The sequence below is a fragment of the Rhineura floridana genome, chromosome 20 (genome assembly GCF_030035675.1).
Source record: "Rhineura floridana isolate rRhiFlo1 chromosome 20, rRhiFlo1.hap2, whole genome shotgun sequence".
Taxonomy (NCBI): domain Eukaryota; kingdom Metazoa; phylum Chordata; class Lepidosauria; order Squamata; family Rhineuridae; genus Rhineura; species Rhineura floridana.
Window position 1 is genome coordinate 672713 of NC_084499.1, and position 214066 is coordinate 886778.

At 46.1% G+C, this 214066-nt stretch overlaps 4 protein-coding genes across 6 annotated transcripts; 1 reads left to right on the plus strand and 3 right to left on the minus strand.

The window, feature by feature from the left end:
- Positions 1-13438: 13438 nt before the first annotated feature.
- LOC133373964 (cholesterol 7-desaturase nvd-like) lies at positions 13439-53320 on the minus strand. Its single transcript, XM_061604461.1, has 8 exons — positions 53216-53320; positions 38430-39027; positions 19378-19566; positions 16924-17102; positions 16159-16284; positions 15317-15436; positions 14235-14411; positions 13439-13612 (listed from the first exon to the last, which is right to left on the minus strand). The coding sequence occupies exons 1-8, from the start codon at positions 53318-53320 to the stop codon at positions 13451-13453; spliced, it is 1656 nt and encodes a 551-aa protein (XP_061460445.1). The 3' UTR covers positions 13439-13450.
- A 14924-nt stretch (positions 53321-68244) lies between these two features.
- Positions 68245-150004, plus strand: GRIN1 (glutamate ionotropic receptor NMDA type subunit 1). 3 transcript variants are annotated; one of them, XM_061604047.1, is made up of 20 exons: positions 68245-68502; positions 89880-90014; positions 93771-93947; positions 99980-100080; positions 103267-103388; positions 104031-104205; positions 104994-105138; positions 106604-106687; positions 107314-107449; positions 112052-112179; positions 117276-117440; positions 118567-118685; positions 120339-120451; positions 120727-120875; positions 130356-130513; positions 134805-134966; positions 135716-135825; positions 137720-137865; positions 140877-140987; positions 149311-150004. In XM_061604047.1, the coding sequence occupies exons 1-20, from the start codon at positions 68245-68247 to the stop codon at positions 149377-149379; spliced, it is 2763 nt and encodes a 920-aa protein (XP_061460031.1). In that variant the 3' UTR covers positions 149380-150004. The 3 variants fall into 3 exon arrangements, with proteins under 3 accessions (XP_061460031.1, XP_061460029.1, XP_061460030.1); XM_061604045.1 differs by lacking the exon at positions 140877-140987; XM_061604046.1 differs by lacking the exons at positions 134805-134966; positions 135716-135825; positions 137720-137865; positions 140877-140987; positions 149311-150004 and adding an exon at positions 132436-132560.
- A 9438-nt stretch (positions 150005-159442) lies between these two features.
- LRRC26 (leucine rich repeat containing 26) lies at positions 159443-163294 on the minus strand. Its single transcript, XM_061603989.1, has 2 exons — positions 162265-163294; positions 159443-161627 (listed from the first exon to the last, which is right to left on the minus strand). Exons 1-2 carry the CDS (start codon positions 162938-162940, stop codon positions 161353-161355), a joined length of 951 nt encoding a protein of 316 aa, XP_061459973.1. The 5' UTR covers positions 162941-163294; the 3' UTR covers positions 159443-161352.
- A 1529-nt stretch (positions 163295-164823) lies between these two features.
- LOC133373965 (uncharacterized) lies at positions 164824-213170 on the minus strand. The gene is made up of 32 exons (XM_061604462.1): positions 213141-213170; positions 205567-205695; positions 204235-204419; positions 203594-203718; positions 202943-203113; positions 200552-200656; positions 199973-200113; positions 198323-198733; positions 196937-197159; positions 192853-193073; positions 192094-192285; positions 191467-191651; positions 191089-191281; positions 190669-190823; positions 188389-188501; positions 184159-184286; positions 183060-183404; positions 181963-182123; positions 181522-181600; positions 180319-180537; positions 179233-179373; positions 175923-176089; positions 174822-174937; positions 174189-174307; positions 173756-173916; positions 173309-173421; positions 171556-171680; positions 168957-169172; positions 167806-167910; positions 166131-166241; positions 165335-165351; positions 164824-165121 (listed from the first exon to the last, which is right to left on the minus strand). The coding sequence occupies exons 1-32, from the start codon at positions 213168-213170 to the stop codon at positions 164945-164947; spliced, it is 5079 nt and encodes a 1692-aa protein (XP_061460446.1). The 3' UTR covers positions 164824-164944.
- Positions 213171-214066: the final 896 nt, after the last annotated feature.

Sequence of the window (214066 nt, forward strand, 5' to 3'; positions counted from 1 at the left end):
CATTAATGGGTCGACACAGGGTGAAAGGGTTTCTCGATGTGAAGACCTTTCCATCGCTGGGATTGGTCCATTGTTTTAGCTGCAAAGATTGTGCCCGGCCAGGATGCATTCCACGCCTAAAATGACCACTTGCAGTGGGAGGCACAACCTTGCCATGCCTGGTGTGTGGCCGGGCGAGGGGGTCCTTCTATGGCCCACCAGGCTGTTTGCCATTCTGGCTGCTGGGAGTTGGCATCTGGAGGACCAATCTAGGTAAATCTTGATAACCGAAGGTATCTCTGTTCAAATGCCATTGTCTCCACCCTTTGTGCTGAATAGATAAGGCTGTTATATTCCACTGACACAAACGTAATTATTGTGAACCTTCCTTGTATCTTGCAAAAGCTCATTCCTGGGATGCCTTCCTACTCTGTCTAATGACCCTCTGTAGGAAACCTCATAATTTCAGTTGTTGACGACACTCCTATCTGTGTTGTTTATACAAATTTGCACTACTGCAGTTACATTTTAATCTTTAAAATGTGCAAATGATAAATTGTCTATTAAATGGGCTTGTGGTAATTCTTACAATGGACGATGGTATTCCTATCAGTAGGTTTGAGGTTTTTTAATGATATAGGCTTGCCCGTCCAACTTAAATGTCATAACATCCAGAAAAGATGTTCCTTTGTAAATTCTTATGCCTGGTGAATTTTAACATTGTGATTCACTGTTTTCCACTGTATTCATCCATACGCAAAAATAATCCACTGCACAATCTTGATGAGCAACAATATAAATATACCTGCCATATTGTGTCATATTGTTGGTAAGGTTTGCTTTCTCAATTCCAAACGGCCGTCTTTTCAAAATGTACCATGTACATATTGGCTATCCTGGGTGCAACTGGACTCCCCATAACAACCTCTTAAGGAAGTTGATCCTCAACTCTTGAGATAATTCTCTTCCAATATTGTGCCCAATAAAATCCAGTAAAGATGTGTAGAAGGGTCAGTATTAATTCTCTGTCCCAAGTAATATTCTATAGCATGTCATGCTCTTTCCTGAGAAGAGTATGAGGAGTGAAGATCCATTGTGGATTATTCTTCCTCTGCAGCTAAAAATTCCACAGCTTTAGTGAAACTTAAGTTTGTGTCTTGGATATATGAAGGACTCTGTTTCACAAAATCTCTTAAAAATGAGAGAAGATACTGGGCCGAAGGCACTAAAATAGATCTGAACCTGACACAACGAGTCTTCCTGGGGAAAGAAATACTTCATTAATGGATTTTGAGCGGTACTGCCTTGTGGTTTCAGGATATTGATACATGTACATGTTATGGCTATAGTATTACCATGGGTATATTGTGTGTATTAAATTCTCAGTATAACATTTTATATGTATTTGGTCTTAAGTGTTTTGTGGGGACACTTCACTGTGTTTAGAATTGTATTCACAGAAAACTGGCCTATTCTTGTGCCTTTAGTAGCACAAAAACATCAACAGCTGGAGTTTGTCTGTGTGTGGCAATAGAGCTTGATCCACAGACTTAGAAGCACAGGAGCCGAAGCAAGCAAACAAGTTGGCAGCCCTGCCCCATCTCATCTCAGTACCTGTATGTTGAGAACTCAGCTTCATGGAGAGGAAAAAATAAGAGAAGTCTGCATTTGGGAAAAACTAGTCAACCCTTCTTTCCGCACAGCGATGCGTGTGCGTGCCCAATGTCGTCGTCCAGTGTTCCAGGCAATACCAGGAGATGCATTAATGTGCATCTCTCTCTACCTGAGAGAGTTTCAGAAATCTAAATGTCATCTTTAAAGGAAAAAAAATTACAGAAAAAGTTTTAAAAATATATACAAAATATTTTTTAGGCCAGAGTTTTCTACAGGTATTAATGAATATTTTTCTTAATCCTTATAAGTTTTACTGTGTTTAATATTTCTTAATACCGGTAGCATTAATTTATACTTTTGTAGCAACACACTATTTTTATAATAATGCCACCACTGGCTTGTCTTCATGATCAAGGGTGGGATGGGGGTGGGATAAATTGTGTGGGGGCAAAATGTGCCCTCCTGCTGAACCATGTACTGTATTTAAAAAGAGAAAAAGGTATCTACTGTCACGCTTGCTGTGTGTTAATAAACAAGAAACAAACTCTTCAAAGTGTCCTCTGTTGGTGTTGAAAGGTGTTGGTGTTGTTTGCTGAGACAGTTTCCATCAAAAATTACCAGCCAGCAAAAGCCTTTTTCAAGAAGGTACACCGGCAATGAAACAGGCTGGATGATGGTTAGAGCGCAAGTGGTGGAAAACGTGCTGTGAAGCTGATGGGGCATGAGTAAAACATCACCGCACCTACTATGGCAGTGAGGGCAGTGAGGCCACTTCTCTGCCACTATCGCATCAACAAATAGCCATCCAGTGGAGCTTTTTCATCAGGTCTGTTGACATCAGCTCCAGGAAATTGCGTTCTAGACCCTTCAGGCACCCACTGTGAATTGTTTGCAAGGCACTTTGAGGGTAAAGTTGCTCATCTCCGGAGCAGTCTTGATGCCCCATCCACATCTACTGTAGTCCCCAATGAGGCGTCCAGTGCAGTGTCTGCTGCAATTTCTTGGTATCAGTCTCAGTTAATTCTGCCTGATGACATGACAAAGATGCTTGTGACAATGCACCCAGCAATGTGTCCTCTCGACCCTTACCCTTCCTGGCTTATTATGCTTGCTGAGGGGGTATGACCGAGTGGATCCAGGGTGTGGTCAACACACCACTGCAAGAGGGAATGGTCCCATCCACCCTGAAAGAGTCAGTGATCCGACTGCTGAAAAAGCCCACCCTCGACCTATTGGTCTGTGACAATTATCGACTGGTTGCAAATGCTACCTTTTTACAGAAGGTGATTTGAGAGGGCTGTGGCACAGCAATTGCAAGTGCTCTTGGATGCAATAGATTATCTTGACCCATTCCAGTCTGGGTTCAGGCCTGGTTATGGGACTGAATTGGCCTTGGTCACCCTGATGGATGACTTTTTATCAGGAGAAGGAGGGAGTGCGACCCTGTTATTCTTGATCTCTCAGTGGCTTTTGATACCATTGACCATGGTATCCTTCTGGACTGACTTGGTGACTGGGTATTGGAGGCACTGCTTTACAGTGATTCCAATCCTATCTCCAGGGTTGCTCTCAGAGAATAGCATTGGGTGACTGTCTTTTGGCCCCTTGGCAGTTGTGCTGTGGGGTGCCGCAGTGTACCATGTTGCCCCTCATGCTGTTTAACATTTATATGAAGCCCTTGGGAGCGGTCATCAGGAGATTTGGGGTTAGGTGTCAGCAGTATGCTGATGATACCCAGCTCTATTTCTCTGTAACATCTGAATCAGGAGAGGCCGTGTGAGTCCTGGACTGGTCCTGGACTGATTGGTGGGCTGGATGAGGGCCAATAAATTGAGTCCTTATCCTAGCAAGAAGGACGTACTGGGGGTTGGTGGTTCCAAGTTCAGATTATTGATCTGTTGCCTGCTTTGGATGGGGTTGTTCTCCGCTGAAAGAGCATGTCCATAGTCTGGGGGTGCTCCTGGATCCATCTTTGTCGCAAGAAGCCCAGGTGACCTCCATGGCTAGGAGTGCCTTTCACCAGCTTTAGCTGGTAAGACAGCTGCAGCCATTTCTGGACCGGGATATCTTGACTACTGTTGTCCATGCACTGGTAACCTCCAGGTTGGATTACTGTAATGAGCTCTATGTGGCGCTGCCCTTCAGGTTGGTCCAGAAGCTGCAGCTGGTGCAAAATGTGGTAGCAAGACTGCTCACTGGGGCAGAGTATCGCCAACATGTCACCCCACTACTGAAAGGATTGCACTGGCTGTCCTTTAGCTATCAGGCTAAGTTCAAGGTACTGATTTTGGTGTATAAAGCCCTACACAACTTGGGACCAGGGTACCTGAAAGATCATCTCTCACACCCCTTATATACCCAGTCAGTCACTGCACTCTGCAGATACCATCTTATCAGGAGGTCCATTCTGCCATTCTGCACAATGTAAGAAGCTGACCTTTTGTGTTGTGGTGCCTACCCTTTGGAATTCTCTCCTCTTAGATATTAGACAGGCACCACCTCTGTTATCTTTTTGGTGCCTATTGAAGACCTTCCTCTTTCAACAAGCCTTTTAAGTAGAGACCTTATCCCAGTCTGTGTCTGCTGAAATAGCCGTTGTTTTTTAAACATGTTTTTAAGATGTTTTAAAGTGATTTAGTGTTGTTTTTGCCCCCCTGGGCTTCTTCTGGGAGGAAGGGTGGGACATAAATTTAAGAAAGGAAGATAGATCAGGGGACTCCCCCCTTTGACAATACTTTTATTCAGTCAAAATTATCATACTTGCAAAATGCTCATAAATGTTAGATGACATCATAACAAAATCAGTTAACTGGGGGGAGCTCACCCCAAAATATGCTTTGTGCTAGTGCAAATCATATACCCACGCAAACAGGAGGGTGTCCTCTATGAGCCTCCAATGAATCCCCCCCCCGGCCCAGATATTTATTTATTTATTTGTTTGTTTGTTAAATTTTTATACCGCCCCACTAGCATAGCTCTCTGGGCGGTGTACAACAGAAAGTATATACAATAAAATCACATAAATCGGTACAAAAACATATATATAAAAATCACAAATCTAAAACCAATTTGAACATATTAAACTAAAATGCCTGAGCAATGAGAATGGTTTTAACTTGGCGCCGAAAAGATAGCAATGTCGGCGCCAAGCGCACCTCAACGGGAAGACTATTCCACAATTCGGGGGCCACCACTGAGAAGGCCCTGGTTCTTGTAACCATCCTCCGAGCCTCTCTATGAGTCAGAACGCGGAGGAGGGCCTTCGATGTTGAACGTAGTGTACGTGCAGGTTCATATCGGGAGAGGCGTTCCAGGAGGTATTGTGGTCCCGCGCCGTATAAGGCTTTATAGGTTAAAACCAACACTTTGAATCTGGCCCGGAAACATATAGGTAGCCAGTGCAAGCAGGCCAGAACAGGTTTTATATGTTCGGACCGCCTGGTCCTCATTATCAGCCTGGCCGCCGCATTTTGCACAAGCTGTAGTTTCTGAACCGTCTTCAAAGGCAGCCCTACGTAGAGCGCATTGCAGTAATCCAATCGAGAGGTTACCAGAGCATGGACAACTGAGGTGAGGTCCTCCCTGTCCAGATAGGGACGTAGCTGGGCTACCAACCAAAGTTGGTAGAACGCATTCCGTGCCACCGAGGCTACTTCAGCCTCGAGTGACATGGAAGGATCTAAGAGTACTCCCAGACTACGAACCCGCTCCTTCAGGGGGAGTGTAACCCCGTCCAGAACAGGGTGCATATCCACCATTTGATCAGAGAAATCACCCACCAACAGCATCTCAGTCTTGTCTGGATTTAGCCTCAGTTTATTAGCTCTCATCCAGCCCATTATCGCAGCCAGGCAACGGTTCAGCACATTGACAGCCTCACCTGAAGAAGATGAAAAGGAGAAATAGAGCTGCGTGTCATCAGCGTACTGGTGGCAGCGCACTCCAAAACTCCTGATGACCGCACTCAGCAGCTTCATGTAGATGTTAAAAAGCATGGAGGACAGAACTGACCCCTGCGGGACTCCACATTGGAGAGCCCACGGTGTCGAGCAATATTCCCCAAGCACTACCTTCTGGAGACAACCCGCCAGGTAGGAGCAGAACCACTGCCAAGCAGTGCCCCCAACTCCCAACTCCATGAGCCTCTCCAGAAGGATACCATGGTCGATGGTATCAAAAGCCGCTGAGAGATCAAGGAGAATCAAGAGTTACACTCCCTCCGTCCCTCTCCCGACATAAGTCATCGTACAGGGCCACCAAGGCTGTCTCGGTGCTAAAACCGGGCCTAAAACCTGATTGAAATGGATCTAGATAATCGGTTTCATCCAATAGCGCCTGGAGCTGGGCAGCAACCACTCGTTCCAAGATCTTGCCCAGGAATGGAACATTCGCTACTGGTCTGTAGCTATTAAGGTCTTCTGGGTCCAAGGAAGGTTTTTTCAGAAGTGGTCTCACTACTGCCTCTTTCAGACAGCTAGGGACCACTCCCTCTCGTAAAGAGGCGTTTATCACTTCCCTGGCCCAGCCAGCTGTTCCATCCCTGCTAGTTTTTATTAGCCAGGAGGGGCAAGGAGCTAGTGTAGAAGTGGTTGCACGCACCTGTCCAAGTACCGTGTCCACGTCCTCGAGCTGAGCCAACTGAAACTCATCCAATAAAACATGAGAAGACTGTGCTTCAGACACCTCATTAGGATCAACTGCTGTAAACTGGGAGTCCAAGTCCCGGCGGATGCATAAGATCTTATTCTGGAAGTACCCAGCAAATTCATTACAGCGGGCTACCGATTGCACTATCATGTCCTCAGGGCCAGAATGAAGTAGCCCTCGGACAACTCTAAAAAGCTCCGCTGGGCGGCAAAGAGATGACTTAATAGTGGCAGCAAAGTATTGTTTTTTCGCCACCCTCACCGCTCCTAAATACAGGTTAGTAGAGGCACTCACCAGTGCATAATTACATCCGTCAGGAGTTCGCCTCCACCTCCGCTCAAGCCGCCTCCTATCCTGTTTCATCGCTCTCAGCTCCAGAGTGTACCATGGAGCTGTATGAGCTCTACACAGGAGAGGGCGCGCAGGAGCAATCGTGTCAACAGCCCGGGTCATCTCCGTATTCCACAGTTCAACCAGGGCTTCGACAGGAGCGCCAGTCTTATCAGCCGGAAACTCCCCCAGAGCCCTTTGAAAACCTTCAGGATTCATTAGTCTCCGGGGGCGGACCAATTTAATAGGTCCCCCACCCTTGTGGAGGGGAAAAGCCGCTGTAAGTCTAAACTGTGGGGGTACATGGCTCATTCAAAGGCATCTACATACGGCAGATACATCGGTAGCTCGATGTAATAAATTTGCTGAACACTTCCAGCATAAGATCTCATGCATTTGCCGGGACTTAGACTCCTATTTAATAGCAGTTAATCCTACTAAGGTGTCCGGAGCACAGTCTTGTCATGTTTTGTTGGATGAGTTTCAGTTGGTTCAGTTCGAGGACGTGGACAAGGTGCTTGGACAGGTTCGTGCGACCACTTCGGTACTGGATCCTTGCCCCTCTTGGCTAATTAAAACTAGCAAGGAAGGAACAGTTGGCTGGACCAAGGAAGTGATTAATGCCTCTTTACGAGAGGGAGTGGTCCCTGGCTGTCTGAAAGAGGCGGCAGTGAGACCACTCCTGAAAAAACCTTCCTTGGACCCAGAGGATTTCAGCAGCTACAGACCAGTAGCCAATGTTCCGTTCCTGGGCAAGATCCTGGAACGTGTAGTTGCTGACCAGCTCCAGGCGCTATTGGATGAAACCAATTATCTAGATCCATTTCAATCGGGGTTCAGGCCTGGTTTTGGCACTGAGACTGCCTTGGTCGCCCTGTTTGATGACCTATGTCGGGAGAGAGACAGAGGGAGTGTAACTCTGTTGATTCTCCTTGACCTCTCAGCGGCTTTTGATACCATCGACCATGGTATCCTTCTGGAGAGGCTTGCGGAGTTGGGAGTTGGAGGCACTGCTTGGCAGTGGTTCCGCTCCTACTTAACAGGTCGTCTCCAGAAGATAGTGCTTGGGGAACATTGCTCGACACCGTGGGTTCTCCAATGTGGGGTCCCGCAGGGTTCGGTTCTGTCTCCCATGCTTTTTAACATTTATATGAAGCCGCTGGGGGCGGTCATCAGGAGTTTTGGAGTGCGTTGTCATCAGTATGCTGATGACACGCAGCTCTACTTCTCCTTTACATCTTCTTCAGGTGAGGCAGTCGACGTGCTGAACCATTGCCTGGCTGCGACAATGGACTGGATGAGAACTAACAAACTGAGACTCAATCCTGACAAGACTGAGATGCTGTTGGTGGATGGTTTCTCTGATCGGATGGTGGATATATACCCTGTCCTGGATGGGGTTACACTCCCCCTAAAGGAACAGGTGCGTAGTCTGGGAGTCATCTTAGACTCTTCCCTCACACTTGAGGCTCATGTAGCCTCGGTGGCCCGGAATGCGTTCTACCAACTTCGGTTGGTAGCCCAGCTACGTCCCTATCTGAGTAAGGAGGACCTCACATCAGTGGTACATGCTATGGTAACCTCGCGTCTGGACTACTGCAATGCGCTTTACGTAGGGCTACCTTTGAAGACGATTCGGAAGCTACAGCTAGTGCAAAATGCGGCGGCCAGACTGCTAACAAGAACTAAGCGGTCTGAGCATATAACACCTGTGCTAGCCCATTTGCACTGGCTTCCAATATGCTTCCGGGCCAGATTCAAAGCGTTGGTACTTACCTATAAAGCCTTATACGGCGCGGGACCACGATATCTGTCGGAACGCCTCTCCCGATATGAACCGGCCCGTACACTACGGTCTCCTACGAAGGCCCTCCTCCGGGTTCCGACTCATAGGGAAGCCCGGAGAGTGGTGACAAGATCTAGGGCCTTCTCAGTGGTGGCCCCCGAACTATGGAATGGTCTCCCCGAGGAGGTGCGCCTGGCGCCGACACTATCATCTTTTCGGCGCCAGGTTAAAACCTTTCTCTTCTCTGAGGCATTTTAATTCCTGTTAATTCTAAATTATTATATTTTGATTTTAGACTGTACAGTTTTGTGTACAGTTTTGTATTGTGATATACTGTATTGTGTTATTTTTACTGTATTTTTAATGTTCACCGCCCAGAGAGCTGTTGCTAGTCGGGCGGTATATAAGCTTAATAAAATAAAAATAATAAAATCTATGCACACAATAAAGAGCCAAAATATGTAGGGAAAAATATAACTGGAGACGCCGAATATGCTTTGGGCCATCATATCCTGGTGAGTCTTATGTATGAAATTATATCATAATACTTCTGGACTGAAACTTTGTTGACCCTGCCATGTTCCCGAAATAACTTGAAAACTTTGTTCTTGTTATGTGCCTTCAAGTCGATTTTGACTTATGGTGACCCTGTGAATCAGCAACCTGCAATAGCATTAGTTATAAACCACTTGTAAATTCAGGTCTGCGGCTTCCTTTATGGAATCAATCCATCGCTTGTTTGGCCTTTTTCTTTTTCTACTTCCTTCTGTTTTTCCCAGCATTATTGTCTTTTATTTATTTTATTTTATTTATTTATTTAATTTCATTTATAAACCGCCCTTAGCCAATGGCTCCCTGGGCGGTGTACAACATATAGTAATAACAATAATCAACAAAAATCACAAGATATAAAAATACAAAATACATAATAGCACTACCTAATATTAAGGTAATTAAAACATTAAAATACATACAAATGAATTTCTAGTGAATCATGTCTTCTCATTATGTGTCCAAAGTATTATAACCTCAAGTTTCATCATTTTAGCTTCTAATGGTTTAATTGGTTCTAACACCCAATTATTTGTCTTTTTCGCAGTCCATGGTATCTGCAAAGCTCTCCTCCACCACCACATTTCAAATGTGTTGATTTTTCTCTTATCCGCTTTTTCACTGTCCAACTTTCACATCCACACATAGAGATTGGGAATACCATGGTCTGAATGATCCTGACTTTGGTGTTCAGTGATAATCTTTGCATTTGAGGACCTTTTCTAGTTCTCTCATAGCTGCCCTCCCCAGTCCTAGCCTCTTTCTGATTTCTTGACTATTGTCTCCATTTTGGTCAATGACTGTGCCGACGTATTGATAATCCTTGACAAGTTCAATGTCCTCATTGTCAACTGTAAAGTTACATAAATCCTCTGTTGTCATTACTTTAGTCTTCTTGATGTTCAGCTGTAGTCCTGCTTTTGTGCTTTCCTCTTTAATTTTCATCAGCATTCGTTTCAAATCATTACTGATTTCTGCTAGTAGTATGCTGTCATCTGCATATCTTAAATTATTGCTATTTCTCCCAATTTTCACACCTCCTTCATCTTGGTCCAGTCCTGCTTTCTGTATGACCCTGCTAGGAATCTAGCCTCTTGGTCTAGACTCCTGATGGCTAGTAAGTCATTAATGTAGTTATTGATGGTGTAGAAATTGATTGGTGAAAAACAAAGACAGACATTGTTACAATTAACAAAATTCACACTAATTCACATATGCAGAAACGAAACCATTTTACCCACTGCAGATGGTCTGCTCATTTATTTTATGGTGGAAGATTAACATTAACTCTCCCATTTGCAAACAGTCAAATCTTAGAATGGCCATTATTTGATCCTTTATAGTCTCACAGCTACAATACAAGTAGGATTATTATTTGTCTTTGGGAAGTCTTGTTTGCTGCCTGCAAACTCTTTTAGACTCTTTGACTCCACCATAGAAATTCCAGTAATTTGCAAGACTGGAAAGAAACAAAGTGATCTCCGGGGTTAAAAATTATCCCCTACCACATTATAGCTGAAAAAAAAGGTTTAAAATATTTGAATATTTAAGGTAAATGTTTTGTACATTCCATTTCTGATTTAAAATAACACAAGTGGCCCCTCTAGACCAGTCTAACAGTAGATAACCAAATGCTCCAGTGGGAAGTCTGCAAACAGCACTTGGCTCACCTGCGATTCCCAACAACTGCTATGGATGGAAGAACCGGCACACAAAACTAGGTATGTTTATTTCCTTCTGATACAGTAAAGTCTGCTTTATCTTTGTTGTTTTTGTTAACCATCTGGTATGCCAAATTCTCAAGTGCGTTCTGAAATCCATGTCAAAAGAGCCTGAAGAGGGTGTCGTACAGCTGGGAATGGCAGGCTTGCATGCTAACTGCACACTTCATAACAGTACTCAGAGTTTGCACATTTGCTCTACTTGGGACTTTAATAGTGTTCTGTAAGGTTGTGTGCACCCCAGTCTCTGAGTAGTAAGAGTCTACAAGGGGTCCCTGCACTTTCCCAGGGTTTGGTTTCCTTGCGGAGACTATGGTGTCTTTATAAGATGGTTTCTTTGCACATCTATGATTAGCATTAGCACCCCAACAGCTCTTGCTTCCTCATCAGGCTTCCAGTCAGGGAGGCACCCTAAAGCCATGACTGAGGAGCCAGCGGACAGAGCAAGCCTCTCCATCCTCTTGTCAGCTCCCAGATTTTCCTCAGACTCACACATGGCCACTTCCTGGCCCAGCCAGGGGAGGGGGGAGGGCCTCTCTCCTGACAGAGGTCCCATAGCAACAGGACTGTGCCAGACCGAAATCTTTACAGATGTTAGTGGAGCACTTGGCAGACCCATAAGCCTAAAGAAACTGGATTTACCAGTACAACAGCAGGCTTTTCTGCAAAAGGCACACTTCATAGAATAATAAAACAGTACAGTTGGAAGGCTCCAATAAGGTCATCTAGTCCAACCCTCCTGCTCAGTGGAGGAATCCAACTTAAAGCATACCTGACAGGTGGCCGTCCTGCTGCCTCTTGAATGCCTCCAGTGTTGGAGAGCCCACCACCTCCCTAGATAATTCTCTGAAGACGCATAAAGATCGGCTAGGAGGGGAATCAGAGATATCATGCAGACCAACCCCACAATCCTCTAACAGTAAGCTACTGATCCCAGCATGGAGACTAACAGCACCTTCCCCCATTAGTGTGTTGCTAAATGGGTGGTTGTATGATTTATTGTGTCTCAAATGTTTTGGAGTAGGGGCCCCCAGTTCCTTATTTTTTCCCTTGCATATTGTGGCTATTGTTGGTGTGCATAGATGCACTTGAATATGCCATGTGCCTACTGGAAGCTCTGGGCCAGAAAGGCTACAGCCATCTCATAGAGAACACACTCCTGTATGTGAGTGTATGATTTGTGCTGGCCCAAAAGATATTTTGATGTGGGGACTTCCCAGTTACTTCTTTTCCTTCTACATATTTTGTCTTTTTTGGGTGTGTGTAGATACCCTTGAACATGCCATGCACTCATGGGAAGTTCTGGGCCGTGTGAGATTCCATGGCATTTCATAGAAAATATTTGCCCATATGGAGTTTACTGTAAACAGACATCTCCTTACTCTGCTTTCAGCAGTAGGAAATGGTGAAGGTAAATTTGTGCACAGAAGGGAACAACAGCAAAATTACTTTTTCCAGGATTTATTGATGTAGCCAATACAAGATACAAAAGACGCACAAAAGTGTCCACAGCAAGGCTACGGCCAGGGGGCTGGGCGCTCTTTTCTGTCCCGGTGGCAAGAGGCCTTGCTGGGGTGCAAACGGATTGCTTCGCTCTGGCCTGAGATGGTGCTTGTCGCCTTGCTCTCTCCCTAAGGATGGAAGAGCAGGCAAGCTGGTAGCTACAAATGGAGAGGGTCTGCCAGACAAAAGGGACTCTGGGACTGCCACAGGAGGCTGTTTCAATAGAAAGCAAGCAGCTGATCCATATGACTCTTGCAAAAGAGGGAAAACGTGTGGTGTTTGTCTCTCCTACCCAGCACTATGGAGAGGAAAGCTGTTTTTAGGGACATAACAGCTGCCTGTGGTATCTAGAGATTTACCTCCAGGATTGGAGAGCACCAGCCTCGCCTCTGCCTCAGTTCCCCAGGAGTTGCTCTATGGGCAGGTCCTGAACACAAACCACAGTTGTGGGTCTGTGTACAGACACTTAAATTCCTTAAATGGTAAAGGCCATGAGGATGCAAAGCCCCCCCCCCAGGTTTTGTTAAGCAAAAGCTCCCTTCTTGCAAAGTAATGTCACCACTTTTTTAAAAAAACAGCTGGGGAGGCGTGCTGAAGTTGTCCTTTGGGCTGCATGGAGGCCTGTCACCAGTGTGGGGAGCTGGAGAGGAAAGTGCCGCTGCAGGTCATTTTAAGGGCTGCAGAGGAAGATGCTGGTGCTGCTTTCATGAAGTGGCCCAGCCCGTTGCCTTCTCAGAAGTGGTTACAGAGCCCCCTGGAGCCTGGCCTGCAGCTGGAGGGGCCCTCGAGGGAGATGGTAGCTCTGCCTTTGGGTAGGCTCTCCTGGCGCAGGCAGCCGCCCCACCACCTCAAGCCTCTCCGTTGCATGGGGTATCTTCTTGCCCCACAGCCAATAAGCCACATGGGCAAAGCCCACACTTGAGTCCCCAGACAGAGCACCTCCTGCTCCTCGCCAGCCTGTGCCCATGGGCCAGCCCTGGGGGGGGGGCCCTGAGCACAAGGTCTCCCCTCCCAACGCGGGGGCTACAGGAAGGAGGGAGGCCCTCAGGCAGAGAAATGAGGGCTTCCCACACCCCCGCCCAAGCTCCCACAGGAGCTACAGTTTCAAGGGGAGGCGGGGGCTGTGCCCCCCTACTAGGACTCGGGCGAGGAATCAGAATTCACATTTGTTGCAGGCAGCCTTAGCGGCAGAGCCTGCTCCCAAGTGATGCCTGGCCCCACGGAATTGTGCTAATGGGACTCCCAGGTGGTGACTGACAAGTTCACAGTGCCCCCATGTTCAGTCGCCTCCAAGGTCCAAGGTGTGTGGGGGGGTCAGTCACCAGTCTAGACTCTCCTTTCGGCTTGTGAACTTCACACTCTTCTCACTGTAGAACTGGGCAAACCACCGCCGGTGCCTCTGGATCGTTGCGTCCTCCTTCACCAGGAGTGGCCTGGAGAGGTGTTGCTTGTTGTTCCAGATCATGATGTCCCGCTCGAACTGGAGGGGGGGGGAGAAGACAAACAGCCCAGTCAACACCCCTCCCCACTACGCCGCCTCCTTTAAAGACAGGACACTCTTCTGCAGGGCTGCTCTCAGGACTGCGAAAGCAATGTGTGCTGGGACAAGGCTGCTGAAGAGCCCAGAACCCCACCGTGAGGCCTCTGGAAAGATCCCTTGGCCACCCTGAGCCCGTTGCCATCTTGCAGAAGGTGCCTCAAAAGGGCTAGAAACTTGCTCTAGTTCCAAAAGAAAAAGCAGGGGAATTCACAGGCATTTTGCCCCCATTCATTGGGGTTCCTGTCCTGCCACAGATTTCTAGCACAGCCAGAGCCCTGGAAGGACTCAACACCATTGGAGCCTCCAGCCTCTTTCTCCAGGTGTGCCTCAGTGCATCCAAGAACCTCGACACAATCACCTGAGCTGCCAGAGTGGGGCCGCAGTGGAGTACAGAGCAACCCCCCTCACCCCCCCCCCAAGCACTGAGGAACAGGCTAGACTTTGTCCACCACCACAGGAAGGCAGATCCAGGTCTGGCTCATTTCCCAGCCCATGGGAAGGTCTCGGCTGACCCACAGAATGTAACAGAACTTGGGGGCCTGCTCACAGCCCCACGGCTCACCTGGAGAGACTCTGCCCACAGCATGAACTTGGGAATAAAGGCTGGAACATTCTTCTGGTAGTACATCTGATGGACAACGTGCTGCAGAAGAGGCTCTAGGGGCGTGATGCTCTGGATGAGGATCCCTTGACCCAGGAACCGATGCTTGAAGATCAAGAAAACCAAAGCGGGACCCACCTGGTAGGTGCAAAAGGCGGGAGGGAGGGCAGATCAATCAGCCGCAAGTGAGAGGACATTTATTCCACACCAAAGATAGCAGAGGCTGAAACAGGGTTGCACGCATGACACTGCCTTATGACCCTCAGTTGGTCCACAGGCACATCTGTGCCAGTAGTGCCTCCACTGACTGGCAGCACTGAGGCCTGTATGTGGACTGCAGAGCTGGGCAAACAGGGCAGAAAAGGGCAGCCAGAATGATCAAGGGGGTGGGGCAGGGAACGGTTGCAGCGCTCGGGGCTCTTTCTGGCTTAGGGGGAAAGGGGGAGAAGGGGGAGGCATGGCAGGGGGTGCAGAAGGTGGCATGGCGTGGCAAAAGTGGGCAGACATTGTCCTCCCTCTCTCCCCCCAATGCCTGGACCAGGTGGGGGTCACCCAGGAATGCTGAGTGCCGACAGCGCCAGGAAAGGGCGAAGGAGACTTCTCCAAAGAGGGCACAGCCAAGCCATGGAATGGGCACATGGCCACCACCAAGAACTGGGGTGGCTTTAAGAGGAGGAGGAAAAGGCAATCGGGGGGCTACCAGCTGCAATGACTCAAGCGCTGCATCCAGGGTGGGAGACCTTGGAATCCCAGTGGCTGGGAACCACCAGTGCGGACAGCTGCCACTGGGCTTCCCCCACTGGGGGTTCTGGCTGGCCACTGTGAGCCCAGGTGGGCCCCTTGGGCATCACCCAGGAAGGCTGTGCTTATGTCCTCCCAACCTTCAAGTCCTGCAGGCAGCGTGAGAACTCCACCACCGCACAAGCCTTTTCACAGACACAGCAGCGGAGGAAGAGGAACATCTTTTCTGGACCCCCGAAGGCCATCCACTGGCCACCGGCCCCTTTTCCTCACTCCAGAGCTCCACAACCGGTACAGCATACCTGCTTGGCTGAAACGGACAGATCCATCAAGCGGAAGTGCTTGCCAAAGATAGTGAGGCGATGGTTCAGGTGCAGAAAGGAACAGTGAGTGTTGGGCTCCGGATCAGGCTGCCATTCTGCCTAGTGGAGAAGAAAACGAGGGCTGGGGGACACCCAAAGGGTTCTCAGGCATTCTAGTCAACCCCCCCCCCAAAAAAACACCCACAGGACAAATACACCAGTGAAGCGCTCCTGTGGGCATGATGGGGCAGAGAAACAGCCCAGGCAGGCAGCAAGTCTCTTTGCCCTGCAGCCAGCACAGAGATCCTTGGGCACATCAACCACATTGTAGGCTGGTGTAACAGGCGCTCCATTGCCCACAGAGCCAACCTAAGGGCAAGGCAGGTTTCCAAAGGAATTCTCGGTGCCATTGCCAAGCTGCAAAATGCCAAGCCTTTTGGGAAGAAAGCCCCCTTCTTAAATTCTATTTTATTTTCATTTTGTTCGTATAATCACATCCATCCTTCTCAGGGGTACATATGCAAAACCTGCTTTGCTGCAAGTCCTCAGCGACCCCCAAAGTTCAGGCACCCCACTGTACATCTCCTGCAGAGTTTATGGCTTATTATCGTGATATGCAAATGTGATAGTGGAACTCTCTCTCTCTCTCCAATTAAATGCAGGTGGCTCAAGCCAGCCAGCCATGCCAGAACCTCCAGGAGGCTGTAGAAATGCCCAGAATGACCAGCCAGTCAAAATGGAGTGACGAAGGGCAAATTCCGGCATGTGGTCAGCAGCCCTCAGTCAGGGCAGAGAGATCCCTGAAGCTGCTGCAGAGACGCTGCTCCCAGGAGACCCGTTACCTGCCACTGATGCTCAAAGAAAGTCCAGAGATTTGACTTGGTGTACTGCAGGTCCACTCCGTTCATAAACCAGGGGCCGTGGAGAAAGGCGAGGTGGGCCACGTCAGCTGCATTCTCGGGGATCTCCTGGCATGATAGGAAGGAGAGCTGTTTGCAGGCTGCCCGATGAAGAGGAGGCCCCAAGGCAAGTGGGAGAGGACCCTTCCCAAGAGCAACTGCCACCAGTGGTCAGCACCGGGCCAGATGGGCCAAGGGCCTGTTCCCAAGGGGCTGCCGGCCCACGTCTGTCTGCACAGCTCTCCAGGGCTCGCAGGCAGAGTGGGATGCCGGAGCCCAGCTGTGCAGCTGGAAATGCCCTTTTTGAACCAGTGCCACTCCCTGCCAGGCCTTCTGCTGCGCGCAAGGGAGGCTCCACCTCCAAGCAGGCAGGCACCTCCATTCCCAAGTGGTGGGAGGGTTTGGCAGCTGGAAGCCAGACAGGTAGAACCAAGGAAAGGCACAAGAGAGCAACAGGTGGACTCTCATGCAGATCTGCCCCCAGGGCAAGAGGCTCCCCCCCGCCCACGGCCCCAGGGGCATGCTGAGTACAGCACTTCCACCCAAATCCCAGCCTCCCCACTCCCAGGGGCTCCTCATGCTGCCAGCCTGGGCCTGCTGCGCTCCCTGTCTGGGGCCAACTGGTCACACACAGCGGCATCCGTGTCCCGGTTCCCCCTTGTGTCAGGCACACAGAAAACGACACATCGCACAGAGAGACAAAAGTACCTGAATATGAGCACTGACAAAGTGCTCGGTGATGCCACGGAAGACGCACCTCTGGGGCAAGAGGTCCTCCTGCTTTGGAACTTGCCAGGTGGGGTCAATGCCATCGCAGTGGTACCACACAAAGATCATGTCGCTGGCTTCGCACGACGGCCAAACCTTGATTTTTGCGAATTCAGGCACTGGAAGAGATGGGGGGGGGGTCAGAGGCAGCCCTGCGAGACATAAAGCCGCATGTTCGGCCTCTGCAAGACAACACCCAGCTTTAAATCATTGGTATAAAGGTTGGTGCTATTGTAATAAAGAGGGCTTCATGAATTCCACCCTTCCCCAGCTAGCATGGTTGCATGACACTGGGGCTGATGGGATTTGCAACCCAAATCATCTTGAGGGCAGGCAGGTTGGGGAAGACTGCCTTGATCAGTTTGCCTTAAAGTAGGCTTGGGGGACCTCTGCGCCTCCAAGTGCTGCTGGGTGATTTATTTTATTTTATTATTATTATGAGATTTGTTAGTCGCCCATCTGGCTGGATAGCCAGCCACTCGGCGACGTACACGATGGCTCTTACCTTACCTATGTGACGTCCAGTGCCATAATGAGCCAAGGGGGGACTGGCTCTTATGCTTTCTTGTTAATGTTGTAGCATCGAGGCCGACAAGGAGCTCTCGTACGGACAGCAGGCGGCCAACCTGATCCAAGACACGGGCCAGCATCTCACTGTCTTTCCTAATGACCACCGCCGTTATTACCACCATGGGCATGGAGACATGCGGGTCCAGCCCTTGGGTGCTGACTTTCTGGGATGTGGAGGAGGCCAAGTTGCTGGGTGCCAACACCCAGGACTCTGAGCCCGAGGTCCAAGTTCGAGTTTATTGACTTTACACTGCCCAGCTAGACTCGGATGCCGCCCGAAGCGGGGGGTGGGGGGTGAAGTGGGTGGTGGCGGCAGCAGCGGAGAAGAAGGAGGAAGTTCTGCACAAGGCACCCCTGGAGTCCCCAGAGGGGCAGTGAGGTTGCCCTCTGTCACCTCGCCCAAGAAAACCAGGACATTCCCCTCCCAACAACAAACATATGACACTATAGACAGGGTTGCAAATACAATTCCACTGGCTTTGAGGAGACTGGAATTTAACACAGAAAATGCAGTTACTTGTACCACGGATAAAGCTACCATTAAGAGCTATTATGTGTATTGTTATTTAATTTTGCAGATTGTATTTTGTATTGTTTTATTGATGCATTTTTATATTGTATTTTATATTTGTGTTTTTTGTAAGACGCCTTGAGGTCCTTTGGCCAAAAGGCATAAATAAACTAATAATAATCATCCCTGAAACGAGGCCAGGGGTGGCTGGATGAATAAAGCTGCCCAGGCAATTGGCAGCGTGGGTGAGTTTAAGAGTGTCATTATTCCCAACCACTGTGCATGCTGGCTGCAGGGCAGATAGAAATCGGACTCCAACCACATGGGGAGGGCGCCACAGGTGCCCCTGAGGGGGTGCACAGTCTAAAGATTTATCATTTTTAAAAAGGGTTTTAAAAGGTGTTCACATGCTTCTTTTTTTATAAAAAAACCACAAAACAACCCACAGTATAAGTACTTAAACATGGAGATGGCAAGAACCATCCTGGGATACATTTCCCTTCTCTCTCCAAAAAGGGATACCTCTTTTAAGGTGACGCTGGACACATGTCCAGCCTCTCAGCGCCAAAGGAAACCTGTGTCTTCCTTCAGAATGCTTCTTTTCACAAGTCATGCAGACGGAACAAACCACCAACATTTCTGCCAGGCGCCATCTCTGCTAATGACACCTTACCTGGGGGTGGCTAACCCATGGCCCATAGGCCTTAGATGCCTGCTCCCCAGATGGGTTTTGTGCCCCCCCCCCAGATTTGTCAGTGGCCACTGAAGTGGCAAGTGGCGGGGGGGGGAGTTTTTCCATTATTTTTTGTTATTAATTTCTTCCTGTGGTTTTTTTACCTTCTACAGCATTCCCAATATTGCCTGAGGGCCCCACTGGTATTGTGGGGTGAGTCACAGTTCAATTCTCTCCAAAATGGGCTTCCTTTTGCTGCTGTGAACATCTGTGTTCAGCATTTCTAGAGCACTCAAAAACACTCGCGCTTGTCTTCAGCAATTTCAAGCACGGCCACACCTGCTGTTCTGCTTCAGCCTTGGCCACTTTGACATGTGGCCCTCAGGGGCTTGGCTGTGGTCCAATGTGGCCCTCAGCCCCCCAACATGTCAGCCACTCACCCCTGCTTTACCATTCTCATATGAAAAGGCTGGAGGTGTTAATAAGCACATCTAGGAGGCAGCAACGTCCTGCTATATGTATATATGAATGATATATTATTTTGGCTTTTAATTATATTGTAAGTCACTTGGAGACCTTTGGGTAGCAAGCAACTAATCAAATAAATAAATAAAAGCAGCCACATGGTGAAAGTAGTCACCTTTTTCAGCGTATGGGATCCTGGTGCACTTGCCATTCGCCCCGTGGAACTGCCAGCCGTGGAAAGGACACTCAATACAGCTGCCCACCACACGGCCACCGATGGCCAGGTTGGCACCAAGGTGAGGACAGTAGGCGTCAACCACGTGAGCTTTCCCGTCTGCGTCCCGGAACACGGCAAACTGCTCGCCTGCAGGGTGGAGACAGGACAGAATTAGGCCAACTGGACTGACCCACAGATGAACCCCACCGGGGTGACTCCATTCACCCTCAGCCAAGGGGCAGGAGCTGAAAGGCCTGCCCCAGCCTGAAGGGGCCTCTGCAAGTTGGCAGCTTGCAGCGGCTCCCCTCCATTAAGTGCTGAATGCAAGAGTGGCGGACCTGGTGCTCCCACCCACAGATGCTGTGGGGCTCCCATCAGCCCCACAGCCAACGATCAGGGAGCTGTAGAGTCCGGCAGCAGCTGGAGAGCCACAGATGTGCCCCAATCCCTGGCTTCAAGGGGATGCTGAGGCCAGGCAAAAAGGAAGGATGTCACAAGAGGTGGCACTCACTGAAGAGCTTTTAAAATGGATTTTGTGTGTTGAAAGCTATTAGCCACGACAGCTGAAATGGAATTGCCATCGTCAGAGGCAGCGTACCTCTGGGGCCAAAGGGGGGAAGGTGGTTTCCTCTGGGAAGCTCACAAGCAATTTCTCCTTCTAGTATTGCCTACTCTGAACGGCAGCAGCTTTCCAGGACCTCAGGGAGGAAGGAAGTGGCACTCTCCCATCACCTGACACCCTGCCCTGCGAGCCTTCTGGAGATGCCTCTTACGCAGGCACAGGGATTCAAAAAGGAAACGTGTCAGCAGTTGTGGAGTCAGAGGAGATTCTGCAGGCGCTCTTCATGGCAAGGGATTCTGGGTGGGCCAACAAAGGTCCGATGGCTTCAGTGCCAAGCCAGGTTTTCTCTTACATAGGTTGATTCCACCCCCCACCCCACAAATATGTTTTAAGTCGCTTGAACATGCAACTAATAATTAAATTAATTAATTGTAGCCCACCCACTCCCCAAAAAATTCAGCCTGCTTGCTCGCAAGCTTGCTTGCTATTTTTTGACGTTTGGGTTGGTCGCAATAAAGGGATTTTGGCTTTATGTATTTATTTCCAGAATAAAAATGGGAGTTTAACCACTTTCACTGTGCATGCTAATGTAAGCTGCTGCCTCCTCCTCTGGTTAAGCTATTTGGTGTTTTTATTTATTTGGCATGCAGAGGATTAGCAAATAGCTCTCCCGGTGGTGAGTGTGTCATCCCTGCAGTGAAATAAGTAGTGCCACTTCACCCCTGCTCCCCATTTTGGTTGCTCAGAGGCCTGGATCTCCAACCCTCAGTAGCAAGACTAACCTGCAGCCACACCATCCCAGAGCATTGGCAGCCACTGGGTGGCACCCTGGTCACAATCAGGCACAGCCAGTCAGCAGCCACATAGAGAAGCGGACAACTGGCAATGGGTTGGTGGTGGAGCGCATTGCTAAAATTGGGAGCTGGGGGGGATTTATCCCAAAGATGCCTGGAGCCTGAGCCGCTAATCCTCCGCAATCGAGGAGTTCTTCCCCCAACTGAGCTAGGAAGGCTGGTTCCTTCTTGTTGTGGTTTAATGATGGCTGTATATTATTTTGTGGTGTTTCAGTTCTGTTCTGAGAGCTGCACTCTGGTGAAAATGGCTGTGCAGAACACTCAGAGGGAAAAGAAAAAGAAAGGGTCTCCCTGTGGGCATCCAGCCTCACCTGCGGAAGAGAGGAGTCAGCCTTAAACTGACCTGGGCCCACCATCCATCTAGCTACGTATTGTCTATATTGACTGCTCTCCAGGGTGTCAGGCAGGCCCACCTGAAGGTGCCATGGAGGGAACCTGGAGGGGACCTTCTGTGTGCCAGGTTAGCTGAGTTGGTTTGGAGCGCCTCCGCGAGTTTTGTGCGCAGGTGCGAATCCTTACGGAAGCAGCACTCCTCTCCTGAGACAGAGACTTCAGGATTGGAAAGAAGGAAGCCACTTATTTAAGCAGTACAGGCTTGGTAGGAAAGATCCTAGTTCTTGCTAACTCTCCAAGTTGGAGATGCAGAAGACCCAGCCCGGTCTTTCCCCTCATGCTGGGGGGCAGGGGGAGAGATACGAAGGGAGTTGCAAGGGGAGTCCCCCTTGGCCCTTTGAAGTTTAAGTCAGCAGGGAGTTCAAGGGTCAGGGAGAAGGTTAGCAGTTAAGGTTTGTCTTAAACCAGCCAAAGCTGAAGTTGCAAGCCCAGCATTCCTGCCACGCAAGGCAGATGGTCTGCCACGGACAACGGCCCTTCTCACGTTCACAAGGCCTCACTTCAGTTCAGAAGAGTCTCAGCTGAAATCTGTTTTGCATCTGTCCTCCCCTCAGTGAGGGCAACCAAACGGCAACCACTGTCATGTGAACTTTTAACACTTAACACTAACAAGCTGCTTTGCTCAACCAGTATTTATTTATTTATTTCAAATTATTCTACACCGAGCGCCATCCAGATTCCAGGCCAGAGTACCATAAGGAAAAGACACGACAATATAGTTTATACAAGCAATAAAACTGAAAGAGGCAACTATCAAGTGAACAGAGGCCATAAGGACCAATTTAAAACGCCTGGGCAAATAAAAATGTCTTCACCTGGCACAATAAGGTCCAGTTATTTCCCATCTTTCCTCCAAGAAGAAGAAGAGCAGGCATGTCATTCCCTCCCAACAGCCCTGTGAGGTAGAGGTAGAGGTAGAGAGAGGTAGAGGTACATTTTTTTCTTTCTTTCTTTATTATTTGATTTATATCCCACCCTTCCTCCCAGCAAGAGCCCAGGACAGCCCATTTATATCTGGCAGTCAGTTTAGAAGCAGATGCATAGAACAGAGCAGCCAGAGAGAAGCCGTGATGGCTCAAGATGGAGGACAATTCCGTGCAGCGTGTGTCATCTTTGGCTCAGGGATGCTTGTATCTTTGTGCACATTGCACGTCCCACTGCTAGAGAACAGCTTCTGAGAAGAAGTTGGTGCAAAGCGGCTGGAGAGCCAAACAGTATCGAAGTGACAGAATAGCATACAGCATGTGTGTCGAGCCGACACTACGCAAAGGGGCACTGACAGTGGAAAAATCCCTGGTGCAAAGGGCTCATGCACTTCTCTCATTCCCTGTCCCAGACAGATTAGGCCATTCATAATATTGTGGGTGCCACCCTATTACCTCTTTTTTATTTATTTATGAATTTATTTATTTATGTATTATTTGATTTATATCTTGCCCTTCCTCCTACAGGACCCCAGGGCAGCAGACAAAAGCACTAAAAACACTTTAAAACATCATAAAAACAGACCTTAAAATACATTAAAACAAAACAACTTTAAAAACATTTTTTAAAAAAGCTTTGAAGACATCTTAAGAAAAGGTTTAAAAACATTGTTTTTTTAAAAAACGTTTAAAAACATATTAAAAAGCAACTCCAATACAGATGCAGACTGGGATTTTTTTTGTTTTCTATCAATCCCATAATACCATTAGGTTTATACAAACATTGCCAATGTAACTTTCAGCTGTTTATTCCAGCATGAATTAATGTACCATGGTTTTTCATTACAAAATCTAATTCTTATGCATTTCACCCCTTTAGTAAATCAGTGTATTCATTCCAGTGATAATTTGGAGTTTGGGTTTTTAGTGACAGGTTGTGTTTTCCTGCTTGTTCCACCAGGTTGCTGCTTAGCCAGTAGAACCAGGCTGAGGAGTCCCAGGAAGGCTGAGGTATGGGCCAGAATCTGGTAGTGCCTGCATGGCCCTTAACTGGATCCACTGATTTAGAATTTAGAACCTTATTTTCAGGGCTAAGCACCCTCCCCCCAACTCAAATCATCAAAGGCATAGGTGAAGCTGCCTCAAACTAAGTCAGACCACTGGATCCCCACCTCCAGCTCAGTGGTCCCTAAACTCTTTTTTCCTCCACAGACCATTTGAAAATTGCTGATGGTCTTGGCAGACCACTTAATGGTTTTTCTGCCTGTGGTAGCAACTGTAATGTACTGTGCTAGATACCGTGTTGTATGTATTACAATACGGCATATAGCACGGCAAGTAAAGTAATGCTCAAGATTCTACAACAAAGGCTCTTACCATATATGGAGCCAGAAATGCCAGATGTCCAAGCTGGATTTAGAAAGCGAAGAGGCACCAGAGATCGTATCGCAAAAACGGACCAAGGAATTTCAGAAGGAAATCACCCTGTGCTTTGTAGACTACAGCAAAGCACCCTGTGCTTTGTAGACTACAGCAAAGTAGATCATGGAAAACTATGGAATGCTTTAAAAGAAATGGGGGTGCCAGAGCATCTGATTGTCCCAGTGCGCAACCTGTACTCTGGAGAAACCAATTGGTTCCCCATTGGGAAAGGTGTGAGACCGGGGTGTATTTATCACCCTATTTGTTTAATCTGTACGCAGAACATACCATACGGAAAGCGGGATTGGACCAAGATGGAGGAGGTGTGAAAACTGGAGGGAGAAATATCAATAATTCAAGATATGCAGATGATACCATACTCTTAGCAGAAACCAGTAATGATCTGAAACGAATGCTGATGAAAGTTAAAGAGGAAAGCACAAAAGCGGGACTACAGCTAAACGTCAAGAAGACTAAAGTAATGACAACAGAAGATTTATGTAACTTTACAGTTGACAATGAGGACATTGAACTTGTCAAGGATTATCAATACCTCGGCGCAGTCATTAACTAAAATGGAGACAACAGTCAAGAAATCAGAAAGAGGCTAGGACTGGGGAGGGCAGATGTGAGAGAACTAGAAAAGGTCCTCAAATGCAAAGATGTATCACTGAACACCAAAGTCAGGATCATTCAGACCATGGTATTCCTGATCTCTATGTATGGATGTGAAAGTTGGACAGTGAAAAAGCAGGTAACAGAAAAATCAACTCATTCGAAATGTGGTGTTGGAGAACTTTGCTATGGAAATGCTCATTTGTCCTCTTCACACCTTTCTTTATAAGAGGCAAGCTCTGGCCACAGCTACCTGCATTACTCTGGGCACTGACTTGTCAGTTTATCACCGGTGGCAAGGGTAAACAAAGGTGCCGAGATTAGCAGGCTGTGCAAGCTCGGACAGGCAGAACAATTTTATCCTCAAACTCCCACTTCCAGGACGTGCCAGCCGCACAGCATGGAGAGGATCTCCCCTTTTTAAAGTTTGCATTGCCCCCTCCATGCACTTGGCACTGCAGCTCAGGTCAGTTTTACTATATCCCAGATCTCTACAGATAATATCTAAAGCAGCCTACCAGCAAAATCCACTGATCTCCCCCCACATACCTGCAGTTGGTACAATCCTGGAAGATCCAGACACTCAGTTGTGCCAGCCGTATGATTAAGCTTTCATTGATCTGGCTCCAGCACACAAAGTCAACACTAACCACAACCACTGCAGGCTCTTTAAAAAAGCATTGCCCAAAGGAATAAGAAGAGCAAGAACAGCAGGAAGGCTGCAAGGGAAGGAGCTGCTTTGGGGCTGGGAACAACTAGAACGGGGGAGGGGGAGTCCTACATGAGCTTGGAGGCTAGGGAATATGTGGAGGCTGCAGTCGGTCAAGCTTAGCAATAGATGCCTCCCATCCTTCAATTGCCAGAGATGCAGATTATTTCCATATTGGCACCCAACAGGACTAGAGTTGCTAATTTGTATTGTTGTAACTGGCCCTGGGACCTCAGGGGGAACGGCAGGTAATTAAAGAAAAAGCAAGAAATTACAAGAAACTGGCTCCAGGAACAGGTTTGGGTTAGACAAAGTCTTGCATTTACTAGCTTTGCAAACCTTCAGTGCTAATTACTAGCAAAATTACAATGTACTTTTCCGACTAGCTAGATACCAGCAGGGTAGCAACACAAGTTGGAAAAGGGAAGCTGTTTGAAAGGGTGATTTAAGGAGAAGTTCCAAGGAAAGCAAAACAGGGTTTAAGCCTAGAACCATAATTTGGATCAATGCCTAATTTAAACAAGAGATGCTGTTGCCAATATGAAGTGAGGAAGAGCCAGCTGAGCCCACAGGGCGTCTTGCATCCAATTGTGTATGATATGAGTGCGTGATGAGATGCACCTTCAAGGCAGGGTAATATTTCCGAGAATGAAATGCAGCAGCAGGCACAGCCAGCATCCCGCATCCTGTCAATTTTTTTTTTTTATCCAGCTCTGGGAGGGGTGGTCATTTTGACATATTCCTATCATTTGAAAGAGAGATTTAATTTGCAGGTTATCCTAAGCAGCTTAACTTGCCTGCCATAGTTTGGGGCAATTAGCACAGGCCCCAGCCTGTAAGAGTTTAACAGCATCTTTACCCCAGCTGGATCTTGGCCTTAAGTTACCTCCACTTATTGCTGCTTACCAGAAAGGTTTGCCACAAATTATGGCCACTCTTGGAACAAGAGTGCCAAGGCACAGCAGCATAGAAAGAGCACCGCTGGATCAGGCCAGGGGCCCATCGATCCCAACATCATGTCTTCACAGTGGCCAGAGGTCTCAGTAGGAATCCAAGCAGGTAGCGCTGCATGGTTCTGGCTGCATAATTGAGTTTTTTTTAAAATAAAAATGTTTCTAAGGATTACTAAAATTATGCAAATTCAAAATCCTGACTTCTACTTTCCAGTGTAACATGTTACGTTCCTTTTTCCTGGGCTTTTTATATAATTTTTATTCATAAAAACGGAATAAAATTGTGACTTTTTATCATATTGCTTTGTCATTCTGGGCACCTCCCTCCTACCACTTGTTATACTGAATGACATCCACTTTTTTCTAACCCTTTTTCCTCACCAGGTGCATTCTGTGACCAAGTTAGGCTGCAGTCATAAGAGCAAATGAGTAGTCCAGCACAGCTCTGCTGCCCGGCCTGCTGCCCTTACTAAGTCCCAGAGCAAAGGGCCGTCTTGGAAGTGTGCTGCTTAACTATTCCATAAGGAAAAGAAAAATAATACTGTTTGGCAGACGCTTGAGTGTGAGGCCCAGCCTGTGCTGCCCACCCTCGTTGCCCTCAGTCCCTCAAGGGCCATCATTGGCTCCACTTGAACATACCAGGAAGTGATGGTGCCACTGCTCTGCTCTGCCACATCAGGGAAACAGCAAGAGAAGCCTTGAGCAGCCTTAGGAATGTGATACACTCATGACAACCACAGAGGGGGCTGCTGGATTTACTAGCAGGGAAAACAGCCTGCTCAACTGGAGGCTCCCTCAAGCCAAGACAGTTTTTCCACTTGCAGCCAGTGCCTCAATCCCAGCATCATAGGGAAAACAAAGGGGGGGGGGGGCAGGGCTTATCAAGAAGACTCTGGCCAGCCGGCACCATGTGGGGCCTGTCCCTGACTGGAGTGCTCAGAACGGTCAGCTGCAGGTTATGTTTGCAACTCAAGCCTGCTAGGGAACCTTGCAATTTCTCCTTTTATGACCCAGCCTAACCTGAAGGCTCAGGGTTTAATGCTGCCATTAAATCCCCAGTTCAAACCCTCACTTCAACCCCAAACTTCCTTGGTGTCCTAAAATAAGCCAATGTTCTCTCAGTTTGCCACCAACAATATGTTTATTTATTTATTTATTATTAAAGCTTTTATAAGCCAGATGTCCGTAAAAGTCTATCAAGGCGGCCTACAACATTCAAAACACTATAAAATTAAAAACCAATACAAGTATCATTAAAAGCAGCAATAAAAGCATAAACAAATATTTCTTTGGTTGAAAGGAAAAGAATCATGTTAAAAGGCCTGACTAAAAAAGAATTGGTTTGCAAGAGACACCTGAAAGGAAGAAGGAATGGTTCCGGCCAAACCTCTATTGGCAGGGAGTTCCACAGGGCACAGCCTGCCACACTGAAGGCTCGGTCTCTGGTGGAGGCCAACTGAACCTCAGGAGCCATGTGTGGAACCACCAAAAGTTCATCAGACGATCTCAGTGACTGAGATGGAATAGTGGGCGTCAGGCTGTCCTTAAGGTACTTTGGCCCAAGTTGTTTACGGCTTTGTGAATTAACATAAGTTTCTTGAACCTCCTAGGATGCACACCTTAACGTGGTGAGGGGGGTTGAGAGTGTTGAAGAAGCTGAGAGCAATGCTGTCAGGAGTCTGAACCAAGAGGCCAGACTCCTAGCAGAGGCACCCAAGGTGGAATTGTCAAAGGTGAGACACCAGACTAAGATGCATCCAGACTCAGAGGAAGGCAATGGTAAACCACCTGTGAATACCTCTTACCACAAAAACCTTATGAACAGAGTATCCAAAATGCAACGTGAGATAGTGCTGGAAGATGAGACCCCCAGGTCAGGAGGCACTCACCGAGCTACTGAGAAAGAACAAAGGACAAGTATGAGTAGCACTGTGACTAATGATGCAGCTGGGTCAAAGCCAAATGGAAGCCCAGAGGCTGATGTGCACAGATGTGAAAGGAGAGTCTGGAGTTGTACGATGCACACAATAGGAACACGGAATGTGAGAAGCATGAACCAGGGAAAGTTAGAAATTGTCAAGCAAGAAATGGAACATATCAGCATTACAATACTTGGTGTGAGTGAATGAAAATGGACAGGAATTGGACATTTCCAGTCAGGCAACTACAAAACATTTTATGCAGGAAATGAGAAATTAAGAAGAATCAGGGTTGCTTTAATAGTGAGAAGTGATGTAGCACAAGCAATTAGGAGCTATAGTGCAAGGCCTGAGTGAGTTATATCAATGAGATTTAATGGGAAACCTATTAACATAACCATCATCCAAGTCTATGCTCCAACTGCAAATGCAGAAGAGAAATTGGAGAGATTTTACACAGAAGTACAGGAAGCAATTGATCACACACCAAATTAAGATGCTCTGATAATCATGGGGGACTGGAATGCAAAAGTAGGGAACAGAGAAGAACTGGGAATTGTGGGGAAATGGGGCTTAGGAGATAGAAATGAAGCAGGAGAAGGACTGATTGAATTTTGTGAAGCCAATGATTTGTTTCTTGCCAACACAGTTTTTGAGCAACCAAAAAGACGACTGTACACGTGGACATCACCAAATGGTCAATATAGGAATAAAATTGATTATATAATTGGTAGAAGATGGAGAACAACAATAACAGCAACAAACCCTGAACCTGGCCCAGTAGCAACTTGGCAACCAGTGCCGCTCTTCCACCAACAGGGTAATTATGTTGCCAGTAATCTGCTCCTGTGAGCAGTCTGGCCACTGCGTTCTGCACTAGTTGCAGCTTCCTGACCAGATACCAGGGCAGCCGCACATAAACCACATTACAGTAATTGAGCCTTGAGGTTACCAATGCATGGACCACTGTGGTCAGGCTGTGATGGTCCAGTAACAGTCGCAGCTGGCATACTAGCCAAGCTGGCTGAAAGCACTCCTGGCCCCAAAGCTCACTTGAGCCTCTCCTGCAACAGATGGAGCAAAGAGCACCCCCAAATGGTGCACCTGCTCCTTCAGAGGGAATGTAACCCTATCCAGGACAGGCAATTGGCCTATCTTCCGGACACAGGAGCCACCCACCCACAAGGCCTCTGTCCTTCCGTGAGTCAAGCTCAGCTTCAGTCCACTGCTGCATCCAGGCACCGGTCCAGGGCTTGCACAGCCTCTCCTGACTCAGATGTAACATCAGCATACTGATGGCGCCTTCCTCCAAAGCTCCTGGTGACCTCTATAGAAATACAGGTCTACCTCACAGGATTATTGTGAGGATTACCAATTTTGTGTATGCAAGGTGCTTGAAAGCTTATTGAGTAGGCAATATAAAGACTATTTAAGATGAAGCCAGGGTGAGGGCTCCCCCCTTCAACCACCCCCTTTCCCACATGGCCTATCTTAACCCCCATTCCCAACTGCAGCAAAACCATCCAAATGCCCCATGGAATCTGGCTACAGTCTTTCCCCCAGTCCTCCATTGTTGCCCCTGTTTATTTTAGATTATGGTCTCCTTGTAGGGCAGGGACCCCTCGATGTAGGCACTTAAGGCACGCTGCCCTGATGGCATGGCATGCTTTGAGGAAGGGAACAGTGTGTTACAAGGCAGATCATTACAGGATGGAGGGTGGCAGCAAATACTAATTCTTTGCATTGCACTTTGTGCAGCGTTCCACACCCATCAACACAATGAACTTCACAGCAGCAGCCCTTTCGGACAGATGGGGGGGGGGGCAGAATCTCAGTGATTTGCAGGAGTAGATCATCAAGGATTCTGATTCCCAGTTGTTTAACAATAGCAATGGGGGGGGGAGCTCTTGTCTTAGTTCTCTGTTAGGCTGCTGAGAGAATTGGGGGGGGGAGAATATTTGAGCACCAGGACTGTGCTGTTCTGCTACTGAACCCAGGTTCCTGGGCTGCACAGGTGGCGCAGTCAGAGGCAGCCTGGTTCTCCATTCCGATTGCGCCTGGATCAAGATGGTGGACTTGAGGGTTTGAGTCCAAATCGAAGCAGGTCCCAGAAGCCAGCCAGCCAGCCTCTGGGATGGGTGATGGCTGCTGGGGCAAAGGAGAGGCACCGGAGAGTCAAGACCCAAAGGACAAGCCAGCAAAGTCAGCCGGCTCCCCAAACTCACCAGAAGGCCCCCCAGCCCCCGCCTGCAGTGTCAGGGTTACGGATAAGCGCACAGCCCTTGCCCTGCTCAGGCTGCGGCCAACGGTCCTGAGGCCACACAGCGGAAGGGCCACAGCTCAGTCACAAAGCACCTGCTCTGCAGACAGATGCTCCTGGGTGCAGTCCCTGCCGGGGGGGGGGGGAGACAACTCCTGCCTGAAACGCTGGAGAGCCACTGCCAGCCCAAGCAGACAGCACTGGCACAGATGGGCCAATGGTCTGATTCCGTATAAGGCGGCTTCCTGACGGCAGAGGGAGGGTTTGGGAAGAGCCCCCCTGACCTTAGTTGTGTGTGGATGTGAGAGAGAGAGATCCTGACCCACCCTTTGCTGCCTCTTCCTGCCAAATCAGTTTCAGCTTGGAGCAGAGACATGCCAAGCGCCCTCCCTTTTATTGTCAGTGCCTTTCCTAATAATCTCTAACATGGAATTTGCCTTTTTCACAGATGCTGCATGCTGGGTTGATATCTTTTTTGAGCTATTCACTTCAACCCCAAGGTCTTGTTTCTGGTCAGTCACCCCCCATTTCAGACCCCATAAGTGAAATTAGGATTATTATTATTTTGTCCCCATGTGCATTGTTTTACACTTGCTAACATTGAACTGCATTTGCCATTTTATTGCCTATTCACCCAGTCTGGAAATAGCCTTTTGGGGCTCTTCACAATCCCTTTTTGTTTTAACCACCTTGAACAACTTGGTGTCGTCAGTAAACTCCCCCGTAGTTGCTATCAGTGCATGAAAAACCTGCCGGAAATCCTTGGGGCACATCTCTCCTCACCTCTAGCATGGCCCTGAATCCCAGTGCTGTAAGCGAGGGGACGCTGCCTCCCTGACCTTTCCATTTAGTTCACCATTTATCTTTCTCCTCTGTGAAGAAACGTTTCACCTCTTCTCAGACAGGAAAGGCTTCAAGAAAAAGGGTGACCCAGCCACGTTGCCCTGTTCCTCCGGCAGTCGCCCCCAGAGTTGCTTGCACCAGGACATCAGCCATGAAGAGCAGATCTAGGACTTCCCTGCGACACACATTTAATCCAGGCCTCCCCGCCCAAGGGAGATGGACAGATCTGTGCCAAAGGGGAAAGCAGAGAGGGGCCTCGAGGATTTTACGCCTGCCTTTGACCTGCTGGCTCTGTCCCCAACCTGCTTTTCTTGCTCGACCACATGGGGCTAGGAACGGGAGAAAGGGTCACAGGCCACAGCAGCTGGGAACATTCCCCTGGGGAGTGGCTGCAGGAGCTGCCCACTCCCTGAGGAGGGCAACCAAAGAGGCAGCAGCAATAAGGACTGCGACAGGAAGCAGAACTGCTCTGTGCAAAGGTTTGCTTCGGTGGCAGCAGTCTCTCCTTGATAAACCTGCAACTGCACCAGGGGATCTAGACCGTGGCTTCCACACACATGGCTTGAGTCGCTTGGTGCTTAAACAGGCTGAGAATGGCAGTGTCAAGCCTGTCAGGCCCAGAGAGCGGATCGTTCGCTATTGTGTTTGTAACCCGCAGAAACAGTAAAAACAGAATACAGATAGCAAAAGAGATGAAACAAACTCAAAGTCACTGGAAAAAGTCAAATAATTTTGCATGTGTCTGAAAGAAAGTGGGGCATTTTTGAGAAGCCTTGAGCACACTGACAGGTATAGCATAAACTTGGCATTCCTTGCTGAGGTGAGTTTTTAACCATGAGCTCACTAACACTACAATCCTGTATACCACCTACCTGAGAATAAGCCCCACTGAACACAGCACAACTTGCCTGCAAAAGCCTACCGCTAGCTACAAAATCAGGCCTACTTAACTGCGAGATGTGTGATCAGGAAATGCAGATATGCCCAGATTAGTTCTGCAATAGGGCAATGCTCCTAAAGAAGGCCAGAAATTGTATATGCATCAGTGTCTAGGCTGTGATGCTTAGGAACCATTTAAGATGTGCTGATGGGGCAAAACACAAGAAGTCTGATGCAAGCAGTGCACGTAAACTGTGGATAATGTCACGCCTTCCTCAGAGGACTCAACAGATGAAGGGGATGGGAGACTTCAGACCCAGGAGAAGGGGCGACTGGAGAGCAGCGCAAGACCCTTTACCCTCACACTCTGAGGCCGACTGTTACATAAATCTCTATAGATATCAGCAGAGAGTGCAACGGTCTGAGCTACGTGTGTGCCAGTGTGTGCGTTTACCTAAGTGGCAGGCTTTTGCCCTGAGTTTAAAAATCACCGAGACTTAAGACTTAGTAAAATAAGAAAAGCTACTTTATTTAAAGAAATACATAGTAGATAGGAAAGACATATGATGAAACATATGGTTATCATGTTTTGGACACATAATGAGAAGACATGATTCACTAGAAAAGACGGTAATGCTGGGGAAAACAGAAGGGAGTAGAAAAAGAGGAAGGCCAAACGAGATGGATTGATTCCATCAAGGAAGCCACAGACCTGAACTTACAAGATCTGAACAGGGTGGTTCACGACAGATGGAGGTCACTGATTCATAGGGTCGCCATAAGTCGTAATCGACTTGAAGGCACATAACAACAACAAGGAAAAGCATACCTAGTTCTAACTAACAAACTAAGCTGGAGGCGCAATGCCCAGACATGGGTCTTGCCCTCATGGCTCAAGAGAGAAAGCAAAGACAAAAGTGTCTCCTCTCTCTTGGACAGTTGAAGAAGAGAAGAAGGGAAAGGGCGGAAGGAGGAGGGGCAGATCAGCTTCCCTGAGCATATCAGTCTGGACGGAAGGAAGTCAGTCAGAGCATCACAGGTAAAGGTAGTCAAGCCTATCCATGTGGAGGACCCTAACTCTGTCTCCCTTCTGGAACATAAACAAAAGAACAAAACACGAGTTGCTGTGTCTTGCCCCACTTCTAACACAGATAAGGAGACGGGCCCAGCTGGAGCCATCCTGTCAGATTCAGAGAGCAACCAGGAGGAGGTGCCAACGGGTGGGTGTTAAGAACCAGAAGCTCTCAAAAAAGGAAGGCTGTTTGCAAACACCTGACCTCAGACACTGAGTTTACAAGGCTGCGAGTGTGAACGTTGCCCTTTTGTGGCTCCTTGTAGCCAGCCCGGCTTGTGATCCCGCATCTTCGATCCTGCCTGCCTAATCAGATTTCTGGCACCTTGACTTTGGACTGCCCCAGGACACTTTTATGTTCTACACTTTCTTGGCTCTTCCCATGTGGTATTTGTTCCTGTTTTTTTAGAGATGTTAAGACTTCGTTAGTTTGATTTTTTTTTTTTTGTAAATTGTATTGTTTTTATTTGTATTTTGTATTTGTATTTTTTGTGTGTGTAAGCTGCCTTGGGTTGTTAGTCTCTTAATGTTTTGATGTTTACATGTTCTGCTTTGTACGTCGCTTAGAGTGGCTGACAATCTGCTGATTACGTTACTGCAGCCATAAACTATTTCGCTTGATTGGCAGAGCGGAGACCCAAACCCAGCAGCGTGCTCTCTCCTCAGAACTAGTCTTCTTCTCCACAGACACATTGAGGCAGATTTCACAGAAGAGGCTGAAGCAAGGCCACAGCAAGCAAACGCATCCACGGACCTTCACACAAGCCCCAGCCAGGCCTGGATGGTGCTCTTCACCACAAGCTGCTCCTGCAGCCACATTAACTCAAAGCCGCTCACTGGTGCTACGCAAGCGGCAGCTTCTTGGACGTGCCCCTCTTTGCAGGCTTTTCGTTTCTCTGCTGCTCTAACAACTTCAACTTCTTGCACTTCAAACCATCCCCCTAAAGAGCAGAATTTGCTGCAAAATCCCTGGAAGCAGCAGGCAGAATTAAGGGGAACAGCACCCTAGAGAAGCATCTTGGTTCCCAGGCCCAGTCCTACCATTAGGCAAGGGGAGGAGATTGCCTCAGGCGGCAGGTGTTGGGGGGTGGCAGCGGCAGTAGCCCACTGGCTCTTTCTCCTGACCCTCCCCTCCCCCCCAGCCAGCCATTCCCCTCTGCTGGAGAACAACAGTGAGTGCCACAGGGCCCACCCTGCACCACCTAAACTAGCTTGCTGCCCTCAGGGGTGGCAGAGGACATCACCAGGGGCAGCTTCCATTCCGCTCCTGCACATGGAATGGGGGAGGGTGCGCCATCTTGTCCTTTGGCCCAGGCAGCAAAATGCCCCACTGCTTCCCCAAGGCGTGAAAACTAACAACGCATCTCAAAACAAGACTGAGGCCTACTTCTAAGTGAGCAAAAGTGCCTGTGCCTGCAGAGGAGCCATTCAGCTGCCTACCAGCACACAGCAGCTCCTGCCAAGATCCAACGGAAGCTTGTCATTGTGGCCCGTCAGGAGGGGACTGGAACCATCCACCAAGACCCAAGGAAGAATGACCTGCCCCATGGAAAACAGCAAAGACAGAGCAGCAAGCATTCTGCGGGTAGTCTCCTCTCTGGCTAGGAGCGCTTAGCTAGCTTGGGGTGTAGATGACTGCCATTCAGGGTGGCTTGCGTTCAGCAATTCCATGCAAACACAGAATGTGTGCCCTAATATCTCAGTTTTCATTTAACATGGAAAATCAGGTTTCTAGCCCTGCTTGTCTAAATGGCCTCTCTGTTATATAAATTTGTATATTTTGGCAGAGATTGGCAGTCGGTCTGAGCTGCATGTGTGCCAGTGTGTGCATTTACCTAAGTGGCAGGCTTTTACTCTGCACTAGGATCACTGAGACTTAAGACTTAGTAAAATAAGAAAAGCTACTCTATTTATAGAAATAAATAGTAGATAGGAAAGGCATACCTAGTTCTAACTAACAAAGTAGGAGGCGCAACGCCCAGACGCGGGAGTTGCCCTCATGGCTCAGGAGGGAGAAGGCAGAGACAAAGGGATGTCTCCTTCGACTGTCCGAGAGAGAGAGAGAAGGAAAGGGCAGAAGGAGGAGAAGCAGATCAGCTTCCCTGAGCATATCAGTCTGGACGGAAGGAAGTCAGTCAGAGCATCACAGGTAAAGGTAGTCAAGCCTATCCATGTGGAGGACCCTAACTCTGTCTCCCTTCTGGAACATAAACAAAAGAACAAAACCGGAGTTGCCTCACTTCCAACACTCCCTAGGTTCAGTTGCCCATGTTTTTCTTAAGATATGCCCAAGACCTTTAGAACTGCTTTATACCAATGTAAGTGTTGTGGTTAATTGTAATGGGAATTGTAATGAGGTGTCCACAGACCCACCACAGACAGAACTACAGCTATTGGGGCAGTGATTGTTCAGCCTGTTCAGATGCACCACACACTATAGATACATCAATCCCACTGTCAGAGACTGATGCCCAGTGCCTCTCCAAAAAGATCCACAAACACACAGAAAGCTGGACTCTTTACTGTACCTCTTTGGGAACAGCTCTGCTAGAAATTAAAACTGGTTTAAAACCTACCTAAGTCATTATGGCCCAAGCACCGAACCAAACCTTGGGAACTGTGGCTTTGCAAAGTTTTATCTAAGAATTATGGCTTCTAAGAGCTGGTTGTTGGGAGAGCAAGAAAAGTTCAGGTTTGCAGTAGGCCACACCCTTCCATTCAGCTGCCAAATGGAAAGTACTCTGACAGCACTGCAGCTGCATTATTGCAAACAGCTTTTCTGTTTAATACAGCAACTCATTGCAAAAAGGAAACTGTTCATTTTGGTAGACGTTTTCAAAAGGCCTATTTAATACTTGGCAAGCTTGGGTAAACGTTTGACACAAAACAAGCTCTAACAACAATATCCACCCTTGTTTGTCCTTCCAAAACATCTCCAAGGCCACCACCAGAAGAAAAAGATGCTGAGTTCTGTGTAGACAAACCAGTCTGCAGGTTTCACCTTCAAAGGACAGAGAAAGGGACAGAGACAGACAAACAGACAAAGCGGGGGGGGGGGCTGCAAGCAGGCAATGATGAATTGATACAGTCGAGATCAGAGTAAAGTTCACCAGAGCAAAGAGATATAAGTTACAATAAGTTCCAGAAGTGGTAGAAAAAGATGCATTCTTCTCAGAATGTCAAGGGAAATAGAGAGGGGGCCTAATGCTTATGAAAAGATGGTAGAATTAAGGAGGAAAACTTAGAGTCAAGCCTGTAACAAAATAGGCTGCAGCTGCACAGAGGTGAGAAAAAACCCTCTGTACAAGCTCAGAGGTACGCTACCTATACATGTTCCCTTAAAAAGGACAAAGATGCAAGGAGGAAGTACCAGGAGGATGTTGACTGCAAGAGGAGAGTCCTCATCTCCTTGACGCCAGCCTGACCAGTGAGCAACATTCATGACCAAACTCCATAACCCTTCACCATTTCACAGAAGTCTCTTGAGCTATTTAAAATTGCACATTCAAACTGGATTTAAACTGGCTACCCAACATTTGCAACTGCATTTTTAAAATTGTTATTCTTTTCAGAATGTCAGTACCAAGGGCTCCTTGGGACATCATGTTTACACTACAAATCAAACCAGTTTTACATTTATTCACCAGGGATTGTTCCTAAGCCATAAATCCTGGAATCAGAAAGGAAGAGGGTGGCCATTCCTTATGGCTGAACCAAAATGACACTCCACTCACATTTGGTGACGGGGTGGCGGTTAAGCTCAGTAGGGGTGGCGGCGGTGGCGGCACCTCCCCCCCCCAAATTTCCAACCTACATTTTTATTTTTTAAAATTAGTAGGGAAGTGCTTCTTGGCTATGAGCCAAGGAAAAGGTTTTACACCAGTTTGAGACTGGATTAGAGTTTATAGCATAGACAGGATGGCAATAACTGTTTTGATTAGAAAACAGCATCCAAAACCTGAGGTCTGCAGTTCAGAGGCCAAAAGCCAAGAGTGCTGCTTGTCACCTTTAACACACACACACACACACACACACACCCATCTCCACGCACCTGAAAGCCAACACAGAGCTCTGATAGCAACCAAGGGTCAGAAGGGGACTGAACAAACAACGCTAGACTCGCCTTTTCACTGGCACATATGCAAAACCCCAGCGGGGGAAGAAGGAAGAAAAGAAGGAGGCAAAGTCAACAGGGCAACCGGGAAGAGCAAGCCAGAGCATGCACTCTTGTGCTCCCCTTTGTGGGCCCCATTTGGGCTCACTCTGCGCAATTCTGGCTACCCTGCCCAGGAAAAGCAGGACCAGAACGGGAAACGATCCAGAGGAAGATAAGCAGCAGGGCTGGGTGTGTGTGAGAAACAGTGGCGTTGAGGCGCCTTTCCTGCAGGGAAATGACAGCGTTGCAGTCTTGTCGCTGAAGGGGAAAACCCATTTGGGGTGTGGAGGCCAGCCTAAGAACTCGGCAAGGACTTCCCACTCTCAGTGCAGAAACTGGGGAGATGCTGCGAGGCACGCTGGTGAAGATGCAATTAAGTGATGAAGCGCATTGCCGCACAGCCCAGCGTGGCTTGGGGGGCGGGTCTTAGCCACAGTCACTGCGTACAAATCTCAGAGGCTGCCCGCCTGCATTTCTCCCCTCAGGCTGGCCACTCGGGAACAGGATGCAGGACTGGGGGAGGGGGCTTTCTGCAGATCCAGCCGAGGGGCTCTTCTTTCTGCTTGATGAAGGACCAGCCCTGAAGCCGCCCAGGAGGCGCTGCTGACAACGGCTGTTGGTTCAAAATTTAACCAGGGGCAGCCATGCGGCTTTCAGCTTGCCGGGTCAGTTACACCTGCAGCTCTTCACTCTGCCGGCTGGAAGGGGGAGGGCGCTGGAGAGCAGGGGCCACTCAGAACAGCCCCCACCCCTGGACAAGGACTCCCAGTTCAGTTTAAAAGGGGTGAGGAGGGCTTGGAGCAGCCCACCCCAGCAGCAGAGGGCGCTCAGCACCACCTGGGCACAGGCGCACAGAGGACGGATTTCAGAATGTACGGGCAGACCCCGGCGAGGGTGACTGCCGTTTTTCAAGTGGCAGTGCACAGTTGAACACTGAACACTACACCCCAATCATGTTAAGTAAATCACGCAACGCACACGTTTATTTTTGCCCAATCGGATGCTGCCGGCAATGGGGGGGGGCGTGGAGAGAAGACTTCAAGGTTTTAACGGAGCTTTTAAACCAGCAGTTGCTGCATACAAAAAGTCATTTTTAGCTGGAGCCAAAGCCTAGACCTGGTGGAAATGGTCGCGCAGTTGAATGCTAGCTACTATGGGCCAGGAAAGCAGAAAAAGGCTCCCTGCATATAGAAATCCAGTGTTTCAGGGAGAGCGCTGCCAGAGACCCTGCCTGCCTGCTGCACTAGCTTTTTCACCTGCAGGTCTCCTTGCCAGGGAGGGCTTTCCAGCCGGTGCGCACGCGCACATAAGGCGCCTCGCTCCCCCCGGCAGCCCAGCCGCCCCCCGCGAGAAAGGGGGCCCGCAACGTGCCGCCAGCTGGCTCGGCCCGAAGAGGAAGGGCGCGGACCTCTGCCCATGCTCGCCCGCCCGCCCTGGCTCCTCCACTCACCCAGCGCCGCCACGTTGCGCACCTCCCCGACAGCCAGCTGGGCCGACTGCAGCAGGCGGAACCAGCCGTTGGGGTAGACAGGCGGCAGCTGTCCGATGCGCCGGCTCCTGCGAACGCGGTGGGCGGCCTGGGCGCGGCTCCAGCCGGCCTCCGGCAGGTAGCCCACACTGTCCAGGGCCCGCCGAATGCGCAGCGGCCGCAGGGCCAGCCACGCCGCGCCTCCCCCGACGGCCCAGAGCAGCAGCGGTAGCAGCCCCGACGGTAGGGCCGGGCTGCCCTCGCCCAGCAGCAGCAGCAGCACAGCCGCCCCGGCGACGGAGCCCAGCAGCAGCGCAGCCGGCCCCATCGCGCCTTCGCGGAGGAACCTGCGTCGCCACCGCCCCTCGGGGTTATAGCCGCGGCCTGGCTGGGGGCGGGCCGCGATGGGGCGGGCCCTCCTCCCGCGGCAGGACTCGCCACCCGCCCAGCCCGACCCAGCGCAAGGCTCCGCCGCCGCCCGCGCAGCTGAGGGGAGCCTCGCCTCCGCCGGGCAGGCGCCTTGGAGCGCGGGCGGAGGGCTGCCGCCCGGAATAGGCTCCTCTGGCGCGACTAGGCAGTTCTGAAACAAAGGCACGGGCAAGCCCCGTGGGAACTCCGTCAAAGCAGGAGAGGAGTGCCTGGGAGCATGTGCAGAATGTTCCGCCGCCTTGCATTCGCCTCAGCCGCGGTCAGGGGCCAAGAAGTTTCACGGCGCAAAAGAGGCTCTCTGTTGCGAACTCTCTGCCGGGAGAACGTGCGACACCCCGACACCGCCGCCCTCCCCTGGGCGACCTTCGGAAGCCAACAGGATCATAAGAACACAACAGTTCAAATCGCAGGGCTCCTTGGAGACCCCCAGGTCGTCTTCAGATACCAGTATAAATTTCATTTTGATCTTCCAACAAAAAGTCTAAGAGAGGCTTCCATTCCTTAAGAAATGTGTCTGTCGATTTTTCTCTAAGTAGACATGTCAATTTATCCATCTCTACTAAGTCCATTAATTTCAATAGCCATTCTTCCGTTGTTGGTGTTGATTCCATTTCCCACTTTTGTGCATATAATAATCTTGCTGCCGTAATCATATATAATATTATTCTTCCATATTTCTTTTCTATTTGTTTATCCATAAAACCCAATAAAAAAAATTCTGGTTTTGACTGAATATTTATCTTTAGAATTTTTTGCATCATCCTACCTATCTGTGCCCAAAATGATTTTGCCTTTTTACACAGCCACCACATATAATAAAATGATCCTTCTTGTTGTTTACATTTCCAACAAACATTAGAAACATTACTATACATTTTTGACAATTTTTCTGGAGTCATGTACCAACGGTACATCATTTTATAGAAATTTTCTTTAAGATTATACCATAATGTAAATCTCAAGCCTTTTTTCCACATATTTTCCCATTGATCCATTTGTATATTATAACCAATTTTTTTGCCCACTTTACCATACACTCTATTTACTTGTTCTTCTTCCATATCCATTTTCAGCAAGAGTTTATACATTTTCGCAATTGTATTTTCATCATTTGTACACAAACCTATTTCAAAATCAGATTTACTTATTTCAAACCCATACATTTTCTTGTCTATTTTATATCTTTCTAACAATTGTAAATAGGCAAACCATTGAGAACTATATCCTTCCTTTATCAGTTGTTCTCTCTCTTTCATTATATATTCTCCATGTACATTTTCTAATAGTTCTTGATAAGATAACCATTTCTCTTTTCCAGCCATTTCTCTTCTGTAAAACGCTTCTTGACTTGAGACACATAATGGTATTTTTGAATAGAACCTTGGTTTATATCTATTCCATATTTTCAACAGAGAACGTCTTATAAAATGATTATTAAAGTCTACATTTACTTTTACTTTGTTATACCATAAATATCCATGCCATCCCCATCATCAAATAAAATGATGATATTGGGATTTGACGATTAACTAAGATAGCCTATGGAGAAAAGTGATCCTGTATGTATATATTAAGGGACAGGTTTGATGTATATTATATACTTATAGCTGATCTGCGACAAATCGGAAGTCAACTATTTTATTTTTTTTCTTTTGTTGTATTATTAGGTTTTTGTTGTTTGATTTTGTTTTGTTTGTCTTTTGAAAAATTTGAATAAAAATTATATAAAAAAAAAAAGATACCAGAATAAATTGTGTTCGTTCTTCGGATGCCACAAGACTCTTGGCCGATTTTGCTGCAACAGTCTAACATGTTCATCCCTCTGAAAACATAATTAAAAATAACAATTGTGTGTGTTGAGTTGTGATTACTCACTGGTAGTGGAAGGGAACTCTGCACATGATTAAAAGCAACCGTCATGTTGATTTTGCAAGTTCCAGACTGCTCTGGCTCTAAGCCACCAGAGCCCTCTGACTCTAGGTGAGTCCAGGGAAGGTACCTCTGGGGTTTGTGAAAAGTGCCTGTGAATAGCTGCAGCCAGGGATGGAGTCGTCTGGGGTGGGGATGGGGGGGATCTTAGATGTTGGAAATGGGGCAAGAGCTGTCACAGAGTGGCAAAATTGGGAATGGAGAGACTGAGTGAGCCTTTGCGTGTTTGAATCTTTGCTAAAGATTACAACTTCCCTGCAAATTAGTCAGAGAGAGACTTTAAGCTTTAAAATAAGAAATAACTACTTTATTCTGGAAGTACATACTTGACAGGAAAGAGTTCTACATCTAAGTTGGAGATGCAAACACTAAGCCTAGTGCTTGGAGGAGAGGGAGAGACAAAATCTCTGCTCTCCCTCTCAAGAGAACGAAGAAGAAGGAGATGTGGTCAACATCCTAAGCAGTGCCGGATTTAGGCATAAACTAAACAAGCTACAGCTTAGGGCCTCACAATCCGCAGGGGCCTCAAAAAATTTCAGATTTTTTTTGGGGGGGGGCTTTTTAAATTTTATGTGTACTGAATATATATATATATGGATCCCTATAAGGATTCCGTTAATCACCTAATATATATATATAAATGTAATTGTGATTAACCAAACAGAGGTTTTTATTGTATTAACAAAACGTCTCAGCTTCCGCCTTCATCAGCTGCCAACATACAAATGCTGTTACCAAGGTGGCAGTTATAGAGCTTTGAGGATGGAATGCTCAGAGGGGCTTCATTTGCAGAAGCTAAGTAGTGGTGGTGCTGTCCTCCAGGGTCAGGCCATGTGGTGCCAATGTGTCCAGAGAGTAAATCCAAAAGTTCTCCCTTTTGGTCAATGCTGCTGGATCTGCTGGCATCTCTGGAAAAGTCCAACAGGCTGTGACCTTCGATGTTAAAATGCTTTGCGACTGGTTGCTCCACTTTTTTTGTCAAAATTGCCGACTTGTGGTTCCTGAAGCGTGTGGGTAGGTCAGTTGTGGTCTTTCCTACGTATTGGATATGACATCCTGGTCTTTTGCACTCGATGATGTAAACTATATTGCAGGACCTGCAGGTGATGTTTTGTTTGATGTAATATGTCCTGCCTGTCCTAGTGCTTGTAAAAGTGGCTGTCTCCCTGAGGTACACACAGGTGATACAGCGTTTGGAGTGACAAGGATGAGACCCTGGATTGATGATAGGTGGCTTAAGCACAGCTCTCACCAACAGTCTGCGCAAATTAGGAGGTTGGTGAAATGCGATAACAGGAGGCCTGCTGATGGCTCTGGTAAGATGCCAGCAATGGGTAGCTCTCCTTGATTGCTCGGTGATAGGAGATGCTGGATGGAGAGGACTTCCCGGAAGGAGTGCTGGCTGGTGGTTGTCTCTGAGTGAGCTCTATCTCAGAGGAAGCTTATTTCAGTTAAAAGCCAGTCAAGAGGAATTTTTGACTGGTGTAAATGTTCTCCAAGATAAAAGGGGAACCGAAGAGATTATCCACGGAACTCTGTCGAGCTGTAGATTGCTGGATTTGATCAGGAATCCTCCTGAGATAAGAAGGCTTTTCTAGCAGCGGAAGACTGAGTCTGGATTTCCAACAGGCTGTGCTGAAAGTAAGCAAGACTTTTTTTCTTTCTCTTTTAAAAACGTTCTTAACGAGCTAGCCTCCTTCCGTCTAAATCTTATCAACTAACTTAAATTACTATCGTAAAAGAGACTTGTTTACGAATCGGCAACTCAGAAACTTGGGTGAGTCACACTTTTTTCGTATTATACAAAGCTAAGGAAGAAGGGAGCAATTCAAAGAACCTGCTTTATTTTTTATGACAAAAAGCTGGCTTAAAGCTGGAATTAAAAAGATTAAACGGATAAGAGGCAACTTAATAGATAAGGTGATTTGATTATTTGAAGGAAATGTATCTGAGAATATTTTTCTTTATTTTTTTTATCATTTTGGATTAATTTTTTTTTTTGAACGAATCTGCTGTTCGTGTATCTTACTAACTGCTGGATGCTGAGAACTGGATTTGTTTTACATTCCTGAATGTGCTGGAGATAAGAACGGTGTTGGTTAAACAGGCCTGGAATATTAACTTTTTTGTTGCTGGGAGAAAAGAAACTGTTTGCCTCTACATTGGCTAATAATAGAAAAGGTTTTTTTTTTCAAGAATGACAACTAGGAAAGCAGCCAAAGTTTTGAAGAGAAGAGTTTCAATTGATACACAGGAAGGGATGGACATGTTCCAGAAAATTAAGGAGGGATTTAGTGATTTTAAACAAGAGTTGAAACAAGAGATGAAACAGGACAGACAACAACTTAAAGATGAATTTTGCAATATGAAAAAGGACTTTAAATATTTACAAGATCATATTAAAACAGAAGTGGGTGAGATTAAAAATAACATTGGGCAATTAACACAGGATGTAAAAAATGTTAAAGATAAGGTGCAAACCTTAGAGAATAGAATAGATATTACAAATATGGAATTGGAAAAAAAATTGGACTATATTGCTGTTATGGAACTTAGAGATAAAGAACATTGCTTGAGATTCCGTGCAATTCCTGAGGAAACAGGTGAAGATATCAGAGAGAAAATTGTTAATGCCTTGGCAAAATCCTTTGATAGGAACGAAGATCGGATGGAATTTGAAATAGATAAAGTTTATAGAATTAATTCCAGATATGCAACAATAAAAAAAATCCCAAGAGATGTGCTTGTTTATTTTTTAAAAAAGAGGACCAGAGATATGGTTTTGCAACATCATTTTAACAATGTCTTCAAAATTGACGGTAAAGAAATACAGGTGATGAAGAAAATTCCTGTTAAACTTCTACGTAAGAGAAAAGATTACGCTTTCTTCACAGAAAAACTTAAACAATGTAAAATTCAATTTAGATGGGATGTTCCAGAGGGAGTGATTTTTACATTTAGACCAGAGCTTGGAAGATTACTTTTAAAAAGTAATAAATTACAGTTACAATTACTTGGCCCAAAAAAAGTAGTAATTACCGTTACAATTACAATTGCTCTGAAAGTAACTGATTACTTTACTTTTTCTCAAAAGTAATCACTACAATTACATTTCAGTTACTTTTTTAAAAAAACTCCTACAAGGTGCTGGCCTTGGCTGCTGCACATCTAAGAAGCCTAAAACAATATTAAAAATAAACACACACACACAGGGGGTAGTAGAATAAAAAAATTTATCCATAAGATTAACATAATGGCATAACAGAATCTCACATCCCCCCAAGCAATGAAGATACCCCAACTCTTGAAATCAAATTTTACACTTGAAATGCTTTTATAATATGTTTCTGTTATGTCTCAAAAGAACAAGATGCTCAAAGAGCATGTCAGACAAGGAATGTCTTTTTACAGTCATTACATTGCCACCAGTACTGAACAGGCGTTCTACTGCGGCGCTTGAAGGCATGCCTGTGTTGTGCTGCAAAAAACACCACAGCACACGTGGAAAGCCATGGAGTGATGACACTTCCCTGCTGGGAGACCTCAGGTACCTCACCAGTTCCTCCTCAGCAGTGTCCACTGCTGACTTCTTGCCCTGGGGCAGAAAGTTAAAGAAGTCATCTTCTAAGTCATCTCCTTCCTGGTCTTTATCTGAAGACTGATCACTGTCCTCATTAAGTACACCCATCTTTATTTCGGCTTTCAGCAAGGCTTCCATTGTGTATCTAAGAAAGAGAGAGGATATGTTAACACATATATGTTAGGAAACCATCATCTGCTCTTCATTTCCTGATGCTTGTCATGTCCCCTGGTTCAGGGTCCAGCCTGAGCCTGTGGATGATGACATGGAAGGTAGGAAGGTGACCAAGTCACCACACTCATGGGGCAGCACAGCAGACCCTTAAGGATTACCTGCAGCAACCCAAGGTTGTGATGAGGAGCCCCAGGAAGAAAAGGACCAGCCGCTGCCTACCACCTTAAGCCCTCTGATGCCACCCTTGAGACAACATTTCCTTTGGAGTAATCCACCCAAAGGGCTTCCCTAATGTTCTTACTTGTTGGTATGGGTGGTGGCCTGACACGATTCCAGCCGATCTAGTTTGAAGCGAGGGTGTAAGCAGGCTGCCAGAAGAAGCAGATCACTGCCAGATCCCCACCTCTCAAGGGTTGTCTGCTGCTGCTTCAGCATTTTGGGAGGAGGGGTGTCATGCATTGGTTCAGGAAGGCCACGTCTCCTTGCCTTTATTGCTTCTTCAATTGCTCTCAGCTTCTCAGGGTGTGCCCTCTGAGGAAGAAGAACAAAGCATGAATCCAAGAAAAAATGGAAGAGGAACTTCACAATTTAAACATAAATAGACAATGGACACTCTTTGAGGACCAGCATGACAAAGGCTTACCTCAAAATGTTTCTTCACATTGGATGAGGAGGAAACAGCTGATCTCAGATTTTTGATCCCTGGAAGGCAGTAATTGCATCGTACAACAACATTTTCCCCACTCTGGCTCACAAATGTACAAGCTTTCTCAAAGCCAAACCATGGTACTTGCTGTTCTGCAGATGTGGCTGTGGGCAACTGGCACTGCTTCATGCCCTCCTCCTCCTCGTGCACAGGGCCTCCTTTCTGAACCTCACTTTCTAGTTTTGCCTCCTCAGGATCAACAAGCTGTGACACAAGTGGCCGCACTAACTGACTGCTGCTCTCAGCAGCAAAACCTGCAACAGGCGTCTCTGTAATAAACAAGAGATAATGCTCCTATGTGGGTGAACTTCAGCTGTGATGTGCCCCCATCTCTTCCCCATGCTGCAAGATGCCCCAGTCAGAGTGGAAGTAAGCAGGTTGATAGCACAATTAAAAGAGATCCTATTTGCATCATTTTTGCTCACTAAATAACCCTGCCTGGGCCAGTCTAACCTACTATCTCACAGGGTTGTTGTGAGAACAAAATGAGACTAGGGTTCAAATCCCCACATAGCCATGAAGCTCACTGAGTGAGTGACCTTGGGCCAGTCACTGCCTCTCAGCCTCATGAAAACCCTATTCATAGGGTCACCATAAGTTGGAATCAACTTGAAGGCGGTACATATATTTTTTATTTTGAATATGATGATTATGATAATAAATATGCAGCATTTCAAATTAATTCTGTATGAGAAGCATTCCATGCCAAGCTTGGAAAACCAAGGAGGTATAAAATGTAGACAAAAATACTTTTGACAAAATGCCGTTTCTATTTTATATATATGAGCCTGGGTAGGGAACATTTAATCTAGCCTACTTGCTTTCAGCAAGAAGGGTTAAGTGCCTTCAGGCTAGGTCAGTCACCAGAAGGCCACAGCAGAGACAAAGGAGCCTAGTGTTGTGGAGATGTTAGATGGGAGCTTTGGGGAGTAAAGATGGAGGCTCCTGAAGGCTGCAATTCTAAACACATTTACTAAGGGATTAAGCCCCATAGAACTCAACAGGACTGACTTCTAAGTAGATATAGTCTGGACTGTGCTGTTGGTAAACCTTGACTAGGGTTCTTCTGCAAAGACATCCATATCCAAGCAGGGTTGGCAACCCCCTGCCTGGAATACCCTGTCCTTATCTTTTAATATGGCTGCTTTTAATGTGCTGTTTTTACAGATTTGACCCTTTACTTCAGAAAGAGGTCTGAAAAACGAGTAAGAGTAAGAAGTATCTTTTAAAATTGTTCTTTTCAATTCACTCTTGAATGAACATCATACCTAGGGCAGATCCACACCATTCCTTTAAAGCACATTCAACACCCATTTGAAGCACATGAATCCCACCACAGAATCATGGGAACTGCAGTTTGTTAAGAGTGGTGAGAACTATAACTGTGAGGGGGAAATGACACTTCCCAGAATTCTTTAGGGGAAGTCATGCACTTTAAATGTGAGTTGGATGTGCTTTACACATATTGTGTGAATCTGCTTAATAAATTTTCCCTGCATGTAAATTGTTTTAATTAATTTTTCAAAATGAAAATAAGCTATAAAGTGTAGTGGGTGACCATGGGCTACTCACCATTTCTCAGCCTATCTGCCCCTCAGGATGAAAACAATGGAGAACCATGACTACCCCAAGGCATACTTAAAATGTAAAGGAAGTATTGTACAACCATAGTATGCAATTGGATACTTATAGGGACACAGCATGACAAAACTGGGTGGAAGTAAAAGTTCTACACTTAGGAAAAAGAAACCAAATGCACAGTTATAAGATGGGGGATACTTGGCTCAGCAGTACGACATGCAAGAAGGATCTTGGAATTGTTGTTGATCACAAGCTGAATATGAGCCAACAGTGTGATGTGGCTGCAAAAAAGGCAAATGCTATATCAGGCTGCATTAACAGAAGTATAGTTTCCAAATCATGTGAAGTATTAGTTCCCCTCTATTCAGCACTGGTTAGGCCTCATCTTGAGTGCTGTGTCCAGTTCTGGTCTCTGCACTTCAAGAAGGATGCAGACAAACTGGAACAGGTTCAAAAGAGGGCAACAAGGATGATCAGGGGACTGGAAACAACGCCCTATGAGGAGAGACTGAAGGAACTGGGCATATTTAACCTGGAGAAGAGAAGACAGGGGAGATATGATAGCACTCTTCAAGTACTTGAAAGGTTGCCACACAGAGGAGGGCCGGGATCTCTTCTCAATGATCCCAGAGTGCAGGACACAGAATAATGGGCTCAAGTTGCAAGAAGCCAGATTTCGACTGGACATCAGGAAAAGCTTCCTAACTGTTAGAGCCATACAACAATGGAACTAATTACTAGAGAGGTAGTGGGATCTACTAGAGAGGTAGAGGGGTACTGGAGACATTCAAGAGGCAGCTGGGCAGCCATCTGTCGGGAATGCTTTGATTTGGATTCCTGCATTGAGCAGGGGGTTGGACTTGATGGCCTTATAGGCCCCTTCCAACTCTACTATTCTATGATTCTATGAAAATATTTATATAAGCATGACTATCAAATATGTTTATTTATATAACCGGTAAAGATATTTATAGTGCAATCCTATGTTTGTTTACTCAGAAGCAAGTCCCAATGTATTCAATGGGGCTTACTCAACCAGGGAAAACTGCAGCCTCAAGTGATAAGGAACTTGTTCTTTTAACAAGTCCTTTAAGTTGAGAGCTTATCCCAGTCTGCATCTGTGTTGAAATTGCTTTTTAATATGTTTTTAAACTTTTTCTTAAAAAAAATGTTTTTAAAGCTTTTAAAAATGTTTTTAAAGATGTTTTGTTTTAATATATTTTAAAGTCTGTTTTTATGATTTTTAAAGTGTTTTTAGCGCTTTTGTTTGCTGCCCTGGGCTCCTACTGGGAGGAAGGGTGGGATATAAATAAAATAATAAAAATAAATAAATAAACTTCATTCCTTTTTTAAAAAAATGAGTATTAGTTTCCTACATAATAAAAACTGTGATAAACCCTGCCTAATTTCTTTAAAAATAGGGTTGCAGGAAGAGAGATTTACAACACAAACACAAGTCTGCACTTTACTCACAATCATGAAAGGGCCGGGTTGCAGCCAGAGCTTTGAAAAGTTACTTTAAACTACAACTCCCATCAGCCCCAGCCAGCATGGCCACTGGATTGGGCTGATGGGAGTTGTAGCTAGAGCATGGTCTGTTTAAAAAAAGGTTTTGCAGGGGGGGTTACGTTTTGGTGTGTATCTCAGGAATTAGACCACCTAGAAACTTAATTTTTTTTTAAAATTGAAGCGGAGAGTCCAGAGAGTAAGGGGTGGTAGCCAGAGAGCCGGAGCCCCCCCCCCAAAACCAGAGACTCCAGCCGAAAACACATGCACCGGGGCACACACACACACACACACACACACACAAATAATCGTCACTCACCTCCACAGCTCTTCGCCATTCTGCTGCAGCCTTCTCCTCCGTTGTTGTCCTTGCCCTGGCTTTTTCCTCCGGCGTCCATTTTTTCCTCTCAGAGTCAGACGCTAGCAGGCTCCCCCTGCCTATTCAACCTCTTCCCTCGTGCCTCCTAACACAGATCACTGAGGGAAGAGACAGTCTGCGCAGAGGTCCAATCAGTGTGAGGCACATGTCTTGTGTTAACCAATCACAGCCAGGAGCTGACTTCCCCTTGTTCCCACCCCCAAGTAACGTCCAACCTAACGTGGAAACGTTAAAGTTGAAGCTGAAAAGTAGGGAAATTACTATTCGTTACGTTACTTGCCAAATGTAATGGAATTAGCCACTTGTTATTTAAAATTGTAACGAATTAAAAGTAACTCGTTAAAAATAACAAGTTACTTCCAAGCTCTGATTTAGACAACAGAAGTATCGATTAAATACTGTTCAAAAAGCAAGGGATTTCTTGAGAAAAGCTTCAAAAGACATGGAAGAAGATAAACTCAAAGATATGGACATAATTCCTGGGAAACAAAGTCAACAGAAACAGGTAGAGGAAGAAAAGGATGATGATGGATCAAAGGGAGCAACAGGCGCAGACTTTTCTAAAATACATGCTTAAAAATGGATTACAAATATATAACTTGGAATATAAATGGAGCTAATTCGTCGCAGAAGAGAAAGAAAGTATTTCATTATTTGAAAAAATTAAAATTGGATATAATTTGTTTACAAGAAACTCATATTAAGAAGAAAGATTCTAAATATTTAATTTGTAAAAATTTGGGTGAAGAATTTATTTCGGCAGGATTAAAAAAAAATGGTGTGGTTCTTTATGTTAATTCACAATTGTCTCCTAAATTGATATTATTGGATGATAGTGGCAGATTTGTGGGAGTTGAAATCACCATTCAGGGTACAAAAATTTTGATAGTGGGCAATTATGCTCCTAATGAAGATAAAACAAGGTTTTATACTGGACTTATGGAAAAATTATCAGAGTTTGCATATGATCATTGGTGTGTCATGGGTGATTGGAATGGGGTAATCTCACCAAAAATGGATAGACTTTCTGAGAAAAATATTAAAGAGACACAGGGCAAATTGCCGAAGATCTGTTTCGAATTGATGGAAAATTTAGAATTGGTGGATGCTTGGAGATATATAAATGACAATGCAAAGGAATTTACTTACTTTTCAGAAAGACATAAAACATTTTCGAGGATTGATATGATTTGGATGTCTAAAAATTTAGTGAAAGATATTTCCAAGATGGATGTGTTACCAAAAACCTTTTCGGATCATAATCCAGTGCTCTTAGACACCTCAGTATGATGGAGGAGGTTTTCTCTGGACAGAATGGAGGCTCGGTGGATGTTGCAATTGATAATATGTGGAGAATATCCTCTTCGAAGAAGGTGTTCTTTTAGTTCACTGATCCTTCTCTGGTATTTATCTTCAGTGTTGCAAATAAGTTTGATTCTCAGAGCTAAGCTATACACAATGTTCTTCTTTATATGCCTAGGATGGCAGGATTTCCAGTTTAAATAGGTGTGGGCATCAGTGGGTTTGCTGTAGAGATCAGTGACTATTTTGTTGTTTTCAAGGACATCCAGAAAAGGGATGTGCGGATTGTCATTTGTACTATTAAATGTAAACTTAATAGAGGGATGGATAGAGTTGATGTAATTTTTAAATTGTTCCAAACTCTCTTTACCATTTGTCCAGACCATAAAGATGTCATCAATGTATCGCCACCATATAAGTGGTTTGTTGATGGCCTTTTTGAGGATCTCCTGTTCCAGTTTACCCATAAAGAGATTTGCACATGATAGAGCCATGCGAGTCCCCATAGCTGTGCCTTGTAGTTGCAGGTAGTGTTCTCCATTGAATGTAGAGTTGTTACAAGTCAGGACTAGCGTAGCTAAAGTTGTGAGAACCTCTGTTGGAGGACTGTTCATATGTCTGGTGTTAAGGAACTCATTTAAAGCCTGAATCCCATCATTATGTGGTATATTGGTGTAAAGAGATGTGACATCTAAAGTAGCTAGTATGGTATTGTTGTGGAATTGATACTGCTTGTTTAAAGACTCAATTTTAAGCAAGAAGTCCTTGGTGTCTTTGATATACGATGGGAGGTTTTGCACCATGTTTTGTAAATTTAAGTCAATGTACAGAGAAATCCTTTCAGTAGCTGTGTTGTTACCTGAGACAATTGGGCAACCAGGATTGTTGGCTTTGTGGATTTTAGGCAGCATGGAAAACCTTCCAGGGGTGGGATTTGGATTAACAAGGAGATCAGCAGTTTCCTCTTTAAGAAGTTTCCTACTTGTAAGGTTTTGTATAGATGTAATGATACAAGTATTGAGATCTGTGGTGATGTCTTTGTCAAGAAATCTATATGTTGTTTCATCCTTTAGTTGTCTTTGACCTTCTGCTATATAGTCTGTAGTGTTAAGTACCACAACAGCACCACCCTTATCTGCAGGCTTGATGACAACATCCCTTGTCATCTGAAGGTTCCTCAGGGCTATTCTTTCTTCTTTTGAAAGGTTGTCCTGAATAGGAGTTGGTGTGTGGTTGTTGATGACTCTGTTATTTGATAAGAGAAAGGTTTCCAGGACTGGATTCCTGTTAATGTTTGGTGTCCAAGTTTTAGGTGGCAGAAACTGTAGCAGAGGATCTCTATTGTAGAGGTCTATGTTGTTCTTAGAGTCATCATAAAAAAATTCAGCCAATCTACATCTCCTTTCAAATGCTTTGATGTCACATTTCATCTGTGCTATACTGTGCTCTCTAGGTGTTGGGCAGAAGTTGAGGCCTTTGGATAGAAGCCTAATTTCATTAGGTGACATTTTGCCTGCAGTGAGATCTATTATTATTATATATATATATGGTGTAATTTTTTAACAAAAGGCCTCCAAGCTTTATATAGCTTAGGGCCTCACCAAGTCTAAATCCAGCACTGATCCTAAGCATATCAGTCTAGCAGGAAGGGAGAGACGGCAGGAGATCAAAAGATAGGTATTCGCCTGGCAATCAGGCGGTCTCCTCTCTAGCTACCCTTTTTAACCCCATGCAGCCTCAACCACAAGTTGGAGTTGAACCACATATTCCAACAAAAGCAACTCCTGTTTTGTTCTTCTGTTTGTGTTCCAGGAGGGAGATAGAGTTAGGGTCCTCCAGATGGCTAGGCTTGGCTACCTTTACCTGTGATGCCCGAAAAGGCAGACAGGAGAAAAGCCTGACTTTAAACAAAGGCAGATGAAAACAAAGACTTCTAGTTACCATGTGTCTCATGAAAGGAATGATGATTATAAAAACAGATTTTTAATCAATAGTGGATTAACTTCACATCTCATAAAAGCCTGTTTAAAGGTTTAAAAAGTCATACACAGAATGTGTTAACTGTTGGAAGTGGGGCAAGAGCAAGTCCTGTTTCGTTCATGTTTATGTTCCAGAAGGGAGATAGAGTTAGGGTCCTCCAGATGGATAGGCTTGACTACCTTTACCTGTGATGCTCTGACTTCCTTCCATCCAGACTGATATGCTTAGGGAAGCTGATCTGCCCCTCCTCCTTCCGCCCTTTCCTTCTCCTCTCTCTCGGACAGTCGAAGGAGACATCCCTTTGTCTCTACCCTCTCCCTCCTGAGCCATGAGGACAACTCCCGCGTCTGGGCGTTGCGCCTCCAACTTAGTTAGAACTAGGAATGCCTTTCCTCTCTACTATGTATTTCTATAAATTAAGTTGCTTTTCTTATTTTACTAAGTCTTAAGTCTCAGTGATCTCAATGCAGGGTAAAAGCCTGCCACTTAGGTAAACGCACACACTGGCACACACACATTTCAGACCATTGATGATCTCTGCTAATATCTATATACATGTACATAACAAAGGGTTACGGCGGCCCAGTAAGCTACATTGAATTGCAAGTTGTGCCTAAAAGCTAAAAAGGCTAAATACTGTGTATGATTTACAAAGAGATCAAAGAAGGAGACTAGGTAAGAGAAAGAAAAGCAGAACCAAAGATAGGAAACCATGGCTGGAGAAGGACAATTATGCGGTTCGGCATCTACGAATGACTGCACTCCTGGAAGGAGAGGATCTGTATGGAATCCTGACCGATCCTGAGCCGTCGACAAAGGATGAAACAGCCTTAGTATCCTCGAGACGTAAGTATGCAAAAGTGAAATCTCTTCTTATTTCTGCTTTTTCAGATGAGGCACTAAATGTTTGCATAGGATGTAACAAAGCAAAAGATATGTGGGAGAAGCTGGAAGAAATATAGGACAGAAAGTCTAAAAATAAAGACTTTACAAGAAATTGTTTACTCTGAGAGAGGCAGAAAGTTTCACAGGACTGCTCTGAGAACTGGAGAGATGTAGAAGGGTATTTGAAGATGAAATCAAAAAGGTTCCTGACCTCTCTTCATAAATTAACTTTGTTGCTTGTTCTGTGCCCCGGGCTGCCGCCGTTGTTGCGGCTCCCGCGGGTTCCGGCACCACCCCGCTGTTGCTGCGGTCGCGACCCTGCGATCCGGGCCGCCGTCATCACTGCTGCGACTGCTGCGGGCCCGGGTGCCGCCCCACTGCCGCTGCTGCCGCGGTCCTGCGACCTGGACCGTCGTTGTCATCGTTGCGGCTGCTGAGGGTCCGGGCGCCACGTCTTCCATCGCTGCTGTTGCGGCCCTGCGCTCCAGGCTGCCGTCGTCATTGTTGCGGCTGCTACGGGCTTGAGCGCCGCCCCGCCGTCGCTGATGCTGTGGTCTTGTGCCTGAGCCATCATCGTCATCATTGCGGCTGCCGCGGGCCCGGGTGCCACTCTACTATTGCTCCGTCTCGACAGCCTCAAACTGCCCTAGGGATCATCACTGCCACCGTTGACTGCTGTCGCTGCTGCCCAGACTTTGTGGCTTCCGTGGTCATTGCTACTGCTGCTGCTTGCTTAGCAGAGGGACGTTGCCATCTTATCGCTTTTGGGCCCTTGCTGCTACGGCTACCGTTATTGCTGTCTGCCAACTGTTGAGGCGCCATTGTTGCTGCTATTGTCTGGATGTATGAGTGGTTTGTATGAGTGAGGGTGTGATTGTGTACAGATTGTGAGTTTTGTTATTTATTTTATTTTATTTTTACTACGTGCTTGGGCGGGAGGATAGTGTATTGGGAGGGAGGACCAGAGGGGGCCCCTGTTAGCGTAGTGACGGGTAATGGGAGGTATGGCATTGTGAGGAGGACATGCCAGTTGAGGGGAACTCGGCCCAGACAATTGGTGGCTGTGCCGTGTTCCGGTCCTCCCCACATCCACAGGATTGCTGGTAGTTTTATCAGCCAACTCTCGGATCTCCAGTTGCTGCTTTTTAATGCCAGATTGGTAAACAATAAAACCTCCCTCATCAATAATTTAATTGTGGATGAGGCGGCCGATCTGGCGTTTATTACCAAGACCTGGGTGAGCGATCTGGGAGGCATTAATCTCTCCCAGCTGTGCCCACCTGGGTACTCGGTTCAGCATCTGGGTAGATCCGAGGGTCAGGGAGGGGGAATCGCTGTGGTCTATAGTAGTTCCATCCCTCTTGTTAGGCACCCTATCCAGGTGGCTAATGGTCTGGAGTGTCTTCACATTGCGTTGGGTCAGCGAGACAGACTGGGAATACTGTTGGTGTACCGTCCACCCTGCTGCCCAACAGCCTCCCTAACTGAGCTGACAGAGGTGGTCGCGGATTTATTGTTGCGTTCCCCCAAACTTTTAGTATTGGGGGATCTCAACGTTCATGCCGAGACCGCTTTGTCTGGGGCGGCTCAGGACTTCATGACCTCCATGACAGCCATGGGGCTGTCTCAATTTGTTACTGGCCCTACGCATACTTCAGGGCACACTCTAGACTTGATTTTTGCCACTGGATTAGGGGATGGTGATCTGGGAGTGAGGGATTTTCATCTATTCCTCTGTCATGGACAGATCACCGCCTCTTGAGGTTTAGACTCACAATGTTTTCTCCCCTCTGCAAGGGTGGAGGACCAATTAAGATGGTCCGTCCCCAGAGACTAATGAATCCTGAAGGTTTTCAGAAGGCTCTAGGGAGTTTTCCGGCTGATAAAACTGACGCTCCTGTCGAAACCCTGGTCACTCTGTGGAATACGGAAATGACCCGGGCAGCTGACGCGATCGCCCCAGTGCGCCCTCTCCTTTGCAGAGCTCAATTGGCTCCTTGGTTTACCCCGGAGCTAAGAGTGATGAAGCAAGAAAGGAGACGGCTTGAGTGCAAATGGAGACGAACTCCCGACGGCTGTAACCATGCACTTGTGAAGGTCTCTACCAAGCTCTATGTGAAGGCAGTGAGGGCAGCGAAGAAGCAGTACTTTGCTGCCTCCATTCAGTCATCCTCTAACCGCCCAGCGGGACTTTATAAAGTTGTTCGGGGGCAATCATCAGGAGATTTGGGCTGCAGTGTCATCAATATGCGGATGACACTCAGCTCTATCTCTCGTTTAAATCTTCACCAGAGTTGGCTGTGGAGAGTTGGCTGTCCAAGTGCCTGGAATCCATGAGTGGATGGATGGGAAGGAACAAGCTGAAGTTGAACCCTGATAAGACCAAGGTACTACTTGTGGGGGACAAGAGAAGGTTAGGCGATATTGACCTGAAGTTCAATGGGGTGAGTCTACCCCTAAAGGACCAGGTCCGCAGCCTTGGGGTTGTGCTTGATTCCAGGCTGTCCATGGAGGCTCAGATTTCGGCAGTGAGCCGGGCAGCCTGGTACCAACTACACCTCATACGAAGGCTGCAACCCTACCTTCCTGTTCATCAGCTCCCACTAGTGGTACACACCCTGGTCACCTCCCGTTTGGACTACTGTAATGCGCTCTACGTGGGGTTACCCTTGAAAACGGTCCGGAAATTACAACTTATACAAAATGCGGCGGCTCGACTACTTACGAATAGTCGCCGCCGAGATCACATCATACCAGTGTTGTTCGATCTACACTGGCTTCCAGTTGTTTTCCGAGCCCAATTCAAGGTGTTGGTATTGACCTTTAAATCCCTACACGGTTTCGGCCCAGCTTATCTCACGGAGCGCCTTCAACGTCACCAATTATGCCGCCCGACAAGATCGGCCACACAGGGCCTTCTCTCAATCCCGCCAACAAAAACAGCCAGATTGGCGGGTACAAGAGAGAGGGCATTCTCAGTGGCGGCCCCCACTCTTTGGAACTCCCTCCCACAAGATCTCTGGCACGCCTCTTTCCTAAATGTATTTCGGAAAGCCTTAAAGACCTGGCTCTTTAAACAGGCCTTCGGGGTATCCGGGGAGGGTTAATTGTTATAATTGTAATGCCTCCTGCCCAGTTTTAATATTGTTGTTGCAGATGTATTGTTTTTATATTATATCGCTGTATTTTTCAATTGCATCTTAATGATTTTGTTCGTCGCCTAGAGTGGCCATCGGCCAGATAGGCGACAAAGAAATTAAATTTATTATTATTATTATTATTATTATTATTATTATTATTATTATTATTATTATTATTATTATTATTATTATTATTTACACTCTGGTCCTCAGAATGCAATAATACCATCAACAGCCCGCTGTAATGAGTTTGCGAGACACTTCCAAGATAAGATCATGAACATCCGCCGGGACCTTGACTCTAACATTGTAGCAGTTGAACCTAATGAGGTGTCCGGAGCACAGTCCTGTCCTGTTTTATTGGATGAATTTCAGTTGGTACAGCTTGAGGACATGGACAAGGTGCTTGGACAGGTGCGGGCGACCACTTCTGCTCTGGATCCTTGCCCCTCGTGGCTAATAAAAGCTAGCAGGAATGGAACAGCCGGCTGGGCCAAGGAGGTGATTAATGCCTCTTTACGAGAGGGAGTGGTACCACCCTGCCTGAAACAGGCGGTGGTGAGACCGCTCCTAAAAAAACCCTCCTTGGACCCTGACAACCTTGACAACTATAGACCGGTAGCAAATGTTCCATTCCTGGGCAAGGTTCTAGAGCGTGTGGTCGCTCGCCAGCTCCAGGCTCTCTTGGATGAAACTGATTATCTGGATCCATTTCAATCGGGCTTTCGGCCGGGGTTTGGTACAGAAACAGCCTTGGTCGCCCTGGATGATGACCTCTGTCGGGACCTCTATTGGTTCTCCTTGATCTCTCAGCGGCTTTTGATACCATCGACCATGGTATCCTTCTGGGGCGACTTGCGGACTTAGGAGTCGGAGGCACTGCTTGGCAGTGGCTGTGCTCCTACCTCGAGAATCGTCTCCAGAAGGTGGTGCTTGGGGAGCATTACTCGAGTCCCTGGGAACTCCAATATGGGGTCCCGCAGGGCTCAGTTCTGTCCCCCATGCTCTTTAATATCTATATGAAGCCGCTGGGTGAGGTCATTAGGAGATTTGGAGTGCGTTTCCAGCAATATGCTGATGATACGCAGCTCTGCTTCTCCTTTTCATCTTCTTCAGGTGAGGCTGTCAATGTACTAAACCGCTCCCTGGCCGCGATAATGGACTGGATGAGAGCTAATAAACTGAGACTCAATCCTGACAAGACTGAGATGCTGTTGGTGGGTGGGCTCTCTGCCCAGATGGTTGATGTCCGACCTACCCTAGATGGGGTTACACTCCCCCTAAAGGAGCAGGTCCGTAGTTTGGGGGTCTTATTAGATCTGCTCCTGTCACTGGAGGCTCAGGTAGCCTCGGTGGCACGGAATGCGTTCTACCAGCTTCGGCTGGTAGCCCAACTACGACCCTATCTGCACAGGGAGAACCTCGCCACAGTTATTCATGCTCTGGTAACCTCTAGATTGGATTACTGTAATGCACTCTACGTAGGGCTACCTTTGAAGACGGTTCGGAAACTTCAGCTGGTGCAGAATGCTACGGCCAGAGTTCTTACTTGGACTAAAAAATCTGACCATATAACACCTGTCCTGGCCCAACTGCACTGGCTACCAATATGTTTCCGGGCCAGATTCAAAGTGTTGGTTCTTACCTATAAAGCCCTTAACGGCATCGGACTGCAATACCTGGTGGAACGCCTCTCCCGCTATGTACCTACCCGCTCGCTACGCTCGACGTCGAAGGCCCTTCTCCAGGTCCCAACTCATAGGGAGGCCCGGAGAGCAATTAGATCCAGGGCCTTCTCAGTGGTGGCCCCCGAATTATGGAACGCCCTCCCTGACGAGATATGTCTGGCGCCTTCTTTGTTATCTTTTCGGCGCCAGGTAAAGACCTACCTCTTTGCCCAGGCATTTTAATTTTAATTTAATTTTAATTTTAAATCTACTGTAATTGCAATTTTATTTTAATTTTAGTCTTAATTTTGTTTTTAAAATGTTTTTATAGTTGTATTGTATCCACTCTCACCTGTATTTTAATGTGGTTTTATTCTGTTGTACACCGCCCTGAGAGCTTGTTGCTAAAGGGCGGTCTAAAAGCACAATAAATAAATAAATAAACTGCTTGTGTGCTAGAACAGACAGACCAGAATTTGAATCAGATTGCATCATATTTGAAGGACCAGAATTTTAAAGAGAGGCAGGAACAAACTCTGTCTAAGAAGGCGGCTCTTACTGTGGGCAGGGACAACAGCAAAAAGGCAAAGTAGATGGATGAGTCATCGCCTGAAACCACAGGAGGGCACAGAACACAGAAGAAAGCTCTGTTTTAAGTGCAAATCTCCAAGATAGGTGTCAGACAGGAGCAAAGCCTACTTTAAACAAAAACAGACTGAAAAGGCAAAAACAAAGGCTTCTAGTTACCATGTATCTGAGGAAAGGAAAGATTATTATAAAAACAGATTTTTAATTGATTCAGGCTATACAACCCACCTTATAAAAGATAAAAGTTTGTTTAAACATTTTAAGAACCATATGCAGATTGTGTCAACTGCCTCTGGAGACAAACGTGGGCATTGCACCTTCAACTTAGATATAACTAGGTACAATAGGGCCCCGCTTATACAGCGGGTTCCATTCCGGACCCCCGCCGTAAAGCGGAAAACACCGTAAAGCGGAACCCCATTGACTTTAATGGGCCACGTCGAGCGAAAATGGCTCAAAACGGCGCAAAAGGGGAAAAAAACCTTTAAAATGGAAAATGAAAGCCGCCGTATCAGCGGAACACCTTAAAGCGGAACGCTGTAAAGCGGGGCCCTACTGTATGCCTTTCCTTTCTACTATGTATCTCTATAAATGAAGTAGCTTTTTCTTATTTTACTAAGTCTTAACTCTCAGTGATCTCAATGCATGGCAAAAGCCTGCTACTTAGGTAAATGCACACACTGGCACACATGCATCTCGGACCATTGATGATCTCTGCTAATATCTGTACAAATTTACATAACATTAACTGCCTCTGGGGACCCTTTCCTCTCTCAGGGAATAAGCACAGTGAAGCTGCTCTGCAAAACTCCAGAAGGTGAAAGACAGCTTGAACTTAAAAACTGCCTATATGTTCCAGATTTCAAACATAACTTAATAAGTGCTACTAGAAAAATGGAACTGGGAGGTGAACTTTATATGAGTGGAGAATTTTGCCACATTCTAGATGAAGGAGAAATATGTTGCACTGCAAAATTGAAAAATGGACTTTTGCATTTAGAATATCTTGAAACAATGCATGCAAATATAGCCAAAGAAAGCTGTGATTCTGGATGTTTGCATATTTGGCATAGAAGAATGGACATGCCAGCTTAGCCAAAGTAAGTGCTCTAGAGAAAGAGAATTTGGCTAGAGGCATTAAAGTGGGACAATGCAAATGAACGGAAAGATGCAAGTGCTGTATGAATTCAAAGAGTGTAAACCCAAAATTTCCTAAGAAAAGTAAGAAGAAAACCAAAAAGCCTCTATAATTAATTCACACTGATCTTTGTGGGCCAATGAGAATGCCCTCCCAAGGTGGAAATTTATACACACTGACTTTTATAGATGACTACTCCAGATATACTATAATGTATTTAATAAAGGAGAAAAATCAAGTACTTCAAAAACTGAAGGACTATGTTAGGATCGTGTCCAACAAATTTGGCAGAATGCCACAGATCATAAGATCTGACAATGCAGGGGAATATGTGTCCAGGGCTATGCAAGACTTTCTCCATGAGGAAGGCATAGAGCACCAGACTATAGTTGTGTCCAACCCAGAGCAAAATGGGGTTGCAGCACACATGAACTGGACTCTTGGACAAATGATTAATTCCTTGTTGGAAGATGCGCAGTTACCAAAGGAGTACTGGGGAGAAGCTGCGGTTACTGCCGCCTACCTGCAGAACCGATTTCCTGCATCTGCAACCAACAAAACGCCATTTGAACTGTGGCATGATAGGACACCAAGCATGTCTCACCTTCGAGTAAGGTCTTTGTGCACATTCCGAAACAAAAGAGGTCAAAACTTGACAACACTGCCAGGGAAGTAATATTCAACGCAGAAGGGAGATAGAGGAATAGATCCCAAAGCTGGCGAAGTTGGAGTGTACAGAGCTGTCCACTTTAATGAAGGAAAGTGCGCACACCGACCAGAAGGGGCGCCACACCAAACAGATGACAGTGAAATGGAAGAAGAAGCTGAGTTATTCTTCCACCACAGAAGGTATTATAATATATAGTATACCTGAAGTAGTCATCTATAAAAGTCAGCGTGTGTAAATTTCCACCTTGGGAGGGCATTCTCATTGGCCCACATAGATCTGTGTGGCTCTATAGGCTTTTTGGTTTTCCTCTCACTTTTCTTAGGAAATTTTGGTCTCACACTTTTAGTTTTAATACAGCAGTCGCAAGTCTGTGTACAATTGCACTGTCTCACTTTGAAGCCTCTTGCTAAATTATCTTTTTCAAGAGCAGCAACTCTTGTTAAGCTAGCATGACCCATCCTTCTATGCCAGGTATGAAGGCATTGAGAATCATTGGTTTCCTTGACCACATTGGCTTGCATAGTTTCCAAGAAATCAATAATTAAAAGTCCATCTTTCACTTTTGCAATGCAACTTATTACTCCTTTACTTTGAACATGACAAAATTCTCCACTAATATGTAATTCGCCTCCAAATTTTAATATTCTGGTGACACTGATTAGATTGTCCTTAAAGTCTGGAACATAAAGAGAGTCCCTCAATTCTATCTTTCTTTTCTCATGTCCCACTTTACACAATAATTCCACTGTCCCTTTTCCTTCAGAGAAAATTTCCTCACCAAACGCTGTCAGTATCTTTTGCCTGTGATTTTCAAAAATTTTAAACAGTTTCTTATCATTTATCACATGTGATGTGGATCCTGAGTCAATTAAAAACCTGCTTTTACAGTCACTCTTGCTTGGATAAGACACATAGCTAAAATCCTCTGGTGAATACATCCTTTGTCTTTGTTTAAACTTAAAGTCAGTTTGCCTGGGGGCCTCTCTCACCTCAGCCGGCCTCTGTTTGAAGTCAGGCCTTTCTCTTGTCTGCCCCCTATTGCAATTTATTTGAAAATGGTTTTGAGAGCCACATTTGAAACACAGATCCCGCCTGTCTCCTCTCCTTTGTGGATTGAGGTGACTCATTCTTTTGTCCCTTTCTTGTCTGCCTCTAGCAAGGTTTGCTTCCTGTTGTTCTGACACAGCCTCCAGTTCCCACCTTTCTTTAAAATCTTGATCTTTCAAGTAAGATATAAGCTGACTTAAACTTTGTTCAGAATTTTCCAGTACACAGCAGATTAATTTATGATCCTCATTAAGAGTAATCCTCTTCTAAACATTTTCCACATCTTTCCAGTCTAGCAAGAAGGCTTGTAAAATACTCTTAAGTGTTTACTTTGACTGCCCCTTTCATTCGTTTCTTTCAGAGAAAACAACTTTTTGTACAGAAATAAGACGTGGCTCTTTGTTTTCTCATTATAGACTTCTTGCAACTTTTCATACATCTGTCTAACACTGTTGCAGCCTGTGCACAGATTCAGTGCTTGGTCTGATAGAGCAGATATAAGCAGAGCTTTTACTTTAGCATGCTTACGTATCCATGAAGCTGTTGCATCTTCATCCTCAGCCGAGGGCTCTCTCTCAATCAGGATTTCTTCCAGACCCTCGCTGCCAAGCAGGGCTCTGAATATTAAATCCCACAGATCAAGTTACCCTTTTCAAGCCTTGGAACACGTCTCTCCAGCAAAGTTACTTCAGTCATCTTTTCTATCTCTGTTCTGCTTTTCTTTCTAACTTAAAGTCTCCTTGTAAATTACAGGCAAGCACCTTTAGCTTCAGCTACAACTTGCATTCAGCTTAATTTGCTGGGCCCATAACCCTTGTTGTGCTGTGTGTAGTTGTGTTGCTTAATTTCATTTAAAAGCAGCACCACAGCAGCAGAGAGTAACAGCAGATGTTGAAATGCGAGTGTGCCAGTGTATGCGTGTATTTGCCTAAGAAAGCAGGCTTTTACCCTGCATCAGCATCACTGAGATTGGAGACTTAGTAAAATAAGAAAAGCTACTTTATACATCGTAGATAGAAAAGGCAAACCTAGTTCTAACTAACTAGCTAAGTTGGAGGCATAACTCCCAGGTGTAGGAGTCAGCCCCATGCTCGGAGAGAGAGCAGAGACAAAGGGAGTCTCCTCTCTCCTGGACAGCCGGAGAACAAAGGAGTGGAAAGGGCAGAAGGAGGAGGGGCAGATAAGCTTCCCTAAAGGCGTCACAGTCTAGTGACAGAAGGAAGTCAGTCAGAGCATCACAGGTAAAAGGTAAACAAAGCCTATCCATCTGGAGGACCCTAGTCCTATCTTCCCTCTGGTGCTTAAACAAAAGAACAAAACAGGAGTTGCCCTTGCCCCACTTCCAACAAAGATGGAGTGTGGCAGCGGACTTTCAAAGAAAGGCTCTGTGGGCGCTGTGTGAGGGGTGCACCAAGGCCTCTTTGATAGCTTACCCCTTAGCAAGAGTATTTCTGTTCGGTGCTCGAGTTGTCAAAGAGGAGGAACTGGGCAGTGCTGCCTGGGTGCATGGAAATGATGGGATTTCAGGACTGGGGAAAGAGAAAGGGACCCTTGTTTTCCCACTCTCCTGAAGCTGCCTTCGCCTGCTGCTAACTAGTGCTGAAAGGGGTCAGGTTTGCGGCTGAGGTTGTGGCCCCAACAGATGGGCTGTGAGCTACCCAATTAGGAAGAATGGCGGTGTTTAGCATCTGAAGGCATTTGACGGCACTGTCACCAAAATCAGGTTGAGGCCCTACAGTAAAGTACAGTAGTGTGGCATATTGAAGTGCTGACATTCACATTTGGTGAGGAAATGCAGGGTGGGGCCCTTCGTTCCACCTCTGTGGCCTGGCCTACCTCTTTATTCCTCTGCTTGGGAGAAGCAATCCTTCCACCTGGACATTCCAGAGTGTTCACCACCAGAAGCACATCAAAAGGTTTTGCACATGAAGCACTGGCAAGCAGCTAAGTGGCTGATGGGTGGACCTCTATAAATATCTTTTCTCTGTACACCTCCCCAATTTTGACAGAGCTGATGCCACCCCCGTTGTTTGGTTGTTTGAAACAAAAGAAACGAAGGAGATTATTTCTGTCCCTGCCCCCAAATCCATCAATGCAAATTTGTCCTGCTGGCGCCTGTAAAAAGTGCTTGTTGCTATGGCAACAGTTCAGTGCCCCAAATTCTTTAAACGTGCTTCCAGAAGGAAAAAAAATGAAAATAAGGGTGGAGGAATCAAAAACACCTCCGAGGGGATTCAGTGGCAGAATGAAGGGGATTCTGCAGTCAGTAACAGCCCAGAAGGCCCAAGGCCCTGCAAAGGAGCCCAGTCAAATGCAGCAGCGAGGACATCGCGCTTCATCATCGCTAACCCTGGACAGGGATGGCAATGTCTGCAAGATATGAGACCCGCATTGTTCATGTGCGGTTCAGGATATGCCCCCCCTTGCCCACATCTCCAAGCTTTATTCAGAGCTAAAACAGTTCTCCCTGCCATCCATGTTACTCTTCATCCTTCCTCAGACTGCTGTATCTTGTTGCTCGCAGAGATGGACAACTTGATTACGTGATGGATTTGCTCAGGTTGGTCCTTCTGATTTGAGCCAACATCTCACCTAGACTGCAAAACAGGGACAGCAGTAGCCATATCAAATTTTGCTTATCAAATTTGCAGATGATACAAAATTGGGGGGGGGCACAGCTAATACCATGGAAGACAGAAACAAAATTCAAAGGGACCTTGATAGGCTGGAGAATTGGGCTGAAAACAATAGAATAAAATTCAACAGGGATAAAAGCAAAGTTCTACACCTAGGAAAAATAAACCAACTGCAGAGTTATAAGATGGGGGATACTTGGCTCAGCAATACGATATGTGAGAAGGATCTTGGAATTGTCGTTGATCACAGCTGAATATGAGCCAACAGTGTGATGTGGCTGCAAAAAAGGCAAATGCTATATTTATTGGACGCTGGGCCCAATGTCCTGTAGGTCCCTGCAGAGTTGCGCTGCGGAACAGAGAGTATTAAGCGAGCTTATGTGTGTGTGTTTGAATCTTTGCTAAGATTCTACCTTCCCTGCAAATTAGTCAGACAGAGACTTTAAGCTTTAAAATAAGAAATCACTACTTTATACTGGAAGTATATGCTTGATAGGAAAGAGTCCTATATCTAGCTAACTAGCTAAGTTGGAGCAACGAGCACTGAGCCCAGTACTCGCCCTCATGCTGGAGGAGAGGGAGAGACAAAGGAAAGATATCTGCTCCCCCCTCGAGAGAAAGAAGACTGGAAGGAGGGAAGGAACTGGGATCAACATCCTTTGTATATCAGTCTAGCAGGAAGGGACAGCAGGAGATCAAAGGACAGGTACAGCCTAGCAACCAAGAGGTTTCCTCTCTAGCTACCCTTTTTAACCCCATGCAGCCTCAACCCACAAGTTGTGAGTTGAACCTCATACATTCCAACTATATTAGGCTGCATTAACAGAAGTATAGTTTCCAAATCGTGTGAAGTACTAGTTCCCCTCTATTCAGCACTGGTTAGGCCTAATCTTGAGTACTGCATCCAGTTCTGGTCTCTGCACTTCAAGAAGGATGCAGACAAACTGGAGCAGGTTCAGAGGAGGGCAACAAGGATGATCAGGGGACTGGAAACAAAGCCCTATGAGGAGAGACTGAAAGAACTGGGCATGTTTAGTCTGGAGAAGAGAAGACTGAGGAGAGATATGCTAGCACTCTTCAAGTACATGAAAGGTTGTCACACACAGGGTGGGGATCTCTTCTTGATCGTCCCAGAGTGCAGACATGGAATAATGGGCTCAAGTTGCAGGAGGCCAGATCTCAACTGGACATCAGGAAAAACTTCCCAATTGTTAGAGCCATACGATAATGGAATCAATTACCTAGAGAGGTAGTGGGCTCTCCGACACTGGAGGCATTCAAGAGGCAGCTGGACAGCCATCTGTTGGGAATGCTTTGATTTGGATTCCTGCATTATAGGCCCCTTCCAACTCTACTATTCTATGATTCTGTGATTCTGCTCCTCCTAGTGCAAAATGGGAGGATGCCTCAGAGGCCTTTCCTCCAGCAAAGCTCCCCCCCCCGCTTCCAAATTGGCAGGTGCTCCTTCCACCAGCAGAGAATGCAAGGGCATTGCAGATCTGGGAGTGTCCTCCTCATCTTGCACTGGAAGAAGTCAGCCTGCAGGTAGGTAGGTAGGGGTTTGTGTGCATGCGTGTGCCCTGGACTATGTTCTGTGCTTCCAGGGCACCATGTAGACTGTGGATGGGAAGGCCGTCAGTTTCCGTTCTCTTCGCTTCTCATTTTTCCACTCTTAAATTCAGTTATTTTCATTTCTGCAGCAACCTGCGTTTTTTTTTTTAAAAAGCATCATGAAAATTCGCCACCATTTTAGTGTGAGTTTGTCCTAATAAACACATTTTTTGTAGACAGCTTTGACAAAGGTACACATTTTTGCAAGCAGTTTTGCATGTTATTTTCACTCATATATTCATTTTTATGCACACATTCCCCTAATATATGCATTTTGGTAAATATTGGTTAGGGGGGGTGCATCACCACACTCTAATAAATGTGAATTTTGAAGGATGGCTGTGTTTGGTTCTCATATTGTTTCAGAAAACGCAAATTTGATGGATTCAACTTGAAATCTGAATTTGAATGTGAATCGAAATTCTCGCCCACCCCTAATGTAGACCGAGAAACTGTCTCCCTGAACCCCAAGGGCCAACCTCTCTCTGTCAGGCTCTATCAAGGCCCAACTCCAGACCTTGCTCCTTGGCTTGAGCAACTTGTCCACATGCCACTTTAGAGTGCTTGAGCACTCCACACATATCCACACCTGCTCCTTGGCATGTCTCCTCTCTCTCGGACAGTCAAAGAAGAGATGAAGGAAAGGGCAGAAGGAGGAGGGGCAGATAAGCTTCCCTTAAGATGTATCAGTCTAACAATGGAAGGAAGTCAGTCAGGTAAAGGTAAACAAGCCTATCCATTTGGAGGACCCTCACTCTATCTCCCTTCTGGAACACAAGCAGCTCTGCCCCACTTCCAACACCCCTTCAACAAGTGTTTGGTTCAGCCACGAGGTTCATCTTGTCTTGCAAGCTTGCAGTGTCTGACTTTGCCCAACGCCTTTGTGAGAGCATCTGCAGTCATGTCTTCTGTTGGACAATACTCCATCTTGAGTAGTCCTCTGCGGTAGGTATCTCTAATGAAATGGTGCTTTACGTCTATGTGCTTGGTGAGTGAACTCACCCCTTCTGAGTCCATGAGTCTGATGCATCCTTGTTTGTCCTCATGCATCGCAACAGGCCCAGGTATAGAGATGCCAAAATCTTCAACTAGCCATGTCAGCTGTCTGCTTGCTTCAGAAGCTGACACATACTCTGCTTCTGTGGAAGAGAGTGCTACAGTCTCTTGTTTCTTACGTGCCCAGCTCTCTTGGTTGGTGAGCTGGATTTCCCAGCACAGGTATCCCATTTTTACCGCCACATCTGGCCTGGTAACAGTGCTGATATACAGAAGTTTTCCGATGGCTTGTCTTGTATCTCTCAACTTTTCCTTCAGCATCTGGCTTTTTAGTAAATACCCACTTGCAGCCTACAGCCATACTACCCTGAACATGCCCGATCTCGTCTGACACTTGCAGCCTACAGCTTTCCTTCCTTGAGGAAGCTTGGTCAGTGTCCCAGTTTGATTCTTGTGTAGAGCTTCCAGCTCTTCTTTGGCTGCCTGCCTCCACCTCTCAGCTTCCGCTTTGAGTAAGTCTTCAATCTCTTTCCAGGTCTCTGGCTCTGGAAGTTCATATCTCATGAGGTAAGCAAGTCTCTTTGGTGGTACACCTCTGTTGGTGCGTTCAGAGCATCTGGGTGCTGGCGCTGCGGCTGCCCCTTCTGGCTCTGATGCCTGTTCTGGCTCAGACTCCTCATAAGGTGCATGTGTGTGCGTTTGCCTAAGAAAGCAGGCTTTTACCCTGCATCAGCATCACTGAGACTGGAGACTTAGTAAAATAAGAAAAGCTACTTTATTTAGAGAAATACATAGCAGATAGAAAAAGCATACCTAGTTCTAACTAACTAGCTAAGTTGGAGGCATAACTCCCAGGTGTAGGAGTCAGCCCCATGCTCGGAGACAGAGCAGAGACAAAGGGAGTCTCCTCTCTCCTGGACAGCCGGAGGACAGCCCGAGGATGGTGCTTCACATCTATGTGCTTGGTCCGTGAACTCACCCCTTCTGACTTCTCTCTCCCCTGTGCTGCCCCCGGGACATCGCTCCTCTTCCGCCCCCCCCCCCGCTTTCTGGGACAATCTCTCTGACCTGCGGGGCCCCTCTCTGTGCCAGGCCGTCCACTCACCTCTCCTCCCTATCCGTCTCCCTTGCCTTTCCTGGCTCACTCCCCCCCGCCCCTCTCCCTCCTCTCCCTCCCTCTCCTTCCCTCCTCCCCTCCCTCTCCATCCTTTGAGCCGGACCCCCCCTTCCAACATCACTGCAGAATCTCCTCCTCGCCCGCCGCCCCCCCCACCTGCCAGCGACGCTGCTGGGTGGGCTAGCCGGAGAAGGCAGAGAACTAGGGGGAGCCTCATCGGAGGGGAAATTGGCCCGAGAGCGGGGGGAGGTAGCCCCGGGTCTTTCCCGCTGGGGGGGGAGAGGGCTGCCTTCAGGGGTGGCGGCGGGGGGGCTTCTTTCCGCAAGCGGGAGAGCCGCTCGCTCTCTTTCTCCTTCTTGTCCCCTCCCCTCTCCTTCCCTCCTAGCTGTGTGGTGGGGGGGACACGCATTCCAGCAGCTCGTGGTTGGAGAAGCGGGGGCCTCTCTCTTGCGCGGGAGGGCTTCAGCCGGCCCTCCCTCGCCCACCCCCCAGCCCACCCAGCTCCGCCGCCCCCGCCCCAAGACGAAGCGCTGCCGCATTGGCGGGCTGGGTGGCTGGCCGGCGGCGCGCTCGCTCGCGCGCTCCCTCCCTCCCTCTCTCCCCGCTCGCTCGCCATCTCTCCTCTGTCTTGCAGGCGGCGGGATTTCAGCACCAGGGACAGCGCGGCGTCGGCGGGCGATGGGCGGCTGAGCGGAGGACGGTCGGCGGGACGGCGAACAGCCCGGCGCCGCGTCTCATGAGCGCCATGCGGCTGCTGCTGCTCGCCGTGCTGGTATCCTTCTCCTTCGCCCGCGCCGGCTGCGAGCCCAAGATCGTCAACATCGGCGCGGTGCTGAGCACCAAGAAGCACGAGCAGGTCTTCCGCGAGGCCATCGCCCAGGCCAACAAGCGGCACGGCACCTGGAAGATCCAGCTCAACGCCACCTCCGTCACGCACAAGCCCAATGCCATCCAGATGGCCCTCTCCGTCTGCGAGGACCTCATCTCCAGCCAGGTACGAGAGCCTCGCTCGAGCGCCGGGAGGGCGCGCGGGCTGGAAGCCGCCTGGACCTGCCCCCGCGCCCCCGCCCCTGCCCACAGCCTCTGCCCGCTCGCTCAGGGCCGCATCCGTCCGCCTTGATCTCCTGCCCCCGCCCCTCGGGAAGCCTCCCCGGTACCGGCGGACCTCAGCCTCCCGCCCTCTTCGCCCCAGCCCGAGTCCACCTCCTGCCCGGGCCCTTCCTCCACCGCCACCTTCATCTGAATTGCCCTCTCTCCCGGACAGCCCTTCACGCTCTCTCCGACCGAGCTCTCCCTCCCCCTCCCTTCTTCCTTAGCTCCCCCGCTGGGGGCCACCGCCTGCGCTTCTCCTTCGCCCCCCTTAGCAAAATGGCCGGGCTGGGTCCTGGGGTCACCAGCCCCAGCGCCTGCCTGCCCCGAGCAGCCCTAGAGTCCCCCAGCCCAGCTCTCCGCCTGCCTTTGCCCCCCTTCCTCCCTCCCTCCGCAGGCAGCCTCACAGGCACCGGCATCCCCCGCCCCATGAACCCCCTCCACGTCTTCTCAGTCAATGCTTTGATGCGGGGAGGGGGCCTGGAAGGGGGCAGCAGGTGACCCAGAAGCGCGTCTTAGCCGCCTGCCCTCACTGCTGCCCCTGCCCCTGCCCCTGCCCCCCGCGGGCGGCCCAGGGCGCGCTGCTAGTCGTGAGGGGCTTGTGCCCGCATTGGAAGCAAGTGCGAAGGTGCTGCGCAGGATCCGCGGGTGCCCGCAGGCAGGAATGTGTACCCTCCCCCACCGCACCGCACCGCGCATTGTAAGCGGTGAGGCGGCGCACCCGGGGCAGCTACTTCGGATTCAAGAATGCGACATGGCGGGGGCGCGCGGGCTTTGTGAACGCGCCTGGGGGAGCAGCGGCGGAGGTGCGGACGAGGAGCGCGCAGCCACGCCGAGCAGCGCCCAGACTTCGTGCGCCATCCGTGCCTGGCCGGCGCGCCCCGCCCGCAGGCCCAAGCCGGGGGCTGTGCTCGCTAGCCTGGGAGGCCGGCGGCGGAGAAAGAGCGGCGCGGGGGGGGGATTCCCACCGGAGCGTTTCCCTGTCCTGGTCTCCTGGCCGTCGTGGCCTTAGCCACAAGAGTGCCCGACAGCGCACCCACCCCGCGCACTCCCTCACACACAGGCGCGCGCGCGAGCACACGGGGTCCCCAGCACCACAGCGGGAGGGGGGTCATAGTTGGGGTGGGGTGGGGGGCTATGGAGAAAGGGCTCAAGGGGGCGGGCGCTGGAGGTAGCCCATTGCAGCTGTCCCGCTCCTACCTGCAGGGTTGCTCGGCTCCATGCCGTTTGGGCTGTGGCTCCCACGAGGGTCCATGCTGTCTCCCGTGCTGTTTAGCATCCATGTGACACCGGTGGGAGCTGCCATCCATGGGTTTGGAGCAAGGTGTCCTCAGTGATGACAAGCAGCTCTGTGTGTCCGTCCCACCTGAACCAGCAGAGGCTGTGAAGGTGTTGGGACAGGTGTCCGGAGGCAGTGATGGGCGGGATGGGGGCCAATAGGCTGAATCCTGATAAGGTAGAAGTCCTCGGTGGGTGGTTTCCGGGTCTGGGAATTTGGTGTATGGCCTGTTTTGGGAGGGGAACTGGATCCTAGTCTGGGAGCACTCCTGGATTCCAACTTGTCACTAGAATCCCAGGTGGCTTTGGTGGCTAGGGGTGCTTCTGCTGAGCTGTGGCTGTTCCTGGACAGCCTGGCCTCGGTTGTCCATGCTCAGGTGACTTCCTGCCTGGACTACTGTAATGCAGTCTATGTGGGGCTGCCTTTGAAGACAGACTGGAGGCTGCAGTTAGTGTGGAATGCGGCTGCTAGGCTGGTAAGTGCGGAAGCCAGATGAGGCCATGCGTCACTTCCAGTGAGCTGGTTGCCAGTGAGCTACCAAGCCCAATTCACGGTGTTAGCTTTGGAGTCAAGTACCTAAAGGAGCGGCTCCCTCAGTGTCAACTGTATCGCTTCCTACAGTCATCAGGGGAGGCCTTGCTGGTGGTCCTGCCACTGGGGGCTGTCCAGTTGGCATTGACCTGTGACAGCCTTTTCAGTGGTGGCCCTCCATTTGTGGAATGCCCTTCCCGATGAAGTGTGTTTGCCTTCCTCAGGAGGAATGTAAACGTGTTCCTGTTTATCTAGGCTGAATATACTGTTTCTGGCAACCCTGAAATCATTGGCTGAAATAATGTGATTGTTTTAAAACTGTTTTTAATGCCATTTTAATGATGTGTTTGCCACCTTGGGTTCCTTTAGGAAGACGAGTAGAATATAAACTAATTTAATGATGATAACAACAACAGCAATTGCAGACATTTAGCCAATTTCTTGGACACATGAGCTACTCACCTACACCTCTGTCCTGTTGGGGTTGAAGCACATCATTAATAATAATGAAAGCTCTCTGATGTCATTGTGTTAGCTTTTCTGACACACTTTTTCTTGACTCTGCTTAATTGGCTGAAGTTTGGTTGACATGCTAACAAATGATGTCACATCACTTTGTTTTTAACTACATGTTCTTGGGCAGATGTGGGCACTGTGCCACCACAGTTGTATCTCAGGCACAGTGGCTATAGCTGGAGGGCATTTGCTCCCTTAAATTCTCTTCTACGTATGCAGAGCTCCAATATTCTCCATGTATTTCATTTATTTCCTACAGTAGTGTAGTAGCAAATTCAGGTGTCCAGGGTCACCTGGATGATAGTCACAGCCACGCCCCCTCCTAATATTATACAACCTTCTTAGATTATAGAATAATCTGGCCAGGCTGGAATCCTGCTTTCTGCTTCTCTGCCACTGTCACTATTTGACTGTCCTTTCTCACTGTCAAGAGATATTGCTTGAATGACTGAATTCAGTGTCCACACATTTATCTCCTGCTGCTACCACTCTGCTTGATGATGTAGATGGGATGCTATCATCAGGATTCATTGTCTCTTCTGCAATTACAGAATTCTTACTCTCCACAACTTGATTTGGCTTTTTGAATTAAGAACTAATAAAGGTTTGCTTGTAATTGACACTCATTGGGCCTGCATAACTGACTCAGAAAAACCCTATAGCAATAAAGAAAAACACAAACTTTTTGAAAACTGCTGTGTGCATAGACTCCCCCCCCTTTATCTCTGGGTGCTTTTTTTGTTGCTAGGTTAAGACAAAGCCTCTTTTTTCCTAAATGAAGGAATTCACGCTCTATAAGCAGGCCGGGCACTCATTTTGCATAGGAATTTGTAATCTTGTGAACTCTGCCACCTTCTAGAATCTAGAAGGTAGGACTTCCGGGAAGGGTGACTTCGCTTGTGCCTGCTTTTGAGATGGGCTCCCGCCTCAAAAGAAGCTTATTCAGATATAAATCAGTCAGAACATTTTTTTTTTGACTGATGAAATTTCTTCCGGGCAGGGAGAAACGTAGAGATCAACCTCAAAAGCCTGTTTTTGTTGGGAGGACTGGATTTCATTAATTTATGAGAAAAGGTCCAGCCAGCAATGCCGGACGGACTTCCGAACAAGCTCTATCTGATTAATGCGATACGTTTATCTTTTCTCCAAAGAGAAAACGGACTAACAGGCAAGCACCCTTCTTTCTATTCTTTTTTTTACTTGGTTTAAATTGTTGCAGCAAAAAGAGATTTGTCAAATGAATCAGCTTTAAAGAACTTCTGGGTGAGCTATAACTCTTCTCTGTTATTCACGAAATTAACAGCTTATCTCTGTTTCTATTGCAAAAAGCTGTCCTGGAAGTGCATTCTAAAGATATAAACAGAAGAGGGATTTCTATTCCGAGGAACATTATATTGTCTGGGACTATTCTCTTTTTGGTCTATTTTATTTTGACGAATCTGCTTCTTCACGACGCCACTAACTGTTTTGATGCTGGGAACTAAATTTGTTTTGTGTTCTTGAACTTAGAGAGATAAGGCAGGCTGCTCTGTTTATACTGTGATGTCATCAAGCCTGGAATATTAACCCAATTGTTGCTGAAATAAGAAGTGGTTCTTCTTTATTTTTATTTTGTTTTGTTTTCGTGGTTTTAAAAATGGCAATCAAGAAAGTGGCTGAGAATCTGGAAGTAATTATGTTTCAGAAAATAATGGATGAGATTGAGATAACGAAACAAACCCTGCGACAGGGCAGTAAGGAGCTGAAAATTGAACTGAGCAAAATGACGCAGGAGCTTAAAGAAATAGGGGATCCTGTGAGAGAGGAGAATGAGATCAGAGATGAGAAAAGAAAAAATAAAGGGAAGATACAAGCCCTGGAGATTGGAACAAATGTGGAATTGGAAAAAGATCTGGAGTTTATGGATATTAGAAATAAAATCTACTGTTTGGAATTTAACGTTATCTCTGAACAAATTAATGAAGATATTAGAGATAAAGTTATCAATGGCTTGGATAATCTTCTGGACTGGAATGACGTGATGGAGCTTGATATAGAGAAAATCTATGGAATTAACTGCAGCCATGTGACAATGGAAAAACTCTCAAGAGATGAGCCAGTGCATTTTGTAAAAAAGAAGAACACAGATATGACTTTACAACAATATTTCAGCAACTTATTCAGAATTGATGGCAAGAAAATATTTGGGATAGAGGAAATTCCCATCAGACTCTTATTATATGACTATGGCTATGACAGCAAGATTATTATGGAATACTGATAATGGAAGATTGGACACTGAAATTACTGGACTTAACAGGACTATTGAAGATGGAAGATGGAATTAATATGGATAATGGAATAATGGCTATTGAAATTATTGGACCTAACAGATTTTGATGAGATGGATTAATCGAAATGTTTATTTGGACTATGGTTATGACAATAAGATTATTATTATTATTAACGAGATGGATTAATCGACATGTTTATTTGGAGAAAAATTGATAGATATATTTCTTAAAGAATTGAAACCTCTCTTTGACTTTTTGTGGAAAGAATAAAGTAATGTTTACGAGATTTGATGATTAATTAAGATAACTACTGGAGGAAAGTGATTTTATAATATAATTTAAGAGACAGGATTGTTATATATTGTAGACCTACAACTGATTTGATCTGCGACAAATGGGAAGTCAACATTTTATTTTTTTGTTTAATCATTTTTGTTTTGTTTTGTTTTTTGTCTTTGAATGTTTTATGATTTTGTTTTGTATGTTTTATGAAAAATTGAATAAAAATTATTGTAAAAAAAATAGAATCTAGAAGGTAGGAAGATGTTTTCTCACTCCCTTCTCCTATCTCCTGGTATCACCCCCTCCTCATTCCACACATACCTAGAATGTTGGCAAAAGAGAGGAGTTTTAGCCCATTCAGATAGGGTTTTTCTTATCATCATTATCATCATTGTTCTGCTGCAAGGTAAGGAACCTCCTTTGCTGAGTTTTCTTTCATGGCTGTCATACTAATTGCATTTGGGCAGAACTTATGACTTTTAGGGGGAAACTTAAACATGGGAATTCCTGACCTAACCTCGGCTGTTGGTTACACCACACACACATTTTTTAGGTGTATTCATTTGTGTTTCACCTTACCATACATGACACTTATATACACAACATCATTAAAAGTTGAAACACCATCTCTCTCTCTCTCTCTCTCTCTCTCTCTCCCCCTCCCTCCCCCCTTGAACGTATTGTTTTCTCTTTTCCTCCTCCTCCCCTCTTCCTGGCTTTGGGCTGGAACAAAAACATACATGTTCTCTCTTGCAAGCTGTCTATGGGGAGTGGTTTAGTGAGTATAGCTGCAATCCTGCTCCCTGTTGGGCAATACTCCATCTCAATAAGACCTTTTCCATGCATGTCTCTCAGCAGGTGGTATTTCATATCAATATCCTTAGGGTGTGCCAATTCTTTTCTGGGTCGAAGAAAACTGACTTGTTTTGTTGTTTCTGGCAGATCTTGATACAATTTATCAATCTTTTAACATTGGTATGAAATCTTCCCTTCTTAACAAACCCAGTTTGATCCTGATTGTTATATTTGCTGGTTATATTATTTAATCTTTTGGCCAGAATAGAGGACCAGATGTTGGTGTCCTGATTAAGGAAATGGGACAATAGGATTGAGGTGGCAGAGGGTCCTTACCTGACTTCAGAATGATTTTTATGGTGGCTTCTGCTCAGGTTGCTGCTAATGCTTTTCGTTGCAGACAATCATTTATTATTCTATATATAGGTATTAATTTCTCAAAAAAGATTTGATAAAATTTCCTAGTCAATCCCCCAGGGCCTGGTGCTTTTTTCCCCTTTGATTTCTTAATTGTATCACTGATTTCCTCTTCTGATATTGGAGCTTCAAAGTCAATTAAGCCCTCAAGTGAAACTCTAGGAAGACATATATTTGAAAGGAATCTTTTATTTTTAATGGTTGATGGATTCCATGAACTATATAATTCTTGATAATACTTCTGCAATTTCCTGTGAATTTTGAGCTATCTTATCTTCATTCTTTATTGAAGGAATTAATGTTTTTCTCTTTTTCTCCTTTAACAGCCTAGACAGCAGTTTAGAAGGTTTATTTCCATATTCAAACGCTTGCTGTTTAATGTTATTAGTATATCGCTCCAGTTTTTCTGCCTGAAGATTTTGATAGGCTTGTCGTTAATGTTGTTAATTGTTCCAAGATTGCAACATCCTTATGCTGTTGTTCTTTTGCTTGTGTCTTCAAAATAAGTTCTTTTTCATTTTTATTTTCAGATTTTTTTGTATTATAATACCTTGTAGGTATGCTTTCACAGTGTCCTATATAATTGGCCAAGAAATTTCCAATGTTATATTATGTTCGAAAAATAGATGTAGATGATGTTCAATATCCCTTCTTATTTCTTCATAGTTCATAAACATTATTTGCTATTCTTAGTTATGCATGGTCTGCATAAACCATTGTCTCTATCAAAGCCAATTTTGTTTGAGCTTTTAAATTGGGAGATATAAAGAAGAGATATGTTCTCAATTTCTTTGGGCATTTCTGTGAGAAAAAGGTATTATCTCTTGAGGATGGATTTCCGAATTTCCAAGGATCTTTTAAACAATTTTGTTACAAGGAACTCACAATCTTTTAGCTGTCCTAGCTCCTATGAGCACAGCAGTTTCAATTCCTGCTGCCGCTGGAGTATCTAAATTAAGAAATTTAACAACAATATCAGCCATAAATCCCAGCAGATCTTGCCATTCACTGTCTTGGGGAATCCCTCTAAATTTCAAATTGTGTTTCTATGATTCCTCTTGTAGTTCCTGTATTTTGTCATCTATCTTGTTCAAGGCTGCTTTATGCAGCACTTCTTTACTCAATTGTTTCTTGGAACTGTTCTTGCTTTACCTGCAGGTCCTATATTACCTGATCTTGTGATTTTAGTTTTTCTTCCAATATATTTAACTGTCTGGTGATGTTAGCAAGTTAGTCATCCAGTTTCTTATCTCTTTGTTGGCAATATTCATTGAATTCCTGATCTTATGTTTTTAAATCTTCCAGAAACTTAGCTTAATGTTGTTTCAGAATTTGCTGTATTTTGGTCCTTTTTGTTCTTCCAAGAGCAACTGCCTTATGGAAACAAATTAGAATCTTCATGATTGTTTTCTCTCTTTCTTTCTTCTCCCTCTGAGGATACTTCCGTAATCTAAGAACATAAGAACATAAGAAGAGCCTGCTGGATCAGGCCAGTGGCCCATCTAGTCCAGCATCCTGTTCTCAAGCCCGCAAGCAGGACCCGAGTGCAAGAACACTCTCCCCTTCTGAGGCTTCCGGCAATTGGTTTTCAGAAGCATGCTGCCGCTGACTAGGGTGGCAGAGCACAGCCATCACGGCTAGTAGCCATTGATAGCCCTGTCCTCCATGAATTTGTCTAATCTTCTTTTAAAGCCATCCAAGCTGGTGGCCATTACTGCATCTTGTGGGAGCAAATTCCATAGTTTAACTATGCGCTGAGTAAAGAAGTACTTCCTTTTGTCTGTCCTGAATCTTCCAACATTCAGCTTCTTTGAATGTCCACGAGTTCTAGTATTATGAGAGAGGGAGAAGAACTTTTCTCTATCCACTTTCTCAATGCCATGCATAATTTTATACACTTCTATCATGTCTCCTCTGACCCGCCTTTTCTCTAAACTAAAAAGCCCCAAATGCTGCAACCTTTCATCGTAAGGGAGTCGCTCCATCCCCTTGATCATTCTGGTTGCCCTCTTCTGAACCTTTTCCAACTCTAGAATATCCTTTTTGAGATGAGGCGACCAGAACTGTACACAGTATTCCAAATGCGGCCGCACCATAGATTTATACAACGGCATTATGATATCGGCTGTTTTATTTTCAATACCTTTCCTAATTATCGCTAGCATGGAATTTGCCTTTTTCACAGCTGCCACACACTGGGTCAACATTTTCATTGTGCTGTCCACTACAATCTCTTCTGGCAGACTTTCTTCTTGGTTATTTTGAATATCTTGTTCTTTAGAATTATCTAGTTTCAACTCTGTATGTCCTAAATGGCCTTCCTTCCTTTTTATTGGTGCATTTGGAGGAGCTTTGGGTAACTTTTAAATCTTTCATTATATGAGTTTGTTGAAGATGCTTAGTTTTATCTGATTTCTTCCCCATTACTATAAAAGGAATGGAACTAGTCTTTGTTATTCCTTTTCTTTCTTAAGTTTTTATTTATTATTACACTTTTTCTAGCCTTTATTTTCTACTCTGTACATAACTTTATATGACATTGGTATTTACCTTATTATACAGTCCAGTATAGTCAGCTGCTTTTCTTATCTTTTACCTAATCACATTCAGTAAAATCACTGAATTCACTGAATGTGATTAAAAAGAGAATTTAAGGAATGAAGAATAATGACTGTGCTCTCATTCTTTTTGTTACAATATGAAGTATCATTAAAAAAAATCAACAATAATAAATTTATTCATAGATTTTTTCCTCATATATAATCAACATTACTAATAAATTCATATGAGATTTCATATTTTAATTTACTACCAATCACTTTTATTTTAATTAATTATAAGCACCAAGCAAATGTAATTAATTCTCCTTCATAATTCTTATTCTATACCCTACAGAATCACTTCATCCAAAACCATTACTTAATTTTCTAAATAATGATCAATGAATACTAGTAATCTTTATATTCTAAAACTAAGTATAGAAAACAGAGAAGAGATAAAGTAGAAGGAGGGAAGATACGTAGTTTATTCTTTTTGATAGCTTCCCTGTCTGGACCTGCTGGAGAGCCCCCTTGGAGGACTGCTGCCCTTTGAGTGTCCCCCCTACTGTGATGGCGCATGCCCTTAGCGTGGCCTCTGGCCGATACACAAGTTGATATCGCGGTGGACCCAGAATGACTCCTGTTCTCAGATGGTTGGGGGAGTGAAGCGTGGAAGGCACTCACATCACAATGCACAAGTCATCTGTGTCATCGCTCCAGACAATCTGTATTGGCACAGCACTTTATCAGTCTAGTTCAGAAACACCCTGCTGCTCAAAGGCTCTGGCATATAATCATCCAACCATAGTTACTGTGAACAAGTTATCACAAACGTTCACATTAAAACCCTGTTTGGTTAATGTGGAGACACTCAATATATTTTTATCCTAATCTGGAGTGTAAAATTTTCTCTTGTTTCTACCATGTGACTTCCAAGCTCTGTACTGCAGTTTAGAACACCCTGTCCACATCCCTTAATGGCTACAAAGTTTCCATTGGCTAAAACCACATTTTTATTTTTATTTGGATGCAGATTTTTGAAAACCTTTTGCATTCTAACTCATGTGAGCACTTGCATCACTGTCAGTCAGCCACACTGCATCTTTATAATTATTCTCTGTTATCTAAAAAACCTGTATAACTGTAAGGCAAGAGGACATTTCATAGCTTCTCACAATCCCTTTTTGTTTCTGTCCCCCCCCCCCCAAACAATTTGGTGCCATTCACAAGCTTGGCCACCTCAGTGCTCACGTACGATAGGCATGCCACAAAGGTTCCCTTTGGTTCCACTCTAGCTGCTGGTCTGCTTTTCTGACCAGCCAGGTGCTCCAAGGAAGCTCTCAAGTACATCTTGATGGCCAGCCTTTGTGGTTCTCTGGCATCGGTACTTGGAATGTGGATGAATGTCAGCTGTCATGACTGAAGGTCAAAGAAGATAAAGGTCTCAGCAGATGGAGCAAGTTGGAGGTCCAGGAAGACCTATACAGAGAATGCTCCTCCAATTGCTTCTCAGGACTGCAGCAGAGCTTCTCTTGCTGCTGGTGCCTTGTACTCTATTTGGCCAACCCACCGTCTGCTCTGCAAGCAGTTTCAGCCCCCCTGCCATGAGTCCCAGCACATCTGACACAGACTCACTTTTCTTTTAGTGGCAAATTCAAAAGTGCAGGGTCCCCTTATATTAGTCCCAGCCACATCCCCTTCCCTCTTTTTTGCTGTGGGGTTGAGAATGAGATCCTTTTTAACGCCTTCACCCACAACAACAAATGTCCCTAGGAGCCAATCAGCATGAAAGAGGAGAGTGTTAGCTACTGAGAAGGGTCTTCTCAGACCTCCTTTCACTCTGATTCGCTGCAATCAGCAGGAAAGGACAAAGAAGCATGTTAGAAGACTCTTCTCAGTGGCTAACACACTCACCTTTCATGCTGATTGGCTAGTAGGATGCTGGAGATATAGGGACCCACTGGGACCTGGCTCCTCAGACATCATGGCCTGACATGGATTGCAGGATCAGGTCCCAATGTGCTGGATGTCAGCACCACGTCCCCACTTCATAGGTGAGGTCATCCTTGCGATGGACAGGAGTAGGAGCAGACCATAGTCTGGTTGAACAGGCCTTCCAGGGCTTTGCGGTGCTTCAAATACCTCTTTGATTTTAGTTTAGAGTGGGGCACCACACTTTCATCTATTTTACAAACTATTGCATGTCTTCAGACCACAGTAATTGTGAATGTGGACACCACGTTCTGTTTGCCTGTTCCCCTCTCAAACAGAAAATATAGCACTAGAAATTATCCAGAGACAGTAGCATCCAATTAAGCAGCAAGACCATCACTTTTGGAGAGGCCAATTGCTTATAAGAACATAAGAGCCCTGAGGCTGGATAACACCAGAGGCCTGTCTAGACTAGCATCCTGTTTCTCACATGGGTCCACCAGATGCTTCCAGGGAGCCCAAGGGCAGGACATGAGCACAACGAGCATGCACCTGCTGTTGCACCAGCAACTGGCACTCCATGTACACTGCCTCTGAACATGGAGGTTCTGTTACTGCAATGGCTAGTGGCTGCTGATCAGTCTATCTTCCACGGATGTGGGTGACATTACCTTTTCATGAGATCAGCCCTGCTGGATCAGACGAAAGGCATCCTGTTTTCCACAGGGGTGACTAGAGGCTGCAGAAGGAAGCCTACAAGCAAGATATGAGCAGAGCACTTGCTCCCCATCAAATGGTATTTGCAGGTGGCATATAGCCATTGAGAGCCTTATCCTCAGTAGCACAGCACCAACACTGGATGCAGAAATGAAGTTCAAAGAGTCTCAGCTGGCAAACACAGGAGAGGAATGTATGGAACTGCTTTATATAGAGTCAGACCATCAGCTCCATCTAGCCCAGTATGGTCTACACTGACTGGCAGCGGCTCTCCAAGGTTTTGGGCTGGGGTCTTCCTTTCCCCTCCCAACCTGAAGATGCTGGGGGTTAAACCTGGGACCTTCTGCATCCACAGCAGATCCTCTGCCACTGAGCTGCAATGGCCCTTGCCTGCCTCACTTGGCTTAAGCACTTGCAGAATTTGCCGGCACACAGCCAGATGGACCATCAGTCTGACCCACTAAAAGGTGGCTTGATATGCTCATCCATAGATCTATAGTGCTAGATGTTGGAATGTATGAGGTTCAATTCCAACTTGGTGGGTTGAGGGTAGCTAGAGAGAGATAGACCTCTTGCTGGTTGAGGCTATACCTATCCCTTTGATCCTGCCGTCTCTTCCCTTCCTGCTAGGCTGATAAGCAAAGGAATGTTAATCTCAGTTCCTTCCCACCTTTCTCAGTTCTTTCTCATTCTCTCGAGAGGGGAGCAGACATCTTCTCTTTGTCTCTCCTCTCAACCAGGATGAGGGCGACTACTGGGACCAGTGCTCGCTTCTCCAACATAGCTAGTTAAGCTTGATATAGAACTCTTTCCTATCAAGCATGTACTTCCAGAATAAAGTAGTTGTTTCTTATTTTAAAGCTTAAAATCTCTGTCTGACTAATTTGCAGGGAAGGTAGAATCTTAGTAAAGATTGAAACACACACACACAGCTCGCTCAATACTCTCCGTTCCGCAGCGCATACACAACTTTGCTACGCCTCTCAATAGAGAGAAATTCCGTCACTAGAGACCTGCTTTGCGTGCCAGCAGTCCCAGATTCAATCCTCCACAGCCTCTCCAGTTAGATAGGATCTCAAGTGATGCGGTAGGCCTCTCTCTGCCGGTGGAGACCCTTCTGAGAAGCAATACTGGCCTCCATGGGTCACAGGTTTGACAGAGTAGGAGGCAGCTTCCTCTGTTGGTGGGTGGCCCCACAACTAAATGTACAAATCATGTTAAAGATGTACACATGTCCAATAAAAAGGTTAGCAGAGCAGCTTTTAAACAGATTGTGGAGGGAAAGGTGACAGGAGCGGAGGATGGAACAAATCTCTCCCTCTCCCCAGGATGAGGGTGGGGAAGAAGAGATAATTTAAATAGAAGAAGGATAAAACTGCACAGTGAGAGTGGAAGGGCCATGACTGCAAATCAGAGAGGCCAAAACACTGTGGGCTAAACACAAGTACACAAGAGTTTATACAATAATGTTGGAAGCCTCCAAGCCAAGGTGGGTGATCTGGTCCTAGATGAGAGCAAAGATACAGAGGGCGTAACAGAAACCTTGTGTGATGGTGGGATATAGTTATCTCTGGATAAAAACTATACTGGAAAGACAGGGGAGGGTGTAGTGGAGGAGGAGGAGATCTTCTCCAAAGAATCATTGTGGGTGGTGATACTGGCCCCCCCAAATAATCCAGTACTGGGGATGTGCTATTGTCCCCCGATCAAAATTCTCAGGGTTATTGTGAGATGAAGAATATCGAGAAGGCATCCAAAAGAGGAAAGACTGTAGTACTTGATGCCTTCATCTAACTTCTCCCAGACTGGGTGCATATGTTCCAGTTATGACAAAAAGACAAAATTTCTAGGTATCCGCAATGGCTGTGCCCCAGAACAGTTGGTCATGGGACCAACCAGCAGGGTGGCACTCAGGACCTGGTGAGAGATGCCAAGTGTTGAGCTACTTGGGATCTGTGAACATAGTGCTGTCAAATTCAATACATATGTAGATGGAGAATTGCCAAGAGAATCCAACCCGGTCACAATTGACTTCAGAAGAAGAAACTTCCAAAAAATGAGGGGTTTGGTAAATAGGAAGCTGAAAGGGGAAGTCAGGAAGGTCAGTCCTCCAAAATGTTTGATTCTGCATGATTCTGACTACCAGTTGCTGGGAATCACAGGCAGGAAAGTGCTGTTGAGCTCCAGTCCTGTGTGTGGGCTTCCCATTGGGGCATCTGGTTGGCCACTGTGAGAACAGGATGCTGGCCTAGATGGGCCACTGGCCTGATCCAGCAGACTTTTCTTATGTTCCATATTCTGTGTCAAGGAAGGAAGAATTCAGGGCCTGTATAAATCATGCAGGTAGAAAAAAGTACTTACATTTGCTAATTCCACTTTATGATCCCATTGCAAACAAAGTAGGTCAACTATTATTGAAACCAATGGGACATTGGCTGTGACCCATTTAAGCCCCATTGATTTGAATGGGACTGGGGTCTAGCCAAGGCCTTCCACAGGGTAATCACAAAAGGAGAAGTGCTTTTCATCCTAACCCTATGGGCAAAAGAAGAGCAATTGTATAAATCTTTGCATTTCCCCCCTGTCTGCGACTCTCCCCTCCATCTCCTTCTCTTCCTCAGAATCTGAGCAGACTGTTTCATCTGAAATAGTCCTTAGAGGGAAATTACACTTGCGTATTAAATGTGTGGTTAAATAAATCACATTATCTAGCATGCCTGATCAGTGGAGGTTTCTGTTGGCCCTGCAAATGCACTGGAGATGCTTGAATAGCTTGGCAAGGATGAGAGACCATCCCCAGGCAGGCCAAGGCTCTTTGTGTACTTCATACTAGAACAATTTTTAAAAATTAAAATTCAACTCATAGGCAATCTGAATGTTCCCCCTAGAAGAGATTAATTCTGCAATCTCTTCTAAAAGGCCGACAGAAAAGCCCGGCTGCCCTTTGGCTTCTTGGGAATAGCTGCAGCACTGGGGTACTGGGGGAGTCCTGCCCTGGGTGCTTGCCTGCTTGCTCCTCCAGGTTGCTGTCTCTTGAGACAGCTGAGGTTCCAGGTAAGTGCTGCAAGGACTGAGACCGCCTGACTGAGCCTGACTCCAGCAAGAGGCTTCAGTCGATCTTGTAGCCTCTTGCATCAGCTCCTGGCGAGGTCAGGCGGCATAAAAGCCCAGCTGCCCTTGGGCGGCGGGTCTGCTGCCTCCAGGGTCGCCACAGAAGGAGTGACACCAAAGGGAATTTACCACTTGCGGAGTCCCTTAGGGACTCTGAGGGCGAGGGTGAGGGTGCTATCCCCTTCTGTTTTTTTTAAAACCAATCTAGTTTTGTTGTTCAGTGTAGTGTAGTGGACTACGACCTGGGAGACCAGGGTTTGAATCCCCACACAGCCACGAAGCTCACTGGGTGACCTTGGCCCAGTCACTGTCTCTCAGCCTCAATGGTAAACCCCCTCTGAATACCACTTACCATGAAAACCCTATTCATAGGGTCGCCATAATTCGGGATCGACTTGAAGACAGGCCATTTTCAATTTTGTTGTTATATGCCTTCAAGTCAATTTCGACATGGCAACCCTATGAATCAGCAACCTCCACTAGCATCTGTTATAAACCACCCTGTTCAGATCTTGTAAGTTCAGGTCTGTGGCTTCCTTTATGGAGCCAGTTTCTTGTAATTTCTTGCTTTTTCTTTAATTACCTGCCGTTCCCCCTGAGGTCCCAGGGCCAGTTACAACAATACGAATTAGCAACTCTAGTCCTGTTGGGTGCCAATATGGAAATAATCTGCATCTCTGGCAATTGAAGGATGGGAGGCATCTATTGCTAAGCTTGACCGACTGCAGCCTCCACATATTCCCTAGCCTCCAAGCTCATGTAGGACTCCCCCTCCCCCGTTCTAGTTGTTCCCAGCCCCAAAGCAGCTCCTTCCCTTGCAGCCTTCCTGCTGTTCTTGCTCTTCTTATTCCTTTGGGCAATGCTTTTTTAAAGAGCCTGCAGTGGTTGTGGTTAGTGTTGACTTTGTGTGCTGGAGCCAGATCAATGAAAGCTTAATCATACGGCTGGCACAACTGAGTGTCTGGATCTTCCAGGACTGTACCCACTGCAGGTATGTGGGGGGAGATCAGTGGATTTTGCTGGTAGGCTGCTTTAGATATTATCTGTAGAGATCTGGGATATAGTAAAACTGACCTGAGCTGCAGTGCCAAGTGCATGGAGGGGGCAATGCAAACTTTAAAAAGGGGAGATCCTCTCCATGCTGTGCGGCTGGCACGTCCTGGAAGTGGGAGTTTGAGGATAAAATTGTTCTGCCTGTCCTAAAACCTGAGCTTGCACAGCCTGCTAATCTCAGCACCTTTGTTTACCCTTGCCACCGGTGATAAACTGACAAGTCAGTGCCCGGAGTAATGCAGGTAGCTGTGGCCAGAGCTTGCCTCTTATAAAGAAAGGTGAGAAGAGGACAAATGAGCATTTCCATAGCAGAAGCTGAGCCAAAATCATAAAAGCCTCCTCTGAGGTTTGCATGCTGAACAATTCTCTCTTCCCTCTCCTTTTGCTTCACAATGTTCAGGGCATTTCTAAAGGAATTGTTAGGGGGTGTCCATTTTTTCATCCAAACGGCTTGCACGTGGAAGTCTCTTGACCACGCACAAGGCCCGACATTTGGATTAAGGCCAAAGTGGGTCAAACTTGAAACAAACAGAGAATCAAAACAACATTGCAAATACACAAGTGACAGGCCAGTTATGGCTTCCCTTGAGTTTGGTAGTGTCTCCCCACTCTGTGTGTGTGTGTCTGTTATGTGCTTTCAAGTCGATCACGACTCATGGCGACCCTATGAATCAGTGATTTCCAAGAGCACCTGTCATGAGCCGCCCTGTTCAGATCTCGTAAATTCAGGTCTGTGGCTTCCTTGACGGAATCAATCCATCTCTTGTTTGGCCTTCCTCTTGTTCTACTCCCTTCCATTTTCCCCAGCATTATTGTCTTTTCTAGTGAATCATGTCTTCTCATGATGTGTCCTAAGTATGATAACCTCAGTTTCATCATTTTAGCTTCTAGTGACAGTTCTGGTTTAATTTATTCTAACACCCAATTGGTGGGTAGTGGGTAGTGGGGAGGGCATATTGTGCATGTGTAGTTCCTGCGCAGGGTGAGAGCCTTTGCAGTGAACTGAATGCTAGGAGAAAGTCGCCAGGTGCCTTCAGAGTGCGAGTTTGCAAATGGCAGAAGGCTGGCCGTCCCTGGCTGTGAGACATGGGGGCAGAGCAGATTGCTCTGTGTGAAAGATATTGAGTGGGTCTGACTGTTCCCATTTATCTCAGAAATCTACTGGGATAACTGGTTCATGTAGGTTTTGTTGGTGGGCTCTTGTTGTGTCCATATCAGGTGTTTAGGAGGAGTCTTAGTAAGGAGGAACATGGGTGATGCCACCCCAGTTTCAGTTATCATGGCTACAAGGAGGTATAGCCATGGGGAGTTGGTGAGCTACCATAGAAGACGAGGGCAAGGCTATCTACACCTTGTTCCTTTCTCCCACTCTTATTATGAACGGGTTCCTTGTTGCTCATCTGCTGTGCCCACTGGCCTGTGTGTGTTGTTGTTTAACAGATTTAAGACCACACTCATCCATGATTTGATCATGGATGAAGGTGCCAATTTGGTGTTCATTACTGAGACCTGAGTGGGAGGAGGTGATCTGACCCAGCTTTGCCCACCTGGATACTCCGTGCAACACCAGCACAGGCTGCAGGGATGCAGGGGAGGAGTTGCTGTGGTCTACAGAACTTCCATCTGTGGACTAAGATGGACAGATTAAGATGGTCCACCCCCAGAGACTAATGGAACCCACAGGATTCCTGAATGCCCTGGGACAGTTCCCAGTAGATAGAGCAGGTGACCCTGTTGAAGCCCTTGTCATGCTGTAGAACAGCAAGGCACATCGGGCTCTTGACACAGTTGACCCTGAGCACCCTCTCCAGCATTTTGGTACACCAGTGAACTAAGGGCAATGAAACTGGCTGGATAACGGCTAGAGCACAAGTGGTGAAAGACGTGCTGTGAGACTGATCGGGCATGAGTAAAATGTCATAACCATGCCTACTGTGTGGCAGTGAGGGTGGCGAAGAAGGCCCACTTCTCTGCCACCATCACATCCTCAAGTAGCCGTTCAGTGGAGCTTTTCCACATTGTCAGGGGTCTGTTGATATCAACCCTTCGGAGGCCCACTGTGAATTGTTTGCAAGGCACTTTGAGGGTAAAGTTGCTCATCTCTGTAGCAGTCTTGATGCCCCATCCACATTTACTGTAGTCCCCAATGAAGTGTCCAGTGCAATGTCTGCTGCAACTTCTTGGGGTCAGTTTCAGTTGATGCGGCCTGATGACATCGACAAGGTGTTTGTGATGATGAGGTAAGCAACATGTCCTCTTGGATTATTAAAGCTTGCCGAGGGGGATTGGCTGAGTGGATACAGGGTGTGGTCAATGACATATTGCAGGAGGGAGCCACCTTGAAAGAGGCAGTGATCTGACCATTCCTGAAAAAGCCCATCCTGGACCCATTGGTTTGTGACAACGCCTGCCCGGTGGCAAATACCCACTTTTTAACTAAGGCGATTGAGAGGGTTGTGGGGCAGCAATTGCAAGTATTCTTGGATGAAACAGATTATCTTGACCCATTCCAGTCTGGGTTCAGGCCTGGTTATGGGACTGAATTGGCCTTGGTCGCCCTGATGGATGACCTGTATTGGGAGAAGGACAGGGGGAGTGCAACCCTGTTACTCTTACTTGATCTCTCAGTGGCTTTTGATACCATTGACCATGGTATCCTTCTGGGCTGACTTGGTGAGATGGGTATCTGAGGGTTGTTTTCAGAGAATAGCACTGGGTGATTGTTGCTTCGCCCCCTGGCATCTTGTCCCCAATGCTGTTTAACATCTATATGAAGCCCTTGGGAGCAGTCATCAGGAAATTTGGGGTGAGGTGTCAGCAGTATGCTGATGATACCCAGCTCTATTTCTCTGTAACATCTGAATCAGGGGAGGCGATGCAAGCCCTGGACGGATGCCTGGACTCGATGGTGGCTGGATGAGGGCCAATAAATTGAGTCTGAATTCTAGCAAGATGGAGGCGTTATGGGTTGGTGGTTTCCAAGTTTGGATAATTGGTCCGTTGCCTGCTTTGGATGGGGTTGTACTCCCTCTGAAACAGCAAGTCCATAGTCTGGGGTGCACTTGGATCCATCTTTGTCGCTAGAGGCTCAGGTGACCTCTGTGGCTAGGAGTGCCTTCTACCATCTTGCTGTGGCCATTTCTGGACTGGGATAGCTTGACTACTGTTGTCCATGCACTGGTAACCTCCAGGCTGGATTACTGTAATGAGGTCTATGTGGCGCTGGTCCAGGTTGGTCCAGAAGCTGCAGCTGGTGCAAAATGTGGTAGCAAGACTTCTCACTGGGGCAGAGTATCGCCAACATGTCACCCCACTGCTGAAAGGATTGCACTGGCTGCCCATTTGCTACCGGGCTAAGATTAAGGTTCTGGTTTTGGTGTACAAAGCCCTATACAGCTTGGGGCCAGGATACCTTATATACCAAGTTGATCACTGCGCTCAGCAGGTGAGGGCCTCCTGCAGATACCATCTCATCAGGAGGTCCATTCCGCACAACATAAGAAGCGGACCTTTAGTGTTGTGGCACCAAGCCTTTGGAATTCCTTCCCCTTAAATATTGGACAGGCACCATCTCTGTTATCTTTTTGGTGCCTACTGAAGACCTTCCTCTTTCAACAACCCTTTTAAGCAGAGACCTTATCCCAGTCTGCGCTCGTGTTGGAATTGCTTTTTAATATGTTTTTAAAGCTTTTTTAAAAAGATGTTTTTAAAGACGTTTTGTTTTAAATATGTTTTTAAACATGATTTGTTGTAATATATTTTAAGGTCTGTTTTTATTATATTTTAGAGGGTTTTTAGTGCTTTTTGTTTGCCGCCCTGGGCTCCTCCTGGGAGGAAGGGCGGGATATAAATCTAATAAATAAAGAGATGCAAATCCTGCAAACTAGCAGAATCTTTCCTTTTGTTCTGGTTTTGCCTGTCATAATTTATGTCAGGCACTACAACGCCACCCCCTGATAACTAATAAACTTATTCAGCCCCTCCTACTATGGCCCCTGAGATTTCAGCAGATACAGCATGCACATTTCCAAGGAGATCTTTGCCTTCATACAGGCTAGAATCTTGACTTTTAATAAAGGAAAGCTTAAACTCTCAGGAAGTTGAATCCCACAGCCATACCCTGTGAGTTTTCTGTGCTTGGACTCAAAAACAGAACTCACATGCCCATTATTTATTTAATTATTTATTTAGCAGGAACAAACTGGTCTACATTCAGGGAATACCCAAACAGTATTCGGAAATAAAATGTAAAGCACAAAACTGATCAAAGAACAGTGTCAAAACATAAAACCAACAAGAATAATAGATGCTTACATACAAAAATACATACTGATGGCTTTAATAAAACCAAACCAAGCTGGTTGTATTTAGGGTATGTTAGCATAACCAGTGAAACATGGTTCAGGGGCATAAGGGAGGCAAGGTCCTTGAGGAAGAGCACCCATCTGGGCTCCATAAGGGCATCAAAGCATCATGGGCCAAAACTAGTTGGGCAGGCAAAGAGCTCTCCAGAACAGTGCCTGGAGCTGAAGAAGCACCACTCGCTCAGTTACTTTTCCCTGGGAGTAAGGAAGTCTGGTGGCGTGGTGGGAAGGCCAAGGAATCTACATCCACAGTAGGTTCATTCTGGGTTAATGTTGTTGTTGTTGTTTAAAGCAGGGGGTGAATTATTACAGATTTAAGGATGGAGGCAGAAAAAAATGTTTTTTGTTTGAGAGAGAGGCAGTGCCTTCCATGGCATCTATCCTTGCGTTTCCTTTGGCCCACTGGTGCCTCGGACCAAGCAGGACAAAAAAAAAACACCCATGGCAAAACTGTTTGCTCAGGGATATCATGTGCTCTTCCAAACGTCCTTCAGCTCTCTGCAAGAATTGCCTTCTCACAGCACCCTTCTCTCCCTCTCTCTCTCTCTCTCTCTGATATAGGCATCCATAACCTCAACCCCCAAAGGAAACAGCCTCCTCTTGCAGTTGTCTCTCATCTGTCAGGATGAGCACAAGCCAAGTACATAAGGACCTAAGAAGAGCCCCCTGGGTGGGTCAAGCCAAGGGGGCCCATCTAGTCCAGCCCCTGTTTACCCAGTGGCCGACCAGGTACCCCAAAGGGAAGAAGGCCCACAGGGAGGACCTGAGTGCAGCAGCAGTGCTGCCCCACCTGCGATTGCCAGCAAGTAGTATTCAGGGTGGCCCGCCCCCAACACTGTATAAATGGGAGGAAAAGAGGGAAGAGACTGAACGGATCAAAGCAAACAGGACAAGATTATGTCCCAGCACAAACTGACTGTACGGCTGGTGTTTCTAAACATAGCAGGAAACTGACAGAGGCAGTTTCATTGCTCTGTAAGGCACCAATAATTAGTTCCTACGCAAGCTTGCAAAAATGAAATGGTTCTGCAGGTTGGAGTTGCTGGTGAATAGCACTGATTAGCTATTTTAAAACATCTTGTAAAAATGATTTTTAAAATGGTTTCTTATAAAGAAGAACATGAATGGATAATCTTGGATGTGGCACTTTAAAAAATACATTCTTAAAAGGTGGCAACCTGTCTCAGTTGTGCGGAAAGGTGCAACTCTGATGGCTAAACTAGTATTTAATTTACTAGCAAGTACATCTCTCATCTTGTATGAATTGTGAAGCCAGGAGTTAATGGGGGTGCAGAACTGTGGGCAAAAAGCTCCTTATGCTCCTTATGCTGTGGGGACCCACAGAAATTCAGTTCTACACCATCCCTATACCATACCATTTTCCAGTTCAACCATCCCATTCTGGTTGGCTACAGTGGACATTCACAGACTTCTAACATAGATCATGCGTGAATGTGTGTTATATCTTGCAGGTCTATGCCATCTTAGTGAGTCATCCACCAGCTCCAAATGACCACTTAACACCAACGCCTGTGTCCTACACAGCTGGATTCTATAGGATCCCTGTCATTGGGTTGACAACGCGCATGTCCATATATTCAGATAAGGTAACTAACCAACTCATTGTTATTATCGTTTGCATATCAGCATCTATGGTACTTTATGGAGACGAATGGTGCCCTGGTACCCAGGAGCTTACAATCTGAATTCCAGCAGTGAGAGGTGCAATGGCAGAGGGATACAAATGCTGCAGTGATTTATAATTTGATGGGGATGCAGTGTTCAGTCAATTCAGAGATTAGCTTGCTCAGCAGAATCTAGAGAGCCACATAAACATTGTCTAGCCCAGCATTTACTCTGTAAAGCTGCTGCAAATCAGGAGACTCAGGTGGCGGCAGTCACAATTTCTCTGCTGCTCGTCACAGAAGGCCCAGAGCTGCCCCTCCCATCTCTCTGTGTGCCCTGATTCATTCCTGTGGGCAGTTCCTAATGCTGACCTACATGTAGCAGAATGGGCTAAAACTGCTTAAAACTGACCTGCACACTCCCAGAGTGGGGAGGGCCAGATGTTTGTTGTCAGGATCTGAGAAGCGTCCCTGCATCCACCTGGCTGATCCAGCCAGCAACTTGTTTCTAGCAGAGGCTGCCTCCCAGGAGTCCACAAACTGGGGAAATGGGGAGGGGTAGCTCCCAGTTCAGGGCCCTCATCCAGACCCCAAAGCCAATTTTGTCCCCCCCCATGCAATCAATGTGAGTGTCCGTGGCAAAAAGAAAGAATACATTTAAAGCAGACCCAGAGTGCTGGGATGGGGAGAGCCCAGTGCCCTCATGGAGATACAAATTGCCCCCCTCGTGGTCATCAGGACATGGGGGGGCTTGCGCCTGTGTGTGTGAGTACATGCAGCCCCTCTCTGTGTGTGAGAGAGAGTTGGGATGGTTCCCTCACCACTGCTGAGATGTGGCTATGCGTGGAAGCCCGAAAGCGCCCATCACTCCTGAAGTCAAGCTTGAAGGAAACAGCACTCTCCCTCCCAACATCTGGGATGTGGAGGCAGCAAATCCTTCCACTGAAAATGGAGGCTCCGTTACACTGCTGGCTCCATGTCAGTGGGGCAGTGGAATATGTCAAGGAGCTGTCCAAGGTGCTAAAACTCCTTGAAAGTTCAGACTAAAACCCAGAGCAGATTCCACCACACCATTGGTGGTGGCTAATATGTTTAATTTTTTTAAGTGTTTTTAGTGCTTTTGTTTGCTGCCCTGGGAAGAAGGGCGGGATATAAATCAATCAATCAATAAATTAATTAATAATAGCTGTTAAGAGACTACCCTTCACAAATTTGTCTAACCTACTTTAAAGCTAGCTAAGTTATCACCACCTCTTGTGGAAGCAACTTCCATTAAGTTAAATATGCTTTGTGAAACATCTTTCCTTCTTTTGGTTCTCCGTCTACCAAAGTTGGCTTCATTTGGTTCCCCCCCGCCCCACAGCTTTAGTACTATGGGAGTGGATATGAGGAACACTAGTACTGTGACAGAGAAATTTCCCCCTCCACACCCGTCATAATTTTATGAACCACTCATTTTCTTTTAGGCCCCTTGATGCTCCTTCCATCATCATCATAATTATCATTAGAGTTGTTTTATTTGTATGCTGCTTTTCCATGGTAAACCATACTAAAGGCAGCTCACAAAATCAGGAAAATGTACATTTAAAAAAAACATTTCAAGATAATTACAAGCTCAGTGAGTGGTGCTGCTAAGGCATTTGCTTTTTTGTGTCTTGATGGAAGCCAAATTAAAACAGGGTTCCACACATTGCTTAGTATAGGGCTATGTCCTTCCTACTAAAGATCCTACTAAAATATTTACTCGTGAGTAAGTTCTGTCCAGCCAAGGTCCTTGCCAATGTTTCTTCAAGGGTCCTGTTTCAACATCCCGACCATTTTATTGCTTCCTGTTGATCTCGTTCATGCGCACACACGCGTGTGCATGCGTGTGTGTGTGTGTGAGAGAGAGCAATGGGCTCCGTTTGTGCAGTAATCGGATTTGCCATGGGAGTATTATATCCGATATTCTCTGGATATCTTTGCCGAGAGAATTTTAAAGTAGCAACTCTCCACGCCTCATTCTTATTATTTTTTTTAATTCACTTTGAAATCATCGATAGTGTGAGTGATACTTTTATTGATCTACTTTCTATGTGAGCTCTTCAAATGTGTATTCCCATTCAAGGATGTCAATGCAGTGTTGATTGTAACTGACAGATAGAAAGCAGCAGGGGGGAATGAAGTGTTGATTGGAAGCAGCGACACTGACTTCATTATCTGCCTTAATCCTCTCTGCAGTGCACTTGAAAAGGAATGTAAACAGGAAATAATTACAGAGTTCAGAATAAAGATCAATAGCAGTGGAGACTCGTGAATAAATAGCAATTGCAAAAATGAAAAGAATCGGATCATTAATGACCACTATGGGGCCACACTTAAAAGTGGAACATAAAAAAGGAGAGGATCCTATCCCGTGTGTTTGTGTGTGTATGATTTTCCAGGGCATTTTTAAAGAAATTGTTGCTGGGAGTCTATTTTTTCATCCAAATGGCTTGCCTGTGGAAGCCTCTGATGTTTGGATCAAGGCGAAAGTGGTTCAAACAAAACAAAAAGTAACAAAACCAAAGAAACTCAGGATGTGAAAACAGCAAATGCATTTACACATTACTAGCCTAGGAAAATTCTTATTAGCCTGCCCACCCACCAGTAAATACATGAACGAAAAAGCAAATTAAAATTAAAGACTGGTGCTTATGAGCCATGTCCTCCTGCAGCAGAATTCTTATGAAAAAAGAACAAAGATACAGAAAACCAGACATCACAGCGTATAGGGAGAGAGATGTTGTTAACAAGCTTTTTAGAATGACTGATAGTTCGTAATAACCCTAAGAATTATTGTGTAATGTGCCCCTATTGTCAAGTATTTCTATTCAATTTCACTAAAATGTTTCAGGGGTTTCCAATCTGAATTTGTGTTCTTGGTTCATTTATTGAATTTTATGTGTCCCGGGTGTCCAAAAACTAGGGTTGGGTTTCCATTTGGACACACAACTATTACTTTAAAAATGCCTTGGGAGTTTCCCTTGAATAGACTCTTTTAATTGCTCCAAGGTCAGTTTCTCTTCCCACAGATGGAGTGTGGGAGTTTTAATGACTGGTTTCCCTACATTGTTTTTGTATTTTTATTTGTATAGCAAAATAATGTTCTTTCACAATTAAAGTCACAGGAGGCCTGAAAAGCCTCAATAGTGCTTTGCATACAAGACCAACTCGAGCTGTAATTGCATTGGGGGGGGGGGAGGAACCAAAACCCCAAAGAGCAAAATTGCCACAAAAGAGGTCTGAAGAAACACTGGGTTCAACAACATAGAAAACTCTTTAATGCTGCCATCTGGGAGCAGCATTGTCTGGATTCCCCATAAAAAAGGGGGCTTCCAGATATAGGTTTAATATTACAAACAGGCCACTCGCATTTCACAAAGAGGTTGTTGGCAACAGTTTCTCTTAACTTAATCCAGTAAGTTTACCCCAGAAAGTTTACCCCAGAAAGGGTAAATCTGAATTGAATGGGAGGAAAAGGTGGGCAAAGAGACATTGTGTGGATGCTGCAAAAAGTTTGCATGACTGGGGAGCACCCATCCCTCAAAAAAGGTCCATCTGGAAGGACTCCAAGAACAGAACGGCTAGTGAAGAGAAAAGGGTCAGTGTGTAGATGGCAGCCATCTCAGCTCCGAAGCCCAAACGCTTTGCCCTTCCCATTGAAGTCGAGAAGGACCCCAGTCCCTCAACCCTCTTGGCTGTTTGCTCTTTTCCCAGAGTATCCACTTGTCTTTCCTGCGCACCGTCCCCCCTTACTCTCACCAGTCCAACGTCTGGTTTGAGATGATGCGCTTTTACAAGTGGAATCACATCATCCTCATCGTCAGCGACGACCATGAAGGGCGGGCTGCCCAAAAGAAACTGGAGACCCTCTTGGAAGAGAAAGAGTCCAAGGTCAGTAGCTCCTCCGTCCTGCCATGTAACATGTTGTTGATACGGCAAAATCCTTTTAAAGTCTCAGGCTTGTTCTATGTATGTAGACTTCTGTATGTAAAACACCCTCTTTCTTCCCATTGTTAACATGACTAACATTATGCTTTAAGCATCAACAGTGTCTCTTGAGTAGTACCTGACAAAAGTTTGTACTCTTTATTCATTTCACTTGCTTTGCCATGGTCGAAAATCTCCTGCATTAAAAACAAATCAAATCAAACCAGCAACAACTGTGAAATGAGAGGCACCATGACCTGGAGCTCTGCAAACCCCCCTCCCTTCCTCAGTGGCAAGGCAGGCAGCTTACCCAGTTTACCCTTGGGGGAGTGGGCAGGCCCCCCAGCCGCAACCGGCGGTAGAGACAGAGGGCTAGAGAGCTGCAGTTGCTCAGGCCAGCTCAAAAGCCTTTCCGTCAGGCTTAATCTGTACCTGGGCAACAGCCAGATCCTGACCTTGTCTGTGTGGGCCCCCAGCTTTCTTACCTCTTACCTCTTCCCCAGTCGTCAAGGGAGGCCTTTGGCAGGTCCCCAGTTTCGAGTCCTTCCACGCCCTGCTCCTGTTTCCACTAGGACTTGCCCTCCCTCCTTTCACCCCCAGCATGCCTAGCTGCCCTCCCTCTCCCACACTTACTGTAGAAAGGTCCATTCAAGACGACACCCTCATCCCCACTGCAAAGCACAGAAGAAGAATCGCCATGCTGTGCTACTCCAACATTTTGTCACAAAAGAAAACAACAGCTATGACTATTATGACAAGGAGACAAAGGTTGGAATGGTTATTTCTAATCCATGTATGACCTTCTCTTTCCCGCTCCTGACCACGTTCATCTTTCTTCCAGCTCAGCTCCTCTCCTTGGCCTGCAGCTTCCTTGGCTGCTTTCTCCTTTCCTAGACCTCCAAGTCTCCTCTTGGCCCTTCAGTCTGAGCAGCTCTGTACAGCCAGAATGCAGCCCAGTCTGTGCCCTGGCCGGCCCCCTCTGCCATGTGGTGGGAACTTAACCACAGCAAGTATTGGACGTGGCCGTGATGACAACAAGATTACTAATCCAGCAATTCAGAGATGAAAATAGGGTGTGTGCAAGATGTCCTGATTCTTACTCCAAAGATCACTGCCAAAGCTCTCCCCATACCAGAGGGAGGGTCTCTGCCCTCTACCTCTGGTGTGCTGTTTTCAATTACTCTTGTCCTCCACTGATTTAAAGCAAAGCACCATGTAAAGAAACGTTTGTTCTTTTGATTAAAGATGGATCAGAAAAACTACATCATCATCAATAGTTCAAAATATACCTCAGCAGCTGCAGCATATGTGAGTTGGCTGGCTGCACACTGCGTAGAGCCTCAATGCTCATGGGTGTGTATTCATGTGCAGACACGCTAAAGACAAGAAGAAACAGTCGTCTATCCACTCAGAAAGGTAACTTTGTGGTGCTGATCCCTGAAGAATGACAAGGCCTTGTGCTCAAAAAGAGTCATGTCTTAGTACCTGTTAGGCCAACCCTGAAAGGTAGGCCAGTAGCACTTGCTCCATGGCACTCCTTGAGAAAGCTGCCTAGCCTACAGTCACACTGTGAGCTGCTAACTGAGCTGAAATTTGGATGAGGGCCTTCCTGTCTCATTGCTCGTGAACTCAATCGCTACACGACGGCACTCCACCAGCAATAAAACTTAGTAGGGTCCGGTGGCTGCATGTTGGCCAAAGAGCTGGTGTCCTTCAAGAAGCTAAGAGACGTCCCACTAGACCAGGCCAAAGGGGCCCATCTAATCTACCACCCTGAGTCCTAGGGTCTACCTTTTTATAGAAATCAAACACTGTTTTGTGGACAGTATTATATCTACCAAATATCTAAGAGCCTTTCCTTAATTAAAATGGGAGGCACAGTTTGCTTATATTCCTTCACTCAGGACTTAACTTCCATGCACGAGTGAAGCTCGCAGCCACCTTTGCTCAGTCCTTTTTGCTGCCATACTGATCCATCCAAGCTAATTATTAGATTGTCTGAACCAAGGCTTGTGCTTAAACCTTGGTTACAGCAGCTCATGGTAACCAGAGCGGAAACAGAAGCCTGGTTTTGGATAATGCACTGAGCCAAACCTTGGGGCGGTCGCACAAAGCACCAGGAAGGAGCAAAGTGGCTGAGTCCTCCTCCTCTCTGGAAGCCAACACATTTGCATGTGCATACGAAGCCATGTCTGGCCTTAGGGTGATGTGCACACCCAGCCTGTGGATCACTGATTCACAGCATGGATTCATGCAGAGAGGCAAGCAACAACTTCTGGGATGGGGAAATTTTGATCCATGTCTGCCATTGGCAATGACAGAATCATGGAATCACAGAACAGCAGAGTCGGAAGGGGCCCAAAAGGCCATCCATGGAATGACTGGGAAGATCCAATCATACTCAGTGCAGAGATACCCACCCTCTAGCAGAGGTCAGCCAGAAGGGGATATGGCTAGATCAGTCAATTGTGCAGAAACACAGCAGGCAACCTCCTCTTCCAATGGTGCTGAGAAATCATTGAATCCTCACATACATTTCTTAGTTTATTTCTTGTGGGGCATGAGCTCCCCTCTCACAGTGCACAGTTTGAACAATTCCTTTTCTAGTGCTTCTGTTGTCCAGTAAGCCCTAGCTGTAATCTGAGGCATGGATTTAAAAAATAATAGATGGCTTTTAAAAAATCATGAAAGTTAGATATGTTAGCCATGATAGTTAAAAGAACCTCCACAGTCAGAGGCAGCATACCTATGAAAACCAGACGCTAGGGACAAAACTACAGAGGAGGGTTCAGGATTTACTTGTGGGCTTCCTGCATGCGTCTGACTGGCTTCACTTGTAAAGGGAACACTGGATTAGATGGACCTTTGGTCTGATCCAGGAAAGGTCTCCTTGAGTTCCTCATTCTCTCACAGAGGGCGGCATACAAAGGTGCCAGTGGCACATCATCAGTGTGCTAGTCTGGCCAAATCCTCCTTGCTGCCTAGCAAGCCAATGCAACAGGTAGTGTAGGAACACAGTGGGTAAGTAACTCATCACTGGGTGAATGGTTGAATTATTTATTGTTGTTGTTAATATTAACAACAGCAACAACAATACTAATTAAAAGTTATATCCCGCCCTCCCTCCCAGAAGGAGCCCAAGGCAGCAAACAAAACATTAAAAACACTCCAAAACATCTTGAAAACAGACTTTAAAATATATAAAAACATCTTAAAACAAACAAAAAGCTTTAAAAACATATTAAAAAGCCATTCCAGCACAGACACAGGCTGGGATAAAGTCTCAAAAGGCTTGTTGAAAGAGGAAGGTCTTCAGCAGACGCCAGAAAGATAACAGAGATGGCACCTTAAGGGGAGGGAATTCCAACATGTTGGTGCCACTGCATTAAAGGTCCACTTCCTATGTTGTGTGGAACAGACCTCTTAATAAGATGGGATCAGAGCATAGAGATCGACTGGGTATATAAGGGGTAAGATGGTCTTTCAGTTGTCCTGGTCCCGAGCTGTGTACGGCTTTGAATACCAAAACTAAACTTAGCCTAGTAGCTAATGGGCAGCCAGTGCAATTCTTTCAGTAGTAGGGTGACATGTTGGCAATACCCTGCCTCACTGAGCAGTCATGACACTGAATTTTGAACCAACTGCAGCTTCTGGACCAACCTCAAGGGCAGCACCACATAGAGTACATTACAGTAATCCATCCTGGAGGTTACCAGTGCATGGACAACTGCGGTCAGGCTATCCTGGTCCAGAAATGGCCACAGCTGTCTTACCACCTGAAGTTGGTAAAAGGCACTCCTAGCCACTGAGGTCACCTGGGCCTCTAGCGACAAAGGTGGATCCAGGAGCACCCCAGACTATGGACCTGCTCTTTCAGAGGGAGCACAACCCCGTCCAAAGCAGGCAAAGGAACAATTATCTGAACTCGGGAACTACCCACAGCATCTCTGTCTTGCTAGGATTCAGAGTCAGTTTATTGGCCCTCATCCAGCCTACTACTGAGTCCAGCCAGCAGTCCAGGGCTTGCACGGCCTCTCCCGATTCAGATGTTACAGAAAAATAGAGCTGGGTATTGTCAGTGTACTGCGAACACCTTGCCACAAATCTCCTGATGACTGCTCCCAAGGGCTTCATATAGATGTTAAACAGCATGGGGGACAAGATGGTACCCTGTGGCACCCCACAGCACAATTACCAGGGGGCTGAAAGACAGTCACCCAATGCTATTCTCTGGAAATTACCCTGGAGATAGGATCGGAACCACTGTAAAACAGTGCCTCCGATACCCATCTCACCAAGTCGGCCCAGGAGGATACCATGGTCAATGGTATCAAAAGCCACTGAGAGATCACGTAAGAACACCGGGTCACACTCCCCCTGTCCTTCTCCCGATAAAGGTCATTCATCAGGGCAACCAAGGCCGATTCAGTCCCATAACCAGGCCTGAACCCAGACTGGAATGGGTTGATATAATCTGTTTCATCCAAGAGTACTTGCAATTGCTGTGCCACAACCCTCTCCATCACCTTCCCTAAGAAGGGGATATTTGCGACCCGTCAGTAGTTGTCACAAACCAATGGGTCCAGGGTGGGCTTTTTCAGGAGCTGTCGGATCACTGCTTCTTTCAGGGTGGCTGGAAACACGCCCTCTTGCAAAGATGCGTTGACCACACCCTAGATCCACTCGGTCAGACCCCCTCGGCAAGCTTGGCCATCAGGAGAGAGGGAAAGGAAGACCCAGTGAGTGAGGTTGTGGAGGGACAGGGAATGGTTGCCTGAGCCCCGGGGGGGGGTAGTGTCTGCCCCGGAGCTGACCATTGCCAGCCATTAGGAAATGTTTCCATGCCAGCACAACAGAAAGCCCCGAAGTCCTCTCTCCCCTGGCCCCATCGCCATGGGTTTTGCGTGCTCCAGTCTCATCAAGTCTCCGTTTCACAAACAGTGGAGGAGGAGTTGGATATTGGATTGCTTTACTACACGTCATTTTTTTTCAACTGTTTATAATATTCTTCTGTGTCTACATATTTTTTCTGTGCACATTATTCATCAGAGTAAAAAAAGGAACTATGACAGCCTCGAACAACTATCCTATGACAACAAGCGAGGACCCAAGGTATATTTGCATGGACAATGCACGCCGCCCATCAACCTAACTAGCAAAATGATGATCTTGGCCACAAGCACCAAAAAAAAACAAAACAAAACCCAAACAAACTTTAAAAAAGAAAAGAAAAAATAATATATATATATATCTATATCAAGCAAGCGAGCAAACTCCATGTTTTGGTAGCACGTTCTTTTATGTTGGGATAAGTTTGGTTTGACCTTGAGAATGGAAATGTAGCAAGCCAACCCTGGAAATATTTCTTTTGGAGATATGCATGTAAAGCAATAATTAACTTGCAAGTTTTTTTCTTTCTTTCTTGGACAATTGAATCAATCCCTTCCTGCTGTCCTTTCCCCTCCCCACCCACCCTGAAAGGAAATGGTTCCTTGGTGTGAGACGCTCACTTTGATCCCCCCCCCTTTGGAGGTGAACCTTGTGCATTTTTTTTATTTTTTATTTTTCAGTTCCCGTGTTTTTTGGTTTTTGGTTTTTTTGAAAAACAACACTGGTTTGAGTTTTCAATTGCATTGCAAAATAAATCAGTATATCTATCAATCTATATATATATTTCCATATATGCCCTTTTCTCTTTCCTGTACAAATGCACGCCTCTCTTTTGGGTCTTGAGTGACTTCTGTTTGCATGCACAGTGCAAAACATTTTCTAAAAATTAGAGAGAACAAAATATAGACAAAACAAAAAGGGGAAAAAGAACCTTAAGAGAAAAAGAAAAGAAAGAAAAAAGAGAAAAGAAAACAACTTAGCTACCTTCCTTTCCATACCTAGCAGTGCTTTGAAAGAGTTAAGGAATTCTCTTTCCTAGAAAGCATGGCTCTTGCACAAAGGTGTTTGGCTATTGGACTAACCTGCTTTGCTCACACGAATTACAGGCTGAGAAAGTGCTACAATTTGAACCGGGAACAAAAAATGTGACTTCACTGCTCCTGGAAGCCAAGGAACTCGAGGCGCGGGTCATAATCTTGTCTGCAAGGTAAGGCCTGAGCAACTGTTCTGATTTTGGGGGCAAACTGCTTTTATGGGGGAGTGGAACTGTCAAAACTATTCCTGAAACTCTCCCTATCTACAAAAATGTTTGCCTTTTTTCAGTCCCCTTTGCTATTGTTTCCCTTTTCTGGTGCTGAGGCCGCAGTACTAGAGAGGGCAAATAAACAGAAAATAAGACTTGTTAAAAGCTGAGCCAGTTGTCCAAATTACTGTGTTTTCTTTCTAGGTTAACCACAGGTGTAATCATCCTCAGCCAGGGGGTGGGGGATCATGTCACAAACAGGATTACATCGCAAAGCTACACGGCTAGTCTGATTCGGTTACTTGATGATGGTTTCCACAGTGAGCAACACCAGTTCAGAGCAAAGGCAATGCTTTCCATATTGGCACTACCCTTACTCGGAATGGGTAAACATTTTCACCCCATTTCGGAGCAGCCCCCGCCAAAAATTGCTGAGGGTTTTTGGTTTATTTACTACAGCTGAAAATGATCATAAAAAATCTCCCTTTCACCTCATCTCTAGTGGCTACTATCTGACTCAGCGGGAATTTGAATCCATGGCTCCCAAGGGCCACAGCTCAGAGGTGGAGCATCTGCCTTGCGTGCAAGATCCCAGGTGCAATCCCCGACGCCGGCATCTCCAGGTAGTCCTCGGAGAGAGCCCTGCCTGACACCCTGGAGAGCCGCTGCCTCTCAGTGCAGGTGATACTGATCTAGATGGCCCAATGGTCTGACTCAGCACAAGGCAGCTCCCTCCATCCCTTTGTGAGCTGACTCTCCCTGACATGACCCTCAAGGCCTCTAGTCCATCTCACGCTGGAGGGAGTGTGGCAAAATTTCTAGTAGAGCTACACAGCATTTTAGCCTCAATTCAAAATCCAGACACATTTTGGAGATGTACAATGCAATGCAGTCCTGTGCGTGTTTACTGAGAAGTAAGTATCAGAATGTTCAGTGGGGCTTCCTGCCTAGTGGTTTAGGACTGCAACTTCAGTAACCAGACGGTTTGGATTTTACCTTCACAGTTGAGGGTTGCTTAGAGAAATAACCTAAGCCTGGTTGAATCACTTCTAAATATTAAGAATGAACTTACCAAATTCTGTGCTTCCAATCAACAATGCTATACTTCATAAGACAATGTAAAATATTATATGCAAAATGCTTGTCAGTCACCCCCATGTCTTTGCACGGATTGGGTCAGATTAAACACTGCAAGGCAGAAACAGGGGCTACTTTTCACTGAAAAACTGGGAGATACTGACTCACTGTCCTTTTTTAATCTTTGTTTAAGTAAAAGAGGGAAGAGAATTGAAAATACCACACAAGTTGCAGAACTCTGGTCCCTGACTAGGACTTAGTTGACCACGATCCCCCCGACACACACACACCCAGGATGGCAGTCAACTAAATCCTAGTCAGAAATTAATAAACCTAAGTTAGCAATGTGTATTAACTTCAGTGGGTCATTTAAAAATGTTTTTAAAGATGTTTTGTTTTAATATGTTTTTAATGGCTGTGTTTTAATATATTTTGAAGTCTGTTTTTATGATGTTTTAAAGTGTTTTAGTGCATTTGTTTGCTGCCCTGGGCACCTACTGGGAGAAAGGGTGGGATATAAATCAAATAAATAAATAAATAAAACAAGTATCAATATGTGGATTGTACTCAGCTCTTTCTCTCTGTTCCATTTGAACTGGGAGAGGCGGCTGAGGTGCTAGACAGGTGTTTGGAGGCAGTGATGGGCTGGATGTGGGCTGATAAACTGAGGGTGAAATCTTGAAAAGACACAGGTATTATGTGTTCCAGGTTCTCAAGTGCAGGAAATGGGAAGATGCCCTGTCCTGGGTGGGGTTCTATTCTCCTGGAGGGAGCAGGTGCATAGCTTGGGGGCTGGATCCAACATTATCACATTCCTGCTCAGGTGGCCTCAGCGGCTAGGAGTGCCTCTTTCTAAGTGCTGCTGGTTCGCTAGCTATGGCCCCTTTGGGATAGAGATGATGTCCAGACTGGATTATTGCAACATGCTCCACATGGGGCTGCCCTTGAAGACAACTCAGAAACTTCATCTGACCCAAAATGGAACAGCCGGATGACTGACTGGGGTTCCCTTTAGTATTCATATAACTCCAGTTTTAAAACAGCTGTATTGGTTGTCAGTTTGTTTCTGGACCCAATCTGAGGTGCTTCAGCTTGTGTCTACAACCTTAAACTGTAATGAAAGCGGGGAACTCTTCCCCATCTGCTCTCACTGTCCCAGAAGTCAATCCCCAGCCTTGGGCAATTGATCCCAGCAAATCCTGGTTTGCCAAGGTTGTGCACGTCAATACCAACCCTGCAAGGTAGTACTGCCACCACCCTTCAACTGGTTAGCTACTCTGGGGCAAAGGGAACCCCAGAGCCCACTTAAACACCTGAGCCTCTCAGGACCAGAGTCTGGATACACTCCTGGCCCCTTCTGAAGTCTTAGGTAAAAACATTTCTCGGTTACACAGTAGTTGTGGTTAAATGTCAAGGACTGAATTTAGGAACTGACCCCTTTCTCTGGAATAAACACATGTTGGTTTAAAGTAATTAAAGTTTATTAAAAAAGAAAATAAGAAAAGCATAAAAGGTTACAAGAACAAAAAAGGTGCACAAAAATAAGTTTTAACAGCAAATTGAATCCTAATACTATATACCCAAATGGGTAAGATTTAACAAGTAAAAAGGTAAAGTAAGTTTCTTGGTACAAATCAAAATAACAAAGCTTTCTGCTTAGGCTATACTCACACAGCATAGGATCTCTCAATGGCTAGCTTTCTTCCCCTCAGGGAATTGCGAGTCAGGATGGATAGGGAGCCACAACAGACCAACACCAAAGGCAAGGTGGCGCTCCAGAGTGAGACTACTGACCCAGACTTCTGAGCCGCCTCTTATGGATGAAAAATCTCACTCCCAGCCAGAGACAATTACCCAATTAACCTTTCCCTCAAAAGGATGAAAAAACTATGTTACCACAGCACCTGGCACCTCCCCTTGATTTCTCATAACAAAGCAAGGAGTTTTACAGCCTTGACAGAACGAGGCTCCTGCTGCTCTGGCGGAGTGTTCTTCTGGGCTGAACATCCAAGGAGAGGGGACCAGGGACGTTGCTCTGCCAGCCAGCCAGACATGCTGTTTGTTCTTTTCCAGTGAGGATGATGCTACAACCGTGTACACAGCAGCAGCTAAAGAAAACATGACTGGCCCAGGCTACGTGTGGCTGGTGGGAGAAAGGGAGATCTCAGGCAATGCCCTGCGCAATGCCCCAGAAGGTACCCACCCTCCTCCTCCTCTCCCCCATGGTTCTTCATCTCCAGTTGTTGCTCTGCTTTGACTCCCAAGGAATGCAGACTGTTCCTCCTCCACCTCCTCTCTTTTTGAAGCACAGAGTGGTGCTCCTGTTGCCCACCTATCCTGCAATGGAGGCTGGTGGCTCTGCTGCCAATGGGGCAGTGAATCCACTCTGGGTTTTAGTCCAACCTTTCAGTCAATGCCAATGAGGGGACTTGCATGTGTGAGGTCAAGCAACAGGAGAGACAAATCAGGGCTGTACCATACGTGGCGTGGAGAAAACAGCTGTAGAGCGAGAGATTCATGCAACACATGCAATTTGAGGCCACCAGCTTAGATGGCTTTAAAAAAAAAAAGATTAGCTAAATTCAGTGATGGGCCTATCAGTGACTATTAGCCATGAAAGCTCAATAGAGCCTCCAAATTCAGAGGCAGTATACCAAATCATGGGGCACACCTTCATTCCCTTTCTGGCGAGTCCTCAGAGACATCTGGCTGGGGGCTGGTGGTTCGAACAGAATGGTGGGCTAGTGGGAGCCCCCCATCCCAGCAACATGCACGCACACAGACACTTTGGTTTAGCCTAGATGGGCTCTGCTTATGTTCTGTTTTCCATACTTCAGGCCTGATTGGTTTGCAGCTCATGAATGGGAAGAATGAGTCTGCCCACATCAGAGATGCTGTGGCGATGGTGGCCCAGGCTGTGCACGACTTGTTTGAGAAAGAGAACATTACAGACCCCCCAAGGGGGTGCGTGGGAAACACCAACATCTGGAAGACGGGGCCCCTGTTCAAGAGGTAATGGCTTTCCCATCTTGGGTGCCTTTTCCTGGCTTTCTCAACCCCCTGTGGCAGTGTTGCTCTCCAGAGGGCCTCTCGCTGCCCCTGGACGAGGTGCTCAGCAAAGCAGGCGAGAGGTGGGGGCTTCGGCTGGGAGGAGGCGGGGGCTGAGAAGGCAGCAGGAGGGGTCCAGGGAAGAGGGGGCTGGAAAAGGGAGGGGTCTAAAGGGAGGAGGGAGAGGACAGAGGTGAGGTGCAGAAGACCAAGAGCTACAGAGATGAGGACAACAGAGGCTCTTATTTGAATTCTTCAAGGACTATCTGCTAGCTTTGAAGCTTATTTTTCCATAGCCATAAAGGCTAGAAACTGGTAAAAGGCAACCAGGGACTCTGGCAGCTCATAAAGTCTGACAGTGGAGGCAGCTGCTGCGCTGATCTTAGCAGCACTGCAGTGCCCCCACTGCAGATGGCCAGGATTGGTATTGCAGCTTCCAGTCCAGCAAGGACCAGGTAACAGAAAAAGCAAATCGGACCCCAATTTAGCCTTGTAGAGCGCTTGCCTCTGGCTTGGATCCCTCAGTTTGAGCAATGTGTTGCTCAGCTTGGGTGCAGGCCAAGTTGCTTATCCGCCTGTCTGACCATTGCTTACTAGCCTGCTTGACTGTCTGCATGTGACCACCTGTGACTGGCCTCCGGTCCTGACAGCTTGCTTTTCCAAAAATGAACGCTGACCGTGGCCAACTGCTGAACCCTCCCGCCCTGTTATCGCCCACGCTCTGAAACCTAAGTGAGTAAACTTTTCTCTAGGGTGCTGATGCACTCCAAGTATGCGGATGGCATAACTGGCAGGGTGGAGTTCAATGAAGACGGAGACAGAAAATATGCCAACTACAGCGTCATGAATCTGCAGAACAACAAATTGGTCCAAGTTGGAGTCTACAATGGCAGCCATGTACGTACATCTGCAGAAGGTGCAAGGGAAGGCGGCAGTAAGCCAACGTCCCCTCACATGTCTCGCCACTTATACATGAGCAGTTGTGGAAATAAATGGAGTTCTTCTTATAGCTCCTGATGGGGGGCGGCGGCGGCAATGGCTCAGGGCTTTTAGGGTGTGGTCCTGGGATACGAAGATACAAATTTTGGCACAGTTTTGGCACTGATCTTAGATTCCCTCTCAGGAGGTGACTCCCCGTCTCTGGAGAGCGGCATCTTCAAGACCATTCCCTGGAGTCTTGCCAAATCAAAGCTTACATTCTGCAATGTGCAGCAGACCTATTTTTGCATGACTTATTCTCTTTCTGCTAATTGTGGGGAAGGGCAGGTGAGGGGCTGAAGTTTTGTCCCCAGCTACAAGAAACCTGCTCAGTCCCTGCTCTCCCCACCTGTTGCAGCATCTCCTGCTTTCAGGCAGAGGTAGCTGCTCATTGCCTCACCAGGTGCTGGTGGCCTCCAGGCAGAACCACACTCCCTGTTCTGCCAGTTCCAGTGTGTCTCCACCTCTCTCTTCTGAGAACGGTCAAACCCTGCTCCTTTTGGTGGGAGCCCCTTGAGTGTGTGTGTGTGTTTTAAAAAAGCTTCAGAGATTTCACAACTGATCTGCAAATCAATTCGTTCCCAGACGTGGCTCATGAAAACCCTTTGTTGTAGGCGGCCACTGTGTTCACAGCCTACAATTTCCATAATCTCTGACTATTGGGGCTGATGGGAGTTGGAATCCAACAACATTTGAAGGGCCGCAAGTTAGACACCCCTGCCTTAAGAGCAAATGTTTAAAATTGAAAACTGAGGTTCTGAACTCTGAGCTTTATACCTATTTCTAGACTTGCACAGGGAAACAGCAGAATATATAAACACAGCCCTGCAAACAGCAGACCAAGAAAGTGTTGCAGAGTAGCACTGGATGGAGCTTTGCGTGTGCTTAAGCCCTTGCTAAACAGCACACGTTTCCTGGAATTAGTCACACTGAGACGGTAGGCTTCAAAGTAAGAACATTGGTTTATTCAGGAAATACATACTTGTAAAATAAAGAGGTTTACATCTAGGTACCTAGCCAGGTTGGCAGTGCAAATGCTAAGCCTAGTGAGAGGAGAGACAGACAAAGGCTAAAAAGTCTTCTCTCTCTCTCTCTCTCTCTCTCTCTAACAAAGAAGGAGCTGGAAGATGTGGTCAATATCCTAAGAATATCTGTTTACACACAAAGGAAGAGTCAGCAGGAGATCAAAGGACAGGGGCAGCCTAGGAGCCAGGAGGTCTCCTCTCTGTCTACCCTTTTTAATCCCATGGAGACCCAACCCACCAGTTTGAGTTGAACCATATATTTCCAACAGAAAGAACATCTGAGGATTGCCATGTAACTGCCCTCCTGTCGGTTAACAGGAACAGTTTGTAACTGTGCCTCCCTCCCTATAAATCCACAGTTTCTGCCGAATGACCGCAAGATCATCTGGCCTGGAGGAGAAACAGAGACACCCCAGGGTTATGAAATGTCTACAAAGCTAAAGGTATTGCCAACTTTAAGAAAATAGGGGTGTTTGCCTTTTTGATAATTGTAATCTAGGGATTATCCTTTGACAGGCCATTAAACATTCAAAATGAACTTGCAAAATAACAGGCTGTGTGCAGAGTGCCTTCATGTTCATGCATGTGCCTTTACAAGTGGAGACAGTCTGTGTTATGGCTACACTTTAAACACAGATTTTTTTTTTCTGTCCATGGGGATGATTGGGGAGAAAAGGTTCCCAAAGTGTTTAGCATGGTTTAAACTGAAGCGCCTGCTGGGGTGGGCTCATTGGCTAGCACCTGTGACATCATGATTGCACCTTCCCAACTCAATCCCTAGAGCAGTTTTAAACTCCCCCCCCCAATATTTGTGGATTGATTCTGCCTAAGGTAACAGATGAATGTATATATTAATAAATAGATGCCAGAGATGGCAACAGGAAAGCAGCTATTGCCTAATGCATGTGGCAGTGGAGCACAATTGTGGGCTGGCAGACCTCAGCAGGGGGAAGAGCTTGATCATCCAGAGTTCAATTTGCTGTTACGTATGTCTGTTGCACAAGCCCCTTTTGGGAAAGTGACCTCCACAACCACAGGGTAAATGTGACTCTGATTTCTCGTTCCCCAGATTGTCACCATCCACCAAGAGCCCTTTGTCTACGTGAAGCCAACTCTAGCAGATGGGAAGTGCAAATCGCTCCTTAACAGCACTGGGGGTTTGGTGCAGCAAGTCCTCTGCACAGGGCCAAACGAGACCATGCCAGGTAACCATTTGTATCAGGAGCAGAGGGAAGATGAGAACCAAAAGCAAGCATTTGCCTAAACACAAAGGCCATATTAAGGTGCTGAGAGCCCTGGTGCAATTCCCAAAATAGGGTCGCCCCTTTCCCCCAAAAAGAACACATGAAATAAGATGTGTGGTATCTTAATGAGTAACAAAATCATTATTACGACATAAGCTTTTGTGGCCTTACAAAAATCTAAAGCCCATGGAGTGTCACAACTTTCAGCAACAAACAAACAAAAAACATTTGGCCAACCTTGTTAATCAAAAATTAAAATAGTCTCAGCATGTGCAGTTTCACAGTTTAAACCCACTAAACCCATCATTGTTTTTGCTGACTTCCTGCTTTGAGTCAGTCACCAACTGTCAGCCTCACTTACCTCAGATGGCTGTTGTGAAGATATAGAGGAAAGTATTAAATGACTGCAAAGAAGGACTTAGTGCTTATATCATAGGAATCAAATTTTTGTCCCCTTTTCTAGAGTGTACTAAGAGTCATGTTTTTATTTATTTATTTATTTATTTATTATACTTGTATACCGCCCCATAGCCGAAGCTCTCTGGGCGGTTTACAGTAACTAAAAACAAATACAATTTAAAATACAACTTTTAAAAAACAATTTAAAACACAATTTAAAAATTTAAAACAATATAAAACACATGCTAAAATGCCTGGGAGAAGAGGAAAGTCTTGACCTGGCGCCGAAAAGATAACAGTGTTGGCGCCAGGCACACCTCGTCAGGGAGATCATTCCATAATTTGGGGGCCACCACTGAGAAGGCCCTCTCCCTTGTTGCCATTCTCCGAGCACCCGGAGGAGGGCCTTTGATCTTGAACGTAGTGTATGGGTGGGTTCATATTGGGAGAGGCGTTCCATCAGGTATTGTGGTCCCAAGCCGTGTAAGGCTTTATAGGTCAAAACCAGCACCTTGAATCGAGCTCGGAAACATACAGGCAGCCAATGCAAGCGGGCCAGAATCGGTTTTATATGTTTGAATCGTCTGGTCCCTGTTACCAATCTGGCTGCTGAATTTTGCACAAGCTGCAGTTTCCGAACCGTCTTCAAAGGCAGCCCCACGTAGAGTGCATTGCAGTAATCTAATTTGGATTAGAGCATGGACAACTGAAGCTAGGTTATCCCTGTCCAGATAGGGACGTAGTTGGGCCACCAACCAAAGTTGGTAGAAGTTTTTCTGTCCATCTCTGCTCAAATTAGTACAGCTCGAATATTTGTGTTCAATTCTGGTTACTCCCAGATTAATGTGCACAGGGGATTATTTTAGGGCTGTAGTACTGGTGGCAGAGGACTGTGGAAAGCAGTTTTGTAAAATGTTACAGAATAATTTGTATTTTATTGATAATTTCATTGTGTTAAAATTATTTGATTTTATACTCTTTGAAAAAATAACTCACTTCCCATACTCAGGTTCTGTCCCTTCCTCACAAGAAACCCAAGGCTGCCATCCTGTACCCACTTACCTTGGAGTAAGCCCCATTAAAAACACAAATTGCTTCTGAGTAGATGTTAACTATAGCATACAGTGAATTCTTAATGAGTGCCTGAACATCAGCTCACACACTGCAGGAGGCATGCCCAAGCCTCTTTGCACAATTTTCACAGTTTGCATTTGCACTTATTGTGGCCTACTATTTGTAGACAATAGCTCAGGGCCGGCTCCATATTTTTGTTGCCCCCTGGGCAATCAAGTATTAGTACCTTTGGTACCTTCTCTTATTGATCTTGTCTAGAACCAAACTGTAGACTGAAGTGCTAATTTGTATTGCTCCATTGATTATGCTGTATTTGTGTTGATAGTGTTTATGTCCTTCCCACTATCCAAATTCAATCCCTGAGCATCCCAGACACAACTACTATGGAACAAGCCCTCAGCAATGAAAACTGTGAGACTTAATTCTGAGTAAGCATACAAATTATTGTATGGCACATATTTGAGTATATAAGATTACAAGTGGTGTTTTAGTTGTTTTGCCCGGCACTGCTTTGTGCAGATGTTTGCATGGTACCCCTAGATTTTCATTATTTCTATAACCCTATCGTTATGGATCCCCCAGTAAAACTGAAATGGAGCAGTAGATTCAGAAGAGAAAGGACTTCCTCACCCAGCACATCATTGGCTTACATACCCTCAGGTGATTAGACAAAGCAGAGAACATAAGAACATAAGAAGAGCCTGCTAGATCAGGCCAGTGGCCCATCTAGTCCAGCATCCTGTTCTCACAGTGGCCAACCAGGTGCCTGGGGGAAGCCCGCAAGCAGGACCCGAGTGCAAGGACACTCTCCCCTCCTGAGGCTTCCGGCAACTGGTTTTCAGAAGCATACTGCCTCTGACTAGGGTGGCAGAGCACAGCCATCATGGCTAGTAGCCATTGATAGCCCTTTGATAGACCCAAAGCCCTTTCCTGTTTGTAGACTCCACAACATCAGCTTATTCAGATTCCATATAGCAATCTTGGCTAAATATCCATTTATGGACACCTTTCCTTCTGAATATGCTGAAGGAGGAGAGACAAATGACAAAAAGTGGTTGTTGGCCTCAGACCTGCTTTTTGGCTTCCTCTTTCATCTGGCTGCCCTTGTGGGAAGCAGGATGTAGGACTAGTTGGATCTTTGGCTTGATTCAGCCTGGATGCTCTTATATTGAAAGGGACTCCCCCACCCCATTTTAAAGCAAATATTGTTTTTCTGGTTTAATAAGTCCACCTTTTTTTTATAAGAATCTAAGCAAACTCCACTGTCCTGAAGCAGCAAGATCTTTACTTTGACTACTCTACAATTGACAGGGGGGGAAAGGATTTTACCCCACTCTTCAGCTAAAAAAGGCTTCCAGCGTGGCTTACAAATATCAGTAATAAGACAAATCATAGTCAATAATAAAACCTTAAACGTTTTGAAATCAACCATCTCTTTTCCACACCCTTCTTGCCATTGTTGTAACTTTGCACAGAAGTTGAACACAAACCTTAGCATGCAGTCTAACTCTGTTCAGAATATACTTAGCCAAACTCTTAACTTTGTTCACATAGAAAACTATAAATCACTTCCTGTGCTGATGAAATGCCCTCCCTAGGGAGGCTCATCGGGCCACTGTTTAGCTTTCATCATAAAGTGAACACTGGTTTGAGGAACTGATAATATTAGTGGTGGGAGCTTACTGCCAGCTTTGCTTTCTATAGGTCATTAATTGCTTCCCCCCCCCAATAAATCTAGTCTTTATTGTTTTCTCTGTTGTTGTTACTTGTTTTAGCTTAATTTCTGTTAACCTTTTGGTTTTCTTTGGAACCAAAGGTGGGATAACAATTTTTTAAAATAAATACATAAATAAAATAGTAAAAGTCAGTAATATAGTAGTTGCCACCAAAATTTTATTTATTTCAGCTCTTCATATTCTGCTTAATCACCAAAGTTTCTAAGTAGTGTACCTAAAAGCATACTGTTGATAAAATCAATTGAAATTAATCATAAAATTTGAAATACAGATCCAAGGTGAATTTGGGGAGAGGAAATCAATGGGAGAAAATTCATTTCAGCTCTAGGGCATGTGAGCTAGCCTTCAAATTGTGGGTCAAGAAGGTACAAGTTCAAGCCGTGGGCCTCCATTTCCAATAAGTGTATGTAAAAAGGCCACGCACCTTCACTCATACTGCTGTCATAAAATGCAAACTGTATTGAAAACACCTCTTATTTAACCATCAAACAAAGTTACAAGGAAACTGGCTTAATTGTTATCTTGCTTCATGTAAAACCATAGAACTGTTGCTGACACAAGGCACAAAATGTTGCATCACATTTAGAAACATGTACATGTTTAAAAGAATCACGTGCGCTCACACATTTCTAGACACGTAGCGCATTGAGGTAACCACAGTAACTCTGTGTACACTGTGCTTGGGTGGGGGCAGGGGAAAGCCCAAAACATTCGGTATCAAGGTAACTCCAACTCTGTGTCATGAAAGTTCAAATTCTTTACTATCATTAATGAAGAAAGTGGTGAAACTAGAGCAAGGGGGGTGTACTTGTCAGAGAAAAAGAAAAAGAAAAGAAATGCACTCTCTTAACCTGCCCTGCTCTCTGCTGGCACAAAGGAGATCTGCTGCCTTGCTGACAGTCATGTGAAGGGTGGAGGAAGCAGCAAGTATTTGTTTGACTCTAAATCCCAAGCTGTGGCACTGGCTTCCAACAACGTACAGTCAAGAAGAATGACTCGGTGCACACACATCTTTGAGACTAGGCACCACACAATTCCCTGTCAACTCAAGTCAAAACTGCCGGCACAATATTTAAGTGAAAGCCAGCGATGCCTACAAATCCCACAGAGCCACTGCAAATGAAAATGCAGACTTGGCCTCCAAGTGAAAAGGGTACAGACAAACTAACTTTGCAGCACTCAAGTGTTCCTTTTTGCTTGGAGCTTGTAACAGGTGATGGATTGGTGTGGGTTTTGACCCCCGTTATTTAGCAGACTCTGAGCTAGGTTTAAGCTTTGAGACATGATGGGTCTGAATGACTCCTGTTAAGGCTCTTCCATAAATTTCCTTGATTGTTCTGCCCCTACAACTCAGGCCGTCCAAGCGTGATGTTGTGTTGCTTTGGCTTCTGCATTGACTTACTGATCAAGCTCGCGAAGACAATGAATTTCACCTATGAAGTTCATCTTGTGGGCGATGGTAAATTTGGCACTCAAGAGCGGGTAAGTGTGGGCGATTGAAATATGAACTACCTCTCAGTTTAATATGTGTAAGCTCAGCCAACACATAATAATGGTTTCTGATTTCCCTTCCAGTAACTGGGGATGGGAGTGAGTGTGAGGACTCTTCCAGCACTGTGGCCAACCATGCTGGTGTCATGACCTGGAGGGTATTGCAACAGCCAAGGTCTAAACAGAAATAATGGTTCTTGGAAGCTTGACTTGGTTCACACTGGCTACTTTTATTAACTGACAGACCTTGCTTACAACAAACTAAACTCTGCTTCTACAAACTGTAAAGAGAAGGGCAAAAGAAAAAAGCAAGAACTCTCCATTGCTTTCACTTTTCATAGTGCTCAATGGGAGCTACATAAAAAAGATATTCTGTTGGGCTGCTCCTTGTGTCACTCCCAAACTATTTCCCCTCAAGAAACCACACACAGTTTCAGCCGAGGACTTATTGTTGTCAAGCCTCAACCCAGCTGCAGCAGTGGGGGTTCTGGTTCCAGCCAAGATGGACCAAGGTCCAAAAGGCCAGAGGCTGACGATATAGTCTAAGACAGGCTACTGATAAGTTCCCAATCCAGTAGACAAGGAGGTTGAGGGCAGGCAAGGTGAAGGAGTCTGTGGATGACTAGTCAGTGAGTTGACGTGCTCAGACTGAGGCTATATGCACACTCGTTCCTCAGAAAGCAGTGAGACCATTTTCTCTGGGTGCAGTTTGAAATGAATCTGCACCTGGCTGTACCCACCTTCACTGTTTGATTGGAATACACCCAGCCCCACTGCTGACGTCAAACCTTTTAGGACTGCCCGCAGCAAAGTGCTTCCGTGCTTCGGAGTTGCAACAGGTTGATTGACCAAACAGTTTTGACATTGTTGTGAAGCTGACTTGAAGAGGAAATGCATCCAGTCCCAAAGGCGCAGACTTTGACTGACATTGTGTGTCTCCAGATTCACAATCCAGAGGTGGAGATGCACTGAAACCAGCATAACTGCAAGTGTGTCCATACCCTAAGAAGCTGCCTTGGGGCTCGTCCACACTAGAGTTCAATAAAGATTTGAGGCTGCATGCCTCTCATTTATTTATTTATTTATTTATTTATTTATTTATTATTTGATTATATCCCACCCTTCCTCCCAGCAGGAGCCCAGGTCGGCAAACAAAAGCACTAAAACACTTCAAAACATCATAAAAACACTTTAAAATACATTAAAACAAAACATCTTTAAAAACATTTTTTTAAAGCTTTCAAGACATCTTTTTAAAAAAAGGTTTAAAAACATATTAAAAAGCAATTCCAGCACAGAGGCAGACTGGGATAGGTCTCAACTTAAAAGGCTTGTTGAAAGAGGAAGGTCTTCAATAGGCGCTGAAAAGATAACAGATAATATTAAGATAATATTGTCTAATATTCTATTTATTTAATAAGAACATAAGAACATAAGAAGAGCCTGCTGGATCAGGCCAGTGGCCCATCTAGTCCAGCATCCTGTTCTCACAGTGGCCAACCAGGTGCCTGGGGGAAGCCCGCAAGCAGGACCCGAGTGCAAGAACACTCTCCCCTCCTGAGGCTTCTGGCAACTGGTTTTCAGAAGCACTAGGGTGGCACAGCACAGCCATCACGGCTAGTAGCCATTGATAGCCCTGTCCTCCATGAATTTGTCTAATCTTCTTTTAAAGCCATCCAAGCTGGTGGCCATTACTGCATCTTGTGGGAGCAAATTCCATAGTTTATCTATGCGCTGAGTAAAGAAGTCCTTCCTTTTGTCTGTCCTGAATCTTCCAACATTCAGCTTCTTTGAATGTCCACGAGTTCTAGTATTATGAGAGAGGGAGAAGAACTTTTCTCTATCCACTTTCTCAATGCCATGCATAATTTTATACACTTCTATCATGTCTCCTCTGACCCGCCTTTTCTCTAAACTAAAAAGCCCCAAATGCTGCAACCTTTCCTCGTAAGGGAGTCGCTCCATCCCCTTGATCATTCTGGTTGCCCTCTTCTGAACCTTTTCCAACTCTATAATATCCTTTTTGAGATGAGGCGACCAGAACTGTACACAGTATTCCAAATGCGGCCGCACCATAGATTTATACAACGGCATTATGATATCGGCTGTTTTATTTTCAATACCTTTCCTAATTATCGCTAGCATGGAATTTGCCTTTTTCACAGCTGCCGCACACTGGGTCAACATTTTCATCGTGCTGTCCACTACAACCCCGAGGTCTCTCTCCTGGTTGGTCACTGCCAGTTCAGATCCCATGAGCGTATATGTGAAATTCAGGTTTTTTGCTCCAATATGCATAATTTTACACTTGTTTATATTGAATTGCATTTGCCATTTTTCCGCCCATTCACTCAGTTTGGAGAGGTCTTTTTGGAGCTCTTCGCAATCCCTTTTTGTTTTAACAACCCTGAACAATTTAGTGTCGTCAGCAAACTTGGCCACTTCACTGCTCACTCCTAATTCTAGGTCATTAATGAACAAGTTGAAAAGTACAGGTCCCAATACTGATCCTTGAGGGACTCCACTTTCTACAGCCCTCCATTGGGAGAACTGTCCGTTTATTCCTACTCTCTGCTTTCTGCTTCTTAACTAATTCCTTATCCACAAGAGGACCTCTCCTCTTATTCCATGACTGCTAAGCTTCTTCAGAAGCCTTTGGTGAGGTACCTTGTCAAACGCTTTTTGAAAGTCTAAGTACACTATGTTCACTGGATCACCTCTATCTATATGCTTGTTGACACTCTCAAAGAATTCTAATAGGGTACTGAGACAGGACTTTCCCTTGCAGAAGCCATGCTGGCTCTGCTTCAGCAAGGCTTGTTCTTCTATGTGCTTAGTTAATCTAGCTTTAATAATACTTTCTACCAGTTTTCCAGGGACAGAAGTTAAGCTAACTGGCCTGTAATTTCCAGGATCCCCTCTGGATCCCTTTTTGAAGATTGGTGTTACATTTGCATCATCCACATTATGTCCTCCTTGTCCACACTGTACCCCACTAAATTCCAATTTTCCCAAATAATCTGATAAGGGAAGAGAATCCAATATAAAATCGCATGTTACCAGACTGGGAACGTAGTGAAGTACATTGTGTGACCATTGCTTTTCTTTTCTTTTTTACATATGTGGTGATGTTTCTCTGGGTGCAGGCTGTCGCTGCATCCCCTACTTCCACTTTGTTTCCATCAGCCCAAAGTAAAGGAGTAAACCAATGGTTGCTAAAAGCATAGAATCATAATCATAGAATCGTAGAGTCATGGCCATCGGTTCCAACCCCTGTTCAATGCAGGAATCCAACTTAAAAGCATTCCTGACAGATGGCTGCCCAGCTGCCTCTTGGATGCCTCCAGTGTCGGAGAGCCCACTACCTCGCTAGGTCATTGGTTCCATTGTTGTACTGCTCTAACAGTTAGGAAGTTGTTCCTGATGTTCAGCCGAAATCTGGCTTCCTTTGTCTTGAGCCCATTATTCCATGTCCTGCACTCTGGGATGTTCAAGAAGAGATTCTGGCTCTCCTCTCGGTGACAACCTTTCAAGTACTTGAAGACTGCTATCATATCTCCCCTCCATCTTCTCTTCTCCAGGCTAAACATGCCTAGTTCTTTCAGTCTCTCCTCATAGGGCTTTGTTTCCAGTCCCCTGATCATCCTCGTTGCCCTTCTCTGAACCTGTTCCACTTTGTCTGCATCCTTCTCAAAGTGCAGTGTCCAGAACTGGACACAGTACTCAAGATGAGGCCTAACCAGAGGGGAACTAGTACTTCACATGATTTGGAAACTATCCTCCTGTTAATGCAGCCTAAAATAGCATTTGCCTTTTTTGCAGCCACATCGCACTCTTGGCTCATATTCAGCTTGTGATCAACAACAATTCCAAGATCCTTCTCGTATGTAGTGTTGCATCTTTGTGGTGTTTTTATTTTGCACAAAACAGCTGCATTAAAAATAAAATCTGCCCTTGCAGGAACAAGAGGCAGGAAAGGAAAGGGAGAGGAAAGGAAGCAACACATTCATGCAAGCAACTCCAAAATTGCTCCTTTAAAAAAAAAACCTGCTATTTTGTGAAAATCAAGTATATAAAAAACTTGTATTTACTGTAAAAACAAGTGCACACATACAGATAAACAAATACCTGCCTGTCTGCCTATAATGGATCTCTGGTTTCCTGGCTTGGAGCAACACACCCATATTTTAAAAATTATTTTTGACTGCTTTTCTGCACAAATCTGGTGGACCAAAACACTTCTATTTCAAAAATTTACAAAATGTAAGAGGTGTGCTTGCACAGATAAATGAATGCCCCCATGCATGCCCACATTGGACCTCAGGTTTCTGGAGCTTATGGTGGGCGAGAAAGTAGTCATTGAGGGGAAGGGACAACAGCACAGCATGAATACATCCCATCAAGCATACACACGCACACACACACTTGTGTGAAAGGGAGCCATCAAGCCAGATTTTGGAGGCATAAATGGAAAGTGCTCATGTGTGGATGAAGGTGCACAAACACATACCCATGGAAGCAGTACCCCACCCACATCCCCATTACCAGTACCAGACTGGTCCTCCCAGTAACAGGGCACCCTTGATCCTAATCTGCCTGTTTGCTGAGGGGCACAGAAGGCAAAGTGCCAGAGGATGGCAGCTGTGGGCCCTGGACTCACTTCTCCCTTCCCTGGCTCCTTCACACTGTGCAACTCCAAGTCCTGAGGCTGAGCCAGAAGCCTGAAGGCCAGAAAGCCAAAGGGAAACGCTCTGTTGATCAGGCAAAGGGGAAGGCCGGCAGGACTCGTCCAGCCCAAGCCGTCCAGAGGCTTCCTACTGCCAGCCAGTCACCGAAGCTGATGTAGTAGACCCGTATTCCCTTCTGCGCCTGAAGGGTCTCATGGCCTGGGCACACATAGTCCAAAAAGATCCAAGGCCAGGCTGACCTCTACAAGGGGTTTCAGGAGAGGCCGTGGAAGGTTGGAGGGCTGTGTCTACAGATGTTGGTCTTCTGCACATTTTGGAGTGAAGCAATTGGGTGGACTTGCTCCCAGCCTGCTGTCCTCCTTATTCTCTGGCCTGGGTTGTTTGCTGTTGTTGTTGCAGGTGAACAACAGCAACAAGAAGGAGTGGAACGGGATGATGGGGGAGCTGCTGAGTGGCCAGGCAGACATGATCGTGGCTCCACTGACCATCAACAATGAGCGGGCACAGTACATTGAGTTCTCCAAACCGTTCAAGTACCAGGGACTCACCATTCTAGTCAAAAAGGTAATGTGCACACCCGAGGGAGGGAGGGAAGGACCCCTCACTTCCGCTTCTCTTCCTTTTCTCATTTGTCTAATCTTAAATTTGATTCTCCACATTTCTGCAGCAATTTGCAATTTTTTTAAAAAAATCCTCATGAAAATTCTTCAGCATTTTAGTGTAAATTTCTCCTAATATGTATGAGGTTTTCACTAATGTACACATTTCTTCAAGCAATCTATCCTAACATAATGCATTTTTTGTATGTTATTTTCACCAATATATTCATTTTGTGCACTTTTTCCCAATATATTTTTGTAAACATTTTTTTAAACATTTTTGTAAACATTACTGCATCACAAAATTCAGATAAGTGTGAATTTCGAAGGATGGATGTGTTTTGGTTCTCATACTGTTTCGGAAAGTCCACATTTAATAAATCTAGCTTTAAAGGCGAATGGAATTGAATTTCTTCCCCATCCCTAGTAAAACATTGGCAGCTCAGGGCCATGGGGTGAGTCTCAGCACCATTCAGGTAGAGAAGGAGACTGAGCCCTGCACCACGGAGGGCCCTGGCTCAGGGGTGGCAGCTGGCAGCCCTAGAGCAAAATCTGGTCTGTTTGGAAACAGCCCTTTCCCCACCACCTCCAGGGGCTAACTAACTTAAAGGCAAAATCTGCGTACTAAGTGGAAAAGAGTTTTGGAAATGGGATTTGTTAGCCCTCTATTCTGATCATATGTGGGAAGTGCCTAGTTCAAGTTCCAGTTGATTCTGATAAATGTTGATGGATCTTTAATGGAACATCCAGGGTCAGAGGCAGTATGTTCCTGAACAGCAGTTGGGGGTGTGTGACATGGGTACAGGATAAGCTTTTTGCTTTCATGCTTGGCTTGTGAGCTTCCCTGAAGGCATCTGACTGGCCACCTTGGGAAACATGATGTTGCACTCAATCGCCTCAGTAGCTCGTCTAACAAGTCCATGTTCCCAGGCTATTGTGAGACCTGGATTGAAATTTTACATAAATTATAAAATAGACACCCACACACACCCACACAAACCTTATTGAGCCACGCTAACCCTAATGCATCCCAGGTACATTTAACCCAGTTTTTTTTCATCTGTGATTCCTTCTATGATTCTGTGTTCCAGGAAATTCCCCGCAGCACCCTGGACTCATTCATGCAACCATTCCAGAGCACTCTGTGGCTTTTGGTGGGGCTCTCAGTGCATGTGGTGGCAGTGATGTTATATCTCCTGGACCGCTTCAGGTCAGTGCTGCTGTCCTCCCTTAGTGTCACTTGTGGTGGGAACAGGGCCTGTGACCATGCCTGCAGGTGGAGATAAACAAGTGGCGGAGCAGGCCCAAGGAGGCTGGTGATGATGCCCAAAGTGAAAAACCCCAAAGCATCATGGAAATGAATGGGAGCCGCTACGCAAGGGGGTGGTTGAAGTGTGGAGGGAGAAGATGACATTGGCTCAAATTATTATTAGTACTTTTCCCTTTTTCTTTTCAACAAATTGTCAATACAATATAGTTACAACAATTTACAATAACACCACACAATTTATAAAATATTATTTATAATACAATTTTGATATCTAATAATTACATCATCAGTTACACAAATACAATTTGAAATTTATTTATTCATTCATTCATCTAAAGTATTTTATGTGCCTCTTTTCATTAAAAATATTGCAAAGCGGTTTACAGAAGAAATAAAATAAAATATTATATAAATAAGAAAAATTAAACATCAAAATCTGTAAGATAATGTCTACATGAATTATGCATCTGCTAACACACCTGTATTTCAGTCCATCTACAAAATACAATAACTATAAAGCAGCAAATTACAACATAAAATAATCAGTAAGCTGATTTCAAAACATAACCAAGATACAATGACCATAAAGTAACAAATTTCAAACAAAGAATAGTCAATTTCAAAACATAACCAAAATACAAGATAAATTAAACTGTGGAATTAAAAAGAATCACATCAGTCAATCATTAATTAGGACTAAATAATACTACAATCCTTAGAGAAAATAAGCTAAAACGAATCCTTCCCCAGCTCATTTATTCTCCACCTTTAGCTCTTAAATTCCCCCCAACAAAGAATATGAATTTACTATATGAAATTCCATTTTTCTTACTTTAACCAGATTTGTTAGCTTAACCATGCATGTCGTGTCCCAGATTTAAGGTAATAAAGAATCTGGAGAAGGAATGATGGCATTCTTCCCCTGCATTTATACATTTTTGTTCTGCCATTCCTCCCAGAGGAGCCCAGGGAGGCAATTACAGTGAGAGACAGTGAGTGGCCCAAGGTGATCACCCTGTGAGAGTCATGGGGATGGACAGAAACAAGCCCAGATTGTGACTGTAAATGCGGGGAAATTGTATTGAATATGAATATAAAGAACAGCTTTGCACATACCACGGACTGTGAAAAACACAAATAATTGGGTGTTAGAACAAATTAAACCAGAACTGTCACTAGAAGCTAAAATGATGAAACTGAGGTTATCATACTTTGGACACATCATGAGAAGACATGATTCACTAGAAAAGACAATAATGCTGGGAAAAACAGAAGGGAGTAGAAAAAGAGGAAGGCCAAACAAGAGATGGATTGATTCCATCAAGGAAGCCACAGACCTGAACTTACAAGATCTGAACAGGGTGGTTCATGACAGATGCTCTTGGAGGTCACTGATTCATAGGGTCGCCATAAGTCAAAATTGACTTGAAGGCACATAACAACAATAAAGAACAGAGAAGAGGGGGGTGTTGGGGTTTTTAGGTGGGCCTCCACTGGCTGGCATGGATGGAACCACGTCACACAGACAGTCCTGGTAAGTGACTCTGCTAGGTGGCCGAGAGCTGGCTGACTGGCCGGGTTGCTCTCTTGCAGTCCGTTTGGCCGGTTTAAAGTGAACAGTGAGGAAGAAGAAGAGGATGCCTTGACGCTCTCTTCTGCCATGTGGTTTTCCTGGGGAGTCTTGCTGAACTCTGGCATTGGAGAAGGTGAGTCTCGGACAGGCAGAAGTGTTGCGGAAAGGGGAGATGGGGCTGGGTGGTGGCTCCTGATGCCTCCATCACTCCTGCCGCCCAAGAACCGCTGGCAAACAGAGGGCTGGCTGCGGTGAGCGAGCAAGCGAGCGACCCAAGGAGCCATGACGGCACTGGGGTAAGGATGCGGATGATGGAGCCACCCAATCTCCCTGGATTCTTCTGGGGTTCCCAGGTAGCAGCTCTTGTTTATGGGGCAGCTCCTTCCTGACTTGCTCTTTCTCTTCCAGGCGCTCCCCGGAGCTTCTCTGCTCGAATCCTCGGGATGGTGTGGGCTGGATTTGCCATGATTATCGTAGCCTCATACACTGCCAACCTGGCTGCCTTCCTGGTGTTAGACAGACCAGAGGAGCGAATCACAGGCATCAATGACCCCAGGGTAATAACAGAAGCACTGTTTGGGAGCTCAGCAGGCAGGCACAGCACAGGGCCTGCTTTTTGGAAGAACAAGCAATATGTTGTTCTTTTCCCTGGGGCAGGGAGGAGATGGGGATTTGAGCAACTCGGCTTCTACCTTTCTGGCCTTCGTGTTTTATGGCAGAGGCCCAGGTTTAAACATGAGGCCCAGCGCTAATAGGGAAGAGTCAGTGATATAAAGCAGCATACTGAAGGTCCCCCAGTAGGGCTGGGAGAGACGCCTGCCTGAAAACCTGGAGAACCACTGCCTGTCAAATGTACCAATGGCCTGACTAGGGATAAGGCAGCGTCCTTTGTTCCTGTTAACCTAACACCTACCAGTGGTACAACTAAGTCCCAGAATGTAGTGCCAGCTGGCAACAAATTGATTTAGAAGGGCTGCAGTTTTTAACCTTGCTGTTTTCCTCACAACAGGAATTGTACAGCACTTATTTAGGAAAGTATGCCATTACACATGTGCAGAGTGCCACTGTTTCCTCACACACACACAAAATCAGTTGCATGCAGTTTTCCTCCCCCCCAAAATCAATTTAACTTCTCATTGAATGAATAAAGTATTCCAACCAATAGACAAAAATTGTTTCATTTGAGCCAGGGCACAGCAGAGCACAGCAGAACATATTGGCAGTGCTTGGCTCAGTCCTTAAAATGTGAATAATCTCTGTTCATGTGCAGAGTGCATCACAGCAGATTAATCATCAGCCTCTGTTACACTGAGATTAGAGAGAATATCTTTCAGGTTTGGGGAATGATGTGGAGTCATAGCCAGATAGCCACAGAGCCCAACCTTTTTATTTTAGAAATTCACTGACAAAATTGGCAGCGTTTATTAGAGGCATATGCCCTTTGTGTGTGCGAGTGAGAGAGTGCGTATCATAAGGCTCCCAAGGAAGAGACACTCGAAGCAATTAATCTTTTACTGGCTTAACCCTATACAGAAGCAATACAGACATAGAGACAACACATCTCCTATGTTAGCTTCGTTCGCCCCCCCCACTCACGCATTCTTTTACAACAGGTTTTATAGCTTGCTAGCTTCTTATCTCTGAGCTAATGACATACAGCTGTGGTTACTTTCTGTTAGCTCCTCTTTGGTTTAACCCGTTCGTCACATCTTCTACAGAAAAAAAACAATATGCTACCGTTAGGTCCAACAACCCCCTCCTTTTTTTCTTTTGAAGACAGTTCTTTCCTCTTATATACACAGTTACATTCATTCAAACACATTGTTATATATATATACATTACACATACCAAGCATGTTTACAAGTTTGATGTATGCTTCTTCGCATAGTGACTTCATCAATACAATACGATAAATCAGTGTCTTATGATTTAACACATTCAATGTATAAAGTGTCACCCTCTGTTTTTCCTTCTAGGTTTGACTCATATTTCTTGCCGTCTTGTAAACGTATAGTACTGATCTGAAATCTATCAGGTGGTTTTCCTATGTTTGCTCTTTCAGATCTTCTCAGTGCTATCTGAGGTTCAGCTTCCTGTGTTTTATTTGTATCTACACCCGTAAGCGCTGGTTCTTTTCCCTCTTGTTTTATGTCATGTTCCTGTTCTATTGCATTCTCTTCCTCTCTCTTTGAGGGTTCTAATTCTACTTGTATAGTCTTTTCCCAGTCCTGTTCCTGAGCTTTAACGCTCCTACTGAGAATCACTTTCCTTTGTGTTGGTAGCCATACACGATAGTAGGCGTTTTGGAAACCCAATATATTTCCTTTCTGTGCTCTGGGTGCTAGTTTACCATACCGTTTGCCTTTGGGTACATGCACCCAGCATTGTGCACCAAATCTTAAAATATGTTGCAGCCTAGGTTTCCTGCCATGTAGCCTCTCGTATGGCGTCATATTTATTGCACTGTGAGATAGCCTATTTTGTATATAAGTGGCATATTTATTTATTTATTTATTTATTCAATTTATATACCGCCCCATAGCTGAAGCTCTCTGGGCGGTTCACAACAAGTAAAACATCTGATATACAATTAAAACCACATATCAAGCAATTTAAACATACATTAATGATATCAAAAATTAAAGCATATGTATACACATACAAATGCATATTAAATATTTAAAAAGCTGAAATACTAAAATACTAAAATCCTAACATAGCATATAACATACATTCTCCCCAAAACGCATTTGGTAGGTCTGAGTCCCTTAACATGGCCCTTGTGGCATCCTGAAGGGTCCTATTTTTTCTCTCTGCCACTCCGTTCTGAAATGGAGAAAATGGGGCCGTTAATGCATGTTTTATCCCCTTTGTTATCATGTATTGTTCTAATGATTTACTGGTGAATTCCCCACCTTGGTCGGATCGTACTTGGCGAACAGTTATGCCATGTTGCACTTTCACCTTCTTCACAAAGAGTTTCAATTTCCCTTCTGCTTCATCCTTTGTGTTCAATAAAAATATGGTACAAAACCTAGTGTAATCGTCTACTATTACGAGGAAATATTTTGCACCACCCAGGGACCTTTGAAATGGTCCAGCAAGGTCTATATGTATGGTTTTATATGGTATGTTAGTATTACTTATAGCCTCTTTACATATGGGAGTTATAGTAGCTTTGGTTTGCCTGCAAACATCACAGTCTACGTGCCTTTTGCAATCCATAAATGTTACATCCTCACTGGTTTCAGGTGTTTTACTTATTGTTCCGAAATTGGCGTGGCCTAGTTTTCTATGCCAAAGATGTATACAGTTTTCATGAGGCTTCCTATTTGCTATCACAGCTGTTTGTCCTTTGGGACTCAGTGTTATGTAGAACAGAGAGTTCCTGAGAACCCCTGCCAAACAAACGTCATTGTCTCTTCTTATCTCACATATTCTATTTTTAAATGTAACCTCATATCCCACTGAGTTTAGTTTTGTTACAGACATGATATTTCTTTCCAGTGTAGGGACCTACAATACGTCAGTCATTACAGTATTTAGTACACATATGTTTACAGTTCCCCTTCCCAGTACCTGTCTGTTTGTGCCATCTGCTAATACCACATCTTCTTTCGTAGGACACATAGTTCTGAATAATATTTTGTCCTTTATCATGCTGTGTGTAGCACCTGAGTCTACAACCCAGTCCGTGCTGTCTAGATCGCCTCTTCCCTTGGCAGTCCTTATTAATTGCACGTGTGACGTCTTTCTCCCTTGTCCTTTACGCATAGACTCACAGTCCTTCTTCAGATGCAATGTTGAACCACAGGTATAGCATGCCTTTATACCAAAAGATCTTGTACCTGTGTCCTTAAAGTCAGGATTTCTTTCTCTCTTTTCTCCTCTTGCTCTCTTTCTTCTACGTCCTTTTGTCTCTCCCATTCCTGGAGCAGCTTTCCCGAAACATACTGGACAGTAAGACCTTCATCCGGCATAGCTTCCAGCGAACATATTATCGGATCCCAGGAAGAGTTTAATGAGGATAAGATTATGTACACCTGTTGTAATTGTGTGTGTACTACTTCTCTCTCTTGTAGTTCTGCAAACAGTTTCTTTATCTCTAATAAGCGTGTAGACATTGATACGTCATCCACCAGCCTCATTTGGTGCAATTTCCGTGCCAGGTATATCTTACTGCTTGCTGTTTTTCTGACATACACGTCTTTCAATGATTGCCAAATGGCTCTAGCTGTGGGTTTGTCCTGTATATGTAGCAGTTGTGCATCATCTACTGCTAATATTAAGTATGAACATGCTCGTTCCTCCAAACATTTCCATGGAGCTGGTGGTGGGTCTGCCGGTGGGTCGTTTTCAATCACCTGCCATAAATACTCTTTGGTCAGGAATGCCTGCATCCTTAAACGCCAGCTTGAATAGTTGAGATCAGTAAGTCGTTCTAACGGCATGCCTGCTGATAAGGAGACTGCCATTCCCATAGACATTTCTCCTTGTTTAGTATATCGTATCATGTCCATCCGCTCTCCAGGCACTTTTCTCTCCAAAGATTCCTCCTTCCTTGCTCACACTAGACTGGGCACCGCTGGGCCCATAACCCTTGTTGGCAGCATTTATTAGAGGCGTATGCCTTTTGTGTGTGCGAGTGAGAGAGTGCGTATCATAAGGCTCCCAAAGAAGAGACAGTCGAAGCAATTAATCTTTTACTGGCTTAACCCTATACAGAAGCAATACAGACATAGAGACAACACATCTCCTATGTTAGCTTCGTTCGCCCCCCACACTCACGCATTCTTTTACAACAGGTTTTATAGCTTGCTAGCTTCTTATCTCTGAGCTAATGACATACAGCTGTAGTTACTTTCTGTTAGCTCCTCTTTGGTTTAACCCGTTCGTCACATCTTCTACAGAAAAAAAACAATATGCTACCGTTAGGTCCAACAAAGATCTTTCAGGTTTGGGGAATGATGTGGAGTCATAGCCAGATAGGCACAGAGCCCAACCTTTTTATTTTAGAAATTCACTGACAAAATTCACAAAAAAGCAATCTAGAAATAATAGCACCAGCCTTTTCCTCCATTCCTCTGCATTCAAGATAATCTGAATTTAAGGCAGGGAGGTACTCATTGCAATCAAATCCACACACCTTTTCTGCAAATTCTCTGGAATTTCATCCGGTTTAGATTAACCTGCCCTCCTTCACCCTGCAGATGCTGCAGCTTTTGTTTATTGCATTTGTTGGTTGCTTTTCTTCACAAAACCAGTATAAAAAACAAAACACATAATTAAAACAGCGGTGGCACAACCCACCCCCTAAAAGAGGCTACAACATCAAGAGCCCTCCAAAAGCCCTCCAAAATTAGAAGCCAAATGCCTGAGATAAGGTAAATGTGATTGCATGACACCTAAAAATAGATGGCGCAGTCCCTCCCTGGGAGAGCATTCCACAAGTGAGGGGCTGCCACTAAGAAGGCCTGTTTATGTCGCCACCCTCCACACCTCCCTTGGAGGGAGCACACACATGAATGCAGGGGAAAAGAGAATGTAAGGAAATGGTTAATACATAGTTTGTTGCAAAATATAACAAACCATCCACTATATGGTATCAGGCTATGGTCTGAAGGCACATAAGGCCAGCTTCCTGCTGAAGCTAAGCAGGGTCAGAGAACCATATGTAAGCTGCTTTGGGTTTCTATCATGAAAAGAAAGGCAGAGTATAAATAAATAAATAAATAAAAAATTCCTCCCAATTCTCAAAAATAAATGCAAAATGATTAAGTAAAAAATAGATATTTATTACAGAAAGAGACTCACTGTTGTTTGCTTGCTCTCTCTCTTGCTCTTGCAAGATCACACACACACAAATACTAAACAAGCAAAGTTCCTCAAACTAGGACCTGTTGCTTCTCTTGTTACCCATACCATTCAGGAAAACAGCTCAGAGCATGCTCAGAATCAATATATGATTCTTGAAGAAGTCCTGATTCCTCCCTCATTTGCTACAGCAGCTGTGCTGGATAGCCTGCTTTAACAACAGATGGAGTGGGAACCTTCCCAGTAGGGCTGAAAAGCAGGCAATCCCAGAAGGACCTCTTTGCCATAGCTACACTTTTGGATTAGGATTGGCTGAGTGGTGCAGACAGTTGATTGGCCAGAGGGGAGGGCTGTGCCCCAGAAGCCCAGCTTCCACTGGCAGAATGCATGGACTAATATAACCAGAAAGTGATCCAGTCGGCTGCTTTTCCAGTCCACAAAACCTGAAGATTATGAGTGTAGATAAAGCAGCAGTAATTCTGAACAAAGAAAGGCCCTGATCCTGGCCATCCGTCATGCACCCAGTTTAGGTTTGTTTTTTTTTTTTTTCAATAATTTTTATTCAGATTTTCATAAAACATACAAGACAAAATCATAAAACATTCAAAGACAAAAAACAAAATCAAAAATAGTTAAACAAAAAGAAAAAAAAAGAAAAAAAAAACAAAAATAAAAAATAAAGAGTAAAATATTGACTTCCCATTTGTCAAAGATCAAATCAGTTATAAGTCTATAATATATAACAATCCTGTCTCTTAAGTCATATTATAAAATCACTTTCCTCCAGTAGTTATCTTACTTAATCATCAAATCTCATAAACATTACTTTATTCTTTCCACAAAAAGTCAAAGAGAGGTTTCAATTCTTTAAGAAATATATCTATCAATTTTTTTTTCCAGATAAGCATATCGATTAATCCATCTCATTACTAATTATGATAATCTTGTTGTCATAACCATAGTCAAAATAAACATTTCAATTAATCCATCACATCAGAATCTGTTAGGTTCAGTAATTTCAGTAGCCATTGTTCTATTATCCCTATTAGTTCCATTTTCCATCTTCCATCTTCAGTAGTCTTGTTAAGTCCAGTAATTTCAGTATCCAATCTTCCATTATCAGTATTCCATAATAATCTTGCTGTCAAAGCCATAGTCATATAGTAAGAGTCTGATGGGAATTACCTCTATCCCAAATATTTTCTTGCCATCCATTCTGAATAGGTTGCTGAAATACTGCTGTAAAATCATATCTCTGTTCTTTTTTTCAAAATACACTGGGTCATCTCTTGAAAGTTTTTCCATTGTCACATGGCTGCAGTTAATTCCATAGATTTTCTCTATATTGGGCTCCATCACATCATTCCAGTCCAGAAGATTATCCATGCCATTGATAACTTTATCTCTAGAATCTTCATTAATTTCTTCAGAGATAACATTGAGTTCCAAACAATAGATTTTATTTCTAAAGTCCATAGACTCCAAATCTTGTTCCTGTTCCACGTTTGTTCCAATCTCCGGGATCTCCTCTCTCACAGGGACCCCTGTTCCAGTCTCCAGGGTCTCCTCTCTCACAGGGACCCCTGTTCCAGTCTTCAGGGTCTCCTCTCTCACAAGGACCCCTATGTCTTTAATCTCCTGTGTCTCCAAACAATAAATTTTGTTTCTAAAGTCCATAGACTCCAAATCTTTTTCCTGTTCCACGTTTGTTCCAATCTCCGGGGTCTCCTCTCTCACAGGGACCCCTTCCAGGGTCACCTCTCTCACAGGGACCCCTATATCTTTAATCTCCTGCTTCATTTTACTCAATTCAATTTTCAGCTCCTTACAACCCTGTCGCAGGTTTTGTTTCGTTATCTCAATCTCATCCATTATTTTCTGAAACATAGTTATTTCCAGCTTCTCAGCCACTTTCTTAATTGCCATTTTAAAAGAAAAATATAGGAAAACCACTTCTTATTTCAGCAACAATTGGGTTAATACTCCAAACTTGGTGACATCACAGTATAAACAGAGCAGACAGCCTTATCTCTCCATGCTTAAGTAAACAAAATGCAGTTCCCAGGATCGAAACAATTAATGGCGGTCGTCAGAAAACAGATTCGTCAAAATAAAATAGACCAAAAAGAGAGTAGTCTCAGACAATATAATATTCTTCAAAATAAAAATCTGGAATAGAAATCCCTCTTCTGTGTATATCTTTAGAATGCAAATCCAGGACAGCTTTTTGCAACAAAAACAGAGATAAGCTATTAATTAGTGAGTAGCAGAGAGAAGTTATGGCTCCCCAGTGAGATGTCAAAAACCGATCAATCTGGCAAATCTCTTTTAAACAGCAACAATTTAAGTCAAGTAAAAGAAAAATATAGAAAGAAGGGTGCTTGCCTGTTAGTGCGTTCTCTCTTAGAAGATAAGATGAACGTTCGCTTTTCCAGATAGAGCTTGTTGTTAAAAATCCGTCCCACCTTCGTCGGCTGGACCTCGTCCCATAAATTAATGAGATCTGGTCGTCCCAACAAAAATAGGCTTTGAGGTTAATCTCTTCGTTTCTCCCTACCCGGGAGAAGTTTAATCAGTCAAAAAAAGAAAAAATCTGACTGATATATCTGAATAAGCTTCTTTTGAGGCAGGAGCCCGTCTCAAAAGCAGGCACAGGCTAAGTCACCCTTCCCGGAAGACCGCACCCAGTTTAGGTTTGTTGAAGGCTTATAGGGTGAAAGTGAGAAAAGCCTGAACGAGATACCTTTGACCAAGGCAAAGGTTCCATTATATGAAGCTATTTCAGAATTCTGTTATCAGACGTTTCTTAAGAATGTTCATAGCTGCTGAGTTATCCAAAACTCAAATCCAATTTTCTGAAGTTTTATTTATTTATTTTTATTTTGGAACTCTAATTGAAGGGGCAGGTGTTGCTGCTGCTTTTAATCCTGAATCCTCATGGTATAGCTTCATCACAGACTTAAACTAGCTACACATCCTTGGTTGCCTATTATGGATTGGGCTGCACCTCCCTGAGGGCGCAGGCTAATAGTCACTAAAAGCTCAAGTGGCCAGGAGTGCCTTCACCAGTTTCAGCTGGGGGGGGGGAGTCGCCTAGCCACAGAGAGTGACCCAAACATTGGTAGCCTCAAAACTGGACTACAGTTATGCACTGTCGGTGGGGCTGCCTTTAAGGGTGTTCTGGAAGCTGCAGCTAGTGCAGGATCTGGCCGCTCGGCGACTACCTGGAGCTTCCTGACGTGAGTATGTAACCCTAGCTTTGAAGAGCTGCACTGGCTGCTAATTTGCTACTGGGCCAAGTGTAGGTTTTTCATATTGACCAACAAAGCATCAAGCAACTTGGGGCCAGGTTATCTGAGGGAATGCCCTCGCCCATATAGTCCCACCCGGTCAGTCACTAAGATTGTCCGCTTGAGGCCCTCCTGGCTGTGCCACAGTCTGCAGAGGTCCATCTTGTAGCAACTAGGGGTAGAAACACACTCCCTCTTCTACCAGTTCCATTACATCTCCACTTCTCTCTTAACACAACGCTACTCAAATTCCATCCCTTTTTACTGTAAAACCTGGTGGGATCAGCTTGAGTGCATTTTTTTTTTTAAAAACAGCTTCAACAAGATTTTGCAGCTGATTGGCAGATCAACCCATTTCTCCTCCATGTGTGGCCAATGGGAACACTTTGCTCTGGTAACTAGTGTGTTCACAGTCTAGGAGGAGGGTCATCTTTTGTGCTCACTCTTTGAAATGGTCTCTCCTCTCCTGAGAAGGATATTATTCTAGCGTTTCCTAAAAACTTATTTGTTCTGCAAGGCCTTTGGTGCCATTTTACATCTGTGTTTAGTTAATGTTTGCCCTGATTTTCCAGATGCTGCTGGATTTATTATTTTAATTTATTTTTGATGAATTTTATTGTTGTGAACTGCTTTGAGATGGTTTATCAAAAGTGGCATGAAAATATTTTAATTAAAATAAAGACAATTTAAGTTTATAATGCAGATAAGCTCTTTTAAGTTTTGATACATATATTTTTAAAGGCTTTAATATGAACAAAAATGCAACAAACTCCATAATGATGAGGGTTTTTTAAAAAATGAAATTAAGGAAAGCTGATCATTCAAAAGTTTGAAACTCAGAAGCATTTCTTATTGGCCTCCTCCCCTCCCCTAAATTAAGTTTCAACTCACATGTCAATCCACTATTTCTTGTGGACTGTTTTTTTTTCTAGTTGCGAAACCCATCTGATAAGTTCATCTATGCCACCGTGAAGCAGAGTTCTGTGGACATTTACTTCCGGCGGCAGGTGGAGCTCAGCACCATGTACCGGCACATGGAAAAACACAACTATGAGAGTGCTGCTGAAGCCATCCAGGCTGTCCGCGACAAGTAAGTGAGGCTCCTGCCTGGTGGGAAAGGGTTGCTTCCAGAAGACACAAGGGATGGAGTATCACCCACTTGTTGCTTTTCAAGCTGCAAATGGAACAACTACTCCCCCACAACATTTTGCGTGCAGGTAGCCTGCCTTTCCCAGACCCAAGTGCTGAGGGGGGGAGGCAATTTTGGTTGGGACCATTGTGCAGGGAGAAAGGGTGGAACACTCCACACACACACACACACTTGCTGCCATCTTGATTGGGATTGGGGGAGCTGCAATTTAGGGGGCAAAAAGAAAAACTCGATGTGAAGGCAACACTGTCTGGAAAGGGAAGGGCGAAAGTGACGGAGTCCATTCCTAGCGAGGAGGGACAAGCCACATTTCAGCAAATGTGTAGCACAACCTTAACACTCCTTAACCAGCCAGAGAACTTATGGAACAGCTATGTGTGACAGGTCACCTACATCTAGGGGGGTTGTGCAGCTATTTCATGGTGTTTAAAAAAATCGGAGGGGGAAGGAAACTGAAGAAGTAAAACACAGTGTGATTTTTATTCACAACTTTATGGAGCTCCCCTGTTAAAAGGGATGTGCGCATATTCCACAGTCAGTGCGTGGGAGTGTGGGAGCAGCTAATCTAACATTCTTGATAAGCAGTCAGCTGTAGTCCTGCCAAATGGTAAGGAAGATCATCACTTTGGCACCTGATCTAGCAGGTGAGTGATAAGTCTTCTCCACCTCTTTTGGCAAGAGAACACAGGTGAGAGGTGTAGCAAAGAGGATATGTGTGTGACTGTGCACGTAGCAGTAAATAGGAATGGATGCACCTATCAAAATTCAGTCTGCCCCAGTCCTGTTTCTGGGTGGATCGTTACTGGGAAATCATTAAAAATGTGTGTAGAAACACACAGGGTTTTTCTTTTAAATACTTACAAGGTGGAGGATCGCAGCACTGCTCCAGTTCCCACAGCCTGGAGCAGACAGAATGTGGGGGCCCTTGCTTGTGTGAGATTTGAATGCAAATACAGTGGGTCCCCCGAGAGTGATGGCACTTGAGGTTCTGTCACTCTCAGGCAAATTGTATAGAAAGAAATATGTCTGTCCCCATGGTTCCCATTTTGTAAATGACCCTCTATATTCACCCAGCATCTGCAATCTGATCAACAATTGTGGCTAGTGGTGGGATCAGTTGCTTTCACAAAGAAGGAATAGTAAGAAGAGCCCCCCCCCCGATTCCTGTTGGGGCTGGTGCTTTTAAACTCTTTTACAAATGATCTGGAGTCAGGGGTAACCTGTGAGGTGATCAAGTCTGGTGATAATCCACCAAGTTATTCAGAGTGGTAAAAACAGGCCCGGTGCCAGGGGGTGACCAGGTTGGGCACTGGCCAAGGGCCCTGTGGCTAAGAGGGGCCCCTGCTGCTGGGGCTGGGCGTGTATAGCATCCACTCCATGATCCACACTGGCACTGGGTTGCAGAGCATGTGCCCTATGACCCAATACTGGAGAGGATTGTAGAGCAGGACCCAGCCTCCCAAGCAACACACACACCCATGCCACTTCCCACATTGACGCAACACCACTTCCCACTGCCCTCAGTGCACTGCATATGCATGTTTACCATTTCCCAAGATCAACCATTTCCAAAGATCATCTTGGATGATGGCAGGTGTGCACAACGTGCTGATGTGACCAAGCCTATTTAAGCCCCCAATGAAAGTGGAAACTGTAGTGCCTCTGCTGCTTTTGAGGGCCCGCTGCAGTCTGGTGAAAACAAAAAGGGATTGTGAGGAGCTGCACAAGGATCTTTCCAAACTGGGTGAATGAACAATAAAATGGCAAACACAGTTCAATGTAACTCATCAGGAGTTTTGGGCTGCAGTGTCACCAATATGCGGATGACACGCAGCTCTATCTCTCATTTAAATCCTCACCAGAGTTGGCTGTGAAGACCTTGTCCAATTGCCTGGAGTCCGTAAGTGGATGGATGGGAGAGAACAGGCTGAAGCTAAACCCCAACAAGACCGAGGTGTTACTAGTGGGGGATAAAAGAAGGCTGGGAAATTTTGACCTGGTACTTAATGGGGTGAAATTACCCCTGAAAGACCAGGTCCGCAGCCTAGGGGTCATTTTGGACTCCCAGCTGTCTATGGAGGCTCAGGTTTCTGCAGTGAGCCGGGCAGCTTGGTACCAACTTCATCTGGTACAAAGGCTGCGTCCCTACCTTCCTCTACACCTGCTCCCACGAGTGATACATGCCCTGGTCTCCTCTCGATTAGACTATTGTAATGCGCTCTACGTGGGGTTACCCCTGAAGATGGTCCGGAAATTACAACTGGTACAGAATGCGGCGGCACGCTTAATAAAGCAGAGCCGTCGCCGGGACCACGTTACCCCAGTGTTGATGGAGTTACACTGGTTGCCAGTTGTGTACCGGGCCCAATTCAAGATGTTGGTACTAACCTTTAAAACCCTATACGGTTCCGGCCCAGTCTATCTGAAGGAACGCCTCCAGTATCACCAAATATGCTGCCAAACAAGATCAGCCTCACAAGACCTTCTCTCGGTCCCACCGGTGAAAACAGCTAGACTGGTGCGGACCAGAGAGAGGGCCTTTTCGATCGTGGCCCCCACCCTCTGGAACTTGCTTCCTTTTGACCTTCGTCATGCCTCCTCCCTGATGGCTTTTCGCCAAGCTTTAAAGACCTGGCTGTTCAGGCAGGCCTACGGGATTTCTGGGGTGGGTTAGGTTTTTATATCGTATTACTGAAGGATGGTTAGATGAATTGCTGTTAATATTGTAATTTGCTGTATGTATATGTTTTTATATTGTTTTTATATTGTGTACGTCGCCCAGAGTGTCCGTTTAGGCGGACAGATGGGCGACTAATTAAATAAAATTTTATTATTATTTTATTATATGTAAAGTGATACCCTTTTGAGGCAAAACTTCACATATTTCCTGATGGAGAAAGAGATCTTAGGGTTGTGGTGGATCAGTGTAAATGATGTGCTGTGCGCAGCAGCTGTAAAAAATAAATAAAAGGCAAATTCCACAGAAAATAAAACTTCCAATATTGTAATACCTTAATAAAAAAGTATGGTGTGGCCATACTTGGAATACTGTGTCCACTTCTGGTTGTCACATCTCCCAAAAATAAATATTTAAATAATTGTAGAGCTGGGAAAAATGTGAGAGAACATCCAAATAGTCAGAGGGCTGAAACAACAACTCTAGGAGGAAAGGTTACAACTTTGGGGGCTCTTTGTGATTTTTAAAGTGTTTTTAGTGCTTTTGTTTGCCACCCTGGGCTCCTGCTGGGAGAAAGGGCAGGATATAAATCAAATAATAAATAAATAAATAAGCAGCATATAAATTAAAAAATAACAACCATGGCAACAATCTTTTTGACCAGAGCGGGGGAGGGGGACAGGATACTGGGGTAGATAGCCCTAATCTAGCAGGGCTGCTCTTTGGTTTTTAAATGGAAAGGGTGCAGTTAGAATATCAGAGAAGAGGACAGATTCTCAACTTCAACTGTTGAGGTGGAGGCACTTCCAGACAAACTCCTCCCTCCCTGGCATGTGCCTCCCAGCTGAGATACTTGGAGAAAAAGCAGAGCTGTTTTGAACTGTCCATCACTTGTAGCCATGAAGTCAAGGCAGCAAGGCAAGCTGTGTTTTGCTGAAGGCAAGAGGTTTGAGGGGATTTCAAAAGGCAATGATCACACCAGTGGAAAAGATTTAAAGCTTTATTTGAGAGCAGCTGGTGTTGTACAACAGGCAATGCACTAAAAAGGATACCAGCAGCGACTGAGCAGTTTATCTTACGTTTTCCTTTCGGTAGCTGGGAGCCCCAGATAAGCCTCAATAGAGAGATCCCAGGTGGCCGATAGGTACACAGCACCTCACCAGTCTAGGTCTGTGTTGAAGCTCAAGGACACTGACCAACAGGATTGAGAAAGACAGAATTGTGAGACCCAAATTAAAAACATCCCAATAGGTATAGCTAATTACAGTCAGAGGTCCGTGGGCTGTTTTGGGTATAAATAAGGCTCCCTAAATCCTGTTCAGGAAGCTTCAACACAGATCTAGACCAGCGAGGTGCTGTATACAACAGCTATCAGCAAGTGGCAGTGCTTTCTACCAGCCACCTGTATTGGTGGCACCTGAACAATAAGCAAATAGATCTCCCTTCTGATGAGACAGTTCTGCTCCTTTGTTGGTATCATGTCAAAATGTTTCATTTTGACCTCGCTTGGAACATTTACGTTTATTGCTTGTGCCTCCTCTCTTCCCACCCCAGCAAGCTCCATGCATTCATCTGGGACTCAGCTGTACTGGAATTCGAGGCTTCGCAGAAGTGTGACCTGGTGACCACAGGGGAACTCTTCTTTCGCTCCGGCTTTGGCATCGGGATGCGCAAGGACAGTCCCTGGAAACAGAATGTCTCCCTGGCCATCCTTAAGTCCGTACCACCTCCCAGCAGGACCAAATGCCCCAAACATTGCATGTCTTTAGGAAGGGAAAGAAAGAAAGGCAGCTATGTCCCTTTTAGTTTCTGGGCTTAGAGGAAGAAAGGAGGACCCAACCAATAGTTTCTGCAACCACTCTCAAAGCACTAGGATTTGGGGATCACTCAAGCCAATTAGCAGGAATTTAGGAGAGTAATTCACAGACTTAGGCTAGTGTGCTATAGAAAGGACTACTGACATGCTATGAGACATGAGCTGAAATCATTAATGTCTCCTGTGAGACCAAAGTGGGGCCCCCCCGCCAGTGTCTCTGGACACCTGAGTGCTCTCAACTTAGCCTCCTTCCAGTCAGCCCTCCCAAGTCGCTTGGTATGGGGTGGGAATAATTCAGTCACTCCCACTGCAAAAATGCAGAAGAATTATCAGCTCTCAAGGGAGGCTCCCAGTTACATCTCTGCATAAACGGCCACCCCCATCAGGAGGCACATTTGGATCTGTAACTTACACAGAGACATGGGTCACTTGGACAGCTGGTAGTCCAGCTTATTCATAAACCTTTCAGATGCAAGAGTGAGGTGTGCTTCAAATTTGTGTTCCTTGAATATTAAGGAGTTTCCAAATCTTAAGGAACATGAGAGGCATTCAGCCACAAATAAATATACACCCACTCCACCCCCAGATCCTGCCTCTTCTGGGAAATCAGCCTTGGCAGTGACTCCTCTGTGCTCTCTTCTGCCTCCAGCCTCCATGAGAACGGCTTCATGGAAGAGCTTGACAAGACATGGGTGAGGTATCAAGAGTGTGATTCCCGTAGCAATGCCCCGGCAACGCTCACCTTTGAGAACATGGCAGGTTTGTTCCCTCCCACGTGACCTCTGACCTTCCCTTGACATACGGGATGCCAGGATGGCTTTCCCACCCCACACCCTTTCCAACCCTAGATTGGGGGGAATCCATCGTTCTAAAGGCTTGGTCTACCCATTACTGGGAGGGGGCAGGGCCAGCGTCAGGTATGACTGGGCCCTTGGGCACCAGCCTGCCTTGGGCCAGCGGCGCCATAGCCCAACACCCCCCATAATAAGCCTGCCCGCACGCCCCACTTACCTCTTGTGTGTGTGCATGCCTGCCATCAATCAAGATGGCGTCAGGGGCATCAGCCCCTTAGGGAAACCCCCACCACCATCTTGGGTGATGGCAGGCATGTCTCACAGTGTGCAGGGCATTCACACTGACAGGAGAGGTAGGTGGGCCATGTGTGCAGGCTATTGAAGCCCGTGCTATCTGTATTGGGGGTGTGTGAACTTCCTCTCTGTGACCCACAGCAGTGTTGAGTTGCAGGACCTGATGCAGCAGTGGATCACAGAAAGGAAGCGCCACCCTCCCACCCTAAGGAGGTGTCCTTCAGGACATCCTCTGGCGCCGGCCACCCTCTGGCGCCGGCCACCCTCTGGCGCCGGCCACCCTCTGGCGCCGGCCACCCTCTGGCGCCAGCCACCCTCTGGCGCTGGCCCTGGGAGGGGGGGACATGGCATAGGCGTGCCCAGGCATCTCCCTGTAATGCAGGGCTGGCCGCTGCTCATGGGAGAGGGAGTCCAGCAACTCCTGGAGGGCCACAGATTATGGTTGCCAGCCCTGCTGCCATGGGTCATTTGGGTCTGAGTGCCAAACTAGCACATCACAATTGTGGTGTTCTGGTCTATGACCGTAATAAATATATTTGATTTGATTTGATCACAATTGTGGGACTTCTGTGATTAAAACTCCCAGTGTAATTTCCTTCTTCAAAAAGCAGCTGCATGGGGAGGGGGACGGATTTGGATCAGGGTCACAGCATGGGGAAACAGGTGTACCACTCTCCCCCTGCCCATATTGTCGTCCTGTTGTAGTCTTGTATGGTCCCCACCCCACTCCACCACGTGGCTAACAGCAGCTTTGGGGGAGGGGTTAAGCAAAGGATTGTTTGTTTATTTATATATCTATCAAAATTTATATACTGCTTGATTGTAGAAAACCTCTAAGCAACTTACAAAAAACATTAAAGTTACCAATAAAAACAGTCAAAAACAGGTAATTAAAAACATATTAAAACAGCAAGAGACTAAAAATATTAAAACACATCAACCATTGTGTGTCCGGATAGGCTTGCCTGAACAAAAAAGTTTTAAGTGCACCAAAGTCCTGATCCAAAAGCAACCTTATTCCCTTCCCACAGCTGATTTTTGAAGAAGGAAATTGCACCAGCAATTCCAATTGTAATCTGTAGCTTCTCCCTGGCGTTAGTTTTCTATATGCCAAGAGTCAGTGCAGGTCATTCCATCGTACATGGCTACTTCTTCCAGCAAACAATACTATTGATAAAGGTGGGAGAGGGAGGGGCACTTCATTCAAGTGCACCACTAAGGGAGAGTCCAATGGTTTCCCCAGCCTTTTTTCTCTTAAAAAATATGGCAAAAATGCTCCAGGAATTGGGGGGAGGGAGGGAATACCATAGGCCCATAGGACACCTGCCAGTGCTGACCTTGCTTAAGCGGAACCATTCTGAAATTTGTGGAGGGCAATTTTTCAGAGTTTGCCCTAAGAGGTGGGTAGGGGTGACAACATATACGCTGAATGCCACGAAGGCACTTTCAAACGGCACTTAAAACTTTCCCTCTGTCTTCAGCTTTACAGAACCAAAGTGCAGGTAGAGGGGAAGGGATTCAGGGCTCTGTCCTCTCCTTTCTGTTAACTGTCCTGCTTCTTTCAGGTGTGTTCATGCTGGTGGCTGGAGGTATTGTGGCCGGGATATTTTTAATATTCATAGAAATAGCATACAAAAGGCATAAAGACGCCCGGAGGAAGCAGATGCAACTGGCGTTTGCGGCTGTTAATGTGTGGCGGAAAAACCTGCAGGTAGGACAGACCGTTTTTAGAGCAAAACCTCCAAAACAGGTGCGGTTTTTTTGTTTTTTGTTTTTCCCATTACTTCACCCAACCAGTGACTACCGTGCTATGTGGGAATAGCACAGGGCCAGATTCCAGCAGCCCTCTCTGTAACCCCCTGCCCCCCGCAGGCGTGCCACTGACAGGCAAGTGGGTGCTCCACTTGGCGTTTGCTGCACGTGAATCCCAGCCATCCCCCTGCTCTGCTTTCCTGGGAGATGAGTGAGTTGTGTGCCATTCAGGTCACGGTCCCTGGCAGGAAGTGGCCTCGCCCAGCAGGCGTCACCCTCCCTTGGCCATCTCCAACCCATGCTCCTGGCCAACTGCTGCTCTTCCAGATGTGGTGCTCTCTCTCTCTCTCTCTCTCTCTCTCTCTTTTGTTGTAGCCCCATTCAAAGTTTTGGCTCGTCCTCCAAAAAGCCACTGCGAAGGCCATAGGCTGCTCTGCCTTGCTCGTCCTGTTCTGCTTCTGACTATGTGCAAGTGGCCACTAGCCCTGCAAATCCCCCAGGGGAAGCCCTTCTGCCGTTTAGGGGAGGAATGCACAGCGGGGAGGCAGAGGGCTGGACCTGGGCGGTTGCTCTATTAAGTGCCAGGCTTTTGGCACCGCCTGCTGCTGGCAGAAAGTACTGCAAGGGCTTGAGATGAAATGAGTGGCAGGCAGGCTGGCTTCCTTCCTCCTGTGTTCCACCACGTACAGAGTCCAGACAGAGGTCCTGGAGGTGGTCACTGCTGCGTGTAATTGATCCCATTTCCCCTGACCATCCTTTGGCATTCCAAGGAGCCAGGGCTAATATCAGGCCAGCACAGCTCATGCCATTTAGTGGCCTGTCCAGAGCTTAAATTTAAGCCAGAGATTGCCAGAACTCAGTTGCCCACAAGTCTGTTTTCAGTACCAAGTCTCAGCCTGAAACCTGTCAAATTCTAAACACAAATATGGAGGATCATCTGAGCATGTGCAGAGTGCCTTCCTTTCTTTTCTGAGTAACTGTGGCCCCGCACCACATCTGGTGGTGATCCCAAGCCCGTGGGTGGAAGGAAGTTCAAGGCAGGTCTAAGCCCTGGTTCATCTTCTAAATAACAATAATAACTACCAGGCTCTGTCAGATAGATCCTCCCTGAAAGCTTTGCCTGTAAGCAGAAACCAAGCAATGTACAAACGATGGCCTTTCCCATGCAGCCAGCCAGGAATTGCAAAGATAAGTGGACTAGGGCAGAGACTTTCCTAAGATATATTTTTTTAAAATCTGCAAGAGCCCTGTGCCATTGAAGCAGGCTGGGGCCTCTGATGCAGAGGCAGGAGGAGAAAGACAAGCTGTTAGGCAAGCCAAAAGCTGTTCACCAAATGTGTCCGTCCCCCTCACTCTCCCCCTTCTCCCTCTCCACCAAGGCAGCAGTACCGAGGGGTTAAATCCACAGGGAACCAGAGCACATTAGTCACTGCCATTTTTCACTTGCCAACTTTCTAGAAAAAATCCTGCCCTGGGTCATTGGGGCGGGGGGGAAGAATCCTTGGGGCTGCCGGCCAAGCATGCCACCCCGTGGGTTATAAATAAACAGAGAAATATGCTAAAGAGATCCGTTTGACAATGTAAGACTTTTTCACAGGAGGATTCCTCAGACCACTAGTATCTGGTACATTGCTAGAAGGTAGGCAAGTGGAAAGATTTCTTTGTTCAAGAAAAAAAACAAAAAAACAAAAATATCTATAACGGGTGATTTTTCTTTCCGTTTCTTTCCTTTCTTTTTGATTTTGTTTCCTGGGGAAATCACAGTTTTGCCATGGCTATTTCCAGCAATGCCATGGGAAGCCACACACACACAAAAACCATCCCATCCCATCCCATCCTCTTGCTGGCTTTTCTTTTTCTGTGCATGCATGCAAAAAAAAGAGAGAAAAACTGAAAAGGAGGAAGAAATGTATCCCCCGGGCATGTTCCATGCACCAGTGGGATACATTTTTGGTCACCCCCACCGTGGGCTGGTAGCGCCAGACCTGGTTGCACTCTGTCCACTCACAAAGGGATGGGGGAATGGAAAGACTGTGATTGGCTGGGTCCCCCCCCTTCCTTCCTTCCTTCCTTCCTTCCTTCCTTCCTTCCTTCCTTCCTTCCTTCCCTCCCCTTTCCCACAACAAAACAAGAACTGACCAGGTCTGACTGCCGACCTCCCAGCAGCTTTTTGCTTTTCTTCTTTTATTTTCTAGTTCAGTTTGCTTTACTTCTTGCCATTCCTAACAACATCCAAAGCCTTAATGCTTTGCTTCTTCCCTTTCTTTTCCTCGTTTAAGAAACTTTTTTTCCAATTTTTGTTTGTTTGCTTCACTTTGAAAAGCAGCTCCAGCTTCGCGCGCCAAGCATCATTGAAATTTTTGGAGTACCTTTTTTTTAACATACAATGACCTTCTCTTTCAATGCAGTCCTCTCTCTCTCTTGTGGCCGTAGGATTCACCTTCAGAAAAGGCCCCGAGCATTTTTATTTAGTGGTAGGTGAAAGTGTCTCACCTCTCTCTCTAGTCAGACCAGCTGTGGCAGGAAGGGGTAGGGAGCAACTCGCCCGCTTAGGGACCAAGAGGCCAGCGGCAGCTTTGGCCAGGGCTCTTCTTATGGGAAAGCCAACTTCGCTCCCAGGGCTTCTGAACCCAGCAGAACCGCAGCTGCTTGCCCTCCCCTTGCCCCCCCTGCCCCCCCACCCCCACCCTCAAGGGGTTCGCTTCCTCCAGATTTCAAAACCATTCCACTATTATAGATATAGTATCGGCCCTTGCTTAACACCAGAACATCATTTCAGGGCCGTGTGTGCTTTTGGGACTGACAGACATCAGGACATGTTAGTCATTGTCTTGACCACAATTTAGGAAGGAAAGGAAAGGAAAACACAAGACAAAACCAAGGATCATGACGTGGGGCTGTGTTCATCTAGATGTAGAGGTCCAAGCCTCCCACTGGAGATCTAATCACTTATATACATATTCATTTTAGGATAGAAAAAGTGGTAGAGCAGAACCAGACCCTAAAAAGAAAGCCACTTTTAGGTCCATCACCTCTACCCTGGCCTCAAGCTTCAAGAGACGTAGGTCATCCAAAGACACGGTAAGAGGAAGAAAAACAATTATGCCCTCTCTCTCTCTCTCTCTCTCTCTCTCTCTCTCTCCCTCTCCTCCCTCTCCCTCTCTCTCTCTCTTGCACTCTTTCTCTGCCATCCCATCAACTACCACTCACCCATCCTGAAGCTGCCAGTGTAATCTACCATAGCCTCATGTCCGTCAAGAGTCGGTCGGTCAGTCGGTCAGTCAGTCAGTCAGTCAGTCATCCCTGTGTCCCTCAACAAGTTTTCAAAGCCTGGGAGGGCAAGGAGAGGCCTTGATTGCTGTGTAGTGTCTTGTGCGGAGTTTGGAGATAACTGCAGTGAGTTTCTTGTTCTTGGTTTGTTCTTGTTTTTTAAACTGGATTCTTTTGTTCTATTTGGAAATGTGCTTTACATTTTCCTCACCTTACTGGTGCCAACCTTTTAAAAAAAAAACCATGTGGCTTATTTCCCCCCTCTCTGAGTGTTCCTGTACCTGTTTGTCATTGTATGCTCAAGCGGTCACTGACACCCTCCTGCGCCCACACTCCCCCCCCAATTCTGCCCCAGTTTAATTTGGGCAATGTCTCACCTCACTCTGGGCCATATGTTTATCATGTTCTTTACCTGTGATTTTTGTCTGTGGCTTTAAAAACAACAAGAAGAAGAAGAAGAGACAGGTTGAGGAATCCTCCAGAATTCTGTGTGAAAGTGAGGACTGCCTCTGCTTCCTGTGTTCTCAAGCAGAGCACTGTGCAGAGAGAGACAGTGACAAACTGAAGAGTGGAGGAGCTCTGGAAAGCAAAAGTTGTTGTTCCTTTAAAAAAACCAAAACAAAGCCAAGCCAGTAAAAAGAAAGAAAGGCAACCCAATTTGAAACAAAAGTGCCATTCTGTTTTGGCGCAAAACGTCTCCTGCAAGATGAGAGGCGTCGTCGAAATGCTTGCTTGCTATATGCTTCTTGCTTTCAAACATCCCCTTTGCAGGAGGGAAGGGAGGTTGCACGCACAACTCGATCAAGGTCGGGGTGCCTCCCCATTTGCATGAACTCCCACTTGGATGCCACCTTACTGCACGATGAAATGTTTGGAAAGCAGGAAACACAATTTCTATTTTGCGCTATGCAGCACAAGGAATTGGCTCCCAAAATTGCATCCTGCTGTGAGCTTTTAAAAATATATATTTTTAATCTTACACTTTTAATTTTCTTTTACCAGGGCAGGGGAGGTGTTTTTGTGTTTTTTTGTTGTTGTTGTGGCCCTGGATCAGGTTTGATCGGGAAGAATTTGAAGAAAGTGCACGAGGGATGCAGCAAGGAGGATGAAAAAGCACGTGCTCTCTTCCTAGGTGTAAGGACAGAGACCAGCAGTGGAACATGGAAATAGAAAATGAGACTTCTAAGTATATGGACAGAGTGCATTTCACTCATAAAGTAACCACAACCAGCCTGCTCAGATCTGGAATGAGAGAAAAAGGTTTCCTATTCACAATGTCTGATTTCCAAGCAGCCACTCATTTTAGAAATTTACTGCTGGTGCGGGGAAAGGGAGATTTCACCTCCAGAGAGACCAGAAACTCAAAACCTGAAGCCTTATCCTGCCCCCTGTGCACTTTCTGGTTTGGCAGAGCTTTTTCAATCCAGGCCATTCTTGCTGTGGTTATGTCCACACCGTATGTTTAAAGCACATGGTTTCCCACAAAGAATCCTGGCCACAGTAGTTTAGCCTTCACAGAACTGCAATTCCCAGGCCTTTAACAAACTGCATTGTTCCCAGGGTTCTTTGGGGAAGGCATGTGCTTGAAATGTATGGTGTGGATGTGACCGGTCTGTGCCTTGGGGTGGGGAAAGGCAAGCTGTCCCACGTACCTCCCTCTTGCCTTGACGGTCCAGGAGCATGCCCTGGCGGAACTGAGCAGTTTGGTGCCGATTTAGGAGCCTGGCCTCCTCCTGGCCACCCTTCATGGTGAAGACAGCTTCCTTCCTCTGAAAATGGCCAGGTATCTTGCATTCCTGGTTAGAAACAAGTTTCTGAGACAAAAAGCCACTGTGTTAACAGAGTGGTGGGCTAATTACTTGGCCCTCACCCTACAAAGGCAGCTTGCCAGAACTTTCTGTTACTTAACACAGACATCATTTCTCCATGCCTCTTTTGGCAATTGGGGAGCCAGTCAATATGCCTAGATTTGGTCCCAGCAAATCGCAGGCATCTCAGTTGCTAACCCTTATTCTACATAAGTTTGTCTTCCATTTGGCAAATTTATCAGAAGTTGCAAGACTCCAATTGTTTGCTGTGCCCCCCACTCCAAACCAGATCAGCATTCATGTTCTCAAGGCCCAGATATCACATGGCCTGGATTATGCCCATTCCTTTGGAATGAATGGATCTAATTGCCAAATCTGGGGCTGACAACCTATCCCCCCACTCCTGCCAGTCAAATTAGCTCAAGACCCTGATTTCTGTTATACCTGTGCTTAAGGCATGGCTTACCTCGCCTTCTTGGGTGGCTACCTGAAACCATTTGCTCTGCAGGGAAATAGGCGCAGGGCTGTCCACTTGTGGCACACACTGTAGCCTGAATGCCAAAAGCCTGGGCCATAGTGCAGGGCATTGTGGGAAACATGGTTTGGCCAGATGACCACAGACGTCTTCCAGCTGCAAGTTTCTAAGGACACATTTCCACAACAGGCTTACATATTTGACTACTGTGGCTTCCCCCAGAGGATCATGGGAAATGGCAGTTCTGGCAGACGGCCCCATTCTTGCCTATACATAGAACTATATTTCCCAGGATTCCCTGGGAAATTACTACTGCATCCTGTTCAGTCTGTAATATAGGCATGTCCAAAGCCTTGAGGAAATCTGGATGGGTTCCCTCCTCCTTTCAAGGTCTCTGGGCAATGCCTAATGCTCCTGGGGTAAGATTTTCCCCCTTTCTCCATCCGCCACCCTCACCAATGCCGCTAGGAAGAGTGGCAATGAGCATATGGCCTTTTGCCTTGGAAGCAGGGCTGCTAGCCCTGAGGAGGGATGAGCCATGCAATTCAGAGACCACTCCCCCTGTCAACAACTGAGCTTTGGAACCAATATTTCAGCAGGCATTGCTCAGGCCGGTCCTAGCAGACCTGACTTATGATTAGGGCTACGAACTTGCTTTAAACAACAAAACAAAGATTCTCAGGAAGCTGAGATCCACACCCACTGGCACTTTTTATGTGCTGCTAAATGCTAACAAGGCATGTATGAGCAGCACACAGCAGGCCATCTTTGTTGAGGGGCTGTACAGCTTCTGCTTCTGAAACATGAGCTAATTGTAGCTCCATTTTGTGATCCTGTTCCAATTTTTTGAAAGACATTAAGTTCTGCAAAGTCAGAACCCTAACCTCTAGAATGTGGCACTGATGTACTCGCTCCTCTTTCACAGAACAAGAACTTTGCGTTATTTTAGTCAGCTATCAAAATAAGCACCACTCCATGGTGATGTGGGCAGCCGCCGCCACCACAGTTTTTAAATATCTGTTTCCAAACAGACGAAGCCTTCCTCCCCATTTTAAAAGTCACAAATTCACACATTGTTGCCAAGCAACTTGACCCACAATTTAGATAATTGTTCAGTGCTAGCAACATAAGAGGATACAACAAAGAACAAAGAGCCGTGTGAAGGGCACAGCTGCACACCACCACCAATGGCCTGGCCAGGAGGAGCAGTGGCTTGGGTGCTGCTGTGCCTAGTAGCCGGAGCTCCCTTGCCCAGGGGTTAAGCGCTGCAAGCTTACAATAAGTGGGAGAAATTCCAGTGGGAGAAATGTAAGCCAGCAGCAACAAGCCTGAGCCCACCTGCATGGAAGCCAAATGTCACGTATGAAGCAGGCCCTTCAAAGAAGTCCATGAGGATGGACTTACTGCTTCCCTGTGATTTATCACAGCATCTATTAATTTCTGATAAATCACAGAGAAGTGTTTTATGTGTTTGTAAAGTTACAGGGAGGGAGGGTTGTTTGAAAGATAAAACCCCCTATAATTACTCAGTTTTCATCCCACTTTTCTACACCAGTGATATTTTGCTTTACACATTTAAAAACCCTGTTCATCATCAATCATTAAAACAGATTAAAGAAAAAGAGAGAAAAACATATCCCCCAAATAGCAGACCCCTAAACATTAAAAGCCTATGGTCACCCAGCAAGCTGCATGACTGAGTGGGGATTTGAACCCAGGTCCTAGCTGAGGGGGCTCTCAATCTCTGACTCTGGATCTACTCTGAGTAGGACTTGGCATTGGATACAACCCTTTCATTTCAGGTGCCAAAAATCCAAATCAATTCTTTTTTTGATATTTTAAAACTTAAAAAGCTCCAGATATGTAAGCTTCCATCTCTTTCCTCACCACAATGGTAGAGTTTGAAAATGAGCCCTTCTTAAAAAAAAAAAGTATAATTTTCTGGTCTCCATCAGAAGAAGTAATACAGTGGCTAAGTGTGAGCCAGCAGTTCTGGATTCAGGTTTTACCTCAACCAGGAATTCACTCAGGTGGCCTTAGGGAAATCGGGTTCCATTACAGCCTAGAGACAATAACAGCCTACCTCATCACTGTGCATTATAACAATAACTGCATGGATGTATGTGAAATGTTTTGAGCACTCAGGGAGAGTATTATCCTGTCAGAAACTAGCATTAAATATTCCTCACAGAAATTTCCCCTCAGACCTGACTATTAAAATTCTCTAAAGAATAAAGCCCTCAAAATGAATCCTGCGAAGAAGACTAATGCAGGCGAGAGCCATCTCTTGCCAGCACCTTGTCGCCTCAGGAACGAGGGATTGTGATGATTCTGGCAGGCATTACTATGGAAGGCATTTGTCATTCATCATTCAATATCATTTTCTGCTCTTCATAACTAAATTTTTCTGGTCAGAAACAGGAACTGCAGCCTTCCTAATCAGTGGGGACTGGCTCTTAAAAAATTGTTTTCTGAGGGGATAGTCAAAGTCGGCCATTAATACAGTGCATCCATTTTTCTTTTACTTTTTTTCTCTTTTTTGCCTCAGAAATTGAGACTGAATACATATATAGAATACCCAGAGAGCTGCAATAAAGAGGGGGAACAAAGCAAGGGGAAGCCATCTTTGCTGAGATTCTTCTGTGGGGTTTTTTTAAGGTCATTTGTCATTAAGTATCAGGCCGGTACTCTTTCATAACTAGAATTTCTCTATCATAAGGAAGGCACCAAATATCCCCATGACTTTCCCCATTAACTGGATCATAAAATAGCTAGCCTCCCTTAGTAACTTTAACAAAAAATTGGAAACTGTTTCCACATCAGGTTTATGGATTTGTTTTCAGGGGGAAAACCTTAGCCCTTCACAGAACTTCTGCATGTACCGCGTATGCTTCAAATATTTAAAAGAAATATTGGCACAGTCATTGTACATAATGGAGGAGGGCAGTGCTTTGAAGCGTGCAGGCCAGATATTAGTCAGCTGCCAGTAGGCAGCTTTGCCATCCTAGCAGACCGGACGCCAGAAACAGGTTTACTGAACTGCAGCCCTGCCTGGCTTTTTAGTCAGTTTGTTGAATCATGTTGTGTACCTGTGCTCAAAGATGCCCATTTCTCTGTCAATCTAGGAATCACATATCAAACAGACCAAACTTTAGAACAGTCTACTTTTCACAGTGAAATCATTTGTTAGGCACTGTTTCAAACCAAAAACACAGAGAGAGAGAATTAGGCAAATAAACCAAGGGGATCCTGTGCATGAACCGTGCAGAGTGTAATGCTGTAACTCAGGAAGGATCCACTGATGAAACTGAACCGTAGTAGGCTGAGGGCTGAGAAAGGGAAAATATATTTTTGCACAACACAAACTTCACTTGGATTATTCACTGCTGTGAGCCCTAGAGATGACCACTAGCTTGGGCGGCTTCTTACAAAGGATCAGACAAACTCAGGGAGTTTATGCCTCCTAATGGCTATTAGCCTCGTTAGCTAAGCAGAGTCCATGTTGGGAGACAGTCTCCTTCCAAGTGCCAGGCCCTGGGGACAAACAACAGGGGATGATCGTCCTCTTCATGGCCTGCTGATGAATTTCTAGAGGGTTTTGCTGGCCACTTTCCAAACAGGATGCTAGACTAGATAGATCTTTACTCTGATCCAGCAAGGCAATTATTGCGTCCTTATGAGGTGCACAGTCAGCGCAGCAGTACAGACCACCAGACAGTTGCACGTGTGGCAGGAAAGGAGGTTCTGTGCTTAAGCAGTAGGCATAGTTGAGTGTGTGGCTCTGCCATCTTTGGACCACGAAAGGTTAGGCAGGCCCACCGTGGTTTGTTTTAAAGGCCAGTCCTCCTGACTGAATGAAATGGACTTGCTTGTGTGCAGCATGTGGGAAAGGAACATTTGTCAAGGTTTGCTCAGTGTTCGTTCTCCAGGGCAAAACACTGCAGGTTTGTTGGGTGGGCAGGATGGCATTCTTTGGGCACCGTGAGGAGGGTAGATGCTCTTTTGCCTTTAACTCTGGAACTGCAGCCGATGCCTCTGTAATAGACAATCCCTTTGATGCGCCTGCTCCCTACAGACAGCCCCACGATGTCACCACGCCCAGAATCCGTGAGCTGCAGATAGCCCTGTAGAGAATCCCCGGCTTCAGGAGCTGCTCAGCACAGGGTGGGCTCTTGTCCTGAATGTTCATTCACTTTTGTCCTGTATCCATGATGGGGGTTTGTAATGTTCAGCGTGTACGAGGGCTGATGCAGGGACAGGCAAAACAGGGGAAGGAAAGAAGGGCAGCCCCACAAGACTGGGGCCCCCCAGACTGGGTGCCCAGTTGAGTTTGGCTCAAGGGAGGGGGAGAGAGCCTGGTGTAAGAGTTTCCTTTGGATGTCCAAATGCATTCAGTGACTCAGCCCGAACCAGACAGAGTTTGGCCTATTCCTCCAAGACTGTCACTGGCCACTGGTTTCGGTGGCCAGCCACCACTAGAGCATCCTGGGAAGGGGTTGGCTTTGCAGGGCAGGGTGGAAAAGGGGCCACCAGGTGCTGCCATATCACCCTCCCTGTCCTCCGGGGAATCCCTGAGAGATGATGCACTTCTCTGCTGTCACAGCAGGGAGACTGGGAAGGTGCAAGCCAAGGGCAAACAGGCCCGACCCACCAAGGATACCGTCCAGGCCCAGGAACAACCTTAATCTCTGCCACGTGGCGAGGAAAACAAACCACAATGCTAAATTAAGGGAGGGCTTGGGCAGGCTCCCATGGGCCTCCAGCTGGTCATGCTCTTTGCATGAGGGATCTCGGACATGCTGGTCTTTGGCAGCTACAAGGCTTGGCAAAGACCAGCAAGGCTAGAGAACCCCTCAGCCCTTGCCCAGCTGAGCTTGGAAATACTGCAAGAGCAGCATTACTCGATCCCCAGATCTGAATGAGCCTTTAATGGCCACAGGGCATCTAACCCAACACTCAACAATCTTCTGTATTATTGTCGCAAACCATCACTATGGGGCAGAGTGAAGGTTGTTAACAACTTTGTTTTAAAGTAACAGGTTTGGAATTTAAAAAATATACATATTTATATATTTATACTACTTGGGTTTCAAGTGCATAGGTGAAGAAGCTGGGGTGGGTGGAGTGTCGCTCCCGAAAGGGAGTTCATCAACCAAGAGTGAGAGAGAAGGACAATGACAAAACCTGGGTTTTTTCCCAGGACACAACATTTGGGACAAAATGATTGGCCTTTCCCAAGGGGCTAGCACCAACCCTCCTCCAGCAGAGACAGCAGGGACTCAGACACAGGCCTTGTCTCTTAACACGTGACATATGTTGGCATTTTCACCTTAACAACTGTCTTTCCAATTTATCACAAACCAGAGTCACACATTTCTTTACTCATCTGCCACTAAAGCCAAATTCGAGGTCTCTGGAAACTGATGTGGGGGGAGGGAAGGCAAAGTGCCACAAATTCCAAGAGTAAGGATGGGATGGGGTGGTGGGGAGAGACCTTCCATGTTTAGCCCCAGCCAGGCCTCCCACCAATATGCGACCCCATGGGGCAGCCTAAATCAATTTCCTAGGGCATGGTTGCTTGGGGGGGTCCGTCCTGGAACAGAGACAAGCACATCCAAGTGCATGTTCTGCAAAACGTGCTCTCACCAGAGATGAGCGGCAGAGATTCCTGGCTCTGGTGGTTGGACTCGTCTCGGTGGAAGCTTTGATTGCCTCTAAGATCTGCGGCCATTGCATCATCCCTGAGCGATCTCCCACCGGGGCATCATGTGTTTCGACTGAGTCAGCGGGTGGCAAGGCCCAGCCCTGCCTAACATCTTGCCCTTTTTGTCTGTCTGTTTGTCTCTTGCAGCAGTATCATCCCACAGACATCACTGGGCAGCTCAACCTCTCTGACCCCTCTGTCAGCACTGTCGTGTGACAACTGGGTGCCATCCCATCCATCTGCAAGCTCAAAAGAGACAGACCAATGGAGACTCTGATGGGGCCTTCCTGGAGACACCGAAGGGAAGCCTTTGCCATCCATCCAATGTCTGCATTGCTTTCTTCCCCACCCCTACCCCCCCAGCCATTATAGATCTCCCTCTTTGCCTGGGGCCTGGGGATGAACTACGGCGGCCCTTTTCCCAGGGCTGCTGGCCTCCATTCTTTCTCTTTGAGACATAACAGACACAGAGAAGGTGGTGGCCCTACCGACCACACCAAGGGTGGACTGAACATTTACAGAAACAGAGTTCCTTGGCAGCGGGGAGAGAATCTCTTTATCAACCATGCATGCACGGAGCCTCCTACACCCACCTTATCTCAACATTTTTTCACATAATGTTAAAGGACAGTGGTGCTTCTGGATCATTATACATAGCGGTTCCTGTGAAACAATTGCCCATTGCCCAGAGAGAAAGCTCTGATGATGCAACGCATGTTCTTGCTGGCAGCAGCTGGGATGATCCTGCCCATGTACATATACACAGTGCCAACAGCATTGTCCTTTCCGGGGGGGTGCATGGTGTCTGCTCCCCTTCATGTTGTCCGTTTTGGGGCTCATTCATGAGAGGGGCCTTTGACTATCTTGCTGCTCCTTGCTTCACCAGTTTAGTAAGGAAGTATATTCAGTGGAATAGGAAAAGTTACTGAAGTGAAGGTGGATGGAGACGAGGTTCTCTCCACAACTCCACCTGAAGATTCATCCAGGGTTAGTCCTGCTGTCTAGCATATGTTTGCAAAAATGCAGCAGTGTACCACACCACAAAGTGTGTGTGTGTGAGTGTGTGAGCAGATCTATCTTAGAAAGGTTGGCTTGTCCACACTTACGGCAGCCAAGTTCTTTATCAATTGGTTTGCTTGAGTTCCTCTCCGTCTCAAGGGCCAAGATCAGGGTGGATTCCAGGATTTCCGATTTCCCTCTTACAACAGTCCTTGAAAGGCCAGTTATTTATGTATGTAATTGTAAATACAAAAACAATGACTTGCAGTATACAAGGCAACCAAGTGAGCTTTTATAGCAAAGCAGATCTTTGAACTTGCCCTCTTTGAGGCATTCCTACCCAACACCTTGGTTCGTTGTGTGTGCCACAGCCTTTTGTTTCTCTCTGCCAAATAATTCTGCTAGCTCAGGTTGAAAGCCAAAAAGACAAAACAGTCCTGTGCTGCTGTGACACTCTTTGTTCTCAAACAGCAAGAGCAGAGGAGGAGCCCTTGGAGCAGGCCAGGCTATCATTCATCTAGCCTAGGACTGTTTTCTCTGCAGCTTCCCTGCCACCTTCTCAAGCAGATTGGAGGGGTCCCTTCCCATTACCTGTCACTTGACTCTCTTCCCTTTTTTAAAAAAATTGGGGATGTCAGGGACTGAGCCTCAGACTTTCTACCACCAGGCCCTGCTGCCCCACAGCACCACCTAGTTTTGGCTGCTTTTAGAAGTGTCAAAGCCACAAAACTGTTTTTCTAGGGTTGCTAGTTTGGAACATAGTTGGCAGATGAGGCAGAGCAGGATGGGGCATCATGAATTTCTTACCTTTAACACCTTTTAATTATTCTATTTTAATCATAGTCAAGTCGTAAAAAGATGAGCGCTACACACACACCCAATTCATTTATTTTATATAAACATTTCTGTTCCACCCACCGACCCACCCTAGTGTCCAGGCACCACTACTCCAAGTGGTCATAAGAATTTCAAATCACTATCCATTAGAAATATATTATCTGCATTATGGGATTATAATACTTGCCTACCTTCTAGGTTTGTTGTGAGAATGGCTGAGATGGTATTTATGTAGCACCCTTCAAATGTGAATTATGGATTGAAGATTCTAATCCGTTTTTGTGATTGTGAGTACAGAGCCAGAGATTAATAGTTAACCCAGATTAATGTACAATGAATTATCTGTTATGTTTAAGAGGCCAGATAGAAAGAATGTGATCCTATTTATTGATACCATTTCTATATCGCTTTATATTTTAAAAAAATCTCAAAAGAGGCTTATAAGCAACAAAATAAAACAGAATACACCAGTGTGTTAGGCCTGGTTCAAAGCCCCACACAGCCATGAAAGCCCACTCGGGTCCCTGGGTTAATTCTTCTCTCTCATTCTCTAGTCCCTTTTCTTTTTTTTTAAATGGCAATAAAAACCTGGCAGATCTTATATGCACCCACAGGCAGACTCAGACGGCAATATTCTGCAGTGGGTGATGCTTCCAAACAGTTGGCAAAAGTAGTCCTATGTGGAGCACATTACAACCTTCAAGTAACACCATGAAATGATTTCCCCTGCTTTTCAGAGTGTCATCCACATATTTTTTCCCTTTCAACTGGTGATGCATTGTGGAGCTGCAATGCTAACCTGGGATGCATATGCAAGAGCATTGAATATGGATTAGGCATCCCTGTATGCAAAAACATACACACAGGAAACCTGTTTTTTTCTAAATGCTAAAAACAGCAGTGGCTTATCACACCTTTTGATCCATCCTGATATCAAGGCTCTAATTAGGGGTGTGTGGTTTGTGTAATAGCTGTTCTTAATGAGTTAGACTGCAATCCTATGCATGCCTACTGCCAGGCAAATATGTATAGGATTGTCCAGCCCTAATCAGGATTTTTTAAAATAAAGTGTGTGATCCTGAATATGCGCCCAGAACTGCACTGAGATCTTCTGTAAATAGACGTATGTGCGTGTATGGAATTTTTAACTGGACATCAGCATCCAATTATTATGAATAATTATCATGTGTATTTACCATTGTGCTGTGGGTTTCTGTAACAGCTCAGGGGTATTCTTCAATGAATTTCATATAGCAGTTGACATGCGTGTGTTTTGTGTTATGTGTCTGTGAGTATGTGAATGTCCATTAGATTAAAGGTGATGCGAAAAATACAGGCAACATCCCATTACTTGTGGATACTTCTCACTACACTACAAAAGCCTGGAAATTTTGACCTGTGGATTCTGTGCACATGTAAGATTTCCCATAATGATTCCATCGTCTTGTAAAAAGAAAGAAATATAGTATACCAAATTCAACTTCCTGAAAAACTCAGCTCCTCCCCTTCTTTTTTCTCAGTATTATAGCTGCAAAAAGGGTCTGCAAGTGTGTGGACATTATTCTGCGCTGGCCGAAGGGACCCAGCTGCCTCCTTGCCCTTGCCCATAATTAGCAGAATAACTGATGCAAAATGAGAGAAATAAACGTGCTTAAGTTGTACCATTGTATATAGGTTGCAGAATTTTAGTTACCATACATATATTTTAGAATACCAGTGGTTGGCTGGTCACCTCTCACTAGCCAGCTGTACAGTGATGACTGGTTGGCTCTTGTGTCAATCACACGGTCACCCCTCTTGCCCAGAGCATTGTTTTGACTTATTTGTCTGAGATCCAGCTCAGGTCTGTCTACATTGACTGGAAATGGATCCCCAGGGTTTCAGGGAGAGTCCTTTCCCAGCTCTGCCTGGGACCTTCTGCAATAATGTGTTATTCAGTCAAAATGACTGTGCTTAAGATGTGCTCATAAATGCATGATGACACCCAATGACCATAACAAATAAGGACCTGGGGGTGCCTACCCCAAGATATGCTTTCTGCCAGCAATCGTGCACCCACGCATACAGGAGAACATAAGAAGAGCCTGCTGGATCAGGCCAGTGGCCCATCTAGTCCAGCATCCTGTTTTCACAGTGGCCAACCAGGTGCCTGGGGGAAGCCCGCAAGCAGGACCCGAGTGCAAGAACACTCTCCCCTCCTGAGGCTTCCGGCAACTGGTTTTCAGAAGCATGCTGCCTCTGACTAGGGTGGCAGAGCACAGCCATCACAGCTAGTAGCCATTGATAGCCCTGTCCTCCATGAATTTGTCTAATCTTCTTTTAAAGCCATCCAAGCTGGTGGCCATTACTGCATCTTGTGGGAGCAAATTCCATTGTTTAACTATGCGCTGAGTAAAGAAGTCCTTCCTTTTGTCTGTCCTGAATCTTCCAACATTCAGCTTCTTTGAATGCCCATGAGTTCTAGTATTATGAGGGAGAAGAACTTTTCTCTATCCACTTTCTCAATGCCATGCATAATTTTATACACTTCTATCATGTCTCCTCTGACCCGCCTTTTCTCTAAACTAAAAAGCCCCAAATGCTGCAACCTTTCCTCGTAAGGGAGTCGCTCCATCCCCTTGATCATTCTGGTTGCCCTCTTCTGAACCTTTTCCAACTCTAGAATATCCTTTTTGAGATGAGGCGACCAGAACTGTACACAGTATTCCAAATGCGGCCGCACCATAGATTTATACAATGGCATTATGATATCGGCTGTTTTATTTTCAATTCCTTTCCTAATTATCGCTAGCATGGAATTTGCCTTTTTCACAGCTGCTGCACACTGGGTCAACATTTTCATCGTGCTGTCCACTACAACTCCGAGGTCTCTCTCCTGGTCGGTCACCGCCAGTTCAGACCCCATGAGCGTATATGTGAAATTCAGATTTTTTGCTCCATTATGTAAAATTATGTAAAATTGCATAATTTTACACTTGTTTATATTGAATTGCATTTGCCATTTTTCCGCCCATTCACTCAGTTTAGAGAGGTCTTTTTGGAGCTCTTCACAATCCCTTTTTGTTTTAACAACCCTGAACAATTTAGTGTCGTCAGCAAACTTGGCCACTTCACTGCTCACTCCTAATTCTAGGTCATTAATGAACAAGTTGAAAAGTACAGGTCCCAATACCGATCCTTGAGGGACTCCACTTTCTACAGCCCTCCATTGGGAAAACTGTCCATTTATTCCTACTCTCTGCTTTCTTCTTCTTAACCAATTCCTTATCCACAAGAGGACCTCTCCTCTTATTCCATGACTGCTAAGCTTCCTCAGAAGTCTTTGGTGAGGTACCTTGTCAAACGTTTTTTGAAAGTCTAAGTACACTATGTCCACTGGATCACCTCTGTCTATATGCTTGTTGACACTCTCAAAGAATTCTAATAGGTTACTGAGACAGGACTTTCCCTTGCAGAAGCCATGCTTAGTTAATCTAGCTTTAATAATACTTTCTACCAGTTTTCCAGGGACAGAAGTTAAGCTAACTGGCCTGTAATTTCCGGGAACCCCCCTGGATCCCTTTTTGAAGATTGGCGTTACATTTGCCACTTTCCAGTCCTCAGGCACAGAGGAGGACCCGAGGGACAAGTTACATATTTTAGTTAGCAGATCAGCAATTTCACATTTGAGTTCTTTGAGAACTCTCGGGTGGATGCCATCCGGGCCCGGTGATTTGTCAGTTTTTGTATTGCTTATTAAGCCTAGAACTTCCTCTCTCATTACCACTATTTGTCTCAGTTCCTCAGAATCCCTTCCTGCAAATGTTAGTTCAGGTTCAGGGATCTGCCCTATATCTTCCACTGTGAAGACAGATGCAAAGAATTCATTTAGCTTCTCTGCAATCTCCTTATCGTTCTTTAGTACACCTTTGACTCCCTTATCATCCAAGGGTCCAATCACCTCCCTAGATGGTCTCCTGCTTTGAATGTATTTATAGAATTTTTTGTTGTTGGTTTTTATGTTCTTAGCAATGTGCTCCTCAAATTCTTTTTTAGCATCCCTTATTGTCTTCTTGCATTTCTTTTGCCAGAGTTTGTGTTCTTTTTTATTTTCTTCATTCGGACAAGACTTCCATTTTCTGAAGGAAGACTTTTTGCCTCTAAGAGCTTCCTTGACTTTGCTCGTTAACCATGCTGGCATCTTCTTGGCCCTGGCGGTACCTTTTCTGATCTGCGGTATGCACTCCAGTTGAGCTTCTAATATAGTGTTTTTAAACAACTTCCAAGCATTTTCGAGTGATGTGACCCTCTGGACTTTATTTTTCAGCTTTCTTTTTACCAGTCCCCTCATTTTTGTGAAGTTTCCTCTTTTGAAGTCAAATGTGACCATGTTGGATTTTCTTGGCAATTGGCCATTTACATGTATGTTTAATTTAATAGCACTATGGTCACTGCTCCCAATCAGTTCAGCAAGTACATCTCGCACCAGGTCCCGGTCCCCACTGAGGATTAAGTCCAGGGTTGCCGTCCCTCTGGCCGGTTCCATGACCAACTGGTCTAGGGAATAGTCATTTAGAATATCTAGAAATTTTGCTTCTTTGTCATGACTGGAACACATATGCAGCCAGTCTATGTCTGGGTAGTTGAAGTCACCCATTACTACCACATTTCCTAGTTTGGATGCTTCCTCAATTTCATATCTCATCTCCAGGTCTCCCTGAGCATTTTGTTCAGGGGGACGATAGATCGTTCCCAGTATTAAATCCCTCCTGGGGCACGGTATCACCACCCACAACGATTCTGTGGAGGAGTCTGCCTCTTTTGGGGTTTCGAGCTTGCTGGATTCAATGCCTTCTTTCACGTATAGAGCGACTCCGCCACCAATACGTCCTTCCCTGTCCTTCCGATATAGTTTATATCCAGGGATAACCGTATCCCACTGGTTTTCTCCATTCCACCAGGTCTCAGTTATGCTCACTATATCAATGCTCTTCTCTAAGACCAAGCACTCCAGTTCTCCCATCTTGGTTCGGAGGCTCCTCTATGAGATGGCATTGGATCCTGGCTAGCCCAGAGCTTCTTGTGGGCGTATGGCACAGTCAAGGACATCTATGTACACCAACAACAGCCAAAACGTGCAGAAAAAAATAAGTAACTAATGCTGCCCACACCACAATATACTTTGGGTCGCCACAAATCACACACCCATGTGTTAGGGTGACTTGCTCACCTCAATTCCCGGGTGGAAGTGCGAGCTGAGGAAAACCTGTCTGACTGCTAGGCTTTCGGCCAGGTACCATAGTAAAGACACACACACACATACAGCCTCTTGATCAAGAGTGGCCCCAGTCTTAACACAGGCACACAGCCTGGCAAGAATGAGAACCCCGTTTATTTTCAGCAGAGTCAATATATAGGGTTCAAGAGAGAAAAGGGCAATAAACAAAATGTAACATAACATTATTGACAACGTCAGAGACAAAGAACAGACCCCTGCTACATTTCATTTGCTACGCATCAGATGTCAGGGTGTCCTTCCTTTGGATTCGGACTCATGAGCAATGTGTTCTTAAGATAAGGTCCTGTGAGAGGGAATGTTTTGACACTTTGGGAGTCATAAAACAAGAGAACATATACACAGGAAAATGCATGTAGCCTGAAAAGGTCAAATCTCAGTAACTCTATGTGATCCTATTACTACTTTTTAAAGGGAATATACGAAGAGAATTCAGAAAGCAGTGCAAGCCTCTGATTATTTACAAGGCTGATAATAAAGTACAAGACAGTTAAGAAAATAAAACAATCGAAGACAGCAGAGTGCTTATCTTCTCAAAACATTGTTGTGGACTGAAAGGCATCTTCAGGGCTAAGTTCCCAGAGGCGAGGAAACGAAAGCTAGAGCAGTTGTGCTCCCCCTCCCTCAGTGTTTCATCGTGCTTTGCAAGGTTGGTTCACAAAGCCTGACAAGTGCCTCCAAACCCATTGTGGGCCCAAAGGGTTTTTTTCTTCCAAACACATGCATATGGGACATCAGCTTCTACAAGATGACATTTGATCTTCCTGTGGGCACATGGCACAGTCAAGGGGGCCTATTACTTATTTTTCTTCTCTCCCATAAGTGTAGATGTATGATTTGTGCTGGCCCACCCCCAGTTCCATATTTTTTATGGTCTTTTAATGTCATTGTGCATTTATGAGCATTTCTCAAGCATGATAATTCTGGCTGAGTAACTTTATTGTGCTTGAAGGGGGGAGTCCTACTCCATGATATGGGGTATCCCAACATTTATTTTGAGGTTCCAGGAGATATAAACTTCAGAGTCCAGGGATACATGAACTTCCCTACTTTTTTAGTGCTTCAAACTTCTGAGCAAATAAGGAACTGGGAACTAGTAACCAACTTTAGCCTCATGTATGTCTTTCAGTAGAGAGAAAAAAGCAGGAACAAGAAGAGGCTGCAGAAAAAATGCACCAGCTCTTGTCTAAATGGCCACATTCACTATTATCTATCTGTGGAGCAACTGTTAGCCTGCCTAGTAACTCTTTGACTGTTGCTAATGAATGATACTTTGCATAGCTTGGCTCAGCACACACAAAAAGAAATATGTGTACATCCCCATGAGATGTGGTGGTGACAAGTGACCTTTGTCTGCATCCCACAGGAGATGTGTGGCATACAAGTACAAAAGCTCCTGTTTACAAGTGGATTGTTATTATTAGTGCTTGTTTCTTGGCTTTCCTCTTAAGATCGACTTAAAATAAGAAAAAGCTGGGGTTTGAGTGCATTTTCAACTGTGACTCTGGAGATAACTGTTTGTGGAGTCAAAACTGATTTGTAGACACTTTTTGATGAAAGCCCTTCTCTACTGGTGGCTTGTCTTAATGGCCTTTGCGTAACATTTACTACCTCAGTCTCCATACTTAACCAGCAAGGTGCTGCCTCCTATTCGTAGTGTCATAATCATTCTAATCTTTTTAGCTTTTTAATCTTGTATACTAATCCTTTTATTTTCTTATATTTTGTTTAATTGTATTCTGTTTTTTTTCTTTATGTCATATATGTTTTGTGATTTTATTATTACGATGTATGTATTTTATCTTATGCTGTTTACCGCCCTGAGAGCTACTTGCTATGGGCGGTATATAAATGCAACTAAATAAATAAAATAAATAAATAAACTGGTTGCCAACTGATGATGTAGCTCACCAAACACAAGTAGGGGAGCCTGCCAAGCCCTCCTCTCTAATCTCAGCTTTCATGTCTGACTCATCTCTAGTCATATCGGACTTGTTACAATATGAAATCTCTGCTTCTCCAAGGATAGTTCCTAACATTGGCGTCCACAGTGGAACTTTATTTAGTGGCTACTCCACTTATTCCTCATTCTGATTAGACCAGAGTAGTGCACTCCCAAACATATTTGAATTTGGTCTTGAAGTTTGGCCTTTCTCATTCATTCTGGTAGCCGATGTTCCCTTTTGTCTTTGTCTGTTCATGCTTTTCTGCCAGTTAAGTACCGACAGGGCATGTGTGCAGAGAACTCTGCACGTGCCTTGGGGACCCTCCACCCTGCCCCACCCCACCCAGGCAGTGTGCAAAAGCACACAGTCACGCCATTGTAAATCTGCTTGTGCAGTTGTCTGGTTTTGTGCAAATCTGAGGAATCAAAAGAAAAATATCTATATAAGTTTATGCCCCTCTGTTCAGGAGCGTATCAGAAATAGTTTCCAATCTGGCCAGAAAAGATATAAAAGCATGGAGGAAGTAGTAGAGGGCATGGAAAGAAAGGGGAATAGCAGAAAATGATGGCTGATCCACCTAGTAGTGTCGTGGCAAATTCAGAAGTGCGGGGTCCCTTTGTGACAGTCAACACCACACCCCCTTCACAGCCATGCTCCATTTTCCACTTTCCTTCATCTCCCTTGCTCTCCCTGTCATCACTCCACTACAACAGACGTCCCTAGGAGTCAATCAACATGAAAGGGGAGGCTGAGTGTTAGTGACTGCGAAGAGTCTTCTCAGGGGCTGACTCACCTCCTTTCACTCTGATTGGGTTCAATCAGCACAAAAGGACAATGATTCTTCTCAGTGGCTATCACATTCCCTTTTCATGCTGATTGGCTCATACATAGGGACCTGGCTGGGACGCTGCTTCCAAAAAAATAACAGGTCTATGACACACACATACCCACAACCCCGACTACACCCGTCTGCGAGCCAAGTAAAACGGTTTGGAGCCTGATTTTCCCCAACATACTGGACTACCCCTGTATCAGGGAAACCCAAAAGCACTGAGATTGGTGTTGTTTGAGGGTAACCTCATGTGGACCATACAAATTAAATGGGAACACAAACCTCAAGGTGAATGCCTGAGTAAACCCGGAATGCCTTTCCTGCAGTGAATGTACGTTTTCTATTTGAAAAAAGGACTAAGCGCAAAATGGATCTGAGAGTGTGCAGAGTGCTTTTATTAAAAGAACTGGTTACTATTTTAAAAACAATAACCCTAAAAACACTGCCTGCTGCGTGATTTGTACTGAGTGGTGGCAAGGTCAGGTTCCAACAGCTGGAATGGCTGCAGGTAGCTAGAATCATAGGAACCTGTGATGGAGTTTGTAGCCAAGACTGGAAGCTTGTGGTCAAAGGGCCAAGCCGGAGCCAGAAGGGTGGATTGGGACAGGCTGGGGATGTAGATTGCCGGGGAAGAGACTGGAGGCATGGACAGGTAACTAGGTTGCTTTTCTCCACAACTGTGCCCTCCAAAGTGGGGCGGTGGGGCCAGATTCAGTTATGCTTGCCCAGTAGGAAGTGTGGCGGCATGTCACCCCAACCTTCTCCTCGTACCGTTGCCCAGTTGGAGGAAGTGCTAAGGGAGCTGGAGTTATACAGCAGGAAGTGGAGTAGGACTGATGATCCCAGATCGCTGGCCTCCTCCTGGGCCGTGGCATTTCTCTCCTGGCTTGAACTGCTACTTGCAGGCCTACTGCTACAGGGACTCAGAGCCTGGCCTACTGACAGCACCTCTGGACATGTGCAGAGGAAAGGGGACTGCATTTTATTATCTCTCAGAACCATCCCCACACTTAGATAATTAACAGTTGGGAAATAACAAGAATGTGTCATTTTTCCCGGCTTTAAGAAAAACAGGAACTTGCCACATAACTGTACCCTATTTTTTCATGTGGCCCAGTATTCTTTAGTCTGGCCGGCAGCAACACTCGCTGGCCTTGGGCAGCTAGAGGCGTTTCCCATCACTAGTTTTAGACATCTCTTTTCTGTCAAGCAGCCAATAGGATGAACATCCCAACCGATAGAATCCTGGCCATTTGGCAACTATGGAGTACAAAGCAAATGGGGGTCTCTGGTTGCCCAAAGCAGGCTACTACAGCCTGATGGGATCAGCAACCGCTTCTCCTCCAGGAAGGAAAAAGGCAACAGTTTTGCAGTCATGATGGGAGACATCCAGCCCTCTCTCTTTAAGACAAGGTGAGGTGGAATTGAACCAAATCCCTTCTAAGGAGATGAACTGACAACATACATCCACTGGATACCTCTTTGGTAACGACTTAGAGGTGGGCTACTTCCATGTCATATTCATGGCTCTGTGCCAGTTTAGACCTTGAAGCTGTTCCTACATCCAAGGCAGGCTAGTGGAGGGGCATGCTGGCTCAGCCCTCACTTTTTCCTTCTCACCCAGACAGGGTCTCAAGATCACAGAATGCTTGTCCCACAAGATTGATTGCTGGGCTTGCATCTTCAAGATCTGTGTTCAGATCCTACCTTTTGCTGCAGGCTTGCCATTCTTGGCCAAGTCATGCTTCCTCAGGAGCTAATCAGAAGAATCTTGAAACACTAGTTGTGCCACACAGTTGTACTGGGGAAGGGGAGCAGCAGTCCTTGGGCTTAGGAGTTAGGCCAGCACCAGCAGCTGCATCATGCTAGCTGGAAAAGGCTTATTGGCCCCGGGTGTCCTCTGGCTTAGCTAGCCTGGGCAGGGGCTGCGATGGTGCTGAAGCAGTGCTGGACCTCTGCCTGTAGTCTACAAACCGTTACAAGTGCCAGTACTGCTTCACCAAGGCACATTGCTCTTGCCAAGGATGTGTGCGTGCATGAAGGCAATTTCAGAGCCAAGGGGAGTCGGGGGAGGAAAGGTTCAGAACCCCTCTGCTATTTGCTGTCCCTTCACTTTGAATCTGCTCCATGCTTTATTCTAACACAGGGTTATATCTTGGTCACATAAACCAGGAATGACAGCGGCCCACGTTGCATCACAGGGGCACTGCAGGGCAAACATAATAAAGACGGAAGAGAAGGTCACTTTGCAAGGGCCAAATAAAGAGTTAAAGCAGCAGCAGTTGGGAAGCACAGATTGTCTAGTGAGGAGGACGGTGCTCTGCACGCCTTGCCAAGGCACCTGGACGAATAGATGACACCTTTGCAATCTTTGTGTGGGCCACCACTAGCGAGCCAACAAGGATGCACATACAGATGCTGGCTAGGAAGGTAGATGGGCCAATAAGCAGGAAAAAGGTATAATCCTGTCCACGCAGCCAGGGCTCCCAACAGTGAGCAAAAGAGTCATTCCCAATGGCAGCAATGGGATATTGGGTGAGGTATGCTGGCCGTTTGCAAGAGACTGAGTTCACGTCTGGAAAAGGAAGAAAGACAAACACTCAGGGCGCGGCCATGTTAGTGGCAGCAGGCAGGGATGTTGGTTGACCCAGAGGATTTCTACACAAGCATAAACCACTTTACACTTCCAAGCAAAACTAATTATGGGGATTTCTAAGACAAGGACTAGGATCTTTTAGCGATGCCAAAGTACTTGCTTTTCTGCAATTAGCTAGTAATCAAAACAGAGGTTCCACAGAGCAGTTAACAGAGTGCTCTAATCTTCATAAAAATCCAGCAACATCTTCGAGATTGTTAAAACTGAAGCTGGAGATAGATGGTTGTTGTCTTCAAAAGAGCTGGAGGTGCTGTGATAACAGCCAGGGTTGCCTGTGTATGTCTCACCCCTCAGTCCTGTCCCTGCCACCACTACATTTTTTTAAAGCTACTTGGGAGACAGGATCCTCCCCCCCCCCCGCCAAAAAAACCTTGTTACAGCTTCATGAATTTTGTATTCAAGAAAACAGCAGGGGAGTATTCTCTGCTAGAACTCTGAAGGGAGGGAGAGATAATTTGGGCTGGGCTGGGGAATGGGGAAGGGAGAGTAAATTTGAACTCTGGTTAAGCCAACAACTGCAAGTGAGCTTTCCATCCCCTCCCAGGGTCCCGCTCACCTGAGACTTTGTCCATGTTGTCAGTGAGCCACTGAAAGAGCGGCTGGATTGTGCAGGAACACCCCCAGGGGTTGTCATCAAGTCTGAGGTGCTGCAAGGAGGGCAGGTTGTTGAAGAAGTCAGCCGAGAGCAAGACCAGCGCGTTGCCATGTACGTACAGAGTCTGGAGATGGGGCAAGGCCCCTAGAAGCTCTGGTTCTAGCCTTAGGAGCTTGTTGTTCCCCAGATTTAGTGTTGTCAGACCTGGCACAGGGAGAAAGGTCTCCAGCTGCAGGATACTCAGGTAGTTCCCACTCAGGTCCAGCTCCCGCAGCTCGCTGAGGCCAGCCAGGGCCTGGCAGTGGATACTCCCAAGGATGTTGCTGCGAAGGCTCAAGTGGTGCAAGGCATACTGTGCTACAAAGGTGCGCTTCCGGAGGGCAGCAATGCGGTTGTAGTCCAGCAGGATGGTGGTGGCATTGGCTGGCAGATTCTCAGGCACAAACCGCAGCCTGTGCTCCATGCAGTTGACTTCTCCAGTGGAACAGCTGCAAACATCTGGACAGGCAGAGGAGGGTGGTGGTGGAAGGAGAAGGAGAACCACAGGGATTCCAAGGGTCCAAAGCCAACTGCTGCCGGGAACTCTGGAGCCTGTGGCTGGCAAAGGGAGGCTCTGGCTCCCACCACACCAAGCCATGAAGGCAACTCTCCACACCTGTCCTGACTCACAGCTTGTCCTTGAACCCCTTAACCCGTCAACCTTTCCTCGCAAAAGGATGCCGATGCACGAGAGATGCACAGAGAGGGTTGCTGGGGCTCCCCTTCTCAGCCCCTCTGGTCCCTACAAAGTTTTACACCCATGCCAGCCTCGCTCCTGCCCAGCTATTGCCTTGGCTGCTCTTCTTCAGCGGGTGGAGCTTTTGCTCTTCCTTAGCAAATATTTTAACAGGACAGCCTCGCCTGCCAAGGGACAGAGCCACAGCTTCCGTGTGGGCCCAGCCTGTCTCCTCCAAGAGAGCCATGCCAGGAGAAGCGGCATCAACCCTTTCCTGCAGCGTTCTGCACTCAGGCTGCCCTGATACATGCCAGGCTAGCTAAGGGCCTGCTCATGAGTACATTTTATCCAGCTGCTCAGAGAAGCATTTTAGACTCATGACAACAAGCTTGTAAGGTAGGTGAGGCTGGCACATGGAGACACTGCTCAGCTCAGTTCAAGACAGAAGGAAAGCCCTTCACACACAGTACAATTAGCTACTGGAATTCCCCATCACAGGAGGGGGTGACAACCCGCTTAGATGGCCTCAACGAAAGAAGTGGGCAAACTAATGGAGCAACTACGTCTGATGCTGGAGCCAGAACTTCTGGGGGCCTTGCCCACCTCCAGGCCCTGAAACACACTGAACTCCCCCTTGCTCAGCTTCTTCAGAACCTGCCCTCATTTGTCATAGCCTCCATGTTTAGATGCTGGTGATGGCCACCACGCCCTGCCCTGCCTGAGAGCTTCCCAGCCGGGGGGCATCTGCCTGGCTGGCTGCTCCTGGGAACAGGTTGATGGAATAAGAGTGGATAAAACGCCTGGCAAGGCAGCGTCAGTGCCCAGCAGCCCCTGGACCATTTCGTGCTGCATGAGGGGTGCCCCTTGGTTGGACTGCCAGGTGCCAGCCTACAAAGGAAAGAGGACTCAATAGGTCCATAGCGGCACCTGGCAGAGCAGGATCGATGCCTTGGCCCAGCACCCTCCACCCCCTTCCCAAAGAAGTCATGGTCCAGAGAGAGAACTCACAGCAGCCACAAAGCGAGGGCAGTTGCTGCTTTGAGAGGGAAGGGGGTCAAGGGGCAGAGCCACAAATCCAAGAAAGGCAGGCTCAGTCTTCCTACCTGAGGGGCTGCCTCGTCTGCCTTTATTGTTATTGTTATTGTTATTATTTATTGGATTTATCAGTTGCTTGACACCCAAAGGTCCTCAAGTTGCTTACACAATGTTAAAACAAAAACAAAACACACTATGAAAACATAATAAACAACAACAGAACAATAGCAGTAACATCCCCTACACACCCACAGGAAGGTTTGGCAGAGTATTAAAAACCAAACATCATCTCAATCTATGAAATGCCTGGGAGAAAAGGTATGTCTTTACCTGGCACCAAAAAGATAACAACAAAGTTGCCAGGCGGACCTCACTGGGGAGCACTTTCCACAAACAGGGAGCCACCACTGAAAAGGTCCTCTCCCTTGAGCCTCCCTCAGAGGGGGCACCTGGAGAAGGGCCTCAGAGGAAGATTTTTAAAAAGCAAGTCCGTGCGTTTATCTGCTCATTCATTGCCTTACCCATGAAGGAAGACATTTATTCTGAAGTGCAGAGAGGAGGTTTCTTGGTGGCTTTATGGGGAACAGCCAGTGACCAACATCTACAATCGGATTCTGCTTCAAACTTTCAGAATTGGGTTTGGGTTTTTCCCCATCAGAGCTTAACCCTAGAGTGGCCTTAAGACTGGGAGGGCCCTTCCAAGTGGCCCCATGGCCACCACTCTGCAGATGGGGAATCTGCCTTTGCTTTCCACTTTTGGGCCTATGCAGTTTGCCCAATAAAAACAGGAGCACACAAAGGAAACGCAATCCTCAACAACTTATGGGGGATCAATGCCCCAAAACCTTTTATTGGCCCTTTCTGTCCTTTTCCCAGGATGTGGTCGAAACATCACGGGTATTTGGCATCGTAGATGATTCTGGATGAGTTCCCTCGGTCCCTTTCGTCTTCTGCGGTGAGGTTGAGGGAGTGCGACACTTTGAACTGGACCATGGTTATGAGAGCCAGCTCGTCAGGATCCAGCTGGCTCAGGCTGGCCTCTGGGTGGGTGGGGAGGAAGAGGACACGCTGACTTGCCAGCTCCATGCCTGTTGACTTTTCACAGCCCAGCCCAATCCTATGGCCGCTGAACAAGGCAGGAAGGCAAGGTGTGAACAGGGCTTGGTGCTGGCTGGGGCCCTTCCCACCAGTGCAAAGTGGTGCAGTGAAGTATTCCAGAAACTCAAAGGAGGCTGCTTCCTCGGTGAGGCATGGCAAGCGGGCAGAGAGGAAGGGCGTGGCAGGGGCAAGAGGTGGAACTACAGTGCCAACTCAAGGCACAATCCTACCTGTCAGGGCTGGTGCTCTAGGAAGCACCAGTAACCAGTTAGCTGAGCCAGAAAGCAGGTGGCCCATTAATCCAGTCAACAGGTAAGTGAGTGGCAATGAACTGTTTGCACTGGGCCTGGGCAGCATTTTTACTGATGTCACTGAACTGATAGCCACAAGACACACTCTGGCCACATGCACAGGCCAGGAGCTCCCCCCTGCCCAGAGCAAGACGTACTGGCTGCCAGAGGCCACCTAGCACTTTGCACTAGCCACATCATCAGGACCATCAGTTTGGATCATGTTGCAACCCCCCTGCCATGCCTTTCCTGCTTAGCTTGCCAGCTTTGTTGGTAAAGGATACCGATGTATAAAATAAATAAGAAGAATGAAGTTTGATAAGGCCCATTTTCAAACCTCAGATCTCCAAGAGCTCAGGGTTAGCAAAAATTATTTATTTATTTGTGCAAAATAGCCAAGGTCTTGCAAGGACCTCTACTTTGATGGGGAACTTGGGCTTTGCAAAGTTTATTTTTATTCTATTTACCTTGCAGAAAGGCTGAGGTCCTGCAAAGTGGTTTATTGGGGGTCTACAGGACTCAGCTCTTGGACTTGCATGATCTCAAGTCATGCAAAGGAATAAAACATCAGGGATATTGTTTTAAGAAAGCCTCACTGAAAGCAAATTGTTGTCCCAAGAAATCTAGACCCAGAGATTGAGGGTACAAAGAATGCAGGGAGTTCTCACAGTGTTCACAGCCCAGCTCACTCTGGGAGGCTATTTGATTACCGGTACAGGTAGGCAGGCAAACAGAGCAATTATTCCAGGCAGTCATACGCTGGCAGTCATCCACACAGGTCTGCACTGGGAGGCCACAGACTGTAGGAAGAAACGTCACTCTGTTATTTGTCCATTGCCCATTGGACTCAACATTTCCTCTTCCAAATGTAAGCTCCCAGTAACTCTCAGTAGACTGTAACTCTGGACATACTATGTTAGCAATGTAAGCTGGTTTAAGTTATTCCTCCCCTTCAAAGCATGCACTCTAGACATGCTCCTCTGTGCAAAGAAAGTGTGGCTTAGCACCAATGGCCCAATCCACACCAGGTAGGAATTTGCCCCAAAGAAGATGCCAGGTGCTGATGGAAACACAGCACCCTCCACAAACCAGGTAAGGGGCCTCCCCACAGCTCTGGAACACCTTTCCCCCCAGATCATCTCAACCTGTGCCTATCCGCCATTGCTGAAGGAACACAGCCAAGGCTCAGATATACAGGGCTGCAGGCCGGATCAGAAAGTTCCATTTCCATGAAGTTCTGAGCTCAGCTGCCTCCCGCTTTAGAAATGACTATGCAGCACAGACTAGCAGTGCCATACACCATACGCAAGAAAGCCAGCAGAAGGGTGGCACCTTTATTTCATTAACTGGTAACCAAAGCAGCGGTTTTGCGTTTTGAATAAGCTACCTGAGAAACCCACCCACGCTCCTCCCACTAACATGTGTTTCTAGGAACATAGGATGCTGCCTCCTAGTGAGTCAGACCCTTGGTCCATCTAGCTCTGTATTGTCTGCACTGACTGGCAGCAGCAGCTCTCAGGGTTTCAAGCAGGGAGTCTCTCCCAGCCTGCCCTGGGGATGCCGCTGGGGACTGAACCAGGGACCTTCTGGATGCAAGGCGGCTGCTCTGTCACTGAGCTACCTGCCCCTTCCCATGTCTGTAACCCATCACCCCTTAAGCCTCCCCACCCCTCAGTCTCCCCATGACTGGCACATGTTTATATCCCCACAGAAAAGGCTTTTCCATTGGTACAGTGCTCAGCGCAACACCAGGCACTTCCCTCATAACAACAGCCGAATGGCACCGTCTAATGGCACCTTCAAATGAGAAAAGAGGGAAGAAAAATCAGAATACAATCCTGCAGTAGGGGAAGAAACTGATTACCTCAGTGTGAGAGGGCAGTTTGTCTTTAACAGTGCAATCCTAACCTACTCAGAAATCCTATTTTACGTAAGTGGAGCAGGATTGCAGCCGAAGTCATGGGACTTTAAAAGAAAGTCTAGCAATTCTGTCAGGAAAGTAAACACAGACTTCTTTTCGTTGGCTGTCCCCACCCACCACCACAAGGAGCAGCAGGTTCCTGGAAACCGGGTTGCCCAAGAAAGCCGGCAGGAACTGGCTGGGCCAGGATGTTCTGCTGGAACCACACACAGAGCTTTTTGCTTGAAAAGGCAAACCAAGTGTGTCCAGGTTTGCTGCACAGAAACTAGCCTTGTATTTGCAAACTTCCAGGTGTCCACAGCCTGCCAACAGCTGTGCTCTGTAGCCTCCTGGGACGTTGAGAACACACATTTTGCAGGATCAGGCCACACAGACAGGTTTATTGAGCCACTGCTTCCTGTTCCCAAGAGGGGCTCTGTGATAAGGACTGCCATCTCCCTTACCTTTCTCAGCCATAGTCTGGAATCTCCCACTGCAGTCACAGGCAGGGCGTGGTGGGGATGCCAAGGCCCTGCGGCAGTGTGGGCCACTGAAGCCCTCTGCACAAACTGAAAGAAAGCACAGCTATGAATACAGTGGGGACCAGGCCTGGCAGGCGAGTGCATTATGGCCCCAGCACCAGACATCCCAGAGCTCCCTGCAGTCACATTTTTGCAGCTATGGGACATGGCCTTCAAAGCCAATGGAATGTTCACACCCAGGTAGAGCTAAGAAGGCCCGGAAAAAAACTGGAAAAATTTGGGAGAAAAAAACTGAAATTTTTGGGGAAAACACCGGGAAACCAGACCTTCACATCTCTATGCCCAGCACCCAATCTGGGTTATTGTTGTTGTCATTGTTGCTGGAATAATAACAACGCAGCTCTCAAGCCCATGCTGGGGCATCCTACAGAAGGGTCGAGAAAAGAAGCAGGGGTCAATGGCGGCTTGGCCTTTTCAGTTGGCCACCTGACTTCAGTTGTTTTGCCACTTTTGTCTCTTTTCTTTTTACTGGTCTTTAACAGCAACCTGACACACAGAAATCCAACGGTTTACACCTTTCCTGACATCAACAACACAGTAACAGGGAAAGCTGCAGCTACTTAACATCTTGCATGTCAGGGTTAGTTTTAGAGGCACGGAGGCAGTGAGAGAGAAGGCAGCAGCTTTCAATGAAGGTCTTTGCAATCCAGGCCTGAGTGATCTACTGACGGGACCAGCCAGAACCCAGCCTGTTGCCGCTCAGTGGGGATGGGCACTCTGTACCTATGCAAGCAGCCCTTTTTACTACTTCACCAATCCCAAGGTGAATCATGGCTCAGAATGACACTTTGATGATGCCTTTCTCTCATCAGGAAGGAAGAAGAGCCCTGCTGGATCAAACCGGAGTTCATTTGGAGTAGCATCCATCCTGTTTCTGTCATGGGCTGACAGATCCCTCTGAAAGCCCACAAGGAGGGCACGAAGGTGATTTCCTTCCCCAGGACAGGAGTACGATGTCTCTCTCTGCACACCAAAGCTCCACTCAGCTACTGTGGCTAAGAGCCATTGTTGGGCCTGCTCACCTGAGACAGAGTGGTTTCTCCTCCCTCCCTCCCTCTCCAAAACACACTTACTAGTCCACATGTAAAGCGTGGAATCCAGCTTGGAGATAACACCATCCATGGAGCTTATCAGATAGAAGCCCTCCCCTGCATGGAGTATAGCAACACACACACTGCGCTCCATCAGGCACTCCTGCTTTGCCTGCTCCAGGCTCTTCGCAGAAGGGTACAACATGGACGGCTCTCCTGCCACGCCGTGGCCAGGCAGCGTATCAAACCACTCTGTGGCTGGGAAGAGAAGTGGTGTGGTGAGCTTGGTCTTATGTGCTAATTATGTGCTAGTTCAGAACTAGCTGGTCACCCACCCCCAAACTGCCTCTCTCCCTGTGGATTCATGTAGATATGAAACAGCTTGAGAGATGGAGCCCTGAGGGACCAGCCCCAAAGGCTACGGGGTCAAGGAGCAGAGCTCAGCATCACCTTCTGGAACCCGCCCATTAAGAAAGTCTGAACTCAGCGTAAAACAACACCTCGGGTCCCAATGCACTCAACAAGGTTTTCGGACTGCAAGCATTTAAAGTAAGGATCCAGAGGTGAGTGTGGGGGGGGGTGTTACGTACTTTTCTAAAGAGGCACATACATTGACAGTGGCCTGGTTTGAATGCTCAGTTCCCAGCTTGCTAAACCATAGCCTAAGACCAAGGAACGAGCAATGGGACTGTGTGCTCCCTCCTCTGGCCTCCTTTGGCACATAGGGCTCATCTACATGGTGATTTAGTGTGTGTTTGGTGCCCCTCACATCTCTTTTTAATTCACATGGTTCACATGACTTTACTGGCAAACAGAAGCTATCACGCAGTTTCCCCCCGTATCAGCTGATAATATAAAAAGTTTAGAGCAATATGGCTCCACTCCACACATCTTTGCAGACGGTTTGCTTCTATGGTTTTTAGCGGGTGAGTGAATAATCACTTTCAGCTGGGATAATCCCCTTTCTTCACCCACTAACTCTCCCACAAATTCCATTTTGTTTCCAGTAGTCTAGCAACTTCTGACTACTCTGTCTTCCCTCCTTCACCATTTGCTGCAGCTCTCCCTTCCTTCCTTCCTTTCTTCCCGAGTTAACTTCCTTCACTCCTTGTAACAAGTGATGGGAATTTTGAGGTAACATCTCTCCATGCCTGGTTTCTGACTTGTTTTAAAAGTCGCCTCAAAAATATTGATATTAGTATCAATATTTTAAAGAAAATATCAATATATATCAAAATATCAATATATATCAATAGTTCTGATATTGTTATTTTCTCAAAATACCAATTTTGATTTTTTTTAAAATATCAATATATTTGTTTTTCCAGTGGGGAAAGATAACTCAGAAAAAGCAAGGGGCAGTGGAGAAAGGGGGGCAGATGACTCTGCTTCTTTTCAACCACCAAACTTCAGGAAGTGGTGGGGCAGGAGGGAGCGGAAATACTGTGCATGTCAAAAATATTTGCACATGCAACTGAGCAACTGGAGTGAGTAAAAATGTAAAGTTAGAGGACGGGGCCACAAGGAAACAGTGACACTAATCCTTCCCAGAGGAACATCTACTTGTGTGAATGGGAAACAATGGATTTGAAGCTACCATTGATCACCAAGTGTGAACCTTGCAAATCTATTACGATGGTAAAAGCAGTGTATTTGCTACGAAGAAATGCTCCCATGTGGATAAGCCCATACACTCTGAGTTAATCAAGCCACAGTTAGCCAATACATCCAACATGACAGTTTACCAACCAGAATCCTAAGCCAACTTCAACCTTGACGTTGTTTGGTCCTTGTATTGTTTGTCTGTTTTTGGTTTTTGATTCATTGTATTTATTGTATTTATACATTGTACTTGTTTTTATCTTCTATGTACACAGCCCAGAGAGCCTTTGGGCTTAGGGCGGTATATAAATTAAATAAATAAATAAATAAATAACCTGTGGTTTAAGATCCCGGTAAGTTAGTAAAATGACGTTAAACCATGTAATGTTGGATGTAAAGGCTAACTTTGGTTCAGTTAAACCAGGACGTAAGTGCAGAGGAAGGGAGGTGAGGAGGAAGGGCAAGGGCCCCAATGCTGATGCCTGGCTGCTAAACTATGGCTTGGCAAGCAGGTAAATGAGCATCCAAAGTAAGCCACTATTTCAGATAATAATAACTAGCCTGGCTGGCTGGCTGGCTTCTCTTCCCAAGCTGCTTTATGTGAGGGGGTGGAAGAGGAACCATTGGAAAGCCAAGACGAAGGGGAAGGCAGCAGACTGCTTGGATGGCTTGCAAGATTTACTCAGAATCTGGGGATGTCTCCAGACTATTTTACAGGAGGAACTCAAGAGCATCCTGTGAAATTTAAGTTTGCACAATTAAAGTGCATTAAAGAGCTTTTAAAAAGAAACAGACTTTTTGCAGTTGGGAAAGTGACAAGGAAATGCATTGAAAAGTATGGGATGAACAAATGATTAATGGGAAGCCACATGCAACACCCTGCAAGCAAATCAGGATGCTCAATAAATAGGCTGTTTGGAGGAGTCTCGGGCCTTTCATTGTCCCATTGCTCTTCTTCTTCAGAGGAAGACACCATCACCATGGAAAGAGGGGGGGGGTTTCTCCAAACGCCACAGATTTAGCCACAAGGCTCTCTTACCTTCGCTACACTTGCACAGGAAAGGCCTCTTATCCTTGCAACTGGCATCACCAAGAAGTCCTGTGGCTGTGTCAAACCACACGCAATCCTTCATGCCACCATCAGCCAGGTCATCTTTCAAGTACCTTTCCCCACACACAGAAAAAAGGAAGAGGGTCGTTTGCAAATGCTCTCAGCCAGGATACTGCAATTCTAGGCCTCTCCACAGGTGAGTTTTGTTATGCACAAAATGCACTCTTGAGCAAGTATCACACAAAACTATCTGAACTTTTGCCCTCCCTTCCCCTTCCTGTTAGAGCTCTGCCAATTCTTAGATCAGATCTTGCTAACTTTGCGCCAGGTCATGCTCATGTGCCTCAAGAAATACATTCACTTAAGGCTCCTCTGAGTCTACAGTATCAATCTACAGAGGAGGCTGCCCACTGCTTCCCCATGTGAGTCAGTGTTTCGGCTGTGCCTTCTGCTGGGGTGGGTAACCCTTGCCATGTCACTGCATCAGCCACAATTTGTTATTCAGCCTCTCCTGAGTTGTCATGCTGTCAAATTATCTGCTCCCAGAGGAGGTTGCTCATTGCAACTCTGCCTGAGTCACTGCTTTGGAATTTCTTCCATCCAGTCAGCACTTCATGGGGGTGGGTAATCCTGCCACATCTCCACATTGTACAGTTGCTCATTTAGGCACTCCTAGTGCACCAGAATCATTTGATCTTAGAGGATGTTATTAGAGACATCTCTGTATGAGTAGCTGCTTCCTTCCTTTCATCCAATCCAGTAGCATGCCAAGAAGAATGCCCCCCCCATACAGAAACACTATAGACCTCTCCCCTGACAAGTATGCACTAAATACTAATGGTGTGGGGGTTTTTTTAGCATAAGAGTGAAATAGGCCTCCAGTCTTAATTCAGAGGGGAAGGAGGGCTACCTCAGCTACCGGAAGTTTGGTAAACCCTGCTTTAGACTTAGGCAGGGATTCGTCCTTATAAAATTATCTGTGAAGCACTCAGTTTAAGTAGGATACCAAATAAAAAAGGTTAACTCTAACCCTGAGCCAGGAAACCCTGTACACATGGTGTGGCTCTGGTTCTAGGTGACCACCAGCATTGTAATCTTCTGCAGGAAGAGCCGACATAGTCCACAGTCTTGCCAACTGGGCTACACAGCACTAAGCCACTGCTCTGTGGTGAGTAGAATTATCCCCAGGTTTCTTATTTCCTGGATCAAACTGCAGCGCTTGCCTCAAATGTGAGGTGAACAGCATGACACCCACATTCTTCTATGGCTCAGATTTTCATCTGAGCTGGGGAAGTATTCAGTTCCTTCCCTCACTCCCGCTAAGCCCTCACCCAAACTATGCCCCCCACTTCCACCTGACCCAGTTATCTGTTGGTCTGCTGCTGTGGCAGGGGACAGAAGAGGGACTGGATATGAAGCACACCAGGTACAAGTAGGATTGGGAAATGTGGTTTTCCAAGCTGTTGCTGTGGATGTCAGGAAGCTGGGGGTGGGGAGAAGTAAGGGAGAAGGCTTAGAGGCTCACGGATTGGGGTGCAATGAGATCCCGACAATTTGGATCATCTTCGATTAAGCTGGGCTATTTTCTTAACAAAAAACTGTTATGGGGGTACCTCAGTTTAATCAGAGCTGAACAAATTTGAGCTTGATGGAACATGCCCTTTGCTAGCGTGATCCCCTCACAGGATGGTCATTTGCCTTGGAGGGGTCGCCCGCCCAGAGAAGCCCTGCAGGTGCTCACGGTGCCATCTGCTGGCTGAGGGGCTCCTGTGCTGTCCACCGAAAGACGGATTCCTCCTGCAGATCATTCAAGCCTGTCCAGAAAGAGCCTCTGAAGTTTGAACGGATCCAGTCCTGGAAGGACAAGGGAGCCACAACCTCAAGGAGGATGGAAACAAGGCAGTGCTTGCATGCAGTGGCTGGCCTGTGTGGGCTTCCCTGTGTAGACGTGCACAAAGGACTGCTTGGGCATGAAGTTCCGGACCAATGAGGGGTGCTCCAAGTGCTCTGGAACAAGCACTACTTCCGCCTTGGACACAGCTGGGCGGGGGGCGAAGGTCAAGTACATCCCTCCCAGCCAGGGAGCCATTTGCTGGAAACCCCACAGCACATCCTCATGGGCCACAAGCCCCAGGCGCTCTCCATGTGCCTGGCTTCTGGAGGAATGCTGACACTGAGGACATCATACCCTCTCCTGGAGGGAGGTCAGGTACAGCAGCTCTGTCTTCCTGAACCTCCGGCAGGCGCGGAGGGCCTCGTCCCACCCATGGACCAAGGAAGAGTCCCAGAAGTAGCAGCTGCCGTTCCAGTGACTCCAGCCAGGCTCCATTGGACAGGAACTCCAAGCCGCTGAGGCGAGAGGAAACACGTTGCCCCAAAGGAGGCACAAGGGGGAACTGCCTGCTAGGTCTATAGACACATTCTGGAGTGGCCAAAATCCATCCAGGGATCTGTGATCTCATCCAACTAACAAAACGTTGTTAGCAAGAAGGTCCTCTGGCCAGGAGCCCTGAGGAGTTATTTGGTAGTGCATAGCTAGCAGGGCAAGCATATTTGGACCCGGCCCCTGCCCCTCCCCCCTGCTGGGCTTGGGAAGGGGGAAAGGTCAGCAAAGCACTTACCCCACATCCCTTCACACACCCACGGCTTGAGTTCAGAGCACGGGGATGCAGCCAAGCGCCCCTCTCCCTGGCGCCCAATCTCCAGGCAGGCCCCTCTGACAAGGGGCACATCAGCCAGCCTGGCGGGGGAAGCAAAGCAGGTTGCAAGTGGCTGGGAGGGGGTGGAATGGCACAGCTCCCTGGGCAGGTGCCAGAGGAACCAAGCCCACATTCCCGGCAGAGAAGAAAGGGGGAGGGTGCTGGTGAAAGGAGGTGCTGAGCCTTGCAACCTGGGGGTGCAGTTCTGAGGATGCGGCAGCAGGCACGGGTATGGCTATTGTCTTGTTGTGTACAGCAGCTCCTTCAGAAGTTGCATAGGAAAGATTCAGGCTGGCCAAACATTCAGCTGGCTGGGAGTTTCTGGATCAGCTGGTCAACAGAGGGCCAAAGTACTAGGGGAGCCCATCAGTCAGTGGGGAAGCACTTGCTCTGTGTCTGCATGCAGACGGTCCCAGCGTCAACTCTTGGCACAGCACAGAGGGAGGGAGGGAGGGAGGGAGAGAGGGAGGGAGGGAGGACAGCCTACCTGCCTGCCTCTGAGGGCAGAGCTGCCCACCTCCGCCCAAGGCAGTTACCTGCCCCAGAAACACTCACCAGGGAGAAGAGAGATCAGCAGCCTCGCCCGCCTCGCCCCACGCCCACACCCCATCCTTGTCTACATCATTCAGTCCTGTCCAACTGTCTTTCTGCACCATGGCTGCTATCCAGACCTGGAGGGGGAGAAAGGGACATGCTTCATTACAAGGACTCATTCTGCTGGCTTAACATATTCGCTGACAACATGAACATTCAGTTCTGCGCCAGCAAGATGGTATTCTGCTCCACAAAGTCAAATGAAACTTGTACTAGTATACCTTAATTTATTTAAGGCACACTTTATGTCTCACCAAGAAAAGATTATGAGACGATTGCAGCACAGAGCTAGTAAATCAGCATCACTCAGTCGTGGCCAGTGTGCGGGGGGGGGCAATATCTGTGCAGTTCCCTCCCATCCACCAGAACCTGGGGGCAAGTACTGTAAGGAGGGAGGAGTTCACCTGATCTGTTGCAGCTGAGTCTTTAGCATCAATCCCAGCATGACCCAAGGTATTAAGAAGACACACAAAGTGGGGCATACAGTTTTAAAATAAATAAATAAAATGACAACAACGTTTCTGGGTTTTATTGACATTTTGTCTACTGCTTACTTATATTTTGCTATTATTTGGGGATTATGGCTTTAATATTTTCTTACTAGCCACCTTGTGTGGTTCGATTTACAAACTCGAAAAGTGAGACACAAATGTTGGGGAACAGGCAGCTGCCCTTGGTCCATCCAGCTCAGCACTGCCTGCACTGGCTGGCAGCCACGCTTTAGGGTGTCCGGGAGGGAGCCTCTCCCAGCCCTTCCTGGGGCTGCATGCAAGGCAGATGCTCTGCCACCGAGTATGGCCCTTCTTAATATTCTTAAATAAATAAAAAGGTTAAGAATTATAAATGGAGATGTCATGCGGAGGAGGATGCCTGAGCAGGTACAATCAGTTGGAGGAAGCCCTTTGGATGAGGATGCACCCCCCTCCCTCCCCTACTGGACACAACCAAAGCCTGCATCCCTTAATTTCTTTTTCCCCGAAACAGCCGCAGCCCCCCCCAACCCATTGCCAGTTCAAGGCGAGCTCCCGCCTCCCCACCACTGCCAATATACCCATTTCATGCCTTTTCCTTGGCGCTGCTGAGGGTCAGGAGGCTGACACCTTCGCCATGTGCCTGGCAGGCTGCTTTTGCCCCCTGCCAACTCTTGCTGCTCCGCTCCTCTACATAATAGCAATGGCCTTCCCAGAACCACCAGCCAGGAGAGCGTGGACACCTTGAGCTCACCAGACCTGGAAAGCAAGCACAAATAAGGCATGTATTTGTCATGTAATCCTGACTCTAATCTGCTAACTCAACTGGCTGCAGGAAAGCACTCCAACTTTCCTCCCTTGGCTGTTTTCACACAGCAGGGATGACCAGCTGGTGGGCCGTGGCCTGGATCTGGCCTCCAATTGCTGTGAACCACCCAGAGAGCTTCGGCTATGGGGTGGTATATGTAATAAATAAATAAATAAGGCAACTTTAAGTGACCCACAATAGCCCTGCCCCATTTAAAATCAGGTGGAACGTTTTATTCAGTTCCACTTGCAGGGAAAGAAGGATCAAGCCTCAGAGTGCATTTCATACCATTGTTTCTCAAAAGGAAAGAATGGGACTGCATAGGAACATGGGAAGCCACCTTATGCCACGTCAGACCATTGGTCCACCTCACTCAATATTGTCTAAACTCTCCAGGGTTCAAAAGGAAGAGAGACAGGCTCTGGGGCTGGTTGTGAATTTATTGAAATGCTCTACGCATTTCGGAAATGCTTTCCTTCCTCAGGAGCAAAAAACATTCAGACCAAAATTATTTATTTATTTATTTAATTTGTATCCCGCCCTTCCTCCCAGCAGGAGCCCAGGGCGGCAAACAAAGCACTAAAACTCTTTAAAACGTCATAAAAACAGATCTTAAAATGCATTAACAAAACAGCATTAAAAACATTTGAAAAAAACAACTTTAAAAAAGGATTAAAAACATTATTAAAAAACATTAAACAATTCTGACACAGATGCAGACTGGGATAGGTCTCAACTTAAAATTAGTGTCATGGAGACAATACAGTGGTCATGAACATGGGCATAACATTTTTAAAAACCACATTCATTTAAATCATTTAAAAAATTATTTTTTTTTACTAATTAACAATGCTACAAGCCTGATCACTAACGTTAAACTAACATATTATACAATCATGACGTATTGGGGAACATCTCTGTCATTTAAGACAACAAAGAATGGGTGCCCCGTTGTTCAGACACTTTGTTGAGGAACAACATAAGCCAAATGATATTTTGTTTTAAATTGTTTTTAAAATATGTGTTTTAAATTGTATATTTGTTTTAATGTTTTTGATTGCTGTAAACCGCCCAGAGAGCTTCAGCTATGGGGCGGTATACAAGTGCAATAAATAAATAAATGATATTACATTCTGGGCCATTGAAAGAAGTGTGGGCAATGATAAGACTACTTGGCAAAAGAGTTATTTTGGATAATCTCTCTGAAAAGCTTGGGACCTCTAGGATTAAATGAGGACTTGGATTTTTCTGAGTTTATGTAAAATAAAAAATAGGTTTCTATGTGGAAATTGGTTTATTGTCTGTGGCAACTGTATATTTGAGTTTTTCACTGTAAGTACTATCTGGATCAGTAAAATTCACAAATGAAGTGACTACAGAGCTGAGCTAACCTAAATACTCAGTATGAACATTAACAGCCTTTGAGTTTGATTCATGTTTAGCATGGGACTTTGGTAAAGAATTTTTATTGCTTTGATAAAGCCAAGGAAATATAGTTCCAGAGGTTAGTATAGGGCAATGTTTGTTTATGTTTCTGGGCAGAGGAGTTTTTAAGCTGCTTTGTAATGGCAAATTTAAGGTTCTGTTTCATTTAAGCCATATGTCATGGTTGTATAATATATTAGTTTAATATTAGTGATCAGGGCTGTAGCATTGTTAATTAGTAAAAAAAATTAAATGATTTATATTGAATGTGGTTTTAAAAAATGTTGTGCCCATGTTCATGACCACTGTGTTGTCTCCATGACACTAATTTGAGTCTTTGAATGTTTTTCACTCCTGAGGAGTGAAAGCATTTCCAAAATGCGTAGAGCATTTCAGTAAATCCACAACCAGCCCCAGAGCCGCCTGTCTCTCTTCCTTTTGTTCTTCGTTTGGTGCTTTCTCCCTTTTTGTTCTTGTTCAGGGTGTAAGACAGCAAGTCTCTCCCAGCCCCACCCGGAGATGCCAGATGCCCTTGGGAACTGAGTGTGGGGCCTTTGGAATGCAAAACAGAGGCTCTGCCCCTGAGCTATGGTGGCCCTTCTGCAGCTTAGTGGGGGCACACCTAATTTGCATGCAGAAGGTCCTAGTTCAGTCTCTCATCACCAGCTAAAAGGAGGCCTGTGAGGGGGGGGAGTGCCAGCCTGGGCTAGATTGACCACGGTCTGGCTGAGTCTAAGGCACCTTCACGGGTCCCTAGGTGCTCAGAGGTCCGCTGCCTCTTGGTGGGATCATAGAATCGTAGAGTTGGAAGGGGCTTATAAGGCCACTGAGACCAACCCCCTGCTCAACACAGGATTCCAACTTAGAGCATCCCTGGACAGGTGCCTCTTCGATGCCTTCAGTATAGGAGGGCCCACCACTTCCCTTGGCCACTGGTTCCATTGTGGTACTGCTCTAACAGGGTCTTTCTGGAAGCAGCTTTGCTCCTCGGTCCTCTCAGCCAATGGCCTCCTATTATCTGAGTGCTTGTGCTCTGTTCCTGCAGAGCCCTTCCCTGCTGCTGCTCAGTGACGCCAACTTTGCAGTAGAACAGGCTCTATCCACCTCAAAGAATACAGAAGTGAGCCACCCCTGCTTTAGACAGAATCTGTTCTCTTGAAAGCTTGCTTGAAAATGATAGAGAACCAGGCCGACTTCCTAGGGTTGATGTCAGGTCCAGCCCAGAATTGTACGTAACCCCTCTCCCCTTGGAGGGAGCGTCCTCGCCAGCTCCTGCATATACTGGAACTCCTGCGGCAACCATGGCCAATGGCCAGGGAGGATGGGAGTCATAGTTCAGCCACATCAGGAGGGCCAAAGATTCCCCACACCCACACGGGGAAGGAGGAAAAACCTAACTGTGCTCTGGAACAGGGACCTACATGATGCTCTAAGAAAGGGTAGTTCAGCAGGGCCAGCTATAAGCCTTCCCTAGTGCAAGGCGTCCTTTGGGTCTACTGCGGGCTCCCTGTGCCACATGCATTGTCTTTTCTTTTTATTGTAAGCCACTTCAGTTATTCTGTTAATAGAAACTATGGGTGTAAATAATAAAACAAAACAAAACATGCTCACTTGGTTGATCCAAAAATGGACCTGCCTCATATGTCACTCGAGGGCACCCATCCCTTACCATGAAGACACGAAGAGCTGAAACGACGCACACAGTGCAGGAGGCCGTCACACTGGCCGGTCAGGGGGTTGTAGATCCGTGTGCTCAAGCAGGGAGAGCAGTGCCTCTGGCATCCGTCCCCACAGAAGCCGGGGGAGCAGGCTGCAAGCAGAGGACATTGTCTTTAAGACTGTATATTGGTGGCCCTATAGAAATACTTCTAAATCATCGTCGTCATCAAAGATGTCAGGTAACAGCTCCTGCAGTCTTTGCCTCCAGAGCCAAAGAACAAGTCCACAGGCCTTAAGCACAGGCACATGACCCCAACAACACAGAAAAGGAATTGTGGATCAAAAGTGACCCTGTCATGCATTTGGCTATGGGGGAGATTCTCGGCACTGGAAGGGTGTTTTCATGCCTTGCTTGTGGGATTCACAGGAGCATGTGTGGCCACTAGCTGCTGGGTCACTCCACCAAGGCACACCTTTGTTGCTGTTGACACCACACTTCCCTGGACACTCTCTTCAGGTGCTGGGCAAAACATCAGGGCTGTTGCTGTGAAGCTCTTCTTGTGGGACCCTGAAAGCATCCGGCTGGCTGCAGCTAGACACGGGATGCTACGCTGGGTGGATCTTGGGTCTGACCCAGCAGCAGTGGTCTACTGATATTCTTATGGTCCGGGGGAGGGAGGGAGGGAGGGGGGGTCCGATGTCTTCTTGTTGTCCTTCCCATGCAGCCGACCCTGGGGATATTAACAGCTGGACCAGAAGGGGTTAAGGGCAGGGCAATCAGCCAAGCATGGATTTATTCCCAGAGATGTTCCTGAAGAGTCACCCTGTTAATCCACAGGCAGGGAGAAGATTCTAGTGGCACCTTGAGGAGCAGCCCATTTCTTTGTGGCACAACAAAGGGGGCTCCAACCCACACAAGCAATAACATGGGCTGGCCTTGCTTGTACTTTGTGGGGAAGACACCTTGCTGGGCTGTGCAGGATTCAGGAGCCGCCCTGAGGCTGAAGCACAGGGAGGGAGGTCATCCAAGCCCCCCTCCCCTCCCTCACTCCCTGTGATTCTCCCTTTGAGCACAGCAGCAGCCGCAGCCACTGACCTGCCTTGATGTAGAGGACGGCACCTGATCCTGGGCTGTCCACCAGCACTGTCCCAGCCACCAGGTAATGGGCTCCGTTCAGGCTCAGCAGCCCCGTGCAGCGCTCCTTCTGCAGGAAGCAGGCGTCCTTGGCTTCTTCCAGCGAAGCACGCTTCTGCTGGGGAGTAGAGCCCTGCAGGGAAACGAGCAGCTTCTCCCTAAAAGACAGCAGCTCCATATCTGCACCAGGAAGGGAGGGCGTGCCAAAAACAGGAGAGATGAAATAAAAGCTGCCCTGGTGATGTGAAGAATAAGGCAACTTGGGTGCAGGGATGTAGCGGGCCATCAGGGAGCAGAGAGTCCTCAGAGGACAAGCCAGACACCCCACAGGTCTGGGACCTTGAGGAGCAGGCAGGGCATGCTGGGGATCCCCTTGAGGAGCCCTCCAGGTTGATACCTGATGAAGAACCTCTGGAAACATCAGAGGAGGAGGAGGTGCCACCCCCCAGTCCTCAAGTGCACCGGCGCCAAAAGCTTTGGGTCAAGACCGAAGAGCGACTCCACAGTATGTGTCTTATGACTCAGAGTCACCGGTCCACTTGTGACATAAGAGGTTCCTGATACTCCTTCACTGCCAGCAGCTGTGGGGTGGTGTAGGAGGCCAGAGTATATCAAGACTCCCTCTTGAGACTTCTAGTTGTCGGAAATAACCCTGGTCTCTGGCCCCGTTTCTTTCTCCCTGCCTTGCCGTGCTGCACCTTCCCTGAACTCCCGGTGACCTTGGCCATGGACTGTCTCTGGATCACGTTTGCACCTAAACTGATCCTCTGTGCTGGTCCTCAATGCAAGGCTTCTGTCTCATGTAACTGGGGGGCCCTAGCCACTGAGAGCATTCCCAGACCATGACCCTGGGGAAGAGATCCACAACATCTCTCTCCCACACTAACCCTAACCCAAAGAAAGAGAGGCATTTGTAATTCTGCCCAGTGGAGGAGGGTTTTTGCTTTTGCTCTTTTGCCTTTGCATTACAAAGCAATGGTGGCTTTTAAAAATTTTTATTTTATTTATTGATTAGATTTATATCCCGCCCTTCCTCCTGGTAGGAGCCTAGGGCAGCAGTTTAAGGCTCCTGTCAGTCCCCCTCACCCCCATGTGTAAAAGGAGACAAAACGGAGCATGATTTGAGAATTTGCTGTTCCCTTGGAGTGGACCAGGTGCTCCCACCTTCAGGTCGCTGGCAAGCCCAAAGGAAACTGCCTGGCTCTGGGCCTCTTCTTTCAATTCCAGAAATGCCAGCCCATACCTGAAAAAAAGAGAGAGAGTGACAGCTTAGCTTATGGATCAGCCTTCCCTGACCTTGATGCTGCCGGACTACAACTCCAATCATCTGTCACCCTGACCACTGGCCATCCTGGCTGCGGGTGTGTCCAGAAATGCCTAGGGAACCAAGACTGGGGAAGGCTACTACGGGGAAGGCATTTCAAGTTCAAAGCACTTCTTGTAGTCCTTGACGCAGCCTTTTCAGTAGCAGGGCAGGGTTATTGTGCCCATTTTAGAGGTAGGACTCGTAGGAGTATGCAAGGGGGGGGGAGAGAAATTAGGGTGGCCCCATCCGACATGAGGAATCCTCCAGAGCCCATTAAGTCTCCAGCAGGACATCCTCACCTTATCCAGTGGACGCTTGACCTTCTGCACTGTAGCACCCAGGTATCTCACGCAAATGGATTCCGCTTCATCCCGTATGCTGTAGCGCTCGGAGGACACACAGGCTCCATGCTCAAAGACCCAGTCTCCAAAGGGCAGACACTTCAGAGAGGCATACACTGCTATGGAAACGGGATTGCCGTGGTCAGCTACCCACGACTCCAGGGATCGCCTGTCATGTCTTGGTCACCCTGAGGCTCACTTGGCCACTACTTGGCCTGTTTGGGGCACTCTGCATCACCTGCCACCAAGGCCCCTCCCTTTACACCCCAAAGCCTCAAGTTCTGTCTTCCATAACGTCATCATGGAACTGGTGATGGTGGCTAGAGAAATCCATGGACTGCGGGGGGGGGGGAGGATGGCTATTTAGCATGATGGCCAGATGGAGCCTCCCGATGCAGAGTCAGTAGAAAACTGAGCTCCATGAGTGGGAGAGAACTGGGGTTGCCTTCATGCCCTGCCTGAGGAGACTTCTGCTTGGCCACTGTGAGATACAGGGTACTAGACTGGGCAGTCTTTGGTCTGAGCCAGCTGGAGAGCCCTTCACACAGGGGGTTTGGGAGGCAGGGCGCAGGGACTTGGGCCAAGATATCTTTAGCAGGCCCTTCTCTCAGTGAGAAGGAACCCTCCTATCCACCCCCATTGCCATGGCCCCAACCTGCTCTTTCGCCAGCCAAACAGCCAGCAAACACTGCAGGCAGGAGGCGTCGGACAGCAGCCGTTCCTTTCACTCTGGGGCAGGGGAGCCAACAGATGACAATAAGGCGGAGGGGGAGGAGGCAGCGTCCCAAGGGGCTCTCTCCATGGTCCCAGCTGATGCCACTGGCAGCTCTCCTTCCTTTCCAAGTCTCCAGTCCTGGGGGTTGGAGTCAATGTCATGACTGGTTAACCAGCTTTCTCCAAGTCCCCAAATGTTGCACTCCAGACCTTTGGGGGGGATGCATTATGGGATGCTACGAAATGCAGAAGAACCCAGTAAGTCTCAAGCCCATTGCTTCGGGCTGCACAGACTCTGTGGCCAAGCCCTCTTGGACTCGCCTGCTCCCTCTTCTACATACCATGCGCCTCCTTGTAGTACAGGAAGCCATCGCAGAGGCCTGTCAGTGGGTTGCAGTTCATGCCTGGCTCACATCGGGGGCACATTGACTGGCAATCTTGCCCAGAGTAGCCAGGGGAGCACCCTGTCTTGACGTATACGACGGCTGCTGGGTTGGCATTGGGGTCTTCCAGGGTGACAAAGCGTGTTCCCACAACAAGGTGGTAGCCCGCTACAGTGCTGAGCACGACGTCACACCCCGTGCCCAAAGCGGTGCACTGCCGCTTGGCAACCTCCAGGGAAGAGAAGCTCAGATCCACAGCCGGGGCGCCGTAGAAGGATTTCCCAGGAAACGTCATGTATGAATCTGGGCCAAAGGTGAAGAGAAGAGGAGCCAAGGTGGACAGAACAGCCTGATCAAGATTCCCCACCCAGAAAGCCCCATGAGAAGGTAGAGTAAAGGTGCCCGTGGGATGCCCAGACCCACCAGAGCCCCCCTTGCCCCAGCACGGAGTACTGTCACAGCCCTCCTGAAGGACCTCCTCCTCTCTTTAGAAAATGTATTCTGCGCCCTTCCTCCTCAAGGTAGGTGCCTGAGGCAGGTTACGTAAGTAAAAAATTGAAAACACAACAATCAAATCAATACAAGAGAGTGGCAGTGCAGGAGGTGGGGGAAGCAGCAGAAAAAAAACCAAACAGTAGTGAGTCAGAGAAGTAAAATGCATCAACCAAATGGTCTCCCCAACAAAAACCTTGTCCAAAAAGCAAAGTCCTCAGTCAACAGCAGAATGCCTGCAAAAGAGGGGACAAAAATTCTGATGCCAAGTGAAAAGGGTGACTTGGCGTAACAGGTTTGATAATTCATTGTTTCTGGTGCTTTTGTCCTGCTATAACTGCTGTGGGGTTCTGCTTTTACTGGGTATCTAGCATTATGAGTTGTTGTCATGCCTTGAAAACCCCTTTAGGAGACTGGAAAGGGTTAGGGTACCAATGTTATAATAAACAAATGCAATGAAAGACCGTAGAGTGGCCTGCCCAGGATGAGTCCCTCGTGGGTCCCTCCCACCGCACCCCACCCTTAGCAGCCCAAAGCAAGCCATGCCTGCTCCTCTTCTTCTTACCACTCTGGCGTGAGGCCTGGCATATCCAGCGATGAGGCCTGTGGCACGGCTCGGCCTTCAGGAAGCCGGAGGTCAGAGCAAGCATGCAGATCGCCATGCCGGAGCCAGTGCCCCGGAAGAAAACAAAGCTGGTTCCAAAGGGAGTTAGAGAAGGTGGAAATTAGAGAGGAGGAGGAGGAGGTATGCACAACGATGAGGACTCCCACCCTTTGGAGAGTGACACCCAGTTTTATCTCTTGGTTTGCTTCAGTCCCATGCCACCTTCACCAGGGTTTCTTAAACAACTTTCTCGGCAATTAAAGCAAGTTTTTCAAGACCTGAGCTTGCTAGATCAAGGCAAAATAAACTTCACAGAACAGCTCATCGGAATGCTTATTTATCAGACTTGCAGGACCTGAGTTGCTGTGTTAAAGCTCCTTGCACGATCTCAGCTCCTTTAAAAGTTGCTTAAGATATTATTATTATTATTATTATTATTATCTTTATTTATACCCCGCCCTTTTTCCAAACTGGAACTCAAGGCGGCTTCCAGATAAAAATAAGTACATATCATTAAGGACCTATAAAAATATAAAACATATAAACATATAAAATCAGCATTAAAACAGGATTAAACTATTAAGATGTTAAAACCAATTAGATATACACTTAAAATACTGCAACCCAGTTTAGGAGCATACAAGTAAAACAATAACATACAGCATCCTCTTCAGTCTCTACCCTTAAAGCCTTCAGTTCCAAAGGCCTTCCGGAAGAAAAAAGTCTTTAGCTGTCGGCGGAAGGACTGCAAGGAGGAGGTCATTCTTGCCTCCCTAGGGAGAGAGTTCCAGAGCCTAGGGGCAGCCACCGAAAAGGCCCTATCTCGTGTCCCCACCAGTCGCACTTGTGAAGGTGTTGGGATCGTGAGAAGGGTCTGTCCTGAAGATCTCAGGGCCCGGGCAGGTTCATATAGGGAGATACCGTCTGACAAATAGCCTGGACCTAAGCCGTATAGGGCTTTATAGCACTTAACCAGCACTTTCAATTGTGTCCGGAAACAGACTGGCAGCCAGTGGAGCTGTTGCAGCAGGGGAGTTGTATGGTCCCTGTAACCAGCCCCAATTAACATTCTGGCTGCAGCTCATTGCACCAACTGAAGTTTCCAAACAGTCTTCAAAGGCAGCCCCACGTAGAGCGCGTTACAGTAGTCTAAGCGGGATGTAACTAAGGCATGTGTCACCATAGCCAGATCAGACGACTCCAGGAATAGGTGCAGTTGGCGCACTAGTCTTAACTGTGCAAAAGCATTCCTGGCCACCGCAGAAACCTGGGCCTCCAGGTTTAAGGCTGAGTCCAGGAGCACACCCAAACTGTGAACCTGCGTCTTCAGGGGGAGTGTAACCCCATCCAGCACAGGCTGAACCCCTATTCCCTGATCTGCCTTTTGACTGACTAGGAGCACCTCTGTCTTGTCTGGATTAAGCTTCAGCTTGTTCACCCTCATCCAGTCCATCACTGCTATCAGACACTGGTTTAGAACCGAGACAGTTTCCTTGGAATTAGGTGGAAAGGAGAAGTAGAGTTGGGTGTCATCTGCATACTGATGGCACCGAACCCCAAACCTCTGGACAACCTCTTCCAGCGGTTTCATGTAGATATTAAATAGCATGGGGGACAAAACTGAACCCTGAGGGACCCCACAGGTCAACGGCCAAGGAGTCGTACAGGAATCCCCCAGCACCACCTTCTGGGTTCGACCCGCCAGGAAGGAATGGAGCCATCGTAAAACGGTGTCTCGATGGTATTGAAAGCCGCTGAGAGGTCCAACAGAACCAACAGGGACACACTCCCCCTGTCCAGTTCTCTGCATAGGTCATCTACCAAGGCAACCAAAGCCGTCTCCATCCCATAACCAGGTCTGAAACCAGACTGAAATGGATCTAGATAATCCGTTTCATCCAGGAATCCCTGTAGTTGGGAGGCCACCACACGCTCTATTATCTTGCCCAGAAATGGGATATTAGACACTGGCCGATAATTATTCATAATAGAGGGGTCCATGGAGGGCTTTTTCAGCAAAGGCCTTACAACTGCCTCCTTTAGGCACATTGGAACTCTGCCTTGTTGTAGGGTGGCATTGACCACTTCCTTCACCCACTTGGCCAGGAACCCTCTGGCACTTTTAATAAGCCAGGAAGGGCAAGGGTCTAACAGACATGTGGTGGGCCTCACCTCTCCAGGGATCCTGTCCACATCCTCGGGTTGTACAAGTTGAAAAGAATCCATTATTATTGGACAAGCAGGAGCCAAAGTTACATCCACTGAGCCTGTATCAACTATAGCATCCAAATCGGAATGAATCTGAACGATTTTGTCTGCAAAGTGCCGTGCAAATTCTTGACAGCGGGCTGATGGGTGGTCTATATCACCCTCTAGGGGGCCAGAAAGTAGGAGACCCCTGACCACTCGAAACAGCTCTGCTGGTCGGCTCCCTGCAGACACAATGGTGGCTGAAAAGAATAATTTCTTTGCTGTCCGCACTCCGTCTCATTTGTTTCATCACCATCAGCTCCCTGGTAAACCAGGGGGCTGGTTTGGCTCCATTCCGTGAGAGGGGACGCTCAGGAGCGATCATGTCCACCGCCCTGGCCATTTCCCCATTCCAGAGCTTCAACAGAATTGCCTGCCGAGGTGACAGGAAAAACCCCAGGATCTCTCAGGAAACCATCCGGATCCATCAGCCTCCTGGGGCGGACCATCCTAATTGGTCCCCCACCCCTGCAGAGGTTTTGAGTCCCAGTGAGTCTAAACCCAATCAGGTAGTGATCTGTCCATGACAACAGAACTACAGAGAGTCCCTCCACACCAAGATCACCATCATCCCATCCAGCACAGAACACAAGGTCCAGAGTGTGGCCAGCAGCATGAGTGGAACCAGATATTACTTGGGACAGACCCATGGTTGTCATGGAGGCCATGAAATCCTGAGCCACTCCCGCCAGAGCGGTCTCAGCATGGATGTTGAAGGCCCCCAGTACAACAAACCTAGGTGATTCCAACACCAACCCCGAGACCACCCCGGCTAGCTCAGGAAGGGAGACTGTTGAGCAGCAGGGTGGGCGGTACACCAACAGAATCCCTATTCTGTCCCGGCCACCCAACTTCAGATACACACACTCGAACCCTGAAGACTGTGGGAGAGGGCACCTGGTCAGGGGAATGGTATCACGATAGACCACTGCAATTCCACCTCCCCACCCCCCAGGTCTTGCCTGCTGCTGTACAGAGAAACCTGGTGGGCAAAGCTGAGAGAGATTAACCCTCCCATCTTCATCCAACCAGGTCTCTGTAATACAAGCCAGGTCAGCGTGCTCATCCAGTATCAGATCCTGAATGGCTGTTGTTTTACCATTCACTAACCTGGCAATAAACTTACTGTAAAGTTAAACCTAAACCTGACTTGCTGCTGAGCTCCAGTCTAAGGAGCTTACAGGGAGCCGGTGCAAGACCTTGCCTCCCTTTGCCGGAAAAGTAAGGAGGTTCATTGATTTAGATGACAGCGATGCGGAGCCTCTGCTGCTCTCTCTCCCACTAATGGCAGCTTTCTTCTCCACATTCCTCTACTTCAGGAGCCCCAAGGCTTGCCTGTGTCCCCCAGAACCTTTGTGAGCTCCTTAAAAACAAATAGTAGGAGGACAGCAGTGCAGCAAGCTGTTATCATTGCTTTTAATGATATTTTATTGTTTTTTTTAAAAAAATTATCATGTCTTTGTATGTTGTATTTTTTTTAGAAGTGTGGCTTATAAATACTTTAATGAAATAGACAGACAGATTAGATAGTTCCCTGGATGCATGGTGATCTCCTCCTCCGCTGGACGCGTGTTGCTTAAGAGGTTTGCCTCTCCCTCTCTGCCACAGTCTTTCCACCCAGCCTGACATATGCAATATGGGGATGATCATACTGACCTACCTTACAGGGTTCTTGTAAGAATTCAAAGATGAGTGTATAAGAAGTACTTACTACAGTATATAAACACTATCATCACTGCTACTACGCCAAATGAATCTTATTAAATTCAATGACACTCGCTCCCAATCTTAATATGCAAACCGCTTAGATCCATCCGGGAAGTCTAGGACCTTTAACTGCTCGAATGGCTCTTCTGGCCCAGCAGTCTCTTGGCTCCCACCGCACTTTTCCCTGACACAAACAGAGCCAAGCGTCCAGGCTGGCAGGAGAATCTCTCTTACCGCCGCAAAGCTTTGTTGAAGGGCGCCCCATCAGCCCAGCTCAAGAGACCTGTGCCACCGCTGCTGTGGAGCCCAGTCCAGACACTCACCCGCAGCTCCTTCTGCAGCCAGACCTGGGGAGGAACATAAAAATGCAATCCCCGCCACAGGTTCCCTGAGACAAAAACACACAAGGGGATCTTGCCAGTCAGCAGTGCACCCCAAAAGATGCCAACTGTGAGATGCAACTGGAGACAACATGGCAGAGAGAGACTTGTGAGCAAGGGGGCACCTAGACTAGGAAGCCCAGCCCTAGGATCTACATCTTCCCTTTAGGGCACCCAGGAATTAATGAGGGGGCAAAATGAGAAGGGGATAATACCACGCCAGAATGTCACACCCACATACCGGCAAAACAGGAATAATACTAACTCACCTACCTGGCAGGTTTATTGTGAGGATTGCAAGACAACGCACAAGAAACACTTTGGACACTCCAGAGCACTGTGCAAATGCTACAGTTGTTGCCATTTTCTTTTATGGCCCCTTCAGGGTCGTTGCAGGTGCTTCCCTGCGCTTTTAGCTTTCATTCAAACAGAGTCACAACGCCTTCAGCCCGTTTACTTACATAGGGCCCATCCATACCTAACCTCAAAATCCACGTTTCCATATTCGGTTGGTGGCCTCGAGATCCATACATGTTCTGCCTATGCTTGGATTTACTTTTTTAAACCCAATTTTTTACATCCACAAGCACAGGGCAGTAATTTGTTTTGCTCTAATTCACTTCTGCATAAGTCACACCCCTAAGTCTGCCCCTTTACGGTGATTGGTCCAGAACAGTACTTTGCTTTTCCCACGCTTTTCCAGAAGAGCACAGAAATGTGTATCTGATAGGGATGGGCGAGAATTTCTCTTCAGTTTGCATTTCAAGCAAAATTTATAAAATGTGTAACTTCCAAAACAATATGAGAACCAAAACACAGCCATCCTTCAAAATTCGCATTTATTAGATAATTTATTATTATTATTCGCCAACTAAGCAATATTTACAAAAATGCATATATGAGGGGAAAGTGTGCATAAAAAGGAATACAAGAATGAAAATAACATGCAAAAAGGCATGACGTGATGAGAAGTGGTTTGCAGAAATGTGCACCTTTGTCAAAACTCCCTACAAAAACGTGTTTACTTGGAGAAATTTGCACTAAAATGGTGGAGAATTTTCATGATAATTTAAAAAAAAATCGCAGATTGCTGCAGAAATGACTGAATTTAACTGAATTTAACGTTGGAAGAAACTGAGAGAAGCAAAACAGATAGATCTTTCCATCCCTAATATCTGACTTTCTGAATTAACGTGCATGCACAGGTTTGCTGTGTTTTCAACAAGTCTGTTGACCTTTGCATAATATCGCAAAAAAGCTTTTAAGTGGAAATATGATTAATTAAACATTTGATTTTATGTTTGATTGCAAAAGAGTAGTTCAAAAACAAAACAAAACAAAACAAAAGCAATGCTATACAGCTGCAGAAGCCAGAAGGAGGCAGTACCCTGGTTCAGTGCCAGAAGCAGGAATGAACTGTAGGAAAGAAGGGGGAGGTGTGGACAGAGGGTGGGATCCAACGTCATCCACCCATAATACAAAAAAGTGGGGAAAGACATCCTCACTACAGAGCGGTTAATAACCAGGACAGAAAAAAATAATTGGTTTATAGTAGGGTAGGGGAAGTGCAGATTTAACTAGGAGAAAGTCCGAAATGGCAGTGAACATCATATGGATGCCAGTGAATTAATGGAGACACAAGGGAGTTAGATCGCAGATTAAAAGGAGGAATGGATGGGCCCATAGACATGAGGCAAACGTACAGGTAGGTTTCTGCCCAATTGTTCAGCAAGATATCAACCCGCTCCCACCTTCCTGTGTTTTGCCCAAGGGTGAAAAGGCACTGGTACGATGGAGAAGCACTGGGTGCTGCTTTTTAAAAAAAATGCTAAACATCTTAACACTGTATCAACAGTTTAGGGTTGCTGGTCCCAGTCATGTTGATGATAGTTTTGTATTGCTTTTAAATGCTTTCATGTTGTACATTGCCTTGATGATTTGTGAGAGGGCAATGCATAAGTACTTTTTTGAATAAATTAATGACACAAATAACTTTATTAGGTTACCTATATGCTCTACCCACCCCTACACACACACACACACATACACACACAGCTGTGCCAACTTCCTTCCAGTGCCAGTTCAAGCAATCCCTTCCCTCCCTCCCTCAGCTAAGGCCAGGGAAGTTGCTCACCAGATCTTGCAGGCTGCTCAGCGTGACCAAGCTCCCATCATGGAATCTCTGGCAGAACTTCAGTGCCTGGCTCCACTTGAGGGCCGCATTCAGTACAAGGAAGAGGCATTTATCCTTCCTGGACCTCCAGCCCTGGGACCGGGGGCAGTGCACATCTGGATGAGAAAACAGCAGAGACTATGCTGTGAGTGTAGCAGGCTTCCTTTGACACCCCACATCCCGCTAGGCTCATCAGAACTGTCTCCCCCGTGCCAGAGTGAAGCAGCTCAAGCTGTTGCACAGTGTGATGGGTCCCAATGTGTCGGCAGGTGAGGTGAGAGCCACGTGTTAGGAAGATAAAATAGGGAGGGTGAAAAAGGAGTCCTGAGCTCCTTGGAGGAAGGGTGGAATAAAAATACTTAAAAAAAAAAAACCACACACCCCGATCCAGCACAAAGTACAACGCTTGTGGGGTGCATTTCTCCAGGCTCAGCTTGCTGCTTACGACTTCTTGAAACAAGCAGAACCCAGAGTGCAGATTCTGCAAGCGCTGGTCTGGCAAGAGGCGGAAGGAACTCTTGGCGTCAGTGGAACAGTCCGGGCTGCTCAGCAAGGAGACTCCATCAGGTGCCACCTATACAGAGAAGACTAAAGGTGACTCCGTGGCAGACAGTTCCGTGACTTGCCTTGCCACCTGAGAGGTCTCTCTATATCTAGGAGAGGTGCTTGTAAGAGACCCTTGATCCCTGTGGCTCCACCTCCACCGTCAAGTGGCCTAGCCCTGACACCAGCCAGGACAGGACTGCCAGTTCCATTTACCTTGAGACAGGAAGGAGGGTCTGCGACGTTGCGGAGTTGGCCATTTGGTTGCAGCCCCCATAAAGCATGTTTGGGGCACTGATCAGCTGCAAGTTCAGTGTAGATCAGGGACCACTCTGGATCAGCGCACAGGACTGAGCGCTTGCCTCTGAGCTGGAGGAGGCCAAACCACACAAAGGTAGTATCTGGGGGGTGGGGGAAGAGGAAGAAGCAGAGCAGACTCTCGGGTTAAAATGGAATGAGAATCTGGTTTCTAAAGGAACAAGGTTCCTGGGCTGGAGATACCCAAGAAGCCACCCCCTCCCTCGAAAGCTCCTCCTACTGACTCAGATAGCTGAAGACGGGGTGTTTTGCAAACAACAACACTCAAGCGAAAACCCTTTTTACTTTCCATGTTTCAGGACTGTTTGTCAGGAGACTCAGGACAGGATCGTGAGTGCAGATGGAGACATAAAGGGCTCAAGATCAGATGGAAGACCCCTCTAGTGCAGAGCCTGCTTGCCACAGAGGCTAAAGGAATGCTTCCCAAAGGCCACACGCAGGGTGGGATTGGAGGCCACAGCATTGCTCCCCTAGTCCAAGCCACCCCCATTGCCTTTGGACCTTGGGCTTCATCAGTCCCCTTACCTGGGTGGTCTTCCCTTGGAGTGCTGATGTGGACAGCTGGAGGCTTCTTAGCTACCAGCTTGCTCCAGCTCACCACATTCCCAGGGTACTTCCACTGAGTCCGCGAGGCTGCCAGCTGCTTTACAGAAATCTCGGGGAGGGCTTGGTCCCACAGATTCACCTCGCTCAGGTCACCCACGTAGAAACTGGTCCCTGCAATGCATTCCCAACGGGCAGACATGTGACAAGAGGCTCTTGGCCCCAGTGTAAGTGCAGTGATACAGGCAGGAGGCATGCAGGCCAGGTGGGGGGATGGAGGGGCTGCATTATACAGAATGGCTCTCCCTCCTAGCTGTTGTGATGGGCCTGGTCATCGATAAGGGACCGTAGAGTCTACAGAGACACTAAAGGAAAATCCTACTCACCTGTTCCATCTGAGGATGCCATGCCCCTGCCTGCTGCCACAGGGCAATTTTATTATTATTATTATTATTATTATTATTATTATTATTATTATTATTATTATTATTATTATTTAATTAATTTGTATCCTGCCCTTCCTCCCAGCAGGAGCCCAGGGAGGCAACAAGGCACTAAAAACACTTTAAAACATCATAAAAGCAAACCTTAAAATACATTAAGACAAAACAGCATTAAAATATTTTTAAAACTTTTTTAAAAGGGTTAAAAACATTATTAAAAAACATATTAAGCAATTCTGACACAGACACAGACTGGGATAATAATTTAACTCCGTGCAACAGCCTCAGCAGGACTCACCTCTGTTGTCCACCTCCAGCTGCCCGACACTCAGCTTTCCCCCCAGGGACAGCCCCTTCTGCAGGAAGCTGTTGCTGCCCTCCGCCAAGTGTGGCTCCCAGAGTTCTCCATCCACAAAGACCTCAAAGGGGGGGACCCCAAGAGTACTGGAAACTGATACGGCCACGTGGTGCCAGAACCCGTCCAAAAGGAATTCAGATTGGCCACGGAACATCACTGCCCTATACAAGAACAAGCAGGAAGAGGGTTCAAGGAGGGAATTCGCTGTCAAAAATGACGGGGTCTTCTGGCTTCCCTAGAGCTGCAGTTACATTTACAGGAAAGTTGAAGAGGGAGAGGAGATAAATCAGCAACTGCATTTAAAAGGACACATTTTGTGTCAGTTTCTCTGCTTGCTGAGGTCACATAACTCATACTCATGCAGTCAACAATTATGATTTTGGCATTGCTGTAAACATTTATTTATTTATTATTTGATTTTTATCCCACCCATCCTCCCAGCAGGAGCCCAAGGCAGCACAACCTTGGCAGGTAGCTCATATTTTATGCTATCCTGATTAACTCAGATCACAGCCACACCCTGCATATGAAGCACATGGCTTCTTCCCTCAAGCGATCCTGGGAACTGTAGTTCTCATGGGGCTACAGTTTAAACAAGCACCCTTAACAAACTACAGTGCCCAGGATTACCTGGGGAAAGCCATGTGCTGTAAATGCATGGTGTGGATGTGACCATAGACATGTGTGAACATGGGGGATAGGAAGACACTTAATTGCTTCCTGGCAGTCCAAAGGGTGGGAGGGTTGCAGGGTGGGCCCAAGACATTTTGCTGCCACCATCGCTTCTGCCGCTGCCACCCACTCAGGGTGTATCTAGGACCAGCCTAGTTGTTTTGGCTCCTGAGGCAAAACCCCCACAAGCACCACTCTCCCTCCCTGTCAGTAATGATGAGGATAGTATTAATGTTAATATTTATAAATTATGTCCTGCCCTTCCTCCCAAAGGAGCCCAGGGTAGCAAACAACAAGCAATAAAAACATCTTGAAAACAGACGCAGACTGAGATAAGGTCTCTACTTAAAAGGACTGTTGAAAGAGAAAAATTTTCAGTAGGCGAAAAGACAACAAAGATGGCATCTGCCTAATATTTAAGGGGAGAGAATTCCAAAGGGTCAGTGCCACTACACTAAGGGTCTGCTTCCTATTTTGGTATCTGCAGGAGGCCCTCAGCTGCAGACTGCAGTGTTCGAAGGGATGAGGTGGTCTTTCAGGTATCCTAGTCCCAAGCTGTATAGGGCTTTACACACCAAAATCAGCAGCTTGAACTATCCCAGTAGCTAATGGGCAACCAGTACAATTCTTTCAGCAGCAGGTAATATGTTGGCAATATCCTGGCCCAGTGAGCAGTCAAGATGCCACATTTTGCATCAACTGCAGCTCCCGGACCAACCTCATGAGTGCTGTAAAGGGTAAGAATAAACCTGATGATCCTGTCTACTGGTAGCCACAGGTGAGAGCTTCACAGGTGGTGCTGGGGAAGGAGGTAACAAGCTATAGAGACTTACGCAAAGTCTCTGGGAGTATTGGTTACAGGAAGTGACTGGTGGTGCTACCTAGCAGAGGGATCTAGTGAGATCTGTGCTAGAACGGAGTGAGAAACCATATAAAGGACGGTCCTGACTGGTGGTGTCCCTGGTGGTGCCTAGTGAAAGGCAGTAGCCACAAGCAGGTGGGAACCTGACAGGGAGAACTAGGGAAGGACGTCACAGCAGCCACACATAAAGTGCATTGCAGTAATCCAGCCTAAAGGTTACCAGTGGCTGGACAACAGGGGTTAGGCCATCCTGGTCCAGAAATGGACACAGCTGTCTTACCAGCTGAAGCTGGTAAAAGGCACTCCTAGCCACTGAGGTCACCTGGGCCTCTAGCAACAAAGATGGATCCAGGAGCACCCACAGACTATGAACCTGCTCTTTCAGAGGGAGTATGACCTCATCCAAAGCAGGCAACTGACCAATTATTTTGGGATTTTAGGTTGTTTTTAAAGTTCTATTTTAAAATTGTTGTAACCCACCCCGGCACCTTTGGGTGAATTATTATTGTTGTTGTTGTTGTTGTGATGATGATGATGATGACGATGACTCAGGAACCACCCACCCACAGTGCCTCCAACTGGCCATGATTCAGACTCAGCTTGTTGGCCCTCACCAAGTCCATGCACTAGTCCAGGGCTTGCATGATTTGAACGTTAACAGAGAAATAAAGCTTTTCATCATCAGTATATTGAGGACACTTGCCCCAAATCCCTAAATGACCTCTCCCAGTCATTCTTCATATAGATATTAAACATCATCAGGGACAAGATGGTACCCTGCGGCACCCCACAGCACAACTGCCAGGGGCCCGAAAGAGAATTACCCAGTGCTATTCTCTGAAAATGATCCTAGTAAAACAGTGCCTCCAATACCCATCTCACCAAGTTAGCCCAGAAGGATACCATGGTCAATGGAATCAAAAGCTGCCAAGAGACCAAGGAAGAATAACAGAGTTGCACTCCCCCTGTTCTTCTCCTGATCAAAGTCATCCATCAGGGCGACCAAGGCCAATTCTGTCCCTAACCAGGCTTGAACCCAGATTGGAATGGGTCAAGATAATCTGTTTCATCCAAAAGTACTTGCAATTGTTGTGCCACAGCCCTCTCAATTAATAATGATAGCAATACTGTGAATCGTTTTGAATCAGTTTTGTGAAAAAATTATCTAATATATAACAATAAGAAACAAAAAAACACAAATAACTAACCATTTGCTGCCTTTTCCCAACACCCAAAATTGGCAGCCTCACTTTCCCTAATGATAGGGCTGGAGGACTGGGTTTTCTCCAGGACAGAACTCTAGGAAACATGACTGTCCCAGCTAAAAGGGAACAGTTAGAGGGCACATGGCTAGACAAAAATCCCAAATCAGATCTAGAAATAAATCCCTCCCATCAGTGTCCAGGGCCACTGAGAAGGAGGTACAGGGCTACTGATATACAAGGCCTTGCACCTAGCTAAGATCTTAGACTCTCGGAGAGGGGAGGGTTAAGCCTCTAGCCCTCCAAGAAAGAAAGTTCCTAAACAAAATATGCAGGTACCTTGTAAGTGATTTCTGTGAAATGAGCCAACCTGGCCACTCCCACTTTCAGTGTTTTCTGCCAATGAGTGAAGTCAAAACTGTGACTGGGAATGAGTTGTTTGAACACCCGGCAATAGGGATCCCTGGGGTCCTAAAGAGCCACCTTTTCCCCTTCTCCTTTAGTGCACTTTTCCTGCTGCTGTCTCATTTTCTAGTCCTAAAGAATCTCCATAGTTTGCTCTGCCTTTTTTCTTTAGCAACCAGAATGCAACCCCCCAGAATGCAAAATACAAAAACTATGCAGAGAGGCTTAGACATGTCTCCTGCTGCGCAGGAGTGAAAGACCAGGCACTCACTAAGAATTCACTGTACAGTTAACTTACAGTATAAATATATACATGTCTACTCTTTGTTCACTCCCAGGTAGGTAGGTCAGAGGGCATAAACCACTTACAGCTGCCCTCCCAGTCAATGTCAAAACAATGCCCCAAATCTTTACAAGAGGAAGGATGAAGGATATGGTCACCTGAAGGTCATTCTCTCTGCACTTGGAATAGTTCAAACCTCACATCGAAGTGGAGGTCATAACAAACACAGCTCACAATGGCTGTTTATTTAACGAGGTGGTAAGTCAGTGCTAGTCCTACTCAGAGTAGACCCACTGAAGTTAATAGACATGACTAACATAAGTTCATTAATTTCAATGGGTCTACTCTGGCTTAATTGAATACATCCTGGCTTAGTTGAATGGCTTAGTTGAATACAACCCCAAATGTGTGTGCTACTTTTCATAAAAAAATTATTCTCAAAGAAATTTACAATCCACATATCAAATATAAAAAAATACAATATAAAACCATCATAAAGCCTCAAAAATGATATTCAGGACATTACTGGAAGCCAAGAGGACCAGCCTAGTGCAATATAAAATGAACATTGCTGGAATCGGGTAAGGAGGGCATCCTTACCCCTTGATGTGGAATTCCAGCCCAGAAGGAGAGAGAAGGAACAGAGCAAACTCCGGCCGTCTCCACTTCAGCGAATAGCTGACCACACACATCTTGGGAGAGTCAGTGGGGTGGCTTCGAACCCACAGCCCGATCGTGAAGTTGCTGAGGTAGCGATGGATGGCATCTTCCACTTGCAAGCTGCTGCCACTGGGGAAGTGCAGGTCAAAAGAAAGGCGATACTCTAGAAGGGAATGCAAAGAGATCCGCTCCTGAACTCACCTCCAGCAAGCCTGGATGGCAACATGAGCTCCCTGCTTCCCTGCCTGGGCAGCTCGGAAAAGCCTTCTCTTGCATTTCTTTCTCAGCTCTTTCCAGAAATGATCAGAGGTGCATGTGGAGGCTTCAAGGGTCTTCAAAGGATGGACTGTCTACAGATTAGTCATATGGTTGGCTAGGGACCTTTTGGGGCTACCAAACGCAACTCTTCCTGGCATTAGCAGGCATCCCAGCAATCTCAGCTTGCATTTGTTTAAAAATAAAAAAGCAGAGCTGCAAGTTTTCATTGGCAGGGTAATCAACAGAAGCTGGGTTTCTTTTCTGGGAAGAGCAGCAATGGCAGGGAAATTTCCCTAAAAGCAGCTCCCCACCCCCTGCTCAGCCCAGCCGAGCCCAGCCCATTGATACAATTACACCGCAAGGTAATTGCAGCAATGGCAAAAGCTACAAGGAAGTTGGAGACTGCCCTTTCCATTCACAGTAAGGCCAGACTACTGTCTCAGGCAGAAAGAGGCCTGTCCTGTCCTCGTGACTTAAGATTCTTTCAACTACCGGAGGTGCCAGGGACCGTAGCTGGGGGCCTTCTGTGGGCTTGTCACAGCCCAATCCTCATACTAAAGATCTTTCCCAACAGTCATTGCTCTATTGTTCCTTTCATTTGCTGTGTTAATGGAGGGTTGGACTAAATGTCCTCTGAGGATCCCTTCCATTGCCAGAGAAACTAAGTAGCTGCTAGAGACACTTCTGGAAGGTGAGCTGAAGGGGGCATGGTTTTCTTCCCTCCATCCCGCCCTCCTCCCCTTGGTGGAGGTGATGATGTCTGTGTGTGAAAAAGAAAGGGAAGAAGGCTGGCAGTCTTGGAACTGGGCCTGTAAAGACACACAGAGGGCTGAGTTGCTCTCTCGCTGCCATGAACTTCCCATCTTATGCTCAGCTTACAGTGCAGAAAGGCCGTCATCAGCCTTCTCCGGTGACCTGAGTGCCAAGGATGCCGAGCCCAAGGTGAATGTGCCCCAGGAGGACTCTTGACACCGCTGTCTGTTCACATCTGCCCATCTTCCACACATTTAAAAGCAAGAGTCGTGTTTGTTTGGTTCCCCGACTGAGCCAATATCTGCCCCAACCTACGTAGAGATGCGTTGACCACAGGAACTCCAGTGATCCGCAAGAAGCTGAGGTTTGCAAAAGAAATGTCTTGGGTTATGTTGGACAGCCGGAAGTGCTCCTGGTGATTAAAGAAGCTTGCGATGCCATCAGGGTAAGTGATGAGGCTCCATGTGTTCAGTCCAGGAGAAAAGGGCATGTGAGAAAAATTTTTGTGCACTGGAAAGCCACTAAGTTCCGTGACAACACCGCCACACACGTGGGTGGCATTAGACTCAAACCTGATCTGGAAAGAGGTGATGTTGGCGTGGAGGCCCATCAAGGCCAGAGAGCAGGTGGAATGGCCAGCAAAGGAGAAGGTGACATCAGCTGTGGCATGCGAATCCAATCCGCCAGGGAGAGGAAAGTGTACAGGCTCCGGTGGACCACAAAAACCTGAGAACAGAGGCCAGACTGAATGAGGCTCACTGCTGCATTCCAGACCTACCAAGCCCAGGAAAGGCAAACAGCAGGAGCCTGTCATTAGTGGGAATCTAAAGGAATCAGATTCAAGAAAATCTGTGCCTCTACTGTACAGCCTAAGAGCAAACATCACAAGACTCTATTGCTCAACAAGCACCAGAAACAGCAGCCCACATGAGCTCTACTCAGTCTTTCTAATCAGCTCTCTGACACTCTCCCTCTTCCTTTCCTCCTGAGGCAAAAGACTAAAAAAGGTGTGGGAATCTACAAAATTTCACATTTGGAACTGGAGGTCAAAACTTGTTCCCAAAATTCTGATTCTGAAATCAAAATGGGAATGCTTTTTCAAACTGCCTCTTCAAGGGAATGTACAGCTAGCATCTAAGAGAACCTACCTTCTTCCAAGACTGATAATTTTTTAAAAGCCTTTGGAGAGGGAATTTGCACAAACTGTGTTCAATGGTCCATCACCTCAATAATTCCAAGAAGGTTGTTAACCCCACAGACAATTCCAGTGAGTCAAGGATTTCCTTTGTAATAGCCATGTGGATTCTTCCCTAGCAAGGCTAGTTCCTTGGCATGCTCTACCATTCTAGCCTTAATAATGCTTTGTTTCTACCAGTTTATCAGGGAAGGACACAAATTAGGATGACAGATTTGTCATTCCTTGGATCTCAGCTGAATCCTTTTTAAAAAGACTTGTATTGGCTACTTTCCAATCTCCTCAGGCAAGGTGTCGGATCTGAGTGATGGAGTTAGGTATTTTAAATAAAAATTCAAAACAAGTTCACATCTGAGTTGTTAACGAACTGCCAGGTAAAGCTCAATTGCTCCCTGGTGGGTTAAAAGCAACTTTCTAGGTCAGAGCAAAGGCCAATCAGATGCCTCCAGGAAGCCCACAGATAAGCAGGGGCCTCTATGGCAGTTGCTACCCAATAGCTGGTATCAGAGGCAAACTGTCCTCTGAATATGGAGGTTCCACTTAGCTACCATAACCAGTAGCCACTGATAGACCTCCGCCTCCACAGACTTGCCTAATCCCTTTCACGACCATCTAGACAAGTGGCCACAGTTAACTTGCCAGTGAATTCTAGAAGCTCTTCTTTTTTTCAGCTCAACCAGTATTCTACTAAAAGAGAACACTAAAGATGCGGCTCTCTCTCCATCTCCTCTGTGTTTTCTCTGTTTCCCTTCAGTGTTCATTGCACTCACCATATCTGTGTTGGCAGATGAATCCTGTGATCTCAGCTGTAGGGCGCAGATTGCATGGTCTGGTTTTCCATGTCCCATGTTGGGCAAGGTCGGTAGGCTGAAGATGCAGCGCCACACACTGGTCCCACACCTTCAATGGGGCTTTTTCTAGAGAGAAGAGTGATTAGGGGTTGTGAGATTCCTTCAGAGTTGCTTCTGCCTCAGGGCAACCACATGGCCTTTGGAAAGACTACCTCTCCTCTGGCAGGCAGGCCAGAACCTCCTACTGCAATTACAGGTGGCCCATGATGGCCAGCATGGGCCATCAGACAACAGCCACTTTTCCTCCTTGACAGATGTGGGCAAGAACCTTCAAACTATTTTTGCCCCCAACACCCTATGCCAGAGCATAGTCACAGCTCATATGGAGCACAGTTCCATATGCTTCCAGACCCTTTATGGAGTGCTGGATCACAACAACCAAAGGGTCTGGCAGATATCAGTGAGCAAAAGCATGCTGTGCTTTGGAACTCTAGTGCTCTGCCTGGGTCACTCAAAGGAGGGGCTGAGGAACATTCATGCTGTGAGAAACAAACTTACCCAGATGCCACCGGAAATAGGCAGGAGATGATGAGTCACTCCATCTCCATGTGGTGCCAAAGCGCAGCCCGATCCACATATGCCAGCCATCTTCAGGAAAGGCATCTAAAGGGAACCACCATGGATGTTTTTTTGGAAGTTTTACATGGCCCCTTGCCAATGCAAAACCATCACTGGCTGCCATCCCCAAAAACAGGCTGCCAACAGCACACCTGCACAAGTTTGACAGCAGACAAGAAGTACCACAGTCTAGAAAAACAATCTCACAGAGTTGTCTTTAGGAACCTAGGAGGCTGCCTTTTTAGACCAGGCCAGACTCTTTATCTACCTCGGCCAACATTGTCTACTCTGGCTGGCAGTGGCTCTTCAAGGGGTCTCAGACACAGAGAGGCCTTTCCCATCACCTGCTACCTGTATCTTTTTACCTGGAGTTGTCAGGGGCTGAACCTGGGAACTTCTGCATGCCATGTAAGGCTCAGCCACTGAGCTATGAGCCCTCCCTTGCTGGTCTCCACAACATAACATGGACTCCAGAAGCTGAACTCCTTTTAAAAAGACATTTTAAACTGGCACACGTGCTTAGGCATTAACACATCGGTCCATATTATCAATCTCCAAAACCTCACAAACATGGATTTTTATGGCATTTGGGTGTTGCCTTTAGGTAGCCACCTATTTTCCTAACTCTTTGGAAACTTGCAGAATCTTTATGGTTTATTTATTTATTGTTTATTTAAAATATTCCTATCCTGCCCTTCTACCCTATAATAGGGCACTCAGGGTGGCTATTGTTCAGAGCTCACGCCACAGAACCCAAATATAGACATGCATTTTTAGAAACATTAAAGTGTTCAAATCACCTCTGCGACATCTGAAATGTTTATCTCCTGTCTCTTTTCTCTAAAGAGGTCAGCAGGTGGATCACTAAGAGCTGGAGATGCTTGCTTAAAAAACAACAGACAACAGGAGGAACACGACTGAGGTTTGCCCTTTTAAACTCTTTTTACTTGATGTTTCATGTTTTTAACTAGGCATCACACCTTAGTGATCTTAGGCTGCGTACAACACACTAAACTGTTTGTAGCACAAAAATAAAATTTTTCTCAATGCGTAATTGTCATGCTTGTCCTCAACATGCTGTTTTCAGTCTGGATTGATTCTAGTCCCTGCTGTCCACAAGGCTGGGTGGTGGTTACTTGTTACGCATTTGAAAAAGCTCCCTTTGATTAGGTTGTCCACATCTTCTCCTTCCTGCATGCTCCCCTGGTGAATGAAGGAGGAACTGGTGATCTTGTTGCATGTGTTGCCTGCTCACCACAGTGTTGTTGGACAGGTGTGGTGGGTACACCCCTCATTGCTGGGACGACCTACATCTGTTTTTAAATGGACAAACTGCAGGGTAAGGCAGAATCCATCTGCAATGAGCTTTTATTTTTGGAAGAAACGCTTTTCAGGGACAAAAAAATTGTGATTGGTCTAGATTACATGTGGACTGCGTAGCAAAAACAAGTACTCTGTTTCTACTGATTCCAGAATAAAATGTCATGTGTATACAGCCTTACGGAGAAGTTTAAAATTGTTCTGCTGTCTGGAGTTGCGTTTGTGTTCTGTGTCAGTGGGGCAGGGGCTGCCTTTGAAGATGATTCAGAAACTTCAGCCAATCTAGAATGCAACTACCAGAGTCTCACTGGAGGTGAGGGGGGTCAGCATCTTTAATCTGTAACACTTTTATTATATTGGATTATTTATTAATTGAATTTATATCATGCACTTCCTCCCACAGATTGCCAGCGTGTTCCCGGGCCCAATTTAAAGTGCTTTAAAGCCCTAAATGATAGGGGCCCAAACTATGGCCACAAAGGAGAGTTCCTTCTCTTTGGTGGCCCCACAACTATGGAATTCTCTTCCGTTGGATCTGCATTAAACTTCTACACTGCAGGCTTTTTGGAAGTCCCTGAAGACCTATCTTTTTCAACTGGCCTTTTAGATGTGATGTTTATTACCTAGGTAATAGTCTGGTTGAATTATGTTTTTGACAGCTCTGTTTAAAAAAATGACGTGGGGTGTTGGTGAGTTGAAGTTTTAAGTTCTGAAAAAATCTATTTTTGTTGTTTTTGACTGTAAGCAGCTTTGGATGGACATTTGCCCAGATAATCAGCCTAAAATATTTTAAATATAAATAAATAAATACCAACATTTAGCCACCAAGAGTCCTTAAGGAAATAAGAAGAGCCCTGCCAAATCAGACCAAAGGTCCCCATAATGGTCTCTGGGAAGTCCATATGCAGGATAAGAGTGTAACCACACCCTACTCCAAGGGGCAGGCAACATTAGAAATCAGAATAAACCTGATTATTCTGGTTTGTCAGTTTTGCCTCTTTGGGTCCTTACCTGACAGGAAAGCATTTTCCTCCTCATCATGGACAATTGCTAAGCCCTCCCCAGATTCCTGGCAGAAAGCCTGGGCCTGTCTCCATGACCTCAGCTCCCGGTAGGATGGGAAATGGAAGACATAGCAGCGGGAGTGGAAGAACACTTTCCTCACAGAACCAGGGAGGGCATCTGGACAAGAGAGAGAGAGAGAGAGAGAGAGAGAGAGAGAGATGCTAGACATTAAGAAGGGGCAGCTGTGAAGTCTATGAGCATGTATATATACTACAGTACAGACAAAAACTGGCTTAAATGTTATGGAGGAGAGATCTATCAATGGCTATTCGTCTTGAAGGGTAGAGGGACCCTCCATGTTCAGAGGCAGTCTATCACAAAGTGTCAGATGCTGGGGACATAAAACTAGGGAGGGCTGTTGCCTTCATGCCCTGCTGGTGGGCTTCCTGAAGGCATCTGGCTGGCCATTGTGCTGCTGGACTAGAAAGGTCTCTGGCTTGCTCCATCAGGACACTTTTGATGTTCTCTTCTTGAGTTCATGCTTCTATGTTCCATTAATTCCATTCTTTACAACATTCCTCGTTATGCATCCTGTCCGCTGCTGGATTTTGAAACTGGCGGGAGGGGGAAAGCTGGAGTGGCCCCCTTTACTCTCACCTTTTACTGGCATCTCACAGACAAAGGAGTTTTGGGCGCTGCAGTCCCAGTCTCTCCACTGGCCAGTGTAGATGCCCACAAGCTGTACACAGCGCTCCTCTTTGGGGTGGCCCTGGAGCCAATTCCTAGTAAAACACACAAGGGTTCAGAATCCAAGAGGTGAGCTGGAGGTGGGAGGGGCCCTGAACAATAATAAAAAAAAGATGCTCATGGCATTATAGGCAGCATTACTGGCTACTCTCAGGTGCCGGTGGCAGCCTTCCCAGCCAGCAGGAGAGAAGCACAGGAGTGGTGGAAGATGGGCACAAATTTATTTATTTGTTACATTTATACCCCACCTTGCCATAAAAGAAAATACCCAGTTTTGCTACTTGAGGTAAGGTAGCCGCAGGAGGGGAGAGGGCTCTTGCACTCAGGTCCTGCATGCAGGCTTCCCATTGGGGCATCTGGCTGGCTACTGTGAGAACAGGATGCTGGACTAGATGGGCCACTGGCCTGATCCGGCATGCTTTTCCTATGTTCTTAAGGGCTTCAGACTGCCTCAAAGCCTGTCCAGCTGCACATGCAAAGAAAGCCAGGTTTTGATTCTTCACCCTTTCACCCTCTACCATCATTGGAGTCACACACTAAGGCTCTCTTACCTGTACCAGCTCTGCGATATTGGGGCACCATCCACCCAGGTAAGCTGAGCTCTTGCCTCTTGCCATGCCAACCCTATCCAATAGTGCAAGGCATGTCTCCTGGCACCATCTGTGAGGTCCGTCAGGAACATCTGTGCCAAGGCAGCCAAAGGCAAGGTTAAGAAGACAGGCGACATCACTGCCCCCTGCAGCCAATAGGCAGGATGCCAAGAATATTTCCAGAAGTCACTGCCAGAGACTTCAAGCAAGGCTGGGCTAAAGACAGGCTCTACCCTGCCAGGGATTCCATGTGCCCTGTCCCAGAGCCCTCACCAGGTGCAGAATTGGAAGAGGGTAGTGCAGTCTGAAATATTATTGGCAGCCAGTGTTAAGTGTTAGGAGCTTGGTCAACAGGCTAATGCCTTCTGCCTGCAAGGGTGCCTTACAGGCTGCAGAACTGGCCTGAATGATGTCATAGGAATATGGGAATCTGCCTTATCCTGAGTAAGGCCATTGGTCCATCTAGCTCAGTATTGTCTATACTGACTGGCAGCAGCTCTCTAGGGTTTCATTCAGGAGTCCTTCCCAGCCTTACCTGGAGATTGAACCTGGGACCTTTTGCATGTGCAAAAGACCCTATAAGGCCCATCCTTCTAGGCTGGTCTGGCAGTCTGAGAAACTTGTCTCATTGAGTGACTACTCATACTCTGCCTTGCCAATCCAGTATCTAACCTCCCGGTAGGGAGCGGGGGAAATTCGATTCAGTTCACATTTAAAGGTGAATCTACCCAACTGGCACTTTCTGAAACAACACGAAAACCAAAACGCAGCCATCCTTAGATATGCACACATCTCCAGATTTTGCAGTGCAGTTCTACAGCCAAGTAATGTCTACCTAAATGTATATATGAAGGGAAAGTGTGCGTAAAAATGCATAATTAGTGAAAATAACATAGAAAAATGCATTATATAAGTGAAAATCTAAATATTAGAGAAAATACCCCTTTGCAAAAATATGTATATTAAATTCACACTAAAATGCAGATGAATTTTCATTAGGATTAAAAACAACAACCACAAACTGATTTAAAACATAGAGAACTGAACTTTAGATTGGGAAAATGAGAACCCGAGAGACACTGAAATGGCCAGATCCACCCATCCCTGCCTCCAGGGTTCCCACTGTGGCTTCCTGCCTCTTCCTCCAGCCCTCTCCAGGTCTCCAGGGTCCAACTTCCAGGCTGGTCATCATGGCCACACCCCCTGTGCCCAGACACAACACGGACTCTGTGGGCGCAAGCTCAGCCTCCCTGCCTTCCTCCCTTCCCAGCAGAAGGATTCTCAGACTCTTACCTGCTTGTTGTAATCCTTGATGACAACCAGATCTGCCTTTTGGTCCTGACAGAAGACTCTGGCCTCACTCCAAGACAGAGCAGGACCAGCCGGGATGTAGAGACAGAGTTCATCCCTGTATGGGATCCACTTCGGAGGGCACAATCCCAACACTGCAAGAAGAGCATGGGTGCATTCTAATCCATGTCACTTTTGTTTCTTTTCAATCTTGCCTCTTGTTGTCAAGTCTCAAACTGTAACAGGTGGCCTGAGGGTTTACCAGTGGGGAAGGATTCCAGTTCTGTGCTCCCCTCAAGCATGGCCAAGGGAGGAAATGACAAGGAAGCCAGAGCATGCACCAGTAGGCCAGAGCATGGCAAATTATGAGCCCTGTAAATAGTACTGGGCTGGGCTGCTTGCTGGTCTAGGCACCAAGGAGTGCAGATGGTGGTCAAAGAAAGAGACGTCACTAGGAGAAGTGAAGTCCCCTGACGAAGGCTATTAACCAAAGCCGAAACGCGTTGGGCAGTTTTATGAAGAAAAAGTTTTTTTATGAAGAAAGAAATAAAAGAAAATACAACAACGTTCATTATTTTTGGTGCATGATATTTATGGTTTTACAGCAAAACCCTCTTTTTCCTCTACTAGGCACCAAGGAGGCCTTCCCTTAGTGGTTACAGACTACCTTTGCCTTGCCATACCATCAGTTTCAAAAAGGGTTGGCTGGGACACCTCGGACTAAACTTCCGGGGTTTTCTGTGCATACACACACTCATCTCTCAGAATTTGCAGTCACAAGGTTAGGGACCTTGTGACAAAATTATGAAGTAACTTGAAGCACTGATATATGGAAGAAGGCACACACACCTGCACACAGAATCAGCACCCCATCTATACATTAACACACTTGAACAGGTAAAGCCCCAGTTTAAATTTTACTGGGAGGACACACAACAGAGATTTCGGCCAAAAGGGGAACCAAGTTTCATAGCGTCTTGCAGACATGATCTTACATATATTCAAGATTTTTAAAAAACCACACCCACCAGTGTACTTTAAGAGCATTGAATATAGAATGAATAATTTTTATTGTACTAGCCTTGACAATATAAAAAATATGCTCCATTAAATATAACAGAATAAAAATACATGTTAAAAACAATTTTAAAATCCAGTATAACTTTAAAAACATTTAACACAATATAGCAAATCCACTAGATTTTTAAATGAAAAAAGGAGACTCTTAACCATAGTTGTCACATTTCGCTAACTTTTCTGCTCAGAGTTTCCTTGCAGCTAGAGCAAATAGTGCTGTTCTGTAGGTTATATATGGGGAAGCATCTTGTAAAAGAACACAAATAATCTTATGTTCAGAATAGGCTGATAGGCTAAACAATATATTTTCCAGGAATTTTTCCCTTGGGCCATCATATAAAGGACATTTCAGTATATAGCAGATTATGTTTTCCACCTTTTTAAATTACAGATATAGATCCATTGTGAAGTTGGAAGCTTTCTGTATCTGCCATCCACCATAGATGAGGGCATGATCTGTAAATGTAATTTTAGAAAAGCCCTTTGGAGAGGGAACACTGTCAGTTCTTCTAGGTATCCGGCTCTTTGGTGATCCTTTTTAAAGAGGCGGTACCATTGGACAAATTTGGATTTCTGCATCAGCCTCCTATCCTCTGTAGCTTGTTCTTCATATAAGCTAACCTTTAATTCTTTTTTTATCTAAAACAGCCCAAAAGGAGTCTGGCAACTTATACTCTTGCATTAAATTTTGGATAGAATCAATTGGATAGAATCAATATGCTTGTTTGTATGGAAGTCAGCCTTCCATTAACATGTACATCCGTTTATGGAATTTCAAATGTGCCACCTGTATCCTCACTTCAGTTGAGGGCCAACCCACCTCTGTGCGAAGAATAGAGGTTGGAGTCCCTAGAGGACAGCTTAATAATATTTGCAAATATGTGTTCTGCATTATATCCAATGATTTAGTATAAATTTTATTCTCCCCCCCCCATACCTCTGAACCATTCAACATTTGGGATATCACCTTGGCTTGAAATATTTTTAACACAGGGATTATCATTTTTCCTCCCTTTGTGAAGAACTTTAATATTGTTCCACTCACTTGTTTAGCCTTAATAACACTAGATTCTCTATGTGCTTTCCATGATATATTTTCTTCCAAGAAGATACCCAAGTATTTATACATATGAACTTGTTTGATTGCATGTTCATCTATTTGCCAATTATGTCATCTGCGTACATTAGGATTTGGACCTTCCTGCCAGAAATTACAGGTGAACAGGCGTCCTCCTGTTCCAATATATGGACAATATCATTTACAAAAATAATAAACAGAGTAGGAGCCAGTAAAGCCACCTTGCTTTACTCCTCTTTTTGTCTTAATTGGATTCATTGATTATCCTTCTACTCCTTACCTTACTCTTTTTTGTGTGTCAGTGTACAGTTGTCTAATAAGCATTAATAATCTTCTATCTATATTTGTACCTTTCAATTTATTCCACAATTTATTGTGTCGCTCCAGCATGAGTGGCTCTAGTAACTTTCTGTCTATAGTTTCTCCTATCTTGGAGGTCCATTTAATTCTTTTTAAATATAGTTATTTTCTATGTAAGTGCTCTTCCCCACCCCCACCCCTTTTAATCTCCTGGCTTCCCCCAGTATTTTCTCACCAGAATTTGTGAAGACCAATACCAGCACCACTTGAACTACCTTCTGCTGCAGCTCTGTTCTGCCAGCAACAGATCCCATCACCCTGAAATCAAGCAAATATCGCAATTAGTCTTCCCACGTCTCTGCGGTATGAAATCTCCATGTCCTGTCGCAAGAGATTCCCAGGCTCCACAGCACAGTTAAGGAATAGATGCGTACAGGTCCTCCTTGTGCTCTCAGTTCAATGCAACCAATATATTTGGTAATGTACCAACTTTGTAGTATCTGTACTCAGGAAAAGGACCAATTTTTGAGCTTCATAAATTAGTTACTTTCCCTCTCTCCCACCCACCCCACCCCGGGCAGTGTGGCTTGAGTCTCCTGACTTTGGGAGAGATGACAGTTCCCTGCCTAGGCTTCTCAGAAATCAACCTTATTATTTGAGATACACATAAATCAATTACATATTAATCTGTTCCGAAACCTAAGGCACAAAAAACAGACCTGTTTCTCACATACATGCTCCACAGTAGATTATTTTAGTACCAAGAGTTGACTTGTATGTGTGAAGGAGCTATCCGAGATATAACACTGCCTGCCGCATTCTTACATCTTCTCTTGTCACCTCCAGTGGACTCAATTCACACATTCACCGGTCAGCAGTCATAAAAGGATGTGCGCCACTGCAATCATATGCTTGTCTATTACGCAGAACCAAGTCCCACTGAGTTCAGTGGGGCTTTCTCCCAATGTTTGTGTTCATGTATGAATGAATGTTGCTAATGTAGTCCCAAAAGCAGAGAGAACCATGAAAATATACTCCCCACATGTGGTTGTGTAAATGGCTTTGCCCACTTTGGAGGGTTTATTTTCCACCTGTGGTAACTTTTTTTTAAGTGAGTGTGTATAGCATTTGATATATATTATGTGTGAACAACTGGCCCAAGATTACTTAAAATGGATTGACGCATAATCCATTTGGATTTTTCCTCCACCTGCCCCCACTTCCATTTTATTTATTCATTTATATCCCGGCCTTCCTCCTATCAGGAGTCCAGGGCAGCAAACAGAAATGCTAAAAACACTTTAAAACGTCATAAAAAGACCTTAAAATACATTAAAACAAAATGTTAAAAACATTTTTATAATTGTTTGGATCATGGACTGAACATAAGCAAATGATTGCTTGAGTCTTCTAGATTTAGGGTGGACATAAAAGGTGATATCCAACAAATAATTATTAGGAGTGGATATCACTCACAGTCTTTCTGAACCTGCTGCAGTGGAGCCTGCAAAAAAGTGCTCAAAGAACCAACACCATGTCCATGGTCAATCTAGGCTGAAGCCAAACATTTATTTTTTTTTAACCACAGATGGAAAATAAACTGTCCAAAGTGGGCAAAGCCATTGACACAATCGCTTGTGGAATATGGGTTGTTTTTGCAAACTATGATTATGATTGCATTTCCTTATCTATAATGCAAACATCAAGTCCACATTGCCAAGAGCGTAGATTCATTATTTTGACGCTGCTGTTTGCTTTCTGGACTGCATTAACAACATTCACACATGCGCAAAGAGCCAGAAAAAGACTCAAAACCTATTTCAGTGCAAGAGTGAATATACAGTTACTTTTTTCATCCATCAATCTTCATTCCAGCCTGACATCCCCAGTTCCTAAAACAAATAGCAAAAAGCAAAAAAACTTCAGAATGAAAAATAAGCTCCGAAGAATGTTTTGTGGGAGATGGGGAGGTGGCAAACTTTCTTACAGCTGCCAAGACAACTGTTCCACCACCTCAGTACTTCATACAGCCTTGGAGGCTTATTTTTCTTTGATGTGTTTCAAGTGCTACAGAGACCCGCCCTCCACAAAATGGGCAAACATGGACAGAAAATAAGGCAAACTGAACAATCCTATACATGTTGGCTCAGTAGTTAAACCCAGTGAGCAAAAAGATTTACTTTCATCTGCATAGGAAAGCAGCCTAAGAAGTATTTGCATGACTCAGCCTCAATTTCTCCCTAAAAATCCCTTACTATTCCACCATATTCATTGGCTGACATTTGCTTCCACATTTTCAATGTGTCCTTATGGGAGAAGGGGGCCCTTTAATTTAGGGTGCCATATTGCTGGTTAGCCTGGTTTTACCCAGATTCTATCCATGCCACCCGGCGCCCACTTAGTGCATTAGGTGGCCCGGAGTCTCAGCTTTAATTAATAAAAAAAAAAGCTACTCTCTAGCCCTTGTGGAACCAGAGATAGAAGGCAAAACGTGGATGCAGTTTTCTGCCCATTTCCCCCAGCCTTCCAATGCAAAGTATTTGGAGTTTTCACCATAGAGATTACCAGGGCTTTAGAACGATGGCAGTCTCCATCCATAAAGCCCATACGCCTACGTCATTTCCTTGCTTTTTCTTTTACAGCTTTGGTGGGCGCACATGCTGCCCTAAAGTAATTTTTTTTTTGTTACCGCAGTGACCCTTTGCTTGGTCAGGTTGGTATGTTGAGTCCACGGGTGTTTCTCGTGCATGAGCCGAGTCGTGCCGCAGGCCCTTGGGGGGGGGGAAGACTGGCGGCTCCTGAGTCCCAGGCAATGTTCAACCCAAAGAGCATATTTTAGTCATAGAGGAGGTCCTACTAATCTCTTGTCTAGTCTACAAAATCAAGTTAAAATCCTTTCACACTTTCTGTAAAAGATTTAAAACCTTTGATCTTGGGCAACTCTAATATCACACCAATGTTCTACATGGACTTGGATTCGTAGATTATAATAACATTCTCCTGTGTAGTACACTGCTACAAACTGCATTGATCACATAGCCATTCTGCCCCTGTGTTATCCTATAGGTTTTTTTAAATGGAGCTAAATAGATATTATTTAAAAGATATTAAATGTAGAGGGACAAAATATATCTTTTTAGGGAAACAATAAATGTGCTGATTACTGTAGTAGAATATATGATCAGATTGTCTCTTTAGATGTACTTTTAAATGTACTTTAGAAGTGCTTGTTAAGACTAGTAAACGTATCATTTACAGTGCAATCCAATACATGTCTACTCAAGTAAGCTCCATTGGGTTCAATGAGATTTACTCCCGGGTAAGTGTGTATTGGATTGCAGCCTTAATTATTTTTTATGTTTGTTAGATTTTTTATGTATATTTAAAAAAAGAGAGAGAGATGTGGAGTAATTCAAATAGATTTTGTTCATTTTCTTTCACTACATGATCAGAATTTCCCATAGCCCTGGAATATATTGTTATTGTTCCCAGTTAAGGCTATTCTGCCTGCCTCATTTAGCATAGATGTTCAGTGTAAAGTTTCACAAGTCAGTGAGAGATATTTCATATATGTTACAGTCTTCTGTACAGACCAACATCACAGTATTGCAATACAGAATTAGTAAGCTACAACAGATGTTAAAGAACTATAAGGAACAAAATCAGCAGGAAAATATTATTTACAAAGTTGGACCAATAGCACAATAGATTTAGATCTAGAACTTATCTTAGAGTATTTCTAAGATTATTATCTGAATTTTGACTTGTTTTTAACAGTGGAAGGGCAGAATATAAATCCTAATAAATAAATATTCCATAGTATTGGAAACTAAAGTCTAGGCATTTAAGGCTGAAAATGTAAGTTTTTTTAAAAAAAATATTCCTCATATCTTCCCCCAGTTTTTGGTGGTAATTATTACTAGGCACAAAAACAAAACAACTCTACAATGCAACCATGAATATACTTAATTCACATAACTGCATAATATGCAAATTAGCCTGCCCAGATTTGTGGAACTGGAATATGGCAACCCTACTCTAATCTGATTTTATGGTTGTGTATATGGCACTAGGGGAGGCGAAGTAGTTATACTAGGAGACTTAACTGGAAATTTAAAATATGCGATCTTGTGTATATGGTAACAACCACACTGATTTCCCAAAAAGTCTCCCGCACTTTAGAGCACTGCCTAGCAACCAATAACTCTTGGCAGGCTTTGTTTTTAAACTATCACCTGCTAGGCCTAACTAGGCCTAAATGAGGCCTGCCTTGAAGTTACTAGCATTTGTTGCTGCTGTTGTTTTTATTGTGCTTTTTTAAAAAGCCAGCCGTTGGAAAATAAATTGAAGTTTGGCACTACAAAAGCAAAAAACACAGCCAGACTGGTGAAAAAAGGCTGGCAGCACTACTTTCCTGAGGGAGAACCTGGCCAAGAGGGCAGAGCCTTACTTAGGCCTTCCACTCTGAGCAGAATGCCCACATTTTTGTGGGTGGATCTCCTATGCCTTTAACAGTTTCTTGGGCAGGAAAATGTTCAACAGATGTAGCTTTCCTGCATCACCTGGGGATAGCCGCCATTGTTGAATTTCTGCCTGTCAAGCCTGGGTAGCTAACTGGTCCAAATTGTTCTGGCCTAGCCAGAATCTTATATCCTTAGTCATCTGCCAAACCAGGAGAACTTAAAGCCAAAAATAAAAATATGCATTGAATGTTTCTGTTATTTCCCCGTATCCTGTAGGATGAATTAAAAACAACAACGCTGCTGCTGCTCTAAGGAAAGGGGCACTCTGCTGCACTCTGCCCCTGCTCAGAGGGCCCCCGACTGAGGTTTTTTTTTTTTAAAGGTGGAGCCAAAATCTGGGAGCCCAGCCAGAATGTACGGGCATGCATGCACACGTGCACACATACACATTTACTTAATGCAAAGAGTCTGCATTTTACAAACACAAGAGACAGGCCCAATGCCTTTAATAGGAGGCAGAAACCCACAGCGCAGGCAAGGCTTTTTCCAACATGGAGATACAGCAATGGGGAAATTCTACCTCTTTGGGGCTCTGAAATCGTAGTTTCAGGACTGAAAACTTTTATTGATACTTTTACTCGAAGAAGTCAGAGCCTCACCTGTTTGACAGACACCATATTTGGGGGCATTACCACGAATGAATGGCTCCTTTATACACTGACAATAAGACATTTGAAGAGGAAAAATGGACCCGCCAGAAAAATCAGTTAACAATGGCTGTATTGACTTCCTTGGATGGATTCAAACCTGCTTGCGTCAAGAGGAGTAGGAATGACAAAAGCTGCTTTAAGTGACCCTGGACAGCAGACTTAACTGTATTGACTTTCTGTCTGAAGATGGCACCGTTCCTAGCCCAACAGCAAAAGTGAGACCCATCTGTCTGGAATTAGCTAATAATCCAATTATCTTTAATGCATAGCTTGGACTATGGAGGCCTCGTTTTGAACCTTCTTTTAGTGCCAGAGCTCAGCAATGGACGAGGATGGAGTAATTCCAATAAATACGAAGGTGTCTGAAGAAGAGGTGCAGCAGACCACCAGCCTGCAAAATGCCCACATATCTTGCTCAATGTACCTGGGAGAGAGTTTCTGGACCAGAGAGGGTTTTCTCAAGCAGCCTCTGAGCTGCACTACCTCTCTGTTTAAATAAGTCCTGGCTGCTGGCCCAGACAAATCTGGCCAAAGGCAAAACTTGGGCTAACGAACCCAAGAAGAAGCTGTGAGCCAGCATGGATGTTTGTCAGCCAGTGAGTGGTGGCAACATCACCAACAAAACTCAGCAGCTTCTGCCAACTCAGGACTTCTCTTAGCCTCCTTCTCCTGCCAGCTCCAAACTTAGCATCACTCTTACTTTCTCTGGCCATGTCCAAAGATATTTCTTTTAGTCTTGGGGTCTGACGCAGATTCCAGTGACTACATGAAAATAGCCCAGGATATGGCAGTGAGACTGCTAACTGGGACTGGGTGATCAAAAATAACAGGCTGTGCTTCATCCGCTCCACCGGCTTCCAGCCTGCTTCTCGGGC

Coding starts and splice junctions, on each gene's coding strand:
- LOC133373964 (XM_061604461.1), bottom strand. CDS start 53,320: ATGACAACGACGGTCCAGGTCGCAGGACCGCGGCAGCAGCGGCAGTGG. Junction 19,567..38,429: donor GCGCAACGTGGCGGCGCTGG/GTGAGTGGAGGA, acceptor TCCACCCTGCAG/GCGAGCAGTTTGCCGTGTTC. Junction 16,285..16,923: donor TTGTCAGTGCTCATATTCAG/GTACTTTTGTCT, acceptor CTATCATGCCAG/GAGATCCCCGAGAATGCAGC.
- GRIN1 (XM_061604047.1), top strand. CDS start 68,245: ATGAGCGCCATGCGGCTGCTGCTGCTCGCCGTGCTGGTATCCTTCTCC. Junction 103,389..104,030: donor CCTGCGCAATGCCCCAGAAG/GTACCCACCCTC, acceptor TCCATACTTCAG/GCCTGATTGGTTTGCAGCTC. Junction 120,452..120,726: donor GAACTCTGGCATTGGAGAAG/GTGAGTCTCGGA, acceptor TTTCTCTTCCAG/GCGCTCCCCGGAGCTTCTCT.
- LRRC26 (XM_061603989.1), bottom strand. CDS start 162,940: ATGGCTTGGTGTGGTGGGAGCCAGAGCCTCCCTTTGCCAGCCACAGGC. Junction 161,628..162,264: donor CAACATGGACAAAGTCTCAG/GTGAGCGGGACC, acceptor TTCCTTTTCCAG/ACGTGAACTCAGTCTCTTGC.
- LOC133373965 (XM_061604462.1), bottom strand. CDS start 213,170: ATGCCCCCAAATATGGTGTCTGTCAAACAG. Junction 203,719..204,234: donor ATATCGCAGAGCTGGTACAG/GTAAGAGAGCCT, acceptor GTGTTTTACTAG/GAATTGGCTCCAGGGCCACC. Junction 176,090..179,232: donor CAGCTCTTCGTGTCTTCATG/GTAAGGGATGGG, acceptor CTTGCTTTCCAG/GTCTGGTGAGCTCAAGGTGT.